The following is a 288,358-nucleotide window of genomic DNA, read 5'->3' as shown; positions in this document are numbered from 1 at the left end:
TTCTTACATCATTTCTATCTCAGAATGTACTATTTTGTAACCTGTTTTTGCATAAGTTACTATTTGTTAGCTCTCCGTTCTGCTGACTTCTGTCTATGCCTCTTGTGTTTTTATGGGGTTGGCTTGGCAAGATATGAGTTACAGTGACAAAGCAAACATGAGAAATCTCTGCTGCCCTGTGAAATTTGTTCAGTGTGGAGTTGTTTTGCTGTTTAGAATCTTAATGTTACGCTCAAGCAGCCCTTTCCATCCATCAGATAGAATACTGCCATCTGTAGAAGTGCCAGAGTACTAAGATTTATGTGTTACTATTTAAGGAATTTAAGTTTGGCAACTGCATGCTGTTCATTTGGCCACACAATAATATGCTAATTAACCTACTTGACCTAAATTATACAGTACTTGGGGTTGTTCGCCAAACCAATTGCTCAATTGGCTGAACATTCTGGACACTGCAGTTTTTCATATAAGGAGATTTGCATCATAAAACCCTATTGGACTGCTCAACTTCATCATCTGAAGGGAAATTCATTATCCTAGTTTACTAAAGGAAATTTATATTTCATTTGCTTTGTTATTATGTTACCAATACTTCACAATTAATGTTCATCAACATGCACAAAAAATTATGTTCTTTACCAGAATCATCTGTATTTTTAGGTGGTTGAAATACTGGTAAGGAAGTGTAGATATTCACATGTATTTCAGCTTATGACTACCATGTGAAATTCAAGATCCTTATGTGCATTTCAGAGAACAATAATGATAAGAAGCTATATGCAATAATTTGTGTTATTCTACTAGAAAATATTCTGCTTTTAATTTATAAAAAATTCAGATGTTTAAGAACATAATAGTACTTCATGTCCTCCTTCCTTCTTTTCTTATTTTTCATTTAATTTTTACAATGACACAATTTGAATATACTTTAAAATTGTAAGCTTAACCCTATACCGAATAAAGAATTCAACAAGTAATAAGTAGAATAAACCACCAATAAATAAAGAGACCTTAGTCCAGAAGAAAATAGGCACAGACCACACACATTAATCAAAGGAAAATATTCTCAACTTCATTCATATAAATTTTTTTTTTTGACAGGCAGAGTGGACAGTGAGAGAGAGAGACAGAAAGAAAGGTCTTCCTTTGCCGTTGGTTCACCCTCCAGTGGCCTCCGCGGCCGGTGCGCTGTGGCAGGCGCACTGCGCTGATCTGAAGGCAGGAGCCAGGTGCCTCTCCTGGTCTCCCATGCAGGTGCAGGGCCCAAGGACTTGGGCCATCCTCCACTGCACTCCCTGGCCACAGCAGAGAGCTGGCCTGGAAGAGGGGCAACCGGGACAGAATCCGGCACCCCGACCTGGACTAGAACCCGGTGTGCTGGCACCGCAAGGCGGAGGATTAGCCTATTGAGCCGTGGCGCCGGCCCATTCATATAAATTTTAAAATAGTCACGAAATCATGAAAACTAGAGTAGTATGTAATTCCTATCAATTTGTTGGGCAAATATTTAAAACAATTTTGACAAAACACCGTATTTGCATGAGAGTTGATAAAGGCAATGTTTCTTTTATTTTCTTTTTTCATTTTAATTTCCACACATCCTCTATGTGACTTATTTCACTCAACATGATGTCTTCCTGTTCCCACCATTCTGTCATTACCAGGGATATTTTTCAAAAATGTATAAATATGTATGTAAGCTCACTAGGCTAATCCTCTGCCTGTGGCGCTGGTACTCCAGGTTCTAGTCCCGGTTGGGGCACCGGTTCTGTCCCAGTTGCTCCTCTTCCAGTCGAGCTCTCTGCTGTGGCCTGGGAAGGCAGTGGAGAATGGCCCAAGTGCTTGGGCCCTGCGCCTGCATGGGAGTCCAGGGGGAAGCACCTGGCTCCTGGCTTCAGATTGGCACAGCACACTGGCCGTGGTGGCCATTTCGGGGTGAACCAACGGAGGGAAGACCTTTCTCTCTGTCTCTCTGTCTCTCTCTCTCTAACTCTGACTGTCAAAAAAAAAAAAAAAAAGAAAGAAAGAAAGAAAGAAATAGAAGTAACAAAAAAATTTAGATGTATTATCCTATAAACCAGTGCTTGTCAAATTTTAGAGGATATGGCAATTATCTGTGGCTCTTGCTAAGATGTACATGCTGACCCAGCTGTTCTGGGTTGGGGTCTTCCACTGCACATTTCTTTTGTTTTAATTGCTATTTTAATTATTTCCTCTCTTTCTTTTCCTCCTATCTTACTTTTTTGTTTTTCATTACTATATGTGTAGAGCTTTGAGCTTTTCTATTTACTCAGTAAATGTATGTAATAGATTACGGTGAACTATCATGGCTCCAACGTGCTCTGAAACATGAAGACTGTATTTCTTCTATGAAATCTGGTATTCTTTGGGTACTTATGCTCCAACAATCTCTCTATCCTTCCTTCTCCCCCTCCCCAGCCTATTGAAATCAATATTCAATGTTCAGATTAATTATTGATTCAGTTATATATTTTATTTGAGACAGGGAGAGGGAGAGGGAGAGAGAACTCTCCCATCCATTGGTTCACTTCCAAAATGCCTGCAATGCCCTCAACACAAGTTGAGACCTGCAAGCTGAATCTATGTCTCCCAAGGGTTGCCAGGGATCTGACTATGTGCATCATCACTTGCTGCTTCCTAAAGTACATATTGGTAGGAAACTGAAGTTGGGAGCAGGGCCAGGACACAAACCCAGTCACTGGGATAAGAGATGTGTGCATTCCACGTACTATTTTAACCGCTAGGCTAAATGCCTGCCCCCAGAATATTTTTTAGCTTCTATAAGACAGTGAGAATTTGAGGTTCTTGTCTTTCTGTATCTGGCTGGCTATCTATCTATCTATCTATCTATCTATCAATCATATTTTCTTTATCCATTATCTGTTGATGGACCCTTTTTTGATTCCATATCTTGGCTATTGTACATAGTTCTACAACAAGCCCCCTGCGTGGAGTGTATGGATCTCTTTGATATAACAACTTCAGCTCTTTTTTGTGTATAAAGTAGTATGATTGCTGGGTTGTATGGTAGATGTGTTTTTATTTTTTCAAGGTATCTCTAAACTGTTCTCCATAGTGGTTGTACTATTTTACATTCCCATAAGCAGAATATGAATTTCCCTTTGTTCACATCCTTGGCAGTATTTATTATTGTTTTTATTTTTAATAATAGCCATTGTAATTGGGGTGAAGCAAAAAATGAACTCCAAGTGGATAAAAACCTCAAATCTAAGACTTCAATTAGAGTAAAACATAAGGGAAATACTTCAAGACATTGGTGTGAGCAAAATATTTTTTGCTAATGCTACAAAAGTATATTAGCAAAAGAAAAACTACACAACTTGAACTTAATCAAATCAGAAGCTTCTGCACAGCGAAGGAAACAGTCAACAGTGTGAAAAGACAACAGACGGAATGAGATAATGCGTTTGCAACCTATTACTCTGATAAATGATTAATATTTAGAAAATGTAAGAAACTGAAACAACTCAGTAGCAAAGAAACAATCTAGTTAAGAAATTGGCAAGTAATTTGAATAGACGTTTGTCAAAATAAGTAATACAAATGGCTAACAAAAATATGAAAAAATGTTCAATATCACCAGCTGTCAGGGAAATGTAAATATATTGTACCTATCTAATGAGCTTGCAAGTGATACTAATGAGTCTACAATCTGTACTTTAATGAGGATGGCTGTAATGTGACGTCAATGTCTAACTACTGCCTGGATTCAACAACATTTATGATACCATCTAAGGTACAACAATTTTAAAATACTGCTAATAAAGAAAGAAAATATTATCTGCAAATACCTTAAAAAAGGACCAGAGATATGTAATTTTAATGGAAGATTTTAATTGGATTGTCTATGCTAATAAGCATCACATTAAATTGCCTGCTGACTTTGCAGGTAAATTTTCAGGTAAAGATGAAGAACAATTCCTATAAGTGAAATTGAATTTATCCACATGAGAAATGTTATTTATGTGTTTTCCAAGAAAGCATTAAGGTAAATGCACATTATTTAGTCTAATACTTACTAAAAAAGCATTGTTTTATTTAAAGTAAAAGTTATTTATTGGGCAATATAAGTGGCTTTCAAGTCATTCCAATTTCTTAGTACTGTGTTTTAATTTTATAGATAGTTGTGTTTATCTACCCATTTGTATTCATACATAGATTCTTCATACCAATATAATTGGAGAAATACATGTTCTTACTGTTTTCTCAAAAAATTTACATACCATAATACTTATCTACACTTCACTTTCTTCATACATGTCATATTGTACACACATTCTCTATCAGTACATAAGACATGTTTTTATTCTTTTTTCCAGTGTGATAATATTTTAGCGTATATTCTAGTCTTCCATTTACAGAGATTTTGAAAATCTACAAATTAAGAACATTATACCTAAAGTTCTTTTTTCTTTTCTCATGCAGGTAGATTTCCCGTAACTGGGGTTGTTGAACTAAGAAGTGTATCGCATTGAAATTTTGATAAATATTGCCAATTTCTTCTCCATAGAAGTTGGTGGCTATGTAGCTGGTAGTGTATTTCTCCATAGGCCTATGACCAAAGGATGTTAAAAATTGTGTAAATAGTGTTATTTAAATTAGCATTTCTTTTGTATAAGTTGAATTAAACAATACTGCATATAATGAAGAATCATTTAAATTTACTTTTTGGTGAAGTGATTTGTCATGTTGTTTACTCATGTTTCTATCATGTTATTGATTTCTGGAGTATTTTTTTTTTGACAGGCAGAGTGGACAGTGAGAGAGAGACAGAGAGAAAGGTCTTCCTTTGCCGTTGGTTCACCCTCCAATGGCCGCTGAGGCCGAGCACCGCGCCTATCCGAAGGCAGGAGCCAGGTGCTTCTCCTGGTCTCCCAGGGGGAGCAGGGCCCAAGCACTTGGGCCATCCTCCACTGCACCCCTGGCCACAGCAGAGAGCTGGCCTGGAAGAGGGGCAACCGGGACAGAATCCAGTGCCCCGACCGGGACTAGAACCTGGTGTGCCAGTGCCGCAAGGCGGAGGATTAGCCTAGTGAACCACGGCGCCGGCCCTGGAGTATTTTTTAATTAATTACTTTTTATAAAATTTATTTAAGGTATAGAAATTTCCTGTATTTCCTATATATAGATTCAGGAACATAGTGATAGTTCCCATCCCAACCTCCCTCCCACACAAGCTCCTACCCATCTTCCTCTTCTCCTATTCCTATTCTTAATTTTTATGAAGGTCTATTTTCAGTTAACTGCATACTCTTAAGATTAATCCTACCCTAATTAAAGAGCTCAACAAATAATAGGAAGTGAAAAACACTGTTGCTCAACAGTCGAGACAAATGGTTAACTTTGACTTGTAAATTTTTTTTTTGCAGGTTGGTATTAATGCATCTAGTTTGTCTACTTCTTTTCTCTTACAGATTTTTCAATTTTTATGTAGTTGAATTTATCAACCATTTATTTCATGACTTCTAGATTTTGTCTCAAAGAAAGTCATTCTCAACTCTACGGTTATAAAATGATTCTCCCTCATTCCCTTATAGTATTTTTTTCATACTTGAATTTTCTCCTGATTAATAATATAACGTTAGTGATTAGATATGATTTATTAAACAATTGATCATCCTGTGTTAATTTGAGGCACTGAATTTTCATATAGAAATTTTCCATACTTTAGAATAATTTTGTTTATCAAGTTTGTATTTCTGTCCCAATAACCCATATGTTACTGGACTGAAACCAAATTGCTTGAAATAATAAGACTGTATAAGTTTAAATTCTTGAGAGGTTTAAACCTTCTTTGCTGGACCATTTAAAAATACACTGATTATTCGTATTAATTTTGATAAGATCTTCAATATATGCTTACATATGTTTAAAAAAGGTTCATTGCTATTTAATAGAATTCATTTTATTTTACAATTATTTATTTGAAAGGAAGAGTTGAGAGAGAGAGAGAGAGAGAGAGAGAGAGATATCTTTCATCTGCTGGTTCACACCCAAATGACTGGGCTGAGCTGGTCCAAAGCCAGGAGCCAGGAGTTTCTTATAGGTCCCCGACATGGTGCAGGGGCCCAGAGATGTGGGGCATCTTCCATTGCTTTTCTAGGTGCATTAGCAGGGAGCTTGATTAATTGGAAGTGGAGCAACTGAGATTCCAACTGGTGCTCATATGGGATGCTGGCACTGCAGTCCATGGGTTTAACTTGCTGAGCCATAGTGATGACCCCATAATAGATTTAATTTTAAATATATGGAATAGCTTATGAAAAATAGACATTTATATTTTGTCAAGTATGTGCCAGGTATTCTTCTGTGCTAGGAATACATAAATGAATGCAACAAAAAATCTCAGTGTCCTCAAGTAACTTCAATTTTAGTGGTGGGATATAAAAATGGGAATAATTTAAAGGGTAAGTGTTATCATTATTAAAAGTTTTCAGTATCAAAGACAAAAATAAAGTAGGGAATGGGGCTCAGAGGGTCAGTATAAATGTATGGGATATTATCTATCATCTCTCATCTTTGTGTTCATCCATCCATATAAGTATGTGCATATCTATCTATCTATCTATAAATCTATCTACCCATCTACTGTTGAGTATATCTGATAAGGAAGCTGCCATGTTTTTGCATTTATACAATCTCCTTTTAAGTCTTTGCATTCCTACATTCAGCACTTGTTTTGTGCCAGAGCTGTCCACATGATGGAGAATAATTATGCTTTGGTGGTTATTTTTCTGTGCTGAGAGAGAAATAAAAATGTATATCGAGAAAAAGATACTTTAGAATCAAAGTGTGTAAGTGTTTCGGATGCAAATAAAGTAATAAACAAGGAAATACATTTGTGTGTGTGTGTGTGTGTTCTTGGAGGATGAGGGGTATTGCTGATGTTTTTTATGATATGGTGTCTTAATTAGAAATCATAGTATGCATTTTGATTTGTTCAAACTTCTTTTATACCTTCCTATCGTATTTTAAGATATTCTCCACAAAGGTCTTGGGTATTTCATATTCAAAGTTATACTTTGCATTTTATCTTTTGTAAGTGTAATTGATCATTGCTTTCTTTACTGCATCTTTGCAATAATTAGACATTATATTATATATTATATGTGAGAATGCATACTAATTTTAAATTGTTAATTTGATGCTATCATGACTTTTTGAAGTTTTACCTTAAAATAGAATTTAACAATCTTGTTATAAGCTCATATGAAATATACTTATGTAAATGGGTTTACATATGATTATATAAATGTGCAAAATATAATGTATTTATGTATGTGAATATACTCATAGTAGAAAAAAGAGAAATATAAGGAGAATTACTAGAAAATAATATAACATTATAGAAGAAATTTGAGAAGTCATGAAGAAATTTAAAATATTCCTAAATAGAAAGAAGAAATGTGACCTATTCAAATTGATGTGTAGTTTCAATGTGATTTCAAGCAAATACTAACATTTCATAAGCACTTGCTAAGCTATTTCCATCATTTTGATACACAAGCAAAGGCTAAAACATTCATGTACAGAAGAACTAGGTCAATAGCTTACTTTGCTAGATATAAAAATGTTTTGAAACTTTGATTATTAAATAGTGTTTGCTGCACAGATAAGGACACTAACACAAATAGTACAGAATTCAGAGAGCAGGGACAGATACTGACATACGTGAAACTCCAAGAAAGCTAGACAGAGAGGATAGAATTTTGATACAAGTACTTAGATAGTTGGTTAGTCATAGAGAATAAAATGAAAAGTTTCTCTCTATCCAACCCTACACATAACAATTTAAGACATATAATAGAAAAAATAATACCACAAAATTTAAGAAAATATGAAATAATTTCCTTATGACATTAAAACTTCTTAAACCACGCTAAAGCAGTGAAAGGTAAAATAGAATAGATTGCAAATGATTACAAGGAAAGTATAAAGACAATCTGTATATTCAGTGAAGATATTATTAATACTCCCTAGTAACAAAAGGTAGAGAATTTAGAATGTGTGAAGAAAAAAACCCTATATCCTAAAAAGACAAATCAATAGAAACATGAACTAAAAGAAATAAAGGGGATTTTTAAAGAAAGGGAAACAAGAAACTCAACTTCATTAGTGATCAACAAATAAAAGGTAAAGTTTAAGAGCAGCCAAACTTAAAGTCTAAAACTATCAAATATTGACAAAGATATAAATTTATGGGAATGCCAATGAGATACTGAAACATATACAAATGATACAATTACTTTAAGTTATAATTTGTTACTTTATAAACTCTAGCTGTGATGATTTGATAATAGTAAGTCATCTGAAGAACCTTATTCTTGAACTTTATCAGCAACCAATTAGTTTGAAGACTCTCAAGCATAATGCCCAAACATCAAGAATTACTTTTTTAAAGATTTTTTATTTATTATTTGAAAGGCACAATTACAGAGAGAAAGAGAGAGAGGGAGAGAGGGAGAGACAGAGATTTTCCACCCCTTGGGTCATTCCCCAAATGGCCACCACAGCCGGAGCTGGGTAAGGCCATAGTCAGGAGCCAGGAGCTTCTTCCAGGTCTCCAATGTGGCTTCTACTGCTTTCCCAGGTGCATTAGCAGGGAGCTGGATTGGAAGAGCAGCAGCTGAGACTTGAACCATTACCCCATAGGATGCTAGTGCTATAGATGATGGCTTTACCCATTATGCCGTAGCACCGGCCCCTCATCAATAATTCTTATTAGCTTTTTCCATGACAGGTTTATTCAGTCATGTTTAAAAAATATTACTCTAGAAAATTCTCTTACATAACTTAAGAAATATGAAGACTAATGTTCATAACAACACCATTTACTATAGCAAGAGACTAAGTTTGTCATATATTGTCTTAATTGTGTTCTACACCCAATTTCCTTAAGATTTTTCATCCTGAAAGGATGTTATATTATCAAATGTTTTCTCTGCATCTATTGAGAGAATGACAGGGTTTTTAGTATTCAGTTTGCTAAAGTGATGTATCACATTTATTGATTTGTGACTGTTGAGCCATCCCTACATACCAGGGATAAATCCCACTTGGTCCAGAGAAATGATCATTATGTTGTGTTAGTTGATTCAATTAGATAGCATTTTGTTGAGTATTTTTGTATCTATGTTTATCAGGGATATTTGTCTATAGTTTTATTTCTCTGTTGTATGTATTTCTTTCTTTCTTTTTGTTTTGACAGGCAGAGTGGACAGTGAGAGAGAGAGACAGAGAGAAAGGTCTTCCTTTTTGCCGTTGGTTCACCCTCCAATGGCTGCCATGGCCGGCGCACTGCGCTGATCCGATGGCAGGAGCCAGGTGCTTATCCTGGTCTCCCATGCGGGTGCAGGGCCCAAGAAGTTGGACCATCCTCTACTGCACTCCCAGGCCACAGCAGAGAGCTCTGGCCTGGAAGAGGGGCAACTGGGACAGAATATGGCACCCCGACCGGGACTACAACTGGGTGTGCCAGCGCTGCAGGCGGAGGATTAGCCTATTGAGCCATGGTGCCGGCCTGTTGTGTGTATTTCTGATTTTGGAGTTAAGGTGATACTAGCCTCATAGAAGGAGTTTGAGAGGATTTCCTCCCTTTCAATTGTTTTAAATAATTTAAGATGAATCAAATTAATTATTCTTTAAAAGTTTGATAGAATTAAGCCGTAAAGCCATGTGGCCATGTACTTTTTTTTTTTTTTTTTTTTATTAAGGTCTTTTACTAATTTAATCTCTGCCTTGGTTATTGGTCTCTTTAGGTTTTTCTATGTCCTCATCACTCAATTTTGGTAGATTATATGTGTCCAGAAATCCATCTATTTCTTTTGTATTTTCCAATTTGTTGCCATTTTGCTGTTTACAGTAATTCCTGAAGATTCTTTTTATTTCAGTTGTATTGTTACATCTCCTTTTTCTAGCTCTCTGTCCACTGATAAAAGATTTGGCCAGAGCCATTGGGCAAGAAAAAGTAATTGTAGAAATTCAAATTGGGAAGGAGGAATTCAAACAATCCCTGTTTGCAGATGACATGATTCTACATATAGAGGATTTCAAAGACTCCACTAAGAGACTATTGGAACTCACAAAACAATTTGGCTAAGTGGTAGAGTATAAAATTAACACCAAAAATCAATAACAAAACATTAAAGAAAGAAATACAAGAAGACACAAAAAATAACTGGGAGTATCTTCAACATTTCTGGATTTGAAGAATTAACATCATCAGAATGTCCATAATACCCAATGCAATTTACAGTTTCAAGGCAATCCCATTCAAAATACCAAGGACATTCTTTTCTGATATAGAAAACTCAATGCTAAAATTCATACAGAAATTTGACCCAGAATAGCCAAAACAATCTTAAACAATAAAAAAAGTGGGAAGCATCAAAATATCAGATTTTGAGCCATACTACATGGCAGTTATATTCAAAACAGCCTGATGCTGGCACAAAAATAGACATGCAGACCAATGGAACAGAATAGAATCCCCAGAAATCAATTCATGCATGAGAAAGGAGATTATAAAACCTTGGAGAAAGGACAGATGCTTCAACAAATGGAGCCATCAAGTTACTAGAGGAAAACTTTGGGAAAACTCTGCAAGACATTGTCATAGGCAAGAATTCTTGGAAAAGACCCCAGATGTACAGGAATAAAAGCCAAAATTGACAAATGGCATTTTATCACGTTGAGAATTTTATGCACTTCAAAGGAAGCACTCAGCAAAGTGACAAGGCAACTGAAAGAATGGGAGAAAATATTTGTAAACTATGCAACTGACAAAGGACTAATATTCAGAATCTATTAATAGCTCAAGAAACTCAACAATAACAAAGCAAACAATCCAGTTAAGAAATGGGCAAAGGACATGAACAGGCATTTTTCACAGAATGAAATGCAAATGACAGACACTTGAAAAAATGCTCAGGATCACTAGCCATCAAGGAAATGCAAATAAAACCACAATGAGGTTTCACCTTACACCAATTAGTTAGGAGGGTATCATCCAAATATCATAAAATTATAAATGCTGGCAAGAATTTTGGTGGAAAAGTACTCCAATACACTGTTGGTAGGAATGTAAACTAGTACAGCCATTATGAATGAAAGTATGGGTACTCCTCAGAAACATGAAAACAGATCTATCATATGAACCAGTGATCCCTTTCCTGGGAATTTATCTAAAGGAAATGAATTCACTATATGAAGGAATTATTTGTACCCCTGTGTTTATTAAAGTTCAATTCACAATAGCTAAGATCCAGAGTCAACTCAGATGTCAATCAACTGATGACTGGATAATGAAAATGTGGTATATACAGATGATGAGGTACTCCTCAGCCTTAAAAAAGAATTAAATCTTTTTTTCACAACAGAAATGGATGCATCTGGAAATCATTATTATTAGCAAAATAAGCCAGTCCCAAAAAGACACAAAATATATTTTCCTCTGATATTTGGTAATTAATAAAGAATACATAAATATGGTAATGAAATGAACACCTTCTGATTTGATTGTTGCTTTTAAACATTGTCATACTATTTTGTATCTGCTGTCCTTCTACTTTTTACTTTTTGAATATTATGATTAATGGTTAATGGAATATTATGGTTAAGTTTGTGATTATAAAGTGTATTTAAATTATATTTTTGCAGAAATAAAGGGAAAAAGAAAGGCAGGATAGGGGGATTGAGGGAGAGAGAACAGGATGGGAGATTTATGTTTATCTTCCTAGAATTGGGATGAAATACATGAAAGCTTTTCAGTTTACATGAAGAAAATTTTTTAAAAATAAAAAAAATACTGTGGCTAACTTAAATTGCTGCAAAGCATAGGTTAAAACAACTGAGGAGTAGCAAGATACCCTAATAAGTTGTCTCTAGTACTTGTCTCCTTCTCTACTAATAAGAATCAGAACTATGGGTGAAGAGCTATAATTTGAGTTGAGTGGCAATGGAAACTAGCAAGGGAGAGATGAGAACCCTGAAAGTCAGAGAGACCTGGGAAGGTAACATAGATAATGGAATAAAGCATATTGGTACGATGAACCTGTATTACAAGGAAAAGGGTGAATGTAAGAAGCACAGTTGTACCCATTACTGAAGATGCTGCAACACCACTGAACAGTTGTCACAGCCTTGTAGCCCAGTTAGGAGAGCTGCTTGGAATCCACTCTAGAAGCTGTGCTTCAGAGAAAGACCTTGCATTGTCTTCCCTGCTTGAGAACTCCAGAGCCTAGGCTATTGTAGTACAGTGATAAATTGGGGGCTCATTAATATCCTTGGTCCACTATTGACCTGGAGCTGCCGCTGGACTGGAAGGCTCAAACTCCATGCACTACCTGCTACTGTAACCAGCCTATGTATACTTAGCTTCAGCTGCCGCTGGAGTGATGGCATGTAGTGTACTCCACATGTACTTTGCCACCATTGCTTCTGTTCTATCCATGACCCATGGTGGGTGAATTCTCCTGGCCACCAACATGGAAATGAGAACCAATGAGCAGGAATAGTTTTATTTATATAAGATAGAGTAATCTTAAAGATAAAAACTATAAAAAAAGAACATGTCACTATACAAAGATCAAAGAATCCATTAAGTAGGAAAATATGATTTTAAACATATAGGCACCTAATGCCAGAATATCCAATTTTATAAAATAACATTACTAGATATAACAGAGAGAAGGGATTTCAATTAGTGAAATACTTCAAAACTTCACTTTCATCAATGGACAGACCATCTTGAGGAAAGAATCAGCAAGGAAAAACATCAAAGTTAAACTAATGTGACAAAATGGACCTAAAAATGTATAGGACATTTTATCTAACAGCTATAGAATACAGGACATCGTCAAAAAGCTCATGGAAATGTACATTAATAAAAAAGTATGTGTGAGTTTCAAAAGTTTTTGTACCATGGTAAACTTTTCTTTGTGGCTATCTTCTCAGCAGAGGCAACTGCAGCAGCTCAGGTGTGTGCACAAAGAAATGGATGGGGAGAAGGAGCCATTTCAACATCAGTACCAGTTACAGAGACCCTTGTACACACCCAGCAACTAGTGGGGAGAAGGCATGATTGTGAGTAGGGATGTGGCTGGTGGCTATTGTGCATGTGTGTGATCCAAGGATTTTACCAGAGGGGAAAGTTCACATTCCTCACTGACTTTGAGTCTGGCTGGAAGGATTGACAGGGGCTGGGCACCCTGACTGTAGGATATCTCCAGGCTTTCATCATATCACAGGCTCTGGGGCTCAAACCACCTAGGCGGAGCACTCACAGGCAACTGGATATGGGAAAATCTCAGCCTCTCTGTGGATGGGACAGGCTAGTCGGGTGGAGCAGACCCTGTACACAGCATGACTATTGGAGCCTTGTGTGCTGAGACTGTGGGGAATTTGTGACTGCATAGAGGGCACAGGGTGTAGGAACATCTTTGGGCAATCACTGTGTATTTTTACATGCTCAGAGCTACCTGATTGCCTGGGGTGGGTCATTGCAGTGGGATCCATGTTCACAGTGAAGACTGCACATAACCTTTGTTCGATTCATGCAGAAGCACAGATGAGCATTGCACCCACTGAGGACTAACACCCAAGCATTGATCATCTTGGAAGAGACGAGGTGAGGGTATAATTATGCCAAAAGTGGTGACCATGACCCCCTTTTCTAATAACAAGAGGAGACTTACCGTGCCCAACCTGAGTATTACCTTGGATACTCACTCCATTATGGCACACTGACCAGACCTCTCTGGGCACACCCACCACACTTCACTGGATATTCACTGAAAGAGCAGATACTCCATTAAATCACAGAGACGTAATTAAGGGATAAAGGCCAGTAAAAGAAAAAAAAAACCTACTAGTATATCAACAAATGCCTAAAAATTAATGCATGCATTCAAGATACAAGAATAAGGATGACAACATGACCCACCCCCCATACAAAAAATCACTTAAATACTGAAATGTGAAGATGAAGAGATTGGTGAAATGCCTGAAATGAAATTCAAAAGGTTAAACATAGGATTACTCACAAGAAATGAGAAGCAAATTCATGAATAAAAGAAATCCATACCTGACATGAAGGAAAATTTTTTCCAAGAAACTAATATGAAGAGAAGTCAAAATGAAATATTAGAAATGAGGAATTCAATACATCAAATAAAAAATATAGTAGAAAGCATTAACAACAGACTTAGTTAGGAACAAGAAATAATATCTAAGCTAAAAGACAAATCTTTGAAAATTCTTCAGTCAGACCAAAAAAGAAATTAGAAAAATTAAAAACAGTGTTGGAGATTTATGGGATACTATCAAATGACACAAATATATGTGACTTAGGAGTCCCTGAAGGTGTAGAAAGAAATAGATTAGGAAGCCTATTTAGTGAAATAATCACAGAAAACTCCCCCAATTTGGAGAAACAAAGAGACATCCAGGTACAGGAAGCACATAGGCCTCCTAATAGACCAGAAAAGATCTTCACTATGACACAGTGTAGTCACATTTTCAACAGTAAAAAATACAGAAAATATTCTAAAATGTGCAAGAAAGAAATGCCAGATTACTTTCAGAAGATCTCCAATTAGACTGACAGCTGACTTTTCCTCAGGAATTATAGGATAGGAGGGAATGTAGAAACATATTCCAAGTCTTAAGTGAAAAAAAAACAAAAAACAAAAAACAAAAAACCTGTCAACCCAGAATATTTTATACTGCAGAGCTCTTATTTATGAATGAAGGTGAAATAAAGGCCTTCCATAGCAAACAGAAAATGAAAGACAGAGGGTCATAGAAGAAATCAAAAGAGAATCAACAAATTTCTTAAAATGAATGAAAATGTCAATATAACCTATCAAAACTAATTGGATACAGTCACAGCAGTATTAAGAGGGAAGTTTAGGGGCTGGCACTGTGGTATAGCAGGTAAAGCCATCACCTACAGTGCCGGCTCGAGTCCTGGCTGCTCTACTTCCAATCCAGCTCTCTGCTATGACCTGGAAAAGCAATACAAGATGGCCCAAGTCCTTGGGTGCTTGCACTTTTGTGGGAGACCCAAAAGAAGTTCCTGAATCCTGGTTTCAGATCAGCATATATTCGGCCATTGTGGCCATCTGGGAAGTGAATCAGAGGATGTAAAACTTCTCTCTCTCTCTCACTCCCTCTCCACCTCTCTATAACTCTACCTTTGAAATAAATGAATAAATCTTTTTTTTTAAAGAAGGAAGTTTATAGCAATTGGTGACTACCTCAAGAAATAGGAAAGGCATCAAACAAATGAGCTACAGATACATCTCAGGAACATAGCAAAACAACAATAAAGCAAACCCAAAACTAGCAGGAGGAAAGAAATACTTAAAATTAGAGAAGAAATAAGCAAAACTGAAACAAAAAATACAAAAGATAATTGAAATTAATGGATGGTTTGTTGCAAAAATAAAATTGATACAACATTGTTCTAACTAAGCAAAAAAGAGGGAGAAGACACAAATCAATAAAATCACTATTGAAAAAGGAAATGTAACAATAGATACCATAGAAATAAAAAGAATCATCAGCAATTACTACACACAGCTACAAGTCAACAAATTAGAAATCCTAGAAGGAATTGGTAGATTTTTGGACACATACAATCTACCAAAATTGAATCATTAAGTCTTAGAAGACCTAACAGAACAATAACTATGACAGAGGTTGAATCAGTAATAAAGACACTCAACAAAGAAAAACCCAGGACTGGATGGCTTCACTGCTGGATTCTACCAAACATTTAAAGAACTAATTCCAATTCTTGGCAAGCTATTCAAAACAATTGAAAGGGAGGGAATCCTTCCAAACTCCTTCTATGAAGTCAGTATCACCTTAATTCCTAAAACAGAAAGAGATACAGCAGAGAAAGAGCAGCATACACCAATATCACTGATGAACATAGATGCAAAAATCCTCAAAAAAAAATACAAGCTAATCAAATCCAACAGCACATCTGAAAAAAAGTAGATGTGTAGACCAGTGGAACAGAATAAAACTCTAGAAATCAATCCATGCATCTATACCAACTTATCTTTGATGACAAAGGAGCTAAAATCAAATCCTGAAGCAAGGATAGTCCCTTTATCAAATTGTGCTAGGCCAACTGGATCTTCGTATGCAAAAGTATGAAACAAGTCTTGTACCTTACACTTTACAAAAAATCCACTAAGAAGGACCCAGCATCTAAATTTATGACTAGATACCATCAAATTACTAGAGAACTCTGGGGAAACTGCATTGATATAGGCAAGGCTTCTTGGAAAAGACTCTGAAGCACAGGCAATCGAAGACAAAATGGACAGATGGAATGGCATAAAATTAAGAAGCTTCTGTACTGCATAAGAAACACTCAGCAAAATGAAGAGGCAGCCAACAGAATAGGAGAATATATTTGCCAGCTATGAAACTGATAAAAGAATAGTATCCAGAATTTATAAAGAATTCAAACTCAACAATAACAAAACAATCCAGTTAAATGGGCAAAGGACTTGAATAGGCATTTTTTAACAGAGGAAATTCAAATGGCCAACAGACACATGAAAAAATGCTCAGGATCACTAGTTATCAGGGAAATGCAAATCAAATCACAGTGAGGTTTCACCTCACTCCAATTAGAATGGCTGTCATACATAAATCAGCAAACAATAAATGCTGACAAGTATGTGGAGAAAAAGGTACCCTACTCCACTGCTGGTGGGAATGTAAACTGGTGCAACCACTGTGGAAGACATTATGGAGATACCTTGCAAATCTGAATATAGAGCTACCATATAACCCAGCCACTTCTCTCCTGGGAAGATATGCAAACAAAGTGAAATCAACTTATGAAAGAGTCATTTGTTGCCCCATGTTCAATGCAGCTCAATTCACAATAGCTGATGTGGAATTCACACAAATATCCACGTACTGAAGATTGGATAAACGATATATGGTATATATACACTATGGTACACTACACAGTAGAAAAAAATGAAATCCCATCTTTTGCAACAAAATGGATACAAGTAGGAACAATCATACTTAGCGAAATAAGCCAGTCCCCCAAAGACAAATACCATATAATTTCCCTGATCTGTGGTAACTAACAGAGTACCTAAAAGGTAATCTGTAGGAGTGAAATTGACTTTGATATTCAATGACTCTTTACAACCCTTGTCTTGACTATTGAGGAACAGTGTCTTTTCCATTATTTTATTTTGTTTAAGGAATACAATTTCATGCATTTAATATATACAGATTTGTGAACATTATGATTCTTCCCCCTTTCTCCCTACCACCTATACTCCTACCTTTCTTCCTCCTCCCTCTTCTTACTATTTGTTGAACTCTTTACTTAGTATAGAGTTAATCTTCTGAGTATTAATTAACTGAAACAGATTTTTGTAAAAATTTAGAGTGGGAATAGAAAAGGGAAGAGGAAGAAAGGTGGGAGCACGGGCGGGATGGAGGATAAAGTAGAAAATATCACTATGTTCCTCAATCTGTATACAGGAAATGCATGAAATTTGTATACCTAAAATAAAAATTTAAAAAACCCTTATCTTTTCAATCAAATTTGCCATGAATTTTTTTGTCAGGTAAGTCATATTTGCTACTTTTCAGGATGCTAGATCTGAAGTGGAAGAGCTGGGACTCAAACCCCAATCTCCAATATGGAATGTGAGGATCCACAGCGGCAACTAAACTCTGCCAAGTCCTTGTCCCTTCATGGACTTATTTGATGTGCCTTTGTACACATTGCTTTCATCCCCACAGCCTATGTTATATATTTGTTTATTTGACCAAGGCAAAGTGGAAAGCTACTTACTGTTCACTATAATGCATGGCTGTTCATATTCTCATGTTCTTCTTTTCTGTCAGAAGAAATTGTATAATCTTGACATCTCATAGCTCAGGTCAGGGCCTATGCAGGAGAGTAAAATTATTTGAATAAATAACAGGTACCACCAAATGTCACTATGAAAACATAGGAATGAATGTTTCCATAGAAACCCTAAGACTTTGTACTATATTTATGATGGTATCTATTTATCATAACTCCAGTTTTTGTTGCTTTTACACATGTAACAAAAATAAGAAATAGCCCATAGCAGAAGAATTGAGACCACAAATATGACATACATATGACCTAAGGAAAATCTATCTACTCATCTCGCCAACTATTTACCTATCCATGCATTCAATAAGTAGTGATTTCTGTTTTTGCCAGCCTGCCTGTACCCCAGGAATACAGTAGTAAACAAGAGAGATAAAAATCTAAGCCCCCAAAATATCAATATTGAGGGAGTAATTTAAAATTAAAATTAAATAAAATTCAATTCTATAGTCAATTCCATATGGGGCTAAAAGCTTAGAATTAATAGCTTAATTTTGCATATGCTAAGTGTGTACTGCTAAGTCATTTTATGTTTCTTCCCAGCATTTTCCATAAATCTACCTATTTGCCTTAATTACCTCCTTTAATACCTACATACTCTTCCAAGTCAGGGCTGTTTGTTAGAAATACCGTCTTTACTGTTTCATACATGTTTCAATGTTACATGTTAATATTTGTTCACTTTATTTTTGGGAGTGAGGATTTGTCCAGGTTTCCCACATAGCTGTCACGGGGTGAAGTACTCCAGCAATCTTTCAATGCTTTCCTAGGCACATTAGCAGGGAGCTGGATTGGAAGTGGAGACGCTGATACTTGAACCAGACCACATATAGGATGCTTGTGCCACAGAAAATGGCTTAACCCGCTATGCCACAATGCCAGGCCCCTAATGGTATTGCTTGGAGAAATAGACCATGTTAATAATTGGCCTAGGGGCCAACACTGTGGTGCAGCAGGTTAAGTGGCCACCTGCAGCACTGGCATCCCATAGGGGTACCAGTTTAAGTCTCAGCTGCTCTACTTCCAATCCTGATCCCTACTAAAGAGCTTGGGAAAGCGGTGGAAGATGGTCCAAGTTCTCAGGCCTCTACACCCATGAGGGAGTGCCCGGCTAAAGTGCCTGGCTCCTGGCTTCAGCCTGGCCCAGCTCCGATCCTTGTGGCATTTGGAGAGTGAACCAAAGGATAGAATATTTCTCTCTCCCTTTGCCTTTGCCTCTCTCTCTGTACCTCTGCCTTGCAAATAAATAAATATATCTTAAAAGTAAAAAGAAAAAAGAATTGGCCTTGACTACAGTCATCCTTACCATGTTTAAAGTGCAACTTTGCATAAATGTTGCAGGATAATGCATGAATTGTGTATCACAACATAGGATATTTTAAATAGAACACTGGTAGCAATTTAAACTTCTTCATTTATCCCTCTGTAAAAATACTAATTAACAATGTTTCTTTTTTTCCAGGCATGTGTAAGTGGGTTACGTATATTAATTTAATTAATTAAATTTAATATTCACAACATCTCTAATAAGTAGGTCCCTTTTTGCTTCCATTTTCTAATTTGAAAAATCAGATACAAAGTTACCCAAAGTCATTCAGATATTAAATGGAAGAATAGGAACCAAATCCAAGAATATTGGTTTGAGAACATTTGTGGTAACTGCCATTTGTACTACTTCTCTTCTAAAATTAAAAAAAAAAAAGAAAGAAAATATCCAATGGAAAATATGTCAGTTTAGCATCTACTCATGTATGATGCTCATAAATTTATATTACTACTCTATTTTTAAAAGTTTAGAGAACTGAAATTTTTGGAGATTACATATTTTTCCTAGGAAGACATTGCTAAAAGTTAGCAATTTGTGGCTTTTGGGAAGTGAACCAGCATGTGGGAGCTCTCCCATTACTGTCTTTTATGTCTATCTCATACATACATACATACATACATAAACAAAAATTTATAGTAAATAAAGTTTAAACAAGTAGTAATTTAAAGGCCTATGCATGGGTTATTTATCACAATCCAGATTTACAACAGAAATCTTTGATATTTTTCCATTTGTTCATTCTTCTCCAAAACAACAAATCAATTTCTATCCAAATCTGTGATTGCAGAGCATGACCTACTCTTCCTTGCATTGCCCTAACTAGTGAGATGGAAAAAAAAAAAAAGACTTTTATCCTCCTAATCTGCGTTCTTTGCTTAGCCTATGAAACACTTGCCTATTGAACTATCTGAATATAGATTTAATGACACATTAGGCAAATACTTCTTGAAGTCATAATCTAAATGGGTAACACAGTAACATACTTTTCTTTCCTTTTGAGAAACCACCTGTTTTGACCCGATGTGTCACGATATTTAAAGTACTTTCCATTGACTGGTTCCAGTCCCATGCTTGGTGTTGGTAACTGCATATCATTTCATTGTAAGCCATTTCTAGGATCCAGGAGGCATATTTTACTTCTATATTTTGCAAGGACACTTTATTGTTAGTTAAATCTGAATCAATGATATAATTAGTGATTTCTCTTAACTCTTGCAATCATAAAGAAATCAGATAAACAGATTATGAAAAAATCAATTACTTATTTAAATATGGTCTATGCTCAGTTAACTATTCAACAGTGATAAAGCATTTCTTCTGTGTCTACTCAAATATAAGAAATAAACCTGATGGGAAACATATCGGGACTCAGAATTTTAGTATTCATTGCTCAGTGTTGTGGAATCTAGTTGGGGAGAAGACTAAAAAGAAATATATTTATTGAAATATGTTTTTATCCCATTAATTTTTGAGGCCTGTTAATAATGGAATATTAGACTCCTCTTTCCCTCCCTCTCAAACACTACACAGAAACACACAGCACACACGTGAGCAAAATACTGCCCTGCTACTGTGTAAACCATTAATGCTTACCACAGAAACCTAAACTCTTCCTTGACTTTTATAGGTTTACCCTTGGGAAGAAAAACTTTATCTTGAGGATGAAGTATAAGAACATTCTGTCTCTACACAGGCTACTTTTAAAGCAACATTAACAGTTGAGCTGATACCACATTTTTCTCCTGCATCAGGCGTTGAACTTTCAAGGGGAATAACTATTTTTTAAGTAATTCCCGACAACATCATTGACTGGCACACCATAATCTTTCTATATTACCGGAGACAAATCATTTTCAGACATGTCTAATAAGAGAGAGTCACCCATCCATAATAGTTACAAAGTCTATTGATATCTTGACATTTTATTTTCATTACTTATAAATATGCCCTCCACTAACTGATGAAGGCCACCTCTGACCACAAAGGTTAGCTTGTTTTTCCTGAGACAGACTTAATGTAGCCTATGAACCCATGATTCATATTTGCAGAGCACAGAGCCTGAGAGGTTTGGGCCCCTGACTAACCATAACAAGAGGCAGTCATACCATCAAGGCTACAGTTCAGAGCTCCCTTCTGTAGCAGTGAGGTCATTTTAATACTGATAATATAACTGTAGAAAGAAATATTTTCTCAATCTCCATCTTTCATGGCAGATGACACATATAGGATTCGAAGACTTTCAAGCCATAGGGAGCCTTGTGAGAAATAACTTTCCAACATCTTTGAAAAGTTAAGAATCTCTCAAGCAACTCAAAGCGTGTACATTATAACTATGAACACTTTATAACACCTTATACAAATCTGCAAACCGGTAATCATGTTATTGATATGTGCCTCAGCATTTACAGACTGTCAAGTTTTCCAGTTTATTCATTAAGCTTATAGAGGCTTTTTTTTTTTAAAAAAAGAATAGTATTATTTTACATAAGGATTTTAACTCAGGAAAAGAGAATGAAAAACTAGCACATCTGTAAATGCATCACATTTTTAAAGAAATACCAGTGTCATCAGAATGAATATGTACTTTACAAAAGAGTTGCATTAGGAGAATGAATAATTTGCATCTAAAATTTGGAGGGAGGGTACTGTGGGAAGTATCACTATGTTCTTAAAATCTCATATATGAAATACATGAAGCTTGTATACTTGAATAAAATTTAAAAAATTTTAAAGAATTTAGCAATATGATTTAATATTAACACATTTTAATTTGATTCACTATGAGTGGGCAGGTCATCAGACTCTCTTTAAAGAATTACATCTTGCCCACAAATAGCTGAGAGATGGTAGGTGCTATTTTGGGCATAAAGGCCAGTGCAGAAGCTTTTGTCCATTCGCCCTGCAACTGGCCAGGCAAGAAGCCATCTTGTCAGTGGTGTTGGTGGCAGAAGCTCAGGTGCTCACTTCTGGCAACTGATGGGGAGAAGACAACATTGTAGAATGAGTGGTGGCCGAAGCTGGCAGCTTTCCTGAAAGTGTGTGATCTAGATATTCTACCAGAGGGAAATGTCTGCTGCATTCCCCGCTGAGTTTGAGTTTGGCTGGGAGAATTGACAGGGAGCTGGGCATCCATGTAGGACTGCAAGATGCCCCCAGCCTCTCAACATATCACAGGCTCAAGGGCTCAAACTGCCTAGGTGGAGCACACACACACAGCTGGCTATGCAGACATCTCTGCCTCTCTGTGGGCAGGACAGGCAAGAGGGCAGAACAGATAGTCTGTACCCTATGACTGTGGAATCCTTGTGCACTGAGACCAGGGGAACACTGAGACTGTATGAGAGCATGCAGGGTATAACTGGGTCTCTGGGGGGAATTAATGGGAGTAGCTCAAAATGCTTAGAGCTCTCTGATGGCCTGGGTGAATCCCTGCAACAGGATCCATACTTCACACTCAGGACTGTGCAGATTATTTGTGCAGTTCATACAGCAGTATGGATGAGTATTGCACCCACTGTAGGCTAACCCCTGGCCATTGATCAAGTTAGAAAAGAGGAGGTGAGGGCATGGTTATGTCAACATATATGATCATACCCTAGTTTCTGCTAAAAAGAGGAAATCTACCATGTCCAATTTGGGTGTCAGTCAGGATAGTTGTACCACCCTGGAGCACTGACCAGAGCTCCCTGGCACACCCAGCACACAACTCTGGATATTCACTGAAAGAACAGAAAATTCACTAATCCAGAGGCATAATTCAAAGCCATTTGAGATAAAAAACCAACAAGTATTTCCACAAATACCTAAAAATAAATGTAGAAATTCAATAAACAAGAATTAAGAAAACAAAATCACCACTCAAATGAAAACAGCACTTCAATATAAATGTGAAAATGAAGGTATTGATGAAATGGCTGAAACAGATTGCAAAACATTAATCATAGGATTACTCACAAGCAATGAGAAAAAATTCATGAATTGAAAAAATCCATACATAACATCAATGAAAATTTTCTCCCATGAAATTGAGATTTTGAAGAGAAATCAAAATATTAGAATTGAAGATTTCAATATGTTAAATAAAAATACAGTGACAAGCCTTAACAACAGACTTAATGAGGCAGAAGAAGGGATATCTGAATGAGAAGACAAATTTTTGGAAATTTTTAGTCAGACCAAACAAAAAAGAGTAAGAAATAAGAAACATTAAAAACAGTGTTGGAGATTTGTGAGATACTATAAAGTGACCAAACATATATGTCGCAGAAGTCCTTGAAGGTGTGGAAAGAGAAAATGGATTAGTAGACCTGTTTGGTGAAATAATCACAGAAAAGTTCCCCAACTTGGAGAAAGAAATGGATGTCCAGGTACAGGAAGCACATAAAACTCATAACAGACATGACCAGAAATGATATTCACCAGAACACATTGTAGTCAAATTTTGACAGTAAAACAAAGAAAAGATTATAAAATGTACACAAGAGAAATGTCAGATTACTTTCAGAGACTCTCCAAATCTGCAATTAGATTCACAGCTGACTTCTTATCAGAAACTCTACAGGCTAAGAGAGAATGGAAAGGTTTAGTCCGTATTAAGAGGAAAAAAAATCTGTCAATCTAAACCAGAATACTGTACCCTGCAATGCTCTCATTCATGAATGAAGATGAAATAAAGACCTTCCCTATCAAACATAAATTGAAAGAATTTGCCACCACTCACCCAACCTTATATTTGTTGCTTAAGAATGTGCTACACACAGAAACACAGAAAGAATGTTATCATTTGTGAAAGAATGTGAAGACAGAAAACCTCCCAGTAAAATTACAAAGGAAATCTAAAGTAAACAATAGGAATATTTATGGGAAAATGGCAGGGCCAAATCATTACTTGTCAATAGTTACCTTGAATTTAAATGGCCTAAACTCTCCATGTAAAATATATAGGCTGTTTGAATAAATTAATAAACAACATCCATGTATTTTCTACCTTCAAGAAACACACTTCACCAACAAAGATACTCACAGACTGAAAGTGAAAGGATGGAAAAATATATTCATGGTACCAGAAACCAAAAAAAGAGCTGGTGTAGCCATCCTAACATCAGACAAAATAGACTTGAACACAAAAACTGTCAAAAGAGAATAAAAGGGCTCTATGTAAGGAGTAAGGAATCAATTCAATAGGAAATGCGACTATAATAAATATGTATGGAATTAAGGGTTATTAAAATAAACATTAATGAAGCTAAAGGGAAACATAACTTCAATACAATAGTAATGGGGGACTTCAACATCCCCTTTCAATAATGTGCAGATCAACTAGAAAGAAAATAAAAAAGAAACAGCAGAGTCAATCAACACTACAGACCAAATGGAACTAACTGATACCTAAAGAACTTTTCATCCTATAGTTATAGAATACACATTCTTTTTATCAGTGGATGGAACTTTCTCAAGGATAGTCCATAAGCTAGGCCATAAAGCAAGTCTCAGCAAATTCCAAAAAATTGAAATCATACCACGCATCTTCTCAGACTACAATGGAATGAAGCTGGAAATGAATAACTCAAGAATCTCGAGAGCATATGTAAGCACATGGAGACTGAACAACATGCTCCTCAATGAACAGTGGGTCATAGAAGAAATCAAAAGTGAAATAAAAAATTTCTGGAAATGAATGAAAATGACAACATAACCTATCAAAACTTACGGGACACTACTAAACAGTGTTAATGTGGAAGTTTATAGCAATTGGTGTCTACAGCAAGGAATTGGAAAGGTACCAAATAAATGAGCTATCTATACATCTCAAGGACCTAGAAAAACAACACGCCAAATCTCAAATTAACAGGAGGAAAGAAATAATTAAAACTAGGAGAGAAATCTACAAAATTAAAACAAAAGTTCAGTGAAATGAAGAGCTATTTTTTTGAATAAAATAAACAAAAATGATACACCATTGCCCTAATTAACTTGAAAAAAAAAAGGAAGAGGCCAAAATAGTTGGAATCAAAGAATCATCAGGAATTACTACACACAGTTATATGCCAACCAATTGGAAAATCTAGAAGAAATGGATATGTTCTTCAACACATACAATCTACCAAAAATTGAGTCATGAAAACATAGAAAACCTACGCAGACCAATAACCATGGCAGAGATTAAATCAATAGTGAATACTCTCCCAAAAAAGAAAACCCAGGACTAGATGGCTTCATCAATGAATTCTAATAGACTCCTTAAGAAGAACTAATTCCAATTCTGTTAAGGCTACTCAAAACAATTGAAATGAAGGGAATAATACCAAACTACTTGAATGAAAATAGCATCATCCTAATTCCTAAACCAGAAAGTGAAACAACAGAGGAAAAAAAAAACTATAGACCAATATGTCTAAGGAACATACATGCAAAAATCCTCAACAAAATACTAGCTGATCAAATCCAAGAACACATCAGAAAGATCATTCACTTGAACCAAGTGGCACTTCTCACTGTTATGCAGGATTGTTTCAACACTGGCAAATCAATAAATGTGATACATCATGCTAACAAACTGAAAAACAAAAATGATATGATTACTTCAACAGATTCACAGATGAAACATTCGGTAAAATACAAAATTCTTTCATGATGAAAATATTGAGCAAATCAAATATAGAATTACATTCCTCAACACAATGAAGACAATTTATGAAAAACCCACAATCAGCATCTTTTTTGAATAGTAAAAAAGTTAGAAGCATTCCCACTAAGATCCAGAACCAAACAATGATGCCCATTCTCAACATTGCTATTCAATATAGCCCTGGAGGTTTTAGCCATTAGGCTTGAAAAACAGATATAATATATACAAATTGGATAGGAAGAAGTCAAATTACTCCTATTTAAGATGATTTGATTCCATTTAGGAGGAACCAAATGACTATGAGACTATTCAAATTCTTAAGAGAGTTCAGTATTGTTACATGATAAATAATAAACAAAAACAATAGAAAATGAGAATATTACTTCAATTCCATGGTCATTTTCTTTGCCAATAATGAAAATGGTAACTCAGAACTGTGACTTCCTAATGTTGGTAATTGCTTGTTCTTTCAAAAATGAACTTTGTATTCACAAATTTTTAATGTTTAGGATTTTGTGATATTTGAAATGATGAGTGGTGGGAAAAATATCCTATAACAATGTAAATATAAGCTCAAAACTTGCTAAATTGCTTTTAAATTATTGTATTTCAGACTACAGAACTGATTTGGCATCCAGCAGCCAAGATAAGTTCACTGTGGCCTTGTGAGCATTACTGATACGAAAGGCATCTCTCAACTAGACCACCTTACCCCAGAAAGACAGCTCCAGATCACGTTTTCAGAATCTATAAAAATCAATTTTTGATAAGAAGAAAAATATCCTTACTTAAAATACTAAGTTCCCATGCAAATAGTTGACTTTTTTGGCATAGATTAGAATCCTTATCATTGTTTATTTTTCTTCAGCTAATGATTAAATACCAATAAATAAGGTGTTTGCAACCATGCATCACACAGGATTTATGCCACCAGTCTCATACTACACAGATAATTACAAAATCTTTTGGAGAGGAGAACTCATAACAGTGAACTTTAGTTATTGATATTATTTGTGAAACTAAGAACTTCAGCAGCCATCAGAAACACTCCTATATTGGGACAATGGTAAATGTTAGGATCCGTCATTCTTTCTTAAAAAAAAGATTTATTTATTTACTTGAAAGTCAGAGTTACACAGAGAGAGGAGAGGCAGAGAGAGAGATAGAGAGAGAGTCTTTTCATCCGATGGTTCACTCCCCAATTGGCTGCAATGGCTGGAGCTGTGCCGATCTGAAGCAAGGATCCAGGAGCTTCTTCCAGGTCTCCCACGTGGGTGCAGGGGCCCAAAGACTTGGGCCATCTTGCACTGCTTTCCCAGGCCTTAGCAGAGAGCTGGATTGGAAGAGGAGCAGCCTGGACTAGAACCGGCACCCATATGGGATGCTGGCGCTTCAGCCCAGGGTGTTAACCCGCTGTGCCACAGCACTGGCCCTAGAATCCATCTTTCTATGGTGAACAATCATGAAATCATTATATTTTCATTGTAATTATAAATTTTAAATATAAATTATAAATTGAATTATAAATTTTAGGAAAATCTATGAAATAAACGAAGCCATTCAATGTATGGAAGTGCTAAAACAATTTGTGGCAAATGGAACTAAAAGATTTTAATTTGTTGCAGTTTTTTAAGATCCATACATATTTCTTGCACAATATGCATTTTCAATATCTTTCTTAATACTCCTCAAATTTATAACTATTTTGTACCAAAAGAAACTTAGTTTATTATCCATTGTCCACAGATACTCTCAAATTTGGATGTCAGATTGTATTTGGCTGACCTCATTATTTATCCTAAAACTCTCCTTTGTAAGAGACATTCTATAAATGTCTGAAGTATATGAATATATTACAGAAAGAACAATATTTACTTTCATATAGGACAATTATGGGACCTTAGGTTTTGTGTTGCTTGAGAAAATTATGCAGAAATGAATATCAGGAAATATATGGCATGTATAACCCCAGTGAAGCAGTTTCAACATCATTTGATGTTTGACACTTTTGAGTTAAGGTAACTCATTAAATAAATCAAATGTTCATATAAAAGTTTTGATAAGATTCTAACTTTCAAAAATGACTTTTTTTTTCCTAGTTTGAATTTCAATATCCTACTTTGGTTTAATTCTGAGGAAAACTAATGTTAAATTTTGTGTTTTTACATGTAATGTAGCACTCCATTTGAGATAAATCCAAAGATAAAAGATTTTGTCATAATCCATTTGAAAGTTTCAGATTTAATATAATAGGTTGTCCTAAAAATAGGAACCAATTTTCATTATTTCTTTCACACATACTTTATCTTTTCAATAAGACTTCAGTGTTAAAGAGTGGGGGGGGTCCATGTGTATTTTTTTTAAAGATTTTATCTATTTGAGAGGCAGAGTTACAGACAATGAGAGGGAGAGACAGAGTGAGGTCTTTCATCGCTGGTTCACTCCCCAGATGACCGAAATGGCCAGAGCTGAGCTAATTTAGAGTTAGGAGCCAGGAGCTTTTTCCAGGTCTCCCACATGGGTTCAGGGGTCCAAGCACTTGGGCCATCTTCCACTGCTTTCCCAGACCATAGCAGAAAGCTGGATTGGAAGAGGAGCAGCTGGACTAGAACCAGCGGACATATTGGATGCCAGCGCTGCAGGCAGAGGATTAACCCACTGCGCCATGGTGTCAGCCCCTGATATGTACATCTTATTTCATCTGCAGTAACTCATTTAGGTATTGAGAACACAGGTAGGTCATTGTGTTAGAGGATGTTGATGACAGGCCAAAATCTCTTCCCATCCTCATCAGCTCGACACATCTGCAGCTATAGCTCTGGGTTGCACTCATCTCTGAAGGGTCGTCTTCAGTTCTTGGGTGTTACTTACCTGATGGTCCCTGGGAGATCATCCACTACTATGAGGGTGTAAGACGCCACCATTGACTGATTGTGGTGAGGACGTGACAGTCTGGCCTCCTTTCTCTTGGAGAACACTGCTGTGAAGTGATCACGCTCCAGACCCCCTGTTATATCACACTGATCTTCATTTCTAAACCTGAATCTTTTCCTAGTGTTTCCCATATGATCATGCTTTTTCTCATTCACCTCCAGATTTCTCTTGGGAATCACTTGAAATCGTTATTTATGCTCTATTCTCCAGCATGAATGAGAGAAATTTTTGAAAGCAGATTTAGAGAAGAAAGGTAGGAGTGTGAAGACATAATGATGGCAGATGCATGAAGAAAAGTTAAAGTCAGTTTATAGGACTTTTTAGCTATTTAGAGGTTAATGATATTTTTGTCTTTGATATCATCTGTAATCCTCTTTACTGTATAAAGATAATAATTAAGATAAAAGTGGAATGCACTTACGCATAAGGTTCTCAGTGGTGGCCACAGCAGTTGTTTTGGTGTTTTCTATCTGTTGGTTTGAAGCTAGGAGAGTAAAGTGCCCACCACTTTCCTGAGAGTGCATTTCTCTGTTTTTCCCAGAAAAAAGACACAGCCTGTGGAGGGGGAGGCTGTGACTTCCTGGAGTTTGTCTGGGTCTTGAAGACTCTGTGTTTTAAGTAGGCCACTTTGAAAGCTGCATTTACTCCTTCAGGCCCTTAGGGTATTATTTAGTATACTTTAAGGATAGCTTTAGTAAATGCAAAACTGGTGAATGACTCTAAGTTACACACAAGAGACCTGACTGAGAGAACACAACTTCCAAACATGCCGCTTGGAGAGGAGAGCCGCTGGCACCGTGAGTGGGTGGCTCAGGCTGTGCAGGTGGCAGGGGCCAGGACATCATGGCTCTGCCTTGCCCGTTTTGGAGCGCAGAATGACTGGGGCTGGCTTCATTGTACTCCCTCCTTTGTGTGACAGAAGCATATTTTATTAAGTGATAATTCAGATGTGTGAAGGGATTAATGGGGTTCCCCTCTATTTTGTAATGGATGAGATGCTATCATAGTCTGGATTCATGATCCAAATGTGAGTTTAATAATTTCCCATCTTTAAATAAAGTCCAATGTATTCTGTGCCTTAGTGCATGGCATTTGTATTAGCTTTCTGGGGCTGCCATAACAAAGCTTCACAAACTGCTGAAATAACAGAACTCTCTAATGTCACTGTCCTGGATCCAGAGTCTGAGACCAAGGTGTAGGCAGGGTCAGAGAGCCACAGAGAGAAAGCATCTGGTCTATGCCACAGAGAGAAAGAATCTGGTCCATGCCTTTCTCCTAGCTTCTGGGATTCTAAGGACAATTTTTTTTAGTGTTTCCTAGCTTGTAGAAGAATCACTGCTGTCTTTGGCTTCATGGTAACATGACATTCCTCCTCTGTGTGTTTCTCCAAATATCTTTCTCCAAATTTACGCCTTTTCGGACACTGGTCATATTGAATTAGAACCAAGTTTAATTATATCATTTAATTTGAATATCTTTAAAAAGATTCTATTTCCAAGTAAAAGCACATTCTTAGAGACTGGGAGTCGGAAATTCAATGTATGAATTTTGGGAGACACAATTCAACGCTCAGCATCAGCATTATTAAAAATAGATTGTGTTGGCTGATGCTGTGGCTTGAAATCACATTGTCATGCTTAAATCAAAATTATTTTAAGTCAGAAGGATAGCATCAAATTACCTACATTGACCTAATAAGTGACTCAAGTAGGTGAAGAATGAGATGGTAAATATATCATTTTAATAAATGGGAGTTGATATCATTCTCAGGAGATTCAATTATTGGGAATGGAAAGAGCTATGTTAAACTGCAGAAAGTCTAGTTAGCTTTTTTTTGCTACTTGCAAATGGGGGCTGTTGCTTTTTAAATTTTTTATTTTCATTTATTTTAATTGAGAGATAGAGATAAAGAAACCTACTACCCACTGGTTCACTTCCCATATGCCTACAACAGCTAGGAAAGGCTCAAGTGGAAGCCAGGAGGTGGGAACTCTATTCAGACCTCCTAAACAGGGGGCAAGGATACAATTGCTTGAGTCACCATCTGCTGCCTCCCCAAGTATGCAATAGCAGGAATCTGGTATTGGGGGTGGAATTAGGACACAAACTCTGCACCCTAAAATGGATGTAGGAATCCCAAATGACATCTTAAATAGATTTCCTCCACGAGAAGGCATTGTATAATCACGCATGGTAGAGCAGTAATATGAGATCTTGAGTCATACAACATGTAAATTTATTGCTAGCTGCTGTCATCTTAAAATGTTACTTAATTTCTTTGGGTCTTAGCTCTTGCATTTAGAAAAGGGGGATGATAATTATGCTAACCCTGTAGGTTTCTTATGAAGAGAACAAATTATGATGTTTTATGGTAGCAGACACACTAGTGCCCTATTAATATGGTATTACCAAAAAAAAAAAAAAAAACCACCATTTTAGCTGAGTCAACTTGTATAACATTTTTAAAATTTAAGGTTCCATGAGGACAATGTTGTCAAAATATCTATATCCACAAAAACACATATATGAACATATATGTGTGCAATCCTTTATTAGTCTATTTCCAAATGTCCATTGTTGTTTAACATAAGCATTTCTCTATTAGGCATTATGACATATCTTTGTAAGTTATTCTTTTTTCTTTGATAGGTATTGCAAACCACCTCATGATACATAATTTAAAAATGCTACAAACTGACTGTAATTAAAGCAGATATTTAAGCAGATGAAAGATTTTATAAACTCAATATTATTTTGATAAATGAAAATATGGAAGAGGTGGATCAGCTGACAACAAACGAACAGAAAATTGACAAGTAGGATAGGTTCTCAGGGAAGATATTTGGTGCAGTGGTTAAGCCACAGGTTAAGATGTCCATGTTCCACATCGGAGTGCCTAGGTTCAAGTACCAGCTCAGGCTCTTGATTACAGCTTCCTGCTAATGTGCCTTCTGGGAGGCCGTAGGTGAGGGCTCAAATGCTTGGGACCCTCCACACAGGTGGGAGACCTGTACTGAGTTCCAATCTCTGAGCCTTGGTTTGACCCAGTCCCAGCTGCTGTGGACAACTGGGGACTGAACCAGTGCAGACTCTCTCCCTTCTCTCTCCCTCCCTCACACCATCCCTCCCTCCTCCTCCTCTGTGTGTCTGCATTTCAAATGAAAAAATTTAAAAGGACAGGTTCTGCAATAAAAATTCTAATACCAAGGAAGAAATCAAAAGTTCATTGGGGAAGCTGATAAAAATATTTCTCTTTTAAAAAATGACCTACTTTTTGACTGAAGTGTGAAAGCTAAATGTGAAGTGTTCCAAATCATGTCGTCATATAATTTTGTTAGATATAATTCCTATATCAGTTCACACTTTGTTCTGGAACTATACCTTTAAATTATAATGTTTAGGTAAATGTAAACTTAATGATTTATCATGCTTTTTGTCTCATTTTACAACATGAAATTTTTTGTTAATTCAACTGAAATTTTGGGTCTTGTAGTAAATTGATTCACTTTTAGAATATTATTTCCAGTTCAATTAAATATAGATAAGAAGTTCATGTAGTTTTTTTTCTTTTTCTCTTTCTGACATATAGATTTGACTTACATGTTACTAAAATATATACATTTATGCTTCATTTTCTTCAGCAAAAATATTCATAGGATCTACAAAATGATTGTGTAGAAAGTGTTTTTTTTTTTGGTAATTCTTTTATATGTTGACTTGGATCAAAAAGCTATTCCTGTACTTTTGTTTGCTTATTTTAAATAATATTGGCTGTTAGAATTTATGATATTAAGTAGGGTGGTCATCTGCAATTTTGGCACGGGCATGTAGTGTTTAAAGATGATTAAGTCTCATTTAGGTTGCATGGAAAGCAACTTTGCATTAAGATGATTTTATCTTTTTAAGAAGTTAATAAAAACCTGCTTAGAGATATATTTCATTATTAATAATACATATTTATCAATGGTTTGGCAAATGCTTACAATGAAAAAATTACCACCCAATTATTAAAACTTTCTAAATTTTTTAAATGTTGAATGAAAGAAAAATGGAAAAAGAAAAGGAAAACACATACTCCAAGGTATGCAATACATGTATATGACAGATATCGACATTTGGCTTTATGTTCCCTGATACAGCTTTTCTTCAAAATTCATTATTTCTGATCTGACTTAAAATATTCTCTGCTGCCATTTCAAGACCTCATTGTGCAGAAGTGATTCTGTTGATGAAGTGTGTGTGTCCTCAGGCATTTTTATTAGTTTCCTAAGGCTAACATAGCCAATTACCAAAAATTGGGTAATTGAAACAACAGCAATTTACTCTTTCACACTTCAGGAGGACAGAAACCCGAAGTCAAGTGTCATCAGGACAGCTTTCCTCTGGAGGCTCTGTGAGAAAACCTATACCATGCTTCACTCCAAAGTTCTGTTGGTAAACAGTGTATGTTGGCATTCCTAGGCTTATAGATATATATCACCCCAATTTCTGCCTCTGATATCAGATGGCCTTCTTTCTAGTGTATCTGTGTCCCTGTGTCTTTCTACAGCCTTCTTATAATATATCAGGTGTTGGACCTGCGCTTGGCTAAATCTCCACCTGCACTTGGCTAAATCTCCACCTGCGGCACCGGCACCTCGGGTTCTAGTCCTAGTCAGGGCTCCAGATTATGTCCTGGTTGCTCCTCTTCCAGTCCAGCTCTCTGCTGTGGCCCGGGAGTGCAGTGGAGGATGGCCCAAGTACTTGGGCCCTGCACCCCATGGGAGACCAGGAGGAAGCACCTGGCTCCTGGCTTTGGATCAGCGCAGTGCGCTGGCCGGGGCAGCCATTTTGGGGGGTGAACCAATGAAAAAAGGAAGACCTTTCTCTCTGTCTCTCTCTCTCACTGTCTAACTCTGCCTGTCAAAAAAAAAAAAAAAAAAAGAAAAAAAAAAAAGAAAAAAAAAAAAAAGAAAAGATACCAGGTGTGACTTGGAGCCACCCTAATTCAGTATGACCTTATCTTTACTAAGTGCATGCAATGACTCTTTTTCCAAGTAAGGTCACATTCTGAGTTTCTGGCTGCACATGGGTTTCGGAGGGACACTGTCAACACAAGAGTACGTGTTCTGACTTTATTTTGATTAGATAAGTATATAATGATTAACAGTTCATAATATAGGTTTAGTGTGCTTTTAAACTTAATGATGTACATGTTTAAAAATTAGTAATATATACATTGAGCTAGTTTCTGTACTATTTCATTTCTTAATAAAATTGGTCATCAACCCATTCTTTTATTAATGAACAGGGGGTTTCTGATTGTTGTCCTTACAAATTATAATGCAAGGAACATCCTTATCCATGTCTCTCCCCATGCATGGGTGAAGATTTTCTAGAGTAGATATCCAAGCAAAAAAGTAGGGCTGAAGTCAGAAGACAGACAAATTCTATGTCTCCGTACACACACAAACACCACATTTTAAAACTTCCCTTTGACTTGGAGTCGAGTCATACAACAATGTTTTGATCAGAGAAACGAGATACCCTGTAAAAATACCTTGAGGCCTCCATTCTTTTACTTGCTCCTCCACAAAGATGGATGCAAGACTCGAAGATGCAAGGCCTCCAAACCGAAGGTGAAGTTGCCGCTGGGCAGTCACTGACCACAGCCCCCTGTGAGAACTGCCTGATAGGAACATCCACAGTTGTGTGTTTAACTGAAACTTCGGGGGCTGCAGGGCAGCTGGCCTTATGTGCACAGGCTAGTACACATAGTGGTACTTTGTGCAGACATTTGATGCTAGTAAAAGCCTAGGTGACGAGGAAACAGGTAGCACACCTGGATAGCTAAGCGATGCATGTTGACAAAACATTTGGTGGAACTGTTGCTTACAGAATCCTGGAAAACAGGCTGTGTTCTTGTTCCGGGGAGACCGTTGGAAAGAACGTATGTTCAGATGTACTGGTTACTATTAACTGTATTACAAGTAGACGATGACCTCAGCATGAAGTGGCTGGTTTACAAGAACTGATTAAATATAGAAATTTGGGCTCTTGCAGTTAGGAGAGGCTGCGGCTTCCCTATTTTCAGTGAAAGTAGGTGGAATTTAAAAACCTGATTTCAATGAAGGTCCTGTGCACTTGATAAATTGAATTAAATTATTTAGACTGAAATAAAAATTATGGCTTGACTTCTCCATATAGTTGTTTTTTTATCATGTTTTTTCCCCCTCAGGTAAACAGAATATGAAGACAGAGAAGGAAAGAAAAGATTTTCAAAATTACTCATTACTAGCACTTCGAATAATGATCAGCAAATAAAGATTATCAAGCCTTTGAGGAAAGCTATATTGTCTAACATGAAAATCTACCCTAAAAATGACTTGTATCATCAAGATAGAAACTGATTTTGATCTACTAAACTCCTGTGAAGAAGTCAGTTTTTATTTTTTAATTTGAAGACAAAGAGATGTGCACACAAAGGCAGGGGGTTAAGAGGGAGACACACACAGATCCCATCCCTAATCTACTCCCCCAAACCCTAGAAAGGCTGAAACTTGGCTGAGACCAAAGCTACGAGCCAGAATTTTAACCCCGATCTCTCACATCAGTGGCAGGAACCCAGTCACTGGAGCCATCACCATAGTCTCCCAGAGTCTGCATTTTCAGGAAGCTGGAGCCTTGACCAGAGCCGGAAATTAAGCCTGGACACTGCAGTGGGGATGCAGACACCTTTACTAGTAGGCTGACCACGTGCAGCTTTTAGCTGGAAAGGCCCTCAGGCTAGCATGCTCCCACCTCTTCTTCAGATGTAGCTAAAGAAAATTATGGGGAAGGTAAAGGCTGTGGGAAGCAATGCAACAAGAATTACATTGATACACACGAACCCAGATCTCTCAGGCTGCACTCTTTCCCTTAAGTTAGAAGCAGGAGACTTTGTTCAGACCAGTTGAATGTATGTATAGCTTTGATTTGCCACTTCTTGTCCTCACTCCTGGAAACAGCCCGGGTGGCCCTCTACATTCTACCCTTCATCTGTTCAGTTGCACGGGGAGGACTCATGGTTGCCAAGCCACAGGACACAATGCCTGGTTTGCATTATCGTCCAATGCAGGAGAGCTGGCAGGCATGTGGTGCCAGAAGGAACTGTTTGGTAGAGACTTTCTATAAGAGATCTGGGGGCTGTTGGTTGTAGTAGCTGGCTGTTTACCATGATTAGCAATCACATTGCTATTTTTTCTAGAACTTTCAGATTGATCTCCAAATTAGCTGTATTGATTAACATCACTCGGGGTGATACAAAATCTTTTCTTTTTTATATCTATAAAATAGCATGCCATTATAATTCTAGTTGTGTATCCTAGTTTAATAAATAGTTTATAAATCTTTTCATGTTTCTTTTGGGTATTTTACCTTGTTCTTATTTAAATTGTCTATTCTAATATATTCATTCAACATTGGAATAGGTTTTTACTTATTATTTCTGGTTTAACAGGATGTATTAAAATCCACAGTATAGTTTATAAAAGGGATAACATTTTTTTCCATCATGATTCTGTATTTTTATTTTTTTCTGTATGAACTACTCTAGTTTTCTGAAATTTAAAATTTTAATGTATACAAATATACTCTGTGATGGCCTTTGATTTAAATACCAAGCTCTATTCCAATTCTATTTTTGGTATTTAATTTAAAAGGCTTTTCTTGGGGTCAGCTTTGTAGCACATCAGGTTAAGCTGCCTGCATCCCATATAGGCGCTGGCTGGAGCCCTGGGCGCTCAATTTCTAACTTATTCAGCTTCCTGATAATCACTTGTGAAAGCAGGGGAAATGGCCTAACACCTGGGCTCCTGTCACACACATGTGAAACACAAATGAAGCTCCTGGCTTCAGTACGTCCCAGCTCTGGCTGTTGTGACCACTTGGGGAGTGAACCAGCAGATAGAAGATCCATCTCTCTTCCTCTCTAACTCTTTTAAATAAATAAATCATTTTAAAATGTTATTCTTATCCTAAATTTATAAAGTTTTTAATTTCTTTTCTAAAACCTTAATTGTTCTTTTTGTATATTTCAGTTTTTGATCCATTTATTTGTTCTTTAAGTTTTGACTCCAATTGAAACTTTGGGTTGTACCTGCATTGGAAAGCTCCATCCATCCCTAGCCAATTTACGATGCCACCTCTGCCATGCACTGGATTTTCATATACACATGAATCTATTTATTCACTGTGCTGAGAACTTTGGCAATCTGCCAAGGGATACAAGCATAACATTCCCTTACTTTCTTCCTAGGTTAGAGTCTGTGTTCATTGGGGTTTAATTTCTAGCTTCACTCAATACTTCCTATGTTAACCTCCTGGAAGTACATGGAGAGAAAACTTTTCAACAGTTCTATACAGCTGATAACCAGATTATTTGTGTGGAATGCTGGGCTGGACTTGTTTGCCCTTTCAGTCTTGTTATGTGTACCCTTGATTTATGGGAAACTTTCTTAAATTATTCATTATCCGATTTTTATGATCTCTTTCTGGAAATTTTATTTCTCTTATGCATACTCTTTTTTTTTTTTTTGACAAGCAGAGTTAGACAGTGAGGGAGAGAGACAGAAAAAGGTCTTCCTTCCATTGGTTCACCCCCTAAGTGGCCACTATGGCCAGCACACTGCGCTGACCTGAAGCCAGGAGCCAGGTGCTTCTCCTTGTCTCCCATGGGGTGCAGGGCCCAAGCACTTGGGCCATCCTCCACTGCCTTCCCGGGCCACAGCAGAGAGCTGGCCTGGAAGAGGAGCAACCGGGACAGAATCCGGCGCCCCGACTGGGACTAGAACCCGGGGTGCTGGCGCCGCAGGCAGAAGATTAGCCTATTGAGCCTCAGCGCTGGCCCTGATTCACTCTTTAAATGCCCACTCTGCCAGGGCTGAGCCAAGCCTAAGACAGAAGCTGAGAACTCAGGTTTCCCAGGTGAGTGGCAGAGATCCAATCACTTGAGCCATCACCACTGCCTCCTAGGATTTGTACAAGCAGGACATTGGAATCAGTGGCCAGAGCCACATTCTGAACCCAGGTACTCTCCTATGACACTTGAACACTATAAGAACTAAGGTAAAGTACCACACTTCCACAGTTCTCTGTTGTAGTTTGGAGAGCCAGGTTTAAAGGCAAGCCTTGAGCTTTTTATGTAGCTGTACGTGACTGTTTCTTCCTAGCTGAGGACAGCGGGGCTATGGACCTTGTAAATCCAGGCCCTTCCGACTTCAATCACTCATGATTTAGTGCCATCTTCCTGTATCTAAGACTCCAGTGATTAACATGAGTTCAACTTTTAAAATTTCTATTTTCCCTGTGTATTACCAACAGAGAAATAGGGGCAGCTTGAAAGTATTTGGGCTTCTGCGGAGGTGAACAAGTCATATTTTAGACATTCATTCCCTAAAGTTTTCTTTTAAGTCTGGTATTTCCTTCCTCCCTCTTTTCCTTTCTTCTTTTTCTTTCCCCCCTCCTTCCTTCCTTCTCTCCCTCCCTCCCTCCCTAATCTCTCTCTCTCAGTCAACATTCTGGGTGATATCCTATGTATGTAACTTGTTTTTGCTTGTTTTCATTTTGGGTTAATGACCATTATTTTCTTTGTCTCTATAATCTAAGAGAACATTTGCTGACACACCTAGAAATTCTGATCTCTTGAATGCCAATTTGCTAAACTTGTGACAGAATAAGATGGTTCTCTTTCCCTTGAGTAAAATCAACCCACTGTGGTTTCCTGACTTGTGGATGCACTTTCTCATATACATGACAGAATTTTCAAGGAGAACGGTTATTATATATTAAGAATAAGAAATGGGGATAATTACTTGATGGGAAGTCATCCTTGATTAAAATGTTAACCACCAGCTTTGATCACTATGGCTAAGAAAGCAATCGGAAATATGGGCAAATGTTTCTATGAGAGCATACCCACTGCAGTAATTTTTTTAACTTTTATTTAATGAATATAAATTTCCAAAGTACAGCTTATGGATTACAATGGCTTCCCCCCTACCATAACTTCCCTCCCACCCGCAACCCTCCCCAATCCCGCTCCCTCTCCCCTTCCATTCACATCAAGATTCATTTTCGATTCTCTTTATATACAGATCAGTTTAGCATATATTAAGTAAAGATTTCAACAGTTTTCATCCACATAGAAACACAAAGTAAAAATACTGTTTGAGTACCAGTTATAGCACTAAATCACAATGTACAGCACATTAAGGTCAGATATCCTACATGAGGAGTAAGTGTACAGTGACTCCTGTTGTTCATTTAACAAATTGACACTCTTGTTTATGGCATCAGTAATCACCCTAGGCTCTTGTCATGAGTTGCCACAGCTATGGAAGCCCTTTGAGTTCACCAACTCTGATCATGTTTAGACAAGGTCGTAGTCAAAGTGGAAGTTCTCTCCTCCCTTCAGAGAAAGGTACCTCCTTCTTTGATGACCTGTTCTTCCTGTTCTTTCCACTGGGATCTCGTTCGCAGAGATCTTTCATTTAGGTTTTTTTTTTTTTTTTCTTCCCCCCAGAGCGTCTTGGCTTTCTATGCCTGAAATACTCTCATGGGCTTTTCAGCCAGATCCGCATGCCTTAAGGGCTGATTCTGAGGCCAGAGTGCTGTTTAGGACATCCTCCATTCTATGAGTCTGCTGTGTATCTCGCTTCCCATGTTGGATCGTTCTCTCCCTTTTTTATTCTATCAGTTAGTGTTTACAGACACTAGTCTTGTTTGTGTGCTCCCTTTGACTCTTAGTCCTATCATTATGATCAATTGTGAACAGAAATTGATCACTGGGACTACTGAGATGGCATTGGTACATGCCACCTTGATGGGATTGAATTGGAATCCCCTGGCACATTTCTAACTCTACCATTTGTGGCAAGTCAGCTTGAGCATGTCCCAAATTGCTCATCTCTTCCCTCTCTTATTCCCACTCTTACATTTAACAGCGATCACTTTTCAGTTAAGTTTCAACACTTGAGAATAACTGTGTATTGATTACAGTATTCAACCAAAAGTATTAAGTAGAACAAATAAACAAAAAAAAAATACTAAGAGGGATAATGTATTAAGCTGCTCATCAACAGTCAGGGCAAGGGCTGATCAAGTCACCGTTTCTCATAGTGTTCATTTCACTTTAACATGTTTCCTTTTTGGTGCTCGGTTAGTCGTCACCGATCAGGGAGAACATATAATATTTGTCCCTTTGGGATTGGCTTATTTCACTCAGCATAATGTTTTCCAAATTCCTAACAGGGATCACTTTTCAGTTAAAATTTAAACACCTAAGAATAGTTTTGTGTTGATTACAGAGTTCAACCAATAGTAGTAGAACAAAAAAAAAATGCTAAAATGGATAAAGTATTACATTGTACATCAACCGTCAGGACAAGAGCTGATCAAGTCACTGTTTCACATAGTGTCCATTTCACTTCAACAAGTTTCCCCTTTGATGCTCAGTTAGTTGTTGCCAATCAGGGAGAACATATATTTGTCCCTTTGGGACTGGCTTAATTCACTCAGCATGATGTTTTCCAAATTCCTCCATCTTGTTGCAAATGACCGGGTTGCATTGTTTTTGACTGCTGTATAGTATTCTATAGGGTAATATTTTTAATTATTTTCAACAGGGGATTAGCCTAGTGAGCCGTGGTGCCGGCTTCTCTTATGCGTTCTCTATAATTTCCTTAGATTGCTTTGCAGTCAGTCTTTAGTACTAGGTTTACATCTAAAAGAAATAGATTGGAAAGATGGCTTATAGGTATGTTACTTGTAACAGAAAACAATAAAAACAATCCAAATACCTAATAATAGAATAATAAATTGGGATATTTGTCCATGACTAATATACAGCATTTAAAATGATGAAATAGTTACCCAGAATATGAATTTATCTCTAAGTAACTAAAGGCAGGAAGACAGCACAATTCCTTTTATGTAAAGTCATAAAAGTCAAAGTTAAAACTACTGTTTTCTTAGAAATTTATGTTTTTTATGACACCTATAAACAAATTAAGAAGGCAAACACCATTCAGCTCCAAGAATTCCTGCAGAGGAGTTTTCAGCGCTGACTTATTAGGATGATAGTGACTTAACATCTGGGGTTAAACCACTGAACTATGTTTGTGTCTCACAAATTTTAAAGTATGTGCACAATATCTCAACACGAAAATGGATAAATAACAACAAAATCTTGATACAATTTTATCACATAATGAGGGATAATCTTATGCAATCTGAATTGCAGCGATTTCCTTTGCTGGTGACTGGATTAGAAAATAGACTATGGTAACCTAATTTGTATAAAAACATGTAATCAATCAAGAAATTCTACCTTTCATCTGTCTTCATAATGATATTTTATTACACCATTTAACCTTTTTTCCATATAATAGGGATTTATATTTTCTGCCTAGAAATAAGTGAAGTCTCAGTAGAAGATAAGATACAAAAAATAATTGAAGCAAAGTGGATACCTATTAAATAGCACTGATTTTACCTTAATATCTCTGAGGAATAAGAACTACATGTACATTTTATATGTATTTAAAGGTTAGACACTTATATTCAGGTAATTATAGAGTTAAGTTGATCTTACTCATTGTTAGCACATTATCATCATTGGTCCATTTCAGAGGTTTACCTTATTTTTTTTAAAGATTTATTTTATTTATTTGAAAGACAGAGAGAGAGAGAGAGATAGAGACAGAGAGAGAGGTCTTCCATCTGCTGGTTCACTCCCCAGATGGCTGCAACGGCTGGAGTTGCGCCGATCCAAAGCCAGGAGCCAGGAGCTTCTTCCAGGTCTCCCACGTGGTTGCAGGGGACCGAGGACCTCGGCCAACTTCTATCGCTTTCCCAGGCTGTAACAGAGAGCTGGATTGGAAGAGGAGCAGCCGGGACTAGAACTGGCGCCCGTATGGGATGCTGGAGCTTCATGCCAGGGCCTATATGCCTATATGGGTGCCAGGTCTAATCCTGGCTGCTCCACTTCCAATCCAGCTCTCTGCTATGGCCTGGGAAAGTAGTGGAAGACAGCCCATGTCCTTGGGCCCCATACTCACGTGAGAGAACCACAAGAACTTCCTGGCTCCTAGCTTCAAGTTGGTGCAGCTCAGGCCATTGCATCCATCTGGGGGCGTGAACCATTGGAGGGTTCTGCTTCTGACTGTGAATCTGATTTTCAAATAAACAAATCTTAAAAATAAAGCAATTAAGAAAAAAATATAGACCAACATAAGGGGGCCAATTTTGCTAAGTGAGGATAACTTTGTTGTTAGAATTTACTTATTTATAAGGCAGAATGACAGAGAGAAAAGGGGAGACAGGGAAAGAGTGAGATCCATCAGTCTCCCATCTGCTGGTTCACTCCCCATGGCTGCAACTGTGGAACTGGCTGAGGCCCAGTCGAGGAGTCCAGAATTCCATCTGGTGTCCCGCCTGGATTTCAGGGGCTAAATTACTTAGCACGTCTTTCCCTCTTCTCTAGGCACATTAGCAGAGGTTGGATTGGAAGCAGAGCAGATGGGATGCAAACAAGAGCTATTATAAGGGAAAGTAGCATAGCAGGTAGTGGCTTAGCCTGCTGTGCCAAAACAAGGGATCAAAAGTGACTTTTATAAAACTTACGTTAAGATAACTTTTCAAAAAAGCATGCATAATTTTGTGGGACTACGTCTTCATCTCCAACTTCTGTGTCATCTGCGTGTTCATCCATTCAGCAGCCTATCCACCATTTGTAAGACTAAGTGCCAAAGACTCAGGACACAAGACCTGTCTAAAATTAAATTCAACTTCTCAACTCCTAAGGTGGTTCCTGTGCTCCTGTTTGGTTAATAATATCAGCATTCTCCCTCAACATCAAGGGTCCATGGCTTTGACTTTTTATCTATGCAATCAACTCCTAAAACCTTCAGGTGGTCATAAAATTGTCCTAGTTTAAAATTAAGCATAAACCTCCATTCACCTCACTTTCCATCCTCACAGCCACTCAGATATGCTTACCCTGTTACTGCAGCCATTTAGTAATTGTTTCCTTACTCACACTTATCAAGTGCATTTTCAGTTATCTTTCTGCAGATGAAATCTATTTATATCACTCAAATGCCCACATTTTCTGCTAAGGTTTCTAGTGCCTGTATATATACAAACTTCTCAGTCTGACAGACTAGACCTTTCAAAATAGCTTCCTCATTTACCTTTTCGGTTCTAATTCCCAGTTTCTGGGCTGGCACCCTATGCCTTTCCCTTGGCAATATATATATATATATATATATATATATATATATATATATATATATTGCGTTTAAGGTATATCACTTAGTACCAAGGATAATGGTATTTTGGTTAAGTTATCTCCGCCAACTCAAAATGAACACTGATGTATCAAAATAACTGAAATGTTGTCAGCCTTTTGGAAAAAGCAAAGTTATCCATAAAACTCAGGCTATAAAATTTAAGGATAATGTATGCTGTGATTCTTTTTTTTTTTTTTTTTTTCTTTCTTTACTGTCTATTTATCCACAACATGAGGTCAAAATTGATTACAGCCACTCTAAATGAACTCGGGCTATGCACTGCTCTGTTAATCATCTACAGCACTGTCACACTGTAGACCTCCTGACATTCACTGACTGACTGAAGGATGCTTCTTGAACATAGCTTCAGTGATCTGTTTATGAAGAGGTCTACTGGCTTTTCTAAAGATGCAGTAAGGGCATTGGTGAAAACATATTTGTTAGAGTCTTATTCTAATCTAAATTAGAAGCAATGGAATTTTATAAAGCAGTTCTTAGTAAAGACTTCTAGACTGTTAAAACTAGTCATCCTACTTTAGTGGAGTAAAGTAAGTTCTCAGAGTGATAATTTGAGCAACTCATAAAATAGCAAGAAATTTTCTTTATTGGACTAGACTAGTGCAGTAAATTCTCTATAAAAGATTTTATTATGTATAGAAACATCACCTGTTTTTTTGAAAAAATATTAAAGAATATGAATTTGCCAAACTTACTAAGTCCTTTTTTTTTGGTGTCTATAAAGTGCCTTCAAATTTAAATGTAATTCCCATGTACTAATAATGTCCCCTTCTCAGAATTATATTATTTGCTTTTTGGGTCACAGGAAATATTTAAACTGCCGAAAACACTAACCTTTGTTATATCTTAAAAGTGCATTTGTAAAATGTGACTTTGATGAAAACCTCATAATTTAAAACATTTAAAGTATGTAGGTTAGCATTTTCAGTACTACCTAAATATATCCAATAGAGAAAGCTAAATCAATGTTAAGAAACGAACATTCAGTTTACTTTTCCAAGGTTGTCATTAGTGCTTCACGTTTAAGTTTTAGCTTTGAATGCCTCACAGATTAATTCATATCTAAACATAATTCCACAATACTATAACACTGATTAGGCAGTTTTCCCAAGCCTGAGAACATCATGTTCATCTAGTTGTGAGGTCTTGATGCTTCAAATTTAAACTCATGGAAACATCATGGAATCCATAGCTCAGGGTTATGAAAAAAGGCTTTAGAGTTTTGTTGTTGTTGCTGTAATAATCCTCCTTAAATAAACAACAAAATACTCCAACTTATCAGACAACTGTGAAATAATACTATAAAATGTGAACTAACTCTTCAGGTTAAGTTTCATAATCATAGGGATGTTAAATGTTAATTTTGAGTGGAAAAAGACAAATCATTACTAATAGTTAAGAAATTTAAATGGCAAGAATGTATATGCAGTGACCCCAAGTTTACTTTTTTTATGCATGTAACTACTTTCCCAGAATTCCAATTATGGTAACTACAGTGTTGAGACACTCTTGGAGTTTCCAGACACCCACTGTCAAGACTGATCTGCTATATCTTGCTTTTTCTTTAAATATACTATCCAAGTTCATATTGATTTTGCTTATAAGTTAACTTTCTCAAATTAGTCCACCTATGATCCAAAAGTTTGGTCCTATTGTCCTAATCAGCTAATATATCTTTAAATGAGCCAGAGCTTGGGTCTATGTAGAGCAAGGTGATGTACAATAAGAAAATATTATTTCAAATATTAGCTGACCAGATCAGTGAAGTCACTTTCCGTTTGCTATTGCAACTCCATTTTACTTAATTTGAAGATAATTGATATTTTAATTCTTCAATTTTAAAAGAAAATTATAGCACTGAATAATTTCCTCTATATGGAAAATAACAATGATACAAATTTATGAATTAAGGAACCATTTCAGGAATTGTTGGAAGGTGAGTTATGCTATAGTAACTAGCTTCAACTGCCATGCAGTATGCCCAGACAATCCATTTCAACTCCCGAACATTCAGTTTCGAACACTTGTTTGATGAGTGCTCAGTTAAGCACTTCAATACAAGCTCTTGCTAGAAGGTCAAATCTCTGCCATTTATTTTGGTATGTTTCTGAAGTCATTCTATTCCTTCTGTTAACTCTAAATACTTCTGTGCTTGGATCTCCAATGCAGTGATAGACAAAGCCAGCACAGAGGCTTCGTTTTAGAAAATATGATCCTGCAGTGACATGCCTTAAGTTGAGCTTCCAGTCTTTCAAAATTAAGGCTATTTCCCCTTTCAAATGGCAAGTTATCTTGAATGAGTGAATAAGAGTTGCAGAAACTGAAAGATACTAGTAGCTCTGACTTTCCAACACAATTTCTCCAATACAATCTTTTCCATTCTCATCAAGCCTGAGACCATGAAAAATATACTGACTTATCCAGATCAACTCAGTTGCCAATGGGACATTCCTTTCCTCTTCTACTGATTTTTACAGCAAAATAAAAACAGCCCAGACTGACACATCCAAGGTGCTTGGGCTGTACCTTCATTTTGGACAGGAATTTGTCCAGGAAATTCATAGCTAGAGAAAATGTTTGTGTCAAAGCCGAAAAACTGAGAGTAAGATCTTTTACTTTGAAGTCACTCAGTTTTGTAGTCATCTGAGATCACTGTTGTGTGCAGACTCAATAAGTCTCAAGCCACAGGCTTTTGGTTGACATCTAGACATCTAGACCTTTGGTTGATATCTTCCAACAGAGTGTTCAGCAGTGTAGCAGTTTTTGAGTCAGTTGTTGTCAGTACTTATATCATCTTGATAGCAGCTGTAGCTCCTCAGTGGTAAACTCCCTCCCCCGACCTGCTCTCACCTCACCCAATGATATCAGATACAAGAGGTCTATGAGACTAGAGGACTCATGGGAGAGAGGGGAAAAGCCTGGGGGGGAGGAGCTGTCCTGGGTGGAGGTCTTTGCAGTGCCACTGAGACAATACTGCCCTTTTGAGGTTCAGCTTGGAGACCAAATATTTTTCTTACTTTATGACACACTATCATGGTTTTTGCCATCTATGGTATATTTTTTTTTTGCAGTGTAGTAGCGTCTCAACTTGATGTAATCTCATTTGTTAATTTTGGCCTTGATGGTTCCTCTCATGTCTTTACAAGAAGTCTTTCCTATGGCAATTTCTTGCAGGGTTTCCCCAATGTTCTGTAATAATTTGAAGGTATTGGATCATATATTTGGGTCTTCAATCCATTTTGAGTAGGTTTTTCTTAAGGTATCAGCTAGGGTTCTTGCTTCACACAAAAAAATCTACATGTGGAGATCCAGTTATCCCGACACCATTTGTTGAAGAGACTATGCTTGCTCAAGGGACTGATTTTATCTCCTTTGTCAAAGATGAGTTAGTTGTGTTTTTTTGTTTTAAATTTTGTACATTTCTTCTCTAATTTAAATTATGTCTTTCCTCCTACTAATTTGGGGTCTAGTTTGTTGTTTTCCTAGGTCCTTGAGATGCATGATAGCTAATTTTTAGATGCTTTTCCAATTCTTTAATGTAGGCACAATTACTGTAAAGTTCCCTCTTAACACCATATGCAAGGCCATAAAGCAACTCTCAGCAAATTCAAAACAATTGAAATCACGCCATGTATCTTTTCTGACCACAATTAAAGGAAACTGGAAATTAACAACCTAAGAATCTCTAGAAAATATGCAAGTACATGGAGAGTGAGCAATGGTGGGCCTGAATGAACAGTGGGCCACAGGAGAAATCAAAAGGGAAATAAAATTTCTTGAAACAAATGAAGATAACAATATCCAACTTATGGGGTACAGGGTACAGCAAAATCATGTTTTCTTTTTAAGAAATAAATATACTATTCTCAGTCAATTGAAAAGAAAATTACAGTCTTATCAGAAAAAGTTACTAGTCTATTTCCTAATTAATGGCAGAACCACACAAATATTTTACAGTTTTTATGAAAGATAACAATTTCATGTGAAAATTCACTTTCCAAAATTGTTTTTAAGAGGCTGAAAATTGACTTAAGGAAGTTTCATACTATATCCAAACTAAGCACTTTCTATATCCTAAAAAGAAGTCAGTCTTCCACAAAACCTTAGTGAACAGAAAGCTTCCAATCATGACTGTGGTGGAAATAGAGAGGGCAATGCATTTCAGACTAATTAATTTAATCTTGTCCTTAATTAACTGCATTCACATATTATTTTTATTTTTATACTTTTTTTTTATTTTTTGACAGGCAGAGTGGACAGTGAGAGAGAGAGACAGAGAGAAAGGTCTTCCTTTGCCATTGGTTCACCCTCCAATGGCCGCCGCGGCCGGCGCGCTGTGGCCAGCGCACCGTGCTGATCCGATGGCAGGAGCCAGGTACTTCTCCTGGTCTCCCATGGGGTGCAGGGCCCAAGCACTTGGGCCATCCTCCACTGCACTCCCTGGCCACAGTAGAGAGCTGGCCTGGAAGAGGGGCAACCGGGACAGAATCCGGCGCCCCGACCACGACTAGAACCCCGTGTGCCGGCGCCGCAAGGTGGAGGATTAGCCTAGTGAGCTGTGGCGCCGGCCATATTTTTTTACTTTTCCATGAGGCAGTATTTCCAGAAACTCAAATTGAAGAGAAACAATTGAAAATTGTTCATATTTGTTTTGTTCAAGGACTTAATTTTATGCTTCAAAATTGACAAAAGGTTTTAAGCAAGAGGCTGCTACACTCTCTAGAGAAAATATATTTCAATTCACAAATCTGTTTACTGTGAATTATTCATTTTAAGGGCCATGAAGACTCTCCAGACTTTTAACTACTTTCACTTTTGCAAATGAGGAAACTATATCCAGAAGAATTTTTATCCGACATGATAAAGAGAGCTTTGAGACTCTGAGCCACAATCAGCCTCAAAATCTCTTTCAGGCACCCAGTCCTCTTTTGCACACTGCTAAACATCATATTTCAGTTAAATTTCTTATTGTTTCTATAACAGAATCCCTTGATAATTGTTGCATCTCCACCAACAAATCTGTTCAGAGAGATATAAAACTATCTGGATTAGATGCAATATTTCAGGTCATTTGTTTTAACACATTTCCTCTGACTGAGCTAAAAAAGTGGCAAATTTCTATTTTGAAATTCCGAATAACAAGAAAAAGAAATTTAAAAAGCTATATTATCTTCTGGAATGAGTTTCTACAGTAAATGCTTCATTAGTATGAATTCTTCCGCAGCCTTTTCCTAAGAGTTCTTTTCTCAGAGTCAGCAGGAGAGAATATGAAGACACTGAGAAGTTATCAGGACAGGAGAGAAAGCACAGAAAGTATTGACATATCATAAAAACATTCCCTAGATAAAGGACAGTCTCTTTAATAAATAGTATTGAGAAAACCATATTCCCACATGCAGAAATTTACAAGGTCTAAGCTTATATCCTGTAAAAAAAAATCAACTCAAAATGGATCAAAGGTCAAAATGTAAGACTTGAAACTATAAAAATAGCAGAGGTAAATATAATTGAAACACTCTAAGATGTTGGGATAGACAATAATTTTTTAGGTATGACACAAAAAGCATAGTCAATAAATGCAACAATAGGTAAGTGGAATTGCATCAAAACAAGAAATTTGGAGAAGGCTCCAAGATGGTGGAATAGGGAGGGAGCTCACTGATAGTCCAGGAAAAGATAATTTAATAAAAGTGGAGATACTGTAGTCTCAGGGAAGAGTTAGGGGAAAAACTGCAGAGGAAACTTTTCTGGAATTAGAGGGACACAGTGGACCTACATGGAGGGCATGGGTGCCCACAGCTCAGGAGCCCAGCTGCTGAGAGAGTCTCCACTCCAGTGCTGGAAAGGGAGGTGGGGTGAAACTGCAGTAGCTCGAGACACTGGCAGAAAAGCTGCAGGAAGAGCCTAGAGGGAACAAGGCTTGAAGCCCCATGGGGGAAAATACACCAGCCTAACTAGAGGACAGAAGAAAAAAAATAAAAGGGACTGGTATGGACACAATTCTCTCTCTCCACTCACCTTACAAAGGCGAGCGAGACAATAGAACAGGTGCCATTTTGGACATGAGTAAAAGCTGCGCCAGCTTGGGGCTGTGTCCACCCTCAGCCAAGCAGAAAAACTGGACTCTGGTGGGGAGAAATAACAGGAGACTAAGACCTAGTGAATGTGTGGAGCTTATGAACCGAGACTGTGGGGGAAAAAAAAAATAACTGAGGGTGTGTGGGAGAACTCACGGTGTGGCTGAGACATGAGTAATCTCGGTGGGAGATGCCACAAATTTGGGTGGCCTTGGCAACCCAGTGAGAAACATTGCAGGGGAATCTGAGCTTACACTGAGGACTGTATAGATCCTTTGTGTGATCCTCGGGACAGAGCAGACAAATATTATACCCACTGGGGCTAGTGTTCAGGCACTGATTGCCATCAAGGAGAAGAGCTCAGCTGAGCAGAATTATTTCCCTTCTGAGTAAGAGAGAGAGAGAGAGAAAGAGGGAGAGGGAGAGGGAGAGGGAGAGGGAGAGGGAGAGGGAGAGGGAGAGGGAGAGGGAGAGAGAGAGAGAGAGAGACTGATTGATTTAGCACACCAAACCTGGGTGTGTCACCTTCGGCATACTCTTAGCCCTGAAGAACTAAACTGAGTTCTCTGGCCACACCCACCACAAGCCTCTAGAAATTCACCAAAAGCAGACAATCCACTTAATCTAGAATCATAGTATAACAAGAAAAGCCACCACAGTGGGAAAAAAAAAAAAAAAGAAGAAACCAAAAAATATCTCCACAATGCCAAATAATAAATGAAGAAACCAAGGAAACCAGAACAAGGAAGACATCATGATGCTCCCAAATGAACATGACACTACAATACAAGATTATGAAGATAATGAGTAGAATAAATGCAAGATACAAATTTCAAAAAATTTATGATAAGAACATTTAGAAGTTCTCAAAAACAAATGCTTGGACTACAGAATTCCATATAGGACAGGACAGAAAATCTTTCTTGTGAAAATGAAATCTTAAGGAGGAATCAAAATGAAATGAGAAATTTAGTAGAACATGAAATTGAGATATTGAAGAGAAACCAAAATGAAATGAAGAATTCAATGGAACAAATGAAAAACACATTTGAGAGCCTTAAAAACAGAATCAGTGAGACAGAATAGAGAACATCAGATGTAGAAGACAAAATACAGTAAAGTACACATCAAACAAAAAAAAAAGAAGAGGAAATTAGGAATCAAAAAATATTGTTGGGAATCTACAGGATACTATTAAAAAACCCAACATTCAGGTTCTAGGAGTTCCCGAAGGCATGGAGAGAGACAAAGCATTAGAGGGCCTTTTTAGTGAGATGCTAGCAGAAAACTTCCCAGGTTTGGAGAAGGAGAGAGAAAACCTAGTACAGGAAGCACATAGAACCCCCAATAAAAATAAACAAAAGAGATCCTCACCACAACACATTGTAATCAAACTCACCACAGTGAAACATAAAGAAAAGATTCTAAAATGTGCACTAGAGAAACATCAGATTACTCTTAGAGGATCTCCAATTAGACTCACTGCAGACTTCTCATCAGAAACCCTACAGGCTAGGAGGGAATGGAGAGAAAGAGCCCAAGTACTAAGAGAAAGAAAAACTGTGAGCCCAGAATATTATATCCTGCAAAGCTCTCATTTGTGAATGAAGGTGAAATAAAGACCTTTCATAGCAAACAGAAATTGAAAGAATTTGTCACCACTCGTCCAGCCTTGCAAAAGATGCTTAAAGATGTGTTACACACAGAAACGCAGAAACATGCCCATCAAGATGAAAGAAGGTAAAGGATTAAAATCTCTCAGTAAAAGATCACAGGAAGTTCAAAGCATATATTAGAAATATCTTTGGAAAAATGGCAGGGCAAAGTCACTACTTATCAATAGTCATGCTGTCTGTAAATGGCCTCAACTCTCCAAAGGATTAAAAAACAAAACCCATCTATTTGCTGCTTATAAGAAACACTTTTTTCCAACATAGATGCATGCAGAGTGAAAGTGAAAGGTTGGAAAAAGATATTATATGCCAACAGAAACCAAAAAGAGCTGGCATAGCCATCCTAATATCAGACAAATTAAACTTTAACACAAAAACTGTTAAGAGAGACAAAGAAGGGCACTATATAATGATTAAAGGATCAACTCAACAGGAAGATGTAACTATTATAAATGTATATGCACCTAATTACAGGACACCAGTTTATTTAAAAATACGTTAAGGAACTTAAAGGGAGACTTAGACTCCAATACAGTAGTATTGGGGGACTTCAATACTCCACTCTCAGCAACAGACAGATCAACCAGACAGAAAATCAACAAGAAAGCAGATTTAATCAACAATATAATCCAAATAGATCTAAGAGATATCTACAGAGCTCTTCACCCTACACTTAAAGAATTTATGTTCTTTTCAGCAGTACATGGAACCTAATCTACAATTGGCCACATACTAGGCCCTAAAGCAAGTCTCAACAAATTCAAAAAAAATTGAAATCATATTATGCATCTTCTCAGACTACAAGAGGATAAAACTGGAAGTTAGCAACTCAAGAATCCCTAGAGCATATGCAAACACATGGAGATTGAAAAACATGATCCTGAATGAACACTGGGTTATAGAAGAAATCAAAAGAGAAATCAAAAATTTTCTGGAATTAAATGAGGATAACAACACAATATATCAAAACTTATGGGATATAGCAGAAGCAGTGTTAAGAGGAAGGTTTATAGCAACAGGTGCCTACATCAACGAATTGGAAGGGACCAAATAAAACAGCTATCAATGCATCTCAAGGATCTAGAAAAACTGCAGCAAACCAGACCCAAAACTAATAGGAGTAGAGAAATAATTAAAATCAGAGAAGAAATCAACAGATTTGAATCAAAAAATTACAAAAATCAGCAAAATGAAGAGCTGTTTTTTTGAAAAAATAAACAAAATTGACAGACCACTGGCCCAACTAACTAAAAAAAGAAAATACCCGAGTCAATAAAATCAGAGATAAAAAGGGAACAACAGACAACACAGAAATAAAAAAAGTCATCAGAAATTACTACAAAGAGTTGTATGCCAGCAAACATGGAAATCTATCAGAAATGGAGATTCCTGGGCACATATGACCTACCTAAAATGAACCATGAAGACATAGAAAACCTAAACAGATCCACAACCAAGACAGAAATGGAATCATTTATAAAGGCATTCCCAAAAAAGAAAACCCCAGGACCAGCTGGATTCACTGCTGAGTTCTCCCAGACATTTAAAGAAGAACTAACTCCAATTCTTCTCAAGCTATTAAGAACAATCGAAAAAGAGGGAATCCTCCCAAAGTCATTCTATGAAGCCAGCATCACAATAATTCCTAAACCTGAAAAAATGCAGCATAGAAAGAGAATTACAGACCAATTTCCCTGATGAACATAGATGCAAAAATCCTCAATAAAATTCTCGCCAATAGAATGCAACAACACATCAGAAAGATCACCCACCCAGACCAAGTGGGATTTATCCCTGGTATGCAGGGATGGTTCAATGTGAGCAAAACAATCAATGTGATACACCACATTAACAGACTGCGGAAGAAAAACCATATGATTATCTCAATAGATGCAGAGAAAGCATTCGATAAAATTCTACACCCTTTCATGATGAAAACTCTAAGCAAATTGGGTATAGAAGGAACATTCCTCAGTACAATCAAATCAATTTATGAAAAACCCACAGCCAGCATCCTATTGAATGGGGAAAAGCTGGAAGCATTTTCACTGAGATCTGGCACCAGACAGGGATGCCCACTTTCACCACTGCTATTCAATATAGTTCTTGAAATTTTAGCCAGAGCTATTAGGCAAGAAAAAGAAATTAAAGGGATATGAATTGGGAAGGAAGAAGTCAAACTATCCCTCTTTGCAGATGATATGATTCTTTATTTTGGGAATTTAAAGAACTCTACTAAGAAGCTATTAGAACTCATAGCAAAGTTTTGCAAAGTTGTAGGATATAACATCAACACACAAAAATCAACAGCCTTTGTATACACAGGCAAGGCCATGGCTGAGAAAGAACTTCTAAGATCAATCCCATTCACAATAGCTACAAAAACAATCAAATACCTTGGAATAAACTTAACCAAGGATGTTAAAGATCTCTACGATGAGAATTACAAAATCTTAAAGAAAGAAATAGAAGAGGATACCAAGAAATGGAAAAATCTTCCATGCTCATGGATTGGAAGAATCAATATCATCAAAATGTCCATTCTCCCCAAAGCAACTTAGAGATTCAATGTGCTATCAAGCAAAATACAAAAGACATTCTTCTCAGATCTGGAAAAAAATGATACTGAAATTCAATCTTGTACAATCAAAACAAAGCCAGAAGCATCACAATAACAGATTTCAGGACATACTACAGGGCAGTTGTAATCAAAACAGCATGGTACTGGTACAGAAACAGATGGATTGACCAATGGAACAGAGTAGAAACACCAGAAATCAATCCAAATATATACAGCCAACTTATATTTGTTCAAGGATCTAAAACCAATTCCTAGAGCAAGGACAGTTTATTCTACAAATGGTGCTTAGAAAACTGGATTTCCACATGCAGAAGCATGAAGCAAGACCCCTACCTTATACCTTACACAAAAATCCACTCAACATGGATTAAAGATCTAAATCTATGACCTGACACCATCAAATTATTAGAGAACATTGGAGAAACCCTGCAAGATATAGGTACTGGCAAAGACTTCTTGTAAAAGACCCAAGAGGCACAGGTAGTCAAAGCCAAAATGAACAATTGGAATTACATGAAATTGAGAAGTTTCTGCACAGCAAAAGAAACAGTCAGGAGAGTGAAGAGGCAAACAACAGAATGGGAAAAAAAAATTTGCAAACTATGCAACCGACAACAGATTAATATCCAGAATCTACAAAGATATCAAGAAACTCAACAACAACAAAACAAACAACCCACTTAAGAGATGGGCCAAGGACCTCAATAGACATTTTTTAAAAGAGGAAATCCAAATGGCCAACAGACACATGAAAAAATGTTCAGGATCACTAGCTATCAGGGAAATGCAAACCAAAGCCACAATGAGGTGTCACTTCACCCCTGTTAGAATGACTCACATACAGAAATCTACCAACAGCAAGCAGATGCAGGTGAGGATGTATGGAACAAAGGACACTAACCCACTGTTGGTGGGAATGCAAACTGGTTAAATCAGTCTGGAGATTCCTCAGAAACCTGAATATAACCCTACCATACAACCCAGCCATACCACTCCTTGGAATTTACCCAAAGGAAATTAAATTGGCAAACACAAAAGCTGTCTGCACATTAATGTTTATTGCAGCTCAATTCAAAATAGCTAAGACCTGGAATCAACCTAAATGCCCATCAACAGAACACTGGATAAAGAAATTATGGGCTATGTACTCTATAGAATACTATACAGCAGTAAAAAACAATGAAATCTGGTCATTTGCAACAAAATGGAAGAATCTAGGAAACATCATGTTGAGTAAAATAAGCCATTCCCTAAAGGAAAAATAGCATATATTCTCCCTGATTGGTGACAACTAACCGAGCACCAAAAAGGAAACATATTGAAGTGAAAAGGACATTATGAGAAACAATGACTTGATCAGCTCTTGTCCTGATTGTCAAAGAAAACCTTACTATTTTATTCCTTTTAGTATTTTTTCGTTCTACTTGATACCATTGATTGATCTCTTTAATTAACACACATTTATTCTTAGGGACTTAAATTTAACTGGAAAGTGATCCCTGTTAAATATAAGAGTGGGAATAAGAGAGGGAGGAGATGTACAATTAGGGACAAGCTCAAGCTGACTTGCCCCAAATGGTAGAGTTAGAAATGTGCCAGGGGATTCCAATTCAATCCCATCAGGGTGGCATGTACCAATGCCATCTCACTAGTCCAAGTGGTCAATTTCAGTTCACAATTGATCATAGTTATAGGTCTAAGAGTCAAAGGGATCACATAAACAAGATTAGTGCCTGCTAATACTAACTGATAGAATTAGAAAGGGAGAGAACGATCCAACATGGGAAGTGGGATACACAGCAGACTCATAGAATGGCAGATGTCCTAAACAGCACTCTGGCCTCAGAATCAGCCCTTAAGGTATTCGGATCCAGTTAAAAAGCCCATGAGAGTATTTCAGGCATGAAAAGCCAAAACACTGGCAAAAAAAAAAAAAAATGACCTAAATGAAAGATCTCTGTGAGTGAGATCCCAGTAGAAAGAACAGGCCATCAAAGGCGGCGGTACCTTTCTTTGAAGGGAGGAAAGAACTTCCACTTTGACTATGGCCTTGTCTAAATAAGATCGAAGCTGGTGAACTCAAGACGTTTCCACAGCCTTGGCAGTTCATGACAAGATTCTCAGGTGATTACTGACATCATACATAAGAGTGTCAGTTGTTAAAAGTCAACAACAGGAGTCACTGTTCACCTGCTCCCCATGTAGAACCTCTGCCCTTAATATGTTGTACTATGAGAATTAATGTTAAAACTACTACTCAAACAGTACTTTATACTTTGTGTGTCTGTGGGTGCAGTCTGTTGAAATATTTACTTAGTATATACTAAGTTGATCTTCTGTATATAAAGATAATTGAAAATGAATTGTGATGAAGAATGGGATGGGAGATGGAGTGGGAGATGGGACGGTTGTGGGTGAGAGGGAGATTACGGGGGAGAAAGCTGGTATAATTCAAAAGTTATACTTTGGAAATTTATATTTATTAAATAAAAGTTGAAAAAAATGAAGAAATTTGGGCATGGCAAAGGAAGCAATCAACAGAATGAGGATTCAACCAATGGAATGGAGAAATATTTGTGAATAATCCATCTGTACCTGACAAAGGATTAATATCCAGAATGTGTCATGAGCTCAAGAAATTCAAAAACAAAGCAATCTAGCAGAGGAGGGGCCAAGATAGTGGTAAAGCAACAGGATGTTCTGAGTCATGGGGTAAAATAGATAGTAAGCAGACGGGATACAAGCAAGTGACAGTCATGAGAAGTTTGTACAGAGAAGCCCAGGAGTCAACCAGAGACTGTTCAGGTCCTTGATAAGGGAGCAAAGAGGAAGGAGAAGTAGCAGAGGTGCTGCAGAGGTTCAGCAATTGCACAGCAGGGAGGCTGAATAAGGAGATTGGCACCACCCAACCCCCAGTGAACCAGGTGAGATGTTGCGAGTTCACAGAGCTATGGATAGTGGTGGGTGGGGAAGCTTCGTGAACTGTGTTTGAAGCTCCAAGTGGGAATAAGGAGGAATTATAGGGGAGTAAGCGGAGAGGTCAGGCACACTCCGGTCTGTCTATGTCTCTCCCCTGCCTGCAACTAGACCTACAGACACCAGGGAGAAGCTATATTGATAGTTTATATTTTCAAGCATAAGCAGGGGGCTATTGCATTTGCCTCTTGTGCATAGGCCCATCGATTTCTGGTTCACCTCACAACACCCCAACCTGGGAATGAGAATCACATTTCAGAGTGATTTCCTCCCCACCATGCAAGCTGTACAACAAGGAGTAGTCCTAAACAGCAAAAACCTATGCTCATTCCACACACCTTGAGAAGTAAGCACAGCTGGCCCCAGTAGGCAAAGCTTAGTGCACCAAAGCTCTGGCACCCATCTCCATCACGATCTAGAAGTAAACAGGGCTCAAGGAGGTAGGGTTGCGTGCTTCCACTTGCAACACACCGACTCATAGCAGCTCATAGCAAAGGGAAATCATGCTACGGGCACAAAGTCACCAATTTAAATGCAAAATCAACAAGAAATGCTGAAAAGCAAAACAAAACAAAATCCTAAATAAGAATAAGGAAGACTCTAGGAACTCCACAAAGGAACAATGCAAGTCTTCAATAATGAAGGCTGAAGGAGAGTAAACCGAGGATATGCCAGAAAAGGTATTCAGAAAATTGATAGTCAGATTACGTAGAAGCCATCAGAAAAAAATTCACAATCTAAATGAAAAGCACTCGTAAGAAATTAAGATGTTAGAGAAGCCAGAATGAAATATTAGAAATGAAGATTTCAAAGACCAAATTAAAAATGCAGTTGAAAGTTATCAATAGAATAGATGAGACAGAACAAAGAATATCAGAACTAAAAGACAAATTTCTGGAAATAATACAGTTAGATCAAATACAACAAGAAGAAATTAGAAAATTTAAAATTATGGCTGGAAATTTATAAGATTCTATCAAATGACTCAACATACGAATCCTAAGAAGCCTGGAAGCTGTAGAAAGAGAGAGAGGATTAGAAGGCATTAATGAAATAGTAAGGGAGAACTTCCCCAATCTGGAGAAAGAGACATCCAAGTACAAGAAAGTACACAGAACTACAAAAAGACATGACCAGAAAAGAACTTCACATTCCAAGTCCTAAGAGGAAAAAACTATCAACCCAGAATACTGTACCCTGCAAAACTCTCCTTTATAAATGAGTGAGAAATAAGGATCTTCCTTCCACAAGAAGCAGAAATTGAAAGAATTTGTAACTACTCACCCATGCTCAAGGATATGCTACACACAGAAAGGCAAAAACAGGAACCTCACTACAAAAGAAGATGAAAGCAGAAAATGACCCAGCAAAAGTACAAATGAAATCCAAAACATATAAACAGGACTATATAAGGAAACATGGCAGGCCAAAGTCGGTACTTAACAATATTCACATTGAAAGTAAATAGTCTCAACTCTCCAGTTAGAAGACACAGACTGGCTGACTGGATTAAAACAGAAAAGCTATCTGTTTTATGCCTAAAAGAAACATGCCTTTCCAACAAAGACACATGCAGACAAAGTGAAAAGATGGAAAAGATAATCCATGCTAACAGAAACCAAAAATGAGCTAGTTTGGCCATCCTAATATCAGACAACATAGACTTTAACACAAAAACTATTAAAAGAGTCAAGGAATGAAACTATATAATGATTAAGAGATCAATTCAACAGCAAGATGTGACAATTGTAAATGTATATGCACCTAATTAGAGGGCACCAGGCTATTTAAAAGAATTATTAAAGGATTTAAATGGAGATATAGACTACAGTACAATAGTAATGGAGGACTTCAAAACCCCACTTCAGCAATGGACAGATCAACCAGACAGAAAATCAACAAGGAAACAACAGAGTTAATCAACACCATAGACCAAATAGACCTAGAAGATATCTACAGAGCCTTTTACCTAACATCCAGAGAGTACACATTTATGTCTTCAGTGTATGGAACTTTCTCTAGGATTGACCATATGCTAGGCCATAAAGTGAGTCTCAGTAATTACAAAAAAAAAAAAAAAAAAATCGAAATCATATCATGCATCTTCTCAGACCACAAAGCAATGAAGCTGAAAATCAACAACTCAAGAATCTCTACATCATATGCAAACACATGGAGAATGAACATGTTTCTGAATGAACAGTCAGTCACAGAAGTCAAAAGATAAAAAAAAAATTTCTGGAAACAAATGAAGATGACAATACAACATACAAAAGTTTGTGGGATATAGTAAAAACAGTGTTAAGAGGAAAGATGAAAGCAATTGGTGCCTACATCAAGAAACTAGAAAGGCACCAAATATATGAACTACCTATGCTCCTCAAGGATCTAGAAAAACAGCAAACCCAAACCAAAACTAGTAGAGGAAATAATCAAATTACAGAAGAAATCAACAAAATTGAAGCAAAAAAAAATTTAAAAATCAGCAAAATGAAGAGCTGTTTTTTTGAAAAAATAGACACAATTAATGCACCAACGGGCCAACAAAACAAAAAGAGAAGACCCAAATCAATAAAATTAGAGATGAAAAAGAAAATGTAAAAACAGACACCACAGAAATAAGAGAAGAATAATCAGAAATTACTACAAAGAAAATAAGAAAAGAAATAATTTCTTTATTAAGAAATAAGAAAAGAATAATCAGAAATTACTACAAAGAACTGTATGCTAACAAGCCTAGAAGAAATGGATAGCTGCCTGGAGAAATATAACCTACCTAATTTGAGCCATGAAGATGCAGAAAACTAAAACAGACCCATAACCAAGATAGAAATTGAATCAGTAATAAAAACCCTCCCAACAAAGAAAAGCCCAGTACTGGACAGCTTCACTGCTGAATTCTACCAGGTATTTGAAGAAGTAAGAACTCCAATTCTTCTCAAGTTATTCAAAACAATTGAAAGAGAGGGAATCCTCCCAAATTCTTTCTATGAAGCCAGCATCACCTTAATTCCTAAACCTGGAAAAGATGCAACAGAGAAAGAGAAATACAGTCCAATTTCCCTGATGAATGTAGAGGTAAAAATCTTCAACAAATTTTGGCCAATCAACTCTAGCAACACATCAAAAAGATCATTCACCGAGGCCAAGTGGGATTTATTCCTGGTGTGCAGGGATGGTTCAGTATTTGAAAAAATCAATGTGATACATAACATTAACAAGCTGCAGAACAAAAACCGTATGATTATCTAAATAGATGCAGAGAAAGCATTTGACAAAATACAACATTCTTTCATGATGAAAACTTTAAGTAAATTGGGTTTAGAAGGATTATTTCTCAAAACAATCAAGGCAATTTATGACAAACCCATAGCCAGCATCATATTGAATGAGGAAAATTTGGAAGCATTCTCATTAAGATCTGGTACCAGACAGGGATGCCCACTCTCACCACTGCTACTAAGTGTAGTCCTGGAAGTTTTAGCCAGAACCATTCATCAACTGAAGAAATCAAAGGGATACAAATTGGGAATGAGGAAGTCAAACTATCCCTACTTGCAAATGAAATGATTCTATATATAGTGGATTCAAAAGAAAAGACTTTTGGAACTCACAGAAGAGTTTGGTAAAGTCACAGGATAAAAAATACACGAAACTCAACTGCCTTTGTATACAGAGAATGCCATGACTGAGAACGAATCCCATTCACAATTACTACAAAAAATCAAATAGCTTGGAATAAATTTAACCAAGGATGCCAAGGATTTCTACGATGAGAATTATAAAACATTAAAGAAAGAAATAGAAGATATAAAAAATTAAAAAATCTTCCATGTTTATGTATTGAAAAATCAATATCATCAAAATGTCCATTCCTTGGAAAGCAATTATAAATTCAATGCAATACCAATCAAAATACCAAAGATATTCTTCTCAGATCTAGAAAAAATGATGCTGGAATTTATATGGAGGCACAGGAAACCTAGAATAGCTAAAGCAATCTTATACAACAAAAAGAGCCTGACGCATCACAATACCAGATTTCAAGACATATTACAAGACAGTTATAATAAAAAAAGCTGGTACTGGTACAAAAATAGATGAATAGACCAATGGAACAGAATAAAAACAGCAGAAATCAATCTAATCATCTCCAACCAACTTATATTTCACCAAAGAGCTAAAATCAATTCCTGGAGCAACGACAGTCTATTCAATAATTGGTGCTGGGAAAACTGGATTTCCACATGCAGAAGTGTGAAGCGAGACCCCTTCCTTACACCTTACACTAAAATCCGCTCAACATGGATTAAAGATCTAAATCTCTGACTCAACATCATCAAAGTAATTGAGACTATTGTGGAAACCCTGTGAGACATTGGCACAGGCAAAGAGTTCTTGGAAAAGACCTCAGAGGCACAGGCAGCCAGAGCCAAAATCAACAAATGGAATTACTTCAAATTGAGAAGTTACTGTATGGCAAAATAAGCAGTCAGAAAAGTGAAGAGGCAACCAACAGAATAGGAAAAATTATTTGAAAATTGTATTAATAAATAGAATCTATAAAGAGATCAAGAAACTCCATTACAACAAAACAAACAATCCAGTTAAGAGTTAGACCAAGGACCTAATCCAGTTAAGAGTTAGGCCAAGGACCTAAACCGATATTTTTCAAATGAGGAAATCCAAATGGCCAACAGACACATGAAAAAAACGTTCAGGGTCACTAGCCATCAGGGAAATGCAAATCAAAACCACAATGAGGTTTAACCTCATCCAAGATAGATGGCTCTCATACAGAAATCAACAAACAACAAATACTGGAGAGGCTGTGGGGAAAAAGGTACCCGAATCCAGTGTGGGTGGGAGTGTTAACTGTTAAAGTCACTGTGGAAGACAGAATGGAGATACCTTAAAAATCTAAATACAGACCTACCATATGACCCAGCTGTCCCACTCCTGGGAATTTACCTAAGGGAAATGAAATCTGTAAACAAAAGAGCGATCTGTACCTCCATTTGTATTGCAGCTCAATTCACAATAACTAAGACACGGAATCAACCTAAATGTCCATTAACCAAAGACTGGAAAAATAAATTATGTGATATGTACACTATCCAATATTACACAGTGGTAAAAAAATAAAATCTAGTTCTTTGCAACAAAATGGAGCAACCTGGAATACTTCATACTTAGTGAAATAAGCCAATCCCAAAGGGACAAGACAGGTACTATATGTTCTCCCTAATCTGTGAGAATAGCACACCTAAAACAAAAGTTGCAGAAGTGAAATTGACACTTTGAGAAGCAATGACTTGAACAGCCCTCATCTTTACTGTTGTGTAACAGTTTTTCATTTTTTAATTTTTAAAATATTTTTCTTTTTCATATTATATGTTGAACTCTTAACATAGTTAATCATATATTATAAATAAAGTCCATTGAAAATAGATCTCAGTAAAAATAAGAAAGGGAATAAGAGAGAGGAGGAAGTTTGTAACTGTAAAGCTGTATAGTTTTGCATACATTCCTATGTACTTCCTTCTAAGGGTACAGTTTAAAAACTTGTCTTGAGACTCCAAATCTCATTAAAATTGGTGGTAAAAAATGCCATCTTAATTGTTAAAGTGATCATATTAAGTGTTAAAGTGAACATATAGTTGGGATTGTTAGAGATCATATAAATAGCATCAAGTGCCAAGTAATAATAATAGAATTAAAAAGTAGGGAATGTCCAACATGAGAAGCAGTCCACACGGCAGACTCACAGAATGACAATCACTTTAAGTAATACTCTGACTTCTGAATCAGCTCTTAAGGCATTACAATGTGGCTGAAAAGCCAATGATAGATAGCAGTTCAGGCATGGAAAGCCAAGACACTGTGGCAAAAAATATCCCACGTGAAGGATCTCTGAGAGTGAGTCCCCAGTGGGAAGAAGAGGCCATCAAAGAAGGAGGTACCTTTCTCTGAAGGGAGCAGAGAACTTCCACTTTGACTATGACCTTGTCTAAATACTGAAGAAGGAGTTATGGTTACAAAAGTCTTCCACAGCCCTGGCAGCTCAAGGCAAGAGCCTTTGGTGATCACTGATGTCATAAATAAGAATGTTAATTGTTAAACTAACAACAGAAGTCATTGTACACTTACTCCTCATGTAGGACCTCTGTTCTTAATGAGTTGTACTATGAGAATGAACTGCAAAACTTGTTCTCAAACGGTACTTTATATGTGTGAGTGAAAATTGTTGAAAACTTTACTTAGTATAGAGTTGGTCTTCTATAAATAAATTTAATTAAAAATGAGTTAAAGAAGAATGAGATAGGACAGAGAGTAGGAGATGGGACGAGAGTGGAGGTGGGAGGGTGGGTATGGGGGAAAGAACCACTATATCCCTAACGTTGTACCTATGAAATTTGCACTCATTAAATAAAAACTTTAAAATATTGAAAAAAAATTGTAAAACAAAAAAAGCAGTCCTGCTAAAAAATGGGCAAAAGATCTGAATAGACATTTTGCAAAAGTAGAAATAGAAATGGCCAAACCTTGGAAAATGCTCAGTTTCACTAGCAATCAGGGAAATGCAAATGAAAACTACATTGGAATTATTACTTCAATATAGTTAGATTGGCTACTATCATAAGACAAAAGTAACAAATTTTGGCAAAGTTGTAGAGAAGAGGAAACACTAACACACCGTTGTTGGGAATGCAAATTAGTACGGCCATTATAGGAAACAGTATAATGACTTCTCAAGAAAGTAAAAATAGTTCTACCTATGACACAGGTAATTACTTTTGGTAATACATCCAAAAGGAATGAAGTTAGCATGTGAAAGCAATCCCTGTACTTCCAAGTTTATTGTAGCAGTATTTACAATAACAAAGATACATTGTAAATTTAGATGTCCACTAATTGGTGACTGGATAAAGAAAATGTGCCATACATATACAATGGAATATTCATAGAACAGAGTGGAATTCTGACATTTGTAAGAAAATAAACAGAATTGGAGATAATTATGCTAAGTAGAGTGAGGCAGACACAGAAAGACAAATGCACATGTTCTTTCACATCTTGAAGACAGTATGTATTTATAAATATTAATATGTTATACATATATAAAAATATACCCATTTTACTATATATCATACATGTTTTATTCACTGAATTATATACCTTACATAGTAGTCAACAGATTTACCCTTATATTTTTCATTTCTATCTTATATATATATATATTAACATATCCACCTCTGTTCTCAAAAATATGATGTATATGTTGTTTCCATAGGAAGTGAATATGGCAAAGTGCTAAAAATCTTGTTAAATTTATGTGTGCTTATTGAAGTCTATAATTTTATAACAAAATGAAAAAATATTTTAAAAGACGTGTACACAAATATTGGTAAAATTTCATATATATATATGTATATATATATATATATATATATATATAAATGCCAAGCTAAGAAAACAAATGTCCATCAAGGGGTCAATGACTAGGTACATTGTGTTATATTCTTTTAAAATTTTATTTATTTGAGAGGTAGAGTTACAGAGGGAGACAGAAAAGTCTTCCATCCAATGGTTCACTCCTCAAATGGCTAATATGGCTGGAGCTGTGAGGATCGAAGCCAGGAGCCAGGTGCTTCTTCCTGGTCTTCCATGTGGGTGCAGGGGCCCAAGGACTTGGGCCATCTTCTACTACTTTCCCAGGCTATAGTATAGAGTTGGATTGGAAGAGGAGCAGCCTGGACTAGAACTGGTGCCCATATGCGATGCTGGTGCCGCAGGCAGAGGATTAACTTACTGCACCATGGCGCTGGCCCAAATTGTGTTATATTCTTATAATCTATATTACTTAGCCATAACAGAAAAAGAACTCTGGCTATTTAAATGGCAGGCCTAGAAATAAATCATACTGGAAAGAAACCAGATAAGAAAAGAGTATACACACTGCAATTTACATAAATTACTAGAAAATTCAATCAAATAGAGACAGACAACCAATTAGAGAGTGATTAGGACAGGGTGAGGAATAGAGGACTGAGGACTGATAATGAACGTGTGTAAAATCTTGTGGGTAATGTGCGATTTACCACTTTGATGATTGTGATATCATTGCATGTGCACGTGTGTGCATGTACGTCAAACTGACCAAATATGCTTCTTAGCATGATGTTTTTACATTTTATTATTTTTTTTTAACTGGTAGTTATAGACAGTGAGAGAGAGAGAGAAAGGTCTTCCTTCCATTGATTCACTCCCCAAGTGGCCACCATGTCTGGTGCTGTGCCAATCAAAAGCCAGGAGCCAGGTGCTTCTTCCTGGTCTCCCATGCAGGCAGGTGCAGGGCCCCAAGCACCTGGGCCATCCTCCACTGCCCTCCCGGGCCACAGCAGAGAGCTGGACTGGAAGAAGAGCAACCAGGACTAGAACCCAGTGCCCATATAGGATGCTGGCACTGTAGGCGGAGGATTAACCAAGTGAGCCACGGCGCCGGCCCCCCAAATATACTTTTTATGTATATAGTAATTTTTATGTCTGCACAATTGTAAAAAAAAAACCACTCTTTGCCATTTCCAAGACTAGAATATTCAAAAGTAATAGAATTTACTTCTGCACTGATGGCTAGAGGATAATAAGTGCTATAACATCTGCATTAGGGATAAAATATTATCCTATGTGGTATTTATATTAGCTCTAAAATGAAAATGCTTCAAATGTCCTTAAATAGGTGACAAATTAAACAAAATATAGTATATTGTTATAATAGTATGCTACTCAACCATAAAAGTAAGTAACTTTGGTTATATGTAACAACATAAATGAATCTCACTATAATGACTATCATCCCCAAATATATAAGAACATTTTGGATAAAAGGGTTCTCAAGTGTGATACATATTTGAATTAAGGTATTTTTGCCAAACTACATACAATGAAAGAATGCATTTTACAATACCAACAGAAATTGTACACAGCCTCTGATTTTATCAGAATGAAATCTGAGTTAAAATCCAATGCACTGCGGCATTTAAAAACTCATCCTAGAGATTTTACTGGTAACATATAAAATATTCTTGCTTGTTAAGAATCCAGGGTTCTAGGCCGGCGCTGGGCTCACTTGGTTAATCCTCCACCTGTGGCACCGGCACCCTGGGTTCTAGTCCCGGTTGGGGCCCTGGATTCTGTCCCGGTTGCCCCTCTTCCAGTCCAGCTCTCTGCTGTGGCCCAGGAAGGCAGTGGAGGATGGCCCAAGTGCTTGGGCCCTGCACCTGCACGGGAGACCAGGAGAAGCACCTGGCTCCTGGCTTTGGATCTTTGCAGTGCGCCGGCTGCAACGCGCCAGCTGTAGCGGCCACTTGGCGGGTGAACCAATGGAAAAAGGAAGACCTTTCTCTGTCTCTCTCTCTAACTCTGCCTGTCAAAAAAAAAAAAAAAAAGATCCAATGCTAATATTTATATTCACAAATATTGAATATAGCTATATGATAGTATTTTGTGAATTCTTTTGCTATATCCAAAATAGAAAAGTTTATTCTTAAATTAAGTACCAGAAGTTCAAGTGAAATTCATGATTGGTGATGTAATTTTTCTTTGTTATTTTAGGAATAATAATTACATTTTGTATTTATAAGATGTAATATGGGTCTTAGTTAAAAAAGTAACTGAGTATTTATGGTTAAGTATAAGACATAAGATCTACCACAACAAATAATTCATTTATCTCACATGCATGTATCTTCCTTCCCACGAGTTTTAGGGCCTCAGTGGTGATATGCATGTGTGAGGACACCAACATTTCACAGTTTTGCATCCCTCTCTACCATCCTCTCATGCCTAGTCTTGCAGATCCTTTAGGACAAGCAATATCTTGAGAAGGGAACCTTTCCCTTGTTATTCATTTTCAGAATTGCCTTGCCTATATTTGAACCTTTGTTTCCTTGCAGTATCTTTTAAATCCAGTTTTCTGGATAGATCAAAAATTCTATTGAAGTTTTCCTTGAATTAGTTGGAGAATTAACCAATATGTAAGCTCTTATTATAGTATTGAGTATCTCAGTCCATTCAACACACATTCACATTTCTTTAACACCATTCAATAAAATTTTATGAATTTTTGCACACAATTCTTACACACTGGCTATTCTTGCTGTATCATTCATATTTCTTTTCTTGTGTGTTTCCACTTCAAGTGGGTGGTAAGAGAGGAAGTGGGAATTAAACAGCAGTCATTTTGTGACACACACCTATGGAGTTTGTGTACCCGCTCACATCATGGGCATAGGGCAGCTGCCTGTACTGCAAGCGCCCCAACCCCCTTTCTGTTTCCAGCCATTCTTCCTAAACCTGCTCCACTGGTCTACTCTGTTCCCAGATTAAAGGCATCAGCTCCTCTTGCAGCACTCACTCACTGTCAGCACCACAATGAAAAGTGATGACAGTTTTAATGTACCCTTGTGAGTCTGGTTCACATTGTGGTTCCTGGTTGTCTATGTGCTCTCCTTGTATCAGTCTGCCCTTCCCAGATAAACAACCCTTATCATTATATAAGCTCTGGCACAGACCGAGGACGGACATAGACTTTTCCATCTACTTTTTAATGATTCTTATAATTATTTTATTTTTAAGTGTCTAGAATTTAACTTAACGCTGAACACACAGAAGCTTATTTTCTCTAGTTCCATCCCTTGTGTCACAGAAATTTACCACATAGAAAAGGAAGAAACCAGGTTACTCATTCAGTTTGTGTTTTCAATCTTCCAACCTCACCTCGGAGTCAGCAGCTGTCAATGAGCATAGAGTACTCAGGGGCCACTGAAAGATGTGAGAGTTTTATAGGGAACTTTGTTCTTCACCCCATTCTCTTCCTCCACCCGTTATAAAGGAACAGAAAGTCTGGGTAAAGAAATTAACTCCATAATTAGCATTCTTTTTGCTCAATACCAGTTAAAAATAAGTAGAAAGTAAGGTGGGTGTTGTTGGCACAGCACATTAAGCTGCAGTTGGAGATGCCCACATCCCACATCATAGTGGGATTGAACCCCACCTCTGCTTCCCATGCCTGCTAATGCACATCTTAGGAGGCAGCAGATGATAGCTTAAGTACTTGAGTCCCCATATGTGTGACGGATGGTGTTTCTGGCTCCTGGCTTCAGCCTGACCACCCCAGATGCTACAGGCATTTGGGAAGTGAATCAGTGGAAGGAAGATCTTGATCCACATCTATGTCTCCCTCTTCCTGTCTCCCCTCTCCCCACCTCATCCTACTGCCTTTCAAAAAAAAAAAAAAAAAAAAAACAAAGGTCAAAAATGAAAATGCATTTGCTCCTGAGGGGTGGGTGTGCCATACCTGAGTGTGAATGTGTGCTTGTAGCTACAGTGAAAATGACTCTTTTATCCCAGGAGAGCCACTGGCTTCAGGACATCACTCACCTGTCTACAGCCTTGTGTTTAAGAGGAAAGATCTCAGCTGCCAGTAATGTATCACCAACAGCAGCTCACCAGAGAGGACCCAGAGCTGCAGAAAGGAGTTTCTGTATAAATCAAGACTAGAGAAAGGCTAAGCTCTTTGTCTTCCCTTGGCTAATTACATCCTTTTCTGTCTTGTTTTATTGATGATGGGAAGAAAGGAAGCCCATCTGGAAACTATTGGCAATTTTTGTTTGTTTTTATTATCTGATTCTGATAGTCATCCTGGAAATAAAAATAGTTTAAGGAGGTAAAAGTTACTATTAGAATTTTTCCCCTTTTAAGATATTTGAACTTCATTACTAATTATTCCTATGCAGTAGAATATAAAAAATATAAACTCAGGAACGATAAACTCAAATTTCAGATGTTTGACTTTAATTAAACTGCTTATTACAATTATTGTTTCTAATCTTAAATTTTTTTGGCTGTGAATTAAGAGGCTGGATTAGAGTTCTCAAAGTTATTTTCTAACTCTAAAAAAACTCATAAGCATTTCATTCTAATATTCTCATGTAAAATATTGCTCATTTTTAGTCACAGAATTTATTACACCATTAAAATGACAACAAAATGTAATGCTATAAATGAAATAACTCTGCCATATTATGCTTTCAGATGGTCCAACATCTGAAACTATTTTGCCAGCTCTCACAACCTTTATCTGCTTTCTTAATACTTATCAATGTTATAACAGTGAAACATGACTGGGAGAGAACATTGGTAGCCTGAAGAAGTATAAAAGGAGGAGATGGGTTGTATTTTCAATTTTATTAAAATTCTTATTTTCCACTAGCTATGTTTTTTATGCCTGGCCTAATTTCCTTTTGGCTGTGGGCAACTTTTCATGGGTTTTACAATCTCTTCATAAAACACAACCTATTCCATTACCACATTACATACCTCTATAGGCATATAATATTTTTCTCAATTTAGAGGTGGGGAAATAAAGGCAAGGAGAGTTTTTAATATTCTGAACTTTACATTAAAGTACAATTTACTAGTTTTTGCTCTTGGCCATATATTAACCAATCTGCATGATGAAACATTTTAAGCCTTTTTATTTACTGATCATATAAATTTCTTATTTAGCTAAGAGCATTTTTTATATAATTTCCTTTCAATGTATAGCAACATGTAATTCTAGTTTTTTTTATTTCTATGAATGATACACATGAACTGATTTATGCTACATTATACTAAAGTGAAAAATTCACTCTCCATGCTCAGCTATGCAAAAAAATATATAGATTAGATTATGTCTTTCTATAGCAGAAACTGCTCTTCACTGCAAGAAAAAGATGCCTTCCCTTGCTGTTATCTCAGTATTTCCTGGGGCTAATGAGTTTCTTTTCAGTCTAGGCTACTTAGAATTTAATTCATGTCAAATCTGATTTTACATAATTGCCTTTCTATAAATCATTTTGTTGCAGTTGTGAGTCTTTGGAGTTTCACTCCCTTCATTACTGTACCAAAGGATCATGCCAAGGCAAGGAGTGGACTACAGCTTAAAGGCTCTGTGTAGATGGGTAGTGGGTCTTGACTCAGCACATTGCATTCTGGACTTTGGTTGTTGGCAGAATTTAGTTCCTAGCAACTGGAGACTAAGTTCCCTTCGCTGCTCTTGACCAAGAACCTCTTTGTTTCGTAAGACTTCTGGCTTTCTTTCCCATGTGCCCATTCATCTTCAACCCACCCACCAAGTATTTTTTTTCATTCCAATTCTGTTTTTGCTTTTCAATGAGAGCCCTTGGCTTTTAAGGGCTCTAATGTTAACTGGATCAGAACCATCCAATAATCTCTGTATTTTAAGTCATCCTGTAGGGGACTTGAGCATACCTGTAAAATCCCTTGAAGCAATATCTCGATTATTGCTTTAAAAACTGGAATCTGGAAAGGTCAATTAGATATTGCTGCCTGTAACAATCTGCCTTCAGTTCCCCAAAGAGCCACGTGCCTCACCAAAGCAATATACATTTACCCACCCCAGTTTTCCCAGACATGTCATTTCATTATGGCATCATTACAGATTCCCAGATCGCATCTTTATTGTACCAGTCCAAAACTGTAAAATCCCAGCATCTACATCAGATATGAATGAGAAGTCACTTTCCTTTCTGGAGGCTCTGAGAATCTGCTTCCAAGTGCATTCAGATGGTTGATAGAATTCAGATATTTGGACTTATAGAAATAAGGTCCTGTTTCCTTCCTAGCTGTCAGCCAGAGGCTGCCCCCTGTCTAGAGGCCCGTTGCATTACATTAGCAACATCCCTTTGGTAATGTTATGTGATACTTATGGGCAGGGAGGGTGTTTTTCAACACCAACAACCAATTTTCCATTCTCTAGACACTGGGTATTCCAACAATTCAATTCTGACACTACCAGGAGTTTTCACAACCCACAGCTTGAGGGCTCAGTTCCACAAGACATCTTCCTGTTCAGACACCAGTAGTGAGTCCTGTGCCTCTCACTTCTGACTGGCCAGCTGTAATTTCAGTCCCAACAACCTCTTCTGAAGATTTTGTAATTTTTTGGTACAACGCACTGAGCTCCAGGAAGACAGGTTACCCATTTGCTGGTTTATTTATTGAAGGGCATAACTTAGGAATTACTAAATGGAAAAGATGTAGAAGGAAATGAGTGTGGTAGGGTGAGGCACTGTTCCCTTCCACAAACCCCAGCTTCTTGATTTATTCAGCTACTGGGAAGCTCTCCGAATCTCATCATTCAAGGGGTTTACAGAACTTAATCTCCAGCACCGTTTCCTTTTCCTGGAAGTCAATGATTAGGGCTGACAGTTGTTTCCAAATGAATGTCTGCTGTTTCTGAGAAGGAAGGACTTGGTATCTAATTTATTTATCAGACCTCTTGTTTCTTTTTCTTATAATTCACTCAGTGAGGCACTTCAGATTTTCCATCTGTTCTAATATGATTTTTTTTAAGTTCTACAATTATGTTTGTCAAGTTTGGTCCTTTTTATGGTTCCCATAGGACAATTTGAATCCTGGAATTATTTTCAAATGACTATTCAGTCTATTCTAATATTGGTAGGGGAATATAACACTTCCATTCAACATACACAGAATGCATATAAGAGATAAATGGATATGCATGTAATTGAATACATATTAAAAATAGAAAGTACACATCATAGATGTCAAGTGTTTAAATTCTAATTTGGATGATTGATTCTATGGTGATGAAAGGCTGATTTAAACTTTTATCCCAGCACTACAATAACATGATAAGTGCTACCTGTATCTGATGTCAAGGAGAACCAATAGAATCTGTGAAATAATGAATGGATAGATTAAAATAGAAGAAATTTTCATGTGATAGATAATATATATTTTTTTTTTGACAGGCAGAGTGGACAGTGAGAGAGAGAGACAGAGAGAAAGGTCTTCCTTTGCCGTTGGTTCACCCTCCAATGGCTGCCATGGCTGGCGCGCTGCGGCCGGCACACCGCGCTGATCCGATGGCAGGAGCCAGGAGCCAGGTGCTTTTCCTGGTCTCCCATGGGGTGCAGGGCCCAAGCACCTGGGCCATCCTCCACTGCACTCCCTGGCCACAGCAGAGAGCTGGCCTGGAAGAGGGGCAACCGGGACAGAATCCGGCGCCCCGACCGGGACTAGAACCCGGTGTGCCGGCGCCGCTAGGCGGAGGATTAGCCTAGTGAGCCGCGGCGCCGGCCCATGTGATAGATAATAAACACTTATTATTTACTATGTAATTTTGTACCTACTATCTATTACTATTCTAGTGAATAGGATTCACATGTAAACCGGCATGTGCAGAAATTCCTGTACTCAACCATATAAGTAAATTATACAGCATGTTGGAAAAATCAATGTGCTCTACAAAGGAATTGAACAGATTAAGAAAAGAGATCAGAATTGACTGTATCATTTGGATGAAGACTTGAAGAGCAAAACCAAGGTTGCCATGAGATAGAATTTTAGGCAGAGGGAGCAGTGAGGCCCAAGGGATGCTTGGAACATTCTAGGCAGAGAAAAGGAGTAGTAGGAATGGAGTCCAAGTAGGGAGGAGGAGAGTGAGAGGAACTGAGGCTAGAGGGAAGGGTTGGGTTGGAGAGTTCAGGAAGGAACATGCAGCTAGTGTAAGAATTTCAAAGTTTTCCTCTGAAAGAAATGGGACATTAGAAGACTTTGAGCTAAATGACAGACAAAGAGGATTCACATTTTAAAACAATCACTTTGGCTGCTTAACTGAGAAAATCTGTATAGGGCAAAGCTGGGGACAAGAAACTAGCTAGGAGGTTACTGCAATAATCCTATATAGGGATGATGGGGGCTTATGAGAGAGTGTTAGAAATGCAGGAGTGACTGGTGGGCAATTATTGATGCATCTTGAAGACATAGCCATGGAATTCATCAACAAGTTGGCTATTGTGGTAAGAAAAATAAAGGAGTCATGGATAATTGTCAATTTTTGACTTGGTGTGAACGTGGTGGCACAGTGGGTCAAGTTAACACTTGGCAATTCCACAATGCATGTTGGAGTGCCTAGAATCAAGTCACACTTCCATTTCTGACCCTGCTTCCTGCTATTGCACTTCCAGGATACAGAAGGTGATGGCTCAAGTACTTTGTTCCCTGCCACCCACATGGCAGACCTCAATGGAGCTCCTGGGTCTTGGCTCCCACTTTATCCAGCCCTGGCTATTGCAGGCATTTGGTGACTGAACCAGCCTATGGAAAATCTCTCTTTCTATGTGTCACTCTTTCAAATAAACAAACACTTAAAATGAACAAATTTTGGACTTGAACATTTAGGAAGATGACTATCAACTAAAATGAAAAGTCCATATAAGAATTTTAGGTAAAATTAGAATTTAGTTTGCTTATTTTAAGTCTGAAATACTTATGAGATATTCAAATGGAAATGTTTGGTAAATATATAAATAGAGTGTTTATTAGATATGCAAGTAGAACTGAGTAAAGTTGAGTTTAAGAGAGAGTTAACTTATGGAGACATAATTTTGGGAGTTATTGGCATAAAGACAGCATTTAGATGCAAAAGATCATAAGGGATCACCAAGGGATGAAAATTGGATGGAGTAAGTGTTCACAACTGGCTACTGGAACGTCAAGATTTTAAGATGTGGGTAGAAAAGTAGAATATGAAAAAAAAAACGGACTTGATAAGAAGAGGACAAAATAATACCAGGATGTAGTGTTCTGAATATTAAAGGGGAAAGAATGTATCGAGGTAAGGGGGGTAATTAACATATTGCTTCTAAATCAACTAAAGTAAGGACTGAGGATTGACTCTTGATTTAAAAACCAAAGGTTATTAGACTCCTAGGAATTTATTCAAGTGTGATATGATAGCTTACATGGCGTGGATGGTACAAGACTGGAAGCAAGGGGTTGGTTACAGTAAGTTTAGACAGCCCCTTGAAGAGCCAAGATGAGTGAGACCCAAAGAAAGCTGTAACCAATGAGGGAGTGAGGTCAGAAGAGGATTTCTGTTTTGTGTTTTTAACGAGAGAAAAAAGCAAGCAAGCAGTGGTTTTCTGTGCTGATTACAGCTTTCATGTAGAAAGAAAACAGCTGATTATGTAAGAGAGGGGACAATTACGGTGGCAAAATGTGTGCGCGATGTGGGAAAATGGGATCTAATACTCAAGTGAAGCAAAGGGACACAGTTCATCTAGTATGCTAGGCTGGAAGACAGTATGTGGACACTGACACTGCAGGCCAATAGATAAGTGTGATAATGCAGTAACTGTAAGAGTAGCGTAATAAGGTCATACACTGAGAATGAACATGATGGAAGTTGTGAGAAAATATTTTAACTGAAGAGAAATTAAAGACATATGTAAAATTTATTGTTACATATCCAACTTATACTAAATGTATTTATTTTTTTGCATATTTTAAATGTATTCTAAGCAGCTAGTAGAATTTTGAGCCAATAAACTTCTTTCCAAGAGGTTTTTTAAGAGCTCTGATGCTCTAGGGTAGGCAGCTCTCTAACAATTCTGGAAATCAGAGTACGTGCTGATGTTTTAATGCTCAATTTACATATCTGATAATCTAATTTTGTTAATGACTTAGAATCACCTACATTAATTATTGTTTCTAACACAGGTTTTTCTTTAGATGTCAGAAAATTTTCCAACAAAAGTTTTAAATATTTAAACTCTAGGAGGAACCCCATCTATCCAATTCAAATTTATCTATTCATATACTTCAGTTATAGATCAACACTGTGTGATGATAGTTGACATTAAAGCTGTATGATAATTAATCAAATAATAAAATTTAACTCTAGGATGCAAAATAGGAATCTGCATATTCAAATAATTGCAAAAATAAATGGCAAGTTATTATAATACTTGTTAAATTCCTAAGAAAAGACATCATAGACATAACTACTTATGCATTTAGGTGCCATCTAGAAGTGTTCTCTGTATCTATTCTCATTAAGAGAAAGATATTAGTACATGGAATTTTACCAGTATCCTCATGCATTATTCTCATTTATCTCACAACATAGACATTAAATCTAAACAGTTATAATATCATTGGTAAACTCAAAAACTGTTGTAAAATCACAGATCAATAGTTCAAGCTTAGCAATGCCATTTTAGTGGGAGAGTAAAATCTGTATGTATTTGGAGCTATATGCTAAGGAAACTGCATACTATATAAAAGCTCACTAAATAAATAACATTGAATAGAGGAAATTGAATTTCTTCTTCAGACCTGAAAGTTTATTTTGTTATTATAGAGTGAATTTCTAAGCTATAGCGTTCTTTGCTGCAATATACTTTAGTTTTTCTTATGAATTTCAAATTCACCAACATAAGCAAATGTATCAAATGCAACACTCTTCTTATATTGGGCAGATACATGTTTTTTCATCTTTTTCTCTTTTGGAAAATTGCCCTATTATTTAGAAGCACAATACAGGGATAAGTAGGCAGAAACATATTCAATTTAACTGTAGACTCAAAGGGGTTGAGACATCAAGCAATGATAAAATACCCTGTTTCCAGCAAGTATCTGTCTTAGTAAGTTAGGTATTCTAAAAATACTGTACATATAAAAACAACAACAAAAATCATGCCATTCTAAATAATATGTACTTATGCTACATAATAGTTTGCCGGTGTACATGGGGTTGTGATACTTAAACCCAGAAGCAAGATGTGTGTGATAAATAATGCAGTTACAAATTTAAATGATTTTAAATTTTACTGAAAATATTCATGATTTTAGTAAATACTGAGCACCTAATGATCTATTGCCACTGGAAATATTTGCTTGTGCATGCATTTCTATTTTTCTCTGTCATGTTTGCCAGTCAAGGTTAACATTGATTAACTTAACACTTTTAACCTTGAAATAAGTCTAAGCTTTTGAAATAGTGTTTGTAAAGCATAGACAAAAGCACAATCGGCCAACGCCGTGGCTCAATAGGCTAATCCTCCACCTTGCGGCGCCGGCACACCGGGTTCTAGTCCCAGTCGGGGCGCCGGATTCTGTCCCGGTTGCCCCTCTTCCAGGCCAGCTCTCTGCTATGGCCAGGGAGTGCAGTGGAGGATGGCCCAGGTGCTTGGGCCCTGCACCCCATGGGAGACCAGGAAAAAGCACCTGGATCCTGGCTCCTGCCATCGGATCAGCGCGGTGCGCCGGCTGCAGCGGCGGCCATTGGAGGGTGAACCAACGGCAAAAGGAAGACCTTTCTCTCTCTGTCTCTCTCTCACTGTCCACTCTGCCTGTCAAAACATAAAAAAAAAAAAAAAAAAAAAAAAAAAAAAAAAGCACAATCAATATTTCAACAAAAAGTGCATGTACTAAATATAAAGTATACTGATGGCCATTATAGATTTATCTTAATACTTTGTTTTCATGATCATTTTGTACCTATCTATAAACAAACTATAGACTGCCATTGTTTGCATGCCTGTATTTTCACTAGGCTAAGAGAGTATTTTATATATATATATATATATAGTATATTGTTCTTAATATTTTAATGAGGCATATTTTCAGTCTTTTGCATGTAGTTTAGGGATTTAGAGATGTATTCACATAATAATCATTTAGTGACAAACACTAGGATAGCCCCAAATTAAAAATATTTTGATAAATAAATTCACATTGGAATCATGACCTTCAGATGGTAGGTTGAAATTTAAGGTCTGAACATACCCAGGCCAATTGTCTGATACAAATATTACCATACTCTATGAGATTTAAAGACACAAAGAGACTTAAATAAGATCTAAAATGACTAGATTTAAATGAAACCTTGGCATGAACAAAAACCACGAAAATCTCAAGTAACATGGAAAAGACAGCACATACCAAAACCAAAATGACTCAGGTATTGGAATCATCTGATAAGATATGAAAATAATTACAAAAATTATTAAATGACCATGGTGAACATTTTTTAAACTCATGATAAAGCAGAAAGTCTCACTGAAGAAGCAGAAGACAAAAAGAAATACCAAACAAACTAAAATCATAATAACTGGAAGACAACTCAATGAAAGGATTCCATAGGACAATGGATATTACAGGAAAGAGTGAGCTTGAATAGATCAATACAAATATCAAATATGAATACAAAGAAAGAAATTGGAAAAAAATATGAACAGAGCTTGTAGGACCTGTGGGGCAACAATGTAAGATCCAGCATCCATGCTACTGGAGTCCAACAAAGAGTCTACTATTAAAAATAAGCTTCAAAGTGTAAAAGCTTTTCAAATTTCACAAAAGACATAAACTGCAGTTCAAGAAGCTGAATGAGTCAACACAAGGATAAATGAAAACTGATAAACACACATGATAATCAAATACTGAAACTTAACACAAAGAAAAAACCTTGAAAGATGCCAATGGAAAATGATACATTACTGTTAGGGAAACAGAGACTCTAATGACTAAAATTTTTCCCTGATAATCATGGGTATCAGAACAAAGTGGCATTATTTATTGTGTTGAAGTATATTCCTTACTCAATGTTTTTAATCATGAAAGGATATTGCATTTTATCAAGTGCTTTCTCTGCATCTTTAGAGATAATCATAGTTTTTATCCCTCATTTTTTGATATGATGGGTTATGCCTATTGTTTACATGTGGTAAAATATTCTTGCATCTCTGGGATAAATCCCACTTGGTCAGGGTGAATAATGTTTTTAATGTGCTCTATTCTTTGATTTAAATATTCCTTTGTTTTTTAATGGTAGGTTCTCTATGTTCACATTCTTTTATCATGCTGATTGCCTTTTTGTTTTTCTGTATATAGTACATCCTTAAGCATCACTTTAAGGCTAGCCAGGTGGTGATGAATTTTTTTCAATTTTTGCTTGTCTTGGTGGTATTTATTTCACCTTAAGTTATGTATGAGAGTTTCTTTGGGTGAAATAGTCTGAGTTGGCAGTTTTTATTATTTCAGTACTTGAACTATGTCTCTCTGTTCTCTTTCTGCATCAAAATAAGGGGGAGGCTTTTTGTTTTTGTTTTGTTTTGTTTTGTTTTTGTTTTTTGTTTTTTTTTGACAGGCAGAGTGGACAGAGATTGAGAGTGACAGAGAGAAAGGTCTTCCTTTTCTGTTGGTTCACCCCACAATGGCCGCTGCCTCCTGCATGCTGATGCCAGCACACCGTGCTGATCTGAAGCCAGGAGCCCGGTGCTTATCCTGTTCTCCCATGGGGTGCAGGGCCCAAGCACTTGGGCCATCCTCCACTGCACTCCTGGGCCACAGCAGAGAGCTGGACACGAAGAGCAACCAGGACAGAATCCGGGACTAGAACCCTGGGGTGCCGGCGCCACAGGCAGAGGAATAGCCTATTGAGCCATGGTGCCGGCTGGGGGGAGTTTCTTTAAAAGTGACCATTTTCTGTTGCAGATTGTAGGACCGTATCTTGATGTTTTATTTTTGAAAGTCTCATCTATGCATCATGTTAAGGATCTCTTCTGATCGTGCACATTTGGAATGCTATGGATCCCTGTCTTTGAGTGTGTCCATACAGTTTTCTGAATTTGTAAGCTTTTTCTTATTTCATTAAGTAGGTCTTTTTCTAGCCCATTCTTGTTTCTCCATTTCTTCAAGAATTCCTAAGACACATGTATTGTGTGAAATGACATTATCTCAGAGATCCCAAACACTGTTTTCATTCTTTTAAATTTTGTTTTGTTTTGTTTTTGGTCTGACTGAAATATTAAAAAAAAAACAAACAAAAAAAACAAAAACTGTCTTTGGCCAGCGCCCCGGCTCACTAGGCTAATCCTCCGCCTTGCGGCGCCAGCACACCGGGTTCTAGTCCCGGTCGGGGCACCGGATTCTGTCCCGGTTGCCCCTCTTCCAGGCCAGCTCTCTGCTGTGGCCAGGGAGTGCAGTGGTGGATGGCCCAAGTCCTTGGGCCCTGCACCCCATGGGAGACCAGGAGAAGTACCTGGCTCCTGCCTTCGGATCAGCGCGGTGCGCCGGCTGCAGTGCACCGGCCGCGGCGGCCATTGGAGGGTGAACCAACGGCAAAGGAAGCCCTTTCTCTCTGTCTCTCTCTCACAGTCCACTCTGTCAAAACAAAACAAAACAAAAAACAAAACAAAACAAAACAAAAAAACCTGTCTTCTAGATCCATCTAGTCTGTTGTTATGGCTTCCCATTGTGTTTGATTTTTTGAGTTGGTTCTATTGTTTCTATTTGGTTATTTTTCAATAGTGCCATCTTTTTGAACTTATCTTTAAGATGTACTGATTTCCTAATTTCATCTAACTGTGGCTGGTTGAGCTTGGTTGGGTGCAGAAACCTTATGCCTGATTAACAAATGAGAAGCAACACCCAAAACCTGGTAGCTTCTGTGGGAGGGACTGGATCCGGAGTCTAATGTTTGACCTCGGACGAGCATCCAGACTTTGGGCCAGAGAATCCAGTAAGCAGTGCAAATGTGCTGTTAGATTTGGCATGGAGAGCCACGTTCCAAGTCCCTGTAAGCAAGGCATTGCTATGTTGGGTGAGACATATACAGCATGAGCTACAGCTCCAATGGTGTGTCTGGTGTGCAACAGCTGGGGCTGAGCCAGACCAAAAGCCCCGAGCTGGGAACTCAGTTTAGGTCTTTCCACATGGTCAGCAGGGATCTAAGCTCTTGAGCCTTCACTTGTTGTCTCCCAGTGTATGCATCATCAGGATGTTGGAACTGGGAGTGGATCAAGAACTCATACCCAAGCACTCTGACAAGGGATGTAGATACCTTGGTGTCATCTTAACTGTTGCATAAAGCACCTACCCTTTCCTGGATTTTATATTCACTGTACATATTATTGTTAATGTACATATTACTTAGATTTCTAGATACTTTCACTTCTTTGTATTTAATTACTAATTCATACTATGTTAGGCTATTGTACTAAATAAAATTCTACCTTCTGCTAACGAATCAATGTGTGGATTTCAAAGAGCATTTAAAATTCAGTTAAGGAGAGAACCAAGATGAATGAATAATGAGAAGCTGCACTCGCTCAAACACAGAAAAATCAAGGATAGAGTATATCCCAGGGAATTGATAAAAATTTCAGTAAAGTGACAGAATGGCACAGAGACTCCGTTAGGCAATGAAGAGAGGACAGACATACCATCACTGTCAGCCACCGCTGTCAGCTGCAGGAGCATATATAATACTGAATTCCAGAAAGGAGACGACACTTGCCTAGAAAAGGCAGGAAGAAGGTTCTCTGGCTCATGCTGTTGGTAGCCCTGAAGCTGGGAGAATCCCAGAGCCTTTACTTACTTCAAGACCAGCCTGGGAAGCTGACTGGGGTCCGAGTTAGTACTTTGTCAAAGATGGGAAGTGACATGGTTTCCTACCCATAAAGTACTAGACTCAATTTGTTGTTGTAGGAGTATTGCTGAACATTGTCCCACAGCTGGGATTCCAAGATGGCAGATTAGGGGATGACATCCTGTGCTGTTAGGCTACTGAACAAGAGGGAAAATACAGTGTAGGAAGTGCACTCTCAGGGGAGAATTGGAGAAGGCCCTGCACTGGAAATCCTGCAAGAGGAAGAGGAATGGCATGGACCAGTGTGGAGGATGTAGATGCGCATAAACGCAAACAACTGCAGCAGCTGACAGCTGGAGTGGGCGGCAGCTTGGAGACAGAGATGAGACCAGACTGTAGAAATCTGTAGTGATACTGCTGGAGGAAGAGTGTGCCATCAGTCCAGACTAGAGCCCTGGGGGCTGGCAGTTACTAGTGGTTGCCTGCAGATCAGTGGAAGTAGAGTGGACACGTTAATCTTGCCCCAACTTCCCCAGAACAGTGCCCCCTGCTGGCTGAGAAAGGGCAGGCACCATTTTAGGTTTGAGTGCAGCTTTGGAAGCCTTTGTGCGCAAGCACAGCAAGTGGCTGACAGGACGCCTTCTTGGCAGTACTGAGGGCACTGGGGGGAGGAGCAAAATTGCCAGTGTATTCCAGAGATTGTAGTAGAGGGAAAAATCTGCAGTCTCCACTGATTTTGAGCCTGGCTGGGAGGTGGCTGGGGACCCATGCAGAACTGGTAGCAATATAAGGCGCCCCAGCCTCCCAGAATCAAGACACCTAGGTGGAACGGGCTTGGAGAATATTTGCCTCTCTCTTAACTGGACAGACTGGCAGGGCAGAGCCAAACCTGTGCAACCTGCTACTGTAGGAGCCTTGTGTGCAGAGACTGTGGGGACTTGGTGGTTACATGAGAAGGTACAGGGTGTAGCTGGACCTCTGGGCAATCATGCTTGGCACTCCTTGGTTGCTTGGGGCAGGTAATTGCAGTGGAAACTATGCTCCCAGTGAGGACTGCACATATTATTTGTGTGGTTCAAACAGTGGCGTGGATGACTGTTGGACACACTAGGCTTACACCTGAGCATTTCTCAGCTTGGAAAAGAGGAGGTGAGGGGTGATCACACCCAGAGAGGTGACCATTCTCCCATTTCTGTAAAGGAGAGGAGACCTACCACGCCCAAATTGGGAATGACCCTGGATACTTGCCCCACCCTAGAGCACTGACAAGAGCTCCCTGGCCACATCCACCACACACCTCTTAGTATTAAGTGAAAGAGCAGACATTCCACTAAACCACAAAGGCATAGCTCAAAGATAAAATCCATCTGAGAAAAAAAATCAACTGCACAAATGCCTACAAATGGAGGCAGAAATCAAGAAACAACAACAAGGAAGATACCATGGCCCCCTCAGAATGAACACAATTTTTCGATATTAGAATGTGAAGATGAAGAGATGGAGGAAATGCCAGAAACAGAACTCAAAAAATTAATCATATGATTACTCAAAAGCAAATCCATAAACTAAAGACAACCATACATGACATGAACAAAAATTTTTCTCCATGAAATTGGGATTTTAAAGAGAAATCAAAATGAAATATTAGAAACAAAGGATTCAATAGATCAAACAAGAACTGCAGTGCAAGGCCTTAAAGCAGACTTCACAACACAGAAGCAAGACTATCCAAACTCAAAGACAATGTTTGGACATCTTTCAGTCAGACCAAAATAAATAAGAAGAAATTAGAAAGCTTAAAAACAGAGTTGGATATTTAAAGGATACCATCAAAAGACCCAAAATACAAGTCTTAGCAGTTCCTGAAGGTGTGGAAACAGAGAATGGACTAGAGTCCTATTTAGTGAAATAAGTACAGTAAACTCTCTAAGTTTAAAGAAAGTGACATCCAACTAGAGGAAGCACATAGAACTCCTAACATATATGAACAGAAAAGATCTTCAGCATCACACATTGTAGTCAAACTTTCCACAGTAAAACATAAGGAGAAGATTCTAAAATGTGCACAAGAGAAATGCCAGATTACTTTCTGAGGATCTCCAATTAGACTCAGAGCTGACTTCTCGTCATAAACCCTATAGGAAAGGAGAGAATGATGAGATATATTCCAAGTATTAAGGGAAAAAACTGTCAACTGAGAATACTGTTCCCTGCAAAGATCTCATTTTTGAATGCAGATGAAAAAAGACCTTCCATAATAAACAGAAATTGAATTTCTCACTACTTATCCAGCCTTACATAAGATGTTTAAGCATGTGTTACACACAGAAGCACAGAAAGATAGTCATCATTATAAAAGAATGTGAAGGCAGAAAATCCCCTGGTAAAAGTACAAAAGAAATACAAAGTAAATAATAGGAATATTTATGGAAAAATGGCAGGGCAAAGCCGTTACTTATCAATAGTCACGTTGAATGCAAATGGATTAAACTCTCCAGTTAAGATGCAGACTGGTTGAATGGATTAAAACACAAGCCCCATATATTTGCTGCCTACAAGAAATACATCTAACCAACAAAGATACACATAGACTGAAAGTGAAAGGATAGAAAAATATATTCCATGCTTACGGAATGCAACAAAGGGCAGGTATTGACATTCTAGTATCATAAAAATAGTCATTAACACAGAAACTGTAAAAAAGAGATGAAGAATGGCACTATGCATTAATTAAGGGATCAATTCAACAGGATGATGTGACTATAATAAATGTGTATGTACCCAATTATAGGGCACCTGGCTATTTAAAAGAAATGTTAATGTTTATAGCAATTGGTGCCTACATGAAGAAGTTGAAAAGGTACAAAATAAATGAGCTATCAGTGCATCTCAAGAACCTAGAGAAAACAGCAAACCAAACACCAAATTACTAGGAAGAAACAACTAATTAAAATTAGAGAATAAATAAAGAGAATTAAAACAAAAATACAAAATAATGAAGAGCTGGCTTTTTGAAAAAATAAACAAAATTGATACACTTTTTGCACAAATAACCACTAAAAAAGAGGGAGAAGACAGAAATCAATAAAATCAGAGATGCAAAAGGAAATGTAGCAACAAACACCACAGAAATAAAAAAGAATCATCAGGAATTACTGCAATGAGCCAAATGCCAACAACTTTGGAAACCTAGAAGAAATGGATAGATTCCTAGAAACATACAATCTACCAGTATTGAGTCATGAAGACATAGCAAGCCAAAACAAACCAACAACCAAGATGGAAATTGAATCAGTAATAAAGACCCTCACAACAAAGAAAAGCCCAGGACCAGACAGTTTCACTGCTGATTTCTACTAGACATATGAAGAACTAATTAAAATTCTTCAAGATATTCAACACAATTGAAAGGGAGGGATCCTCCCGAACTCCATCATCTTAATACCTAAACCAGAAAAAGATACCATAGATAAAGAGAACTATTGACCAATATCTCTGAGGAACATAGATGCAAAAATCCTTGAAAAAATACTAGCTAATTGAATCCAATAATAATCACAGAGATCATTCACTCAGATCAAGTGGGATTTACCCCTGGTATGCAAGGATGGTTCAACATTCTCAAATCAATAAATGTGATATGTCAGATTAACAAATTAAAGAACAAAAACCATATGATTATCTCAATAGATGAAAATAAAGTATTTGGTAAAGTACAATATCCTCTCATGATGAAAACCTTAAGAAAATTGTGTGTAGAAGGAGCATTCCTCAACATAATCAAGACATTTTATGACAAATGAACGGCCAGCATCCTATTGAATGGGGAAAAGCTGGAAGCATTTCCTGTAAGATCAGGAACCAGACAAGGATGCCCACTGTCACCATTGCTATTTATTATAGTCCTGGAAGATTTAGCCAGAGCCATTAGGCAAGAAAAAGAAGTCAGATGGATACAAATTAGAAAGGAGGAAATCAAACTACCCTTATTTGCAGATGAATTGATTCTATATATAAGGGATTTAAAAGACTCTTGAGAGACTACTGGAATTCATAAAAGATTTTGGTAAAGAGACAGGATATAAAGTCAACACAGAAAAATCTATATATAGCCTTTGTATACACAGACAATGCCATGGCTGAGAAAGAACTTAAGGTCAATCCCATTCACAATATCTCCAAAAGGAATAAAATATCTTGGAATAAATTTAAGCAAGATGTTAATTAAAGATCTCTACAATGAAAATTACAAAGCACCAAAGAAAGAAAAAAATTGTTAACCTTTTTGTGCTATTTGAATGAGCCCAGAGTTTTTTGTGGCATAATTAATGCTATTATGAGATATATAGGAAATTTGTAAGAGTGATTTGATATTAGTAATGGGTAGAATTATTTTCTGCATTATATTAGTAGGTGGGAAATACCAGAAATTCTGCAAGGTAGGCAACACTCCCAAATAGTAAAAACTCACTGTCTCAAATATCTCTATAGTTATCTCTATATTGGTAAAATTTACTTGTGTTTGTATGGGTGAAAACTTAGTTCCATAGTAAAAATGAACATAAGTAACACTGTTTTGTATTAAGAAAGGAACGTACTTTTCTTTGCTGAGAACATTACCAAAATTTGATTGACTATTTTGATGAATAATGAAACCAATGGTATACCAACTCACAGATTTTAAATAATCAGTGCACATGCATGTAATGAACTATACTTAGAGTTATTGCATTAAGGGAAATTATACATGATTTAAGACATCTATTTCCTTATATGTTTAGTCTACTTACACTCTAGCATTAACAGGACATACACATTGATTATAAAGTTTCTTTTTATTTCACTTTAATGTTACAATAAGAACACTGTACTGAACTAAAGATTTATAAATGTGTGGAGATTTTATCATCCATTATCTAATTTCAGTATAACACCTAGAAGGTTATTTCTTTTAATAAACAGAATGTTTGATCTAAGTAGTTTGTGAATTACGTTATAGATCTGAAACACATTGGTTTCTCATGTGTTTGATGATTTTGAGGAAGATTATAGCAAAATCTTAAAGATCAGACTAAAATATACAGATATATGCACACGTATATGTATGCATATGTTTGTGTATGTATATATATGTATCCTGCAGACTGATTTTGAAGATGAAAGATCTCCCTCTCCATCTCCTTTGTAGTTCTGTCTTTCAGACAAATAACAGGGGCTGTCCTGTGACATAGCAGATTCTGCGGCCTCTCATGACACTAGTACCCCCTATTGGAGTACTGGTTCAAGTTCTGGATGTTCTGCTTATTTTAGATAGATAGACAGACAGAAAAATATAATTTCCCATCAGGCAGACATTTTAAAGCACTAATTCCTAATCCCATTTCTACAGAAAGGAACAAATGGTATTTTGGCTTTTTTATTGGAATAATCTATGACCAAAAGCAAACATTCAAACTAAAACAAGACCCAATTTCTCAGTAACTCCTCCAGTGGTATATCTGATGCTAGGAAAAAGCATGTGATTTGAGGTATTAATCATATTCATTATACAGACCAGGTAGACATAGAAAATAATCAATTTAAATATATCTTGAAAACTTGAACACAAATTTTAAAACACACTGTTCAGTTTGGAAATCCAAATAAATAAAAAATATTGACTTAAACTTCCTATCTTAAAATTAACTAAAAGTATCATAGTCTTAACTATGAAACAAAAAATTTTATCAAGATAGGAGAGAAAACACTATAGGGAAAAATCTTTGGGACTTAGGGTTAGTAGACTAATTTTTTGAGTTGATGTCCAGAGCATAACCTTTTGTGGAAAAATTGATAATTTGTACTTTTTCACAATTAAGAATATCTGCTTTTTGAAAATAAAAAAATATACAGAATGGGAGAAATATTTGCAAGTCACGTATACAACATAAGGCTAAAATAAAAAATAACAAAGACCTATCTAAACAGAAGAGGTAAAAACAACATCATTAGAAATTATGTAAAAGATATGAAGAGAAATTTCACCATACCGCATGTATAGATGGCAAACAAGACATAAAAAGATGTTTAGTATCACTATCAGGGAAATGAAAATTAAAACTAAGTTGAGACATCACTGCTCATCAGAATAACAAGCATAAAACAATTGTGATAACTCCAAAGGCTGTAGAGGAGGCACAGAAAATGAAAATTCTTACATTACTGTTGGAAATACAAGTCAGATTGATAGTCATTTTAGAAAAATGTTGAGCAAATTATTATAAAATTAAGTACAAACATATCCAGGGCCAAGTATCAGACAAATGAGGTAATTATACCAGGAATATTAAAGGGATGTGCCAAAAAAATAACCACATAAGTAATCAAGATAAATGACATTCTCATGCAATAATTTTAAAAATAAAAATTGATAAAGAAATCATTGATATACAAATTTGATGGTTTACTAATCCACAGTTGCTGGGAATATAAACTATACAGACATTTTCAACAGAGTATGGAGATACCTCAGAAAGCTGAAATAGATCTACCCTATGACCCAGCCATCCCACTACTGGGAATTTACCAAGGGCCATGCAATCAGCATATGAAAGAGTTATCTGCACCCCTACACTTTCTGCAGCTCACTTCACAACAGCTAAGATTTGGAATCAACTCAGATGTCCATCAACTGAAGACTGGATAAAGAAATCATGGGATATGTACACTATGGAATACTACTCAGCCATAAAAAAGAATTAAATTCTATCTTTTGCAACAAAAATAGATACAACTATAAACCATTATACTTAGTGAAATAAGCCAGTTCCCAAAAGACAAATACCATATGTTTTCCCTGATTTGTGGTAAATAACAGGGTACCAAAATTTAATGTATAGGAGTGAAGTTGACATTTTGAGCTTCTACAGTTGTTTGCCTCCCTGAAAAGTGTTTAGTTTCCCTTTCTTTTGTTGAACTCTTTACTTAGTGTAGGGTTGATTTTATGAGAATAAAGTAAACTGAAAGTAGAAAATTGCAAAAATTAAGAACGGGATAAGAAGAGGAAGGAAGAAGCAAGGTGGGACGGTAGTGTGCGAAGTATCACTATGTTCTTAAATCTGTATACATGAAATTTCCATACCTTAAATAAATTTTAATAAAAGAAAACTTTCACTGAAGTCAGCATCATGATCCAGTGATTGCACTCTTAGGCATCTGTCCCATCAAAACTGAGTCTTATGTTCATATAAAATCTGTACAAATATTCATGGCAGCTAAGACCTAAAACTGGAAGTAACACTGATGTACTCCAAAGGGTTAAAGGGTTAAACAGAGTGTGCTGTAACCATACAAGGAAGACACTCCTTAGCCATAAGAAGGAATAAACTATTGATGTGCAGGGCAAATAGTATGGACCTCAAGAGCTTTATGCTGAAGGAAAAAATCCAGCCATATGTATTAAGTTCTTTTAAAAGGATGTACTTCTTCAGTGATTAAAAGAGACATGCCAGAAATAGATTTTATAGGCCCTGGAGGAAAATGACAGTCTTGAAGGCCACACATAGATTTGCCAACAGAAGAGGGAGGTGGCAGTGTGGGGTTTGGAGCCGAGGGAGAGAGGCAAAAAGGAGAGGAGAGGACGGGGGGTGGGGGGAAGACAGGAGGAGAATATGAACCTGTGTGCTAGTGCTTTTATTTGGGGTTGGGGCATTGGTCCATCAGGTTTGTCACAGGGAGTTTTAATTGGTGGGTTTAAAGCAGGCCTTCCTTGCAGGGGTCACAGTGATTGAGAGTTGGTGCCCATGGCCTGTGTGCATACTCTGTATGTGGTGTGGGGTTGGCAGGGCCAGTCAAGTTGTATATATCCAACATGATATACGAAGAGGTCACAAGGAAGATTTTTATTAGGCTGATATCTGAAGCTACCATGCTGGGGGCCTGCGGGGAGATGGAGAAATGGAAACTATTAAGGGTGACTAGGTTCTGCTTGTGTTCACTCAAATAGATGCTTAGCCAACATGAAATTACAGGAATTCGCTACTTTATAAAGGTTACATACAGGCCAAATTCCCAATGTTGCCCATAATAATGAAGCAATCCAGCAATTTAGGAGGTACCTGCATATTTTTAAGAGAATATTAATTCAATATGGAAATGTTACTAGTGTGTTAGTCCCTCCTTTGGTTCTTAGAGTGGTAATAGAACCAAAGAGGGAGGCTTTCCTTTCTGAATCACCTTTACTGTAACATATAATTGCATTAGGATAGCTGAACATAAAAATATTGAGTTCAAGTAATAACCTGTCTTCAATAAAAATTTGCATATACTGTGTGAATGCATTTATATAACATTTTAAAAGATTTATTTATTTTAGAAGAAGGGTTACAGAGAAGGGGAAAGGAGGGAAAAGGAGAGGGAGATCTTCCAGCCACTCTTTCACTCCCCAGTGGCTGCAATGGCCAGGGCTGGGCCAGAGACAAGGAACTAGCACCACATCTGGGTCTCCCACGTGGGTGGCAGGGCCCCCAGAGAATTGGGCCTTTTTCTGCTGCTTTCCCAGTCATAGTATCAGGTAGCTGGATTGGAAGTGGAGCAGCGGAGAGTTGAACTGTTGCTCATATCGGATGTGCATGTGCTCAACCTGCTGCACCACAATGCTGGACTCTATGGCATTCCTAAAAAAAAAAAAAAAAAAAAAAAAAAAAAAAAAAAAAAACAAACAAACAAACAAACAAAAAAAAAAAAACATTATTGGGGCTGGCCCTGTGGCATAGCTGGCATCCCATATGGGCACTGATTCAAGTCCTGGCTGCTCCTCTTCTGATTCAGTTCTCTGCTGTGGCCTAGGAAAGTAGAAGATGGCCCGGGTGCTTGGGCCCCTGCACCCACATGGGAGACCCAGAGGAAGCTCCTGGCTAGTAGCTTCAGATCAGCTCAGCTCTGGCCATTGCAGCCATTTGGAGAGTGAACAATTTTATGGAAGACCTCCCTCCCTCTCTCTCTTCTGCCTTTCAAATAAATAAACCTTTAAAAATTATTTATTTATTTTGAAATGCAGAATTAGAGAAAGATCTTCCATTCACTGGTGCACTCTTAAGATGGCCACAATGGCTGGGGCTGTACCAGGGCAAATCCAGGAGCTCCATTGTGGTCTCCCACGTGGGTGGCAGGAGTGCAAGCACTTGGGCCATCTTCTGCTGCTTTTCCCAGGCCATTAGAAGGGAGCTGGACAGGAAGCAGAGCAGTCAGGGAATGAATCAGTGCCCATATGGAAGGCCGGCGTGGCAGCTTTACAACACTGCCACCCTACCAAAAATTATTGACGTAGCATACTTCTAGAAGTGGAGGGCAGTTGAGGAATTGATAGGGCCAAGAGAGACTATAAAATTGTGGCAATGGGGATTCCTTTCCAGCAATGGAACAGTTCTATATCCACTTCTGGTGGTGTTCATCTAAGAACACACACGTAAAAATTACTTAGAACTACACACACCTACACACCCACACAGACATGCAAGTAAAAACTGGAGAATCTAAACATAGTCTGTAGCCTAGTTAACAGCATGAAATCAATGTCAATTTCTTGGCTTTGATAGTATACTATTTAACATTGGTGTTAACATTAGACGAAGATGGATGGAAGTTAACAAAACTCTCACTGTATATGTAGCCTCTTGTGTGTGAAGCTCATGGTAGTTTTAAACAACAACAAGATAGTTTCTTAAATGATGAGGTTATTTCAATTTGTATGAAACTCAATGCTGAAACACACCAATATTGTTCTGCCTAAAACAGCTGCTACTTAATATTCTTCTAGAAGAATTTTATTTTTTATAAGTATGTTGTGTATTCCTTTGGATTGCACATTTATTTCATTTTATGGTGTTACATATCCCCAGAATTCTAATAAATGACTCTTTCACATAGGATGAAGATACTAAATTAATGAAATTTTGGGACAGAGAAGTGTTTGCTCACAGTATGCTCCAGCCCTGTGCCTCCCTGAAAATCATGGTGGTTAAGGCCCGCAGAGATAGATTGCTTAGAGGCCATGTAATGGGCAGGACTCAGTGAACCACACATGAGAAAAACAGAAGACTCCAATTCCAAAGAGTAAATATGACCAACTATACAGAAAATACTAAATTACATACAAAGTGACAAACATACTTGAATTCTAAGTTGAGAATTCAGACAGACCAATAGATTTGAAGGAGAGTTTCAACTTAGTTTCTTTGTTATTATGGAGGCTACATAAAAGGTTGTTTTTCCCTTTCATGCTTTAGTTGCATGTCAAAGGTATTCACATTCACTGCTATAGTCATTGCATAAGTTACTTTGTATCTTAACACTTGCAAGAAAGACATCTTCAGATTTGATGTTTCAACATGATTTTTAGAATGCAGGTTAATATCATTGTAATGATAGTGAACATAAATTTTTAACAAAATGAGCCTATAATGTATATTAATAAAGATAAATGTATGTCACATACAATCATATTAATGTCTCCAGAATTGTAATGGTTTTACAAATGGCATTTCATTATCCTGCTTTTCAGATGGTGGTCATTAAAGATAGTAATTAGGAAATTTCTGAGTCCTTCAGGATAAAACAAAATGATCAAGCCACAGTTTCAGTTTGGGCATCAAAACAGGAGCATTTTAGGGAAAATTCTACAAGAATCAGAACTGTCATATTAAGCTTGGTCACATTAATTCTGTCTGCCTCCTAAAGCTGACAGCCTTTAAGCATTTAGCATTCATTTAGTTAGGTCTACAGAATAATACGTCTTATGTTAGAAAAGTTTTATTTCAATTCGCAGAAGGAATTTGTTACTATAAATTCCTGAATAATTTGTTGGGAGTCATTTAAAAATAGTAGATCTAGGGGCTGAAGCTATGAACACTGGTTCTAGTCCTGGCTGCCCCTCTTCCAATCCAGCTCTCTGCTGTAGCCTGGGATGGCAGAAGATGGCCCAAGTCCTTGGGCCTCTGCACCTGTGTGGGAGACCCAGAAGAAGCTCCTGGCTCCTGGCTTCAGATAGGCGCAGCTCCGGCCGTTGTGGCCATTTGGGGAGTGAACCAGCAGAAGGAAGACCTTTCTCTCTGAATCTCCCTCTCACTGTCTAACTCTACCTCTCAAATAAATAAATACATCTTTAAAAAAAGTAAAAATAAAAATAGTACATCTATACATGCATTTGCAATCTTCACTTGTCTCTCGTAAAACAGCACTACATCATGCTTTCGTTTTATTTATTTCTCAGATTACACACCACCTGTGAAGGAACATTTTATTGGCAGTCATTTTACCAGTGCCTCCTATGGTTGCTTTCTTCTCCAATGTGCTATATACTTTACATTTTCCACTTTTGTGAGGGGTCATATATGGAAAGCTTAATGGATATCCCTCTTCTGATACATTCCACTGACACAGATTTGCATACCAGTAAACTACCACTAATCTAATCTCTAATTTGCTTCTACCTTTTGACCTTAATTACAGTTTTTCTTCTTCCTATTTTACCTCCATGAAATCGTATACCATGTAGGAAGTAGACAAAAAGACTAAGGACTCAAAACTGGCCAACATGGGTTTGAAAGTCAGTTGCTAACTTTAGCTAAAGATATGCTAAGACTCCAAGGAATAAACACTTCAAACAGTTCATACAGCCATGTAGATAGAGACAGATGATTAGTTGGATATATGAAACTGTTATTATTTCTAGAGAATCTGGAAGTTTAGAATTGTATATTGTTTAATTGTCAAATGTATATAAATGTCAAATTGTATGTTGTCAAAAGCTAAATTCTCAAGAAACTGTTGGCTGTCTTGCCCCCCTCCCCCAAGGGAACTATAGTTCTTCCAGGGAAGATAAAAATACAGCACTGAAAATTCCATCTTTCCCTCTGGAATAAAAATAATGACAAAGTAGAACATTTACCTGTGAATGATGTTCACAACCAGTCTGTTCTCACTTGAGTTCGCCATTTGTAACACTCAAGCAAGTTTTTGATCAGAGCTTGATTTCACCAGCACATTTGGAAGAGGCAAACCTTTAAAGGGTTTAAGAAGGATCGAGAATGGTCATGTGAACTTCATTGCATGATGGCAAGAAGCTGCTGCAGGTTGTAAAGAAAATACTTTGCTGTAGGGATTTAGCTAATTGAGAGTTTCAGCTGCCACTTCGCTCTTGGAAGTGTTTAGTGGCCAACACGTTGGGAGTTGCATGTGGCAACTATGAGTACTGATTGACTATTCTGTCCATTTCTCCATAGTACTCTTACGGCAAACCAGTGGCAGAGAAATTATTACCTCGGTTATTTGTCTCACATGGAAGAAGAATTGCCAAGCAGATAAGCAGAGAGAGGCGTGGAGGGGGGCTTCCCAAGGGCCCCATAGGACCGGGCATTTTTAAGTATAGTTTGGAAGGAAAGAAAAAAAAAAAAAGACTTAACAATCAGATTGGTATTCAGTTACCAGGTAGGGACAAAACCCAAAAGACCTGATCTGCAGTTCTCCTCCTGTCTGGCCAGCTCATGATGAAACAGAAAACCATCCAGAAGGGTGGGATAGGTAACTTGTTTTCACAGTAAACTGTGAGCTCAAGAAGAGCTCCATTGCTATTCTCATGGAAAATTTGCTAAAGTTTGAGGGAGCAAATATTTTACACCCCAAATTCCATTGGGACCACCCTGACCACCTATTAACCCATCTCATTCCTCACAGTACTTACCAGTGCTTAGGATTATATGAAATGAGAAGAGCTAAGGAATGATTGTTATTACTTCTTAAAAATTTCACATCACTTTATCTGATTCTGGGTTGAGGACATAAACAAAAACAAGAAAACATCTTCAAGACAACTTGGATGACTAATCAAGTCATAATGGAATAAATTAATATTATATAAGTATATATATTTGTTTTTAAGGAGTATCTATCATTGATGGAATTAAAAGCATCAGGCAGATTCATTTTTTTTTTTTTTTGACAGGCAAAGTTAGACAGTGAGAGAGAGACAGAGAGAAAGGTCTTCCTTTTGTTGGTTCACCCCCAAATGGCTGCCACGGCCTGCGCACTGCGCCGATCCGAAGCCAGAAGCCAGGTGCTTCCTCCTGGTTTCCCATGCGGGTGCAGGGCCCAAGGACCTGGGCTATCCTCCACTGTCTTCCCAGGCCACAGCAGAGCTGGACTGAAAGAGGAGCATCTGGGACTAGAACCCGGAGTACCAGCGCCACAGGTAGAGGATTAGCTTAGTGAGCTGCGGTGCTGGCCTTCATGTTTTAACAGTTTATATTTTTACAATTTTCAAATTTTTACCAAAAAATCTTTATTTTTTTTGTCTTGTGGAGGTGTCAAGAAGCTGTGAAGCAATTACAAAATTTTTAGTGATCCCTTAAACATACTTTACATGAGGAAAATGTTTTTCCTTTAGGGGGAAAATACAATTAAAATCAATTTTATTCTTGCACCCTCCTTGGACTTATAATATTTTAGTTGTCTTCCTTTTTATTAAAAAACCTGAATTTTTATCAGCTGAAAAAAAATGGAGCATAGAAATATTTTGTGCACTATTTGAATTGCTAATTAAGCGTGGGATTTATTTTAGGGTTGCACTTTCTGAAACAGTGGAAATAACAGCTGTGACTGTTCATGTTATGCATTTGAGACTCTATACTCTGAGGCAAAATGTGTAGAGTGTAAAATAACCCATCTCTAATGTGGGACACTAGAATTCATTACACATTTCTTACTACGCTGGAAAAAATGACTGGGGTTCTTATTCTGTTAATCACAGAACACTTCATTCTCCCACTCATCCTCTCTTCTTCTTCCTCTCCTCTCCTATGTCTGCCCCCTCACCTATCTTGGGTATCCCTAGGTATTTTGTTTCATCTTTAACATTTATTTGTTTTCATTTTATTTGAAAAGCAAAGATGGAGAGAGATGGGGAGAGAGAGAGAAAGAGAGAGAGAGAGGAATCTTCCATCCACAGATCCACTCCCCCAATGCCCTCCACTTCTAGAGCTGAGCCAGGCTGAAATGAGGATCCCAGAACTCCATTTGTTCCTCCAAAATGGGAGTAAGGACCCAAATACTTGAGCCATCATCTGATTCCTGCTAGGGTACACATTCACATAAGATCGACTGGAAGTGTAGGATCAGACCTCTAACAAGGCACTGAATACAGCATGCAGGAGTCCCAAGCATTACTACATAAATAGCTTCTATTTTCTTCAATTTTATTTTTATAGAAGCTGATCATAAATATAGAGCATTATTCTACAGGTTAAGTATGCACTTGTTTATGTCTTGATCCAAATTTTAAAATGAGGTCTATTTTTCAGATAACAACTGAAATGTCCAAAACCTGCTTTAATTTTGATAAAAACAGGCAAAAAGTGGTGAGACACAGTAATGGAGTCTAGAAAAAACATTCATTTGATTCTATTTTTTGCCACTATGGGTTAAGGGAATTCCTCAGACTTCGTGAGTCTTAGTTTTGCTTTATTCGTAGAATAGACATAGTATTAAATACATTGGAAAAATGTTTTAAAGATTAAATAAAATAAAACATATGGGAATCATTTTTAAAAGCTTTATTATATTAGAAGTTCCATACTAGTCACTGTTTCTCATAGTGTTCATTTCATTTCAACAAGTTTCCCCTTTGGTGTTCAGTTAGTTGTCGCCGATCAGGGAGAACATATGATATTTGTCCCTTTGGGACTGGCTTAATTCACTCAGCATGATGTTTTCCAAATTCCTCCATCTTGTTGCAAATGACTGGGTTGCGTTGTTTTTGACTGCTGTATAGTATTCTATAGAGTACATGTCCCATAATTTCTTTATCCAATCTACTGTTGATGGGCATTTGGGTTGGTTCCAGGTCTTAGCTATTGTGAATTGAGCTGCAATAAACATTAATGTGCAGACAGCTTGTTTGTTTGCCAATTTAATTTCCTTTGGGTAAATTCCAAGTAGTGGGATGGCTGGGTCTAACGGTAGGGTTATATTCAGGTTTCTGAGGAATCTCCAGACTGACTTCCATAGTGGCTTAACCAGTTTGCATTCCCACCAACAGTGGATTAGTGTCCTTTGTTCCATACATCCTCGCCTGCATCTGCTGTTGGTAGATTTCTGAATGTGAGCCATTTTAACTGGGGTGAGGTGAAACCTCATTGTGGTTTTGATTTGCATTTCCCTGATTGCTAGTGATCTGGAACATTTTTTTCATGTGTCTGTTGGCCATTTCGATTTCCTCTTTTGTAAAATGTCTATTGAGGTCCTTGGCCCATCTCTTAAGTGGGTTGTTTGTTTTGATGTTGTGGAGTTTCTTGATTTCTTTGTAGATTCTGGTAATCAACCCTTTATCAGTTGCATAGTTTGCAAATATATTTTCCCATTCTGTCAGTTGTCTCTTCACTCTCCTGACTGTTTCTTTTGCAGTACAGAAACTTCTCAATTTGATGCAATCCCAAATGTTAATTTTGGCTTTCACTGCCTGTGCTTCTGGGGTGTTTTCCAAGAAGTCATTGCTGGTACCTATGTCTTGCAGGGTTTTTCCAATGCTCTCTAATAATTTGATGGTGTCAGGTCGAAGATTTAAGTCTTTAATCCATGTTGAGTGGATTTTTGTGTAAGGTGAAAGGTAGGGGTCTTGCTTCATGATTCTGCACGTGGAAATAAATTTTCCCAGCACCATTTATTGAATAGACTGTCCTTACTCCAGGGATTGGTTTTGCATCCTTGTTGAACTCTGTAATTAACACACAATTATTCTTAGGTGTTTAAATTTTAACTGAAAAGTGATCCCTGTTAGGAATTTGGAAAACATTATGCTGAGTGAAATAAGCCAGTCCCAAGGGGACAAATACCACTTGTTCTCCTTGATAGGTGACAACTAACTGAGCACCAAAAAGGAAACCTGCCAAAGTGAAATGAACACTATGAGAAATGGTGACTTGATCAGCCCTCACCCTGACTGTTGATGAGCAACTAGATATGTTATCCCTCTTAGTATTTTTTTTGTTTGTTCTACTTAATACTTTTGGTTGAATACTGTAATCAATACACAATTATTATTAAGTGCTGAAACTTAACTGAAAAGTGATCGCTGTTAAATATAAGAGTGGGAATAAGAGAGGGAAGAGATGTGCAATTCAGGACATGCTCAAGCTGACTTACCTCAAACAGTAGTTAGAAACATACCAGGGGATTCAAATTCAATCCCATCAAAGTGGCATGTACCAATGCCATCTCACTAGTCCCAGTGATCAATTTCTGTTCACAATTGATCATAATGATAGGACTAAGAACCAAAGGGAGTACATAAACAAGAACAGTGTCTGCAAATACTAGCTGATAGAATCAAAAAGGGAGAAAATGATCCAACATGGGAAGTGAGATACCCAGCAGACCCATAGAATGGCAGATGTCCTAAACAACACTCTGGCCTCAGAATCAGCCCTAAAGGCATGCGGATCTGGCTGAAAAGCCCATGAGAGTATTTCAGGCATGGAAAGCCAAGACACTCTGGAAAAAAAAAAAAAAAAAAACCTAAATGAAAGATCTCCGCGAGTCAGATCCCAGTGGAAAGAACGGGTCATCAAAGAAGGAGGTACCTTTCTCTGAAGGGAGGAGACAACTTCCACTTTGACCATGGTCTTGTCTAAAAATTATCAGAGTCAGTGAACTCAGGGGGCTTCCACAGCCTTGGCAGCTCATGACAAGAGCCTAGGGTGATTACTGAGGCCATAAACAAGAGTGTCAATTTGTTAAGTCAACAACAGGAGTCACTGTGCACTTACTCCTCATGTAGGATCTTTGTCCTTAGTGTGCTGTACATTGAGATTTAATGCTATAACTAGTACTCAAACAGTATTTTTCACTTTATGTTTCTGTGTGGGAGCAAACTGTTGAAATCGTTACTTAATGTATGCTAAAGTGATCTTCTGTATATAAAGAGAATCGAAAATGAATCTTGATGTGAATGGAAGGGGAGAGGGAGCGGGATTAGGGAGGGTTGCAGGTGGGAGGGACATTATGGGGGGGAAGCCATTGTAATCCATAAGCTGTACTTTGGAAATTTATATTCATTAAATAAAAGTTAAAAAAAAAAAGAAGTTCCATACTAGAAAGTTGATCTGTTTAAAGTTCACAATTCAATGATTATCAAACAATTATTGTAAGAGACATCACCACAATGTCATTTTTGAATTATATAAGTGCTGGGATTTTTGCAATTCCAAGATGACTTCCTAAGAATTCTAGTCCTTGGTTATTCAATCCAACACAAATCCTATCAGTGGTCCTTAAGATATGGGATTATCTGCATGGATCTAATCTGATTGATCACTCAAGTCCTTCAACAGCAGAGAGTTGTCTTGGGCTGGTAGCTGAAGGAGAGGCCTAGAAATTTGACATGGGAGATCTCTCCATGACTGGATGTGAAGCTGCCCCCTCCCTCCATAAAAGGAACTGAGGGTTGCCTCTGGGAGCTGAGAGTGGCCTCCAGTTACTTCCCAGCAATAAAATGAGACCTCCAGGCCTTCAAATAATAATTGGGGTTCAAGTAATTTTGAAGGGGAGATGTAAGATATTGCCAGGGGAGAAGGGGAACTTACAGTATCAGAGGGAAGAGGACCACGAAAGGGCACCATTTAATTCTAGCTATACCACAAGGAGACAGCTCCAGACTGAAAAGCAGTGCAAAATCAAGTGTCAGGATGTAACCACCCAAGGGAAGAGAAGGCTTGCGGTATTTGTGCACAAACTCCAGTGAACCACTTTTGGACGGCTGCTCCCTAAGAGTATGAATAGCCTGGCACTTCCAGGTCCTTCTGCATACGTACCTGCCCATGAACAAAATGTTAGAAAATACTATTTGGAAAGATGAAGAAATTGACAGTTTAAAGTCAATGGTGCCTTAGGATCTGAGTAACAGTGATGAAGGGTTGACAGTTTCTATTGCAGGTTCATAGTATTTTTCCATTGTTACTTATATATATATATATATATATATATTATATGTAATATATATATATATAATTTAGATAAATCATGTTATGTGGTTGGAAGGAAATTCTTATTTTTCCAATAGTAATTTCTCCTACTGGCAAGATGTGCCTGGAATGTTGTTTTATGGGTATGATCCATAGAACTCCTATTTCAAAAAGTTACTCAAGAAAATCTCATCTGACTATCAAGCTTCTATTGCATGCTTACCGGATAATTGGCCTGAAGATTTTATTCTGTTATCTAGTGAACTCGCTTGTGTTTCTGATGTCTGCTTTCCTTTCTGACCAGTCTTGCTCTATTTCTCTCAAAATTGTCGGCTGGTTACCAAATGAGTCTTGAATTCTGCTAACTACATGATTCTTTGTTGTCATGTAATACTAACACAAGCCTGCCATGCTGCATTTTTTTCCTTGACTTCTGACTAACCTTACAAATGCAACCAACAATGAGGAGATAGCATAAGCATTTTATTTACTGTCAAAATAACTATGGGACTGACCCATTCAATATGCAAATAATACAGCAATACTTAAAAACAACAAATTACTGCTTTGGAAACAATATATTTATATAATAAACAAAAATATATTGCATTCTGAAGATGAATTAATTACCTGGTTTCTTCAACAAATGGTGAGGGAGAGTGAGTCTGAGAAATATAGCCTTTTGCATAAGTGTATATAGACATGAATGAGCATATATATGTGTTGTAAACCAGAGTGAAAACAGAAAATAATTTAAACTGATACAAATAGATAATTCAATTTTGTTTTCTTATAATGGAAAAAAAAATAGGGATGTTGCTGTAGCGTAGCAGGTAAAACCACTACTGGCAATGCCAGCATCCTAGTTGGGCGTTGGTTTGAGACCAGGCTGCTCCTCTTCTGATCCAGCTCTCTGCTATGGCCTGGGAAAGCAGTAGAAGATGGCCCAAGTCCTTGGGCCCCTGCACCCAAGTCGGAAACCCAGAAGAAGCTCCTGGCTCCTGGCTTTGGATTGGCCCAGCTCCGGCTACTGTGGCCATTTCAGGAGTAAACCAGTGGATCGAAGTTCTCTCTCTCCCTGCCTCTGCCTCTGTATAACTCTGCCTTTCAAATACATAAATAAATCTTTTTTAAAAATGGGAAAAATTAAACAATTTACTCATTACAACGTGCTTCAGTCTCTAAAATTTATATTTGAATGCAAATAGTCCATTACACAATGAACTATGACAATTTCCTCCTTTGCTCTACCACGCTCACTAAATTCTTGCCCTCATTTTTTGATTCTTGATCTCACCCCTCATTAGCTCTTGGCTGTATATTGGCTCCTGCCCTTCTCTTGAAGACTTGCTCTAGTCACTCTTCTGTGTCCATGTAAGACCTATTCAGCTCCTTACTCTTCAGTCTGAATGTCTTAGCAAATCCCACTCCAGCACTCTACATTCATTGCTGTTCTCTAGAAACGCCATTGTAAGTCCTGATAGAGTGTGGAAAATTTGTTTTGTTCCTCCACTACACTGTGAAGCTAAAAAAAATTACTATAAATTACTAAAAATTACTATAAATATAAATTCCTAGATTATTTAGCACATAGCTATTGCCAAAAATGGGTTGTTTAACTCAATGAATATTTGTATGTTATGCTACTCATTAAAAAATTAAAAGACCATTTTACACATGAATGACTATGTACTAAAAACACAACTTGTGTGTAAGACTGGAAAATATCAAATTTCCCATGACAGAGAATGAGAGAAATGACACAAGGGAGGGGTATTCAGTGTTGTCAACTCCCTAAATAATATTTTATTAATCTAAAAACACCAAAGCAGGTTTGTCAAATATGAGAAGAGTGATAAGTACTCTGACATTGATTTTATCAGCCTGCATATTTTGGCATATTTGGAATAATTCAAAATGGAAATGATTAAACAAAAGAACTAAAGAGAATCAGAGATTGACTATGGTGAAGTGCTGACTTTTGCTTTTCCTCATCTTGCTATAAATTAACCTTTTTACTGCCTTGCTGGTGAAAAAGTACATTTAACTTTATGTGAAAGTGAGCTATAATGAAGATATGCAAATAAAAGAAAGGAAAGTGCTTACACAAAATTAAATTGTTGACCTTAAACCACCAGGAAAGTAAGTTTTCTGACAGTGTCTTTTTCTGTTTTAAAGTGGAAGTCACTACCTATGCAGATAAATAAAACAGATGTTTTGCAGTTTTATCCCTTCTCTCTCAAATTGAAAGCAATTTTTTGTATAATTTAGTGACTAATAAAATATGAAACATAGGTGTTTTATCAAATTTTAAGCAAGACAGTTAAAAATTGCTACATATGTTTATTTACAAGGTATTCAACAAGTTCATAGAAATGCATATTATGAAAAAACTATATATAGATTTCAGAATTATCTACCATCAAAACTAACTGATCTTTTAATTCCATTTTTTACAAACTTTTTGAAGTATCCCTTTATGTGTATGCAGTACTCTAATTTCACTTAAAAATCCCTGAAATTTACTATAGTAGTGTTAAACTAAACAAAACTTTCTCTTGACTAAATGGCTGTGTTTTCCTTTCTTTATTTTAAGCAGTATTACAAGCTAATGGGAAAAAATTAGACAAAGTTTCTTAGAAATCAGGGGTAGAAGCAAAGCTAACATCCGCAGATTTTGGAGGTATAATCCCAAGGCTATGTGAGAGAGCGAGGGAAATGAATTACATATAAGCAAATAGAATTCAGTGTATCCCCACACTAACAGCTTTACAAAGGACAGAACTAACTGCTCAGGCATGGGCAATGTTTTCCAAGAGAGTTTTCAGAAGAGTTTGGTCATGATATGGAAGAAGGAAGAGCTGATATGTCAGACGCAGCCATATTCTATCATGAATCAGTGAAAATCCGCAGTGTTAACTCCTTTGCACTTACTGATTCGCTTCCTTGTCCAGGTGGGCAACTGCTGAAGCAATCAGAATTTCTGTTGTTCTGGGAAAGTCTAAGCGGGGCAGTAGAACTCCCAGTGCTCCTCTTGCCGGCATATTGGATGGCAGTCTTGTAGCAGGACAGTCTTCACAACTTGGAGAGAATGAAGTATTCTGTGATATTAGACAATGAGGATGAGACAGAGGACGTGGTGGTCAGAGCTCTGTTTTGACCAAGTGGTTGACACTTGGGAGCTCACGGAGCCAAGAAGATCTACAGGAGTGCAAAATCTGTGATGAGTTGTGTAGAGATTTAAACAGACTAGTGAGAAAAATCAGTAGAATTTATCTTACTTAAAACTTGAATATGTGGTAATTTCCCTGCTTAAATAGTGTGGGTACATTTCTTATTGTATGATGAGAAAGAAAATGAGGCACAATATTAATCTTGTTGTTGAAGTGAAAAACAACAAAACAATTCTTTTGGTTCTGTTGAAAAAATTTTCTCGGAATTTTTTAGTGAAGAAGTTTGGGATCAGGCTGTGATTTCATTACAGCCAGTGTAGCGTGTAACAATTAGTCTCCGGGTAGATTCTAGTATGACTCTTTGAAATATTCATGCAAATTGCACTTAATTTCTCTGAAGTTAGGAAAAGGTCAGGAAGCTTTTTTTCTGTTGCAATTAAGTCTTCTTTTCAAATAAAGTTCTAGAAGTGCCCTCCCTCCTCTTTCACATAAAGTTCTAGAAGTGCCCTCCCCACTCTTTCACATAAATAAAGTTCTAGAAGTGCCCTCCCCACTCTTTCACATAAATAAAGTTCTAGAAGTGCCCTCCCCACTCTTTCACATAAATAAAGTTCTAGAAGTGCCCTCCCCACTCTTTCACATAAATAAAGTTCTAGAAGTGCCCTCCCCACTCTTTCACATAAATAAAGTTCTAGAAGTGCCCTCCCTCCTCTTTCACATAAATAAAGTTCTAGAAGTGCCCTCCACACTCATCCTTGTGAGTAAGCTAAGGCTTCTCTAATTCTTCTGGCACCATGTCTGGAGGGTCGTATGTGAATGTCTGAGACTACTTGCTAGGATAACTGTCTAAAATGGACTAACTGAGCCAAAAGCTTAACCTGGGTATCAGTATTTTGTTTTTGGCAGGCTGCCTGGGAAAGTCTATTTTAGGCAGATTTTCTTCCCCAAAGGTTCAACAGTAATATTACTTAATCAGTTAGAATCACATATTTCAGAAATAATTAGAAAAGCACAAAGAGTGTTTTAAACACTGAACACAGAGTGGCTGAATGCAAAAGGCTTTGAAGTCCTAGCCCTACTTCACTATGTTATTTTTTTGCAAATTTCTTTTAAACAGTTGGAATTTGTATAAACATATTCAATTCTTATAAATTTATTGTGAAAAATTAAATGAGATGATTTATATATACTGCCATACATAAGCTATTGATTTGAATTATTGTATATATTAAAAACTTAGTGCCGGCGCCGCAGCTCAACAGGCTAATCCTCCACCTAGTGGCACCGGCACACCGGGTTCTAGTCCTGGTCGGGGCGCTGGATTCTGTCCCGGTTGCCCCTCTTCCAGGCCAGCTCTCTGCTGTGGCCCGGGAAGGCAGTGCTTGGGCCCTGTACCTCATGGGAGACCAGGAGAAACACCTGGCTCCTGCTTTCGGATCAGTGTGGTGCGCCGGCTGCAGCGAGCCGGTCACAGCTTCCATTGGAGGGTGAAAGGAAGATCTTTCTCTCTGTCTCTCTCTCTCTCACTGTCCACTCTGCCTGTCAAAACAAACAAACAAACAAACAAACAAAAACAAAAAAACTTGTTTCCACAAATCTTAGTGCCTTGGAGTAATCTTGAGCAGTTTTAATCTTCTATTCCATGTTACTTTTCATTGAAGCATAGACTATGAAGAAACTGCTACATGTATTATTTTATTTAAAAAATCTCTAAATGTTTAATATATTATAACATTTTTGTTGAATAGTCTCTGGACATTTCTCATGCCAAGAAACTCATTATCCTGTATAGCTGCCTGTTTCATTATTGTGTAACCATCCATATATTCTACTTAGTAGAATTACAATGATACGTCTAATGAGATTATATTGTAAATTCTCAGTCAGCAGTTGGCCATGATATAATTTAAATGATTCATTCATTAACATTTCCAAAGGACATTTAAAAATACAATTTTCTTGATGAAAATGATCAAACCCAAGTTATACTATTAAAATACAAAAATTTATATCTGTTTTTGATTCTGTATTACCAGTTTTTCAATGCATAATGTCTGAAATCAAGAATAGAGCTTTAACATTGCATTATGGGTTGCATTTTGCAAATATCCTCCAAAATTAGGGAAATTCTCAGGTGAATAACAGAATCACCACAACAGCAACAATGATAGCAACAAAACTTCCTTAGTGAACCACAGACACAAAAGAAAACACTTTTTTTTCCTTCTGAATTGAAAAGTCTAGGATATATTGCCTTGTTTCCATCCAGTCTACAATAGGAAGATAAAATGTTACTTTCTTCCAGATGTCAAATAGAATTAGGAAAATAACTTGAAAGGATGCCTCACTTCACATTATCTCATTTTTCAGCTTGCAATATGTATTCACTATGGAAATGTGTGGTGTATTTTTCTTCTAATAGAGGGTAAACACTGACAGCCCATTGCACTGAAGGTTATGTTATTAATGATTGCTATATGAGGTTTGAGAGAAAGGAAAGGCATCTTGTATATGCAAATATAATAAACTTACCACTCTTTTCATCATCAGCAAATAGAAAATTCTCTATCCAGAGGACTGAAGTATGTAATTGATTTTGATAAAAATGAATAACAGTTTCATAAATGCTGCACATGCTTCAAAATTCTTTGTGCTTTATCTCAACCTCTTTCCTGTGATTGTGTGTCTTAAGAAATATAGCACTCAACAGGTGAACAAAGAAAAGTGCTGAATTCTGAAAGCAACTATTAAATCTTTGAAGTATTCCATTTAATGTAGAAGGGAAACAAAAATATGATATGAATGATTGGACTGTATAGTTAATATTAAGCAGACCTGCTCATTTACAAATCTTAGTCTCCAGTTTCATACTTTTCCATGTGTATATTATTCATTACAATTACAGTAGATGTGGGGTAGGAAGAATATCATGTCCATAATTATTTTCTTTTCTTATGAAGAAATAATTTTAAAGGCTCCCAATATGACATTATATCAAGCTCCAATGCATATCTGAGGACAACCTATGTATAATAACAGCATTGTTCTCATCTTAACATCTCCCTCTACTAGGCCAATGGAAGCAATGGAGTTTCTGAATTCTGAGCCATTGTGGTCCCTTTGGTAAAACAAAGAGAAATTATAATCTATGCTCTGCTTACATCACTGAGCTTTTGAGATTGGATGACTTCACATATGTGGAAAATCCCTTGGTTTTCATAATGAACTTAGCTGATATTAAATCAGTTTTATTTACTTATATGTTAAACTTGAACCATTTAGACTTTGGGGGTTTTGTATCTACAAGTATGTTTAAAATTAAATAGTGACAGTCGTTTGCTGGGACAGTTAAGATGACTGCATCACTTATCTGAGTGCCTGAGTTTGAATCTTAGCCCTCTTATGATTCCAACATTCCTGCTATTGTTCACCTGGGAGGCAGTAGACAATGGCTCAGATGTTGGATCTCTGCCACCCAGTGGGACACCCAGACTGAGTGCCAGCTCCTGATTTCAGTATGGCCTTGTGCCATCCTTTGTAGGCATTTGGCTCCATCTGTGTCTCTTGGTCTGTCTTTCTCTTTCCCTATCTGTTACCTCCATCTGTGTATCTATGTATCTACTTATCTTCATCATCATTATCATCATCACCATCATATATCTCTGCCTTTCAAATAAATAAAGAAAATGAAACATTTCTATAAAAATATCTAATACTTTAAAATCAGTTTTTCCTCTATGGATTAATGCTATTTTGCTATAACTAGGCAAAGTCAGTCTATTTCTAAGTGTTTAAATACCCATTTATGATATCTACATTTTTGGGACCCTTCTGTGTTATGTAGTAATCTCCTTTGCCACCATATTATCTATGTCATATCTTAAAATAATTTATTTGTATATTGAATTCATCTAAAATTACTGAAAATTCTAGGAAAACTTGGGAATATGTTACCAGCTGTCTGAGATATACATGCCTTGCTTAATTATCATATAGATGTTGTTATAGAATATGTTTTATAGATAAATTTGTTTGTAAATGAGGATATTGTGATTATCTTTATTCTAAACATGAAAACAAATAGTATATGCTATGAACACTTTTATAAAGTTTATATGATGAAACCTTAATTATGACTTAATATTTCATTTGCTGTTAAATATTTTCAGAAAATATGCACTACAAAGTCGTAAAATACCTTAAAATTAGATCAACATAACAAAAGTTTTGAAAAGGAATTAAAATACTTATAAGTTTAATAGTGTTAAAATATGAGGGATTTTCTATGTGTATATATATAGAGAGAGAGTAAATAAACAATTATTTGGTAAGTATATGCTGAGAGTTTTATTCAGATAAACTTAGAAGAAACATTTCTGATCAAAGAATGATGAGATACAAAGGATAAATCTGAATGTACCAATGCAAGACCCTTAGTTTTCTTCTGAGCATTTCTGAGAGAAGAAGGTTCAGAAGAAAACAAATCCAGTACTACTAAGTAACCGTCTAAAGTATATGAAACATAGTACATTATCCCCCACAATTCTCTCAAAATCATCTCCCTTAATTCCCTGACACTCTTGTAAGTGTGCATATTTCAGAGATGCGCAAGACCATTAGCTCACAAGAAAGGAATACAAAAGGCCCCAAACATAAGGATTTTAAAGAGATACAACTAGAAAATTACTAGTTGAGTTTTGTTCATAGAGGAGTAGACCTTCTATAAATTTATTTGCAATGGACTTGGCTTTTGCCTTTTACCATGTTTGAGGCCAGGAATGGAAACAGTCATCAAATATAGTTAACAGCTCTTACCTGAAAGCTGTTTGTATATTTGCAGTAAGGCTGGTAGTGATGCACATGCCAGCAGTTGAATATTTCACATACTAAATTGAGAGAGACTTAAATTTTTTATAATTGTTAATTTCAGCAGGAGAAACAGGGGGATTGGAGAAAGGGGAGTGAGGGGGTTATTGAGGAAGAGAGAGAGAGTTAGTTCTCATCCTCTGATGCACTACCCGAATGCTAACAACAATCCCTGGGCGAGGATGGGGACCCAAGCCAGAAGCCAGGGATTCAATCCAACTCTCCTACCTGGATGGTAAGAACCCAAATATTTGAGCCATCACCTGCTGCCTTCCTGGGTCTGGATTGGCAGGGATCTAGAATCAGAAGCAAGAGCCAGGAATTGAAACTCAGCATTCTGACTCTGGCACCCTAACTCATGTCTAAATATACAGACCAAATGTCCACTCCAGGAGATTTTAATTTTTAATTGTTAGAGAGTATTCATGCCACTTGATGTGTCATTATATACATAACAATAAGGCAATAATCCTAACAACCGTGTATGATGCTTTGTGTTAGCATTGTTTTCTTGTTGCTAGTAAAAATAGTGCTGTTTCAAATTCTTTTTTAGTTCCTCAATGTTTTGTGGGATTATTCAACTGAGGCCAAACACTTTTATGTGATTTCAAAAAACTTTTCCCTTCCAGATATTTAATAGTCTATATCTGCTTATAGTCCCAGAAAAAATCAGGAGATCTCTCTATTGAGTACTTCTAAAGTCCATGTAAGTGTTGCAGGGACATTTAATCCCTTTATGAGAGCTGTGGAAACAAGTTGGTTTAAGCTTGATGGGCAATTAGAATGGCAGGGAAAACCAGAAGCTGCAGGGAAATTGAAAGCTATGGAATAAAAGAGATGGAGAAAAGACCAAGGTCCAGGTAAGAGAGAGTGCTTTGTGGTTGAAAATCTGTCGTGGCACTCCCATTGTGTTCTTCAGTGCAGGAAGTATGCTAAATGCTTTTCTTGAATATTGGTTGATAATTTGATAATTTACTCTTTTGCTACACTGATTCCATAACTAATCTCTGTATTTACCTGGCCAGTTTAGTGGGCCTCCACTTATGTTTTGATATCTTGATTATTACTATATTTTAACATAACTGATTAATACTGTGTTATATTCTTGATGTTAATTTTGCCTGGGTTTGAAGATTCGTTTCACCAGACCCTGAACCCACGGTCTCTTCTCTGCATTGCCAGAGACTGCGAGGAATATGCAACGTGAGAGCATTATGCTGCCAGCTCTGATTTCAGCTATTATGCCCTTGGCAGGTTCAGATACACTAAATTGAATACCGCGTTAGGCCTAATAGTTTGCTATAAACTTAGCCTGGTGATTTACCACATAACTCATATGTAGCACAGCCTGGTGGTGAAGAGCTTGTTTTCTGCTCTCAACGTGATCTGCTTGAATAGATAGCAGCTCTTATAACCCTTAATCCTGAAATGCTTTGCAATCCATAATCCTGTATTTGACCACTTACTCTGTTCATTTTTTTCACTCCTTTTTGCTTCATGTAATTGATTATTTTGGCCTTTTTTTATACTTTCAAATTTCATTATAAATCCTGACTCTTTTTATTGTACTAAACATCCTTCCAAAAGAAAGATGATCTATTTCTGCCGTTTTGAGTGTCACCAAGGATTTTTCATCAGAGTTTGCTAACATTAAATGAATTGATGTTACATGAATTAATGTCATCACCTGTGAATCCCAAATTAGTTCAAAACCTATATTTAAGATTATCAGTGATATGCTTTTCTTTTTAATTAATAGAAAATCCTTTAAAAGTGTGCATTGAATAGCAACAATTAATTCTCTAGTTCTGTTAAATATTGCATATAACATGTGAATTACTTTAATTCTGAATACTGATGATCCCTCTGAGTGTACTGTGATAGTATATCTTTTTCTACAATTTTGAAGGTTTTCAGATCAGTCAGGAATTCTGTGTGTGTGTGTGACTGAAGCTCTCAATTACATTCTACACTTACTTTTCAATATATCTAATTGAAATGCTCAGATTGGTTCTTCTTCAATCATTATTTAATTATGACATTGTGCTCAGTCTTACCTCAGGCCTAGCAGAGTGAACGTCAGGCTAGACACTGCAGCCACAGCTAATCCTTTTCCATCTGAAATACTGATGATCACAGAACGCAATGCTGTGTTTAGCCTTGAACTCTGATGATCACCACCTCCGACTGAGGCTTAATGGGCAAAAGGGCTTATGGACAAATGGGAGGGATATGCGTAACAACCTAAGAAATACTGTTACAAAGCCAATTATCAGTATTCATTCAGAAAAATCACCAAGAAAAGCTCCCAAGATAACTTATTTTCCCTAAGAAATGAGAAGGTGCAATAATCAAAGAATGGTGCACTCAAACACACCAGAAATGATGTGCATGTGAGTAAAGAAAGTTGAAATTGAAGCTAGCAACTTTATTCCAGTGCTGATAAATTTCAAGAGGGAAAGAAGCACCTAAAGCAGAGAATAACCAATCTAGCTGAGCTGCCAATGCTGAAATGCTACTCAGTCCAGATCAAGTGAGAGTGATGGATGGAGCAGTATATTAACCTGAGCACACACGAGAACGGTGCCTGAAGAAGGCAAACTCGGTTTATTCAAATGTTATTCACCCACCTCTCCATGCAAAGTAACACGTCATTTTTTAAAGTATTTATTGATGTTTTCTTTAACTGCAAGATGCTTGAATGCATGTAAACATAAAACATCCAGTTTGAAATGCAGTATTCTGTGAAAAAAAAAAAAAAACAAGAATCACTTTTGGGGGCATTATTTGAGCTGCGTGCAATGTGGAATAGTCATATGCATGCTCCTTTTCTTTGGTGTTCTTATCTTCAGATTGACTTTGCATAACATGGCCACCAAGATGCTTGAGGTGAGTCTTCAAGACATTTACCCTTTTAGATATTTAGCCTACTCGGAGTTGAATATAATCTCTGGTTTACGTATTGTGAACTATGAAGAACACTTTAAAACAAGGAAATAAATGCCTTTCTGTGAGCTCTATTTTGAGGAAGCTTGGAAGCCTCTTGACAAATTTAATGTCAGGAAAAATTTATCAGTTAGGAAATAATTTTAGCAGACAATCTAGAGGCCACTGAAGAATCTGGAGAGTTTGGAGCACTGAATTTTATGATCGAGGTACCTAAGTCCATTACAGAAGCTAATCTGCACTCTCGATGTCATGAGTATATATTGCCATCAATCTCCTGAAGCAAATTTTCCTAGAAGGCCTTGGGAGGGTGTAAGGAACCACAGAACAGGAAAACTTGCATCAGTTTTCCTGAATTAATATTTGCAAGGGAGAGCAGACTTTGTTTCACCTGATGACATCTGTTAATAATAATACACTGGCGAAACAAACTGCTAGAAATAAAAAAAAATGCTAATACTAAACCTTCTTGCTGTATTAAATGATCAAATCTTAATATTGATATTTTTGAAAAAATACAGACTTCTTTCTTCTGACAATGGAAGACTTCCTTTTATTACATAACTTAGTAAATGACATTTGGCAATTCAGGGCATATTGGAAAGGACACACACTTCATTTTTAGTGAGTCCATTTGGAGTTCAACTCTTCTGTCTGGTGCATAAACCTTTCTGAGTATCTCCATTCTAATGAGTAACATTTATTACAAATATTACAGGATTTGAGAAATTCTATCAAGGCACCATGTTAAAAATACTGATAGTCGGGGCGCCAGATTCTGTCCTGGTTGCCCCTCTTCCAGGCCAGCTCTCTGCTGTGGCCAGGGAGTGCAGTGGAGGATGGCCCAAGTCCTTGGGCCCTGCACCCCATGGGAGACCAGGATAAGTACCTGGCTCCTGCCTTCAGATCAGCACGGTGCGCAGGCCACAGCGCACCAGCCGCGGCAGCCATTGGAGGGTGAACCAACGGCAAAGGAAGACCTTTCTCTCTGTCTCTCTCTCTCACTGTCCACTCTCCCTGTCAAAAAAAATATATACACTGAGGTTCCTTTTTACAATACCAATTATAATCATCTTTACTTTTTGGAAAAATCAAATGGCAAAATTCTGCATTTCTATAAATTCCACTTGTTTCTTTAAACCCTGGTGTATTACAGAGAGTTTGTACTGTTTATATCATGACACCTTTTAAACAAAAGCTCAGCATCAGCCTTGTTTTATCATCTCTATAGAGAACACACAAACAATGTCTCTCCCAAAAATCACCACCACCATCTCCAACAGTAAATCTCCTTTACTCAAGAATTCCTTAAAGACACAGTCTTGGAATTCTTTCAACTCTTCTATCTGAATTCAAAACTTCAGAATGCATTTAAATAGTGAAATCCCCACCCTGGTTGGAGACAGAGGAGAGTGGAAGAATCAGTTTGACAGAGTGCTCCAAAAGTGTCAACCAGCAGAGAACATGCAAAATGGGATGCTGGGAAATCAACTGAAAACTTATTTGGGAACAAAATGGAAAGCGGTCTCAAATGCCATGCTAACTCATGTTAAATAGCCTGAAATTTATTTTAAAGAAAATGGGAAAGACAGTGATGAGTTTCTGTAGGGGCCATGGTATATCTGGTCTGTGCGTGTATCACTCCAAGAGGACAGGAAGATGGATGGGAGGTTGCAGGAGGCAGATGGAGGAAGAATTGAGAGGTTTCCGCAAAGTTTACATCAAGTGGGACCAGAACAAGAGTCAGCGGAGTGGGGGAGGAAGAATCCAAAGAAATTTGAGAGGCCATAGAGGAAAATCAATTTCAGCAATTTTCTTATTTGAGCAGGTGAACAAATGGAGATCCTAACACAATTAGAACCTAGAAGAGTAGTGTGGGTAAGTAAGCAGATGGTGATAACATCACTTAGAGACAGGTTGTGCTTGGAATGCCTGCAGACAATCTTAGGAAAGGCTTCATAAAACACATGCTAAAATAAGGAAATACTAGATAGTTACTCTTCATTGATTAATTTGGAAATATTTAAATTTTCAACATACACTGCAATTAAGGATTACTAACTTCTAGAAATTACAATATATTCTGGGATTCAGGAAAGATCTCAGAGAAGTGTATTTATGTAGCAAGAAGTTCCTAAGGGTGTGCTTCCTTGTGGTAATGTTTGCTAGCCATATTTGGTTCTTACATAAACAGAAAAAGCGAAAATGGTAAAAAATTAAGCCATATCTAAATATCATGCCCTTAATTGGTTCTGTATAGCTGATTAATAATAGAATGTTCTTCGTCACTGTGAAGCACATTTGCAGATACGTTACTTATGTAATCCAAACTTAGAGGGGTCTTCAAACACTTTCTTGGCAAGGTATATGATTTAAAAAGTATGCATGAATTTCAAAAAATTTTTGCACTGAAATGAAACCATCATTTCTTCCCATTTTCCCAGGAACTTTTTGAAGTACTCTGATATAGTCTTTGAAAGGTATTCTGAAACAAACAAACAAACAAACAAACAAAAGCCTGGCTACACTACTGCTTGTTAAACAAAATTAAAAAAAAAATAGATTAAAGATGATTAAGGAGTTTTCCAGGTTACCCAAAAAAAGCATATAATTATTTACAAGACTTTGAGTTTTGGATTCTGCATTAAATTTAGTGCTCTTATTAAATCATCATGAAAATACATTATTAATAGCTATATAGAACTTTTTAATGGAATGCATAAACCTCCAGCACAGGAATCTTCAAGATTCTTATATTACTCTGATCACTGTAGACGACAGTGTGCAGAGTGAGACGACCACTACCAGGTGGCTCTGCAAGCCTCAGTCCAATGGAAACAGTCACGAGAGAAACTCATAACAACACCATGGGTGAGACCTACCTCTACCTGGTAAATGTTACAACTAAATTACAATACTAATAACTTTACTAATAACTTCAAGGACACATAGAAAGCAGAAGATAGAAACAGTTTTCAGAAAAAAAGATTGATTATGTGAGTTTTCTTGTTGAGAAATCATTTGTGCATTTGTTTTTTAACAGTAAATGTAAAGGCAGTTTTCAGAAAGAAGGTGCATGATTATATCCTTACTATATTTATACAGAATTGACAATAGATGAACCAGTTTGCAATGCAGATTAAAGGACAACACATACAAGGGTTAAGGTCCCAATATGCTCATATAAAGGGGAAAAAAGGAGAGAAACTTTGGGTGAACGAGTGGATGGCTCAATAGAACAGAGCAGAGAACTTAGAAATAAAACCACATAAAGTTTTTTGAGTGATCTTTGAAAAGGAGCAAAGGCAATATAGTGGAGAAAGACAATATTTTTAACAGATGGTGATAGAACAATTGGACATCAATTCCTCAGCCCCAAATGATCTAGAATAGATCATATAACATAAGAAAAAACACAAAATGAATCATAAACTAGTTGTAAAATACAAAACCATAAAAATCCTGGAAGATAATATAGGAATACAAACTAGGTCACTTAGGTGTGGTGATGAATTTTTAGATACAACAAGATAACCCACCAAAGTAATCATGGAGAAGCTGGTATTAATTACAATTAAAAACAATTCTGTGAAGGATGGTGAAGTGAGTAAGACACATTACAGACTGGCAGGATATATTGTAACATACATCTCTGATAAAAGACCTTTATCCAGAATATATAAAGAGCTCTTAAAACTCAACAAGAATGAACAGCAAATTAAAATAAGCCATAGGGGCAAGTGTTTGGCATAGTGGTTAAGTTGCTGCTAGGAACACCTGTATCTCATGTCAGAGCTCCTCGATTTGAGTTCCACCCTGCTTCTGATCTAACTTCCTGCTGGTGCACACCCTGGGAGGCAGCAGATGATGAATAGGGTTGTTGGGCCCTGTCATGTATGTGCAGTGCCTGGATTGAGTTCTGGACTCCTGGCTCTGACCAGCCCCAGCTCCTTCTGTTTCAAGCATTGGGAAAGTGAACCCAAACAACGGAATCTCTCTGTCTCTCTGTCTCTATATATCTCCTGCTCTCTGCCTTTCAAAAAAAAAAAAAAAAAAAAAAAAAAAAGTATTCTCGGCTGGCACCGCGGCTCACTAGGTTAATCCTCCGCCTGCAGATCTGGCACACCAGGTTCTAGTCCCGGTCGGGGCACCAGATTCTGTCCTGGTTGCTCTTCTTCCAGGCCAGCTCTGTTGTGGCCAGGGAGTGCAGTGGAGGATGGCCCAAGTGCTTGGGCCCTGCACCTGCATGGGAGACCAGGTGCATGGGAGACCAGGTGCATGGGAGACCAGGAGAAGCACCTGGCTCCTGGCTTCAGATCAGCGCGGTGCGCTGGCCATAGCGGCCATTATGGGGTGAACCAACAGAAAAAGGAAGACCTTTCTGTCTCTCTCTCTCACTGTCCACTCTGCCTGTCCAAAAAACAAAAAGTATTCTCATATCAGCAGAAGACCTGAAGGCATACCTCACCAAAAAGATGTGCATATAGAAAATACCATATGAAAATATGTTTGATAGCATGTCACTAGGGACATTCAGATTAAACAATCTTCTACCTATTAGAGTGGTCAAAATCTGAAACATTGGCAAAAACAAGCATTAACAAGATTGTAGAGGAACAGGAACTCTTTTTCACCTTATGGGAATACAAAATAAGGCAGCCAGTTTGGAAGATGTTTTGGCAATTTCTTGCCCAACTAAACATATTATTACCATACCATGCACCAAGCACACTCCTTAGTGTTTGCCCAAAGGAATGGAAAACTTGCTTTTATACAAACCTGCTCACTGATGTTTATAGCAGCTTTATCTGTAATTGCCAAAATTTGGAAGCACCCAAGATGTCCATCAGTAAGTGAACAGGTAAGTAAAATGTGGTACATCTAGGCAACAGATCATTATTCATGGTTAAAAAGAAATGGAATATCAAGTCATGAAAATACATACAGGAAACATAAATGCCTACTACTGAATGAAAGAAATCAATCTGAAAGGATTCCACACTGTATAATCTGAACTATAGAATTTGATGTAAAAGGTCAAATGCAAACAGTAAAGGGGTAGATGGCTTATGAGGACTTGGATAGGGGTTGGAAGCACGAACAGGTGGGACACACAAGTGTTAGAGGGCAGCTAACGTATTCTGTATGATGCTACTGTGGTGGACACACATCAATACACGTTTTTCAAATCCAAGGATTGAACCTGAATGTAAGCTATACACTGTAGGTGAAATGTCAGATAGGTTTGCCACTTGCAGCAAATGTGCCTCACGGGTACAGGATGCTGATGGTGTGGTAGGTTGTGTTTATATGGCAGTGTGGTGTGCGGGAACACTCTGTGTCTTCTTCTCAATCTAACTATGAACATAAAAGTGCTCCAAAATGAAGCTGATTTTAAAAATAAGGCATTCTGTAGTATTTGCTGAAGCCATTTGAAGCCTTTTGTTTTAAAACTTTGTGTCAGGGGGCCAGCAATGTGGCCTAGTGGGTAAAGCTGCCCACTGTGGTGCCGGCATCCCACATGTGCGCCAGTTCAAGTCCAGGCTGTTCCACTTCTGAGCCAGCTCTCTGATATGGCCTGGAAAATCAGTAAAAGGTGGCCCAAATCCTTGGACCCTTGAACTTGTGTGGGAGACCCAGAAGAAGCTCCGGCTTCAGATCAGTCCAGCTCCCACGGTTATGGCCATTTGGGGAATGAGTCAGTGGATGGAAAACCACTCTCTCTAAAAAAAAAAAAAAAAAAAGAAAAAGAAAAAACTAAATAAACAAGCAAACAAACTTTGTGGCAGGAGAATTGTGTAAATAAGATCTCTTTACTTCCCTTTCTCAACATTTTCTCATTTTAGCAGTTATTGAGCCATTTTCTCCTACAATAGGGAAAGAACAGCAATAACTTGGAGAATAGAAATATCCTGAACATATTCCTGTATTTTATTCCAAAATTCTAAGCTCCAAGAAGGAGCTGGATTTGGGATTGGTGCAGAGAAAAATGTTTAATAAGAAGGATATGTCAAACTTGTCAAGAAAATGTCAGAATTCTCTCTCTCTTTCTATTATGCACTATCCATCTGCCTAGGAAAAGAAAGAGGTGAGAAAAGGAAGTGGAATGGATGCAGTGGTATGCTAGAATCAGCTATATCAATTCTCATGAGTCAGTGTGCACATTTCTACATTCAGTGGCTCTATATTGATAGCTTGAGGTTGACTACAGTAGGAGTATTTACACTAGAGAAATTGAGAAATGCGAGAAATCAAGGCTTTTAGTTTTTATGGAGCTGGTTAACTAGTAAACCCCTGAGTGGGAATTACACATTCACTTTAATAGTCCTCTGAGAGAAGTAGCAAAGCCTTTCATAGTCTGTTTACACTAATACCACATCAATGAGTTTTTCAGCTACATTCCTGAGCCCATGGTGAGGAGGAATTCAGCACAGCATGAGAGGGTGCTGGACCTGAATGTCATTTACTGGTGACTGATGGTGTGTATGCTGACTTGAGGAAGTGTACCATGAAGACTAGTTAACCATCTGTCCATTAATAGCCCGAAAATACACTTTCAGCATTTCTAATGAAAATATGAAATCCAAAATATTCCAATTTCTGTAACCTTTTGAGTTACTGACATGGTACCACAAGAGGAAAATTCCACATAAGACTTCACGTGATTTATGGCAATAAAAATACAGGAACACCAAAAATATTCTCTAAAACTATCTTCAGGTTAGCGTATAAGGGGTATATGAACCTAATGAATTCTTCAGGTTAGTGTATAAGGGGTATATGAACCTAATGAATTTTTTTCTAAACATGAATCCCATCCTCAAGATATATCATTACATATATGCAAATGGTCCACAATCTCTAAATTATGGAATTTGAAACACTTCTGGTCTCAAGCATTTCGGTGAAGACATAATCTACCTGTACATGATCCAATCTAAACCTTGGCAAAAGTGAGGCATTAGAAATCAGGGAAAACTCTTCTTTCAAAGACTAAGATTAATGTTATACTAAAGCAGTGGGATAGTGGATGAAAATTAAGTTGAGATAATAGAACATAAACTTCAATTTCTAAGTCTGTTAATTGAGAGGCATACCTGCTGGGCCTCCAACTGCTTTATGGACTATGGAAACTTGGATAGACTGTTTTTGTTTAATTTTTTAATTGTATGCTTTTAAAAACTATTTATTTATTTGTTTATTTGAAAGGCAGAGTGACAGAGAACTTCCATCCTGTGGTTCATTCCCCAAAAGCAGGCAAAACCTGGGACTGATCTAGGCCAAAGCCAGGAGGTAGTAACTCCATCCAGGTCCCCCACATGGTGGCAGGAACCCCAACACGTGGCTATCATCTTCTGCTCCCCAGGCGCATAGCAGGAAGATGAATCAAATGTGGAAGAACTGGGACTGGGGGCCAGGTATTCTCATAAGAGATGCAGTCTCCCCAAGCTATGTGTCACAACTTCCACTAAACCCCCCACCCCCATTGTATTTTGTTGTAGAACAATCACGTTAAATAGTAGTGAAAAAAATCCTATCTCTGACAGATATAGTCAGTGATTATATCCAAAGATTTGGGGTCCTAAAATCTTATTCAGGCTAAATTCAGGTATATACTCCTATATTCTTTAAGTTAGCGTAGACACTGATACAATGATGCCATAATGGTATAGAGAAGCTAAGTCAACTCTAATATTGGAAACATTTTTCCTCTGTGTCTTAAGAAAGCTGACTCTAACATATACTGCATATCTCTGAAATCATTCAGAACCATACTGAATTATAAAGTGTACTATACTATACATTACTGACAAAACTGACCATCTGAATTTCAACCAATTAATGCCCAGATGTCTGAAAGGGTGAGAATGAATGAATGAATCCTCTCTACTAACTCCAGAAAAATGAGAGAAGGGTGAGCATTTGGCATGGCAGTTAAGTCACGCCTCGGGATATCCACACCTGACACTGGAGTGCCTAGTTGGAGTCTGGACTCCCTGATTCTGATCTAGCTTCCCACTGTGCACACTCCCGGGAGAGGAGGCAGGTACTTGAGTCTCTACACAGAGAGATTGCAATTGAGATCTGGACTCTTGCCTTGCTTGTGGCCCACCCCTTGTCTATTGTGGGCATCTGGGGGGGTGAACCAGTAGATGGAAGTTCTCTGCCGTTGTCTACCTTTCAAAATAAAATGAAAAGAGATAAAAAGGGGAGGGAGAGTTACATAGTCAATAAAGAAAATGAAATTAGCACAATGTGAGAAACAAATGGATTCTGCCACACCAAAAATATGTTAAGCAATGAATATGTTAATTAACTCAATTTATCTAGTCTACAATGTATACATATTTTAAAATAATACCATGTATATAATTTTTGCTTGTCAATACAATTTCAAAAAAAGAATAGTCTCAAGAAATATTTAAGTGGTCTGTCTTTCAACATATTTCTGTTACAGTTAGTGAAATATCAATATTGACATATTCAGGGTTTCTACTTTAAAAGAATAACAGTACTTTATTCAATGTTCAGTTTCTTTATTTAAGAGTAGCAAAATACCAGGGGTCTTTCTTCTGGTTTTCCTATTTAAAAAGTGATGGTATGACAGAGCATGCAAGCAGTTCAATGACCTTCACCCCAAGAAACTGTGTCCCTTTCATCACAAACTTTTTTATATTAAAGAAGCAGTATAGAACAAGAAAAGAATACAAGAATTAGGTTTAACCTCTGTAAAAGTAAATTCTGGGGTCCAAGCATTTTGCTTAGTGGTTAGCACACGCATTCCATATCCAAGTAGCTGGGTTGGATTCCAGACTCACTGATTCCAGCTTCCCCACTAAGGCAAACCATGAGAGGAAGTGAGGATGGCTCAATGATTAAGTTACTACCACTCTTACAGGAGACCTGAATTGAGTTCTAGATCCTAGCTCTGGTCTCAATCCAGGCTCATCCACTGCAGGCATTTAAGAAAATGGGATCTCTCTCTCTCTCTCTCTCTCTCTCTCTCTCTCTCTTTCTCTCTCTCTCTAACAGTAAATAACATTTTTTAAAAAAAGTAAATTCTGATCAATGAGTATCCTAATTACAAACAATAGTACTATCAGCTATCATATTTAGAATTGTAGCATTTTTTAGATATCCCCAAATCTGTATGAGTTCTGTGTGAGTTTTTTGTATCTGTACTGCAAAGATACATGGATTTCACATTATCTTAAGAGTAGAAATAAATTATTTACAAAGGCAAGCATAGGTACTTGTGAAATAATTATGATTCCCCTCAGAAAGGAAAATGTCCAATGGTACTATATTGAGGTTTTTGACTCACTTGTAATGGAAACTGACAAGCAGTCAATGTTCAGCCTAAAATTTGTTGGAAGCTTATGCTTGAACATAAGTGATACAGAATGGCGGGAAGTAACTGGCTCCAGTAACTGGTTCTCCAAAGGGACCTGAACAGGGTTTTTTGTTTGTTTGTTTGTTTGTTTGTTTTCAGGACAGGAGACATGGCCATGCTCTTTCAATCTGTTTTGTCTCTGTCACACATGGTGCTTGTGTTCAAACCCAATTTGGCATTTTGCACAGGCAGGCAGTATCTTCTTTGGCACACAACAAGTGCATGCACAAAATGATGGTATTGCCCGTGGCAGATCAAATACTGATTAGACAGGACTATTCTGGGCGTGCATATTGGTTGGAGAGCTCCTTAACAGGGCAGCAGAAGGGTCTCCTGCAACTCAGGCCTGGATTCTCCTTGCTTCTCATTGGTTTGCAGCAGGGTAGAACAACCTATGGTCAGAGAGTGAAACAGACTGTGTTTGGGAGAGCTGGATTTTATGAGTCGTGTTTCTATGCTGTCTCACTAGAAGACCAAGAAGCACATGCAAGGACGAGAACTTTTAATGACATTTAAAGTGTAATTATAAATAGAAATAAATTCCCTAAAGTGGTCTGGTTGGGTTTGAACATATTTATTCATTTCCAATGACTTTCACTCGAATGTTTTCAGTTTATAAATCAAAAGATCATTTTTAGCTGCCAGTGTTGTAAATTCCACCTGCAATCTATTAATCAAGCTGTGCTCCTTTTCTCTGACATCATCAGCAGTAATAAAGATTCTGCAAATGGAGCTTAGCCAACAGTGTAGAAGTTGATGTATGAGACACAAAGAATCCAGCCTGCTGTTTCATAACTGCATCAGTACAGCAGGAGTTAACGATGTTGTAAACTTGTTTCTGTGACTCAGGTAAGCAGACACAAGGCCAAGTCACCCAGAGAGACAAAAGAAGTGTGGAGTAAAGGTCTGTAAAATTCACCATCTGGCTTACTGTTTGCTTCAGTTCATGTGGTTTCCTACGCATTAAATTGTGTTTTGTTTCATTTTAATATAAGTACAGATGGAAAGGCTGATGGGCAAAACAAAGTCACAGAATTTCCTTCCAATGTGTAGATTCATAATTCCTTATAATGGTTTGTGTCTTCTCTATTGTAATTGAAAAAATCCAACAGCACAAAATGTTCATTATATGGCTCAAGAGAAAAGCCCAACCCAAATTTCTGTGGAATGTCTATTCTTTAAAAAGCAAGTAGGTATTCTAAAAAAAAAAAAAAAGTAGGTAAAATGTGTAGAGTGTGAGATTTACAGACTATGAGAGCATCCAGTTCAAACTCTATATTTCAGATATAAATAAAATGAGACTCTTACATGTCCCAAGTTCAAAAGCAAGGTGGTGTGAAAGAAAGTATGCAAATTTACAATGTTAAACAGTTTTTCAACACTCATTTTGTCATATTTTGTAGTCAAGTAAACCTGAATTTCTATCCTGCCTGTACTATTTATAAGCTTTGAGACTTTGGGCAATTTTTTTTTTTTCAAAACTTTTTTCAGAGTCAATTTTCTTATGTCTCAGTTGAAATTAGCAATATATAATTCATAATGTTGTGGTGCAGAATATAGGAGACTACTTATTCAAAGCACTAAGATTAATTCCTGATATGTTCAGGGGCTGAATAACAGTTATTATAGTTTGTACATCTACTTTTTATGTCAACTTGGCTTAGGATATAGTGCTCAAGTTTTTGGATAGATGCAAATCTAAATGTTACTTAGAAAATATTTTGTAGAGTGGATTAGCATCAGTAAGTTCATTTTAAGTCGAGGAGATCAGCCCTGATAATGTAAGTTGGACTTGTCTACTCGATTAAAGACTCTAAGAGGGAAATCTGAGATTCCCAGAAGAAGGGCTTTTCCCTAAAGACTGGTACATACTTTTAAAAGAGGAAATTGAAATACCCAGACACGTGAGGAAATACTCAGAATCACTGCCATCAGGGAAATGCTAATAAAAACACAATGAGGTTTCAGCTCACCCAGTCAGGGCTGCTTTCCTACAGAAGTTGAAAACAGTGAATGTTGGCAAGGATGCTGAGGGAAAGATATTCTAACACACTGTTGGTGGGAATGGAAACTAGTATAGCCATTGTGAAAACATGGAGCTGCCTCGAAAATCTGAAACTAGGCCCACCCTGCGACCCAGCAATCCTACTGCTAGGAGTTTACTCAAGGGAAATGAAATCAGCATATGAGAGTTATCTGTACCTCCATGTTTAGCGCAGCTCAGTTCACAATGGCTAAGATATGACATCAACCCAAATGCCCATCAATCAATAACTGGACAAAGAAATTGTTGTATACAAATGGTGTGCAATACCACTCAGCGGTAAAAAAGGATAAAATCCTATCTTTTGCAACCAAATGGATGCAACTGCAAGCCATTATACTTAGTGAAATAAACCAGTCCCCAAAATACAAGTACTATATATTCTCCCTGATCTGGGGTAACTAACAGTGCACAGAAAACTGTAATGTGTGTGAGCAAAACTGACATTTTGAAATTAGTTGATTCTTTACAGCCCTTGTCTCTATGTTGAGGAACAGTGTTATTTTTCTGCTATCTGCTGAATTCTTTACTTAGTTAAGGGTAATCTTATGAAAGCATGTTATTGTAAAAATTAAAAGAGTAAGAAAGGAAGGAGGATGGAGTGTGGCAGCTTGGGCAGGAGGGAGTGCAGGTGGGAAGTATCACTATGCTCTAAATCTGTATATATGACATACATGAAATCTGTTCACCTTAAAAACTAAATAAAATAAATGAATAAATAATAAATATAATTAACTTAAAAAAGAATGTTACAAAGTTCCTCCTGAGTTTATAGTTCACCAGCATGCTCTATGGATTTTCAACTTGTCTCCCCCATCCTCACACCCCGATTGGGCTTATCTCTGAATAACTTTGGTTATTTTGGTTGAATAACTATGGCAAAGCGCTGGCCATAGCGGCCATTTGGGGAGTGAACCAATGGAGGGAAGACCTTTCTCTCTCTCTCTCCCTCTCTCCCTCTTTCTCTCTCTCTGTCTAAAACTCTGTCAAGTAAAAAAAAAATTAAGAAAAAAGAAAATATGCAGAAAGAAATCTTGTGTTTGTATTGAACATACATGAACTTTTTTTATATCATTATTTCCTAAACAATATGGTATAAGAACTGTTTACATAGCATTTACATTGTATTAGATATTATAAGAAATCTGGAGATGAATTAAAACATATGGGGGGGCTGGCTTCGTGGCGCGGGTTAATCCTACACCTGCGGTGCCGGCATCCCATATGGGCACCAGTTCGAGTCCCGGCTGCTCCACTTCCAATCCCTCTCTCTGCTGTGGCCTGGGAAAGCAGTAGAAGATGGCCAGGTCCTTGGGCCACTGCATCCATGTGGGAGACCTAGGAGAAGCTCCTGGCTCATGGCTTTGGATCGGTGCAGCCCCAGCTGTTGTAGCCATCTGGGGAGTGAACCAATGGATGAAAGACCTCTTTATCTGTCTCTACCTCTCTCTGTAACTCTGTCTTTCAAATTAATAAAAATAAATCTTTTTTAAAAAAAGTGAAATAAGCTTAAAACCCAAACACCAGATTCTCATAGCACAATGCTACAAATGTGCAAGCATCCATCTCAGATCACTCTTCACAATAGAAGTCAGGAATATCTGAGCTTTAATGGAAAAAGAATTCTTTAGAATTAGGCTTTGTTGTGCTCATACCTTCCTAAGACTGAATTCAAGGGAAAAAAGATGATTGAGTGGTTCCCTAGGGCTCAGACATCAGAAACATAGCTTGAGCCAGCATGGGAACCATTTCCAAAGGGAATAGATTAATCCCCTCTTCCCTAAAGACCTGATTCTTTCACCTACAAATATATACTGAGAAGTGGAGCTGGTGAAAGCTCTTTGGGTCATCAGGGGGCATGCCTTTAGAGTGTGGTTCTCCTGAGAAGTTTGAGTATTTGAGCTCAAGTTCAACCTGGGCTCCCCACCCTCCACTCACCTGTATTGTGTTCCTATCTATAGAGTTTGTGAGAAGCTGAATTTAAAGAAGGTAGACTTGGTTGTTTGACAGAGGAGATTTCAAAGTAGCAAAGTATTCAGGCACCAGCGTGGGTATTAAAGGCTCTTCATGGTAAGTTGTCCAATGAGAATCAGGAGTGGAGCTGATCCATATCTAGCTCTAGCTGTAGCAGTAGCTGTAGCTCTATCTCTATCTCTCTATCTCTATTTCTATCTCTATACCATCTATCTATATTATCTATATGTCTATAGCTATAGATATATATCCTCAAAGAACTGTGTCAACATGGGAGCTGGTGGCAAGTCCAGCTCCTAAAGACAAGGCAGAATAAATGCTGTGGAGAATAAACCTGCTGCATTTGTATTTACTTTAATGATCCTGGACTCAGAGAAAAAGATATCAATAGCATCTGGGATAAAGTCCACCACATGAGAAGCAGTAAAACAGTGTCTTCCCTTATTTGACTTAGCTCTCCCTTGTCCTGCCCACCCCCCCCCCCCAGGTATACTCATTCTTATGGTCTACATCATCTTTTCCAGAATTTAACAGTTCCATACAAAATTTGTCATCATGCAGGGATCCAGCCATTGTCAATGGCTAGACTTCTAGCTTGATGCCATGACACCTTGGAGGTGTCATGAATACTTGGTGCTTCAGCCCCACCCCAAACCTTGTCTCCTTTGAAACATCATTTGGGCGCTACTCTGTACCCCAATCTTTAGTAAGTGTAAAGGATGACCCCAGCTTGAGTGAGGACATTTTACCCTCATGAGGTTGCTGCATTCATGTATTGAGAGTATACCATGCCTTTAACATATCCTGCTTTTCTTCTCACTTCTAAGAAAGGTGTAGGGGGTGGAGAAGGGGGGTTATAGATTTTCATGGTTTGAGGCTAGGCTAGATAGTTTGTCCTGTGCTATATTGTGATGGTAAAGGGTTGAAAGAACGTGTTTTATGCTGAATAATGAGCAAATAAATAGTCCTTTTAGTGATGAGATGAGATGAGATGAGATGAGATGAGATGAGATGAGAACAAAGTAGGATGATGCAAAAAAGATCATAGCGAAAGAGTAGTAAGTGGAAGTATAGAGAAAGCTAGAGAGGGAAGTCAGTGCAGACCATTGGCAAATGCTCTTGCTTTTTGTCAAGCATTTTCAAGTAACTGCCTTTACTCCTGAAGTTTATTGATGATTTTGGGATCTTGGTGAAAAAATACAGTTTTTTTTTTGATTCTCTGTACTTTTCTACTCAAAAATGAGACTTAATTACGGCAATACTTTTCTAATGAGTGATAATTGTTCAAACCAATAAGTTGATATAAAACAAAAAAAGAAGAGAGGAAATGAAGAATGGAAGCAAAGAAAAGGAAGAGAGAGATAAATAAGAATGGGAGAAGGAGAGAGAAAGAAGAAAAGAAACTGAGAGTGCCAAAAAGAACAAAAAGGAAAGGAAAAGCAAAATAGTATTTCCATATAACCAAAGCATTTTTCATCTATCAACTCTTGACATCTATTTTCATAAATATTTAACACTTGATTTGAATAATCAGGAAGAACACAATCTTACCTTAGATCATTTCATCAGGATTTCTAAAGTGACTGTTGTGGCTAAAGTTTTATAAAGAAGGCAATTTTGGCTTTGTCTTCCATCTGATCTGCCATTCAGCTGCCAGAGAAATTGAGAAACTATGTTTCTTTATGCAGACAATGAAAGTGAGAGAAGTTAAGAAAAGGCTAAGCCACTTACCCTTACCTGCTCTAGTCTTTCAGATTTAATAGGAGAGATTATTGCATATTTAAAAGGAAAATGAAGCCGATACAAAATAAATCTAGATAGTAAGGAATATACAGAATTTATACAGTGAATGATCATGTCCTTTTTTCTAATGATGGGACTTAACAAGCACGTCTAAGAGCTGTGTAAAGTGGGGGAAGGAAAGTCTGAGATGGGTCTATTCATTGCCTAATTTGAATCTGTAATAAACCGAGGAAAACACAACGTGACAAGCAAGTGAGTGTCCTAGGCCAAGTATGTATGACAAACACAACTTCACTGGCAAAGGCTCTCCCTGTGGAAGTGGCAAGAAGAAGCACAATGTGTGCATGGACAAAGTGGTGAATCGATTGCAAAGAGGGGGACTAATGCTCTATTGCAGATTATCCTGAGAAATCATGGCTCCTCCTTCTCAGCTCACAGATCTTCCTCCTGGCTTTCAAAGTAGACAAGTGGATGCTGGGATGCAGGGATCCGGAGACTTGGGGGAGTCAGGATGAGGAGTACATGCAAAAGGCAGCTCTTGAAAGTAATTTACAAATAAATGCAGTCTGGGAGGGAGAAAGAAAGAGGCTGATGTCTTAACTTTTTGGAGAAACAGGAGAGACAATTAACTAGTCAAGAAAGTGTTCAGATTGCTAGGATAAGGAGTTTGAACTTGATCTAATGTGTACGCAGATTTTTGTTAGGAGGAAATGAAACAACATATGTGAGAGCACTTTTAAATGGGAAAACTATGCTAATATGAGGCATTAATACCCTTATTTCCATCCAGTACAGGTTCTGAGGAGGGGAGTGGCATGATAAAAGCTCTATCTTAGAAGATGCATGTGGGGGTGATATGCAAAATGGCTTGTAAAAGGAGAGAACATAAGCAAGGAGATCTGCAGGGTTCTGCTGATGCCAGCTTAACAGTTTTCAAGTATATATTCCTGAAAGAGCGGATGTCCCTGTTTCTCTCTTCTCCCTCCACGCCATGACCTAAGGAAACCCTCCTTTTGGCTTGGAGACAATTATTTCCTACTCAGCCACTTAGGAAAATTAGATGGTAAAGGGTGCTTAACCTTTTCAAATGCTGATGGTAGTATAGATCTGTCTGTGGTTATGTTTCTACTGATGCAGTGTTTGGTTCATTATATGTATCCCTTCCTCCTTCACCACTCATTTACACGAAGTAGATGTCATAATGGCAACAGCTACATAATTTCTGTTTGGTTCTGAGAAGAGGAAAGTGTATTAGAGGAAGCTAGGAAAAGAAACTGCATGCTCCCCGATTCTGGTTTCCTTGTGGCTGAGAGGTTCCTGTACACATCTTGTACAGCTAGTCTGGTGTTACGGTTAACTGACTAGATTCTGCTTCCTCCAAGTTTCAGTCACCTGTATGTGCCTTGTAATAAGTTTTAGTACTGCACTAACGACATCAACAAGATATATTTTTAAACAAGTTCTTAGGGAAAGAGATCTGAGTTGTATAGAAAGGAGACATTTCTTAGAAGAAAGGATCAAGATGGATAATATAAAACTTCGATTCAGAGAAAGAATGATGTGTCTTACAAGTTGAATGATGAACTGCCAGCAACAAAATTAGAAATCAATATTCTGTGTAAAAATTAGTCAGTGTAAGACCAATAGCAGAATACAGTAATCATTTTTAGAGATAGGATGGAGAATAAAAACAGAAGTACTTGGATGAAATTGAAAGCTGCCGCACATTTGTCAGGGAAAAAGGACCAAGGACTCAAAATATCATAACCTTTCTCTTTTTTTCTTCTCTGTGGGAGAGCTTTAATCAACAAAAGGCATAAAATGGTCAACTCTTAAAAATGGGCCAGGAGAAAATCATACCAAGAGTAAAATTTGCTTATAAATAATATTATTTATGTATATTATTTGATATTTACATTGATGTGATAGTATTTGTAGACTGCTGTGGAATGCTAAAAACTGATTATGGTTTGCTCACCATGCTTACTGTTTATGGGTGACTGAGAAGAATAGTTGATGGGGGTTGATGAAATCTGAGCGATTTAATAGAGAGGCTCTGACCACAGGCAAAGCATGTACCTGCACAAACATGTACCCACGCACAACCCGCTACTCAGCCTGTCCTTATCCAGGCAAGTATGCCAAAGGCATTAACTTCTAGACTTCCTCGCTTCATAAAGTCCAACAGTGAACTGTTCATGACTGTTTCATATTGCATTTATTTATGAATAACAAAAATAAATAAGAAAACCTGATTCCTTACTTTAACCATAAGAATGTTATAAGACTAGGGAATTGTATATATCTGTTACAGAGAGCAAGAAATATACTCAAGATAAAAAGGAACAGAAAGATAAATAAAAATATTTAATCACTTCATAGTGAAAGAAATATATATATGCGGAGTGTAAATCATAAATGTGCTTGAGAAAACATGTCATAATTTATAGATTTAAGAGTAAGCAGTTGTTTTGTTTTGATAGTCTTCTTGTTCTTTCTATCCTGGATTCACCAAGCAATGTGGTTTGACAAGGGAAATGATGATACTAGGGCACAAGAATAAGGCCATATTATATGTGACACTCCATCCATTTCATCCTGGGTTGGAAGATCTTCCAAGAGGAAATAGCAATATCCAGTTTAAGGTCACAACTCCCCCATCACTAATTATTTATGAATGTTATAGGAATAATTTCAATGGGAAGACTAGTTTATTTAACGGGAATGCCACAGCTGTTAAGGGTATAAAGAAAAGGGATTAATAATGTGTACTGACTTTCCTACCCTCTTGGGCAGTCTATTGATATTTGGAGAGGTAGATAATTGTCAACAGGTTAGAGAAAAACAAATTATAAAAGAGGCAATGAACCTTTCTAGGATGGTAGAGATGTTAAGGTATAAGGGAGCCATGACAAAATCAAGCCAGTTTAAAAAGTGGGGTGGTGGGACCAGACAGCACCACCTTAGAACACATGAAAGGTTTGAGGGTGATTAGGGAGAGAAAAGAGAAAAGCTAAAGGTAGTCTGAAGACACTGAATAGGATTTAGATTCATACAGAGAAAGTCATTTCAATAGCGAAGTGAGGGGCATACCTGAGAATCCATAAAGGGGATTGAAATTTAGCTGCCAAATACTGTCACTGGAAAGAAGCTAGAGATTTTTCTGGTTTAATCACGTGAGTTTTTCAATGTTAGGGTCCCTTTCACTCATTTGACACCAGTCAGTCAGAGGCTTAAATAGAACAGCGTTGGGTCCACAGGGAGAAGTTAACCATGGAAGCAGATGAAGGGCTCATTTCTATTTGGAAACGCAACTTATTATAACTGGATGGTCTTGAGTTTGGAGCCTCTTTCTATAGCCAAAAATATACAAGGATGTAACTGTCGAAAAAAATTAGGCTTCATATATAGTGAGCCCCAATTTTTGGTAATCTTGGACTTTGAACTTGCAACAGTAAACCAAAGTTTCAATTTCCCAGAGTGGGCTTTGTGGTACAGTGCATTAAGCCAATGTGTCACAAATCAGAAGCAGATGATGGTTCAACCGCTTGGATTCCTATTAGCTGTTTGGGAGACCTGGATGAAGTGCTGGGCTCTTGGCTTTGGCCTGAGAGAGCCCTGGATCTTTAAGGCATTTGGGGAGTAAACCATCAGACGGAAGATATCTCTTTTGAATGCTAGCTCTCTCTCTCTCTTTCTTGCTGTTTTTCAAGTAGATGAAAAATAAGTACAATTTGTAGAAAGGTTTTATTGCTCAAAAATTATTTTCATAGAATTATAGCCCCAAATTAAAATATAGCAACATTATGTGGAACAAAAAAGGGGAATAACTAAATAACTATGGCACATTCACCAAATGAAGTTCATACAGAAATCAAAGTTCATTTGTAGAAACTTATTTACTGATATGGGAAACCGTGTAATCAAATGCCAAGAAAATCAGGGTACACACTTTTTTTTTAAAAGATAAGATTAGCAATAATGGGGACAGCATTGTGGCACAGTGGGTTAAGCTGCTACCTGTGATGATTGGCATCCAATGTGAGCACCAGTTTTGTCCTGGCTCCTCCACTTCTGATTCAACTCCCTGATAACGTGCTTGGGATTGCTGAGGAAGATAGCCAAAGTACTTGGGTCCAGGCCACCCATGTGGGAGATCTGAGTGAAGTTCCAGGCTCTTGGCTTTGGCTTGGCCCTGCCCCCGTCATGGCAGCCATTTGAGGAGTGAACCAGCAGATGGAACATCTTTCTGTCTCTCACTTTCTCTGCTTTTCAAATAAATAAACAAATCTTTAACAATTGATGATCCCACTAATAATGATACTATAAGCCATAGAGAGTAGAAATTATCCTGAAATAATGAATTTTCATCCGGATGTTGATATTGAAGATGACATATTTATTTTTAGATTGGGCATTGCCTAAAATAGTTCCTGACAACATGGCACCTGGCGGATGTTCGGGGGGTGTGTTTGCGGCCACTGCAGTTAAGCCACGCAAGAACGGACCACCTGCAGGGATAGGTCCGCTTTAGTTCCGGACACACAGTGCATGATCCCTATACCTTGCTTAAGATGCCCCTGTGCGTGGTCCACCCACGCCTGCATGACCTTTTTGCTGATTGGCTCCCCTACTGTGCATGTCTTTTGTAAGCTTTATAAGCCTGTACACTTCCTCAATAAAGTAGTTCCTGCTTCAACAGAACTCACAGGGTGCTTGCTGCAGTGTACTTGACCCGTCCACCTTACCTCTTCCATTCGCCTTGTCAGGGAGTGCTTGTACTGTCCCCTGCTGGTCAGGGGCCAGCCTCAGGCTCAAGACCCCAACATTTATATATATATATATATATATATATATATATATATATATATATATTTGTTTGTTTTAGAGGTAGAGTTACAGACAGTGAGAGGGAGCAACATAGAGAAAGGCCTTCCACCTGCTGGTCCACTCCCCAAAAGGCCACAATGGCCAGAGCTGTGCCAGTCTGAAGCCAGGAGCCAGGTGCTTCTTCTGGGTCTCCCACACAGACACAGGGTCCCAAGTGCCTATGCCATCCTCCACTGCCTTCCCAGGCCACAGCAGAGAGCTGGACTGGAAGAGGAGCAGCTGGGACTAGAACTGGCTCCCACATGGAATGTCGGTGCCAGAGGCAGAAACTTAATCCACTGTGCCACAGCACCACCCCTTATTTTTATATTTAAATCTTCCTTCATTTTGTAACTTTTTACAATGAACATGCATTACATGTAATAACATATGTTAACCTAGAAAAAATTTCAATGAGCAAATATCTCCTGTAAAATGCAAGCTCATATACTTTATTTTAAATGATCTCTGATAACCAGCAGATTCTTATTTTAAATATTTAATGACTGAATATCAAATAAATTGATAGCAGGAATTTAAAGGAGGGATGATGAGAAGCTGCTATAAAAAGGCACAATGACAAAGATATGAGAAGTAACTGACAACTTGTTACCCATGGGAGGAAGAAGACTATTACGAAAAAATGTGCAAGTTCTCTAAAGTAATTTTGCATAGAAACTAATGAGTTACCAATCTCAAAAGCCTTTCAGGGAATCAATAATATATGTAGCAAAGAATTTTGTACCCAGATTGAAATAACTTGAGCTCAGTTCTTGTCCTGATACTTCCTAGATGGTGACTTTTAAGAAATTAATGTAATTTTTTATTCAAAATGTTTAATTTTTAAAGGGGAACAATCAAGTATTTTTATAGTTCATTCATTATCTTTTTTATGATACTTTGAAAACATGTAAAAGTGCTTTGAGGGGTTGGTGCTGTGGCACAGTAGGTTAATTCTCCATTCTATATGGGCACTGGTTTGAGTCTTAGCTGTTCCATTTCCAATCTAACTCTCTGCTATGACCTGGGAAAGTAGAAGATGGCCCAAGTCCTTGGGCCCCTGCTCCTGCATGGGAGACTTGAAAGAAGCTCCTGGCTCCTGGTTTTGTATCTGCACAGCTCCGGCCATTGTAGCCATTTGAGGAGTGAGCCAGTGGACGGAAGACCTTTCTCTCTGTCTCACCTACTCACTCCCTGTAACCCTACCTCTTGAATAAATAAATACTTTTTTAAAAAAAAAAAGTATTTAGAAAATAGTGACATACCAAACATATGTGTGTAATGCTAGTAGTATATAGTACATTAACTGATGTTAATAATTACTCCATTAACACACAATTATTCTTAGGTGTTTAAATTTTAACTGAAAAGTAATCCCTGTTAGGAATTTGGAAAACATTATGCTGAGTGAAATAAGCCAGTCCCAAAGGGACAAATATCATATGTTCTCCCTGATCGGTGACAACTAACTGAGCACCAAAAAGGAAACCTGTTAAAGTGAAATGAACACTATGAGAAACGGTGACTTGATCAGCCCTCACCCTGACTGTTGATGAGCAACTTAATATGTTATCATCTTAGTATTTTTGTTTGTTCTACTTAATACTTTTGGTTTAACACTGTAATCAATACACAATTCTTCTTAAGTGCTGAAACTTAACTGAAAAGTGATCACTGTTAAATATAAGAGTGGGAATAAGAGAGGGAAGAGATGTGCAATTCGGGACATGCTCAAGCTGACTTACCTCAAACGGTAGAGTTAGAAACACACAAGAGTGGGAATAAGAGAGGGAAGAGATGTGCAATTCGGGACATGCTCAAGCTGACTTACCTCAAACGGTAGAGTTAGAAACACATCAGGGGATTCCAAGTCAATCCCATCAAAGTGGCATGTACCAATGCCATCTCACTAGTCCCAGTGATCAATTTCTGTTCACAATTGATCATAATGATAGGACTAAGAACCAAAGGGATCACATAAACAAGAATAGTGTCTGCAAATACTAGCTGATAGAATAAAAAAGGGAGAGAATGATCCAACATGGGAAGTGAGATACACAGCAGACCCATAGAATGGCAGATGTACTAAACAGCACTCTGGCCTCAGAATCAGCCCTTGAGGCATGCGGATCCAGCTGAAAAGCCCATGAGACTATTTCAGGCATGGAAAGCCAAGACACTCTTGGGGGGGGGGACCTAAATGAAAGATCAAAGATCTCCGGGAGTGAGATCCCAGTGGAAAGAACGGGTCATCAAAGAAGGAGGTACCTTTCTCTGAAAGGAGGAGAGAACTTCCACTTTGACCATGGCCTTGTCTAAATATGATCAGAGTCAGTGAACTCAGGGGGCTTCCATAGCCTTGACAGCTCATGACAAGAGCCTAGGGTGATTACTGATGCCATAAACAAGAGTGTCAATTTGTTAAGTCAACAAGAGGAGTCACTGTGCACTTACTCCTCATGTAGGATCTCTGTTCTTAGTGTGCTGTACATTGTGATTTAATGCTATAACTAGTACTCAAACAGTATTTTTCACTTTATGTTTCTGTGTGGGAGCAAACTGTTGAAATTTTTACTTAATGTATGCTAAACTGATCTTCTGTATATAAAGAGAATCAAAAATGAATCTTGATGTGAATGGAAGGGGAGAGGGAGTGGGAAAGGGGAGGGTTGTGGGTGGGAGGGACGTTTTGGGGGGGGAAGCCATTGTAATCCATAAGCTGTACTTTGGAAATTTATATTCATTAAATAAAAGTTAAAAAAAGGAAAAAAATATTTAACTGTGGTCTAAGAAAATGGAAGTAGATACAATGTCATTTAAAATATATACATATATGCGTATATCATGTGCACATGTATGAGCATGTGGGAAATGAAACTTCAGCAAATGCTTGGAAAATAGAATTAAAAGATATTTTCACTTACTTTAAATGTTGTATTTATTTATTTGGGAGGGAGGGAGGGAGAGAGGAAGGCGGGGGGGGGGAGAGAGAGAGAAACTCTCACCTGCTGTTTCACTCCCTAAATGCCTATAGTGGCAGAGCTAGACTGGGAATCAAACCAGGAGCCAAGAATTCAATCCAGGCCTCCTATGTGGGTGGTATGTGTATGGTAGATATCCAATTATCTGAGAGACCCCACTACTTTCCTGGGGTCTGCATGGTCAGGAATCTGGTATCAGGAACCAGAGCCAGGAAGTGAACCCAGGTATTTTGATGTGGGACAGATACATCTTATTTAATAAAATGCTTATTTACTTGATAGACAGGGGGAGACACACACACACATATACACACAGAGAGACAGAGACAGAGACAGACATGGACAGAGAGAAATGACTCCCATTTGCTAGTTCACTTCCCAAATGCTTGCAGCAGCCAGGCATGGGCCAAGTTGAAACAAGGATCTTGGAATTCTTTCTGGGGCTTTCCCATGGTTGGCAGGTGCCCAAGCACTTGAGTCAGCAGCTGCCACCTCTCAGGATGCATTAGCAGGAAACTGGATCAGAAGTGTGTCTGGGGCTCTAATGGGTACTCCAGTGTGGGATGTGGGAGTTGGAAATACCAAAATGATTGCTCTAAATTGTAGGCATCTTACTGGCATCTTAACCACTAGGCCAACTGTTGACCCTGACAAATTTATTTTGGTGCAGAAATATTTTGAAATCCATGCCTCATTTTTCCTGATATTTATTTTTAATGAACTTTTTGAAGATTCTTAGTATATACAGCTTAAAAATTTTTTGCACCAGAGCTGGTGTTGTGGTGTAATGGGTTAAGCCAGCACCTGTGACACCGGTATACCATATGGGCACCAGTTCGAGTCCCAACTGCTCCTGTTCCCTGATAATGTGCCTGGGAAAGCAGTGTAGGATGGCCCAAGCCCTTGAGCCCTTGCATCTATGTGGGAGACCCCGATGAAGCTCAAGACTTTTGGCTTTGGTCTTTTCCAATCCCAGCTGTTGTGGCCATTTGGAGAGTAAATTAGTAGATGGACAATCTCTCTCTCTCTATCTCTGTAACTTTGACTTTCAAATAAAAAAAAATTAAAAAATATTTTACAACAAATAAATTTTATATCTTAATTTCATTTTTCATGATTTTTTTCAAGTACTTTCATATATATACGAAGCCAATTGTGAGTTACAGTAATGTTTTTAATCTAATGTGCAAAATTCCAATATTTCTAACTCTGGTATATCACTAGTTTCTAGAAATAGTGTGGCAAAGTGGAAAGAACTAGAAGTTTGGGACAGGGAGACTTGGTTCAGTTCTGGGTTATTTGACATTCTAGCTAGATGGTCTTCAGTGGGTTAATATCTGCTAAATTTCAGTGTCCTCATTTAATCATGTTAACATGTAAATAGTAGTCAATGGTCACTATATAGTAATCTAACTTCAAAAAATATTTATTTGTAAGGCAGACAGAGGGAGAGAGAAACAGTGAGCCAGAGGTTGATCTCTCACCCACTGGTTCATTAATAAAATGCCCACAATAGTTAGGACCAGGTCAGGGGGACACTGAGAACTGAACTCCATTCACACAAGTGTGGCAGGGACCCAAGCACACTCACTTGTTGACACCCATGATATGCATTTACGGGAAGCTGGAACCAAAAGCAGAGCCAGGACTCAAATCAAGGTATTCCATTATGGGATGCGGGCAACCCAAGCAGTGTTCTAACTCCTATGTCAGATGCCTGCACTATCAGTCCATTTTTTCAGAGGTTTAGCCAGTTCTTAAATAATTCTTATGTAGAAGAACTTGATCCCTGGCATTCTGGAAAATGGTGGTGCATCTGCATTTCAAAATGTCCAAGATCAACTATATGATGTACTATCTGTCATTTCAGGTAAAATAGCACTTGACAGTAATGTGTTAATGCCTATACCTGTATGTACAGGTGTGTGAAGCAAGACAGTCACGACAGTAGTGTTACCTGTGGTAGCAACTGCTCTGTTGATTACATTTTAGACCATTAATAATTGCAATCATTAATTTTAATCAGATACCAATAGAGACAATGATGTCTTTTTAAAATGCCACGTGTCTTAGAGAAGAAAGCTAGCAATAGTCATGAAAAGTCTGAGTATTTATATGCCTCCTTAAAATCAAGCCGAGGGCCAGCGCCACGGCTCACTAGGCTAATCCTCCACCTAGCAGCGCCAACACACCGGGTTCTAGTCTCAGTCGGGGCGCCAGATTCTGTCCCGGTTGCCCCTCTTCCAGGCCAGCTCTCTGCTGTGGCCTGGGAGTGCAGTGGAGGATGGCCCAAGTGCTTGGGCCCTGCACCCCATGGGAGACCAGGATAAGCACCTGGCTCCTGCCATCGGATCAGTGCGGTGCTCAGGCCGCAGCGCGCCAGCCGTGGCAGCCATTGGAGGGTGAACCAACGGCAAAAGGAAGACCTTTCTCTCTGTCTCTCTCTCTCACTATCCACTCTGCCTGTCAAAAAAAAAAAAAAAAAAAAAAAAAAAAAAAAAAAGTCAAGCTGAGGAACTATCCTTATGAACTTAATAGTACACTATTATTTCAGGAAAGAGAAGAAAGGGAAAAAGAATCAGATAAAAATTTGCTTCTATTAAGTCAGATAATAGCTCTCCACGCAATCTCTTCCTTGGGATTTATTTGAACGAGTTTTCCTAAGCATTGTAGGTTTGTGATGTGCTAATGCTTTTCTTGTTCAAGTTTTTGGCTAATGAGTCTGCCTTGGAATTCCAGTGGAAGGAAAGCTTCACTGAACCAAATCTAATGTGTTTTTTTTTTTTTTATTTAGCCATTGATTTTTTTTTTTTTTTTTTTGCTTAGTCATGTTAGTTGTGGGCATCACTAAATTATCCTCCACAAAGTTAATAGAATTTTTCACTTCAGACATGGAAATTCATGGCTTTAAATATGCTGCTGATTGATTTCTAGCTTCCTCCGAAACTTCTGTGCTCCAAACTTCAGTTGTGTCTCTGCAGATTGCTATCTGCAGCAGGCATCATTTTTAAAGTTTTATTTATTTATTTGAAAGGCAGAGTTACAGAGATGCAGAATTTGTGAGAGAGAGAGGTCTTCGATCCGCTGGTTCACTCCCCAAGTGGCTGCAAAGCTGAAGCTGTGCTGATCCAAAGTCAGAAACCAGGAACTTCTTCCAGGTCTCCCACGTGGGTGCAGGGGCCCAAGGACTCAGACCATCTTTCACTGCTTTCCCAGGCCATATCAGAGAGGTTGATAAGAAGCGGAGCAGCCTGGACTTGAATTGGTGCCCATGTGGGATGCCAGCACTGCAGGCGGCAGCTTTTGCCTGCTACAGCATAGCGCCAGCCCCATAGCAGGCATTAAGTCAACCCCAACACCCTGTATTGCTGATCTTCATGCCCTTGTGTAATAGCCTCACTTTGCTTTAAACAAGTAGAGCAGCAGCAGAAACGACGGTTTGCCACTTGCAAAATTGTATTATAAAGAATTGTGGCTTCTGTGTTGAGTATTTTTTTCACTCTGAGGAAACCAGATGTAATATTGTTAGAACACTCAGAAATGGTGTTGAGAGACCTATGTGTCCCAAACATCAGTGAAGAAAAGAGTCCTACCAAAACTTCCCTCCCGCCCAGGTGGAGCCTTGTGTTGACTGTACATAGCTTGAGTGCAACTTTATGCTCCACCTGGACATATATCTGTCTAGCTAAACAATACCCAGGTTTTTGACATTCAGAAACAGTACTAGATAATAAATGATTTTTGTTTTAAACTATGTGATTTTAAGGTGTTTAACATTTGTTCTCTGCTATTTCTTCAGTTAAATAAAAATAATAATAGCATCTGCAGGTTCTTTAGTGAGGAGTAAAAAAAAAATATGTAAACTGCTCCTTTGCAAAGTGCTTGACAAATTGCACGGTTGATTGAAAGTCTTAATCCGTTACAAGGTGTGTCTGCTTTCAGAACAAAATAAATTTGAAAAGTTAATGCACTATTCAAGTTTTTGTCTTGATGAGGTAAAATTTTAAGAGCTATGTAAATTAGAATTTCCTATATAACAGAAACATACATAAAATGATATCCATATTTATACAGAATTGCTAAAGATGGGTTATGTGTTAAAGAGAGTGAATTAATGCTATAACTAGTACTCAAACAGTATTTTACACTTTATGTTCTGTGTGGGTGCAAACTGATGAAATCTTTACTTAATATATACTAAATTGATCTTCTGTATATAAACATAATTGCAAATGAATCTTGATGTGAATGGAATGGGAGAGGGAGTGGGAGATGGGAGGGAAGTTATGGGGGGGGGGAAGGCCATTGTAATCCATAAACTGTACTTTGGAAATTTATATTTACTAAATAAAAGTTAAAAAAAAAAAACACAAAGAGTACCAAAAAAAGAGAGCATATTTACAAAATAACAGGGAATGAAAAGATGTTGAAATATAAAACAACAAACTGGGAAATAAATTACATTGGCTAATGACAAACCGCAGCTGGACTAGAGAAATAGTCAAAGGTGAGCCTTAAATATTCTAAGAAAATCAGCTGGTTAAGAGAAGTAAGACAAGCAGCAATGGATTATCTGAGACTGAGAGAAGTCAAACCAAGAGAAAGCTTGTGGCTTGTAGTCAGGAAATGCAACGAATACTAGTGAACACAAATTCAAAGAAGGGACTGAAAAATCAGGCAGCCTATTTACTTGGTAACAAGGAGAAAGTGGCGTCTAGCTGGAGAGAGGTGATAAAAAATTGACAAGAAGAAAAAGGCTGGATGTAGGAGCAAAAGCATTTTCCAGTAGATAAAGTATCTACTAAACCAGAAATCACATAGCTATATACGAGAGCTTGTTGTTCAGTTTGGGCTTTATGTAGAGTATGGAGTGGGGCAAAGAATGTTATTTTTTTGAGTATTAATTTAGTTGGGGAGATCTAATATACAGCTGTCAATCCTAAGTGGTTGACTGAACATAGTCTTTACTGAAGTAAACAGGCTGGAATTGAGTTGGAAAAAGCAATGAACTGCTCAAGAAGGCAGAAGAATCTGGAATATAGATAATGTGCTAAATTAAGGACTAGAAGAAGCAGAAGAGACATCAAACATACTGGAACCAAAGGATAATTGCTCTCCAAGAGGGCTATGATGTTAAAGTATTCTACAAATTTTTAAGTGATACTGCTGAGAATTATCTACATCTGAAAGGCCTTTTTGTGAGAATGAACTGACATCTCAGAGTCAGATGTTGTACTTCTGTCTACTCACAAATGTCCTAAGTTTATCTCTGAAGTCAGCATCCTGACTGATGTTCAGCAACGGGAGCTGCCTCTTTGGCGACACCGTTATTTAATCCTTAGTCAAAGTGTGAGATCCCCACTAGTGAATGAGTTGTGGATATTCTGACTTCAGGTATTCAGAGAGAACAGATCATTAAATAAAATATTTCAGAGTTGGGCATAGATGAATATTGGCACACATTTTATTTGAATATATCTGGAGTCAAAATTACCCTCTCTGCATTATACCACTGTTATGAGGGACAAATGAGATGATATGAATAGTCAAATATTAAACCAAATATCATTTAATAGAAATTTGGAAGTGTTAAGGTCTCTGATACTCAGTTCCTAAATTAAAACAGTTTGAGGTCTTGTATTCTCAGCATCTGTAACAAATTTCAAAAATAAGAGGAAGGAAGGATTCTAATTCTCTGATCCACACCAGATGCCACATTTGAAATTAAATTAGTATATCTTATTAATGAAACTAATCTGAATAATTTTCAAAGGTTTCATGAAATGTTAAGTACTATTAACTCTTATTAAGATGATGGAAACAGTTAATTCAAACATAACCAAATTTGGATAGCTATTTAAAAAAAAAAACTGCTAAGTTCTCATCTCCTTATTTCCATTTAAAAATCATAATCAGAAAACCCACATGCATAATAGATAATTTTTATTTGTGTCTAAAACCAGGACCTTTCTAATGCCAAAAAAGAGAAATTAATTAGCTTTAAAAAGTTATAGGATGTTTGATAAAATAAAAGGGAATTTGAAAGAATATATATATATATTTGCTATATAAACTATATTACCATTATAAAATAACTTTAAAACACTTTATTTTTAGCAGGCATACAAAAGTTATACATAGTAATGGGATAACATGTAATGTTTTGTTATATACATTGTATAATGTCCAATCAGGGTAAATATATTTATTTCTTCAAAAATTTAACATTCATTTATGGTGAACTCATTCAAAATTTAATCTTCTTGGTTTTATTTATTTATTTTTTCAGTAGAGAAGCATATACTAGGTTAGCATGACCTATTTTTACCCTGTTATGCGTTAGAAGCCCAGAACTCCCTACTCCATATGGATCTATATCCTGGTAACTATAACCAACTTTCCATTTTTCCTCCTCCTTTCTCTCCTTGGCATATGGTAATCACCGTTCTCTCCTTAACTTCTAACCTGTTTCAAGACTCCACATGAGAGATCACATGATACTTGTCTTTCTGTGATTGGCTTATTTCACTTAATGCCCTCCAGATCCACCCACGATGTTTCAAATGACAACTTTCATGCATTGTGTCTGAGTGATATTCCACTGTGTGTACGCTTTCCTTATTCATTCATCAGCGGATGGATACCCAGATTGATTTCCACTTCTTGACTAGGGTGAAAAGTGTTGCAACACAAATGGGAATTCAGACAGATTTCATTTTCCTTGGATATGTAACCCATAGTGGAATTGCTGGATCATATGGTAGTTCTCTTTTAGTTTATTTTAGGAAATGCCATAGTGTTTTCCACAATGGCTGCACTAATTTTCATTTTCTCCAGCCAACCTAACTGTATCTAAGTGATGTCTCATTGCAATTTTGAGTTGTAGTTCATTGATGATTAGTGGTGTTGAGCATTTTTTCAAATATGTATTGTCATTTGTGTGTTTTGAGAAATCCAATCAAACTTAAGTGAGGTGGCATCTTTATATTCAGTAGGATCAGCTGTTCTCCAAAGTCAAAACTTATCAGCTCTTATTGTTACAGGCCCCTCATATATTCATTTATCTGGGCAAAACACATTGACTGAGAGTAATCACTAGGTCTCAGAAATGTAGTAACTAGTAAAGTACAAAACTAACAGAGTACCAAAAAATGTAATGTATTTGAGTGAAATTCACATTTGGAGATTTGATGACTGTTTACAACCCTTGTCTCTACTCTTAAGGAACAGTGTTTTTTTCTCCTTATATTTGTTGAGTTGTTTACTTAGTGGAGGTTTAATCTTATGAGTGTAAGATAGACTGAGAATAGATTACTGCAAAAATTAAAGGAAGGAAAGGGGAAGGAAAGAGGAGGGAGGGAGCATAGTGGGAGTGAGGGTAGGATGAGAAGTGTTGCTAGGCTCCTAAATCTGTATATGTAAACTGCATGAAATTTGGTTACCTTAAAACATTAAAAAATAAAATCTTCCAAAAACTGTCAAAAACATCAAGGTTTACATTTCTTGCAGGTTTGGTAGACTGGTTAAGTCACCATGAAGCCAGTTAGCAGAGTAACAGAAGTAAAGCATAATGTTTAGAAAATTAGGATTTGGGATTTGACTGTTTTGCATTAATCTCTCTACTCCAACTTGTGATACTGGGAATGAAAGCTAACTTCTTTATCCTCAGCTTTGTCAGCTGCACAATGTGATTAGTAGTAGTAATCTTATACTGTTATTTTGAGTATTAAAGGGATACTACATAATATGAGCATACTTCAAAAAGTTAGTGGAAAATGCAATTAAAAAATACTTAGTTTGATACAAAAATTTTGGGAATTAATGCATAATTTTTTGAAATTCCATTTTTAATGAACTGTTAAAAATTTCTTGTATTTAGAAGAAGTCTGGGATATTTAAACACGTAATAAATGCTAGTTACTTTTACTATAATACTAAATATTATAAACCTCAGTTAAAAGTTCTGAAGTTTTCCCAAGTTATGGAAAATAGTAAGTAAAGTTGAAAAATTTATTCTTCCTTCAGGAAAGAGAACATCTGCATGTTTAGTTCACTCCAAATATAACAAACACCATGCACTGAGTGACTAATAAGCTACGCAAATCTATTACTTAAAGTTCTAGAGGTTGGGATATTCAGAATCAAGCTGCTGGCAGTTTTGATGTCTGCCAAGGACCCATGTTCTCTTCCTGCTGTGTCCTTATGCTACAGAAGAGAACTGGCTAGCTCTCTAGGGGGCACTAGTCCCACTGATGTTCTAACAACCTAGTCACTGCCAATACTATCTGTCTTCTAACACCATCACTTTGGGGCAGGGGTGGGGAACATGGTAACAGTCAGGACTGGAAATTGAATAAATGTATCATATGCAAATTTTTAAGCTGACAATCTTTTGTGGTCTGCAAATGACGTTATGAATGTTCAAGTATCCTTGGCAGAAAAAAAGTTTCTCTATACCTGAGGAGTTAGGATTTCTACATTTGGATTGTGTGAGAACAAACATTCAGACTACAACACAGTGCAAATAGTTTAAAAGATAATAGGTTGACATCACAATTATGGGTGATCTGTTTGACAGCTACATTATTTGTTTATCTTTCTAGTTGTGGAGCAGACTCAAAAACTGAGCTTCATTGGAAGGGGTAGATTATGTAGGGAACTGGAGTAGATTTTTCAAGCAAACATGAAAAAAGGCTGGGACTTGGGAGGGTTGGCCCCTTGGTTTTGGTCATTGAAACCTTTCTTCTATCCTATTTAGAGAGGATGGAAACAATCTGTTTATATTGGCTTTTGAGAATCATATCTTTGATAAGCTTGATAAAACTAGTTTGTTTTCTTCTTATTCAAGAGAACTGAGCCTTCTGCCTTCTGTAAGCAAAGTGCCAAAGTGAATAGCTTACAATAACAATCTTTTGCTCTTACATCTTTATGGGTTTCTAGCTATGCCATGAATATATTGTTCTAAATGAAGCTGATAAAGAACAAACAATACTTGGAAGATTCTGGAAATTAAACACTAGTTGCAACAAAGCTTTGGGCTTCACAGTATCCATTATTTCCCGATATCCTATAATGAGCAACTACAAGCAACATTTCTGTCTATCTCAGAAATGTAGCCATGTGCATGACAACAGGGGAAAAAGAGTCTATTGTTAGCTCAATGCATTCACATACCTTCTATATATTGGAATAAGCAAAATTGAAAAAAAAATTAAGATCCTGAGAGCCAGTGGATTGGATAAATAAAGGTTGTGGTGAGCATTTGATGCTCTCTCTGTTTTTAAGGAAAAGTTTTCTAAGAATTGCATAGTGGGTCCAAGATGGCAGAGTAGGGAGAGACCTTACTGCTCTAGCCCAGGAAAAGGTAGTTTAAAAAAAAGTGGAGATAGTGTAGTCACAAGGAAGCATTAGAGAAAAAATGGCAGAGGAAACTCTACTGAAATTAGAGGGACACAGTGGACCTACATGGAGGCCATGGGCAACCACGGCTCAGGACTCCAGCAGCCGAGAGCCTACAACCAATGCTGGAAAGTGAGGTGAGATGAGACAGTAGCCCAAGCCACTAGTGAAAAAGTAGCAGGAAGAGCCTAGAGGAAATGAGGCACTCCATGGGGGTGCACCAGCCTAACTAGAGGAGAGAAAAAAAAAAAAAGGATGGCATGGACATGTTTTTCTCTCTGATCACCTTATAAATGCATACAAGCCAATAGAGTGGGTGCCATATTGGACATACATAACAGCTGTGCCAGCTCATGTCTGTGCCAGGCATTAGCCTAGCAGAGACTCCCAACTCTAGTGGGGAGAAATAATAGGGGTTAAGAGCTTGTGGCTGTGTGAAGCTTCTGAACTGAGACTGTGAAAAAAACTGAGGGTGTGTGGCTGGGACTCTGAGCAGTCTCAGTGGGAGACTCCACAATTTTGGGGGTTCCTGGTTACCTGTTGAGAGATTTTGCTGGGGAATCTGAACTTACACTGATCCTTTGTGTGGCCTTTGGGACAGAGCAGACAAATATTATACCCACTGGGGCTAGCCCTCAGGCACTGGTCTCCATTGAGGAGAAGAGCTGAGGTGAGCAAAATATACTTCCCTTCTGATTAAAAAAGAGGGAAGATTTACCATGCCAAACCTGGAAGTGTCACCTTAGGCACACCCTTAACCCTGGAGAACTGAAAAGAGCTCTCTGGCCACACCCACAGATTCACTGAAAGCAGACAGTCCACTTATCTACAGAGTCCTAGTACAAGGAAAAAAAGCTGCCACAGCAGGGGGAAAAAAAAGAAACCAACGAGTATCTCCACAAATTCTGAACGACAAATGCAATAATCCAAGAAACAAGAATAAGAAAGACAAGATCATGCTCCCAAAAGAACACAATACTTAAATAGTAGATTATGAAGATAATGAGATAGAAGAAATATAAGAAATGGAACTAAAAAATTTGATGATAAGATTATATAGAAGTAATCAAAGGCAAACACCCAAACTACTGAAATCCATGCAGGACATGAAAGAGAATCTCTCCCATAAAATTTAGATCTTAAAGAGAAATCAAAATGAAATGAAGAATTCAATAAAACAAATAAAATTTGCAGTGGAGAGCCTTAAAAACAGAATCAGTGAGGCAGAAGAGAGAATATCAGACTTAGAAGATGAAACAGGAAAGTATACAGTCAAACCAAAGACAATAAGACAAAATTAGAAATCTAAAAAACACCGTTGGGAATCCACAGGATGCTGTTAAAAAACAAAACAAAACAAAACAAAAACCAACATTCAGGTTCTAGGAGTTCCTGACTGCATGGAGAGAGAGAAAGGATTAGAAGGCCTTTTCAGTGAAATACTAGCGAAAACTTCCCAGGTTTGAATAAAGAAAGAGATGTCCCAATACGGGAAGCACACAGAACTTCCAACAGACATGACCAGAAAAGATCCTTGCCATGACACATTGTAATCAAACTCATCACAGTGAAACATAAACAGCAGATTCTAAAATGTGTAAGAGAGAAATGCCAGGTTACTTTTGGAGATCTCCAATTAGACTCATAGCAAACTTCTCATCAGAAAACTGTAGGCAAGGAGAGAATGATGATATATACCCCAAGTTCTAAGAGAAAAAACTGTCACCCCAGAATATTATACCCTGCAAAGCTCTCATTTGTGAATGAAATGGAAATAAAGACCTTTCATAGCAAACAGAAATTGAAAGAATTTTTCACCACCCATCCAGCCCTGCAAAAGATGCTTAAGGATGTGTTACAAAGAAACACAGAAACATGGTCATTAATATGAAAGAAGGTGAAGGAAGAAAATCTCTCAGTAAAAGATCACAGGAAGTTCAAAGTATAAATTAGGAATATCTTTGGAAAAATGGCAGGGCAAAGTCACTACTTATTAATAGTCACATTGAATAAAAATGGCCTCAAATCCCAGGTTAAAAGGCATAGATTGGCTGAATGGATTAAAAAACAAAATCCATCTATTTGCTGCTTACAAGAAACACATATTACCACCAAAAATGCACCCAGACTGAAAATGAAAAATATATTTCATGCCAACAGAAACCAAAAAGGAGCTGGCAAAACCATCTTAATATCAGACAAAAAAGACTATAACACAAAAACTGTTAAAAGAGACAAAGAAGGGCACTATATTATGATTAAGGGAACAATTCCACAGGAAGATGTAACTATTATGAATGTATATGCACCTAATTACAGGGCACCTGGCTATTTAAAAGAAAGGTTAAGGAACTTAAAGGGAGACTCAGACTCCAATATAATAGTAATGGGGGACTTCAATACTCCACTTTCGGCAAGGGACAGATCAACCAGACAGAAAATCAGCATGGAAACAGCAGATTTAATCAACACTATAGACGAAATGGATCTAACTCGTATCTACAGAACTTTTCATTCTACAGTTGCAGAATACACATTCTTCTCAGCAGTGCATGGAACTTTTTCTAGGATTGACCACATACTAGGCCATAAAGCAAGACTCAGCAAATTAAAAAAAAAAAATTGAAGTCATATCATGCATTTTCTTGGACCACAATAGAATAAAGCTGGAAATCAGCAATTCAGAAATCTCTAGAGCTTATGTAAACACATGGAGACTGAACAACATGCTTCTGAATGAAAAGTGGGTCACAGAAGAAATCAAAAGAGAAATCAAAAACTTTCTGGGATCAAATGAAACTAACAACAGCAAAAGCAGTGTTGAGAAAATTTTCTAGCAATAGGTGTCCACATCAAGAAATTGGAAAGGCACTAAATACATGAACTATGAATACATCTCAAGTATCTAGAAAAACAACAGGAAACCAAAACACCAAAACTAGTAGGAGAAAAGAAATAATATTAGAGGAGAAATCAACAAAATTGAATCCAAAGAAATGATACAAAGATCAGCAAAATGAAGAGCTAGTTTTTTGAATAAATGAACAAAATTGACACACCTTTTGCCCAGCTAACAAAACAAAGGCGAGAGAAGACCCAAATCAATAAAATAAGAGCTAAAAAGGGAATGTAACAATAGACACCACAGAAATAAAAAGAGTCATCAGAAATTACTACAAAGAGTTGTATGCCAACAAACTGGGACATCTAGCATAAATGGATAGATCCCTAGACACTTACAACCTAACTAAATTGAACCATGAAGACACAGAAAACAAACAGACCCATAACCAAGTCGGTCATGAATTGAATCAGTAATAAAGGCCCTCCCAACAAAGAAAAGCTGAGGACCGGATACATTCACTGCTGAATTGTATCAAACATTTAAAGAAGAACTAACTCCAATTCTTCTCAAGCTAGTCAAAACAATTGTAAGAGAGGGAATCCTCCCAAATTCTTTCCACGAAGCCAGAAAAACTTAATTTTTAAACCTGAAAAAGATGCAACAAAGAAAGAGAATTACAGACCAATTTCCCTGATTAATATAGATGCAAAAATCCTCAACAAAACTCTAGCCAGTAAAATCCAGCAACACATCTGAAAAATCATCCATCCAGACCAAGTGGGATTTATCCATGATATATAGCACTTGCAAATCAATCAATGTAATACACCACATTAACAAACTACAGAAGAAAAACCATATGATAATCTCAATAGATGCATAGAAAGCATTTGATAAAATATAATACCCTTCATGACAAAAACTCTAAGTAAATTGGGTATAGAAGAAACATTCCTCAACACAATCAAGGCAATTTATGACAGACCAGTGTCATGGCCAGCCAAGACACTGTGGCAAAAAAATTACCTAAATGAAAGACTCCGTGAGTGAGATTCCGGTGGAAAGAAGGGGCTATCAAAGAAGGAGGTACCTTTCTCTGAAGGGAGGAGAGATCTTCCACTTGGATTATGACCCTGTCTATATAATGTCAGAGTTTGTGGACTCAAGAGGCTTCCATAGTCTTGGTAGCTCATGACAAGAGCCTTGGGTGATCACTGACATCATAAATAGGAGTGTCAATTGTTAAATCAACAACAGGAGTGCACTTGTTCCCCATATGGGACCTCTGTCCTTAATGTGTTGTGCTATGAGAATTAACGGTAAAACTAGTCTTCAAACAGTACTTTACATTTTGTGTGTCTGTGTGTGTGCAAACTGTTGAAATCTTTACTTGGTATAGAACTGATCTTCTGTATATAAAGATATAAAGATAATTAAAAATGAACCTTAATGAAGAATGGGATGAGAGAGGGTCTAGGAGGTGGGACGGTTAGGGGGTGGGAGGACAGATATGGGGGGAAGAGCCACTCTAATCCAAATCTTGTGCTTATGAAATTTATATTTATTAAATAGAATCTTTCTAAAAAAAGAAATCTACTTTAGTTGTCTTTGAGTTGCTGCTCCTAACGTTCACCTGGTTATGTTTAGTGGGTTAGACAGCACTTCTTTTTAGAAAGACATAGAGATCAGGCTGACCCCATATGTTCAAACTGAGTTCATGGAATTCAGTTTATTGTTATTTGCCAGATGTTTTTCTAAAATGACAAGTTATTGGTTTTTGCATTAGAAACATATTTGTTGGTGCTCTAACATGACTAATGATAAGCAGAGGAACAATGATAGTACTCATATTAAATATTTGATATACAAAACTTTGTTTTATCTAAGTTTCAGAGTGATACATTTTTGTCATGTAATGATTATATAAGATATAGAGTATAACAAAAGCAGTTAAAGCATTGGATAAGAAGATAAGTGCATAGATAATGGTAGTACAGGAAGAAAATCATTTTATGTTTTTGAGGGTCGAATATGGTTTTGAGATTGAATGTTTTCAAAAATTAGGGTAGAAAATAGGGAGATACACACAGAATAAAATGTGCAATTGTGGTAGAAATATGAGAATTTACTATCCTCACATCTCAGCAGAAAATATCTGCAGTTAAAATAAACTTATTTATCCCACTGTCAAAATAAATTAAAATTCTTGAAAAGTTGATGCTGATTTATGACAAACAGATCTACTGGGCTGTGGAACTGAACTCCTCGTTCACTTGGTCTACAATATCACATGGCAGACTGAATAGATTTTACTTCCATTCACATTTATGCTATGTTTTAGGTCAAACTTGAATTTTCAGAGAAAATTTTCTCCAACTTAATCAACTTCATTTTGCTAAAACTGTTCTTCCAGGCCATACTAACTAGTAACTCAAGATTTCCAGTTCATTCATTTGCTAAGGAAGATCAATTATGACACCTATGGAGATAGGTGGAGTGGAATAATCTTTATAAGAAAAACATCAAGATCTTTGCTTAGAGGTAGCAAAACATACTCTAGGCCAGGGGTTTATTAGAAAATACAATTTTATTATAACATTGCCAAAAGGTTACTAACTATAAAAGCACTTTCATTCACTGGAGGAGTGGTGGTGGTTGGGAAATGAACCCAGCTTGTAAAAACTGGTCGGTAAATACTTTCTGCTTTGCCTAGGGATGTTAAGGAATCTGCAGTGACAAAGAAAACAAAGCTGACCTATAGTTTCTCCAGAGAGCAATCCAGATTGCTGAAGTTTGGAGAAATGTCCCTGACTAGCGTATATTAAATTTATCACAACTTTAGATTTCTGAGATGGCCTTAGAAATGCCCTAGAACAGTGAAAATATGAAAATTAACTTCAGTTCACATTACAGGGAACAATTAATCATGTAAATACAAGTTGTCACTTTTAGCATCTATTTTCATTGTCTTAACGTGATTAAGACTAGATTTGACCAGTGCTTTCTGAGTTAAAAATGACAGTTCCATTATATTTAAACAAATTGTAAAATTGTCCTTAAATGAAGATATAAGGAAGACCAGAGACCTTATGAAGAACCAAATGCATGGAAAAAGTTTCAGGCTGGTGGACTATATCCTTGTGAAATTCACATGCACAACACTATGAGTTAAAACCTTGATAATTTCTGTGCTTTAAATTACAACTTTTTTTTGTTTCTCTGGAGCAATGTTATAAAGGGCTAGCTCACCGTGCTATCTATTACTTCATCCCTTCATGTAGATAGAAAAAAGGGAGAGCTATAATTCCCGTGATTGGTTGCCTACTTGATAATAAAATGAATGCATGAGAAGCAGCCTAAGGAAGAATATTTTATTAGATCAATTAATATTGTAGAGGAGTTTTGTTCCTGGGTTAATCATTGGAATGAACTCTTAGCTCAGAGTTAAGGTTTGGGGCTAGTCATAAAAGTGACTTGGAAAGGACACCTCTGTTCTTTATTCTCTATCAAGGACTTTAACTCAGGATTATTCAATTTGGCACCTAGAGATCCCTCAAATAACACATTTGCCAAAGGAATTGTAGGAAGGGTTACCTTTCAAGGGTATTTCATTCCTTTATCAATGGGATTCTTTTGCAGATGAGGGAAACAAGAGAGAAACTAGGTGCCTCTAAATTTATTAATCAGAGCTGGTTTTAACTAAAATAGTATAAAATACAATTTAATATAAATGCAACTTAGATATTAACAGCTCCTTCCAACACTTCTCTTTTTCTCAAAGGGTCATCTTTGCTAACAAATGGGTTAGCTATTTAGTTTGCAAGCATTCTCTCTGTCCTTATAAAGTCCTGTCTACAGGTTAATGGGAACTTTTACTGATATCAATGGTGCTGGTAACTCAATATTCTAGGCCACTCAATGAATCCATCCCCCTGTCTTCAGAAGGTGCTGTTTGGGGACTGATATCCTCCATTCCTCTTTTTGTTTGAAGTGTTACTGCAATGTAATAAGTGACTTAATATGATGACATGACAAACATTATGGTCCAGTTAAGTGTTTTTAGAATGTGATAGCAAAATGTTGTTGCATCATGGACTAAATTTTTGTGGATTGTAACAAGTTGAAAAACATTAAGAGATTAGAAAATATTAGAGTTCACTGTGCAGAGATCAGCTAAATATTGTTTTACAAATTATTTTGTTTTATTTACATGTATAAAATATATTTCTCACGTGAATTTGTGCGGAGTAGAATTTTTTCACTCAAAATTCAAGTCCACATAGAACCTGTAAACGTGACCTTATTTGTAAATAACATCTGTATATATAATGGAGGTAAAATGAAGTCACATTGTACTAGGCTGAGCTCTTCATCTAGTATGACTGGTGTCTTTATAAGAAGAGAGAAATTTGGACACATACATGCAAGAATTAAGGCAGTGCAGTGATGAAGGCAAAGGTTGGAATTACATAGCTCTAAGATAAGAAACAGCAAGGACTGTAGAAAACCACCAGAAGCTAAGAGAGAGGCATCAGCAGATTCCTCTCCAGGGCCTCTCAAAGTAGACAATTTTCTTGGCACCTTAACTTCAAACTTTTAGTGAACGAATAAATTCCTGTTACAGCATCCTGTTGGTAGTCTGTTGTTATGGTAGCCATGGAAAAGTAATACAGGATTGTTAACAAAATTTAAAGTGTCTGGCCCTGCTAGCTTGGATGTTACATGGAGTATACAAGGAAGAAACATAATGTTGTAAAGTATTTAGAAATATGGAATTTTCAGAGGTTGCTTCCTCTCTTTGCCTACGTATCCTGCCTTAGGCTTCAGAGTTTTGCATCAGATAAATTCCTTATTAAATATTCCTGTGGTACAACTCATACACTACCACAAAGAAAAGGGACAATTTTCAATTGCATCCTATAAAGGATTCCTTTCTCTCTTCCTAAAAGGATAACTATATACATTTAATAATTTTTATAACCCTCTACTTTCTAGTAGTGCTCAACACTTCAGCTCAATATACACTGAATACTAGTTACCTTCTGTCAATCTGTCAATTTTCTGGGCTCTTGTGTGATGAACACTAGGGAATGATTGATCCCAGCTCAACTTTCTCAACAGAGAAAGTCACAGACTCACTAACTGATTTTATTTTTGATATTTATTAAGAACATATCTCAAAGATAAGTTTTTTTTCTTCTCAAAGACAACACATAAATTGTTTTCACTTTTGTTTGCTTGGTTTATGTGTGTGTGTGTTTACTTGGCACATCTACAGGTTGAATCACAACACGATAAACATCACAGACGTTGACATCTACTTTGCTTGCTTTAGGAGACATTATCTTGGAATTATATTTTCTTTTTTTTTTTATTTATTTGACAGATAAAGTTAGACAGTGAGAGAGAGACAGAGAGAAAGGTCTTCCTTCCGTTGGTTCACTCCCCAAATGGCTACCAATGCTGGCGCTGTGCCGATCTGAAGCCAGGATCCAGGTGCTTCTTCTGGTCTCCCATGGCGTGCAGGGCCCAAGCACTTGGGCCATTCTCCAGTGCCCTCCCAGGCCACAGCAGAGAGCTGGACTGGAAGAGGAGCAACCGGAACTAGAACCCGGCGCCCATATGGGATGCCGGCGCCGCAGGCAGAGGATTAACCAAGTGAGCCACGGCGACTGCCCCTGGAATTATAGTTTCAATGTGTCCCCCAAGCCCAAGTACTGGGGACTCAATCCCCAATACAAAAGTGTTGGGTGGTTAAGTCTATGGAAGATGCTTGTGTCGTCAGAGCTCTGCCTTCCTGACAGAATAATTCTCCAAGTGTGGGTTTAGCCACCAGGACACTAGGCTTGTTATGAGGGTGAGCTTGGCTCCCTCTTGATCTCCATCTCATGTATGTTGCATTGTCCTTCCATCATGCCATAAGGCAGCATGAAGGCTCTCACCAAAGTCCATTAGCATGATTTTAGACTTCCCTACCTCCAGGACCATGAGCTAAATACATTTAATTTATTATAAGTCACCCAGTCTGTGATATTCTGTTATAGCAGGAGCAAAAAGGTTAAGACTTTTGCATAAATATTTTCCCCCTTCTCACAAAAACAGTAATAGGAGGTTGTGGTAGTGAGACAAAATACTGATTCTTTGCTACAACATACAAATAGGATCCTATTAAAACTCAGCTGGATTGTGCAGCATGGTGTAAAAGGTAAAGCTGCCGCCTGCAGTGCCAGCATCCCATATGGGTGCCAGTTCAAGTCCTAGATGCTTCTCTTCCAACCCAACTCTCTGCTATGGCCTAGGAAATCAGTATAAGATGGCTCAGGTGCTTGGGCTCCTGCACCTGCATGGGAGACCCAGAAGAAGCCTCTGGCTCCTGGCTTCAGATCTGCCCAGCTCTGGCCATTGGGGCTATTTGCGGAATGAACTAGTAGATAGAAGATCTCTCTGTCTCTGCCTCTGCCCCTGCCTCTCTGTAACTCTACCTTTCAAATAAATAAATAAATCTGTATGAAAACCAGCTGCACTTGGTTCAGTGATACCTACTCAGATATAATGGCAGTATGTAATTATATGTATTAACAATACATATAATGGTGCTTCTGTTCAGAGAGAGAAAATTACACTATACACTCTTATAATCTAAAATGTGGATAAATTTTCCAAATTTTAGGCATTATATGTATCTTTGAACTGAAATTAGAAAAAACACAGCTATGGTTGACAAACTTTATAATAATGTGGTACAAGTTTAATAAGGGAAGTAATAAAAATGCAAACCTCAAGAGAAACTGTTGAAGTAATAGATACAAATATAAGACAATTACTTGCTATTTTATGAAAAGAAACGTCTCTGACTCAAGTACTTGAGTCCTGCCATACATACTCCTGAGGAACAGAGGTTTTCTACTTACTACTTACTGAATTATTTACTGGAGGGTTAAGGTTGTTATTATAAATGAAAATCCAGGAAAATGAAACAGTGTATCAGATTGATATCATGAGTGTATCAGTCCAGGAAAATGAAAGTGTATCAGCTTGAGTTCTGTGTTCTTTGGCTGGCTCCAGCCTTGGCTATTGTGGCATTTGGAGAATGAGGCTAATGGCAGATCTCTGTCTGTTGGTAAGTTTCCCTCTTTCTGCTTTTCAAATAAATTGAAAAATACAATAAAATTTAAAAATACCATCTCTGAAATTCTATTTACATTTTCCTAAAAATATTGGCTGTTAATATTATGTGTTGGTGCCAAAGAAGCAGTTGCAAAGAAGACAGATTTTGTGACCTCTTGTAGTGTACAAAGTCTTCAAAAAATTCATAGAAAATATGTGTTATGTGTTATGAGGGGCCGGCGCTGTGGTGCAGTGGGTTACCATCCCAGCCTGAGGTGCCGGCATCCCACGTGGGCACTGGTCGAGACCTGGCTGCTCCACTTCCTGTCCAGCTCTCTGTTATGGCCTGGGATAGCAGTGAGAAGATGGCCCAGGTCCTTTGGCCCCTGTGCCCATGTGGGAGACCCGGAGAGGGTCCTGGCTCCTGGCTTCAGATCAGTGCAGCTCCAGCTGGTGCAGCCATCTGGGAAGCGAACCATCAGATGGAAGGCCTCCCCCCCCCCCTTTCTGCCTCTCCTCTCTCTAACTCTGATTTTCAAATAAATGGATAAATCTTAAAAAAAAAAAAAAAGAAAATATGTGTTATGAAACCCCATAAGAATTTCATAACTTTTTACACCAAAATAAATTTGGATTTTGATTCAATGTTTCATGAACTTAAAATATATTTATTTGCTTATTTGAGACACACAGAGAGAGAGAGAGAGAGAGAGAACGAGCTACTACCTACTTCACTCTTCAAATGCCCCTAACAGCTAAGACTGGATAGGGTGAAGACAGGAGCTGGGAATTCAGTCCAGTGGGTATCAGGAATACAAGTACTCGAATCATTACATTAATTAATTAAAGCATTCCAAGATATGCATTAGCAGGAAACTGTAATCAAGAGTGGAGCTGGGACTTGAACCCAGGAACTCTGATATGGGATTTGTGTCTCCTCACCAGTGTCTTAATGGTAGTTCAGGGTAGGGGCCGGTGCTGTGGCCCAGTAGGTTAGTCCTCTGCCTGCATGCCGGCTTCCCATGTGGGCGCCGGTTCTAGTCCCGGCTGCTCTTCTTCCCATCCAGTTCTCTGCTGTGGCCTGGGAGAGCAGTGGAGGATGGCCGGAGTCCTTGGGCCCCTGTACCCACGTAGGAGACCCAGAGGAGGCTCCTGTCTCCTGGCTTTGGATCGGCACAGCTCCGGCCATTACGGCCATTTGGGGAGTGAACTAGCAGACGAAAGACCTTTCTCTCTGTCTCTCTCTCACTGTCTATAACTCTGCCTTTCAAATAAATAAATAAAATCTTTTAAAAAATAGTAGGTCAGGGTTAAAAAATGTAATATATATGAGTGAAATTGACATTTTGAGATTTGATTGTTATTTATAGCCTTCGTCTATTCTCCTGAGGAACAGTGTTTTTTTTTTTTTTTTTTTTTTTTTTGTTTTTTTTTTTTTTTTTTTTTTGACAGGCAGAGTGGACAGTGAGAGAGAGAGACAGAGAGAAAGGTCTTCTTTTTGCCGTTGGTTCACCCTCCAATGGCCGCCATGGCCGGCGCGCTGCGGCCAGTGCACTGCACTGATCTGAAGGCAGGAGCCAGGTGCTTCTCCTGGTCTCCCATGGGGTGCAGGGCCCAGCTACTTGGGCCATCCTCCACTGCACTTCCCTGGCCACAGCAGAGAGCTGGCCTGGAAGAGGAACAACCGGGACAGAATCCGGCGTCCCGACCGGGACTAGAACCCGGTGTGCTGGCGCCGCAAGGCGGAGGATTAGCCTAGTGAGCTGCTGCGCCGGCCGGAACAGTGGTTTTCTACTTACTACTTACTGAATTATTTACTGGAGGGTTAAAGTTGTGATTATAAAGTAATTTAAAAGTATGTCATTGTAAAAATTAAAAGAAAAATAGGAAAGGAAAGAAGAGTGGGGGTGGGAGCGAGGGAGGGTGGGTAGTAGGATGGGAAGTACCATTATGCTCTTAAAAGTATATGAAATACATGAAATGTGTCCCCTTTATATGAATAATGTTTTTCCTAAAGAGCTAGTTCAAACACCCACTCCTTACATGACCTTTAATTGAAAGCCTGATAAATGAATTCCTTCATATTGCAATCTTCTGAATTTCAGATTCTATATTAAGTGTTTAGGGGCTTGGAAAATTCTGTGGTTCATATTTTTATAGTGGTCCAATTTGAAATTGTGTGGTACTCAGCCTCCTTGATGAATGTCGATAATAGGTACTCGGGAAATGTGATTATATGACCAGAATCAAATCAGACTCATAAGCCATTCTGACTAGCTAGGTGCTTGTTAATGGTTTAATGATAATGAAAGAAATAAATATTTACATATTATAAGAAGATAAAACAGTCCAGGATATTACGGAGAAAATGAAATTCATTTCTATCTGTCCACAGTTGCATTTTACCCCCCATGGATCTTTCATGAAATCACTAACAATCATAATTTAATCATTATAATTGTTGTACAGTGTTCCAAAATAGAAATACAGCTTGATATATTTAAAGACAGATAATTTAAAATTCTTCTATATTATGTATGCTGCTATAATGGACATCCTTACATGTTTATCTTTCTGTACAAATATCCAAAGTTTTAATTGGCTAAGGTCCTGCAAGTGGGATTATTGAGAATAAGTAGACTAAAAAAAAAAAAATCTGAAGGATGGTAATGCCCTCCAAATGACTTCCAAATTATAGAAAAACCAACAATATGTGCAATTGCTCACTTTCTTATAAGTGAACAACAATACTATTAAATGATTTTTATCTCTAACATTCTAATGAGTGAATAAATTATTATTACTACTTAATTTGTGTTTTGATTATTGATTTTTTAAAGATTTATTTTATTTATTTGAAAGAGAGTTATAGAGAGAGGTAGAAACAGAGAGGGAGGTCTTCCATCCGCTGATTCACTCCCCAGATAGCCGCAACGGCTGGAGCTGCACCAATCCGAAGCCAGGAGCCAGGAGCCTCCTCCGGGTCTCCCATGTGAGTGCAGGGTCCCAAGGACTTGGGCCATCTTCCACTGCTTTCCCAGGCCATAGCAGAGAGATGGATTGGAAGAGGAACAGCCAGGACTAGAACTGGCACCTATAAGGGATGCCGGCACTTCAGACCAGGGCTTTAACCTGCTACAGTACTGGCCCCGATTATTGATGTTTAATTTTATTATTGCTGTTTACATTTGTTAATAGTCACATATTATGAAGCTATTGTATTTTCTCCACTATGCCAGGATCATCTTTACTAATTAAATATTCTTTATTTTTCAGTTGAACTTACTTTTTAAAAGATTCATTTATTTATTTGAAAGGCAGAATGACAGAGAATAAGAGAGAAACAGAGGGAGGGAAATCTTTCATTTGCTGGCTCAGTCTCCAAGTGACAAAAGCAGTCAGATCTGGGTCAGGTCAAAGCCAGAAGCCAAAAACTCCATCATGTTCTTACACACGGCTATCGGGGGCCAGGTACTTTAGCCATCATCTGCTGCTTACCCAAGCACGTTAGCAGGAAGCTGAGTTGAAAAGCAGCTGGGAATTGTCTCAATGCTATGATATGCTCTACCAATGATGCACGCAGTGGCTTAACTCTCTTTGCCACAACACTGACCCTTTGAGCATATTCTTATATTGCATTATGGCTATAAAATTTTTGCTATAAATATCATAAATGTTTTCCTTTATTTAACTGTGTATCTTTTAACTGTATTTATGATCTCATATTCTAGTTTTTATAATTTCTTGTAGAAAGTTTTCCATATTTTGGGTATTAATTTTAAGTTTAGTACTTCTACTTATTAATGACATTGTTTCCTTTTTAGCTTGGTGGCAGTAGCCAGTATTTCCACTGCATTTGTTGAGGAATTCAGCTATTCTATCTGAAATGTCATGCATATTACATACTAATGTTCATAGGTGCAGGGGTTAATTGGTGTATGCCTAACTACTGTGTTCCATTCTATTTGTCTTTTATTTTCTGCATCAAGGATACATGACCTTAAGTATTGTAGTTTTATGGTATTTTAATTTTTTGGTAGGTCAAAACTTTAGTCTTTGTTCTTCTTATCCATATTTTCTCAGGCACTTTTGAAAATTTATTTTTCTGTGTGAATTTTAGAATCAGTTTGTCAAGTTTCAAAATGCCATTGGCAGTAAATTTAAGGAATAGATTAACTTGAGAAAATGAATTCCCTATCTCCATTTATTAAACATTCTTTTGTGTGTTTCAGAAGTATATTATTGCCTCATATAAAACTTCAAAGAGCTTGACAGTTTTATTCCTGGGAATTCTATAATTCACTGAAAAATAGACTTCTGGGGTTCATTTTTAGATGTTTGGTAGCTTAGGTGCTGAAATACTATTTATTTTTTATTTATATCTATGTTGCATATAATTGAATATATTCAAATATCTTTTCGGATAGTAGTGTGAAGAATTCTCTATGGCTATTGTATGCTTTGGGTGAAAATGTGTTCTACTTCTCCTTTACCAGATTCTTAATCCCAGTGATTATAGAGAAAAGAGTCAAATTTTAAAAGTCATCTTTGTTAAGAGTAGATTTAAGTTGTAAAGTGTAGCCTGAACTTGAGGCCAAAACTGAGCTCCCCAGTCTTCCCCTGGCATGTGAACAGTTTTCGATCCAAATGCTGTTCTTGGAGGACTCCTGACTCTGTAGACGCTGCAAGAGAATAGGAGAAGAAAGTGTGCAAAATGATACTTCCTGCAACTGATTCAATTTGAACTCGATACATGTTTATCTGTATTCCTCCTTAATTTTTCCTGGATATTCTATCCTATAGAAACTTTAGGACAGCAGTAACTAGTCTTGCTCATGAATTTTAAGGAATATGATTAATCATGTTTGATGTGGTTCTCAGACAATTTAAACTTTGAAACTTCTGTTCCAAATTTTCCTTTTTTTTTTTTTTTTTTTACTTAAAAATTTAATTAGAAAGGCAGAGTGACAGAAGGTGAGGTAGAGACAGAGAGAGATATCTTCCATCTACCAGGGGTAAGGAAAGTCATGTGCCATACAAGGCCCAGGAAATTATTTGTTGTGGCCCTACCAAGACGTCACAGGCTGGACTCAAGACTCAATAACCTACAGTAGGCTAAAGCTTAACTTCTGATTTTATATGGCTCATGATTGCTGTTATAAATATCCAAGTTGCTCTTCAGAATAAAAGGCTCCATACCCATGATAATGGTTCACAACCCAAATGCCCACAACGGCCAGAGCTATGCCAGGCTGAAGCTGGGAACCAGGAACTAGTAATTCCATATGGGTCACTCACATAAGTGGAAGGAATCCAAGTACATGGACCATCATGTACCTCCAGGCACATTAACAGGAAGCTTGATCAGCAGTTCTGAGTAGCTGGGACTTGAACCACGCACTTTGATAAAGGATGAGGACATCCCAAGTGGCAGCTTAACACCCTGTGCTATAATACCTGTCCCTGTCTTCATTACACAGTTGCTATATTTGATTTAAAATCCATCATCTATGAAGAAATCTTATTTTTCTACTTATTAATATGTTGAATTATATTACTGTATTTTGACAAGTATTCCTAGATAAATCCATTTATATCATTTTTAATAAATTGTCATTTTTTATTTACTGTCATTTCATTTATATTTTTAAAGAGATATTTATTTATTTGAGAAGCAGAGTTACAGAGAGAGGTCTTCCATCTGCTGGTTCATTCCCCAAATGACCACAAGGGCTGGAGCTGGGCTGATCTGAAGCCAGGAGGCAGGAGCCTCCTCTGGGTCTCTTATGTGGGTGCAGGGGCCCAAACTCTTGGCTTGGGCCATCTTCCACTGCTTTCCCAGGATGTAGCAAAGAGCTGGATTGGAAGAGGAGCAGCTGAGACATGAACTGGGGCCCATATAGGATGTCGGCGCAGAAGGCAATGGCTTAACCCATTATACCACAGTGCTGACCCCTAGGCTTTTTTTTTTATACTTCTGATTTTATAGAGTATTTTTTCAAGTTTTCTTTTAGCTTACACTTAGTTTGAAATCATGTTTGCACTAACTTTGTAGACTGTTATTCAGCTTTGCCTATTTAGAAGCATGATTGACTATGTAGACATACTACTATGTGATGTAAACTCTGTTCATTTTTGGAGGTCTCACAGTTTCCTTTCATAACGACTGGATTAGGAGATATCCAGGTGTGTAGCACAGGTTTGCATTTTCTTTTATTTTACTATTTTGGGGTATATATACAGTAGTGAAGAATTAAATATGGGTCAAATTTCAGAGACTTTTAGTGCCTTTGTGTGATAATATAGAAGTGCCTTAGCAGGACCCTAATCAGAGTCCCTTCAGTCTCCCTCGGTGAACCTCCCAGGCTCCTCTCTTGTCTGATAAAGCAATTCCTCTTCTGTTTGGAGAAAGACATTGCTGGTTCCTTGTCAGAGGAAGCTAATTTTTCTCATGTCCATTCCCCATCACTCATTATCTCAAGGTTTATAATTAGAATCCAATTCCAGTATATGTAGGAGACCAATTACAAAGTCAAACATGTAGGATGAAGGTGCACAGAGCAAAGGATTTTTAAGATTTTGCTTTTTTAAGGTGAGGAGAGAGATGGGGAGAGAAATGGGGAATACAGAGGAAATATACCCTAAGGAAATTTTATAATATAAGGAGGATCTTAATTTTAGTTAGACAATCTATAGAGATACTAATGTACTTAGAATTTTTGAAATTTTGAGTTTAATGTGTGAATCTATCATTTCTTTTGCCTGGTTTATGAAAGCTAGACTTGATTTTTTAAATGAAGATGATGTAGCAGTACTTCCTTCATAAATAAGAAGATCTCCCTCTTTCTCTGTTTCTCTCCCTTTCTGAACTCTTTATTTGAATGTCAGAGTCGCAGAGAGAGGGAAAGACAGAGATCTTCTATCTGCTGCTTGACTCCCAAGATGGCCTCAAGGGTCAGAGCTGGACCACACTGAAGTCAGGAGTCAGGAGCTTTTTCCAGGTCTTCTCCGTGGGTAGCCTGGCTCCACACATCTGGTCCATTCTCTGCTGATTTCCCTAGGCCATGAGCAGGGAGCTGAATCAGAAGCAGAGTAGTTGGGACATGAACTGACACCAATAACGGATATTGGCATCGAGTCAGGGGCTTTACCCACCAAGCCATGACACCAGCCCCAAATAAATAAATCTTTAAAAAACAGAACAATAAAATAAATTAATTTGTTCACCACCCGCAGCCCCTGCCCTGAAGATGCAAGTGAAAAGCCCCAATAGGAGAGTCACAGCGTGGATATTTTGAGGCTTAGACAAAGCTGTATTCTCAGTTTGCATATGAGAAATAACTGTTGGATCTGACAGATAACACCTGATAAAGGACTTATATGCAATTATGAAACCTCGAATGCCATCAAGAGCTGGATGTCATCTAATAAATCTAGTCACAAAATTGGACTTACTACTCCATGAGTTAGTGAAATCATGTACATGGCATTGACGCTAACCAGATCCTGAACTCACAGTTAAATTTAATGAATTGATAGTTTATATTCCCCAAATGTCTACATTGCTACATCATCACAGCTTTGTTCTCTGTGGTTTCACGGGAAGATTTTTACTACTGGCTTGACTGAGGAGGAAACAATTTCTTCTGGTTTGCACAACATACTGTGAACATGAGACATGAATTTCTGTCCAAGTGGCACCTAAGCACAGGAGAAAATGGAATCTTCTTGGAAGCAAGAGCTCAGAGAGAGACTCTTATTACTTACCAAGATCCAGATGAGAGAAAGAGGTTGTGAGCTAATTGTTTATGTAAGTATTAATTTACAGCTATCCATTGGGATGAACAGCCTGTTTATTTGGAGAATTGATAAAAAGGATGTTTGCTAATATTTATGCAGGCAGCCCCCTGGGATAAGCTCGTAAAAGTATGTTCTTTGGTCATTTATGCTAAGGAAATTTTTATTACCAGGTTCGAAAGATGATCTCTTCCATGAGTCATATTATATTTGATCAAAGAACATGTTAGTACAGGAAAAAGGGACAGGGAGTGACTGTTCTTAAAATGTGTCTCATCATACACTAATAGCGTGCTGTACAAAGCAGTAGGAATCCTCAAGATAGTTAGCTGGGCAAAATGGTGAGAACTCCTTGGAGGTTTGGCAAGCAGTCGCTATCCTGACAAAAGTATTCTCTTTTGCAAAGTAACCTCAAATAACTGATACTATTTCTTACATAGCAAAGCAACGTAGGATTGAGAAATCAAGAATGAAACTGAGTATCATCCTCTTGATGTTATTTCTAAATGATTTTGCTTTCTGTGCCCATACCTGGTATTGCTGACTAAAAATTAATATGGTAAATAATTAAAATAATTTATTAAAAATAAAAACTAAAAAGAAAAGTTACTATTACTCAGGAAGTAAATGCTTCTATTACATAACTTCACATCTTTTTTCCCCCACTGGATTGGAGGTTGTAAATGTTTCCTTAATATTTTAAGTTTCATATGATGTGGGCAAAGAAAGGGAGCAGTGTTTCTGCTCCGTTATTGATTCTGACCATAATGGAGACATTAAAGGAAGTTGACAATGGCAGGGGGTAAGCATGGCACAGGGGGTTTCCTCATGTCCAGGAGTAATGGATATGACACTCGTGTGTACAACCCACAGATACGATGGCTAGTGTGATCAAGTTTTCTCAGAAATAAAGTTAGTTTAGGAACACTACTGTATCCATGTATCAGAGTGTGTTTCTGTACAATAACAAAATACCTTTTCCACATTGTACTTATGAAAGTATTGGTGAGTTTATGAAAATGTGTTATTTGTGTTATTTTTTCCCCTTTCCAAAGTTTAGTAATACCCTTTTGCTGTCAACCAGCCATCACCAATCAAGACACATCCCAAAGTCTTTGATTTTTTTTCTCTATTTACCTCCTTTTTACTATTCCTTTCAGGTCATCTGCTTTTTATTGTTTTTATCCTGTGACCCTTGGGTCATTTTTTCAACATGTTATAGTGAATGCTAGTGTTCTCTATATTATTAGGGATTTTATAATATTTAATTTTTTACTTTGTAAATTTTCTGGAAGTCTTCCAGGAAAAAATTACCTATTATTTGTTCATAATACTCTGTTACATTCCTGACAACTGCAATTGAGTCTTTTATAAAGAGCTGGATAATTCTCAGAAATTTCTTTGAGGATGGATCCAGCGCTCTCCTCTCTCTCTCTCTCTCTCTCTCTCTCTCTCTCTCTCCCCTAGAACACCTTGTTACCCATTTCACACTCAATTCAGCATTTATGTTTGTTTCCAGCATCCTTTTTGTATTGTGTTCTACTGCAATTAGATTAGCATTTCATTACATATGTGTGTGTGTTTCTGTGTGTGTGTGTGTGTGTGTGTGTGTGTGTGTGAGAGAGAGAGAGAGAGAGAGAGAGAGAGAGCTATCAATAATTAATTTATCTGGATAAAGGTGGTTTAACATTGTACATATAACCAATAACCCACTTGGTTCCTGATATGCTTGTCTTCTCTGGGGCTGTTTTCTAGAGCTCCTCCTGAGAAAGATAGGCACATAAAATGAAGATGTAAAGTTGGTAAATGCATGTGTGCCACTGGCCTCCTTTCTCATTGTGTGGAGACAGTAGCACTAAGAGCTGGAGGGGTGGAGCCTGATGATAGCATTTCAGCCCCAGATCCAGCACCTTGATTATATGAACCACTAAAATGTCTTTTATAAGGAATTTTAAGTGAACGTCACCTACTTGTGTTAAAAACAATTACTAATATAGCTTCCCTCTTTCATGTGCCTTAAACTAAATTTTATCTAACAATCCTTCTACAAAGCCTGTACTGATTCTTGAGCATTGCCCACTATAAACAAGCCACCGACATCCCACGCTGGAATCCTCCGTTGTCTTCCCTTTCCTCTTTACAGCTTCCTGAGAGCATATTTAGAGCTTATTCTGCATCCTCCATTTCTGACTCACAGTAAAGCTGAGTTGGCTTCTGTGTCTTCCACTTTGAAAGTGCTGTTGCTAAAATCACTAATGCTTTCACATGGACAGACCCATTAATTATTTTTCCGGTTTTACATTATTTATTGTTTCTGCTACATTTGGCATTGGATCATCTCTCATTCACACACTCAGCTTTCTCTTTATCTCCTCTGATACTATTTCTGCTGGTTTTGTTCCAAATATTTTACTGCTTTATCTTACTTTCAGGGACTGATCTGCCCAACATTTTGACATTTTCAAAGATTTTCCCCTAAACATTTCCAGCTTCCAGTTTATTCAATTGCTTCATTTAGGCCTATAACTTAGATTTGTATCTACTTGTTATTTAATTGCAAATTGAGGATTTGGATTGCTGATAAGAGTGGGTGAGGTAATTCAGACCAACTGTTATATTGAAAACCATTTAAAAAGTCAAAGAAAAATAAAGACTGCCTTCCTTAAATTATCAATGTCTGATGACATAAATAGCACTCAGATAAAATTTAAGAAAAAATAAAACAAGAATTCAGAGTAATAAGCAGAACACAAGCATTGCTGCTGTATTAAGAACAGTAAACTTTAATGCAACGGTTTTATCTGGAATAGTTGCATAAGATAAGGCAAAGGACCCTTGCAAGATATCTCACTGTAACCTGAGAATGCACAGTGAAGAGCCAGAAATAAGTCATTTCTGTGTGGATTAGCATCTTCAGTGTGCATTTTCGGAGTGGTCCGTAAAGTCTCAAGTCAGAATTTCAGCGCTTACCATATAGCTATCGTGTATTTCAGAGCAATAAACACAAAACCTTTCTGGAAGTTTTTTCCTTTATCATAAGCCTTAAATTACCCTTATACATAATTTTTCAAATACACTAAGTTCATGCTTTCGGGCATCACCAAGCTCACAACTTATCAGGATTTTGTGAGTGAGAACCTACAGAAACAAGAGAAAACAAAACAGACCCACTAAGTTTCAGACACTAGAGCTATCTGGGGTGGATTATAAAATAATTGTACTACTAGAGCATGGGCAGGATGGAGAGTAGGGTGGGACGTGTCACTGCGTTCCTAAATCTGTATATACGAAATACATGAAATTCACATACCTTAAATAACATTAAAAATTGCACTTCATGTGTTTAAAGAATCAAAATACAAGTTTGAACATAGCTGTAGGATACCGAAAAGTACATAAATGACAGGTCAGATTTTGGAAAAAACAGCAAGACATTTATGAATAAAAATAATATCCAAAATTAAATGCTTAATAAGCAGGTTTAACAAGTCAAAGTGCTTAAGAGGGTACTAACACCTTCATCATAGCAATTATCCAGAACATACCAATCAAATGCTTGCAAATTTACACCTCTAATGTACACTGATATATCTAGGCACTTTTTAAACTTTAGCCACGTGGATGTTGACAAAATATGCAAAACAGAGTTTATAATTTTTAAACTCATAATGTGTTCTACATTTTTTTCAGAAAAACTATTTATTTGGGAACACAAACGAGCATTCCCACTCGATGGTCCATACCCTAAGTGACCACCACAGCTGGGCTGGGCTAGTTCAAACCCTGAGCTGGGGTCTTAATCCAAGTCTCCCACAAGGGTGTTGGGGACTTTACTACTGGATCCATCACCAATGCCTCCTGGGGGTGTACATGAGCAGGAAGCTGGAATGACTAGTGAAGCTGGGGCCAGGAGTCAAATTCAGTCACTCCAATGTGGGATACTGGCATCCCAAATTGGTGTCCTAATTGCTACACCACTGCCTTAGCTTATGTCTACTTTTAATTTCTTCCTTCTTGGGGTTCTTATTGGTAATCTAGTAATTCTTATTAGTAATTCTAGTTATTTCCATTTCACTCAACTCCACCATCCCATCATTCACCAGATCCTGCATACTCTACAATATTTCAGTACCTGTCACCTAATTTTTAGTCCTAATAGTAATGAGTGACCTCTTGAGTTTCCATCCACAGGATGCAGCAGGCTCCTCTATTGTCAGACTTCTGAAATGCAAATCTAATTTTTAACTTTTGGCTTCACTTCCTTTAATGGCTTTAGTAATTTTGGTGAGAACATTCAACTGTATTTTTAGCTTGGCTAATCCTGTCCACCTCTTTTTCTTCCTCCATTGTCACTTCACATGTGTATGTTGGCTTCAGTTGTACAGAGTTATATTATCCAAACTCATCTTACTCATTTTTTTATTTCTGTATGACTTTTCTTTTTGTTAAATAGTCTTCATTTTCCTATTTTAAACTGTTTCCTTGATTTCGACACCCCACAATTATGCTACCACAGTGCCCTATAAATATCTAGCGTACTATATAGCAGACATGAAGTAGTGTCTTCTTCACTAGTTCGTACATTCCAGGAAGACAGATCCTCTTATGATGCATCACTAGGCTGCTTCGCAGTGCCTGCGCCATGATAAGCATTTAATAGAGGCTGAATAAATACATATGTTCATTTGTTATAATTTACTAACTGTATCATTAAATATTTCTGTGTAGGTCTAAATGTGAAGGGTAGTGTTGGCTGCTTTAAAGCAGTATTTTATTCTACATGCTTCGGAGTACACAGAGATACAGAGCACTATCAGTAATACATGACATAGAACAAAATGTGGAGGACAAAAATTCTCAAGAAAAGATTCAAGCATCAAAGCTGAGAATTAATATTTATGACTTAATTATTACTAAAATAAGTACTTTTGTTCCCGGAAATGCTAGATACTTTTCTGTTTTCAGAATAGGATCACTGTCTGGTTAGCTTTTCATATTTATTGGGTCCTAGAAGAAAAGAGTAAATGCCTAATATGTAATATGAGTTTCATAGCTGGTCTGGGCTGAATTGTTTCTCCACCATGATTCCTACATTAAAGTCCTAACCTCCAGTACCTCAGGATGTGACAACAGTAGAACAAAGCCTTTAAAGTAATAATTAAGGTTTAACGAGGTTAATAGAATAGACCCTAATCTTATATAGTTGCTGCCATTGTAAGAATATAGCAGAACACTGATATACACAGAGAGGACCATGCGAAGGCACAAGAAGATGCTATGTACAAGTCAAGGAGAAATCTCTCAGAAGGAATTGGCCCTTGTGGTATCTTAATCTTGCACTTCTGCCTTCAAATTTGTGAGGAATTAAATTTTAATCTTAGAGTCACCCAGGTAGTGGCACCTTGAAATGGCAACTTTAGAAAATAATACATTAGACCAGGAAAAGACCTTAACATTCAAGAGTGTTGAGATTCTAGTTACAGTCCTTCTGCTGAGCCAGTTTAATTGTCCTCCTCCCTTAAAACATTATTTATTTATTTATTTATTTAGAGAGATGAGGGAGAGGGAGAGGGAGAGAGAGGGGGAAGGAGGAGGAGAGACCTCTGCTGGGTCACACCCAAATGTCTGCAGCAGCCAGGAGTGGCCCAAGTCAAAGCCAGGGGTTCAGAACTCACTCTAATTCTCCATGTAGGCAACAGGCACACAAGAACCTGAGCCATCACCTTTTGCTTCCCCGGGTTGACTGAGCATACTCTTGGCTATGCTACCTACAAAGAAGAGCACCACTGAGGCTATGAACAGACAAACTACCCATCTTCTTACTGGAGTTATATGAAGCAACTTTTGATACAAAGGGATGATCTTATATATGTAAAAAGATGCTTCTCAACTTAGAACATGGTTATGTCCTGATAAACCCATCATGAACTGAAAATTTGGTAAGTTGAAGTGCACTAATAGACCTAACCTACTGAATATCCCAGCTCAGTAAGACAATGCACAGTAGAGTATTGGTTGTTTCCCCTCTCGATTGTGCAGTTGACTGGGAGTTGTAGCTGCTACCACTGAACAGCAATAAAATATTACCAAATACTGCTCATCTGGGAAAAGAGCTAAATTCAAAGTGTGAATTTCTACTGAAAGTGTGTTGCTTTTGTATTGTCATAAGACAAAGATGGTATTTCAAGCCATCTTAACTTGGGAATCTCCTATAGAAAACTTTAATAATGGGTTTTAATCTTTCCCATTATTTAGTAAGTAAATAAAGGTTCATTTTAATATTTATTAGAGTTATAAATTTGAAACGCTTTTGAGTCATTGTTCATTAGCACATTCTTGTTTTTAATAGCTTTGGAAAAGCAAATGATTGATTATACGTATATAGACTAACTAAAAATCTTTAGTGATTACCCAATTTACTTACTTTTGTGCCCAGTCCTACATTCTGTATTATCTGACTTCTTCTACTTTAATTTCTCCTAATAAATTTTCTGCTCATAAATTCAGCTCATACATGATTTTGAATTTATGTGGCTTTTTTATTTAATATTTTATTAAAAAAAACTTTCAAATGCACAAAAAGTATAGGTAACTAAATGACAAACTCCTATTTTTCATCACCTGTCTTCAACAGTTATCAATTTTCCAATACCATTTCACATTTCCCTTCATACTTTATGGATGTATTTTCCTGTGTTTTCTAAAAGTTAATCCTGGTCATGTGTACTCAGAATAGTTTGCTTGACAAAACCACCATGTCACTGTGAACCCTGGAAATTAACAGTTCTTCAATATCATCTACTTCATATTTGAATTATCTAGTCAACAGAGATATTTTAGAATTTGCTGATTGTTGTCTCATAAAGTTGTTTATTTTTCTTCTCTCTCCTCAGTGTTTTCTATAAATTTCTGGAGCATTTATGCTGGAGCTTGATATTTAAAATTCTTTCTGGGTTATTCAGTTTAGTCTTAATTTAGTTTTATGAGGTTAACATAATGAAAAATGGTTTTAGTATTCATTTACTTACTACTTAAATGGCAATTTATTATTTTCAAATGTTAGGTCTATTACCCATCTACCTTTATTTCTCAGTAGTTTATAGGAAAGAAACCTCTTGCAGCCATTATTTGGTACTCTGCATTGAAACACAAAGAAATGTATACATAACCAAGAGCCACGTGTTGGAACCCTACAGCCCTCAATGGAGTCCAGTGATGTTTGTTACTGTCGGATAATTATGGCTTCATTGATTTTTGTATACTTGTACTTCAGTTTATCATGGTTGTTATTTATTTCTGCTTTTTAAATTATTCAATGGGAACTCTGTCAAACTATCTTTGTCTTTTATGATGACTTCATTAGATTTTTACTGCTTTCTCGCTCCAGCAGAACAGAATAGCATTAGAATCTACTTGCTGTAGATTTCTTCCATTGAAGAGCGGACTATTAATATTCAGGAGAAATATTATCCAAGTATTTATATGGGTATTTCTAAATTTACTTAAATTCTTTCCTTTTATATTTGTGTCCTTTTCTCTTTTGATGTATCCCTCGAACCAATATCATAAAGAAAGAATGAAACCACATTTTTCCCTCAAAATTGTTCATTTCTGGTTGATTATAAAGCATTCCTTTCCAGACTTAATGTCTGCCTTCATGAAGTTAAAACTAGTTACAGAGGCTAGCTGGGGCATAGCGTGTAAAGCCGCGCCTCCAGTGACGGCATCCAATATGGGCACAGGGTTCAAGTCCCAGCTGTTCCACTTAGGATCCAGCTCTCTTCTATGGCCTGAGAAAGCAGTGGAAGATGGCCCAAGTCCTTGGGCCCCTGCACTCATGTGGGAGACCCAGAGGAAGCTCCTGGCTCCTGGCTTCGGATCAGCTCAGCTCTGGCCATTGCGGCCATCTGGGGAGTGAACCAGCTGTTGGAAGACCTCTCTCTCTCTCACTCTACACCTCTCTGTGTCTGTCTTTCAAATAAATACACTAAATCTTAAAAAAAAAAAATTATAATTCAATGTCATCCTGCATTAGGATGTACGGGTTCAAACTTCCCATTGATGAACATCTTGGGAGGCAGAAGGCAACAGATACCTCAAGTAATTGCATCCCTACCACTCATATGGGATAGCTGTATTGAATTGCCAGTTTCTAGCTTTGGTCTGGCCCAGCTCCAGCTATTGTGGCATTTGGGGAGTGAACCAGTAGATGAAACATCTCTCTGTCTGCCTGTCTCTGTCTACCTCTTAAATAACACAATTTTTAAAAATTGAAAAAAATTACAATTCATAAACAAGATCGTAGGAGAAAAAGTAAAATTGGATAACTCATGGAAAATATAAATAATATCAGCGCTTCTTTATTTCTAGTGTTACAGCAAATAAATAAATATATTAAAAAGAATATTCATTAAATTTAGAAATGAAAACCAGTGTTCTCCATTATTTCTTCTAGCTTACTTTTATTTAATGCAATAAGAAAAAGAAGAGGTACTTTTATGATTGGTCCTAATTTAATTTTGATACACTGTATACATTTCAAGTAATTTCTTAGAATTCAGGTTTCAAATCTTCTAACATTTAATTTCTACAATATTTTAATATCTTTTATTGTTGTTCACAAACAACTTTGATTATTTAAGAAGTTCTTAGTTTTTTGTTCAACAAACCATTGTCTGACCAGGATGATGTACTAGTAGGATCCAGTGTGAGAGAAACGCTTGCTTTGTATCGCAGTGGTCTGAAGAGGGCAGACTCACGTACAAATGATACCAAGTATGGAATTCCAGGACCGATTCTCATTTATCACTTTATCAACCTAAATCAAAGATTGTGCTGGAGGTGAAGGAAACCAATTTTCTGGTCTTAAAGAATGGTGTGCAGGGCTGTTGTCCTACATTTGTGGAAACTTCATTCAAAACTACTTTTATCTTATAGCAACCCCATGAGAACATATAACAACACAAAAACTGAGAGGATTGGGTGGAGGGAAAGAGAATCACACTATAGGTTTGAAATGTGTCTGTGTAGATGTGACAAATGTCACTTCTGCTATGTACTAGCCAGAGTAAGGCATTTGCCTTGTCTAATTTTAAGAAGCTCAAATATTATACTAGTTTTAAAAATTCAACCATTCAAGCACTGGTTAAAAGAAATCAGCCTATGGGGCTGCAAAGGGGGAAAAACTAAAAAAACTGAGTGATTTGCTTAAACATAAGTTCACTGTGGCTGAACAATGTAAATTTTTGAAAAATACTATTTTAGAGTATTAGCTGTTATGGAAAAGTAGCTAAAATCAACGAAGAACTACTAAACAATAGAAACATAAGGGTTTAGCAACTATGCAAAACAATAGTAGGATAAAATAAATAAGAAACCCAAAGAAAAAAGTAAGATAATACATCATGAAGAAGCAATCAAACTTCAAAGAGGATATTTCTTACCAATACCATGGAGCAAGAATTTAATGTTCTTGAGTAGCCCAACATACCCGCATTAAGACTGATAAATGATAAATACAATTTACTTTAGTCCAAAAACACTCGCTTCCAACAAAAAGATGAGCCTCTTGAAAAAGAAGGTATCTACACTAATGTGTTCCAGCAGGGTGTCAGTGACCAGGTAAAATGACAATGCAAGGGATGCTTATCCCAGGTGATTCACTAAAACTTGAAAGTTTACTTTAAAGGCAACATGGTCCTATATCATCCTTTTAAATTTTTACCCTAGCCCTCTTATTTTCTACTCTGTATCCAGTAGCAAATTGCTGTATTTACATTAAGATAATTCACCCTGACATTGCCTTCTATGAAATGAGTTTTTCCTGTAACTTAGCTTATGGGTGTTAGTATTTATTTAGCTTAAGTTCTATGTATGCACCCTTCATCTCCACTCAATCCTCTGCCTCCCCAGACCATCTGTCATTTCTGTTTTCCAAGGGAAAACACATTTTCATTTTACAGAGATAAAGACTGGGGATATAACTGGACTATTGAAAGTGAAAGAGACAGATATTTTTTAATAGCTGTTTCTATACTCGAGAAAGGACTGTTACTGTGCTTCTCCCTATAGATGTTTCTTTCACTTAACTGACTTGATATTGTATATATATTTCATCTGAGGCAAAATTAGAAAGATCGGGAGACAGAGCAGAAATGATCCTGCTGCCAATTCATCTTCACTTGCACTTTTTTCATTGAGCCTGTCAGATGCTGCCGGGAAAGAGACAGAGTACGGTTGTGACAAATAGGCCCCATGATCATTTTCAACAAGTCACAAAAAAGTAGGACAAAATATCTTAATGTTTTCCTATTTTCCTTCATCTTTCATTCAACAGAGATGTGTTGTCATTTGTAAGGGTCATTCGGGCTGTGAGGAGCGGGCAGCCAGAAGAGAAGCTTTGGTCCATTCTTCAAGCAGACTTTTAAACAGTTGACGATGTTGGAATATGCAGAGCTTGAGAGCTTGGAACTAGAATGTGTCTGAGTCTTTTAGGGGAACAGATTTTATTAGGCCACATACAGCCTTCTATCTACCTGCATTATTGCGAGCACCAGATAGGATGGCATTTTCATGTGGAAATGTCAGTCATGTTCAAAGCATAATTTTTTTGCTTCTGTCTAGAAATAGTAGATTTGCTTTAGACATCATGTCCCAAAGGAAAAAAAAAAAAGTTCACATGGGATAGTCTTTGACACTTTATATATACATATTGATTTATTTAGTAACTTTCCTTCCTCTCATGAAGCATCTTGAAGTAATAGACTCCTCAAACTATAAATGTGACTAAAGCAACATGAATAAAAGATAGACCGAAATGAATATCTATAGCCACTTAGCTGCAGTTACTTTATGCCTGGAAATGGGCATCATACCTGAAGGATTTATACTAATTGAAGGACTTTTAGAACAAGTATTGGATGTAGTGCCTCCAAATTACTCTCGAGATAAGCCTGGACTGCACTTTTACTAGGAGACTTGTCACTGTAAATTTTCACCTGACAACATGATGCAGCAGTAGACAAGGAGAAACAGCTAATGACTTTTTCTTGAATGTCTCTTTATGAAAGGCATTAGGGGGTATGGGAGTCAGAAAACTATTCGAGGAATGTCTAGCCACCAATGTAATACTTGCATTCATCTTACATTATGCAGCAGCCAACGTTTCTGTTTGCCTCCATCATGAAAAGATTTCAGTTCACTTTATTCAACTCCCTTTGTTTTCCTTATACTATCTGGCTTCTGAACTTTCAGTCTCCTCTGTGGGTTCTTCCTCTACATTTTGGACACCATAACAATTAGTTCTCATTTGACTATCTCCCCTGGGTGATCAAGTACAAGATTATTGCTTCAAGTTCCTTCTAACGTGCTCTCAAATTGTAATCTCCAGAAAGAGCTCTTTTTTGATTCCTACCCATACAGTGGCTGAATCTTCATCCTCATTTCAATGTATAACATAAATATCTAAATAAAACTTGCAAAACTTAGGAGTTTACCCAACATAACGGTCCTTCTTTGTCTCCCCTGCCTCTTTAAATCAGGATGCCATTCTACTAGTTTCTCAATAACCTTAAAATCATCTTAGAAACTTTTCTTTATTTAATTTTTACTAAAATCGTACCCACTGGAAAAATTTGTAAGCTCTACCTTCAATATTGTGGTTAAAGACTAGTGTTGCACTGACTGTCCAGCACTTTAGTCTTCATCTGCTTTCAACTAGTGAACAGCATGGCCTGTTCCTCAAATTCTTCATTCCTAAACCTAGATCCCATCCTTTCCCTCTATCTATGTGTATCTATATGTGTCTAGCATACAGTTTGTTGCTGCTTTGTTTACACTTGAAGCTTAATTAATAATATTTAATATGAACTAATTTCAATATTATAAGGGTAGGACATTATCTCTGTGATTTATTGCTCTATTTTCAACACAAAGCAGACCTTAAAACAATTCTTAAAGATTATAAACAAGTAAATGATATAACAAGGAATTATCTAACTCTGTCACTTGTTGCAATAGACTGAGCCAGTGATACTAGAGACAAAGAGGATAGGACTTTGATGTTGTTCCCTTTAAACAGATCTGCAGACTTCCAAATAGTATATGATACTTTTTCAAAAATGTTTGTGAAAAAGAGGATTGTCCAAAAAATTAATTGTGGTGCAAACAGAATTTGAAACTTATGCAGAGTTTTTCTTAATACATATTTTTTCATTAACTTTTTGAAGCCTCCTCATATGCATGGGTTTCACAACTTTTTACAGCAAAATAAGTTTGTGTTTTTCTTTTCTTTCTTTTTTCTTTTCTTTTTTTTTTTTTTACAGGCAGAGTGGATAGTGAGAGAGAGACAGAGAGAAAGGTCTTCCTTTGCCGTTGGTTCACCCTCCAATGGCCGCCGCGGCCAGCGCACCGCGCTGATCCGATGGCAGGAGTCAGATGCTTCTCCTGGTCTCCCATGGGGTGCAGGGCCCAAGCACTTGGGCCATCCTCCACTGCACTCCCGGGCCACAGCAGAGAGCTGGCCTGGAAGAGGGGCAACCAGGACAGAATCCAGCACCCCGACCAGGACTAGAACCCGGTGTGCTGGCGCCGCAAGGCGGAGGATTAGCCTAGTGAGCCGCAGCGCCGGCCTTAAGCTTATTTTTTAATTCCATTCTCCACAAATGTTTATAATTGCTCTCCTATGTACCTAGAGAAATGAGCAGGACACGGATGTGAAGAAAATATGAGCTAAGTTACTGGGGCAGAGAGAGCAAAGCTACTTGAGTACAGTGTGCTGACCAGCAATTACAAGGTAAGGAGAGAAAGTGCATGCTGGAAATGTAGGTCAGGGCCAACTCATGGACAGCCTTAAAATCAAGAAGTGTATATTTTATCATCTCAGAGTGAAGGGCTTAGAAAAACATTTAAGCAGAAGGCATTATGAAAGCCATATTTTAAGATGTGGAATGCAGCAATATCACAGAGAATGGGTCTGCCTTCTGCAAAACACGGCGGCAAGCTAGGGCGTAGTTGTGTGGGAGGTAGGAAGCGGTTAATCTGTGTATTAGTACAGTGAGTTAAAATGATGCAATAAACATTTCCAACTAATAAATATTTAATAGGGTTTATATAACAACTGGAAGTAGAAAACAGAAGGCAGAGTTAATGTCTATAAGGAAAATTTTAAACATCTGAGATGGGAGAAAGGTGGGGGCAGTTAATGGAAGATAACAGCTAGGTAGGCTGTGGAGCTCAAATGTATGTTCTAGCATTCAGTGGTTTGAACCAGAGATGATCGTAGCTATTAAGAACTCCCAGTTGGGACCAACACCATGGCACCTGTGGGTGGCAGCATCCAATATGGATGCAGATTTGAATCCCAGCTGCTCCAGTTCTGATCCAGCTCCCTGCTAATGGCCTAGGAAAGCAGAAGTGAATGGTCCAAGTTCTTGGGCCCCTGTATCCAAATAGGAGATCTGGGAGAAGCTCCTGGTTCCTTGCTTCAGCCTTGCCAAGCTCCAGCTGATACAGCCATCTGAGGAGTGAACCAGCTGATAGAATATCTCTCCATCTGTCTTCAATCTCTCTCTCTCTCTCTCTCTCGATAAATCTTTAAAAAAAAAAAACAACTAGTTGGTGGTTAGAGAAAAATAATGACTACTGTGTTAGAATTAATTGGCCTACGAGTTTTAGTGGAATTAATACTTTATGGAGCTTGAGTGTTTTCTAAAGGCAGACAGTAAAAACTTGAATTATGAGGCTCCACTTTTAGAATTTTAAATCTATGGAGTTTACTGACCACAAACAAGTAAAGCAGGAAAAATATTTTGTTAAGCAGAGGACCACAATAGGGAAAAGAATAGTTTGTGTAAAGACACCAGAATGTTGGAAGGAAGGACTTTTCAAAAAGAGAATAATGGACACTATCAAATGATGAAATATTCAAAAAGTATGGAGATTTTTCAAAAAGTGTTGGTTTTTGATATTTAAGAGATCAATACCAAAAGTCTGTTTTTCTATTGTCTTTTTAAAAAAAGATATTTATTTTAAAGGCATAGTTAAGAGAAGGAAAGAAATAGAAAGAGGGTGGGAGGGAGGGAGGGAGAGAGAGGAGGAGGGAGAGGGGGAGGGAGAATCCTCCATCTGCTGATTCACTTCCCAAATGTCTGCAAAAACCAGAAGGTAGGCCAGGCAGAAGGCAGGAGCCAGGAACTCTTTCCAGGTCTTCCAAAGAGTTGGAAGGGGTCCAAGTACTGAAGCCATCTTCTGCTGCTTTCCAAAGTGTTTTGACAAAGAGCGAAATCAGAAGTGGAGAAACCAGTTCTCAAACCAGCACTCTTACTGTGGTGCCAGCATGGCAGGCAGCAGATTGACCTACTGCAGCACATGCAGGCCCTTGTTTATCTATTTTCAATGTTAGAGGAAGCTGGCTTCATTTAAGATCAGGTAATCCATGTGTCAGAGAGCAAAATGACTGAATAGGGAAAAGACTTGCTGATACTGACTAGGGGAAGTTAGCAAAGTGAAGCAAATATGTTCCAGGGGAATTCAGGGGAGAATTACAGAGAAGTTTGCAGAAAGAAGTAGAGAGCCATGGGGCAGCATGGAAAGTACAGATTCCCAGTAGCAAGTGGGGACACCACCTGAGTCCTGCAGCCAAAGGCTGGAAGTGAAGAACTCTGTTCTTTCCATAGATAGGACAGGTCCACGGGGCAGAGAGGGTACTCTCTGAACGCTGTGACTATGGGAACCTTGTGGGAATTCTGACAGCACGATTGGATGTGGGTTGTAGCTGAGTCTCTGGGCAATCACTGTGTCTGTCAGAGGCTCGGAGCACCCTGGCTGCCTGGGGTGTGTCACTGTAGCAGGTTCTGTGCTCACACTGAGAGCTGCACAGATCCTTTGTGTGGGTCATGAACATGCAGAGGTGAGGGTTGTACCCACTGTGGGTTAACCATGGGCGCTAGTCAACAACTTGGAAGAAAAGAAGTGAGGTTATGATTATGCCACCAGATGTGATCATTCCCTCCCCACTGCTGACAATAGAGGAGTTCTACCATGCCCAACTTGGGTGTCACTCTGGATTCTCACCTCACACTTGTGCACTGAACAGAGTATCCTGGCCCCACCCAGCACACACCTCTGTGTATTTGTTGAAAGAGCAGATACTCCACTAAGCCACAGAGGCAGAGTTCAAAGGCAAAACACATCAGTGGTTGCCAGCACTGTGGTGTAGTGGGCTGAGTCTCCGGCTGCAGTGCCAAGCATCCATTATGGGCGCCAGTTCAAGTCCCAACTGCTACATTTACAATCCAGCTCTCTGCTATGGCCTAGGAAAACAGTAGAAGATGGTCCAAGTGCTTGGGCCCTTGCATCCTTGGGAGACCCAGAAGAAGCTCCTGGGTCCTCGCTTTGGATTGGCTCAGCCCCAGCCGTCATCCATTTGGGGAGTGAACCAGCAGATGGAAGACTTCTCTCTGCCTCTCTGTAACTCTGTCTCTCAAATAAATAAATAAACAAATCTCAAAGAAAACCATCAGTGTAGAAAACCAAGTGTATCCACAAATGCCAAAACATAAATGCAGAATTACAGGATGCAAGAACCATGAAGACAACATGACTCCTCCAAAGGGACATAAGACTTCAATATTAGAATGTGAAGATGAAGAGATTGATGGAATGCCTGAAAAAGGAATTCAAGAGAATAATCATAGGATTACTCAGAAGCAAAGAGAAAGAAATTCATGAGTTAAAGAAATCCATACATGACATGGGTGAAAAAATTTTCATTAAGACAGAGATTTTGAAGAGAAATCAAACTGAAATACTATAAATGAAGAGTTCAATGGGACTTTAAAAAAAGACTAGGGAGCTTAACAAAAGACTTAATGAGGCAGAAGAAAGAATAGCTGAGCTAGAAGACAAATCTTTGGAAATATCACAGACCAAAACAAATAAACAAAACACAAAATTAGAAAATTTAAAAACACTGCTGGAGATTTATTGGATAATATCAAATGACCCAACATACAGGTCTTAGGAGTTCATTAATGTGTGGAAAGAGAATTGATTAGAAAAGCTAGTCAGTGAAATAATAACAAAAAGCTTCCCTCATTTGGAGAAAGAAGAGTTATCCAAGTACAGGAAGCAAAATGCACTCCTAATAGACATGACCAGAAAAGATCTTCACCATGAGATATTGTAGCCAAACATTAAACAGTCAAACATAGAGAAAATATCCTAAAATGTTCATGAGAGGATCTCCAATTAGATTGACAGCTGATTTCTCATCAGAAACCGTATAGGCGCGATAGGTAAGTCTGGCCCTCATAACTTACAAGGCCTTAAAGCCCAACAGATTGTTATCAGGCCCCTTCTATCAGTTTCTATTTGCCTCTCAATCGGAGAACATAGTCTTAGTTCAGACAGCAGCTCTCTTAGGTCCTCTAGTAATGACTGTCTTTTGTTCTAGATCCTATCTAGCCCTCTGGGGACTCATTCCTTTGTAACCATAGCCTCTCTATTCTCACCCTGTCTTTTCTACTACAGTGTCTGTTTAAGTGTTTACAGGAAGTGATAGCAACCAGGCGGTCAACCAAATGCTGCTGCTACAGGGATATACTCAGCTCCCTACCCAGGAGACAGCAGCTTGAGACATTGCCTCATGCCAATGAAAAGTACCTTGTCACCCCATGTCAGCAGGAAGTAGCTCTAAAGACAGATCATCGTCCCTCTACCCCTCTTGGACTTTTGGGACTAATGTAATCCCATACAGCTCCTGCTTTATAAAAAACAAAAGGGGGGAATGTTAGTAAAATGGCGCAGTCTTATCTATGGTGCGATCTACACCCTGACACCATCCTAGACTCTAGCCCCCGCTGCCATTGCTGGAAGCCAGGTGGCCACATGGCCCAACCACTGATGTCAAGCTCCACCCCCCCATCCTAACGGGATTCACTGTGCCTACTTCTCTGCCTGCCCCCCCCCAGCAAAGTTTTAAAAGGACCCGTTCCTGAACACATCTCTCTCTCTCTTCCTCTCCATCTCCTGAACTCTGTCTCTCTCATGCTCTCCTTCTGTCTCTTTTCCTTCTTTGCCCCTTCCCTCCAGTCTGCCGTGTTTCCCCCAATAAACTCTTTCCTTTAAAAAAAAAGAAAAAGAAAAAAAGCAACCTTATAGGCTAGAAGAGAATGGAGAGACAAAGTCTATGCCTTGAAAGAAAAAAAAAAAACTGTCAACCTAGAATACTGTACCTTGCAAAGCTCTCATTTATGAATGAAGTTGAAATAAAGATCTTTCATAACAAACAAAAATTGAAAGAATTTGTAACCACCTATCATGCCTTATAAGTGATGTTTAAGGATGTTCCACACACAGAAAGATATACACCACTATGTAAGAACGTGAAAGCAGAGAATCTGCTAGTAAAATTATAAACAAATCCAAAGCAAACAATTGGAATTTTTATGTAAAAATGGCAGGGCCATTAGGTTACTGGTCAATAGTCACCTTGAATGTAAATAGCCTATATTCTCCAAATAAAAGATATAGACTGGCAGAATGGATTAAAACACAACACCCATCTATTTGCTGCCTAGGACAAACACACCTCACCAACATGAATACATGCAGTCTGAAAGTGAAAGGATGGAAAAAGATACTCCATGCTAATGGAAAGCAAAAATAGGCAGTGTACCCACTCCAATATAAGACAAAATAGACTTTAACACAAAAAATCTTAAAAGAGACAATGAATGGAATTATGTAATGATTAAAGGGTCAATTCAACTGAAGATGTGACTATAATAAACGCATAGCACCTGGTTATTTACAACAAAAGTTAATGGATCTAAATGGAGACATAGACTCCAATACAATAGTAATGGGGACTTCAACACCCCACTTTCATCAGTGGGTAGATCAACTAGACAGAAAATCAATAAAGAAACAACAGAGCTAATCTACACTATGGACCTTTCTCTAGGATAGACCATATGCTGGGCCAAAAAGCTAGTCTCAGGAAATTTGAAAAAAAATTGAAATCATACCATGCAATCTTTGACAACCACAATGGAATGAAGCTGGATGTTAGCAACTTAAGAATCTGTAAAAAAAAAAAAAATGCAAACACACCAAGATAGAACAATGCATATCTGAATGAACAGTGGATCACAGAAAAATCAAAATGGAAATAAAAAAATCTGGAAATGAGCTAAGATGACAATACAACATATCAAAACTTATGGGATACAGCAAAAGCAGTGTTAGAGGGGGTATTTATGGCAATTAGCTGCCTTTATTAAGAAACTGGAAAGGGATCAAATAAATGAGGTATCATTGCATCTCAAGGACCTAGAAAACAACAATAAAACAACCCTCAAATGAGTAGGAGAAAAGAAATATTTAAAATTAGAGAATAAACAAAATTTAAACAAACAGTACATAACATTAGTCAAATGACACATTGGTTTTTTGAATAAATAAAAAAAATTGATACACCATTGGCCCAGTTAATAAAAAAGTGAGAAGACCCAAATCAATACAATCAGAGATGAAACAGGAGATGTAACAGTGGATACCACAGGAATAAAAGAGAATCATCAGCAATCACTACAGCTATGTGCTAACAATTTGGAAAATCTATAAGAAATGTATAGATGCCTGGACACATACAATATAGCAAAATTGAGTCATTAATACATAGAAAACCTGAACAGAATAATAATCAAGACAGATATTGATCAGTAATAAAGATCCTCCCAACAAAGTAAAGTATGGCTTCACTGCTGAATTCTACTAGCCATTTAAAGGACTAATTACAATTCTTCTCAAAACTATATGAATAAAAGTGAAAGGAATTTCTCCTCCCACACTCCTTTTATGAGGATAGCGTCATCTTAATTCCCAAACCAAAAAAAAAAAAAGATACAAAGAAAGAGAACTAAAGATCAATATCACTGATGAGCATAGATGAAAAATCCTCAACAAAATACTAGATAATTGAATAGTAAAATCCAAGAACATATAAGGAAGATCATAAACTTGGACCAAGTGAGATTTATCCATGTTATGCAGGGATAGTTCAGCATATACAAATGTGATACATCTCATTAACAAGCTGAAGAATAAAATCCATATGATTTAGATGCAGGGGAAGAATTTGATAAAATTCAACATCCTTTCATGATAAAAACCTTAAGCAAGTTGGGTATGGAAAGAACATTCCTCAACATAATCAAGGAAATATATGACAAACCTACAGCCAGTATTATATTGATTGGTTAAAAAGTTGGAACCAGTTCCTCTAAGATCTGGAACCAGAGAAGAATGATCACTCTCATCATTGCTATTTAATACAGTCCTGAAAGTTTTAACCAGAGACATTAGGAAATGCAAAGAAATTAGAGGGATATAAATTAGAAAGGAGGAAGTCAAATTATCCCTGTTTATAGATAGAATGATTCTGTATATAGTGGATTCTAATACTCCACTAAGAGGCTATTGGAACTCAAGAGTCTTGTATAGTGGCAGGATATAAGGAGGAGGAAAGGTTGGAGCATGGGCAGGAGGGAGGGTAGGAGGAAGTGTCACTATGTTCCTAAGTCTATATATATGAAATGCATGGAAATTCTATAACAAATAAACTTTTAATAAAAGGAAGAAGGAAGCTAATGGATCAATGTCTTAGGAAAACCCAGAAGAGATGAGATAAAAATTTTAAGGTGAAGGTTCTTTGTGCTAAATAGTTGTAATTAGGTAGTAAGTCAGAAAGTCATATACTTGGCCTTGAGTTTCCTAATCTAGCCAACAAAGACACTGGCATTCCTATAACAGCTTTTCATCAGTGCGCTTATTCAATTTATAATCCCATCATGAGTCAGGGATATTCATATCAACGAATATATATGCTACAGGTATTACTTTATTTATTTTAGGAAACATAATATAATATAAAGGTGTAGTGCTGATAATCTCAAAAATATATACTTCTAAATGAGAGAGATTATGCATGAATTGCTTTATCAGTAAATTATAGGTTGCAATTCTTTTTACTCAGGAAAGCACTGCAAACCATGGCCCTGTGGATAAAATTTTATAACATTTCTATATTGAAAATACACTTATATTATCTATACTGATATAGAACAGCCATGTAACATAGGTTTTCAATACATATCAATTGAGTGAATGATTGCCTAAATGAACAAACCCTTGAATCAAGTTAGGAGCACATATTTATTGTGTATCCTATAATTCTAGCTGAAGAAACATAAAATAGATAAGCATGAAAGAAGGGAGATTATTATCAATTACAGTTACGTGGTATGACGGAAACAGGTTGATGAGATAGAATAACTGGAGGAGACATCAACAACAACACAAATATATACAGGGCCAGAAACCCAAGGGGTTTGCCTTCCATAACTCCTACTCTGGTCAGTAATTGCCTTGAGGTTGGCAGCAGCAGACAGAATTCCCAGTCTCCCCTAACCTCTTCTATGAGCAGAGCAGTCCCCTGTTCCAAGGACTACACTCTCCTGTAGATGAAGAGTGGCACCTGCAGGCCTTTGGAGGCAAAAACACGCTGAAGCAAGGGAGAGGTACACAAAAATGGTAAAGGGTCCAAGGGAAGAGAGGCCGACAGTGTCCATCAAAATGGGCAGACTTGTCCACTAAGATCCTTTACCATGTTACAGCAAAGAAAACTATCAACTTATTGAGGTATTTTTGAGTCATTTTGACTGTCAAAGCTGTCCTTGGAATTTAATCATCAATGTAAGGTTCCAAAAATGCATCTAAATATTTGATCTGCTTATGAAATGAAAATAAGTTTTTCTCTTCCATAGCTTATTATTATTGTGCACAGCAAAGCACAATTGGTAACAGGCTACAGGTGATGTCCTTTTTTTATTTATTTATTTCAAGGTAGAGTCACAGACAGTGAGAGAGAGAGAAACAGAGAGAAAGGTCTTCCATCTGATGGTTCACCCCCCAAATGGCTGCAACGGCCGGAGCTACGCCAATCCGAAGCCAGGAGCCTGGTGCCTCTTCCTGGTCTCCCATGCGGGTGCAGGGCCCGAGCACTTGGGCCATCCTCCACTGCACTCCCGGGCCACAGCAGAGAGCTGGACTGGAAAAGGAGCAACTGGGACTAGAACCGGGTGCCCATATGGGATGCCAGAGCCTCAGCAGAGGATTAACCTAGTGTGCCGCGGCGCCAGCCCCACAGGTGATGTTCTATCATATGTTTTATTTACCAGTTAGAAATATATTATGGGAATTCTTAGACTTTTGCTCTATCTTCACTATTTTTACTTTACCTTCTATTTTATTTTTAATTATAATATACATATCATTTAAAATCAACATAGAGGGAGTAACATTTATCCAGGCTTAGAATGTAAGCTAGCATTTGGGAAAACTTACCTTTGTGAAGATATGGCTATTATAAATCAGTATAATATTTTAGAAATTATGTATCTGTTGGCCAGTGTTGCCTTAAGCAAAGGCATTTCTTGAGTTTATTTTAATTACAAGGTTATTTAAGGTAGTTTTAAAAATAATAAAAATCTGTTTTGGTTTGAATCTCAATAATGTTTTAATGTGAAAAAATGGCTAAAATCTTGAGTAAATGTCTAAAAATCTTATAAATGATACACAGACAATAACAGTACTGACTTTATGTGATTATTGTGAACATTAAATATGTAAGGTTCATATGAAGACAATTGAAAGTAGTTTATTTTGATACAAAAAAGTCAAAATCATGCATACAATGGATCTTCAAGAGGTCAAGGGTAATGTCTATTACTAAAAAAAACATGGATTTTAACATTTTTCCTCCATTTAATTCCATTTTCCATGAACATTTTGAGGTCCTCTTCTATTATTATGCTTGACAACATAGAAAGTAATGTATAATTGATAGACATATACAGTTTGCATCATTAAAAGCCATATCTGCAGTAAGAGGTCCAGTACTAATAATGATGGTAACAGAAGGACTGCTAGCTATAATAAATAATTACATAAGATTCTAAAGTCTTTTTTTATCTGCAGGTCCCCACATGTTGTTTTTATTTAGTGTTTTTATATTAAAATTGTGCTGAGTCTCATATCTTCAGATATTTCCTTCCTTCTAATCCTGTTTTCTTATTTTTCCTATGACCTACCAGTGTACAACATACTTTTGCAGACAAAGATAAACCAAGTGTATTCAGTCCATCTGTGAATGTATCAGAATTATTCGAGTGCTGCCAACTGAGTTGATGATGTATTTCTTGAGGGTACTATATGAGAAAAAAATGTGTTTTCTTAAATAATTTTAATTATGAACTTCCTGATTTTGATTTGTATTTCCCATGGCTGTTATGTGAATACAAGAATTTTTCTTCAAAGAAGGATTAGGAAACATTTTTTTTTAATCTTCCAAAGAAAGAAATGTTTTTGCTACTTTCACATGGTCACAGTGGAAATAAAAAGTTAGGTAAAAAATTATTGGATCATTAAATTTTTTCCCTGAAAGTGTATAAGTACTTTTTCTCTGAATTGTCACATAAATATTAATACATTCTTTTCAGATTCAACATTTTTATATTTAAGATATAAGGAAAATATTTTTCCTTTTGTTTGTTATAATTCTTTAAATTTAGTCCAATAAACCAGTTGTGATATAATGAAGTGATATAATGAAGCTGTGATATAGTGAAGATAGATCTTTCTAGGAGAGTGTTTGCAATAAACTGAAATATAGGTACTCTTGGCTTATTATTTCTCATTACAAAGATTTTCATCTTCATGTTGGATAAATGTTCCTAAGTATTAAAACCATTACGAGAAAATGACACTATTTAGGTTTAGTTAGACCAACTATTTAGTTGGCTGTGCTGAGATGCAAAGGATTCCTCTCTTCACACTACTTTCTGATACTCTGAGTACATGATGTCTACAGCGTGAATTGCCATTCAGGGATTTTTCTGTCTCTGGCACATTCCAATTGCTTTTATATATGGGGGGATTAAACCTACAGGTACATGATGACACACGAGTGCCCAATTACTTCATGATAAATTGTGTGCATGTGCATGTATGTTTTGGAGAGGTGTTAGTGATGGTCTCTTATTGCATACTGACAAATAAATGCCATTATCAGAGATTGCTGATAAGGAAATTTTATTTAGACTACTTTAAATAATAGCACTGAAAAACTCAACAAGACATTATTAAATTTTCTTGTGGAAAGAAAATGCTCAAGTTTATATACCAGGAAGAATATCAGAAAAGAGGGGGAAAGTATATTCTTTGATACCATAAGGAAACCTAGTGCCTGTTCTTCATGTACATTTCTCAATTTTGTCATAATAGTCCATATTTCAGAGAAAATGGTTGCATGATATTTGAAATACAATGATTATATTTTTAGTGCTGTGTCATGGACTGAAAAATTGTGTTCTCCCAAAATTCATGTTGAAACCCTACGTGTGATAGAATTAGGTGGCAGGTCTTGTGGGGAAAATTTAGGATTAGATGTGGTCATGAGAGCTGAGCCCTCATGAATGGGATTCGAGTGCTTACGAGAGTCACCAGAGAGCTTGCATCCTTCTGCTCTCTGCCATGTTTGGATATGATGGGGCATTACAACACCATCTTACTGACACCCTGATCTTAGCCTTCCAGTTTTCAGGACTGTAAGGAATAACTTTCTGTCATTTATAAGCTACCTAGTTTATAGCATTTTGTATGAGTCTGAACTAAGACACTGGGTTGTAGACTTTCATCTTTTCTTTGCCTGTGTGTTTATTTTAGTGGTAAGTTACAAATATTACATCAAGTCAATATTTCAATCAATTTTAAATCAGAAGCTATACTTGTTTTTATCTTATAATGTGATTCTAAAGACTCATGAAAGCTAGCAAGCTATCCAAAGATTGGAAACTGTTTTAAAAAGAGGTTAGAAAAAACTCAGGTATGTGTTTTACTGCTTTTCATTCTATGGAAGTACTTTGGCTTTATAAAAATTATAAGATGTACACATCATAGAAATTGTAAAACATAAAGCCTGTTGTTAGTTTTTTTTTATTACTTTAACTAAATTATCTGAGAGTGATCAGTTCAGGGGGTATAGGCCTATTTCATCTTATAGTTCAGAAGTTTACAGTCTAAGATTGGGTGCCCCCATTAGTCTAGCATCTGATAGAGGCTGGCAATGGTGGACTGTGCGGGGGGAAAATCACATGGTGTGACACGAAGCAGGGAAACTTGGCTGAACTTAAAGAACCAACCCTCTCTTGGAAGCTCTGCCTTCTAAGGGTAAGCCCCCAGTGACCTAAAAGCTCCCCCACTGGGCCTACTTCCTACCCACCTAGTTCCCTAATCCACCAACCATTGACATTAACCCATTAACCATTAGTATAAGATTTAGAGCTTAAGCATCTTTATGAGTTTGGGGAGTCAAATCTTGCTGGATTCATAACACATATACACAACAACCAAACCATTCTACCAAGCAGAAAATGGCTACACAATCTACGAACATATTGGTGGCCTTTAACAAATGCTTAATAGCTAAAGAAAGCAAAGCTATCAGGAGTCTGTTTCTAGAGTTACAATCATTGATATGGCAGAGCGAATCTCGAGGAACCATGGGACAAATTAAGATGTATCAATAGATTGAAGGAAAACATACAACTCTGAAATTGTTTGAAGTGGGATTTTGGGGGCCATTTTGCACAGTTTAAAGTACTCTAGTTTTTTTATAGCCTTTGCATTGTTTTACTTGTCCAGTCTAATTTATTTATTAATTTACCAAATATTCACATTATTTAATCTGTTACTCATTCTTGTAGAAGATACAATACAGTCTTGGAGAATAAAGATAAACTGTCCTTATAGAACCTATTTCAAGTTGAAAAGATAGAGAGTAAAATAAATTTATGCATAGTATTTTATCAGAGTGAACAAGGTAAAGGCAGATGCTGTTTTCAACAGGATGGCCAGAAAAGTCCTCTTCATGGAAGAAATATTAAAATAGAGACAAACGAAAATTAAGAGTGAGCTATGATATAATTAGGGAAAGATCTTTCTGACAAACCCTCATGGTCCAGCATGATTGGTTCTTTTGAGGAACAAAGATGATATAAAAGGTGTTTTAAAAGTGACTCAGGAAAAGGACCAGTGCTGCGGCATAGCAGATTTCAGCCCCATGTGGGTGCTGGTTTGAGTACCGGCTGCTCCACTCCAATCGAGCTCCTTGCTAATGTGCCTGAGAAAGCAGTGGAAGCTAGCCCAAGTATTGGGTCCCAGCACCCACTAGGGAGACCTGGAAAAAACTCCTGGTTCCTGGCTTTAGCCTGGCCCATCCCTGGCTGCTGTTTGGGAGAGTGAACCAGAGGATGGAAGTGCTTTTCTCTCACTCTGCCTCTCTCTCTCTCTCTCTCTCTGTAAATCTGACTTTCAAATAAATACATAAATATTTCTTTTAAAAAGTTCAGAAAAAAATTATAGTATGAAAAACCAAGCTTGAATCTCAAAACCATTTTTGGACCTAAATATACTTATCTTAGTTCCATTTATCCACTAACTTCTTGAAGTATACACATATAATTTGATAGGCATATACAAGATTTTGGATATTATTCTAAGTATGCTGTGGAGTCACTACAGGACCTCAAGGAAAAACTTTATATCATTGAATAATAGTAGCAAATATACTACACAGTTTTCAAATAAAAGGGAAAAACTAATCAAATTATTAAATATTAACTTAGGTCAAATAACTAAAAAATCCTTTTAATATCATGTTAGCCTTTCCTATCAGTAAAATTCACACAAAAAGTATCTGCCTCATGAAAAGAACACCACTCCTCAAACCAATAGCTTGTTAATAAATCAATATTAATGGGAGCATAAAATACAATGTACTGCTTAGGAATAAAGAAGGTATAAAAAGATGCTTATTTTTCTATAAACACATCTCTGATACAAATTAGTACATATGCTATTGGAAAACAGAGTAATAATGATGGCGCACTTTAGTGGTCTCATTGGTTTATGCCTTAGTTATCCTTGGCATTAATATTTTGTTTCTAAGTAATGACGCTTAGTGGGAAAAATGTTAATACAATTGAATGCACTTGTTTGCGGGGGACAGTGTACCCTACCAGGCAAACACTGAGGTCTTGGTTCAGGTTGGGTTATGCCCTTTGACAACGGCTTGTTGCATGGGTCTGCATTTTTATTTTTTGGCAGGCAGTTACAGACAGTGAGAGAGAGAGACAGAGAGAAAGGTCGTCCTTCCGTTGGTTCACCCCCCAAATGGCCGCTACGGCCGGCATGCTGCGCTGATCCGAAGCCAGGAGCCAGGTGCTTCCTCCTGGTCTCCCATGTGGGTGCAGGGCCCAAGCACTTGGGCCATCCTCCACTGCCTTCCCGGGTCACAGCAGAGAGCTGGCCTGGAAGAGGAGCAACTGGGACAGAATCGGATGTCCCAACCGGGACTAGAACCCGGTGTGCTGGTGGTGGAGGATTAGCCTAGTGAGCTGTGGCGCAGGCAGCGTGGGTCTGCATTTTCAAATTGTTCTTTGCAATGAGATTGACTAGTTTTTTCTTATTTAAATTTTACTTAATATACATTTAACACACTTTTTAAAACTGAGATTTTAAAAGTCTGTTGCTATTGTGTTGTTGTGACTTGTTTATAAAGTTGTTTAGGGTATAATTGGTAATTTAACCTTATTTGTCCCACAGGCTCTACAGCAAATGATCTTGGAGTACAAAAGGGTCTCAGGAACACATGCAATCCATTACAGCATAAACACCTAGATCTATTAGGATTCTGACTGGAAAACAGAAGTGACTTAAACTGTTTAATACAGGAAATTGCAAGCTTATAAAATGTTGAAGTGCTGAGGGAGCAAATATCAGGGCAAGCTGAAAGCATTCTGGGAATTAGAACTGCAGGAAACAACTATCAATTAAATCCAGTGCCTGCTGGAAGAAAATATTCAGAAAAGTTTTGCACCAGCTTGCGGGAGACAATTATCTGTTCTTACCTTCTGTCCATGGATTCTGGGAAATGCACTTCTTAGGATTCCTCCCTGTGACTCAGACAAGGTCAGTGAAGACAGTGATGGTGAAGACTGGTGGTCAGGAACAAACCGGTGGCTGGCACAGTGGCATATTGGGTAAAGCCGCCTCCTGCAGTGCCGGCATCCCATATGGGCAGTGGTTCAAGTCCTGGCTTCTTCTCTTCTGATTTAGCTCTCTGCTACAGGCTGGGAAAGCCATAGAAGACAACCCAAGTCCTTGGGCCCCTGCATCCATGTGGGAGACCTGGAAGAGGCTCCTAGCTCCTGGCTCCTGGCTTCAGAAAGGCCCAGCTCTGGCCATTGCTGCCATCTGGGGAGTGAATCAGCAGATGGAAGACCTCCCTCTCTCCCTCTCTCCCATTCTACCTTTCAAATAAAAAAAATAAATCTTAAAAAAAAAAAAAAAAAAAACAGTATCTAAGACTTGTGGTGGATATTGTGCTGTGGCGCCCAGTTCCTTCTCTAGTAATGCAGGAGGTACTCACCCAGCTGATGGGACTGTGGCTTGCAGAGTGCTTGTTGGCATCCGTTGTCCTGGGAAATGGCTGCTGCTGAAATGTATCACCTGGCCAAAGCCTGCGCCCCCCTCCAGTACAGCCGTAACCACTGACTGGTAAAACATGAGGGCTTGAAGTCCTGGCCTCACTCCTAACTACTCACCCATTCCAGTTCACAACCTCTGTAAAATCAGTTGTTTCTGAGACTGTAATACACTTCTATATATAATCTATCACTCTGGCAAACCTGCTCTCTCCTCTTCCCATTCCTTCTGCAAATTAATATCCATCTTGGGGTTCGTTACTAGGCAATACAACTCATGATACCGCCTTTCCCCAAATTCAGTTACTCTGTATCCACATTTACTCTTCTAACTATATTTAAACTTACAAGCAATGGCAGCAATGGCAGATTTCCACCAGCGATAACATAACCATCCTACATACAGACAGCACATTTGTTACCCAAAACAGGAAAAATAAACACTTACTAATTTGTGTATTTGTCTTGCAGTGATGTCCATTCTTTAAATTTGTTCGCAGTGCCTTATTGCCACCCTGAAGTGTAACATGTGTAACTACTTTAACACTAGGTAAATTAGTAAGGGGAGGGGACGCTATTATCATGTAGGCACATATACTCCAAATATGTATCAACTAGAGCTCTTTCTGTAACAGATCACAAACCACAGTTGATATTCATAATTTCCCTCTTTCACTATTTATTTAATGCTCCCCTTTATTCTCAGCAGCCCTACAGCCAAATTTATTATTTTAACAGGTGTACTAACTCAAACATTTGTTCTGGCAGAATCTGATCTCTTGTTTGCTATACTGGGTTATTATTTTATTATGTTGCGAATAGAAGTACTAAAATGTATATCAGAAAATATATTACTTTGTTGGCATTGTACTACACTGCATCTGCTTAGACACTATTTTCATGATATTCAGAAATAATTTCACTAACCAATGTAAGTATTATCCAGCTTTTGCTGTGGCACCAAACACCCTCAAAACTCCATGACTGACAACAGTAAACAGCTGAGTCTTACGGTTTTGAGAATCAGATAGCACTTCTGCTTAGCTCTACTTGCCTTGCCTCAGCTTGGCATGACCCTACCCTGCATATCTTTCCAAGACTCTGCAGTCCTATGGAAGTGGCATAAAACAAGCCGCGCTGAGCTATCTGTGGATTCTGATTAAGCTTCCAGGCAGTCGCACCCAGTAATACATCCATGTGTCTCTCCTTGGTCAAAACAAGCCCCACAGCCAAAGCATTAATGAGTTTTTATAATTGAGAGTATGCCAGTACCCTTGTCCGTTTCACTGAAATGTAGCTTTCTTACAAAAACCAAACTCCTTTCCTTTCTAATAGAGAATTTGATAAAATATAAATTTAGCCAATTCATAATCATTTAATTTCTGTTCCCTTTAATCTCTTTTCTATCATCTGTTTAGTCTGTTCCTTTCCTTTCTTCTCATCTTCCTTCTCATGCCTTTCTTCTTTCTCTTCACAGTGATTGTTTTTCTTCCTTTTATTTTACTCTCCAGTATTATTGTGCAATGGGGAAACTCTAGGAAATGGAGCAGCAGTCAAAGATCACTCCATAACGTGACCCTTGAAGCCATGATCTCATCAGCAGAGCCAAGATACCCCTGGAGTACACAACAGGTTATAGACTCATAACCTCTCAGGGTAGAACCTAGCCATATGGAAATACTAATTTTATTTAATTATGTTAAGTAGGTACTCATCATGCCTAATATCCATACGAAATAACCAACCTTACTATGAAATATGATATTAAATTTATGAATTTCATTCATTAGCAATACCAAATTTGGCTCATGAAATCTACTGTAATGGATTTTTCACCTTAAAACAGAAATACATGGACAAAAAGAAGTCATTATTAGGAATACTATGTTAATTATCAGAGTCACTGAGACCCAAGAATATGTATTTTCTAAAGTTCCTAGGTGATTCTAGTGAACAATCAATTTGATAATTGCTGAAGTGGATCAGTGGCCTCCACTGCTTCCCGATCCTTCACTCACTCCTCAAGGGCTGACTTGTTAGATTGGTGAAAATCCAACAATAAACTAAGTTCATTTCATTTTTCCCTTTCTGCTAGCCTTGCTTTCTTCCAAGATAGTAGGCTACAATCTGTGAGCTACCACCCTGGTAAACAGTCCACTCTCATGTGCAGAGTATCCAGCAAATAACAAATCTTCCCAGGCAGATGAATCAATTAATTCACAGGCTCTTATTGGGATTCCGCTACCGGGCGAGGTTCCCGGTACCAGCAGAGCGGGGGCCAGGGAAGTCCCGCCTGAGAGATTGGGAGGGCTCCTTTTATAGATTCAGGGCATGGGGGTTAAAGGTTGAGGCGGGTCTGATCCTCATTGGTTGACCTTTAGGTACCCGCAGGGACTTTGACAAGGACTTTTATTCCCCGGAAGTACAGGTAGGGACTCTCCATTCCCGGAAGTATAGGCCTTCCCTCCTTGCAGATCCCAAAGCTACCATCATGGAATTTTGTTTTTTTAAATGTGCCTGATTATGTGCATCAATTGTAGAGAGTCTATAATCTAACAATGATTTTCATCTACCTGACTTCTCTGTATATCTCATAACCAGATCCAAATTTAGGAACAAAAGGGATGCTTTATTTATTTAGTCTCATGCAACCCTAGCGACACTTATTATATAGTCATGAAAAATGCTTGATTCTAGGCTTTTGTATTACTATTGATGAAGATAGGTAGGTAGCTAGTGAGTAAGGAGGAACTGAGACTGCCAACAGCGTCTGTTGCAGCCCTGCACTGCCCAAACCCCAACCCTTACTGGTTTGGCACACCCATTCCTTATATGTATCTTAGTCTCACTTCTTGCCATGCATGGGATGCATACCATCTTCCTAGAGATGACCACATATATTCTCCAGCCCCATCGGGAGAGTCCATGACATTTTTAAGATCCCCCTTAAAAAGGTATATGGAGTGAGTTATGCTGAAATCTCACCCAAACTCCCTGTCCTTTGAATGTATAATTTGTACGTGCCCTAGGCACTATCTTCTACCTTATAAAAGGGTGACCTCAGCATTGGTTGGGGCAGCAGCCTCTTGTGCGTCATGATGAGAGGTTGCCCATATTCATGTCTGAGTGTGCACTATCTCTTTCTATAAGTCATGTTTTCCTATACACTTTTACCTCTGCTCTCGACCTCTTCTCTTGCACAGAGACAAGAACTTGAACAAGCACAGCCAGGGTCAAGTTTCCCACAGTGCTATTACTTTGTCAAGGCACTGATGATTCTGAGGTTTGTTTGCCTCTTTGCTCAGTTTCTTCCCCCAGTCTACTCCTTAATTTTCATACTAAATGATTAATTGTTCTTTTTCAAATTTACACGAAATGCTATACTTTTATAGCTTATTAAAATGTCCAGTTTTGTGTATTAAATAATAGAAACACAGTATACAAACTTTATACACTATAATAACAATTATAATCAGCCCGATGATTGGGGAAGTTTAAATCTAGAAAAAGAAGTGGGTAGGGTACAATCTCATCCTCTCTTGCATTTTACATGAAGCGAGAAATATGGTAAGTAAGAACACACCTCCTAGTCCCTCTTCAGGTGATGGGAAGTTACAATCATCAGCTAGGACAACAAAAAAATCAACTTTGTCAGATAGTCAAAAATTGAAAATGTTTAGAGACTAATGAAATCTGTCCATGTTGCCTTTCGATCTGCTTCTGTGAGAACATCTGTTTTGATATGGAATATATTATTTGACATGCCCTTATGATTTGCTTTAGATAAAAAAATACAACAAAGTTAGAATACAAGTCAATGACTATTGTTATATCATTGAAAATTTAAAAAATCAAAATTCAAATAAAACACGGAGGAGTGACCACTAGAAAGTACCTAATATGCATCTTGCCTAATTTTCCCCTAATGGGACATACTCCTGTTAAAATCAGTTTGTATTAAAGCATTATATTCACAGCGATTTTTTCCTACATTTTTATTTTGTAAAAGGAGAAATGCATATTCATGAGAAATTGGGAGGTAAAGTCTAGAAGTCAGATATTCAAATTGCTCTTTTCATTGGAAACTCCCTCAGGCTATCATGATTGATTATTCCTAATTTCCTCTTAAAAGAAAATGTCAGGCAAAGATGCTTAACAGAATTTGAGCTCTAAGTGCTTTCTGTGGGGGAGTTGGAACAAAATCTTTAGAGTGGACGACACAAAAACATTTTAAAATTAGCTGAATTATTTACCAAACACTTTGAAAAAAAATCATGATGATTATTTATTGAAAACATTAATGGCTTTAAGCATAAGTGTGTATTAATGGTATTCATACGTTTTGTGGCTGTGTGTAGGAGAAAAATGGAAAGAAATAAGACATAAATGCTATTCAAATGTTTCGCTAATTATTTCCATCATCACAATTTGAAGAGAGCTGCAACACTGGTGATTACTGGCAGTATATTAATAGGCTTTAAAAATAATGATACTTGGGGCAGACGTGTAATAGTGGGTAAAGCCTCCACCTGCAAGGCCAGCCTCCCATATGGTTGTTGCTGGTTTGTATCCTGGCTGCTCTTTCTGATCCAGCTCCCTGCTAATATGCTTGGGAATGCAGCAGAGGATGGCCCAAGTGCTTGGGCCCCTGCACCCACATGTGAGACCTGAAAGAAGTGCTGCCCTCAACTTTGGTCTGGCCCAGCTCTGGCCATTGTGGCCATCTGAGGAGTGAACCAGATGACAGAAGATCTCTCTCTCCCTCTCTTCTCTTCTTCTCTGTAATTCTTTCAAATAAAATAAATCTTTAAAAAAATGATACTTGAATTTCTATAAAATGATGTATATTGAGAAATGTTCTGGGTAAAAATGACTACATTATATAGTTTTTAATTAAAAAGTATATGAAATAAAATTTTAAGTGAGAGCACATCTCTCAAATAAGCAATATTTGAAAACTTTTTTTTTCCTGTTTAATAATTGTATACTTGCCTGAGTAGATATCAGATCACTAATCTTGCCTTTGAATCTGGCTCCTTAGGCCTGTGTTCTAGTCCAGGCCTCCAGCAATTGTCAAGATGTTTACCCCTGCTTTGCCCCTGCTCTGGCTTCTGTCAAACTCACCACCTTCTACCACTACAAGTACATACTAGGCAGGGTGCGTGTAAGAGGAGAAAAGATGAAAAGTTCATCCGAGAAGTGATGTGGACAATGAATATGTTAACTTTCGATCCAGGGTCTTGCCTGCTGCAGAGATAAAAATGCTAAGGGGAAACTGGTATCATGTGGAAATAGGAACAATTTATTTAGCAGTGAGGGAATAAACACACATTCACACACTAGTGCAGGCCATACCACGTACAGAAATACTCAACATGAGTGGGCCAAAGAGTTGCCTGTAAACAACAGAAAGAGAAAAATCTGAAAATGGTACCTATAATTGGGAAGGGCCATCCAAGGGTAGGAGAGGGGGAGAGGTCTGTCCACTCCATGGTGGAAGAGAGAAAACCCAAGAGTGGTGCTTCTAGGCGGGGTCCATGTTGAGAGAGAGCTCTCATCTTCTTATAAGGAAGGGGGTGGTATCTCTACTGGGTATGCAGATGGGATGGGCATAGCATGCACTCGGAGCCCAAATACCACCAGTGCATCCTGGAAAGGTGGACATATCAAACCAACATCAGCATTTTGCCGACATAGAAGTGCTCCAGTTCATATCAGGGTGATTAGAATCTTGTGGGGCTGGCTGTGTGATTCCCTCAATTCAGTGAGTTAAAGGACACTTTAAGTTGGGAGAGACTAGGAGACAATGTCCTGATGGTATCCAGCATCTCCGTGTAAGGGATTGGTTTGGGGCTGGGTTTCACAAGCAGTGATCCGGAGTACCCCAAAGCCCTGGTGGACCAACAGTCTTCATCAAGGCCAATGTGATGCCGTTGCCCAACATGATCATTTGCCAAAAATGATACTTGCCCAAATTCCAAAGATTTGCCATTATAGGTCCATTATGAGGAAGGAATGTAGAGGGTTGCTCCACAGTCATGGAAAAGTCCCAATACTAAGGGCAGTGCAGGCTTCTGAGCTCCGCCCAGAAATGCAAATTGCCTTCCTAAGAAAACCTCAGGACTACCCACACAGTTGCTGTTGTAAAATAATACATCTTTCTTTCCTTTTCAACAAAAGCTAGTTGCTAGTGTTACAGATGAGCAAAATGTTTGTTCAAGAAAATCAGACCTAAAACTTCAGTATGGAGGTGGCCTGATGACTGAAAAGGGTAGAATTCATGACCACCAACCAAAACAGCAAGGTTTCATATCAAAGAAACTTCTACTTACCCTCACAACCTGCTTGACAACCTTCCCCAATTCCTCTTTTTCCATCAATGTCTTCTTGCTCATTTGAAATTGGGAAGAGCACATTTGGGATTATAATCCACCATCCCCCATCGGCCACTTGATTAATCCTGTTGTTTCCTTGCACCAGCTCTGGTCTCTGGCATATTGACTGTCCAGCATTGAGTAGCCATGGGCTAGCTTTAGCTGGTCTCATGTGAACCACCATTACAAGATAATAAAATAGTAGGCACACTGTAGAAAATATGGGTAGGAATCCTGATGCACTTTTATCCTTGTTACATTAATAAATGTGAAAAACTAAATCTAATAAAAATGTTTATGATTAATTAGATTCTGCAGGTTAGAAATGTACTTCAAATGATATCATTCATGCAGAATACTATAGTGTTGTCTTTCACTTTGAGTTTTTTTTTTTAAGATTTATTTATTTACTTGAAAGTCGGAGTTAGAGAGAGAAAGAGAGAGAGGTCTTTCATCCGATGGTTCACTCCCCAATTGGCTGCAACGGCTGGAGCTGCGCCGATCCGAAGCCAGGAGCCAGGAGCCTCTTCTGGGTCTCCCATGTTGGTGCAGGAGCCCAAGGACTTGGGCCATCTTCTACTCCTTACCCAGGCCATAACAGAGAGCTGGAATGGAAGTGGAGCAGCCAGGTCTCAAACTAGCACTCCTATGGGATGCCAGCGCTTCCGGACAGGGTGTTTACCCGCTGTGCTACAACGCCGGCCCCTTGCTTTGAGTTTTTTATGCATGACTTTTCAGAAGCATTTTTATCCAAGACATATTAATTACTGTCAATTATTCTGATGAACAATAATATACAATAGCATACTTTTTAACTTGAGGAAGGGAAAGTTTAGTAAATGATAGCCTGAAAGAGAAGTCAATAATATTAATGAAGTTAATTATATTAACATACTATGAGAATAATAAAATATTTCATATATACTGGCATGTATAATACAAAAATTAGTCATTTTCTCTTGTTTTTTTGCTGCAGAAAGATCAGGAGAATGTATTTCAATAGTTTAGACTGCTTATAAATACCATTTTGTTTTTATGACAACAAGCTTTGTCACTGTTTCAAAGAGAATATTGTTGTCTTATGTGTAGACAAAACTACTGAGTGGTTGGGAATGTGAATCAGATAAGCTACTTTTAAAAATGTAAACACTCCACATCTTTTTGCCTGAGAAAAGAAAGTCAGTTTTCAAAGCTTTCAAAATGCGATATTTCACTGACAGTAAAACTTAAAAACCCTACATTGTAAAGTTAAAACAGTGTAAAAAGAATGCATGGGTCTTATCATAGCTTCAATAAATGACATTTCTCTTATATGTTTTCTACTGAGCCTAGGTTCTCTTATTTCCATTATATTTATAAATAGAATTTCTTGGGAGATAAATTCACTAACAAAAGTATACAAGTGTAACTGTACAGCACATTTAAAAATACACCTATTTCTGAATGCAAAGCTGTATTTTTCCTAGAAATACATTTGGATTGTTCTTATTCTTTTTTGATCCACAATAATTTTTAAAGGTATTTGAGTCTGCATTAGTAGTTCTAAGTTGTTGATTACTTCTAACATTTAATAAAAATTTAAACAAAGTAAAAACATTAATTCCTCTAACTTGCAAAAGCAATCACAAAATATAATTTCAATATACCATGTGAAAAAGGAGGACTTGAGTAAGAAATTCAAGCTAGAGACATAGACTTGAATGTCCGTAGATGATCATTGAAGTGGTGAGATAATATTATTTCATGATTTGAAAGAGGCAGTGAAATTGGATCAGACAGCAAACTCAAACCTTGAGGAAATTAACAGTAAATTAAAGGAAGGAAAACATTGGAGAAGGAGTCTCAGTGCGGTCAGTGCTGGGAATAACATCTGGAAAGTGTAGTATCCATGAGTTCAAAAAACAAAAGAACAAAAGAACGTGTGTCAATACCATATTTTATTTTAAGAAGATGAATAATGTATTATTAAACAATAATTATATCATTAGGCTGATGTGAGATTTAAAATTTTGTTGAGAAAATGAAGCGAAAGACAATTTAGAGTGAAAAATCTGATAAAACATTAGGAATAAAATTCAATAGATTAATTAGGGAGAAAAAGAAGCAGAAACATCATGCTAGGTAACACTTTGGACATAGGAGGTTTTGTCAGGGTCAAGACCGGTGTGTAAAGTAGTTGTGAGCTACTGAAATTTGAAAGACATTAAGGATCACAAAACCTGTTAGAATTTTCACAGTCTTAAGCAGTCTCATTGATTTTATAGAGCGTCTGGATTAAATAACAGACTGAGCAAGGAATGTTCTTAACATTTTAAGATGGGGTCTTGGGGGTGGGCATTGTTGGCACAGCAGGTCAAGCTGACATTTGGGTTGCTTGCATCCTATGTGAGAGTGTATGGGATGGAGTTCTACTTTGCCTCTGATCTAACTTCCTGCTAATGAACATGGACACAGCAGCTGATGGATGGCTCAACGACTTGAATCCCTGCATGACTATTGTAGCCATCTGGGGGAGTGAACCAGTGGATGGAAAATTTCTCTCTGTCACTCTGATATCGGAAATGACACTTTAAAATATATACGAAAATGTGGCTCCTTAAAGTTCCCCAGAAGTGCCATCTGGGGTGCCACATATGTTACTGGAATTTGGGGTGCCATACAATATAACCATATGCTTATTAATAAATCCCCAATATTAATAAGCCTGAGAGGGTTCTTGCCTAATATTTAGAGAAGAATTCTAAATACTGGCATAAATAAACAAGGCAGCATGGTACATTTTAAGCTTTTATTTAGTGAGAAAGATGCATAGAAGAGTGAGAGCTTTATCTAAGAGAGAGAGGGGGGTAAATCTGGTTTCATACCAAGCACCAGGAACCAGCCACGTGGAGGAGCATCTAGGCCAGGGGCCACAGGGCTACAGCCAGCCCCCTCCTGGCAAGAAGCCAGGGAAAATAAGAGGAGAGAGGGGACACACTGTGTCCCAGGCTGTTAACCCATTTCCAAAGGGGAGTGGTTAATTAACCTGATTGGCCGGTGGGCACCTAGGTGTGGCCAGGTAGGGGCAGGAGGTCACACAGGGGCCTGGTGAAGATATCAGGTAGGGTGGAGGTCACACAGGGGTGTGGTGAAGACGTGGTCTTCCAGCTCACAAAGCTAATCGATTTTAACTTGTATCCTAGGCTACTTCAACTCTACCTTTTAAATAGATAAATAAAATTATAAAAATGAGAATTTGAACAAGAATTCACAGGCTTAATCTGTTGGTTTCCTAAGGTTTATAAATGGGCCATATCTCCTTTTTGTTATACTTAATGACTTTCAATAAATATAAATAATTTTGTCCCAAATAAGGAATATTCTTAAACTTTTCTGGTAATATATAAAGTACACAAATAAAATGATGAATTTTTAAACTATTTGTAGGGATTTAGTAGTTACTTTAGTATCTAATTTCTGAATTCTTCTCTGCAGAAATTCTGGAGACTTTTTACCACGGTGTACCATTTGTAGGACTGTGTAAGGTGATTTCTTGGCCTCCATGTGGGATTGTATTCAAGACCTACCCAACATGCCCAAATCTCCCTTACATAAAATGGCATAGAATTTGCATGCAACCTATGAACAGCCTTCCAAATACTTTAAATCATTTCTAGATTACCCAAAGTGCCTACTATAATGGAAAAGATGTACAAAGAGTTGTGATATTGTATTGTTTAGGACATAATTAATGACAAGTAAAAAGTCCATATGTATAATGCATAGGCAATTACTTTTTCTAAATATTTTCAAGGTTGAATCCATAGAAACTGAACCCACAGATAAAGAGGGCCAGCTGTTGGGCAATTTTGTTTTATCATTGGTATTTTTATAACTCATTCCAGCTCTTTTTATACTGTAAATACTAGGCTCTTTAGTATAATGATATATAGAACTGGTGATAGTGAACATCTTGATTTTATTACTGATTTTAATGTGAAATTTTTATTGTTACAATGTGAATACTCAACATATGCTATTTTTAGCTGTATCTTTGCTTTTGGTGAATATTCTTTTAGATAACTCCGCTAAATTATTATTAATTTTTTGACAGGCAGAGTGGACAGTGAGAGAGAGACAAAGAGAAAGGTCTTCCTTCCATTGGTTCACCCCTCAAATGGCTGCCACAGTCGGTGTGCTGTGCCAATCCGAAGCCAGGAGCAAGGTGCTTCCTCCTGGTCTCCCATGTGGGTGCAGGGCCCAAGCACTTGGGCCATCCTCCACTGCCTTCCCGGGCAACAGCAGAGAACTGGACTGGAAGAGGAGCAACCGGGACAGAATCCGGCGCCCCAACCGGGACTAGAACCTGGGATACCGGCACCGCAGGCAGAGGATTAGCCTAGTGAGCCGCGGTGCCGGCCTCCCCTAAATTTTTAACACCTTTTAAAAATCACAAATTAGTGTTTTATTTTCTAAAAATATTTTTCGGATTACTATTCATGTAGGTTTGTTTATTTGTCTTAATTTTAGCTTATTTACAAATAATAAAATTTCTGTCTGCCTGCTACAGTTAGGGACGGGCTAGAATTAGTCCAGCAACTGCGGACACAATCTGGGTCTCCCATATGCTGGCAGGACACAACCAGTCGAGCCATCAGTGCTACTTCCTAGGATGTGTATTAGTGGGAAGCTAGATCCACTATCAACCCAGGCATTGTGATATTAGACGGGGGCCTCTAAACTGATTCATTAACCAATAGACTAAATGTCTGCCCACTTATGTTTGTTGCTAATTTTAGTGCATTATCAGCTCTAAAATTTCCATTTGGTTCCTCCTCACATCATCTATGTTTTCTGTGACTTTCTGTTTTTTTCATTTAAGCACAAAATATTTTCTCATTGAAGAATTTTTTGAAGTTTACTTCAAAATCCTTGTTAGATAATTCCCACAGCTATAACATCTTGATTGGGCATATATTGATTTTTTTTTATCATTGAAGTACAGATTTTTTTTCTGGGTCTTGGTATAGTAAAAACATTTTATTATATGTCAGCTCTTTTGGACATTTTATTATGACTGTAAATTTTAAAAATTTTGTGCTTTAGCAAGCCTCTGCTGGCTCTACTTCAGGAAAGGTGGAGTAGTACAATGTTTCTGAGGATAGAGAGAAAAGCACTGGTTTTATACTTAGTCTCCTTGGATATTTTGACGCAGGCAGTGAGTGCCTGGTAAGTGCCAAGTGGAGATGGCATTTCAGCTCCCCCCATCCTCTGTTGATGCCACCTCTCTAGCAGGAGGAGAGGTGCCTCCTTTTTGTTCTCCATGCAGACTCTATTGATTCCAGGATGGCAGAGCGTACCTTGTTATCACCACATCATGGCAGGATTTGGCTTCCTGACACTGGCAGTGAGGGGTAAGGGTGCTTTGTGACTGACGGGTGGATAGGGAAGCTGCAGATCCCCACGTGGCCACTACTGACACCATGGGAGGGAGCAGAGTTGGTCACCACCTGAAAAGGATGAAAGTCCTGGCTTTTCATTCAATCGTCTGTGGTACCATTCCAGTGGAACTGAAAGTGTGGAGGAAGGTCAGGTGCCTGGGGCTCCCGCTTGGCCTTTGTTGATGGGCTTGGTGGTAGGAGCATAGACTTTTCCATGCTGTTTCCTGGTGTTTACCTGGTTACTTCCCAAAAATGTTTGAAAAATATAATCTTACCACCTTACTCTCTCCCTGCCCTTTGGCTGGAAATAAAAGGCTTTTCCTGGTCCTTTTTGCTTGTCCCGTTGGAATTTTCAGTCTCTAAAACCCTGACCAGGAAACCTCAGCAAAATAAAAACCCAACAAACTTGACGGAGGCAAGATGGCGGAATAGGAAGGGAGCACACTGATAGTCCGGGGAGAGACAGTTTAATAAAAGTGGAGATACTGCAGATTCAAGGAAGAGTAGGGGAGGAAACAACAGAAGAAACTCTTCCAGAACGCGTGATTCACAGTGGACCAGCGTGGAGAGCGTGGGAGCCCACAGTTCGGGACACCAGTGGCAGACTCAACACACCAGCGCTGGAACGCGAGGTGAGCCAAACCTCAATAGCCCGAGACACCGGCAGGCAAGCAGAGAGAGACTAGAGGGAACGACCTCTGGGAGGGGGGGGGAGTTCACCAGGCTAACTGGAAGAGAGAGAGAGAGAAAAAAAAAAAGGTGACTGGTACGGACACGGGTTTCTCTCTCTCTGCTCAAATCTCAAGGGCGAGCAAGACAAAGAGCAAGCGCCATCTTGGACATACATCAAAGCAGAGCGACCTCAGGTCTGCACCAGCCCTGAGCCTAGCAGAAAAACCTGACTCTGGGCGGGGCAAATTAACAGGAGATTAGGACCTAGTAAATTTGTGGTGCTACTGAACTGAGACTGTGAAAAAAGAGACGGTGGGGGAGAGACTCACAGAATTCACGTGAGTACTCTCCAGAAACGCTACAATTCGATAACTTTGGCAACCCAGTGGGAGACTGAAGGAGAATCTGAGCCCACCCTGAGGGCAGAACAGATTCCCTGTGTGGTCCTTGGGAAAGAGCTTCCGATCTCTGGCTCCTGTGGGTATATCATTTGCCTGCTAACTACCTCCAACTTTGTTCAGCTGTGTGGAATTATTTCCCTTTTGAATCAAAAAGAGAGAGAGAGAGAGAGAGAGATCTACCACGCCTAACCTGGGAGTGTCACCTTTGGCACACCAAACAGAGCTCTCAGGCCACACCCATCTCAAGCCTCTAAGGCTCCATCAAAAACAGTCCACTTAATCTAGAGTCTTAGTATAACAAGAAAAAGCACCACAGTGAAGAAACCAAATATCTCCAATATGCCAAATAACAAACGCAAAAACCGAGGTAAAAAGGAAGTCACCATGACCCCCCCAAAATGAAAAGGGCACCCCAATTCAAGATTATGAAGATGATGAGTTAGAAGAAATGCAAGAAGCAGAACTCAAAAAATTGATAAGAACATTAAGAAGTTCTCAAAAACAAATTCTTGAACTACAGAAATCCTTAATGGACAAGATAGAAAATCTCTCACGTGAAAATGAAATATTAAGGAGGAATCAAAATGAAACGAAACAACTAGTACAACAGGAAACTGTGATAGTGACGAGAAATCATAATGAAGTGAAGAATTCAATAGATCAAATGAAAAACACAATAGAGAGCCTTACGAACAGAATGGGTGAAGCAGAAGAGAGAATATCGGACTTAGAAGACAGAGAACAGTAAAGGATACAGTCAGACCAAAGAAAAGAAGAGGAAATTAGAAATCTAAAAAATATTGTCAGGAATCTGCAGGATACTATTAAAAAAACCAACATTCGGGTTCTAGGAGTTCCTGAAGGCATGGAGAGGGAGAAAGGATTAGAAGGCCTTTTTAGTGAGATATTAGCAGAAAATTTCCCAGGTTTGGAGAAGGACAGAGAAATCCTAGTACAGGAAGCTCACAGAACCCCTAATAAACACGACCAAAAGAGATCCTCACCATGACACGTTGTAATTAAACTCTCCACAGTGAAACATGAAGAAAAGATCCTAAAATGTGCAAGAGAGAAACGTCAGATTACTCTGAGAGGATCTCCAATCAGACTCACAGCTGACTTCTCATCAGAAACCCTACAAGCTAGGAGGGACTGGCGAGATATAGCCCATGTACTAAGAGAGAAAAACTGCCAGCCCAGAATATTATATCCTGCAAAGCTATCATTTGTGAATGAAGGTGAAATAAAGACTTTTCATAGCAAACAGAAATTGAAAGAATTTGTCGCCACTCGTCCAGGCCTGCAACAGATGCTTAAAGATGTGTTACACACAGAAACACAGAAACACGGTCATCAATATGAAAGAAGGTAAAGGAAGGAAACCTCACAGCAAAAGATCACAGGGAATTCAAAGCATATATTAGAACTTATCTTTGGCAAATGTCAGGGCAAAGTTACTACTAATCATTAGTCACATTGAACGTTAATGGCCTGAACTGTCCAGTTAAAAGACACCGATTGGCTGATTGGGTTAAGGAACAAAACCCATCTATTTGCTGCTTACAAGAAACACATCTTTCCAACAAAGATCCATATAGACTGAAAGTGAAAGGCTGGAAAAACATATACCATGCCAACAGAAATGAAAAAAGAGTGGGCGTAGCCATCTTAATATCAGACAACATAAACTTTACCACAAAAACTGTTAAGAGAGACAAAGAGGGACACTATATGATGATTAAGGGATCAATTCAACAGGAAGATATAACAATTATCAATGTATATGCACCTAACTACAGGGCACCGGTTTATCTGAAAGATTTGTTAATGGACTTAAAGGGAGACTTAGACCCCAATACAATAGTACTGGGGGACTTCAATACTCCACTCTCAGAAATAGACAGATCAACAGGACAGAAGATTAACAAGGATACAGTAGATTTAAACGACACTATAACCCAAATGGATCTAACAGATATATAGAGAACTTTCAATCCTACAGCTAAAGATTTTACATTCTTCTCAGCAGTACATGGAACCTTCTCTAGGATTGACCACATACTAGGCCATAAAGCAAGTCTCAGCAAATTCAAAAGAATTAGAATCATACCATGCAGCTTCTCAGACCATAAAGGAATGAAGTTGGAAATTAGCAACTCAGGAATCCCTAGAGCATACACAAACACATGGAGATTGAACAACATGCTCCTGAATGAACAATGGGTCATTGAAGAAATTAAAAGAGAAATCAAAATTTTCTGGAAGTAAATGAGGATAACAGCACAACATACCAAAACTTATGGGACACAGCAAAAGCAGTGTTAAGAGGAAAGTTTATATCAATAGGTGCCTACATCAAGAAATTGGAAAGGCACCAAATAGATGAGCTTTCATTGCATCTCAAGGATCTAGAAAAACTGCAGCAAACCAAACCCAAATCTAGTAGGAGAAGAAAAATAATTAAAATCAGAGAAGAAATCAACAGGATTGAATCCAAAAAAACATTACAAAAAATCAGCCAAACGAGGAGCTGGCTTTTTGAAAAAATAAACAAAATTGACACCCCATTGGCCCAACTAACTAAAAAAAGGAAAGACCCAAATCAATAAAATCAGAGATGAAAAAGGAAACGTAACAACAGACACCACAGAAATAAAAAGAATCATTAGAAATTACTACAAGGACTTGTATGCCAGCAAACAGGGAAACCTATCAGAAATGGATAGATTCCTGGACACCTGCAACCTACCTAAATTGAACCAGGAAGACATCGAAAACCTAAACAGACCCATAACTGAGACAGAAATTGAAACAGTAATAAAGGCCCTCCCAACAAAGAAAAGCACAGGTCCAGATGGATTCACTGCTGAATTCTACCAGACATTTAAAGAAGAACTAACTCCAATTCTTCTCAAACTATTCAGAACAATCGAAGAAGAGGGAATCCTCCCAAATTCTTTCTATGAAGCCAGCATCACCTTAATTCCTAAGCCGGAAAAAGATGCAGCACTGAAAGAGAATTACAGACCAATATCCCTGATGAACATAGATGCAAAAATCCTCAATAAAATTCTCGCCAATAGAATGCAACAACACATCAGAAAGATCATCCACCCAGACCAAGTGGGATTTATCCCTGGTATGCAGGGATGGTTTAATGTGCGCAAGACAATCAATGTGATACACCACATTAACAGACTGCAGAAGAAAAACCATATGATTACCTCAATAGATGCCGAGAAAGCATTTGATAAAATACAACACCCGTTCATGATGAAAACTCTAAGCAAACTGGGTTTGGAAGGAATATTCCGCAATACAATCAAAGCAATCTATGACAAACCCACAGCCAACATCCTATTGAATGGGGAAAAGTTGGAAGCATTTCCACTGAGATCTGGTACCAGACAGGGATGCCCACTCTCACCACTGCTACTCAATATAGTTCTGGAGGTTCTAGCCAGAGCTATTAGGCAAGAAAAAGAAATTAAAGGGATATGAATTGGGAAGGAAGAACTCAAACTATCCCTCTTTGCAGATGATATGATTCTTTATTTAGGGGACCCAAAGAACTCTACTAAGAGACTATTGGAACTCATAGAAGATTTTGGCAAAGTAGCAGGGTATAAAATCAACGCACAAAAATCAACAGCCTTTGTATACACAGACAATGCCATGGCTGAGGAAGAACTTCTAAGATCAATCCCATTCACAGTAGCTGCAAAAACAATCAAATACCTTGGAATAAACTTAACCAAGGATGTTAAAGATCTCTATGATGAAAATTACAAAACCTTAAAGAAAGAAATAGAAGAGGATACCAAGAAATGGAAAAATCTTCCATGCTCATGGATTGGAAGAATCAATATCATCAAAATGTCCATTCTCCCAAAAGCAATGTGTACATTCAATGCAATACCAGTCAAGATACCGAAGAACTTCTTCTCAGATCTGGAAAAAATGATGCTGAAATTTATATGGAGACACAGGAGACCTCGAATAGCTAAAGCAATCTTGTACAACAAAAACAAAGCCGGAGGCATCACAATACCAGATTTCAGGACATACTACAGGGCAGTTGTAATCAAAACAGCATGGTACTGGTACAGAAACAGATGGATAGACCCTTGGAACAGAATTGAAACACCAGAAATCAATCCAAACATCTACAGCCAACTCATATTTGATCAAGGATCCAAAACCAATCCCTGGAGTAAGGACAGTCTATTCAATAAATGGTGCTGGGAAAATTGGATTTCCACATGCAGAACCATGAAGCAAGACCCCTACCTTTCACCTTACACAAAAATTCACTCAACATGGATTAAAGACTTAAATCTACGACCTGACACCATCAAATTATTAGTGAGCATTGGAAAAACCCTGCAAGATATAGGTACCGGCAATGACTTCTTGGAAAACACCCCAGCAGCACAGGCAGTCAAAGCCAAAATTAACATTTGGGATTGCATCAAATTGAGAAGTTTCTGTACTGCTAAAGAAACAGTCAGGAAAGTGAAGAGACAACCGACAGAATGGGAAAATATATTTGCAAAATACGCATCTGATAAAGGGTTGATAACCAGAATCTACAAAGAGATCAAGAAACTCCACAAGATCAAAACAAACAACCCACTTAAGAGATGGGCCAAGGACCTTAATAGACATTTTTCAAAAGAGGAAATCCAAATGGCCAACAGACACATGAAAAATGTTCCAGATCACTAGCAATCAGGGAAATGCAAATCAAAACCAAAATGAGGTTCCGCCTCACCGCAGTTAGAATGGCTCACATTCAGAAATCCACCAACAATAGATGCTAGCAAGGATGTGGGGAAAAAGGGACACTAATCCACTGTTGGTGGGAATGCAAACTGGTCAAGCCACTATGGAAGTCAGTCTGGAGTTTCCTCAGAAACCTGAATATAACCCTACCATTCAACCCAGCCATCCCACTCCTTGGAATTTACCCAAAGGAAATGAAATTGGCAAACAAAAAAGCAGTCTGCACATTAATGTTTATTGCAGCTCAATTCACAATAGCTAAGACCTGGAACCAACCTAAATGCCCATCAACGGTAGACTGGATAAAGAAATTATGGGGCATGTACTCTATAGAATACTATACAGCAGTCAAAAACAACGCAACCCAGTCATTTGCAACAAGATGGAGGAATTTGGAAAACATCATGCTGAGTGAATTAAGCCAGTCCCAAAGGGACAAATATCATACGTTCTCCCTGATTGGCGACAACTAACTGAGCACCAAAGGTGAAACTTGTTGAAGTGAAATGAACACTGTGAGAAACAGTGACTTGATCAGCTCTTGTCCTGACGGTTGATGTACAATGTAATACTTTATCCATTTTAGTATTTTTTTTTTGTTCTAGTACCATTGGTTGAACTCTGTAATTAACACACAATTATTCTTAGGTGTTTAAATTTATCTGAAAAGTGATCGCCGTTAGGAATTTGGAAAACATTATGTTGAGTGAAATAGGCCAATCCCAAAGGGACAAATACCACTTGTTCTCCTTGATAGGTGACAACTAACTGAGCACCAAAAAGGAAACCTGTTAAAGTGAAATGAACACTATGAGAAATGGTGACTTGATCAGCCCTCACCCTGACTGTTGATAGCAGCTTAATATGTTATCCCTCTTAGTATTTTTTTTGTTTGTTCTGTTTAATACTTTTGGTTGAATACTGTAATCAATACACAATTCTTCTTAAGTGCTGAAACAACTGAAAAGTGATTGCTGTTAAATATAAGAGGGGGAACAAGAGAGGGAAGAGATGTGCAATTCGGGACATGCTCAAGCTGACTTACCTCAAACGGTAGAGTTAGAAACATACCAGGGGATTCCAAGTCAATCCCATCGAGGTGGCATGTACCAATGCCATCTCACTAGTCCCAGTGATCAATTTCTGTTCACAACTGATCATAATGATAGGACTAAGAATCAAAGGAATCACATAAACAAGAATAGTGTCTGCAAATACTAGCTGATAGAATCAAAAAGGGAGAGAATGGTCCAACACGGGAAGTGAGATACCCAGCAGACCCATAGAATGGCAAATGTCTTAACACCACTCTGGCCTCATAATCAGCCCTTAAGGCATGCGGATCCGGCTGAAATGCCCATGAGAGTATTTCAGGCATGGAAAGCCAAGACACTCTGGGGGGGAAAAAAAAAAAAAACCTAAATGAAAGTACTCCACGAGTGAGATGCCAGTGGAAAGAATGGGTCATCAAAGAAGGAGGTACCTTTCTCTGAAGGGAGGAGAGAACTTCCACTTTGACCATGGCCTTGTCTAAATATGATCAGAATCAGTGAACCCAGGGGGCTTCCATAGCCTTGGCAGCTCATGACAAAAGCCTCGGGTGATTACTGATGCCATAAACAAGAGTGTCAATTTGTTAAGTCAACAACAGGAGTCACTGTGTGCTTACTCCTCATGTAGGATCTTTGTCCTTAGTGTGCTGTACATTGAGATTTAATGCTATAACTAGTACTCAAACAGTATTTTTCACTTTATGTTTCTGTGTGGGAGCAAACTGTTGAAATCTTTACTTAATGTATGCTAAACTGATCTTCTGTATATAAAGAGAATCGAAAATGAATCTTGACATGAATGGAAGGGGATAGGAAGTGGATAAGGGGAGGGTTGCGGGTTGGAGGGACGTTATGGGGGGAAGTCATTGTAATCAATATTCTGTACTTTGGAAACTTATATTCATTAAAAAAAAGTTAAAAAAAATTAAAAAAAAAACAACCAGCAAACTTAGCGTGTGCCTGCTTCTTTGCTGAAGTTCCTAGCCAGATATGCCTTTTTTTCTCTCTTTCAGAGCCTTTGCGTTTTTCTTTTAATACATGTAAGTATTTCCCAGCATTTTTTTAAAAATGAACTTAGCAGGAATAGAGGAAAGTATGTCTACCCTATCTTGGTCTGCAAATTACTTTAAATATGAAAAACGTGTTTTGTGTCTTGCCCCTCCTACTCAATGATTTGGTGTGTCCTTTCGCCATCAGTTTTCTGTGAGACTGCTGAATGACAGAATGCTCTGTGGTGTCAGCAAGCTGGTGGCCGATGGCCACGGAACAGAAGCTAAAGCTGAGAGAACACACTTCAGGCAGCAACGTTCTCTTGTGGTCCTGAAAATAACTAAGAAGTCAAGATATCCGAGAAACCCTAGTGTATCAGAAGCTTGGGTGATACTCTGTCAATAAAACTGTCTTTAAAACATTTTGTGCACTGTAGATAGTTAAGACAAGGTAGTTGATGTCTCGAGTATGGTATTGTGCTGTACTGTATGTTTGTGCCAGGCTAGTGAATGTTTCCATTTCCCACAATGGAGATGAATGCCTGTAGTGTTGAGGAGGTTAGGGAATTATAAGACAGCACTATGGTGTGCACTGATAGCAAGAATCCTGAAATTTTCTCCTGGAATAGCAAGTGGCGAAAAATACAGTTTTTTTTTTTTTTTTTTTTTTTTTTTTTTTGGATTGTGTACTGAGTATGTGTGCTGGATTATCGCCCTCCACTGAGTGTAAAGGGTGGCAGATTCTGAAACTCTGTTTTCCTGTTAATGCACTCTATAGGCAGCAGGTAATGGATCAAGTATATGGGCCTCTTCCACCCATGTGGAACAACTGGGTTGAGTTCCTGGAGCCCAGATTCACCCTGGCCCACTCTTGGCACCTGTGGTAATTGTGGAAGAGTGTAAACTCATCAGTGGGTGGAAGAACTTTATCTCCCTCCCCTGCTAATAAAGAAAAATTAACACTCACCTAAATATTAATATATTTAATTCTTCTCTATTTCTATGTCCTCTCCTAAGCTGTTTTTCTTTTTATTCTCTTTAGCTCAGCATCAGACTACCTGTCATCTATCATGCTACATTTACTGTGAACTGAATTCCACAGCTAGTTCTTGATGACTCCTTCTATGTGCAAGACAATGTAATAAATCACAAGGAAAGCACTCTTATTAAATTTATATTTTCCATCAAATTTTGGAAAACCATAAATTATATGTTTTCTTAAGTTCTAAAATTATGGACAAAATAGTTCCATTCTGAGGTGTAATGGATTCAGCTCTCTCCACCCTGCTTTTCCCACTGAATACAAAATAAAAGTTTGACATAATGTGTGGAACAGCTATTTGTCAATGAAATATCACCCAACTGTGAGTTTGCCATTGCTTTTTTTATATCCCTTAGCCTGAACTTAACCTCACCCAAAATCAGGGAGTTAGCATTGACGGGAGAGAGTGAGCTCCATGAGAGGCTATGTTCTTCTAGGTCAAGGAAATGGATCTCCTCAAATGCAGAAAAAGTGGGAAAATTCCCCTGTGTTTTTCTGTTGCCCCCTGCTCACATGCGCACCAGTCCCCAAGCAGTTCTGATACAGGGATTTTGGTGGTAACAACAGTGGCAGCATGAAGGATCTGAAGACACCTGTATCCTGAGGGAGGCAATGTTCCACCTTCACCAGAGAGGCTGGAGTTCCGAAAGGGGAGGTGAAACTCTCATTTCATTGCTTCTATTCTCTCTGTACTGCTGCTTGGCTTTAGATATGCTTGCATATTCAAGATGTGCACAACTGAATGAGTAAAATCCAAGCTTTCTGGCCTTAGCCCAGAAAATAGAGTCTTGGAATTAGAAAGTGTTTGGGATAACGTGAAGATGCAGGAGTCCAGGGAAGCAATGCTCTAAGCAGTTCGTTAATTCCTGAGTTCACCTCTGTGCTGAATGTGTGTGAAAGTAACACAAAGCTGTGTGCAAAAGATGTTGAAATTGGTTGTTTTTTTTTTTTTTTTTTTTTGACAGGCAGAGTGGACGGTGAGAGAGAGAGACAGAGAGAGAAAGGTCTTCCTTTGCCGTTGGTTCACCCTCCAATGGCCACCATGGCTGGTGCGCTGCGGCCAGCGCGCCGCGCTCCGAAGCCAGGAGCCAGGTGCTTCTCCTGGTCTCCCATGTGGGTGCAGGGCACAAGCACTTGGGCCATCCTCCACTGCACTCCCTGGACACAGTAGAGAGCTGGCCTGGAAGAGGGGCAACAGGGACAGAATCCGGTGCCCCGATCAGGACTATTAAGATGTTACCACTGGCCAAGTCCCACTCTCCAGGGCAGTACAAATCTGAATAGCACTGCAAAGGCTTTAAAAATGTAACTGGCTTTGAAACCAGTCTTAGGAAGATAGATTACAACCTCTGTCCCAAAGTCCAACCAACTAACAAACAGCCTTCTAAAACAAAAATAATATTCTGTATAAAATTTACGTATTCAGAACCTCAAGGCATAATGTTCAAAATGTTCAAGACATAATCTATATTAACTCGGCTTATGTAGAACAGGAACATTTAAGTCACACATGAAAAATATATGCTCAACAAGACTAATTCTGAGAAGACACAGATATTGGAATTATCTGATACACTTGGAAATGACAATTTTTAAAAATAACTCTAAGAATTAACTACAGACACATTTGGGAAAAATGTAAATACAAGAAGGCTTTTCAAAGATTTAAATGACATAAAGAGGACTCAAATGAAAATTTAAAATTGGAAAATACAGTAACTAATTGGAAGAAAAACATTTCAAAGTTTCTCAATAACAGAAGGGATATTACAAAAAAAGCTTGCACTGAATTGAAGACGTATTAATATAAAAATTAAATCTGCAAAAGATAGAAAAAAGACTGAAAAAATTAGCAGGCCTTCATGGACCAAAATACCAAGCTTTTGTATCATTGAAATCTCAGGAAAGAAGACTGAAAAATATACTATATTTGAAAAAAAATTATGGTAAAAAATACTTCCTAAATTTGATGAAAGACCAACTCACACATGCAAGAAGCATAGTGAACTGCAAGCAATTCAAATAAATCTGTGTCCACACATATCCTAGCTAAATAATACAAACTAAATCAAAAAGAATAAACCTTGAAAACAATACACCAGAGGAAAATAACATCTTCTTCGTAGAGGAAATTAGAATGATTGATAATTGCTCATCAGAAACCATGCTGATAGAGGCAAGGGACACAGCATTTTTAAAGTACTTTAAAAATTAACCCAGAAGCCTTTACCCAAGAAAAATATCCTTCAACATCTAAGGTTGTATAAACATAATTGGACAAAAAAATTAGAATTTGTAGCCAGCACACTTATTGTTAGACAACATTCCTAAGAATTGCTAGATTCATTTATTCATCAAAAGGAAAACAATACAAATTCAGAATATCAAAAATAAAGAAACAATGCAAATTGTAAATATTTAATTGTAAAAATCTGCCTCCATTGTATAAAATTAACAAAAAATTTCTGGATTTATGCAATGCAATCTATTATCTCCATAGTTTCTATAGGTTATAAGTCGGGGAAAGTGTGATCGAATTATCTGGTCAGGTTTTCGCTGGACTCTAATTAAACAGAGGTTCAAGCCTTTTTCTCCAAGTTAACATGTTGATAGAAAACATTTCTTTCTAATGTTTTCCAAATGGAGGTCCGTATCTTCAAGTCAACAGTGTGTTGCATTCTTGTAATCTCTCTCTCTTTTTTTTTTGGTTAGAAATCTTTCTGCTTTTCAAAATTCATACCATTGCATTGGACCTACCTGATCAACATCCCTGTTTACAACTGTTTACTAACAATAATTAGATAAGCAAAATTAGAGCTTATGAAAGCTAAAACTCTCTTTATCATCATGACTAGTTATAGTATGACTGTTTTCATTTTCTTCATATTCTTGCCAATAACTTATATTATTTGAGATTTATTTGTTTATTTTATTTTCTTCCTTTTATTTGAAAGGCAGAGACAGAAGAAAGACAAAAACAGATATACACACTCTTCCATTAGCTGGTTCACTCCCCAGATGCGTGAAACAGCTAGTGCTGGATCAGGCTGATGCCAGGGGCCCAGGACTCTACCCAAGTCTCCCACATGAATGGCAGGAACCCACATACCTGAAACATCACTTGGTCCTCCCAGGGTACACTTTAGCAGAAAGCTAAATCAGAAGTGGAGAGCTGAGTTTCAAACCAGACTCTAATATGAGTGGAGAGCATCCCAAGTGGCATTTTGACTGCTGTACCAAACACTTGCCTCTGAAGAATTTCAAAATTTTAAGAATCAGCTAGATATGAGTCATAATTCTTCTAATTTCAGCCTTCCTAATTGTCATCCAGCATCTAGAAATCTCAAGAGGCAGAATTCATTATAATTTTTTTTTTACCTAGGTAAAGTATAGCTAATTAATAAAATGAATGCAGAGGAAATTTTTGCAGAACACGTATTCACCTTGGATTATGGGGTGAAGTTAAAAAGAAAGAAACATGGAAATGCAAAGGAGGGAGAACAGCAAAACCCAGATCCAGATCAATTAGGAAAGGATCTGATTGCCACAGAAATATACTGCCCAGGGTTTTAGGGACAAAAGCACTCACTACCACTATGTCATGGGAGCAGGAGCCACTGCCAGTTTTATGAAGATAAAAACTCACAACATTGATTTCTGTATCAGAAATGCACTATGAGAGATTATTTAAAGCCTATTTTCTCCTTATTTCTACATTGAACCAAGGCCATGCTTGATAATTAACCACTGTCTTCTAATTTTCTTTCCACAGGTCCTCTGCCTTGAAACTGAACAGCAACCAATCAGGGTTATTTACCTGAGGGCAACCCCAATCTTTAGTCTTGAAGGGAGTCAGCCTTCAACGGCCATGCTGATTTGGACTGCTGCAGTTTTCTATGAAAATTTAGCTATTGGAGAAGAAAGCACTAACATCTACATAGAGAGTTTTCTAGCATCTAGACACTATCTACATTTTCCCATTGTTAACAGCAGCACAGTATCTTGGTAATGGTGGTCAGTCACTCCAGCCAGTAAATGAGCCTCTAAATTTGCAGTTGGTTCAATGGAGAAAGAGAATAGAATTGATAAGAAATAGTTTTTTTTTTTAAATATTATTTTGTTTATTTGAAAGAGAGAAGGAGAAAGGGAAGGAGAAAGGGACGGAGGGAGGGAGGGAGGGAGAATGAATGAATCTTCCATTCCCTGGTTCACTACACAACGGTTGCATTGGCCAAGTTGGGCGATGTAGAAGCTGGGGCAAGAGCTCATTCATGTGTCCTATGTGGGTTCAGGGGCCCAAGCATTTGGGTCATCCTCTGCTGCTTTCCCATGTGCATTAGCAGGGAGGGAAACTGGATTGAAAATGGAGCAGTTGGGACACCAGTACCCATTTGGGATGCTGATGCTGCCGTCTGTGACTTAACCCATTACACCACAGTGCCAAGACCAATAGTTTTGTTTTATAGTTCATTAAAGCCATTGTTAGAACACCTGATTAAAGCATTCTCTCCTTGGAAATGAACACCTTATAACCAACATAGTACAAAGTTGCTAGGACTGGAAGCAAAAATTCTGAGAGTGTTATAAAGTAAGATACTGAGAAAAAATTCTTTTTTTATATTTTTTATTTAATAAATGTGAATTTACAAAGTACAACTTTTGTATTGTTGTGGCTTCCCCCCTCCAACCTCCCTCCCTCCCGCGGCCCTCCCCTCTCCCACTCCCTCTCCCATCCTGCCCTTCATCGAGCTTCATTTTTAATTACCTTCATATACTGAAGATTCAAATTCCAACCTTTAATTCTTAGACCCATGGCTTCTTGCTAAAGGAAAAGAAGAACACTTTAATGATCTCTGATATCAAACATACGTTATATTTCATAAGACTTCTATATTTTTAGGAGATTGACTCTACTGGCATCATAACTATTTTAATTAATCTTTTCAACATTAAATGAAACCAAGAGTTCTGTTCCAGAGATTACATGGAAAGTCTACTTGGAGATTTCAAGCTGGCTGAATAGGGAAAAGATATGCACATTTTGACAAGGGAAAAATAGCAGAAGAAAAGTGGAAGAAATGTATTCCCAGGGGACAGTTGGAGACAGGTTTTTTTTTTTTTCATTTAAAGTGTTTTTATTAAGGGTAATGACATTTGTTTTAAAATACATTTAAAAGACTATTGAAACCAGGGATTAGGAAGATGCTGGAGGTTGTGTTAAATCTTTTTTTTTACAATCTTTTTTTTTTAACTTTTATTTAATGAATATAAATTTCCAAAGTACAGCTTATGGATTACAATGGCTTCCCCCCCCATACCGTCCCTCCCACCCACAACCCTCCCCTTTCCCACTCCCTCTCCTCTTCCATTCACATCAAGATTCATTTTCAATTATCTTAATATACAGAAGATCAGCTTAGTATACATTAAGTAAGGATTTCAACAGTTTGCTCCCACACAGAAACATAAAGTGAAAAATAATAGATGATTTTTTTTTTAAATGATGATGAAATCAGAGCAGACCTATTGTCATGTTTAATCCCAGTGAGAGTCAGTTGGGAATTGATAATTTCTTCTTCTTTTTTTTTTTTTTTTTTTACAGAGGATCAGTTTAGTATGCATTAAGTAAAGATTTCAACAGTTTGCACCCCCATAGAAACACAAAGTGAAATATATTGTTTGAGTACTCGTTATAGCATTAAATCTCAATGCACAGCACATTAAGGACAGAGATCCTACATGAGGAGTAAGTGCATAGTGACACATGTTGTTGACTTTACCAATTGACACTCCTGTCTATGGCATCAGTAATCTCCCTATGCTCCAGTCATAAGTTTCCAAGGCTATGGAAGCCCTCTGAGTTCTCCGACTCTTATCTTGTTTAGACAAGGTCATAGTCAAAGTGGAGGTTCTCTCCTCCCTTCAGAGAAAGGTACCTCCTTCTTTGAAGACCTGTTCTTTCCACTGGGATCTCACTCACAGAGATCTTTTGCCAGAGTGTCTTGGCTTTCCATGCCTGAAATACTCTCATGGGCTTTTCAGCCAGATCCGAATGCCTTTAGCGCTGATTCTGAGGCCAGAGTGCTGTTTAGGACATCTGCCATTCTATGAGTCTGCTGAGTATCTCACTTCCCATGTTGGATCACTCTCCCCTTTATTTATTCTATCGGTTAGTGTTAGCAGGTACTAGACTTGTTTATGTGCTCCCTTTGACTCTTAGTCCTTTCATTATGATCAATTGTGAACTGAAATTGATCACTTGGACTAGTGAGATGGCATTGGTACATGCCACCTTGATGGGATTGAATTGAAATCCCCTGGTATGTTTCTAACTCTATCGTTTGGAGCAAGTCAGCTTGAGCATGCCCCAAATTATACATCTCTTCCCTCTCTTATTCCCACTCTTATGTTTAACAGGGATCGCATTTCAGTTAATTTTCAACACTTAAGAATAACTGTGTATTAATTACAGAATTAAACCAGTCATATTAAGTAGAACAGACAAAAAAACTACTAAGAGGGATAATGTATTAAGTTGTTCATTAACAGTCAGGACTGGAGACCGGTTTGCATGGAAATTTTACAGAGTGAAGAAGGATGCTGTGGAGCAGTGTGGAAGGTGTAGATGCACAACGAGAGTGTGGACCCCACACATGACACCCGAGCCAGGAGCTGGAGGAGATGCCAACTTTGGAGAGTGAGGTGAGGGCAGACTGTGGCAGTGCATGCCCCTGGTGATACTGTCCGAGAGGGTGCCTTGTGGACTACGTTGTCTTCAAGTATGAACTGGAGCCCTTGTGAGGGCCCAGGGTACCTGCCAAATCCAGTGAAAGCAAAGTATGTTTCTTAGGGCACTCAGCAACCGGCAGGTACAAGGCACCAACTTGACAACAATAGGGAACGCAGTGGCTCCTGTGAGCACTTGTGACCAGCCAAGAGGGAAAAATCCATGTTCCTCACTGGCTTTGATTCTGGATAGGAAGGTTGACAGGGGGCTTGGAGGTGTCCCCAAACTCTCAACACATCATAGGCTCTGGGGCTCAAACTGCCAAGGTGGAGCTCCCAAAGGCATCTGGCTTGAGAATGTTTCTGCTCTCTCAAAGGAGGGGGCAGGCTGACAGGGCTAAGTGGATCCTTTGTACCCTGTGACTGTGAGAGCCTTGCATGCTCTGACTGTGGGAATTCTGTGACTGCATGACAGGGCACTGGGTCTAGTGAGGACTCGGGGCAATCACTGTGTCTGGCGTCAGAGTCTCAGAGCTTCCAGACAGCCTAGGGTGGTTCACTGCGGGAAGATTCTTGCTCACACTGTGGACTACAAAGATACTTTTTGTGGTTCATGTGCCACTGTGGATGGAGGCGGTATCCAATGTGGGCTAACCCTGGTCATTGATCACTTTAGAAGAGAGTATGTGATAATGCCAACCAATGTGATCAAAGCCTCTTCCACACTGACAGTAGAGAGATCTACAATGTCCAACAGGGTGTCACTCTGGATTCTTTTTCATCCTGGAGCACTGACCACAGCTCCCTGACCACACCTAGCACATACCTCAAGGTACTCACTGAAACAGCAGAGACTCCACTAAGCCACACAAGCACAGTTAAAGATAAAACCCATCAGAGGAGAAAACGAACAAGTATTCATACGAATGCCTAAAAATAGACTCAGAAATTCAAGAAACAAGAATCAGAAAGACAGCATGACTGTCCCAAAGAAGCACAACAACACTTCAATATTAGAATGTGAAGACAAAGAGCTTGATGGAATGCCTAAAAAGGAATTAAAAAGAACAGTCAGAGGATTACTCAAACAATGAGAAGAAAATCCATGAGTTAAAAAAATCCATACATGACATGGATGAAAAAATTTTCCCCTGAAATAGAGATTTTGAAGAAAAGTAAAACTGAAAAACTGAAAATGGAAGAATGCAATATATCCTGTTGGAAAGACTTAATGACAGATTTGGTGAGGCAAATGAAGAATATACAAACTAGAAGACAAATCTTTGGAAATATCATGGTCAGAACAAAAACAAATGAAGAAAAAGAAATTAGAAAAATTAAAAACACTGTTTGAGATTTACGGGACATATTCAAATGGCCCAGCGTACAGGTCTTAGGAGATCCTGATGGTGTAGAAGGAGAGAATGTGAAGGAGGCCTTTCCCCTAATTAGGGGAAAGGAAGGGATGTCCAAGTGCAGGAAGCACATAGAACCCCTAATAGATACGATCAGAAAGATCTTCACAAAGACATATTGTAGTCAAACTACCAGTAGTAAAACTTAAAGAAAAGATTCTAAAATATGTATGAGAGAAGCACCAGATTACTTTTACAAGTTCTACAATTAGACTCACAGAGTATCTCATCAGAAACCCTACAAGCTAGGAGAGAATGGTGAGATATAGTCCAAGTCCTAAAAGAAAAAAAAAATACCTGTCAACAAAGAATACTGTATCTTGAAAAGCTCTTATTTATGATTGGAGGTGAAAAAAGAACTTCCATAACAAACAGAAATTCAAATAATTTCTCTCTACTCACCCAGTTTTACAAATGATGCTGAGGACGTGTTACATGGAGAAAGGTATACATTACATGAATGAATAGGAAAGTGGAAAAACTCCTAGTAAAAGTACTAAGGAAATCCAAGCAAGCAATAGTAATGTTTGGAAAAATGGCATGGTTAATACTTATCAGTATTAACCTTGTATGTAAATGGAATAAATCCTCCAATTAAAAGATACAAACTGGCTGAATGTATTAAAAAAAATAAGACCAATCCATTTGCTGCCTACAAGGAACACACCTTACCAACAAAATGCACAATGAAGATGAAAGTGAAGGAATGACAAAGGTATTCCACAGTAACAGAAAACTAAAATGAGCAGGTATAAACCTTCTAATATCAGACAAAATAGACTTTAACACAAAAACTGTTAAAAGGGACAAAGAAGGGCACTCTATAATGATTAAGGAATAAATTCAACATTAATAAGTGTCTATAAGAAATGTATATGCACCCAATGCCAGGGCACTTGGCTGTTTAAAACAAATGCTAATGATTCCAAAGAGAGCATAGACTCTAATACAATCCTAATGAGGGATTTCAACACTGTGCTTTCATCAATGGACAGATCAACAAAACAGAAAGTCAGCAAAGAAACAGCAGACCTAATTTACATTAATACCAAATGGAACTAACTTATATGTACAGAATATTTCATCCCACAGTTGAAGAATACACATTATTTTCATCATTGCATGGAACTCTTTCCTTTTTTTTATTTTATTTATTTATTTATTTTTTGACAGGTGGAGTTAGACAGTGAGAGAGAGAGACAGAGAAAAAGGTCTTCCTTTTTTTGTTGGTTTGCCCCCCCAGTGGCTGTAATGGCCGGTGTGTTGTGGCCTGCGCATTGCGCCGATCTGAAGCCAGGAGTCAGGTGATTCCTCCTAGTCTCCTATGTGGGTGCAGGGTCCAAGGACTTGGGCCATCCTCCACTTGACTCCTGGGCCACAGCAGAGAGCTGGACTGGAAGAGGGGCAACCGGGACAGAACTGGCTTCCCAACCAGAACTAGAACCCAGGGTGCTGGTGCCGCAGGTGGAGGATTAGCTTAGTGAGCTGTGGTTCTGGCCAACAAGGAACTATTTCTAGGATAGACCATATGTCAGATCATAAAGATAATCTCAGAAAATTCAAAAAAATTGAAATACCATGGATCTTCTCTGATTAAAATGGAACGAAACTGGAAATTAATAAAATAACCAAAATTGGCCGGCACCGCGGCTCACTAGGCTAATCCTCCGCCTAGCGGCACCGGCACACCAGGTTCTAGTCTCGGTCAGGGCGCCGGATTCTGTCCCGGTTGCCCCTCTTCCAGGTCAGCTCTCTGCTGTGGCTAGGGAGTGCAGTGGAGGATGGCCCAGGTGCTTGGGCCCTGCATCCCATGTGAGACCAGGAAAAGCACCTGGCTCCTGGCTCCTGCAATCGGATCAGTGCAGTGCGCCGGCCGCAGCGCGCCGGAAGTGGCGGCCATTGGAGGGTGAACCAACGACAAAAGGAAGACCTTTCTCTCTGTCTCTCTCTCTCACTGTCCACTCTGCCTGTCAAAAAATAAAAAAAATAAAAAAATAATAAAATAAAATAACCAAAATTGATAAAACAAAAAAGAGGGAGATGGTCTGAATTAATAAAATTGGTTATGAAAAATGAGATATAACAAAGGATGACAGAAACAAAAATAACCATTAAGAATTACTACAAACAGCTATAAGCCAACAAATTGGAAAATATGGACAATATAGATAGACAAATTCCTGGACACACACAATCTACCAAAATTGAGTCATGAAGACACAGAAAACCCAATTGGACTAATAATTAAGACAGAGATGAGTCAGTAGTGAAAGCCCTTCTAAAAAAAAAAAAAAAAGCCCAGGAACACATGGATTCACTGCTGAATTCTACTAGACTTTTAAAGAAGAACTAATTCTAATTCTTCCTAAACTACTCAAACAATTGAAAGGGAGGAAATCCTTCCAAGCTTCTTTTATTAGGTCAGTATCACCTTAATACCAGAACTGGAAAAATATACTTAGAAAGAGAAATAAGAGAACAATGTATTGAAGAACAAAGATGCAAAAATCCTCAGCAAAATACTCACAAATCAAATACGACAATGCATCAGAAAGATCATTCACCTAGACCATGTGGGATTTATCCTTGGAGTACAGGATGGTTCAACATTTGCAAGCAATAAATGTTATACATCACACTAACAAATTGAGGAATAAAAACTATATGATTATTGCAATAGATAGAGAGAAAGCATTTGATAAATATAATATCACTTCATGGCAACAAAACTTAAGCCAATTGGGTACAGAGGGAACATTCCTCAAAACAATCAAGGCAATTTATGACAAACCTCCATCCAGCATCTTATTAAATGGGGAAAAGTTGGAATCATTTCCATTATAATTGAGACCCAGATAAGGATGCCAACTTTCGGCATTGCTTTTCAATAAATTCCTGAAAGGTTTATCCAGAGACACTAGGTGAGAAAAAGAAATCAAAGGGATATAAATTGGAAAGGAGGAAGTCAAATTATCCCTATTTGCAGATGACATGATTCTACATATAGAGGAACCAAAAGACTCCACTGAGAGACTATTAGAACTAAAAATAATCAGGTAAAGTGGCATGGTATATAAAATTAACACACAAAAATCAGTACACTTCATATACAGTCAATGGTGTGGCTGTGAAAGAACTTGTATGATCAGTCCCATTCACAATAGCTACAAAGAAATTTAAATATTTTGGAATAAATTTAAGCAAATAGGTGAAAGATCTCTGATGAAAATTATAAAACATTAAAGAAATAGAAGAAAACACAAGAAAGAAAAATTTTCCAGATTTGTGGATCAGAAGAATTAATAACCTCAAAATGTACATACAACTAAAAGCAATTTGCAAATTCAATATGATTCCTATAAAAATACCAATGACTTTCTTTCCAGATCTAGAAAAATAATGCTAAAATTCATATGGAAACACAAGAGACTCTCAAAAGATAATGCAATCTTATACAAAAACAACAAAAAGCCAGAGGGATCATGATTCCAGATTTCAAGACATACTACAGGGCAGTTATAATCAAAACAGCTTGTTACTGGCACAAATATAGACATTGAGACCAAGGAACTGACTAGAAACTCCAGAAATGAATCCTCACATTGACAAAGGAGCTAAAATCAGTCTCTGGAACATGGACAGTCTGTTCAACAAATGATGCTTGGAAAATTGCATCTCTGAAGTATGAAACAAAACCTCTACCTCACACTTTATACAATAAACAACTCAAAATTGATCAAGGATCTAAATCTGTAACATGATACCATTGAATAACTAGAGTAAAACATTGGGCAACGCTGCAAAATATTGGCATACGCAAAGAGTTCTTGGAAAAGACCCCAGGCAATCAAACCAAAAATATACAAATGGTATTACATCAAGCTGAGAGGCTTAGGCACTGCAAAGGAAACACTCAACAAAGTGAAGAGGCAATAGACAGAATGGGAAAAATCATTTGCAGACTATGAAACTGATAAAAGATTAATATCTAGAATCTATAAAGAGCTCAAGAAACTCAGCAGGAACAAAACAAACAATCCAGTTAAGAAATGGGCAAAGGACTTGAACAAGCGTTTTTCAAGAGAGGAAATTCAAATGGCCAACAGACACATTAAAAAATGCTCAGGATTCCTAGCCATCAAGGAAATGCAAATCAAAACCACAATGAGATTTTATCTCACCTCAGAAATCAACAAACAATAAATACTGATGAGGATGTGGGGGAAAAGGTGCCCTCATCCATTGTTGGTGGGAATGTAAACTAGTACAGCCATTGTGGAAGATAGTAAATAGACCTACAATATATAACCCAGCCATCCCATTCTTAGGAATTAACCAAATGACATGATATCAGCATATGGAAGATTTATCTGTACTCTTGTATTTATTGCATCTTGATTCACAATAGCGAAGATATAGAATCAACCCAGACGTCCATCTACAGATGACTGAATAAAGAATATATGTATACATATATATATGTATACATATATATATATATATGTATACACATGCACACACAAATACACGCAGTATGGAACAATCCTAAGTCATAAAAAAATAAAATTCTGTCTTTCACAACAAATAGAATGCAACTGGGATCCATTGTGTTTTGTGAAATAAGCCAGTGTCAAAAAGACAAATGCTATATGTTTTCCCTGATCTGTGCTAGCTAAAAGAGTACCTTAAATGCAATTTATAGGGGTGAAATTGACATCATGAGATTTGGTGATTTTTACATCCTTATCCTTATTGTTTATGAATAGTGTTGTTTTTTCTTCTTACTATCTGTTGGGCTCTTTACCTATTGTAGGGTTAAAATTATGAGTATAAAGTAAACAGGGACCAGCTGTGGTGCAGTGGGTTAATGCCCTGGCCTGAAGTGCTGGCATCCCATATGGGTGCTGGTTCGGGAGACTCCGCTGCTCCACTTTCAATCCAGCTCTCTGCTCTGGCCTGGGAAAACTGGAAGATGGCCCAAATGCTTGGGCCCCTGCACCCAAGTGGGAGACCTGGAAGAAGCTCCTGGCTCCTGGCTTCAGATTGGTGCAGCTCCGGCTGTTGTAGCCAATTGAGGAGTGAACCATCAGATGGAAAACCTCTCTCTCTGTCTCTGTCTCTCCTCTTTCTGTGTAACTCTGACTTTCAAATAAATAAATAAAATCTTAAAAAAAGTAAATGGAAAGTAGATCATTGTAAAAACTAAAAGAATCAGAAATGATTGAGGAGTGAGTGTTGGAGTAGGGTAGGATTGAGGGTAGGGTTGGAAATCTACTATGCTCTTAAATCTGTATTTACAGAATACATAAAATTTGTTCACCTTAAAAATTCTAAAAAAAAGTAAAAAAAAAAAAAACCCTGAATTTAATTAAAGAGACATGAGCCTATTTCTGTATTTCATTTGCATTGACACTACTTCTCTGATCAGAAGATATGCTTTTAAAAGCATGACATTATCATTGTGTGTACTCTGTAGTGAATTTGCCTTTTATTTTCATTATACTCTGTTGGTATCAGTACTCACAGACTCATGGAATGCCTTTATGATCATATAATTAACTGCCACCATGGCCATTGTGTTCATTAACCCATTGATAAATCACTGGAAACCATTGACACAGCTTGGTTGTTAAGAGGCTTAACCAACAGGCATGGAACCTGTCATATTATATTGTCATTAAAGATGAAATCCTTGGGTTAACATTCAAATAGGACGTGCATATTCTCATTATATGCTCATCCTGAGATGATCATCAATATATTTCTGTCCTAGATATCTTTGACACCAATTTTCTAAACTTGATCTTTACAAACCCCTTATTATTTCTGGGTCAATATATCTAACTCTCAGAGTATTATCACCATAGAGAACCAATGGAATACTGTGTGCAATGTCAAGGTGACCACTGTTTCTCTGAACTATCTTATGTCAGAGACCAGAAAAGAAGATACAGTCTGGAAACAAGACTAAAATCCATATAATTGGCCTTGTATAGTAAAAATAAAATTATTTTTAGTTAACCTTCTGAATTTTCATAGAGAAAAAAGAATTAGAGCAAAAGCTGAATACTAGGTGCTAGTGACTGTTTTGTATTTACTCCACTAAGAACACTACATTCAGAACATGCATTTAAAATACAGTCACTTGGGGCCCGCGCTGTGGCATAGTGGTTAAAGCTGCTGCCTGCAGTGCTGGCATCCCATATGGGTGCCAGTTCAAGACCTGGCTGCTCCACTTCTTATCCAGCTCTCTGATATGGCCTGGGAAAGCAATAAAAGATGACTGAAGTCCTTGGGCCCCTGCACCCACTTGAGAGACTCCGAGGAAGCTCCTGGCTCCTGTTTTCAGATCAGTGTAGCTCTGGTCGTTGTGGCCAATTGGGGAGTGAACCAGCAGATGAAAGACTGCTCTCTCTCTCTTTCTTTCTCTCCTTTTCTCTCTGTAAATCTGACTTTCAAATAAAATTAAAAAAATCTTCAAAAAAATACAGTCACAAGCTATTAAGCTAATAAAAAATGATACTTATTTTTTAAGATACAGAGAACCTCTGCACAATCCTCATAACAGTATGGAGTGGTGACAGCTTGTGTATCAACAATTCTGCATCTTGTAATTTTTCGTGGTTGAACTAACATCTGAAATGTCCCCAGAGATGGCATGTCTCCTGCATTGCTATTTTTTTTTTTTGACAGGCAGAGTGGACAGTGAGAGAGAGAGACAGAGAGAAAGGTCTTCCTTTGCCATTGGTTCGCCCTCCAATGGCCGCCGTGGCTGGCGCGCTGCGGCCAGCGCACCGCGCTGATCCAAAGACAGGAGCCAGGTACTTATCCTGGTCTCCCATGTGGGTGCAGGGCCCAAGCATTTGGGCCATCCTCCACTGCACTCCCTGGCCACAGCAGAGAGCTGGCCTGGAAGAGGGGCAACCAGGACAGAATCCGGCGCCCTGACCGGGACTAGAACCCGGGGTGCCGGCGCCGCAAGGCAGAGGATTAGCCTAGTGAGCCGCGGCGCCAGCCTGCATTGCTATTATAGAGAGAAGAAATTACAAGGGCTTCCACCTAGACTTTATAACCCTTTGGGTCTTACCCAGTTGATCAGAAAGTTAATGTGGGGCATATGTTGGTTATACATTCAAAAACTCAGGAAGTAATCTTGGTGTAGGTCCATGAAGCAACTGGCTCTATTATGAGTTGAACTTGTAATAAGACTAAGTTAATCACCATATTTATAATAGCTTCTAATTTGATTGTGGGATCACACGACAATTTGGATACCTAGTGATTTATTCATTGTCTAGACATTCTGGAAATATCTGGATTTTTTTCCCCTGGTTCACAGTCACTGTAGTAAATGATCACATGCATCTTTGGGGATGGCTTGGGGAGATATTTACATATAGCTGCAGCACTCTTTTAATGAAGACACAGTTTTCCTTTCAGCCAAGGTGCTTGGAGTGCCTCAACTTTGTTAAAATGAACAAGAGGTTGTGATTATCCATACAGTGGATCAAGTTAGGCTGTTGACTACCTTCATGAACCGTTGTCACAACATACTGGTCATGTTTTCCTTATTTTAACTAAAATACCTGAGAGGTGAAACTTAGGAGCGGAGTTTTATTTTAGGTTATTAAGTTTTATTTTGGCTTATAGGTTAGCAGTTCACAGTCTACCACTAGGCAGCCGCTTCAGTTAAGGCATCTGGTGATACTGAGAGATGGGAGAGGAAGGGTCACACGGCAAGCCAGGAAGCAGGAAGAGATGCTAGGCTGAACTCAATTTAAATAGGCAATCTGTTCCTGAGAAATACCTTCCAAGAGTAAGCATCCACTGAAGTTCTACTAGGTCCATCTCCCAGATGTCAAAATTGAATGAGGTCCCTATCCTTAATCCATTAATCACTAACATAAGACATTGAGAGCCTAGCTCTCAATAAATGAGACTTTGGGGGACCTCCAAACTATTACCAAACCATAATACATAGTTTCCTTATATGTCTTATTTCTGGGAGCATCGTGATCAGTTATTCATGATAAAGATCATTGTAAGACCAAAGTTCTCTAATTACATATACATTTCCCTGGACTTTATTGCAATGAGCCTGCCTTATCTTTGACCAATTTCTGTTGATCACTCTCTGATATCTGAGGATCTCATCATGCTCACTGAAATTATAACCAACCTGCAAAGGAGAGTAATTTGCTCTCTTTACTAAGGTGTATCTCAGCATGCTAGAAAATATTAATCTTCTGAGATTTCTTCTAGAATATAATTGGAAGATCATACTTGATAAGTCCTTTCCAGCATTCCTATCTCCTACATCTTTAGAATCTTTCATCCACATATCAGTGAATCTCTGCAATTTCAATTCACTATCAAGAAGGCCAGCATTAAATAGAAGTTCTGGTCATCCAAAGTACCAGCTGCATGAGATATTACAATTAATATAGAATCTCTAGTAATTCCATATTTGTCTACAACCATTCCAGCTGCTATAACAAGATGCATTAGTTTGGGTGGCTTATAAAAACAGAAATTTATTTCTCACAGTTCTCGATGGTGTGAAACTGAAGGTCAAATTTCTGGAAGACTCAGTTTCTGGCAAGGTCCTGCTGCCTGCTTGCTATATGGTCATTTTTTGTTGCAACTTCTCATTGTGTAAGAGGCAAGTCTTCTAATACCATCACCTAGGGTTAAGATTTCAATATTTGAATTTTGGGAGGACAAATTCAGAATTTCCTGCTGCTTTATTCCATTCTCTTTATTTTAATGCTCTCAGTATTCACTCCTATATATATATATATATATATATATATATATACACACACATATATACATATATACTTATATATGATATAGTGTTCCGTTTTCTGATAATATAGATTAATAGAATCTTTTAGTTTTTATGCTGTCATATTTCACCATACTCAGAGGAACTTTTGGTGTATTAGAACTTGCTATTTATTTTACCTTAGTTATGGGCATGATAACAATTATAAGTTATTGTGATTAGTACTTTCAAAAGTGTTTTAAATTGTTTTTTATTAATTAGTCAATTTGGGAAATAGAATAACACAGAGAGGGAGAAAGAGAGTACAGGGGTTAGGAGTTCTCATTAGCCGCTTCACTCCCCAAATGCCCACAGTGATTAGAACTAGCCTGGAACCCAGAGCAATGAACCAGGGAAATGACCATGTACCCCGTGTGGGTAACAGAAATCCAATTACTCGAGTCATCACCACTATCTCCCAGGGTCTACATTGCCAGGAAACTGGCGTCAGGATACAGAGCTAGGAATCAAACCCCAGTACTCTGATGTTGGATGCAGTTGTGTTAACTCCTAGGTTAAACCCCTATTTCTTGTGTGGTGCATCTTAAAGAGCAGAGGCATCCCCTAGATATAACCAGATGAAATTACTATGTGACTTTTGGACAGTCTAGTCTACTCAGAAGCAAGAAGACAAACTATTTAAATTGGTGAGGGAGGTTCAGATTCTCCCTGGTATATGAGATTTCTAAATTTTGTTTGTGTCCAACCAGACTTTACGAACCCTCTTTCTTATTGGTCAGAGGCCTAGTTTGTACATGGCAAAGCTAGGAATTCAACTAAAATTGTAAATCTAAAATTTCTACCACTAAATATATGCTTGATTCTAACATTATCAACTCCTGTAGCTACAACAAAGATGATTTTAGGTGCCATGGAAACTTTCTGGTCCTCAGATCATGACCTGAGCTGTGAATTTTAGAAACTGAACTTTCTGCTTTATTTCAGAGTGCTGAAGAAAATGAATCCCATGCTGTAGCTTTTATAAGTAAAATTGACATAACAGTCAAGAAAAGAATCCAACTTGGATTACCACATACATGCTTCAGTAAGGAAATCATTCAAAATCTTCAAAGGTAATAATTAGTTTCATTCAGGTCATGGTTAAGAACCATGTAATTTCTTAAGTCAGGTTAATATCATGCTCAAGTTTAAGAAAACCACCAAGGCAAAAAAAAAAAATAAACCTCATTCAGGATCTATGTACATATGGTACCAGTTTAGTGTATGTATCTGTAATATTCCAGTTAGGAGAAAGAAATCACATTTTTTTTAAAGATTCATTTATCAGGGCAGGCAATTTGGCCTAATGAGTAAAGCCACCATCTGTGATACCAGCTGTGATCTAATATAGGGGCCAATTTGAGTCCTGACTACTCCACTTCCAATAAAGCTTCCTGCTAATGTGCCCTGGAAAAGCAGTGGAAGATGTGCCAAGTACTTGGGCCCCTGCACTCATGTGGGAAAACCAGAAGAGGCTCCTGGCTTTGGATTAGCCTGGCTCTGGCTGTTGTAGCCATTTGGGGAATGAACAAGCAGATAGATTATCTATCTCTGTCTCTGTCTCTCTCTGCATTTCCGCCTTTCAAATAAATAAAATGTCTAACAAAACAGGTTTATTTATTTGAAAGAGTGAGAGAGAGAGAGAGAGGGAGGGAGGGAGGGAGGGATGGAGGGAGGGAGAGAGGGGGAGGGAGAGAGGGAGAGAGACCGACCTTCCCTCAAATGGTTCATTCTCTATATGGCTACAATGACCAGCGCTGGGCCAAAAAAAAACAAAAAAAAACAAAACAAAACAAACAAAAAAAAAAACAGGAGGCAGGAGATTCATGTGGGTCTTCCACATGGTTGAAACGGCCCAAGTACTTAGGCTATGTTCCGTTGCTTGGTTGGAACAGCCCAAGTACTTAGGCTATGTTCCGTTGCTTTTGCACGTGCATTAAAAGGGAGCTGATTTGGAAATGGAATTAGTGCCCAAATAGGATGCTCAGCAGCATCTCAGGCAGCAGCTTAACCCACGGTGCCCAATGCCAACACTAGAAATCACATTTCAATACGAATAGATAATATACAAAGAATTGCAAAATATATGTTATGTGCTAAATTGTTTCTCCCACTGTGCTTCAAATTCTTATGTTTCAGCCTTACCCTCATGTGTGACAGTATTTAGAGACAGGGCCAATAAAGAGGAAGAAATTAACTTAAAATGGGGTCATTAGGGTGGAAGCTGATCTGATTGGTTTCCTTATGGAAGGGATGATTAGAACGTGAACATGCACAGGAACGACCACGTGACTACCCAGAGAGCAGCTTATCATTTACACTCCCAGCAGTGCAGCTTCCAGAATCAAAACAAAACAAAACAAAACCCTGGATTTCTTTCATTTAAACACATATTCAGTGATATTTTTCGACGCTATCCCTAGCAAACTCTTCCAGGATATAAAGCAGGTAACTACTAACAGATACAAAGAGAGCAGAAGTATGTAGACAGGTCCTGGACGCAGTGGTTGAGCACTAGCCCTAGGGATGAAGGGTAAGTTAACAAAAGTATAATTCAGAACATCCGAAGAAAACCTCCTTAATGCTGAGATTCCCATCCTTAAGAAGAGAGTTCAGCGGTTGCCACGTGGGAGCACAACCTGATGCTAAATGATGATTTATTGGCTACCTTTGAGAAGTGGGAACCGAGTCACCACACATATGGTGAAGAAACGGGCTGGGCGCACATCGGTGTTTAAACTGCAAACTGTGCCAGAATCTTGCACCTTAACATGATTGCTGCAACCCACAAACAGAGCAACGCAGTCTCCCTTCTCTCAACTTCACAGACCCCTCCAGCACCTGAGGCCAGCTCACTGAGTAGAATTCGTCTGCAGGAGCCCAGTTGAGTTGCCCTAGAGCAGAACAAAGCATAGTCTGGAGCTGAGAAGCAATGAGCTGGCTAGCCTGATTATTACTCACAACGGTTTCATTATTTTGGAATTTTCAAGTTTTTTCTTTGGTTTATTAACTTTTCTCAATATGTATTCTCTGCATTCTTCTTATTTTTTAGTAAACATGGATATTAGTCCTTCATTTGTTATGTTGGTTGTGAATATTTTCTCCCACTCTATTTTTTTAAATTGGTATTTTTTTGCTATTTTTATTACTTTTTAAATTTTTTTCTATGGTTTTTAAAAATTTTATTTAAGTTATGTAAGTTTCATGTACATCATATATACAGATTTAGTGACACTTCCCACCCTACCTTCCTTCCTGCCCATGTCCAATCCTTCTTCCTCCTCCCTCTCCTATTCCCACTCTTAATCTTTACAAAGATCTATTTTCAGTTTACTTAATGCCCGTTAAGTTAACCTTACACTAAGTAAAAGAGTTCAACAAATAGTGTGAAGACAGCAGACTCACAGAATGGCAGATGTCCTAAACAGCACTCTGGCCTCAGAATCAGCCCTTAAGGCATTCAGATCTGGCTAAAAAGCCCATGGGAGTATTTCAGGCATGGAAAGCCAAGATGATCTGGCAAAAAAAATGACCTAAATGAAAGATCTCTGTGAGTGAGATCCCAGCGGAAAGAACAGGCCATCAAGGAAGAAGGTACCTTTCTCTGAAGGGAGGAGAGAACTTCTACTTTGACTATGACCTTGTCTAATTAATATCAGAGTTGGCAAACTCAAGAGGCTTCCATAGCCTTGGCAACTCATGACAAGAGCCTAGGGTGACTACTGATGCCATAAACAAGCGTGTCAATTGTTAAATCAACAACAGTGAACTTACTCCCCATGTAGGATCTCTGTCCTTAATGTGTGGTACTATGTGAATTAACGGTATAACTAGTACTCAAACAGTACTTTATACTTTGTGTTTCTGTGTGGGTGTGAACTGTTGAAATCTTTACTTAGTATATACTAAATTGATCTTCTGTATATAAAGATAATTGAAAATGAATCTTGATGTGAATGCGATGGGAGAGGGAAATGGGATGGTTGCAGGTGGGAGGGAGGTTGTGGGGGGAAAAAGCCACTGTAATCCAGGAGCTGTATTTTGGAAATTTATATTTATTAAATAAGTTAAAAAAATAGTGTGAAGGAAAAAAAAGCACTGTTCCTCAACAGAAGAGACAAGCGCTGTAAACAATCTTCGGATCTCATAATGTCCATTTCAGTTTAATTCATTACATTTTAGGTTCTCTATTAGTTACCTTGGGTCAGGGAAAACATGATATCTGTCTTTTTGGGAATGGCTAATTACACTAAGTACAATAGTTTCTAGCTACTTCCGTCTTGTTGAAAAAAGATTTCTTTTCTTTTTTTTCCTGTTTTTTACAGCTGAGTAGTACTCCTTAGTGCATATATACCGTGATTTCTTTATCTAGTCAACAATTGATGGACATAAAACTATGGATACTAATGTTTCAACTGCAATAAAATATTCAAACATCTTTCAGTAATTGCCTTTCCATTCTGCTTAATGACATGTATATTTTGATTCAGAATCATGTCAAATTTAATGTAGAATAACATTAATATTTTGTGTGTTTTAAATAGATGTTTTATTTTGGATTAATTTTAGATTTATTAAAATTCATGAAGATGGTACTGAGAATTCCAGGGTATCATTCATCCAATTTCTCCTCTGCTGTTATCTTCTTGTATTACTCAGGTGCATCAGTCAAAGTTAAGAAATTGGTTTTGGCATAAACTCCAAATTTTCTTTGTGTTTTACCCATCAATGTCATCATTTTTTACCAGATCCAATTCAGAGTACCAAATTACAATTAATTTCCATGTCTCTCCAACATCCTCTGATGTTCAGCACATTTTAAGTTATTCCATTTTTAAAACAAAAAGTAATATTGGTAGTCTTGACAAATATCAGTCAGAGTGCTTCCCTCAAACCTAGATTTGTCTGAAGTTTTTTGAATAACAGCCTTGGATTGTGGTCTTTTAGAAATGATATCAATTCCGTCAAATGACCTTGTCTTCACATAATGTCAGTGAATATATAATATGCATATGGCATCACTGGCAATGTTAATTATTATCTGTAATATTCTGATATTCATAACCATGACAAATACCTGAGAAGCTACCTATGGAAAATGTAGGTTTCTTCCCGCTCCCACTTTTGGAGGTTTACTGCTCGTGGTCTAAGATCAGGCAGCCACGTTATCTCTGGTGTCTGATGAGAGTGGATAGCAGCAGATATGCATAGTAAGGATCAGATGAGAGTGCATTCACCCTAATCTGAGTCCCTGTGGTCTCTCCTCATAGAGCCACCATGATTCAATTAGAGTCTCCACTGCAGCAACCAGATCTAATCCAGTCATTCCCAAAGGCCCTTTCTTCAGAAACACCCAAGCTAATAGCTAAACAAGCACATTATCACTTGATTAAGGCATTGCCAACTTTCTCATTGGTAACATTACCATTTTTCCCCTTTCCCTAATCTACTCTTAGAAGTGAGACACTACGTCTATTGCACTCACAAGAGAAAGGAATGACCAGGAAGCAACTGCTGTTTGGGATTCTTCTGTAAAGAAATAATTTCTTTATTTAATTAGTCACCATGTAAATCACCCATGTGGATTGTGTTCTTACACTTGAATTTGGCACCAACCCATCCCCAGCACTGTGGGTATTTGGGGAGTGAATCATGAAATGCAAGTTTCTCGGCCGGCGCCGTGGCTCACTAGGCTAATCCTCCACCTTGCGGCGCCGGCACACCGGGTTCTAGTCCCGGTTGGGGCGCCGGATTCTGTCCCGGTTGCCCCTCTTCCAGGCCAGCTCTCTGCTATGGCCAGGGAGTGCAGTGGAGGATGGCCCAGGTGCTTGGGCCCTGCACCCCATGGGAGACCAGGAAAAGCACCTGGATCCTGGCTCCTGCCATCGGATCAGCGCGGTGCGCCGGCTGCAGCGGCGGCCATTGGAGGGTGAACCAACGGCAAAAGGAAGACCTTTCTCTCTCTGTCTCTCTCTCTCTCACTGTCCACTCTGCCTGTCAAAAAAAAAAAAAAAAAAAAAAAAAAGAAATGCAAGTTTCTCTCTCTCTCCCTCTCTCAAATAAATAAAGAAAAATTAAAGCAATTTTATCTGGCATATATTTTTTGTTGCAATGCCTCTTGTATATCTAGATATTTTGCAAAATGCCTTGGATATAATGTTGAATGGGAATAATAAAAAAGCACCTAAAAAATGGTGAAAGAAAATATTACTAGATGAATTGTGAAAATCTGTTAAGGATCAGGTCCACAAGTACTGAGATATCTGCTAGTGTTTCTTCATTCTAATCAGAACTAGAAGTTTTTTATACAATGACATGGATGCCTGCTCTGCACTTACTGCTTAATGTCATACTCCTTACTCCAACACCATAAGGTTATAAGCTCATTATAATCAAAGGAATGAAGTTAGTCACTCTTATCTTTTAACACTAATACATAGAGCTCAAAAATTTAATGTTTATACTAATATTCATTTAATGTAAAGGAAGCAGTAACACAGAGCTAGAAAATATGGTTAGGAATCAGAAGAAATATTCATTAATGTTAATTCTATTATTAACTCACGATTAGAGTTTTTAAATTACTGTGTAGTACATCTGAGGCCAGTTTTACTGCATATACATAAATGAGGTTTTTAGATTAAACTTTCTGAGAACACATCCACAGTTTCCTGTTGCCTATGTTTGGCCTGTTTTGGCACTGTTTTCTCACGTTTCTGGAAACTGGATGAAGGCACAACAAATCAGCCAAACACATTAGGAGCAGTGATAAGGTAAGTAAAAGCAATATTAAAATGATGTATGAATAAACAGGCTAAAATGTACCAATGATAAATGTTAACTCAGATTTAGACAAACGCATCAAATGGCAATTTATAAACTCATGGTGTGGGATATATTAGGATTGTCAAAATTTTATATCATAAAGAGCAGTTAATTGTAAATGAATACAGATTTTTGTGACTTTGACATTTAACTTTTCAGCTATACTTCTTGGCCTGTATGATGAGCTCGTTACTTGTGTCAAGTGTTACATTACTTTTTTATTTATTTATTTTGAATGTCAGAGTTAGAGAAAGGGAGATGAAAGAGAGAGAGAGAGAGAGAGAGAGAGAGAGAGAGAGAGAACATCTTCATTTGCTGATTCACTCTTCGGACAGCTGCAATGGCCAGTGCTGGGCCAAGCTGGAGCCAGGAGCTCCATCTGGGTCTCCCCCATGGTAGCAAGGACCCAAACACTGGGCCATCTTCCACTGCTTTTCCCAGGCCATTGGCAGGGAGCTGGATCTGAAGTGGAACAGCTGGGACATGAACCAGCACCCATGTAGGATGCTGGTGTCGCAGGCCTAGATTTTACCTGCTACACCACAACACTAACCATGAAGTGTTAATTTTAGAAATATAGTGTTCACAACAAAGGAGAGATAAACTTCAGGTTTTTCTCTACTTTGTTGGTTGTAATGGGGTAGGTTTTTTCTTATATTTTTTTAATTTTTAAAAATTTTCTTAAGGAATACAAGCTTCATCCATTTAATATACACAAATTTGGGAACATGGTGATTCTCCCCCTGCTACTTCCCTCTCACCCACACTCTCACCCTTCTTCTCCCTTCCTCTCCCTTTCCCATTCTTATTGTTTTACAAAGTTCAGTTTTCAAGTGTGCTCATTCTTTAAGTGGTTGAAGAGGAGAAACGGCTCTAAGAGGATACTCTGTTTTTAAACAATGCATGGGTGACATAAGAAGAATCCGATGTATTAATATTCTACTGAAACTATATAGTAGATGTATCTTTGCTTGCTGTTGATGATACAAAATGAGAAATAATGTGAAACAAAGGTTTTCTAAGTTAAATGTTTGAAGTAGGATTTTAGTAGCTATCTTCTGTAAGAGGTGGGATTGTTAATTAAATCTCAATAAGGTTTCTCTTAAGTTTCTTTTATGTTAAACACCCAGTGATTGTAGAGTCTCATCCATTTTGCATTCTATTTGATGAATATTATTTGTTATTTCACACATAAAAAGCTTATCAAAATATGTTCTGACGCAAAGAATAAACATGCCAAGATATCATCCTTATGGCAAAAATTATCTTAATATACATAGAACATGTTAAAATTAATAAACATAAAATTAGTAACTTTGTTTCTGAACATAAATACTACACACAAAAACATGCCTACTTTGGAAAGTCCTTTTATTTCTAAACTAGCTGGAGCCGTGGCAGTATGACTATACTTAATGCATACAAATAGTTATATTAATGATGCTCTGGAAAGATATAATGTATTTATAAGTGAACAAAGTCAGCATCACCACATTGCACATTCTTGTGTTCAATATCAATCATATTAAGTTGTCATAAATAGAATTAACGTGTTCAAATACTTATATCAAAACATTTTAACTTGTCAGCTAAAGCCTTACCGCCTATATATTTTTACAAGACATTTTGTCTGTCTTTATTTTACTTAAGAATCTAAGTTCTACAAAAATATTAAAAACAGCTTGAAGATAGCTACTCTTGATGGGGAAAAAATAGGACAAGATAAATGGGAGCTTAGAAATACAATCAGATACATACACAAAACACAGGGCAAGAATAATCTAGACTGTCACAAAGCCTTGGCATTGCTTTTTTGTTTCTCCTTGAGAATGAATACATTATCAAGGATTAGTAATGCTATAGAAATTGGATCCTGAGGAAAATGTCACCACCCCTTTAACAATAGCTGGCTTTTAGAGCTGAACAAAGTGAAATCTGGATTCTGGGTATATGTTTAAATGGATCAGGGAGTGACATCACATCATTTGTTTTCCTCTTTTGTGACTTAGTAAATTGATTTGGCCTATAGTACTGACATTTGTTTTTAATCTAAGGAGAAATTCAATTGTGTTCAGAAAGCATAATAAATGCTTACTTTGATTTTGTATGAGTTTCACAGCCTTCCATAGAAATTTATTTTTAGTGACACTTCCTATTTACCTAAACATCTGCTAGAAAATTCATCATTAGTGTTCCCCAAACAGTGTAATAAAATTGGTTCAACATTATCACACCAGATAGTTCCCAGCTATAAACTAAGTAGCGGTCCTATAACTTAAATTTGAAGATAAGATTTTGTGCTTCTGAACTCCTCTGGGATTCCATAGTCTAAATGATATGCACTTCAGAGCAGGAAAAAAAAGTGACAGCTATCAAGTGGGACTTCATCAGTCCTCCAAATTGTAGTGCCAGCCTTGGCAATAGCAATAATAGCCCACTTCAAGGTGGCAACACTCTTGAGGAATGATGGATACATGTATGTAAGAAGACCTCATTTGAATTAAACAATGCAGGCTCAGGACAGCAGGTTTGAACCAAATTGCAAGTCCAGGTAGCTGTATACGAAATCACTGTCATCCCTTTAGTGGAGTGATGAAAGGGAAAGTTCTGGGGTGGCATTTGGAACAGAAGGATCAAACTTGATACCCTTACATCCCATATCAGAGTAGTAGGGTTTGAGTCCCAGTTACTCTCTCCATTCCAAATTCCTGCTAACATGCACCCTGGGAGGCAGCTGCGGAAGGCTCAAGTACTTGGGTCCCCGCCACCCAAGTGAAAGACTTGGATTGAATTTTTGGCTCTTGGAATTGTGGGAATTTAGGGAGAGGACCAGTGGATGAGAAATGTTTTTCCCTTCCTGAGCTCTTGACTCTTTCTAGGGTGGTGTGTGTGGGGGTTGGGGTTCCTAACAAATGAATACACTAATAAAAATTATAAAAGAAAGCGAATGTTCTCATGGTGGTGGGGTTGGGATAGGACTTGGCATGGAACATCCAGCTCTTGTTTGGTTGGATTAGATGCAGTGGTTCTCATTTCATAAGTGTCTTTCATTCATCTTCACATCTCCCTTAAGATGTATGTTCTTTGGAGGAAAGCTATGGCTTCAAATCTTTGAGGTCTTGTCCAGCAAGCAGAACTTGATTTTTTGTGTAACCTGTTCATGATTTCTACTTACTAAAATAAAACTGCAGTTCAGGATACTTTGGGGGACAGCAGTGACCTGATTTTTGGCCAGTCAAGGACACATGGAATTAGATAATGTATTTTTTCATCCATTTGAAAAGGACTAATCAGGGGCTGGCATTCTGGTACAGGAAGTTAAGTTGCTACCTGTGATGCCAGAATCCCATATGAGTTCTCCTCACTTCTGGGAATACAGAAGATGGCCCAAGTATTTAGGCCTCTTTACCTGAGGTGAAAGACCTGGACGGAGTTCCAGAATCCTCACTTCTGCTTGGTCTGGCCCTGGCTATTGCAGCCATTTAGGGATTGAACGAGTAGATGGAATATATTCTCTCTCTCTCTCTCTCTCTCTCTCTCTCTCCCTCTCCCTCTCTCTCCTTCCTTCCCTTCTTCCCTTCCCCTACTCCTCTCTCCCTCTCTCTGTGACTCTGTCTTTCAAATAATTAAGCAGTTTTTTTTTTTTTTAAAAAGAATAATTGACTTCAGTGACTATAATGTTAGATTTTTGACTCAGATAATTTTTTTTTGACAGGCAGAGTGGACAGTAAGAGAGACAGACAGAGAGAAAGGTCTTCCTTTTCCGTTGGTTCATCCCCCAATGGCCGCTGCGGCCTGTGCGCTGCAGCCGGCGCATCGCACTGATCCGAAGCCAGGAGCCAGGTGTTTCTCCTGGTCTCCCATGGGGTGCAGGGCCCAAGCACTTGGGCCATCCTCCACTGCACTCCCTGGCCACAGCAGAGAGCTGGCCTGGAAGAGGGGCAACCGGGACAGAATCCTGTGCCCCGACTGGGACTAGAACCCGGTGTGCCAGCGCCGCAGGTAGAGGATTAGACTATTGAGCTGTGGCGCCGGCCTGACTCAGATAATTTTAAATGAAGAAGAAATAAATAAATTTTATAAAGTACAAAACATTTTAAATATTTCAATACATTACATGAATATAAATGACATAGTGACTCAAATTAAGTTTAACTAATTAATAAGAATCAGTCACTTGGAGACCTAATTTGATAATAGGATATATAGTAATTATTTTCATTTTTACTTAAATAATTTATGTTTAAATATTTGAATTATCTAAAAATATGATTCTCTTAATTCTTTTTAAAATTGATTTTTCTTTATTTAATCTGATTATTTTCTTTCATCTACTCCTAAAGCTGTGAGTTACCAAAGTATGATAATTCTGGTCACAAAATAATAAGTGAATTAGATAGTTTTTGTTATGAAATCCATATTAAAATACTAATCTTGGAAATAAAAAATATATGTTATATCCTTTCCTTATTAAGAGTTTACAATCTTCTCAAAAGTAGGTAAAGAATATACATACAAGAGTGTATCTAGGACTAATTATAAGTGCTATGGAAATTCAGATCATCAAGTGGATTCTCAATGAAAATGCATAAGAATATAAATTTTAAGAAATGCTAGTTTCTGCTTACTATTTTTCATATATATATATATATATTTACACACACACACACATATCCCAAACACCCATACTTTACACAATGTTTATTTCATTATCTTTACTCTCACTTATTCTAGCAAAAGAATGATTTTGGGGGGCTGCTTTTACAAAGCACTAGTGTTATGTTACACTCCAAGTGTAAATCATTTGTTTTCTTAAGAATGCTTCAATCCATATCTTGACTTCTCTTACAGACAACTGTGACAGATAAACCCAGTCACGATAGAGTTAATATATCCACCTGCAGGCCTTCTCAAGGGCTGAATATCAATCTTGTGGCAAGTTGGGTGCCAATTAAAGGTTTTGGCCCTTATGGCAGCTACCAGAAGTCTTGCTGTTTTCCCGCATTTTCTGTTAAAAAGAGCCCCTTTCTCTCTGCAGCTTCAATAAGAAACCCAGAGCATCTCCACTAAATAGGATGGCAATTCTTTAGAGGGTAATGTGCTGTGTCCTCCTCTATCCATAGATTAACTTTCTCTTTCCTTTACCCTCAAACTTTGTCTTTGTTATGTTGATTCAGCACCAGGGACAGGGACCAGGCAGCTGTAAGAAAGATAAGGTGTTTTAGACTGACATAGGACAGAGATTTTGCTTACAAACTTAGCTCTTTGACTGAAAAGGAAACAGAACTTTCAGTTCTACTAAGTAACCCTCCCCTTTGCTTCCCCTTGAGAGTCCTTCTGTTTACTGCTGTCTTCATCACATAGATATCCAGGGACCTATTTAGAAGTCTCATTCCAGTCTGGAGACAGGTCTCTTAGTTCTGTTGAACAACTTAGGCTTGATAATGTACTTTTCAATAGGTTTAAGTACTAAGGAAGAATAGCAAGAAAATGTCAAAATGCAAGAATTGTTTAAGCTGAAATGCTAAATAAGCTTGCTCTCCCATTCTGCTCTATATATTATCAGCCATTCTCCAGCCTCTCTGAGCACATATTGCCACTCTGACTGGGTGCTTTCATATGATTGACAGTCTCTTTTTTGGGCCACTTTTTTTTAGGAGGGAAGTTACAGTCTAATTTCTCACGGAAGGGTCAAAATTTCCACTTCTCCAATAAGAGTCTTTTCCTTCCCACCTGGGAACTCCATCGGCGAAGTTCTCTGTCACCTCTAACGCTGACCAGGAACAAGGGTTTTCCTTTCAGACATGTATTGCTTGATAGTATTCCTGCCTCCAGTCTCATCATGCTTTTGTTTCACTCCACATTCTTCTTTCCTGGGCAGTTGCATAGCACCATTTTAGGGCACATGCTGTGCTTCTGTGCCTCTGCTAGATAAGTCCCTCACTTCTGGTTCCCTTTGCAAATTCCTACCCATCCATTCTTCAGTATCAGCTTGTTTTCAATCTTCTGCAAACAGCCTTCAAAGCATGGCCTATGCAAGAGGAATTTTTCAACCTTTGTGACACAAGGCGTAGCTTACATATATAATTCTTAAATATTACACAAACCAGTGACTCAATCATTTTGCATTGATCTCACCTTTGCGATTGCATCAAATTGAGAAGTTTCTGTACTGCAAAAGAAACAGTCATGAAAGTAAAGAGGCAACAGACAGAATGGGAAAAAATATTTGCAAACTATGCTACAGATAAAGGGTTAATAATCAGAATCTACAAAGAGATCAAGAAACTCCACAACATCAAAACAAACAACCCACTTAAGAAATGGGCCAAGGACCTCAATAGATATTTTTCAAAAGAGGAAATCCAAATGGCCAACAGACACATGAAAAAATGTTCAGGATAACTAGCCATCAGGGAAATGCAAATCAAAACGAATGAGATTTCACCCCACCCTGGTTAGAATGGCTCACATTCAGAAATCTACCAACAACAGATGCTGGTGAGGATGTGGGGAAAAAGGGACACTAACCCACTGTTGGTGGGAATGCAAACTGGTCAAGCCACTATGGAAGTCAGTCTGGAGATTCCTCAGAAACCTGAATATAACCCTACCATGCAACCCAGCCATCCCACTACTTGGAATTTACCCAAAGGAAATTAAATTGGCAAACACAAAAGCTGTCTGAACCTTAATGTTTATTGCAGCTCAATTCACAATACTGAGACCTGGAATCAACCCAAATGCCCATCAACAATAGACTGGATAAAGAAATTATGGGACATGTACTCTATAGAATACTATACAGCAGTAAAAAAAAACAGTGAAATCCGGTCATTTGCAACAAAATGGAAGAACCTGGAAAACATCGTGCTGAGTGAAATAAGCCAGTTCCAGAGGGACAAATATCATATGCTCTCCCTGATTGGTGACAACTAACCGAGCATCAAAAAGGAAACCTGATGAAGTGAAATGGACACTATGAGAAACAATGACTTGATCAGCCCTTATCATCATTGTTGATGTACAATTTAATACTATATCCCTTTCAGTATTTGTGTTTGTTCTACTTAATACCATTGGTTGAGCTATGTAATTAACATACAATTATTCTTAGGTGTTTAAAGTTAACTGAAATGTGATCCCTGTTAAACATAAGAGTGGGAATAAGAGAGGGAGGGGATGTACAATTTGGGACATGCTCAAGCTGACTTGCCCCAAGTGGTGTAGTTAGAAATGTGCCAGGGGATTCCAATACAATCCCATCAAGGTTGCATGTACCAATGCCACCTCACTAGTCCAAGTGATCAATTTCAGGTCACAATAGACCATAATGATAGGACTAAGAACCAAAGGGATCACATAAACAAGACTAGTGTCTGCTAATCCTAACTGATAGAATAAAAAAGGGAGAGAATGATCCAACATGGGAATCGGTATACACAGCAGACTCAGAATGGCAATTGTCCTAAACAGTGCTCTGGCCTCAGAATCAGCCCTTAAGGCATTCAGATCTGGCTGAAGAGCCCATGAGAGTATTTTAGGCGTGGAACACCAAGGCACTCTGGAAAAAAAAAAAAAAAAAAAACAACAACAACTAAATGAAAGATCTCTACGAGTGAGATCCCAGTGGAAAGAATGGGCGATCAAAGAAGGAGGTACCTTTCTCTGAAGGGAGGAGAGAAGTTCCACTTTGACTATGGCCTTGTTGAAATAAGATCAAAGTCGGCGAGCTCAGGGGGCTTCCATGGCTTTGGCAACTCATGACTAGAGCCTGGGGAGATTGCTGATGCCTTAAATGAGAGTGTCAATTTGTTAAGTCAACAACAGGAGTCACTGTGCACGTTCTCACCGTGTAGGATCTCTGCCCTTAATGTGTAGTTCAATGTGAATTAATGATATGACTAGTGCTCAAATAGTATTTGGCAATTTGTGTTCTGTGTGGGGGCAAACTGATGAAATCTTTACTTAATATATACTAAATTGATCTTCTGTGTATAAAGATAATCGAAAATGAATCTTGATGTGAATGGAATGGCAGAGAGAGCGGGAGATGGGAGGGTTGCAGGTGGGAGGGAAGTTATGGGGGAGAAAAGCCATTGTAATCCATAAACTGTACTTTGGAAATTTATATCTACTAAATAAAAGTTTTAAAAAATCATTTTGCATTTCAGTTTTTCTCAGTAAAATGGGGAATTTTAATAATATCCATTGTATTGGCTTGTATTATAGATAAAATAAGAAAATATAACAAAAATATTCATATTTGTGGAGGTATATAGATTTAATTTCATGTTAGGGTTTATTTTAATTATAATAATTACTACTTTTATTTTAGCATTCAGGAAAAATCCATAAAAAAGAAACAAAATGCATATGAATGAGGAGTTCTTCAAGCAATTAACTGAAAATATGCATTATCTTTTAGTTTCTTGTTTATACAAACTTTGGAAGAGGTTTTGTACATGCTAGACACATACAGCGATATATTTACTAACTTAAATCATGAAACGTTATATTGTTATCTACTGTATGTATGAGGTTGAAAATTTTAAATCCTATGCGCATGTATAGGTATATATATATATATGAGATACATTTGTATGTATGTGTATACACACATATGTGTATGAGAATATATAGACACACACAAAGATCAGTTCAAAGATGTTAAAAAATATTGCCATTCTTTATGATGACTTGTGTTTTTGAAATATCAAATACTAGGTGATATATAAAGTCTCCCTCCCTTTTCTTCTCAAAATTTTCATGCTTGGGTGTCTGTTCGATCTGCCTTTTGGTCTTCATATATTGTGCATTTCCATAAAAGTTAACAGAGTTTATTAATAAAAGCTTTTAGCACTCCTCATTCCACATTTTCCAAAGTAGTTAGGGTCAGAGCGTCTGCCATACTAAGAGGTGTTTTAAGTAGCAGAACCTGTGTTTTTTGTAAAAATTTGTGGTAGGAAGAGCCCCAGTCCCATTCTTTTCCTTTAAAGACTAATGGAAAGAGGGAAATATGAACAGACTTCAAAAGTGCACTGAAAGAAACAGAAGGCAGGTCAGCATGTTTGCATTGATAGAGAACTAAAATGCAGGAAGACGCACATCTTCTTACAGAAGGTTGTGCAGGATCATTGTCTGACAACCTGTTACCCGAGTGAAGGAGACTTCCATGTGTCTTGAGCTGGGGGCTGTTTGGATGGTAGCCCAGATGTTGGACAAGGGGAGGTTGTTCATGAGAGCCCAAACTGTGATGGACTGAGCTGGGACACTCATTAAGGGAGACATCAGCACATTTTTTCTGAGTTGCAAAGAGGAATTTGGTGGGAATGATGCTCATCTTGTGCAGCACTTTTTGGAAGATTAATAGTTTTTTGAAATATCTATTAAATTAATACAAAAAAGGCCCTGAGTTTTCATAGCATGCAGACAGAATTATGTGAATCAGTACAACAACCCCACTTATCTCACATTTTTAAGCAAAATTTCATTGAACAGACTCAAGGGAAGATTTTTGTTTTGCAGTGTTTCTTTTGGCTTATTCAAAGATTCCAGTTATAATCAAGCTGCATTTGGGAGGAAGAATGCAGAAAATTTCCTGAAGCCAGAGCGCATTCATTCATGAGTGCTCCATTTCTTGAGGTTACGGTGTGGCAGCTACTCTGAGGTTCGGGTCAGAACGTATTCACTCAGTGGCCAGCGATCAAGACACACAAACACCACCCAAGTGCTGAACTTGTATAGTCCGAATGTCAGCTATTAGACACAATTAGTGATTCAGAGTCCAAGGAGCTGCTTTCTGTGCCAATAGCAAAAATGCAGAATATTTATCGCATGGCTTATAGTTTCAGCCTCTTCAGCTGAGTGTTAGGTTTTGTGATCTCCCTAGGAGAGTAAGTATTGAAGCTGAAATATATTTCACGGCAGCAACTTTTTGAACATAGCCTATATTTTAAAATATAAAATAAGAGCAAAAAATAAGAAAGCAAGCATTTGATTTTCTGTTCCCAATATAATCAAGCTATTTTCAAAAGATTATATTTTTACTTAACATTTCTAATTTTTTTTTGCAAAGAAAACCTTGTAACGATCTTTTAGTTTTCTTACAAAAGGAAATCCATCAATCATATATTCTATATGAGTTTTCAATTTACCAGTAACTGAGCTGTAATTATTAGTAATGGGTATTTTGGATGGGGTAAATATAAGAAACAACCAAATATTTTAATGTATTTTCTCTTAATTGTAATCTGCTAAACACTGCTCACCTCCCATTTATCCTGCCAAAAAAATGTCCACACTGTAACCTGTGAGGATGTTGCATTTTTCATTTTATATCAAAAGGTATTTTGCAGATGTAATTAATGTCATGCTCATTTAAGAGGGAGATTATACTGAACTATCTGTTGGGCACAATTTAATCAAAAGAGCCACTGAAAATAAAGAACTGCCTCCAGCTGGAGGCCGAGAGCTGTGATATAAGTCAGAAAGCTTTCCAAAATAAGTGTTCAGAACACCATTGCTGACTTTGAGACATAGGGATCCATTGTAAGGATGGAAGTGTGGCTTTGAGATAAAGGGTGGTCCCCACATGACACGTGGCTTGGAAATTAAATTCTGCTGACAATGTGCATGAATTTGGAAGTACATTTTTCAAGAAGCTTCTTGATAACAGCTCAGCTGAAAGACATCTTGATTTCACCCTTGTGTACCCTGGAGTTCAGCCAACTTAGACTTCTGGCCTGTAGAATTGGGAGTTAATAAATTTATGTTGTTAAGGGTAATGGTAATAGGTTAATGGTAATCTCTTGTGGTAACAATAGAAAATGAATAACTTAATTTATGGCCTATTTATTTATAAAATTATTTGATGTGAATTTTAATATAAAGAGAAGCACTAAATTGAATGAAATGTCTTAATAATTTAAAATGATTAATAAGGTGTGTATTAGTAATATTTATAAATAAAGTAAGAATTTATTTAACACAGAGTCAGCAATAAATAAGCCTCTGATAATATGGGCTATTATTTCATGAAAAAATACATTTGTTTTCTGAAGAAACAAATTTTTCTGAATGAAAATTTTAAAGCTACTTTTTTCACTAATTTTAATTTAATTGTCATAGAGGAGCATAGTAGGTATTTCTTGGTTTTAGAATTTATAGGAAGTTCATGACATAGCTATTTCTTATAGAATTGCTTGGTAAATTTAAAGAATGAAAATAAAAATTCAGAGAAGATAGTTCTTCTTGAGAACTAAATTAAATGCTCATTATGTACCTGCTGCATTCCAAGAAAGGATAAATTAACAATGCAAAACTGGTACCAAGTGCTTTTATCTAGAGCTTTGTAGATAAATTGAAACAATTTTTCACAAAAACAATAAAAATAATGCTAATAAAACATAGAAACAGACCTAGAGTTGACATGTTTAGTGAAGTGAAATAGTGAAAATGATTACCATTGACCATTACTTTCTCATGAACTAAAGAAAAGTAAAAATTTTAACACCAAAATGTAGAGAGTTTATAACAGCATAAAGGTAGCATTTTAATGTCGCTCCCCCTCTTCGTGGAGGAACGACACAGGACCCTGCGCTGTTCTTTTGTCTGCTCGGCCCTCCCCGGGTTTGCTGCTGGTTCTTCCCGGGTTGGCTGCTGTCCCTTCCACCTCCGTGGAAGGGCAGTTCCCCCTGGCCACATTCCCCACTTCCGCAGGGGAGCGGCACTCCGCCGGCCGGCTCTCTCGGGGGCTGCACAGGTGTTCCCCTTAGATGTTCCCCTTAGATGTTCCTGGTGCATGCCGTCTCTCTCCTCCTTTATAGTCCTCCTCCGCCAATCCTAACTCGGCTGCCCACATGCCGAGTACGCTGCTCTCCAATCAGGAGCAAGTCCTACAGTTTATTGGTTGAACTGGAGGCAGCTGTGCAAAAGCTGTTTTCTTCTCTCCCAGCGCCATATTGTGGGAGAGCAGATGCATAGAATAAGTCTTAATTCCAGTAACTCAGTCCAGTCCGAGCTGCTCCCCACATTTTAAGTCTTATGACTTTAAAATACTATATTTTTTGTTCAAATAGGTAATATAATCACTTAATAAAAATCAGTATTGTCGCTCCTCATCTTCGTGGAGGAACGACATAGGACCCTGCGTTGTTCTTTTGTCTGCTCGGCCCTCCCAGGGTTTGCTGCTGGTTCTTCCCGGGTTGGCTACCGTCCCTTCCACCTCCGTGGAAGGGCAGTTCCCCCTGGCCACTTTCCCCACTTCCGCGGGGGAGCGGCACACCGCCGGCCGGCTCTCTCGGGGGCTGCACAGGTGTTCCTTCAGATAGATGTTCCTCTTAGATGTTCCTGGTGCATGTTGTCTCTCTCCTCCTTTATAGTCCTCTTCCACCAATCCCAACTCTGCTACCCACACACCGAGTACGCTGCTCTCCTCAAATCAGGAGCAGGATCAGCTCCTGCAGGTCATCACTCAAGTTGGTGAGAGACAGCTGCGTAGAAGCTATTTACTCCTCTCCCAGCGCCATATTGTGGGAGAGCAGATGCATATAATAAGTCTTAATTCGAGTAACTTAGTCTAGTCCGAGTTGCTCCCCACAAGTATTATTTAAAAAGGTATAAATTGAGAAGTCTACTCTCACCCATATACCCATGTATCTCAGAGTCCTTGTCCTCAACACATGAGGCTGCCTTGTAAACTACTTGAAAAATGTGAGGGGAAACTGGATGAGTTTCAAAAAAAGTTTACACCAAATAAACTTATCTTTTATTTGCATTTGCTTGAACTTTTTGGAGTATCCTCATATAATTCTTTCCATTGTTCTTTTAACGCCGTTTGAGGCAACTACAAATATGCTACATCCTTCCTTTTTTCACAAAAGCCTTTTTATATCAATATGTTTTTAAAAAATAGTTTATGTATTAATTTGAAAGCAGAGTTACAGAGGAAGAGAGGGAATGACAAGGAGAGAGAGACAGAGACAGAGACAGAGAGAGAGAGATATCTTCATCTCTTGGTTCATTCCCCAAATGACCACAATGGCCATTTTTGTTCAAGATCCTTCATATATAGGCATGTTATTTGACTTTGAAAATCATTCATAGGATATACTTATATCATACTCCACATCATACACCTTAAAATATACAATTTTTTGCAATTATATTTCAAAAAATGCTGAGGGTAAAAGCGACTGTGACAACCATTTAGGAGACTGTGAAGCAGTTATAATTTTCAAAGATGGATGAAGAAAATGTTAATTTTTTTCCATTTTTAAAGATTTTATTTATTTATTTGAAAGAGTTATTGAGTGAAAGGGAAAACCAGAAGGAGAGACAGATAAACAGAGAAAAAGAGGGAGAGAAAGAGAGAAATCTTTCATCTGCTGGTTCACTCTCTAAATGGCTGCGACGGCCAGGATTGGGCCAGACCAAAGCAGGAGCCAGAAGCTTCTTCTGGGTCTCCCATGTGTGTGTGCAGGGCCCCAAGCACTTGTACTGTCTCCCACTGCCTTCCCAGGTGCATTAGCAGGGATATGGATTGGAAGTGGAACAGCTGGAACTCAAACCAATGCCCATATGGGGATGCTGGTGTGCCAGGGAGTGACTTTACCTGGTAAGTCACAACATCAACTCCAAAAATGTTAATTTTTAAAATGTTCCTAGATATGTAGAAGAAAAATCTCAACAATTCAGTAAAAGAATTGCTAAGTTATACAACAAACAAGCAATGTGGAAAATGCATAATGTGAAAAAACTGCATGAACTTCCAGAATTTTGTACCAAAGCAATAAAATTAGAATTCAATTTTGTCTAAGATCTTTTTAAAGTATCTTCTTAGCTAATATTGGGTTGGGGGTAGACAAGAACACTTCAGATTTAATCTATTAGCAACTTCTCAATATACAATACATTGTTAACTCCATTTATTATGCTGGGCATTATATGCCTAGAAGTGATACATCTGATAACTGAAGTGTGTGTGTATGTATTGACCGATAATTTTTCATTCCCTCCCCCAACTCAGCCACTGGAAGCACTATGCCAATCTGTCTAACTCAAACACTTTTAGAACCCATATAAATGATATCATGCAGTGCTTTTCTATGACTAGGTTACTTAGCATAATGTCCTTGAGATTCACCCATGTTGTTACACATGGTAGAATTTGTTTTTAATCCCAGATGGACACTTCCATTGCTTCTGTTTCCTGGCTGTTGTGAACAATACTGCAAGGAACATGGCATAGCAGATATTTCTTCAGGATAATAATTTCAATTCCTAAAGATATATACTCAGAAATGGGATAGATGATTCTTATGGAAGTTCTATGTTGAATTTTTTGAATAATTTCTAATCCATAATGGCTGTATTAAATTATATCCTCACAAGAGCATGCAAAGTTTCCCTTTTCTACACATATTTGTCAACACTTGTTAGTTCCTGACTTTTTATAACAAGAAATTTAACAGGACTGAGGTCATATCTCATTGCAGTTTTGATTGACATTTTCAGGTGTTTAGCAGTATTGTGTACCTGTTGGCCATTGTATGTCTTTTGAGAAATGTCTGTTCAGGTTCTTTGTCCACTTTTGAAAGTTGGCTTATTTGTTCTTTGCTCATGAGTAATAGGAGTTCTTCATGTTATTTTGGATATTAACTGCTGTTTGCTCTAAGACCCTCAAATCTTTCCTCCCATTCTGTTTTCCTTTCATTCTGCTGGTTGTTTTATTTTCAGAAGCTTTTTTTAAAATTGATGTAGTCCCACTTGTTTATTTTCACTTTTGTTGCCTATACTTTTGATATTTTAGCCAAAGTATTATTGACAAAACCATTGAGAAGAACATTATTTTCCATATTTTTGTAAGAATTTTACAGATTCAGGTCTTTTACTTAAAGTGTTTAGCTCATATCAGGTTCATGTGTGTACGTGTGTGTGTGTGTGTATCTATGTGTGTGTGTACAAGAGAAGGATCCAATTTAATTTTTTCATGTAAATATCCAGTGGTCCCAATATAATTTATTGAAAAGATTATGATTTCTTCTTTGTGTTCTAGGATTTTTCATTGAAAATCCATTATCTGTAAGTGACTCAAATTAGTTCTGGATTCTATTCTGTTTCATTGACATAAAAGTGTATTTTTATTCTAGCACCATAGTTTTTAAAAGTACTATAGCTTTGTAATATACAAATTTGAAAGTGTGAAGGCTTTAGTTTTACTTTTATTTTTCAAGATTGCTTCAGCTATTTTGATTCTTTTATGGTTCCATATGACTTAGGACTCTTATCTATTTCTGTGAAAAATGCAATGGGAGTTTTGATAAAAAAAATTACAATGAATTTGTAGATCACTTTGGGTAGTATGGGAGTTTTAACATTGTGAATTTTTCCAGTGCATGAATATGGTATATATTAGCATTTATTTGTATATTTTTCAATTTCTTTCATCAACTTTTTATAATTTTAAATGCATAGACTATTCACTTCAAAAATCAATTTACCATGAATGTGTGGATTTATTTTATTCTGTTTCACTCATTTATTTGTATTTTTTATGCAGCACCATGCTTCTTGGTTACAGTTGCTTATAATATATTTTGTAATTAAGGAATGTGATGCCTCCAGCTTTGTTCTTTCTGCTCGAGACTGTTTTGACTTTTCAGGGTCTTTTGTAGTTTTGTACTAATTTAATGATAGTTTTCTATTTCTGTGAAAAATGTCATTAGAATTTTGATAGAAATTACATTGAGTAAGTGGATTGCTTTGGTTCATATGTATATTTTCACAACATTAATTCTTATAATCTGTAAGCACAGATTATATTTCAATTTTTGTGGTTGTTTTCTTCTATTTCTTTTATCCATATATATGTCTCACTTCCATGGTTAAGTTTATAGATAAATATTTTATTATTTTTATTATTATTGTAATTGGGATTTTCCAGAATTTATGTTTTGGGTAGTTCTTTATTAGCATACTAAAAATGATAGTGAACTTACTTGTTGTAAATTTTATTTATTTAAGAGACAGATACATACAGTGAGCTCTCGTCTACTGATTCATTCTTCAAATGACTGCGATGGCCAAAGCTGGACCAAGGCTGCCGTTAGAATCTGGGAATACAATCTAGATTTCCCAGAAATCCAACTACTTGAGCCACCACTGATGCCTCCCTATGACTGTATTAGCAGGCGGCTGTGGTCACGAGCTAGAGCTGAGAATCAAAGCAATACTTTAATGTGGGATACAGGTGTCCTAACTACTAGGATAAACACCTTCTTCTTGCTACTGATTTTCATATTTTGACACCGCATATTACACCTTTACTAAATTGGTTTATCAATTTTGGTGGAGTCTTTAGATTGCTTGATTATGTTTGTTTATGAGCCTGGAATGTCAATGCAATGATAAGCATTAGTTTAAGTCTGTCTTGCTTAATGTCTGAAATAGCAGGAATTATCAATCTAATATTACCATCAGTGTGATTATTATTTTTAAGTATTATGGATTGCTTGATTTCTAGACTATGTTTATATAGGAAGAAACTACTTGGGAGCATATTTTCCTGTTAATATCTGTTACTTTATTTGGTGTTTTATGAACATCAGTGTTGGTACTTAGAGAAGCTAGACCAGATTACACATTTGAAGAAATCAATAAATGCATAAACAAATCCACTTTAGAAACTAATCAGATTCATTGAATGTGTTACTGCTTAATTTATATGACAACTTTCATATGATAAAGTTTATCCTGTGGCACTTAATTGTTTTAATAGGGTTTTCAATTGGATAAAACATGAATAATTTGCTTAGCATATTAAATAAAGTTGTTTTACTTTACATGTGCTTTGATTTTTTTTTGAATTTGGTTGTTATTGATTATGGTGAATAAACGTTGAGTCACAGGGCAGTTTGTACATGAGCACAGTAATCCTTCATCCTGTTTATCGAGGGCAGGTTTGAAATTGAAATGCCATATGCCATTATGAGAAACCAGTAGTTTATGCATAAGGGCAGCCAAGAATACTTTATTGAAATTAATGTTATGGCAACTCTTGGAAAAGCAAATAAAACTCTAGGGTTTCTTGTATTTTTCTCCTTGTTAGTATCCTGCATTTATTTTAAAGTAGCAATTTTTATATACACTTATGAATAATAATCACAGATGGTAATATGAGATTGACAATTCCTGTTATTTCAGACATTTAGCAAGAGAGACCTAAACTAATGTTTATCATTGCATTGACTTTTTGGGCTCATAAACAAACATAATTCTATTTCCATATACTCAGCATAAATCAAAAAAAGTTAAGTAAATCAGAAACTGACTATGGTCAATGTTCCTTGACATGAATTGTCTTTTGAAGTTTTTAGAGTTCTTGATTTTACCTGACCTGGTTCACTGAAAAAGCTAATAGCATGTTTCTCAGGATATATATGACCATACTGCAAGTGAAAAATATTCCTAAATTACATTCTTGCTTCAAGGAAATGATTATACTAATTTGAGGAACAGATAGGCGGATATTGTTAATCAATATTAAGCTGAAAAATAACCCTAGGTATTTAATTGAATCTGCAAAAGAAAAAAATGTTTAAAATAAAAGTTTAAACATAAAAGCTATTACACGTTCAGGTCAAGTTCGTTTCTTTAGTACTAGTTTATGAATTGATTCTGACATAAAGATCCCTTAATAATGTATAGTAATGGAGGCTGGTGTTGTGGCATAGTGGGTAATGCCGATCTCTGCAGTGCCTGCATCCCATATGGGTGCTGGTTTGTGTCCTGTTTGTTCCACTTCTGATCCAGAGTCCTGTTAATGGCCTGGGAAAACCAGCAGAAGACGGCCCAAATTCTTGAGCCCCTGGTACCACATGGCAGACCTGGAATCATCTCCTGGTTCCTGGCTTCTGCCTGGCCCAGCCCTGACTGTTGTTGCCATTTGGGGAGATGGAAGATCTCTCTCGCAGTGTCTCCCTCTCACTCTGTAACTCTTTCAAATAAATAAATAATTATTTTAAAAAAAGTTTACAGTAATAAGACTGCAGATGGTAAGTTATGAATGAAAATTATATCAATAAATATTAGAATAAGATAGAGCTATATTTTATTTAGATTTTTTATGCATTTTCATTTTATTTTTAAGTGAGAGAGAGAGGTAGAGAAAGAGACAGAGAGAGAGAGAAACTGAGGCAGAGAGAATAGAGAGATCTTCCAACCTTCCAATTTCTGGCCCATCCCCAAAGTGTTCTTCAACGAACAGGTTTGGGACAGGCCAAATCCGGGAGCCTTGATCTCAATTCAGGTGGGAGCCAGGTTCTTAAGCCATCATCATACCATCTAAGGGCATGCATTAGCAAGAAGTTGGAATCAGAGGCAAAGCTGGGGCTTGAACCCTGGCACTGTAAAATTGATTAACTTTTCAAGGACTTAGGAAAAGTAAACTTCTTTGCACATATAACTACATGTGAAAAAAAAATACATACATTTTTCCATGAACACATTTCCATGTTTAGTAGGATTATTAAGGGAATCAAGGGAACTCTTAATGAAAGTATGAGTGAGTAATGAATCTTGGAATGAGGACATGGCTTTAGAAATGAAGACTGCAATGTCCTAAACAGCACTCTGGCCTCAGAATCAGCCCTTAAGGCATTTGGATCCAGCTAAAAAGCCCATGAGAGTATTTCAGGCATGGAAAGCCAAAACACTGTGGCAAAAAAACAAAAAACAAATGAACAAGCAAAACCTTAAATGAAAGATCTCTGTGAGTGAGATCCCAGTAGAAAGAACGGGCCATCAAAGAAGGAGGTACCTTTCTCTGAAGGGAGGAGAGAACTTCCACTTTGACTATGACCTTGTCTAAATAAGATCAGAGTTGGTAAACTCAAGAGGTTTCCATAGCCTTGGCAACTCATGACAAGAGCCTAGGGTGATTTACTGACGCCATAAACAAGAGTGTCAATTGTTAAATCAACAACAGGGGTCACTGTGCACTTTCTCCCCATGTAGGATCTCTGTCCTTAATGTGTTGTCCAATGTGAATCAGTGGTATAACTAGCAATCAAACAGTACTTTACACTTTGTGTTTCTGTGTGGGTGGAAATTATTGAAACCTTTACTTAATTTTTTCTAAATTGATCTGTAGAAAATGAATCTTGATGTGAATGGAATGGGAGAGGGAGAGGGAGTGGGTGATGTGAGGGTTGAGGGTTGGAGGGAAGTTATGGGGGAGAAAAAGCCACTCTAATCCATAAGCTGTACTTTGGAAATTTATATTTATTAAATAAAAGTTAAAAAATAAAAGAAATGAAGACTGCATGTATTGTATGCAGACATTATTGCAACCTCCAATGGACATATCTACAGCAGAAGTTATTGAGAGAAAGAACATTGTGGTGTGGAAAGAAAAATTTCCAAAACAAGGAAACATATTATTGTTATGAACTGAGTGATTGTGTTAGCCCCAAATTCATGTGTTAAAATATTTAACTTCAATGTGATAGTATTTGAAGGTAGGACATCTGGGAGGTAACAAACTTAGTTTCAATCGTGAGTGCAAGGCTTAGTGGCCTAGTAAAAAGTAGAAGTTAGAGATCCCCTCTGTCTGTCTCTCTGCACTGACATCAAGGAAAGGCAGAACTTCTGTACACCAGGAGGAGAACCCTCACTGGAATTAAATAGACCAGCACCTTATCTCGGACTTCTCACCACCTAGAACCAAGAGAAGTAAATCTGTGTTGCTTAAGCCATCCAGTCTATGGTACTTTATTGTGATAGCCTCAGCAGACTGTGACAATTAGCTATCAGCAACAATTATGAGCTTACCTTCTGAAAGAGAAAGAAAAATTGAATCAAAAGGGAGGGAAGAAATTGAAAGAAGAGTACAGAGAATAGAAAGAAATAAAGAGGGGATGGTGCATTTTGTAGATAGTTGTCTCTTCTGATTTGAATGATTTGACTTCTGCACTGTTGCACAACATTAAACCTCAGGGTTGTAAGATTATTATGGTTTTCAAAAGAGGATTTATGTGTTAGAAAAGTAGAGCAATTCAGAGAAGAGGGAGACACAGACACACACACACACACACACACACACACGCACACGCACACATAGAGAGATCTTCCATCTGCTGGTTCCATCTCCAAATACCTACAACTGCCATGACTGTGTCAGGCCAAAGCCAGGAGCTTGGAAGTCCATCTACGTCTTTAGAAACTTAATCAATTATGATTTTTAGGAGGTGAAGCCCCATGAAATTTTCTTAGATCACTGGGTTGTCTTGCAAGGAAGTTCTCTTGAGAGGATTCTTATAGAAGCCTGAGTCTGGGTCCAGCTTCTCTCTATATTCTCATGTGATCACCCTGTGGTCTTTCCTCTGCCTGGGCTCTGCCATTGTCATCTGCTGCCCCCACCAGATGCCAAACCAGTGGGGCTACTCCATCTTAGACTTAAAACCTCAAACTTCTGAGCTAAACAAACTTCTTCTATTTATATATTTAGACTTCCTCAGATCTTCCATTATAGTAAAAAAAGCTATATGATTGTGGAGGAGAGGAAAATGTAACATTAAATTTTGCAATATTTTTGAACACCAAGTGTTCACAAATAACTATAGTAGAACCTGTCACAGCAATCAGAAACAATCAAAAAGGAAGTATTTGTATTAAACACAACCCCTTAAGAAGTTATTTGTTATTTTATTATAAGTATATATGATCATGTTAAATAGATTTAGGAAAATATTTAAACTAGTTATTAGATTTTATCTATTTTAGTTTGGATTATCATCTTTCTTAAGTAGAATGTTTTTGTTTCTTTTGAAAAGTTTCCACCATGGTCTATATTTGTTCATAAGATTTTTAGATTCCAAATCTAGTTATTCACTCCTTTTGCATAGTTCGTCATTTGGTTTCTGCAGATCTTAAATTAGTTCAGGATTGGTAATGTCTTTTTTTCATTCATAACATGGTAGGACTTAAAACTTCTAAGCAGACTTAGAAACACTATAATAAATCAAGGTGGGAAGTAATAAAGATCATATTCAGAGAAAAAGGGTAAAACTGTAAAAATGTGTGACATGGTAGAAAGGACCCTAGGGGGAAAAACTGGGAGAAAAATTGGTTGATTTTTTTCTGGTTCTTGCATATGTTAGCTGATATTGTGGTTAAACATCTAGAGGCCACTGAATCTCAGTCTTGCCTTGTGTTAAATAAGAAACGCTTCCAGTGTTCTTTAGAGAGAAAACAGAGGACATGAAAGTGCTGTATTTTGTGATCTACTGTTTTAATGCATTTAAAAATTTTTAAAAGATTTTCATTTACTTATTAGAGAGATAGAGTTACAGAGAGAGAGAGAAAGAGAGGTCTTCTACCCACTGGTTCACTCCCCAGATGACTGCAATGGCCAGAGCTGAGCCAATCCAAAGCCAGGGGCCAGGAGCTTCTTCTGGGTCTGCCACACAAGAGCAGGGTCCCAAGGACCTGGGGCATCTTCTGCTTTTCCAGCCCATAGAAGAGAGCTGGATAGCAAGAGGAGCAGCTTGGACAGGAACCAGTGCCCATATGGGATGCCAGCACTGCAGCAGGAAGCTTAGCCCACTAAGCCACAGCGCTGGCCTTTTAGTGCATTTTAGGCAGTTACGATAGGACACCATACACTAAGTCATTTACAAAGAGTAGAACTTTATTTCTTAGAGTTCCAGAGACGGTGAAGTCTAATATTAAGGGCCAACATCCAATGGGGATCTTCTTGCTTCTTCATAACCTGACAGAGGTCAGTTGGTGAGAAGGTAGGAGCAAGAGAACAAGTGTGAGATACAGCACTTTTATATAAAAGTTGCCTGCCTGATAACAATATCAGCGTATTCATGATGGTGGAGCCTGCTTGACCTAATCACCTTTCATCTCATCTCCTGCAACACTCATGTTGAAATTTTTTTTAAACTTTTATTTAATGCATATAAATTTCCAAAGTACGACTTATGGATTACAATGGCTTCCCCCCCATACCGTCCCTCCCACCCGCTACCCTCCCCTTTCCCACTCCCTCTCCCCTTCCATTCACATCAAGATTCATTTTTGATTATCTTAATATACAGAAGATCAGCTTAGTATACATCAAGTATGGATTTCAACAGTTTGCTCCCACACAGAAACATAAAGTGAAAAATAATAGATGATTTTTTTAAAATGATGATGAAATCAGAGCAGACCTATTGTCATGTTTAATCCCAGTGAGAGTCAAGTTGGGAATTGATATTTTTTTTTTTTTTTTACAGAGGATCAGTTTAGTATGCATTAAGTAAGGATTTCAACAGTTTGCACCCCCATAGAAACACAAAGTGAAATATATTGTTTGAGTACTCGTTATAGCATTAAATCTCAATGCACAGCACATTAAGGACAGAGATCCTACATGAGGAGTAGGTGCACAGTGACTCCTGTTGTTGACTTTACCAATTGACACTCCTGTCTATGGCATCAGTAATCTCCCTATGCTCCAGTCATGAGTTTCCAAGGCTATGGAAGCCCTCTGAGTTCTCCGACTCTTATCTTGTATAGACAAGGTCATAATCAAAGCGGAGGTTCTCTCCTCCCTTCAGAGAAAGGTACCTCCTTCTTTGATGACCTGTTCTTTCCACTGGGATCTCACTCGCAGAGATCTTTTGCCAGAGTGTCTTGGCTTTCCATGCCTGAAATACTCTCATGAGCTTTTCAGCCAGCTCCGAATGCCTTTAGGGCTGATTCTGAGGCCAGAGTGCTATTTAGGACATCTGCCATTCTATGAGTCTGCTGAGTATCTCACTTCCCATGTTGGATCACTCTCCCCTTTATTTACTCCATCGGTTAGCGTTAGCAGGTACTAGACTTGTCTATGTGCTCCCTTTGACTCCCAGTCCCTCCACCATGACCAACTGTGAACTGAAACTGATCACCTGGAACAGTGAGATGGCATTGGTACATGCCACCTCGATGGGATTGAATTGGAATCCCCTGGTATGCTTCCAACTCCACCACTTGGGGCAAGTCAGCCTGAGCATGTCCCAAATTATACATCTCTTCCCTCTCCCATTCCCACCACCATGTTCAACAGGGATCACATTTCAGTTAATTTTCAACACTTAAGAATAACTGTGCATCAATTACAGATCTAAACCAGTCATATTTAATCACAACTGTGGCAGTACTGAGACCTTTAAAAGGTGATTTGGTGGGGGCTGCCACTGTAGCATAGGGAGTAAAGCCATTGCCTGCAACACTGGCATTCCATGTGCACACTGGTTCATGTCCCTATCCAGCTCCCTGCTGTGGCCTGGGAAAAGCAGCAGAAGATGGCCTATGTCACTGGGCCCCTGCCACCGTTAGGGGAGACCCAGAAGAAGCTCCTGGCTCCTGGTTCCTGGTTTCAGTGTGGCCCAGTCCTGACTATCTGGCTGTTGCAACCATCTCGGAAGTGAACCAGTAGATGGAACAACTGTGTGTGTGTGTGTGTGTGTGTGTACCTCTCTGTAACTCAAGTAAATAAATATATGCTTTTATTTAAAGGCAATATTTATTCATCTCTTTAGCATTAATTAGTGGCTGTCAGGTGAGCTGCATATACAGCCCTGGGGGGAAAAAGTGACGTGATAGTTTAGAATGCCCAGAAGAAGAGAAAGAGGAGTTTGAAATTTGAATTGGAAACTCTACATGGGAAATAAAATTCTGATGAGTAGAAGACAGAATCAGCCTCTTGCCAGGCAAGAGTCACCATGATCAGAGAAGGATTAAGCTTTACAGGGGAGTAAGACATGCTACAAATGTGACTCAAGAAATACTTTGAGTGCAAATATATAGTCAGGAAAACTGTTTAGGTGTGGAAGACAATTGAATAATTGTGTTTCTGATAAAAAGAAAATTTGTGTAGCCTCAAAGGGGAAGCAGGAAGTTCAGACATATATGGAAAATATTCAAAAGCTTATAACTGGCCAGCGCCGCGGCTCACTAGGCTAATCCTCCGCCTTGCGGCGCTGGCACACCGGGTTCTAGACCCGGTCGGGGCGCCGGATTCTGTCCCGGTTGCCCCTCTTCCAGGCCAGCTTTCTGCTGTGGCCAGGGAGTGCAGTGGAGGATGGCCCAAGTGCTTGGGCTCTGCATCCAATGGGAGACCAGGAGAAGTACCTGGCTCCTGCCATTGGATCAGCGCGTTGCGCCGGCCGCAGCGCTCCAGCCGCGGTGGCCATTGGAGGGTGAACCAACGGCAAAGGAAGACCTTTCTCTCTGTCTCTCTCTCTCACTGTCCACTCTGCCTGTCAAAAAAAAAAAAAAAAAAAAAAAAAAAGCTTATAACTACCCCTTCTCTAAAAAAGTTTTAATTAATAGGGTCCAATATTTTATTTTTATTTAAAAGGCAGAGAGAGCAAGAGCGAGAGTGAGAGAGAGACCTTCCATTCATTGGTTCACTCCCCAAATGGCCACAATAACTAAGGCTGGTCCAGGATGAAGCTTGGGGCCTGAAACTCCACAGGTGTCTCCTGTATGGGTGGCAGGGATCCAGGTATTTGGGCCATCCTCCACTGCTTTCTCAAGTACAGCATCAGGGAGCTGAATGGGAAGTGGAGCAGCTGAGACTCAAATTGGCACTCTAATATAAGATGCTGGCTTTGCAGGTGATGACTTTAAACACTGCACAACAATGCTGGCCCTAACTCAAAGACCACTACATCTACAATTTTAAAGAATATATTTTTTTTAAAAAAATTGTATTTGAAAGGCAAAAAGATAGACAGACAAAATAAGCAGCCAGACCAAGCTCCCATCTGCTGTATCAGTGCCTCAAAACCTGCAAAGCCTGAAGTCAGAACCTTGGAACTCAATTGAAGTCTCCCACATGGGTAACAGGGACCAGCCACCTGTGGAATCACCTGCTGACATCAGGAAGCTGAAATTTGAAGCAGAGCCAGGACTCAAACTCTGGCACTCTTATGTGGGGTATCCCTACCAGTAACTTATCCACTAGGCCAAATGTGTGCACTAAAGACTGTGTGATTTAAAAGGGTAGATACTAAGTATGTAAAATGGGAGGCGCTTTCTTAGGGACACACTGGGACATTTTTAAAATACATTTTCTAACTTAATTTTATTGCTTCTTGGGTCTTAGCATTTATGTCGCATTGGTGTTAAGACCTTGTAATAAATTATAATCAAAATTTCAGAAATTTCTGAAAATTTTATTACTTTGAATTTAAAATCCTAAATGTGGTGTTAGGCTAGATTAAGTTAGCAAAACATATTTGGAAGTACTGGGCATTGAACAAAAAAAAAAATACTGAAAATAGAAGACACCTAACTGAACTGACTGTTAAAACATTTTCTTAAAAAATGTCTTGTAACAGCTCATGCACAAGGAGCTAAGGCAAGAATTTGATGACAAGTGCCTGTGAAATATTCTAAGAGGACATTATTAGTAAGCATGACTCCTAGCCGTGCTCAAGTGGAGCAGATTAAGCCCTGATAACACTTGGGTGTCTGAAGGATTCTACATATCGCCTCTCTGTCTAAGCAGTTTTTAAAGTAAGTTGTTCCAATTGCCGTAAGCCTCCTTTCTTTCACTGCCCATCTTTGAAGATGCTTAAGGCAATCCACTGCCATTCCCTGAATTCAAACAAAAAGCAGCCTGTTTTGTTGCCAGAAATAATTTTTGTGCCAGTGACATTTAAATAGGAATAAAGTTGAGGTTTCATGTACTAATTAGGTTAGTAGAACTTGGAAAACAGCTATTTTTAGTAATAATTTTAAAACACAATGAACACAATTATTCATAAGAAAGCAACTTACCATTGTTATCTAGTTTTGCAATGTTTGAGAAATTTAAATCTTTGTAAGCATGAATTTCTGTACTTCTAAACATAGGAAAATATGCTAAGTGTTCAGAGAGATGAAGCAGCTGACAAAATGTCTCCTAACTTCAAAGGCTTTGTGGTTTGTGGAAACCAACAGGAAGTAAGTAAGAGAAGCTAAATCAAACAGTTAAAAAGATGCTGAGCATCCCGAGAGGGTTCGACAATTAAAAAGGAAGTGGAGACTAAAATTTGAAAAAAGGTTTGCATAATATCTGAAATTGCTCATGGAGGACTGATAACGACTTAGTAGGTGGGGTGACAGTACTGAAAACAATCCTTGTGGGGAAAAGCATGCATGCAAGTGTATGCATTAAATTACATGTGAAAAAAAAACAGCAAACCAGTTTGTCTGAAGTGTGGTGTCACATGAAAAAGCAGTAGTAAATAAGAGTATATGCAGGAAGGGAAGGACTTAGATTGTGATAAATGGTCATAGGCAGTTTATCTGGCTCTTCTTTTGGATTTATTGAGAAAACACTGAAAGGTTTGGAGTGAAAGCAGTGCCTATGAAATATAATCCTAAGAAGGTTAATCTCATGCATGTTATAGAGTCGACGGGTTAGTAGTTAGAAGTGAAGGACTTCGGGCAGGAAACTAAACACGGAAATTAAGTCAACATTAAAGGTGAATTCAAGATGCATAAAGAAAATGAAGAAGAAGGGACAAAACCAAGAGGCAAAATGAATTAAGATTTAATATTAAGTAAGCAATTGAATTTGGAAAGAGGCATATTGAATATGAGTCTTAGAATATGATCTGGGTGAAATATCCACCATACCACGTGCTATTGGCTTACATCAATTTTATAAAATTACTTTGGAAATGGAAGTTTATTGCAGGCATATACAAAAACAAAGAATAGTAAATAGTCTTTTTCCTAATCAGATGTATGAGTCTGTTTGCTGCTAAGTTGTAGTGTTCTGTGAACTTCATTGAAAACCAAAACAATGGGCCAGCACCATGGCGCAGTAGGTTAATCTTCCACTTGCAGGGCAGGCATCCCATATGGGGACCAGTTCTAATCCTGGTTGCTCCTCTTCCAGTCCAGCTCTCTGCAGTGGCCTGGGTAAGCAGTAGAGGATGGCCCAAGTTTCTGGGCCCCTGAACCCACGTGGGAGAACAGGAAGAAGCTCCTGGCTCCTTGCTTAGGATCAGTGTAGCTCTGGCCATTGCGGCCATTTGGGGAGTGAACCAATAGAAGGAAGACCTTTCTCTCTCTCTCACTGTCTGCAACTCTACCTGTCAAATAAATAAATAAAATTTAAAAAAAAAAACACCAAAAAGTATACCACATCTTCCGAAATACGGCTGAAAATTCTCTTGGAATCAATTTCCATTGTTGCTCAAACTTTCCATTTAATGAACCCTACACATCATTTAGAGTTTAAAAGTTCGCATGTCCAAATATCTTTCACAAAATAAGCTTAGAAATTTATATATTCTTTCTTTTTCCCATAAACATACAGAGTGAATCTTTTCGGGTCCCAAATTTCTGGATATACAAATCTAGCAAATGCAATAGTAATTTATACAGAAAACAATTGTTTTTTATTTCATCAAAAGTATTGGGAGGCATAAAACTATTGCACAACTCAAACCTCCTGCATTCTTTTCAGTACAGATGATTGAGAGAGCAACTTATGTGTGGCAGTTCAGTGTCTGGGCATGGTGGTTCATTAATTTTGACTGATTTTCTATAAGACTTATTTATTTGAAAGTCAGAGTTACAGAGAGGGGGGAGAGACAGAGAGAGGTCTTCTGTTCGCTGGTTCACTGGATCTCTCTCGCTTTTCTCATTCATTCTTTATATTTTTGTGGGCAAATAATTTTTATATATTTTATAAGTTGTTCAAAATTCTTTTCATTACCCTTTTCACACACATATGCTATTCAACTAAACACACACATATATATATATAAAACACATACATATGCTATTCAAATTATGCATATATTCAAACTAGGCAACCATAATCAGCACTGCTGAAAAAATCTGAAATTTAATCTTGCCACTTGTTATTCTGTATATTGAACTCTGATCCTTTTGGCCGCTTCCTGCCCTTCATTGCATTCAACTCTTCAATAAATGTTATTAATTCTGTTTCCTAAATATTTTACCAATGCTTTTCTTCTTTCCTACGCTGACCTCATTACCTCTGTTATAAAATAGCTTTCTGTCAGATATCCTTACCTTTTATCATGCATCCTTTTCATCTACCCCTAGGTTGTAGCCATGCTTTTAAATATAATTATCTGACTTCTGTGCTTAGAAAGGTATTATATGATTTCCCACAATTTACAGAATGTCCTTAGTATAACTCAACACTTAACACCCTTCACAGTTTGGTCCTAACCTAAAACCCCAGCCTTTATGTGTTTCTGTTTGTGAAGATATAAATATAATACAATTAACACATGTGTCCATTAACACATTTCTTTGGCTAAGAATCCTGTTGGGTAGACTCACAGAATCATAAAAGCTTATAATCATGGAATATTACAACAAATATAATCCAAACAAATGCTGTAAGGCTCAGAGAAATAACATGAGTTGTCTAAATGTATGAAATTTAATATGGACAGAACCAAAACAGGCATTTAATCCTGCTCATTTAGAGCTATTAGTCTGATTTGGCAATGAAAATCCATGCTACGAATTTGTAGAAATAGAGCATTATAGATTGCTTCAGATAGTATAGGAAAAAAAAATAAACAAAAAAACAACAACTCTACAAACTGCTCATAACAATCCAACTTTGCTATTTCCATGTTGCTCCCCCTCTTCACGGAGGAATGACACAGGACCCTGTGCTGTTCTTTTGTCTGCTCGGTCCTCCCCGGGTTTGCTGCTGGTTCTTCCCGGGTTGGCTACCGTCCCTTCCACCTCCGTGGAAGGGCGGTTCCCCTGCCACTTTTCCCCACTTCCGCGGGAGAGCAGATGCATAGAATAAGTCTTAATTCCAGTAACTTAGTCTAGTCCAAGTTGCTCCCAGTTGCTCCCCACAGATCCCCCTTTCTTTTTATTTTTGGCGTTGATACGCGCCTGTCTTCGGTGCCCCGCGGCACACACTCTGCTCTGCTTGCTAGAGTTGCCCACAGGTGCTTACAAGCCCTATCAATCAGGCAAACCGAATCCGGGTCCTCTCTTCGCCATGTTGTGAGGAGGTTTTTAGGCGCTGATGCGTGCCTGAGTTCGGTGCCCTGCAGCGCATGCTCTGCTCTGCTAGAACTGCCTGCAGGTGCTTAGAAGCCCTATCAATCAGGCAAACTGAATCCAAGCCCTCTCATTGCCATATTGTGGGGAGACTTATTGGTGTTGATAACATGCCTGTCTTCGGTGATCTGCAGCCGCCCACAGGTGCTTATCGTCTTACTAATCAGGCAGACCGAATCCAAGCTCTCTCATTGCCATGTTGAGGGGAGGCCTTATTTTTCTCTATTTCTCTATCTCCGGGCATTCCTATCTCTCCCATTTTACTTCTATCTACCAGCATTCCTATTTCTCTCATTTTACTTCTAAACTTCTGTTTCTCTTATCCCTGCGGCTTCCCGGCGCCCGCCCCGAGGCTGCTTCTCGGCGGCTTCCCGGCTCTGAGCCGCTTCAGCCCGCGCTTCTCTCATCTGCGCGGCTTCCCGGCTTCGCGCTCGCACTCCGCGGTTTCCGCGCCCCTTCGCGCCCGCACCACGGCCTCCCACTAGCCCCACGTTCCCTATCTATTCACGCCCCGCGCGCTCTCTCTGCACACAGCGGCTTCCGCGAGTCACACAGCGTAGCTTACGTTTCCGCCACTGGTATTCAATCTAAGTTCCCCGGGCTAACCTGGCGAATTCAACCTAGCTTATGCGTCTCCGCCTTATGGTTTGGCTTCCCGTCTTTTGCTCCCCGGGCTAATCTGACGGATTCCAACCTGGCCCATGTTTCCGCCTCTGGTTTAACTTTTCGCCTTTTGCTCCCCGGGCTGACTTAAAGAATTCCAAGCTTGCTTACGTCTCCGCCTCGGCCTGCCCCCCGCGGCTTCAATTTCCCTAACATTTTTATCTACCCGGTATGTTTCCCTAAGTTTTCTTCCAACAATATTCCTCCCTCATTTCTCCTGGCTTCTCCCCACAGTCCGTATCCGAGTCTAAGTTTCTTGTAGCTTTCACTTTTCGCTTTTAATCTCCTAGCTTCCCTTCCATAGTCCGCATCCGAGTCTAAGTTTCTTCTTGCTTTCAGCGCCATATTGTGGGAGAGCAGATGCATAGAATAAGTTTTAATTCCAGTAACTTAGTCTAGTCCGAGTTGCTCCCCACAATTCCCCCTTTCTTTTTATTTTTGGCGTTGATATGCGCCTGTCTTCGGTGCCCCGCGGCACACACTCTGCTCTGCTTGCTAGAGTTGCCCACAGGTGCTTACAAGCCCTACCAATCAGGCAAACCGAATCCGGGTCCTCTCTTCACCATGTTGTGAGGAGGTTTTTAGGCACTGATGCATGCCTATGTTCGGTGCCCTGCAGCGCATGCTCTGTTCTGCTAGAACTGCCTGCAGGTGCTTACAAGCCCTATCAATCAGGCAAACCGAATCCAAGCCTTCTCATTGCCGTATTGTGGGGAGACTTATTGGTGTTGATTCGTGCCTATCTTCGGTGACCTGCAGCTCATACTCTGGTCGAGCTGCCTGCTGGTGCTTATTGCCTTACTAATCAGGCAGACCGAATCCAAGCCTTCTCATTGCGGTATTGTGGGGAGACTTATTGATGTTAATTCGTACCTATCTTCGGTGACCTGTGGCGCATAAGCTGCTAGCCGCCCGCAGGTGCTCACCACCTCTCTAATCAGGCAGACCGAATCCAAGCTCTCTCATTGCCATGTTGAGGGGAGGCCTTATTTTTCTCTATTTCTCTATCTCTGGGCATTCCTATTTCTCCCATTTTACTTCTATCTACCAGCATTCCTATTTCTCTCATTTTACTTCTATACTTCTGTTTCTCTTATCCCTACAGCATCCCGGCGCCCGCCCCGAGGCTGCTTCTCGGCGCTTCGCCGCCCCGCGTCGGCTTCCTGGCTTTGCACCGCTTCAGCCCGCGCTTCAGCCCGCGCTTCTCTCATCTGCGTGGCTTCCCAGCGCCCGCCCTGCAGCGGGCTCCCGGCTCTGCGTGGCTAGGCTTCGCGAGCTCCGTGGTCTCCACACCCTTCGCGCCCACACCATGGCCTTCGTGCCAGCCCCGCGTTCCCTATCTATTCACGCCCCGTGCTCTCTCTGCACGTGGCGGCTTCCGCGAATCACACAGCGTAGCTCACGTTTCTGCCACCGGCATTCAGTCCAAGTTCCCCGGACTAACCTGGCAATTCCAACCTGGCGGCCCACGTCTCTGCCTCTGGTTCCAGATTTTCATCTTTTGCTCCCCAGGCTGACTTGAAGAATTCCAAGCTAGCTTACGTCTCCGCCTCGGCCTGCCCCCGCGGCTTCAATTTCCCTAACATTTTTATCTACCCGGTATGTTTCCCTAATTTTCTTCCAACAATATTCCCCTCTCATTTCTCCTGGCTTCTCCCCACAGTCCATATCCGAGTCTAAGTTTCTTCTTGCTTTCACTTTAAATCCTAACTTCTTTCCCAGAGTCCATATCCGAGTCTATGCCTAGGCTTTCAATAGCTTCTTCTGGCACCTTTTCCGTTGGGCTTTTCCCTAGGCTCTTTGATAGTCTCTCTCTCCGGTATTTTCCCACTTCTTCCCATTCCTTCCCTCCTAGGTTTCCTATCCGAGTCACGGCACCATTATGTCGCTCCCCCTCTTCATGGAGGAACGACACTAAACCCTGCCTAGGCTTCATATCCGAGTCACAGCACCATTATGTCGCTCCCCGTCTTCGTGGAGGAGCGACACTGAACCCTGCCTAGGCTTCATATCCGAGTCACGGCACCATTATGTCGCTCCCCCTCTTCGTGGAAGAACGACACTAAACCCTGCCTAGGCTTCCTATCCGAGTCACGGCACCATTATGTCACTCCTCCTCTTCATGGAGGAATGACACAGGATCCTGCGCTGTTCTTTTGTCTGTTCGGTCCTCCCCGGCTTTGCTGCTGGTTCTTCCCGGGTTGGCTACCGTCCCTTCCACCTCCGTGGAAGGGCGGTTCCCCCTGCCACTTTTCCCCACTTTCGCGGGGGAGCGGCACACCGCCAGCCAGCTCTCTCGGGGGCTGCACAGGTGTTCCCCTTAGATGTTCCTTCAGATGTTCCTGGTGAATGTTGTCTCTCTCCTCCTTTATAGTCCTCTTCCGCCAATCCCAACTCTGCTACCCACACGCCGAGTACGCTGATCTCCTCCAATCAGGAGCAGGTCCTGTTGCTTATTGGTTGAACTGGAGGCAGCTGTGCAAAAGCTGTTTTCTTCTCTCCCAGCGCCATATTGTGGGAGAGCAGATGCATAGAATAAGTCTTAATTCCAGTAACTTAGTCTAGTCCGAGTTGCTCCCAGTTGCTCCCTACACTTCCATACAGATTTAACTTGGGAATTTCCATAGTTAGGTCTCATGGATAGCAATTTATTTTCTTCTTTTTCTGTTTTTTGACCTAAAGAGTAAAACTTATGAATTTTTTTCATATTGAATACTGAATATTGATCAATATAATAACACTAAAATGTATGAATAATAGAGAAATTTATGCTAAATATAAAAGTCATAGTGAGAGAAAAAGAGAACTATTGACTCTCCCTCATGATCATTCTTTTCAGATAGATTCACTACTGAATTCTACCAGACATTTAAAGAAGAACTGACTCCAATTTTTCTCAAACTATTCAGAACAATCGAAAAAGATGGAGTCCTCCCAAATTCTTTCTATGAAGCCAGCATCACCTTAATTCCTAAGCCAGAAAAAGATGCAGCATTGAAAGAGAATTACAGACCAATATCCCTGATGAACATAGATGCAAAGATCCTCAATAAAATTCTAGCCAATAGAATGCAACAACACATCAGAAAGATCATCCACCCAGACCAAGTGGGATTTATCCCTGGTATGCAGGTATGGTTCAATGTGTGCAAAACAATCAATGTGATACACCACATTAACAGACTGCAGAAGAAAAACCATATGATTATCTCAATAGATGCCGAGAAAGCATTTGATAAAATACAACACCCGTTCATGATGAAAACTCTAAGCAAACTGGGTTTGGAAGGAACATTCCTCAATACAATCAAAGCAATCTATGACAAACCCACAGCCAACATCTTATTGAATGGGGAAAAGTTGGAAGCATTTCCACTGAGATCTGGTACCAGACAGGGATGCCCACTCTCACCACTGCTACTCAATATAGTTCTGGAAGTTTTAGCCTGAGCTATTAGGCAAGAAAATGAAATTAAAGGGATACAAATTGGGAAGGAAGAACTCAAACTATCCCTCTTTGCAGATGATATGATTCTTTACTTAGAAGATCCAAAGAACTCTACTAAGAGACTATTGGAACTCATAGAAGATTTTGGCAAAGTGGCAGGATATAAAATCAACGCACAAAAATCAACAGCCTTTGTATACACAGACAATGCCATGGCTAAGGAAGAACTTCTAAGATCAATCCCATTCACAATAGCTAAAAAAAGCAATCAAATACCTTGGAATAAACTTAACCAAGGACGTTAAAGATCTCTATGATAAAAAACAAAACGTTAAAGAAAGAAATAGAAGAGGATACCAAGAAATGGAAAAGTCTTCCATGCTCATGGATTGGAAGAATCAATATCATCAAAATGTCCATTCTCCCAAAAGCAATTTATAGATTCAATGAAATACCAATCAAGATACCAAAGACCTTCTTCTCAGATCTAGAAAAAATGAAGCTGAAATTCATATGGAGGCACAAGAGACCTCGAATAGCTAAAGCAATCTTGTACAACAAAAACAAAGCCGGAGGCATCACAATACCAGATTTCAGGACATACTACAGGGCAGTTGTAATCAAAACAGCATGATACTGGTACAGAATCAGATGGATAGACCAATGGAACAGAATTGAAACACCAGAAATCAATCCAAACATCTACAGCCAACTCATATTTGATCAAGAATCCAAAGCCAATCCCTGGAGTAAGGACAGTCTATTCAATAAATGGTGCTGGGAAAATTGTATTTCCACATGCAGAATCATGAAGCAAGACCCCTACCTTTCACCTTACACAAAAATTCACTCAACATGGATTAAAGACTGAAATCTATGACCTGACACCATCAAATTATTAGAGAGCATTGGAAAAACCCTGCAAGATATAGGTACCGGCAATGACTTCTTGGAAAACACCCCAGAAGCACAGGCAGTCAAAGCCAAAATTAACATTTGGGATTGCATCAAATTGAGAAGTTTCTGTACTGCAAAAGAAACAGTCAGGAGAGTGAAGAGACAACTGACAGAATGGGAAAATATATTTGCAAAATACGCAACTGATAAAGGGTTGATAACCAGAATCTACAAAGAGATCAAGAAACTCCACAAGATCAAAACAAACAACCCACTTAAGAGATGGGCCAAGGACCTCAATACACATTTTTCAAAAGAGGAAATCCAAATGGCCAACAAACACATGAAAAAAAGTTCAAGATCTCTAGCAATCAGGGAAATGCAAATCAAAACCACAATGAGGTTTCACCTCACCCCGGTTAGAATGGCTCACATTCAGAAATCTACCAACAATAGATGCTGGCGAGGATGTGGGGAAAAAGGGACACTAACCCACTGTTGGTGGGAATGCAAACTGGTCAAGCCACTATGGAAGTCAGTTTGGAGATTCCTCAGAAACCTGAATATAACCCTACCATTCAACCCAGCCATCCCACTCCTTGGAATTTAGCCAAAGGAAATGAAATTGGCAAACAAACAAGCTGTCTGCACATTAATGTTTATTGCAACTCAATTCACAATAGCTAAGACCTGGAATCAGCCTAAATGCCCATCAACAGTAGACTGGATAAAGAAATTATGGGACATGTACTCTATAGAATACTATAGAGCAGTAAAAAACAATGAAACCCGGTCATTTGCAACAAGATGGAGGAATTTGGAAAACATCATGCTGAATGAATTAAGCCAGTCCCAAAGGGACAAATATCATATGTTCTCCCTGATCTGCAAAAACTGAGCACCAAAAGCGAAACTTGTGAAGTAAAATGGACACTATGAGAAACAGTGACTTGATCAGCTCTTGTCCTGATGGTTGATGTACAATGTAATATTTTATCTATTTTAGTATTTTTTTGTTCTAGTACCATTGGTTGAACTCTGTAATTAACACACAATTATTCTTACTATATTTTAACTGAAAAGTGATCCCTGTTAGGAATTTGGAAAACATTATGCTGAGTGAAATAAGCCAATCCCAAGGGGACAAATACCACTTGTTCTCCTTGATAGGTGACAACTAACTGAGTACCAAAAAGGAAACCTGTTAAAGTGAAATGAACACTATGAGAAATGGTGACTTGATATCAGCCCTCACCCTGACTGTTGATGAGCAACTTGATATGTTATCCCTCTTAGTATTTTTGTTTGTTTGTTCTGTTTAATGCTTTTGGTTGAATACTGTAATCAATACACAATTCTTCTTAAGTGCTGAAACTTAACTGAAAAGTATCACTGTTAAATATAAGAGTGGGAATAAGAGAGGGAAGAGATGTGCAATTCGGGACATGCTCAAGCTGACTTACCTCAAACGGTAGAGTTAGAAACATACCAGGGGATTCCAATTCAATCCCATCAAGGTGGCATGTACCAATGCCATCTCACTAGTCCCAGTGATCAATTTCCGTTCACAATTGATCGTAATGATAGGACCAAAGGGATCACATAAACAAGAATAGTGTCTGCAAATACTAGCTGATAGAATAAAAAAGGGAGAGAATGATCCAACATGGGAAATGAGATACACAGCAGACCCATAGAATGGCAGATGTCCTCAACAGCACTCTGGCCTCAGAATCAGCCCTTAAGCCATGCGGATCTGGCTGAAAAGCCCATGAGAGTATTTCAGGCATGGAAAGCCAAGACACTCTGGGGAAAAAAAAAAAAAAAAAAAAACACCTAAATGAAACATCTCCGCGAGGGAGATCCCAGTGGAAAGAATGGGTCATCAAAGAAGGAGGTACCTTTCTCTGAAGGGAGGAGAGAACTTCCACTTTGACCATGGCCTTGTCTAAAAATTATCAGAGTCAGTGAACTCAGGGGGCTTCCATAGCCTTGGCAGCTCATGACAAGAGCCTAGGGTGATACTGATGCCATAAACAAGAGTGTCAATTTGTTAAGTCAACAACAGGAGTCACTGTGTGCTTACTCCTCATGTAGGATCTTTGTCCTTAGTGTGCTGTACATTGAGATTTAATGCTATAACTAGTACTCAAACAGTATTTTTCACTTTATGTTTCTGTGTGGGAGCAAACTGTTGAAATCTCTACTTTATGTATGCTAAACTGATCTTCTGTATATAAAGAGAAACGAAAATGAATCTTGATGTGAATGGAAGGGGAGAGGGAGTGGGAAACGGGAGGGTTGTGGGTGGGAGAGACGTTATGGGGGGGAAGCCATTGTAATCCATAAGCTGTACTTCGGAAATTTATAGTCATTAAATAAAAGTTAAAAAAAAAAAAGAAACGACTGCCATACATTTTCAACATTGTCGCTCCCCCTCTTCCTGGAGGAACGACACAGGACCCTGCGCTGTTCTTTCATCTGCTCGGCCCTCCCCGGGTTTGCTGCTGGTTCTTCCCGGGTTGGCTACTATCCCTTCCACCTCCGTGGAAGGGCAGTTCCCCCTGGCCACATTCCCCACTTCCTCAGGGGAGCGGCACACTGCCGGCCGGCTCGTCTCGGGGGCTGCACAGGTGTTCCTTCAGATAGATGTTCCCCTTAGATGTTCCCTGTGCATGCCGTCTCTCTCCTCCTTTATAGTCCTCCTCTGCCAATCCCAACCCGGCTGCCCACACGCCGAGTACGCTGCTCTCCAATCAGGAGCAAGTCCTACAGTTTATTAGTTGAACTGGAGGCAGCTGTGCGGAAGCTGCTTACTTCTCTCCCAGCGCCATATTGTGGGAGAGCAGATGCATAGAATAAGTCTTAATTCCAGTAACTCAGTCCAGTCCGGATTGCTCCCCACAAACATGTGCTTATGGTTGCTCACTTTTTGATAACCAAGGATTGTTTAGTTATGTTGACATGGGAAATCCAACTTGTTTAAGCCTGCTGGACATAAAAATAATTAGAAATTTTTCTTCATCCTTCTTCATTGTCACATGAGAAGAAATGGTAATGATTTTTGTGACTTTGTGAGTGCTTCCTTATTTGAATCAGTTTAGATGAATAGTTAGGCTACTTCTTAGGTATTATGAGTGGCTTATGACCAATACAATTTTCTTAGCTTATTTGAAACTCGGTAGTGTCATTGGTAAAGCTGTCCACAAAATAGTGTGGTGGGACACATTCTGTCATCAGAGATATACTACTAATCCAAAAATGTTTTTAAAACTTAGGTAAATAGGTATAGTGAATCCTATAGTATCTTTTCAAGAATTTTACAAATAATTGACTTTTTTTTCTCTACTTTCTTATTAGAGAGTTGATAAATATCAAAATTATTATGGATACTGGAAGGTACTATAAAATTTGGTTAACAAAGCATTGGGTATTAAAGGGTTCATTCCTCTGAAACATTTAATAACTGATTAGCATAGTCCTCAAAGTGCTATTTTCTTTACATGGATTATGCATTTTGGAACTCATTGCTCTTCAATTTAGAATTCTAAATTAACTCATATCACAGCCATTATTGAGAGAGATGACCACCTGCCGCCCCCATATGTTGGCTTTAATTATGAATACTTCCATTTAAAAGTCACAAAACCCTATCCAAATCCTCCAATATATATAAGATCAAACGAGGAGGAACAAAATTTCATACAATATTTAAAAAGAAGAATATCTGAAGTCTTTCATATCAAAAAAGGAAAATGACTTGTGAGAAAAGTAATGTCAAAGACCTAGCAGGTGGCTGATAGTCAGAGATTAGTTAATCTAGTCACACAAAGCAATGGCAGTCTTTCACAACTAATAACACTCTACAGTAATTTTTAAAGTTTCTGCTCATTATACCTTAATCCAGTAGCCATAGCATTCATTTTCATTTTTTCACTATTTATGTATTGATTTTTATTTAACATTTTATTTCAGAATAGTTTTAAATTTACCAAACAAAAAGTTCAAAGTAGTGCTACAAAGGGCTGTGATGTACCTCTTACCACATTGCCCCTATTAATACCTCATATTGGTGTCTCTGTCACATTCAATGAATGATACCTGGCTTCTACTATTTTACTTACACCCAAAATGGTTTATCCCTCCTGTCTCTCCAAACCCCTAGTATCAACATTATTTGCTCAGATTGAGATTTTTTTTTTTTTCATTTTAGCTTGTAGGAGGGAACATATGGTATTTGCCTTTCTCTCTTTGGCTTATTTCTCTCTGCCTGCAGTTGCAACCATTTTCATGTAAATGATAGAATTTAATTCTATTTATAGCTGAATAATATTCCCTTGTGTGTATGTGTGTATATATATATATATATATATATATATATCTGTGTGTGTATATATATATCAAACACACACACACATATATATATATATGTCTACATATAAATCACATTTTCTTTAGTCACTTATCTTATGATGGACATATGGACACCTTGGTTGACCCCATATGTTGGTTATTGTGAACAGTGATGCTATAAACATGATGGCATAGGTATGTCTTTGATACAATGAATCAATTTCTTTTACATATATACCCAGTAGTGGGTTTGCTGGATCATATAGTAAGTCTATTTCTAGTCTTTTAAAGAAATCTCCATACTGTTCCCACAATGTCTCATTTTTTTTAACTAGAAATTTCACAATTCCCAGTCTTACATTTAGACCTTTGATCCATTTGAGTTGATTTTTGTGTATGATGAGAAGTAGAAATCTAGTTCTTCTACATATACATGTCCAGTTATTGAAAAGACTACCCTTTCTACATTGTATGCTCTTGGAATCTTTGCCAAAAATCAGTTGGCTATATGTATATTATTTAATTTTGTTCATTTTGTTGTTCTTTTGTAATTTTTTATTTAAACTTTAGTATTTCTGGTAAAATTCTTGTTATTTCTCATGTCCTGCTTGGTTTTTTTTTATTTCCTTTTTAATTTCTTCCATGACTCATCAGTCATTCAGTGGCATGTTATTTAATTTTTATGTATTTTAAATTTCCTATTTTTTCTTAAAGATTTATGTATTTATTTGAAAGAGTTACACAGAGAAAGAAATGGAGAGAGAGACAGAGGTTTTCCATCTGCTGGTTCACTCCCCAGTTGGCTACAACGGCTGGAGCTGCATCAGCCTGAAGCCAGGGGCTTCTTCCAAGTATCCCACACGGGTGCTGGGGCACAAGGACTTGGGCCATCTTCTACTGCTTTCCCAGGCCATAGCAGAGAGCTGGATTGGAAGTGGAGCAGCCGGGACTCAAACCAGTGCCCACATGGGATGCTGGCACTGCAGGTGATGGCTTAAGCCACTATGGCACAGCACCAGTCCTAAATTTTCTATTTTTTAATTTATTTCTAGTTTTTTTCTTCATTGTCTAAGAATTTACCTTAAGTTTACTTAGAACTTATTTGTGACCTAATATATTGTCTATCCTAGAAACTACCCTATGTGCTGATGGGAAAATTGCATGTTATGTAGCTGTTTGAGCAAATGTTCTGTAATGTCTGTTTCCATTTTCTTGAAAGTAGGGTTCAACTCTGATGTATCTTTATTGATTTTCTGTCTCTGGATGATCTATTTATTTATGAAAATGAAGTGTTGGAGTTCCCCACTATTAATATGCTGTAGCCTATCTCCCTTTAGATGCGACAATATTTGCTGTATATATCTGGTTGATCTTGTGTTGGAGATTTTATATATATATATATATATTTATATAAATAAAGTTATATATATATATATATATATATATATATATAAAGTTGTTATATCTTCCTCTTCAGGTCAAAAATTTTTCCCACCTTCTGGTCTATTTTGCTTTTGAAACTCTCAGTTGTAATTTTGGTTTCATTGATGGGAGTTTTCAGCTCCTGTTTCATGTCTTCCATAGTTTTCCTCATTTCATTATTTAAATTTTATTTTATTTTTTTTAAATGCAGAGTGATAGAGAGGGAAAGGGAGAAGGAGATATTCCATCTGCTGGTTCACTTCCTAAATGGCTATAATGGCTGGTGCTGGGTTAGAACAAGGCCAGAAGCAAAGAACTCCATTTGTATTAGCCATATGGACAGCAGGGGCCCAAGTACTTGGGTTATTTTCCATTGCTTTCCAGGTACATTGGCAAGGAGCTTGACCAAAAGCAGAGCAGTTGGGACCTGAATCAGTGATCCTACATGGGATGCCTGAAATGCAAGTAATGGTTTAATACACTATGCCATAACCCAGGTCCCTTCCTTACTTCTTTAAATTGTATGTATCCTCTTGTATCCCGTTGAGTTTTGAATTTTTTAAATTTTTTTTCAGACATTTCATAAATTTTCCATATTTTAATATCTATTTAGGGAGAACTATTTTGTTCGTTTGGAAATTGTCATTCTTTCTTGCTTCCCATGTTTCCTATGTCCATATATTGATATCTTCTATCTGGTATAATAGTTTTTTTTTTTATTTATGGAGTAGATGTCACTGGAAAAAAACATATGTTCCACATCAAAATGCAGTGACTACCATGAATAGCATATATATTATAGGAAGAACTAGAAGAGAGGATCTCCTACTGTACATGTGATAAAATATTGCATTCTACTCCCTAAAATATGTGAATGTTACATGTTAATCCAAAATAATTTAAAAAGACAATTTGATAGGAAGAGTCATTCTAAAGAACATGTGCTTGAAATGTGAAGTTTTTCTGATGTCACCATAGATAACTTATCTTTGTTCCATGTTATAGTGAACCACAGTCATTTTTTTTAACTTTTATTTAATGAATATAAATTTCCAAAGTACGGCTTATGGATTACAATGGCTTTCCCCCCATAACGTCCCTCCCACCCGCAACTCTCCCCTTTCCCACTCCCTCTCCTCTTCCATTCACATTATGATTCATTTTCGATTCTCTTTATATACAGAAGATCAGTTTAGCATACATTAAGTAAAGATTTAACGTGCTCCACACAGAAACATAAAGTGAAAAATAATAGATGATTTTTAAAATGATGATGAAATCAGATCAGACCTATTGTCATGTTTAATCCCAGTGAGAGTCAAGCTGGGAATTGATAATTTCTTTTCTTTTCTTTTCTTTTTTTTTTTTTTTAAAGAAGATCAGTTTAGTATACATTAAGCAAAGATTTCAACAGTTTGCACCCCCATAGAAACACAAAGTGAAATATACTGTTTGAGTACTCATTATAGCATCAAATCTCAATGTACAGCACATTAAGGACAGAGATCCTACATGAGGAGTAAGAGCACAACGACTCCTGTTGTTGACATTACCAATTGACACTCCTGTTTATGGCATCAGTAATCTCCCTATGCTCCAGTCACGAGTTTCCAAGGCTATGGAAGCCTTTTGAGTTCTCCGACTCTTAGACTCTTATCTTGTTTAGACAAGGTCATAGTCAAAGAGGAAGTTCTCTCCTCCCATCAGAGAAAGGTACCTCCTTCTTTGAAGACCTGTTCTTTCCACTGGGATCTCACTCACAGAGATCCCTCATTTAGGTTGTTGTTGTGTTGTGTGTTGTTTTTTTTTTTTTTTTTTTTTTTGCCAGAGTGTCTTGGGTTTCCATGCCTGAAATACTCTCATGGGCTTTTCAGCCAGATCCGAATGCCTTTAGGGCTGATTCTGAGGCCAGAGTGCTGTTTAGGACATCTGCCATTCTATGAGTCTGCTGAGTATCTCGCTTCCCATGTTGGATCACTCTCCCCTTTATTTATTCTATCAGTTAGTATTAGCAGGTACTAGACTTGTTTATGTGCTCCCTTTGACTCTTAGTCCTTTCATTATGATCAATTGTGAACTGAAATTGATCACTTGGAATAGTGAGATGGCATTGGTGCATTCCACCTTGATGGGATTGAATTGGAGTCCCCTGGTATGTTTCTAACTCTACCATTTGGGGCAAGTCAGCTTGAGCATGTCCCAAATTGTACATCTCTTCCCAGTCTTATTCCCACTCTTATGTTTAACAGGGATCACATTTCAGTTAATTTTCAACACTTAAGAATAACTGTGTATTAATTACAGAATTAAACCAGTCATATTAAGTAGAACAGACAAAAAAAACTACTAAGAGGGATAATGTATTAAGTTGTTCATTAACAGTCAGGGCTATACTGATCAAGTCACCATTTCTCATAGTGTCCATTTCACTTCAACAGGTTTCCTTTTTGGTGTTCAGTCAGTTGTCACCAATCAGGGAGAACATATGGTATTTGTCCCTTTGGGACTGGCTTACTTCACTCAGCATGATGTGTTCCAGATTCCTCCATTTTGTTGCAAATGACTGCATTTCGTGTTTCTTACTGCGGTATAGTATTCTAAAGAGTACATATCCCATAATTTCTTTATCCAGTCTACCGTTGATGGGCATTCAGGTTGGTTCCAGGTCTTGGCTATTGTGAATTGTGCTGCAATAAACATTAGGGTGCAGACCGCTTTTTTGTTTGCCAATTTAATTTCCTTTGGGTAAATTCCAAGGAGTGGGATGGCTGGGTCGAATGGCAGGGTTATCTTCAGGTTTCTGAGGAATCTCCAGACTGCCTTCCATAGTGGCTTGACCAGTTTGCATTCCCACCAACAGTGGGTTAGTGTCTCTTTTTCCCCACATCCTCTCCAGCATCTGTTGTTGGTAGATTTCTGTATGTGAGCCATTCTAACCGGGGTGAGGTGAAACCTCATTGTGGTTTTGATTCGCATTTCCCTGATTGCTAGAGATCTTGAACTTTTTTTCATGTGTCTGTTGGCCATTTGGATTTCCTCTTTTGAAAAAACGTGTATTGAGGTCCTTGGCCCATCTCTTAAGTGGGTTGTTTGTTTTGATCTTGTGGAGTTTCTTGATCTCTTTGTAGATTCTAGTTATTAACCCTTTAACAGTTGCATAATTTGCAAATATTTTTTCCCATTCTTTCGGTTGTCTCTTCACTCTCCTGACTGTTTCTTTTGCAGTACAGAAACTTCTCAATTTGATGCAATCCCAATAGTTGATTTTGGCTTTGACTGCCTGTGCCTCCCAGGTCTTTTCCAGAAATTCTTTGCCTGTGCCAATATCTTGAAGTGTTTCTCCAATTGTCTCTAATGACTTGATGGTGTCAGGTCGTAGATTTAGGTCTTTAATCCACGTTGAGTTGATTTTTGTGTAAGGTGTAAGGTAGGGGTCTTGCTTCATGCTTCTGCACTTGGAAATCCAGTTTTCCCAGCACCATTTATTGAATAGACTGTCCTTGCTCCAGGAATTGGTTTTAGATCCTTGATCAACTACAAGTTGGCTATAGATGTTTGGATTGATTTCTGGTGTTTCAATTCTGTTCCATTGTTCTATCCATCTGATTCTGTACCAGTATCATGCTGTTTTGATTACAACTGCCCTGTAGTATGTCCTGAAATCTGGTATTGTGATGCCTCCAGCTTTGTTTTTGTTGTACAAGATTGCTTTAGCTATTCAAGGTCTCTTGTGCCTCCATATGAATTTCAGCTTCATTTTTTCTAGATCTGAGAAGAATGTCTTTGGTATCTTGATTGGGATTGCATTGAATCTATAAATTGCTTTTGGGAGAATGGACATTTTGATGATGTTGATTCTTCCAATCCATGAGCATGGAAGATTTTTCCATTTTTTGGTGTCCTCTTCTATTTCTTTCTTTAAGATTTTGTAATTCTCATCATAGAGATCTTTAACATCCTTGGTTAAGTTTGGGAGAATGGACATTTTGATGATGTTGATTCTTCCAATCCATGAGCATGGAAGATTTTTCCATTTTTTGGTGTCCTCTTCTATTTCTTTCTTTAAGATTTTGTAATTCTCATCATAGAGATCTTTAACATCCTTGGTTAAGTTTATTCCAAGGTATTTGATTGTTTTTGTAGCTATTGTGAATGGGATTGATCTTAGCAGTTCTTCCTCAGCCATGGCATTGTCTGTGTATACAAAGGCTGTTGATTTTTGTGCGTTGATTTTATATCCTGCCACTTTGCCAAAATCTTCTATGAGTTCCAATAGTCTCTTAGTAGAGTTCTTTGGATCTTCTAAGTAAAGAATCCTATCATCTGCAAAGAGGGATAGTTTGACTTCTTCCCTCTCAATTTGTATTCCTTTAATTTCTTTTTCTTGTCTGATGGCTCTGGTTAAAATTTCCAGAACTATGTTAAATAGCAGTGGTGAGAGTGGGCATCCCTGTCTGGTGCCAGATCTCAATGGAAATGCTTCCAACTTTTCCCCGTTCAATAGGATGTTGGTCGTGGGTTTTTCATAAATTGCTTTGATTATATTGAGGAATGTTCCTTCTATACCCAATTTGCTTAGAATTTTCATCATGAAAGGGTGTTGAATTTTATCAAATGCTTTCTCGGCATCTATTGAGATAATCATATGGTTTTTCTTCTGCAGTCTGTTAATGTGGTGAATCACATTGATTGATTTGCGAATGTTGAACCATCCCTGCATACCAGGGATAAATCCCACTTGGTCTGGGTGGATGATTTTCCTGATGTGTTGTTGTATTCTATTGGTGAGAATTTTATTGAGGATTTTTGCATCTATGTTCATCAGGGATATTGGTCTATAATTTTCTTTCAGTGCTGCATCTTTCTCTGGCTTAGGGATTAAAGTGATACTGGCTTTATAGAAAGAATTTGGGAGGATTCCATCTTTTTCAATTGTTCTGAATAGTTTGAGAAGAAATGGAGTTAGTTCTTCTTTAAATGTCTGGTAGAATTCAGCAGTGAATCCATCTGGTCCTGGGCTTTTCTTTGTTGGGAGGGCCTTTATTACTGTTTCAATTTCTGTCTCAGTTATGGGTCTGTTTAGGTTTTCAATGTCTTCCTGGTTCAATTTAGGTAGGTTGCAGGTGTCCAGGAATCTATGCATTTCTGATAGGTTTCCCTGTTTGCTGGCATACAAGTCCTTGTAGTAATTTCTGATGATTCTTTTTATTTCTGTGGTGTCTGTTGTTATGTTTCCTTTTTCATCTCTGATTTTATTGATTTGGGTCTTTTCTCTTCTTTTTTTAGTTAGTTGGGCCAATGGGGTGTCAATTTTGTTTATTTTTTCAAAAAACCAGCTCTTCGCTTGGCTGATTTTTTTTAATGTTTTTTTTTTTTGATTCAATCCTGTTAATTTCTTCTCTGTTTTTAATTAATTCTCTTCTCCTACTTGATTTGGGTCTGGTTTGCTGCAGTTTTTCTAGGTCCTTGAGATGCTCTGAAAGCTCATTTATTTGGTGCCTTTCTAATTTCTTGATATAGGCCCCTATTGGTATAAACTTGCCTCTCAATACTGCTTTTGCTGCGTCCCATAAGTTTTGATATGTTGTGTTATTATCCTCATTTACTTCCAGAAAGTTTCTGATTTCTCTTTTGATTTCTTGAATGACCCAGTGTTCATTCAGGATCATGTTCTTCAGTCTCCATGTGTTTGCATACTTTCTGGGGTTTCCTGAGTTGTTAATTTCCAGCTTCATTCCGCTGTGGTCTGAGAAGCTGCATGGTATGATTCTAATTCTTTTAAATTTGCTGAGACTTGCTTTATGGCCTAGTATGTGATCAATCCTAGAGAAGGTTCCATGCACTGCTGAGAAGAATGTAAAGTCTTTAGATGTAGGATTGAAAGTTCTGTAGATATCTGTTAGATCCATTTGGGCAATAGTGTCAATTAAATCTGCTGTTTCCTTGTTGATCTTCTGTCTGGATGATCTCTCAATTTCTGAGAGTGGAGTATTGAAGTCCTCCAGTACTATTGTATTGGAATCTAAGTCTCCATTTAAGTCCCTTAACATATCTTTTAAATAGACCGGTGCCCTGTAATTAGGTGCATATACATTTATAATAGTTACATCTTCCTGTTGAATTGAACCCTTAATCATTATATAGTGCCCCTCTTTGTCTCTCTTAACAGTTTTTTTATTAAAGTTTATTTTGTCTGATATTAATATGGCTACATCTGCTTTTTTTTTTTTGGTTTCTGTTGGCATGGAATATCTTTTTCCAACCTTTCAGTTTCAGTCTGCATGCATCTTTGTTAGAGAGATGTGTTTCTTGTAGGCAACAAATAGTTGGGTGTTGTTCCTTAAGCCAGTCAGCCAATCGGTGTCTTTTAACTGAAGAGTTAAGTCCATATACGTTTAATGTGACTATTGATACATAGTGACTTTGCCCTGCCATTTTCCCGGAGATATTTTCTAGTATATGCTTTGAGCTTCCCATGCTCTTTTACTGGTAGGTGTTCTTTCTTTCCCTTCTTTCATACTGATGGCCGTGTTTCTGTGTTTCTGAGTGTAGCACACCTTTAAGTATCTTTTGCAGGGCCGGACGAGTGGCGGCAAAGTCTTTCAATTTCTGTTTGCTATGAAAGGTCTTTATTTCACCTTCATTCACAAATGAGAGCTTAGCAGGATATAATATTCTGGGCTGGCAATTTTTCTCTCTTAGCACCTGTGCTATGTCTCGCCATTCCCTCCTAGCCTGTAGTGTTTCTGATGAGAAGTCTGCTGTGAGTCTGATTGGAGATCCTCTGAGAATAATCTGACGTTTCTCTCTTGCACATTTTAGGATCTTTTCTTTATGCTTCACTGTGGTGAGTTTAATTACAACGTGTCGTGGTGAGGATCTCTTTTGGTCATGTTTACTGGGGGTTCTATGAGCTTCCTGTACTAGGATGTCTCTGTCCTTCTCCAAACCCGTAACGTTCTCTGCTAGTATCTCACTAAAAAGGCCTTCTAATCCTTTCTCTCTCTCCATGCCTTCAGGAACTCCTAGAACCCGAATGTTGGTTTTTTTAATAGTATCCTGTAGATTCCCAACAATATTTTTTAGATTTCTAATTTCCTCTTCTTTTCTTTGGTTTGACTGTATCCTTTCCTGTTTTCTGTCTTCTAAGTCTGATATTCTCTCTTCTGCTTCACCCATTCTGTTCGTAAGGCTCTCTAATGTGTTTGTCATTTGATCTATTGAGCTCTTCATTTCATTTTGATTTCTCTTCACTATCACACTTTCCTGTTCTACTAGTTTCTGAGTTTGATTTTGATTCTTCCTTATATTTCATTTTCACGAAAGAGATTTTCAATCCTGTCCAATAAGGATTTCTGTAGTTCAAGGATTTGCTTTTGAAAACTTCTAAATGTTCTTATCATAAATTTTTTGAAATCCGTATCTTGCATTTCTTCTATCTCATCATCTTCATAATCTTGGCTTGGGGTGTTTTGTTTATTTGGAGGCGTCATAGTGTCATCGTTGATCTTGTTCCCTCGATTATGTCTGTGTTAAGTGGACTGCCTGCCATTGGAGGAGCCTTGGAGGCTTGAGATGGGTGTGGCCTGAGAGCTCTGCTTTGTTCTTCAGGGTTATGGGTGTGCAAAGGTGACACCCTCAGGTTATGTGTGGTAAATCTCTATTTATTTATTTATTCATTTATTTTATTTTATTTTATTTTATTTTATTTTATTTTATTTTTTATTCAGGAGGTAAGTAATACTGGAAGGCTGAGCAGAATTGATGGTATTTAGCTTCCAATCTCTGGCTTCTACCCAAAGAGTCTGTGCAGGCTCGGTTTCTCCTCTGGACTCCCACTGGGTTGCCTAGGCTACTGAATTGTAGCCTTAACTCTCCCCTTTTATTATGTATATCCCAAGTGGGGCTTGCTCTTTGTGTCTTGCTGGCCTTTGCAAGGTTGGTGGAGAGAGAAACTTGTCTGTATCAGTACCCCCCCACCTTTTTTTTCCCCCTTCTCTCCTGTAGTCAGTCTGGTGCACTTTCCTGCTTCAAAGCCCGCTTCCCTCTAAAATTCTGTCTGCCATTTCCCTGCCAATGTCTTGGGTTACTGAGCTCACCTCCCCTTCCAGCACTGATGTGTGGACTCAGAGCCCTGGGCATCCTTCCTCTCTCTGTGTCACATCCACTCCCCTTCCCGCACTGGCACGCAGACTCTGTGGCTCCCGTGGCTCGGCTTCCGTGTGGTGGGCGACCCTGCTCTCCCAGCAGGTCCTCTGAGTCACAGCCACTAGATCCGGAAGAGTTTCCTGTGCAATTTTTTCCTGATCCTTTTTCTGAGGCTACCGTAACTCCACTTTTATTAATCTAAATTTTCCCGGACTATCTGTGCGCGCCCTCACTATTCCGCCATCTTGGCCCCACCCCCACAGTCATTTTTTTTTTAAGAAAAAATTTTTATTTATTTGAAATTAAGAGTTACAGAGAGGGAGTGAGGGGAGAGAGAGACAGAGAGAGATCTTCCATCCTTTAATTATTCCCCCCAAATGCCCACAATGGACAGGGCTGGGCCAGGCCGAAGCGTCAGTTCTAGTCTTGGCTATTCATCTTCTGATCCAGCTCTCTGCTATGGCCTGGGAAAGCGCCAGGAGATGGCTCAAGTGCTTGGGCCCCTGCACCCACATTGGAGACCAAGAAGGAGCTCCTGGCTTCAGCTGGACCCAGCTCTGGCCATTAGGGCCACCTGAGGTGTGAACCAGCAGATGGAAGACATTTCTCTCTGTTTCTCCTTCTCACTATCTCTAACTCTACCTCTCAAATAAATAAAAGAAACCTTAAAAACTTCATCTGACCCTCCTAATTTCCATTTTTTATTCATGTTCTTCTCCCATCTCTGCCACTCAAATTGTTATGGACACTTCAAGCCTCAGATCAAATGCATTTCTTTATGAAATCTTTTCTGATTACTTATGACAAAATATTGTGTCTCTTCTGAGTTTCTAAATTATTTACCTCTGGCCGTCACCGTGGCTTACTAGGCTAATCCTCCTTCTGTGGTGCTGGCACCCCAGTTTCTAGTCCCAGTTGCTCCTCTTCCAGTCCAGCTCTCTGCTGTGGCCTGGAAAGGCAGTGGAGGATGGCCCAGGTCCTTGGGCCCTGCACCTGCATGGGAGACCAGGAGGAAGCACCTGGCTCCTGGCTTCGTGCCGGCCATAGCGGCCATTTGGGGGGTGAACCAACAGAAGGAAGACCTTTCTCTTTGTCTCTGTCTCTCTCACTGTCTAACTCTGCCTGTCAAATAAATAAATAAATGATTTGCCTCATTTGCCTAGTAACAATTATTAGAGTCTTGATTGAATGAATCCTAGATGAATTATAATCACAAAAATTAAAAAGAAAAGAAAGCCCTGCATTTCCATCTGCCTTCCATCAGTGTACCCATCACATGGAGATGGAGAGATCAACAATATCAAGATATAGCTGTTACCTTCATAAAGTCAGACAGGCCTGACTCCTTCAAGACAGAGCCTGCTTAACGAAAGCATTTTTACAGCAAGCCCCCTGGAAAACAATGCAGTCCTCTTAGGGGTAGCCTTGATTGCTGATTGTAACTGATCCGCTTTCTCTTATTTCAGTCTGACAGACATGTCTTTGTCCCACTGTCTGCAATATCTGAGTTTCTGCCTAAAATTCCAAATCTTCCATTGCTGACTCTCTAGTCCAAATACCTTCTTGCTTAACCTGTCTCTGGATACTTGCTTTGTTTTCATGTCATTTTGGCTGTTTTATCAGCCACAGTTCAGTGGGAGGAACTAGAAACCTCTTGAGCTAGTTTAAGCACAAAGGGATAGAAGAGGCTGCCACTGAAATTACTGTCCCAGCTATAATCAAGAGTATGCTACTGTTCCTTCATACACTTTCCCCACTGACTAGGCACCGGTTCCACTACCAACATTTTTGAGGTGGGATGGCAAAATGGATGGCAATTTTCACAAGAATGCCTAATTATTTTTATTCCATTATCTTGCTAAGGACAGAGAATTTCAATAATTTTATCTGAATATTTCTTTTTTAATGATTTATTTATTTGAAAGGCAGAGTTACAGGGAGAGAGGGAGAGAGGGAGAGAGGGAGGGAGGGAGGGAGGGAGGGAGGGAGGGAGGGAGGGAGAAAGGAGACAAAATGAGAGAGAGAGATCTTCTGTCCCCGGGTTCACTCTCCAAATGGCTGAGGCTGAGCCTATCCTAAGCGAGGAGCCAAGAGCTTTTTCCTGGTCTCCCTTGTGGGTACAGGGGCCCGAGGAATTGGGACACCTCCCACTATTTTCCCAGGTGCACTAGCGGGTGGCTGGATTGGAAGTGGAGCAGCCACAACTTGAGCTGGTGCCCATATGGGATGGCCACACTGCAGGCAGCAGCAGTATCTGCTAAGCCACAGTGCCAACTCCTCATCTGAATATTTCTACAAAGTAAGTTATGGACTAGAAGAATAAAGTTGGCAATCCTCTAGTTGAACAAATATACCTTTTACAACCGAAAGTCCTGTAAAAGAATGGGTTTGTGGGTCCAATAAAACAACTCTGAGATGGTTCTTTTTTATCACCCTTTCAATGAACTGTATCTGAGACGTAAGACTTTTATTCATGCAGTCCCATGTAGAATGCATCCTTTAGAAAACTGAAGACACATTTTATGTCTATTTTGGAAGCAGTAAGTGGTATACAGAGTAAATCTAGGTTTTTCCTAGCAAGAAACATTAAGCCTTTATAGTGAAAAATGTTTTTTACCACACATATAGGACTATAGCATATATGTACATACAGGCTTTTGTGTCTCTCTCTTCCTTTCTTCCATTCTTCCTTTCTTCCTCTCGCTCTCTTTCCTTCTTTATTCCCTACCCCTCTTCCCCCTCCTTCCTCTCATTTAAGGATTTATTTATTTATTTGAAAGGTAGAGTTGAGAGAGAGAGAGAGAGAGAGAGAGAGAGAGGAGAAGGAGGGAGGGAAGGAAAGACAGAGAAATCTCTCCGTTGGCTCACTTCCCAAGTAGCTGCAACATCCAGGACTGAGCCAGGTTGAAGGCAGGGGCCAGGGTTTTCACCCAGGTCTCCCATGTGGGTGGCAGGGGCGCAAGCACTTAGGCCATCACTGCTTCCCCAGGACATCAGCAGGGAGCTGCAGGGAACAAACCTCCATCCAGAAGGGATACCAGCATCACAGGTGGCAGCCACAACACCAGCACCAGTCTCTTTTTTTCCATTTAAAGTTTTTTACATCCTTCCATGTATATATTTATTTTTGTCATTTATATTTATCCCATTTTATGAATATTACAAAATCATCAGGTTATAGTTTAAAAGTCTGAACCAAGCTGACGGATGTGTGACGGTACAATGAAACCCATGGTTATGCGATCAGCATCAGGACTGATTGTCTTACAGCCCCTGATCTGTTAATTTGAACTAACTCACCTCAGTGACAGCTAATATCCATACAATGCCATACAATATGCTACACGATGGATTTTTTGGTTCCAACTCATGGAATTAAGTGAAAATTTTGTTTAAATATGCTTTTGCATGACTACTGATAGATTCCTCTGTATAGAGTTACTCCTTTTGAAAAATATGTAATCATTTTTCATTTGGCTATTCAGGCATCTCTTTTTTACCTTTTTAATTTGTAATCATTCTTTTCATATTCTCAATGTATTTTGGTTAAATAATTACATATATGTTTACCAAATTTGGAACTTTCTTTTTCATTCACTTAATGACAACTTCTGGTGAATAGACGCTCAATTTTAATTACATATTTGTATTAGTATTTTTATTATTTCTTATTTTATTTCTTAATTAAAAATTCTTCTCTCTATGTATTTACCTATATTATCTTAGAAATTTTTAGATTGCCTAAAATTTGTATATACCTTTATGGCTGAGCCCAAATAAATCTCATTCAGTTCTCAAAAGTTTTCCATGTTATCTTAGCATGCAAGTATATATAAAGACTCTTCCATAAATACAGTTTTCTCCGTCTTTCTTCTCTGTCTGCCTTACTCCTTTCATAGTTTGGGTAATTTACCAAGTAACTTTTATATCTACTTTTGCTTTAGATCTTTTTCCTATAGTTTGATATGTATAGGGATATGTTTAAATCTGTAATTATCTGTATTTTAAACAAAATATTTTCTTTTGTTTAGCAAAACTTTGTTCCAATATGATTAGTTTTATGTGTCCACTTGACATTTGGAAAACACTAATCTAAGTGTTGTTAAGATGGTTTGTGTATGTGGTTACCATATATAGTCAATTGACTTTAAATATAGGATGCTACACTTGATAATGTAAGTGTGCCTCACCCAATTGCTTGGAACTCTTAAGAGCACAACCTGAGGTTTAACAAAGAACAAGAAATTCTGTCTCAAGATAGTAACATCAATCCTACATGAATTTCCTGCCTGTTTCCCTACCTTAAAATTTTTGGATGTACTGAGTGTTGGATAGGAATTTTTATTTGCCAATTTATATAATAAAAATTTAACACAGCAAGAAAGGAAACAGAAGAATTTTATAGTGTGACTAGAATTTTTAAATAAATACAAACATCACATTTAAGAGAAGAAATAATTGAAATAAAAGGTTAATTGTTCTAGATGTAAGTATTGAATGATGCTTGGACACAAAGCTGTAAAATAGTTAAGAATATGAAAGTACAATATTTGAATTGATCAGATAATTAATATAAATATCAATATGAAAACAATTGTTAAGGATACTGGTAGAGACCTACAGTGAGTACTTTCAGATGTTATATGCCCTCTTGTTTAAGACTCTCAGGATATTTTCTGAGATGTGAAACTCTCTGATTCCTCAATAGTGTGATTTATACCCAAAGGGACACATTGAAAAATTGATGCTTTTATCAACCCACTATTCAAGAAACAGTTTTACATAGGAAATGAGTTTTCTCTTAATAATAATAAAACCCATAAACTCATTATATGAAACTTAATGAATATAAAATGAAAAAAAAATGTCATTGAAGACAGGGAGATAGAGACAGTTTCTGTAAGTCCAAATAGAGAACAGAATTGAGGAAGTCTTTGGACGATGAAACAGTATTTCCAACTCAAATCTTCAATGTGATGGTGCGTAGAGATAGAGTGAAGCAGGGGCTCTCTGGTCAGCCGCAGCACCTCTTCTGCTACTGGAATGCACTGGTAGTTCAAGGTCAGGGGCAGTGTTTTGAGCCATTAATTCAGCTTGAATTCAGTCATCTTGCATATTTTGTAAGATGTAGAATGGACAACTACATGGATTGTAGCCTCAAATATTAAGATGGCAAATTTTGATCAAATATAAATGATTACAAAAATATTAACTTGACCGAATTCTGTGTTAGGAACTAGTGCTTACTTGTTTCAGTTAATGACTGCTTTATTTTCTGATGGATTTCAGATAGGGATAGATTTTATTTGATGACACATTAATAAAATACAATAAATACTAACTAGCCAATAACATTTCCTAAGACATGTTGAATTTCCAATTGTCTTACTTTTAAATGACTAATATTATAATTTCATGTAGTTATGTTTTCATCACACTTTAAGTGAAACTGATTTTAACCATCTAAATTTCCTTAATTAGGTATTAGATATCTAAATAAGGGTTCAAGCCAGATTATCCTATTTATATAGATTTTAATTAACTTCAGATATATATTTGCAAATTGTACATATATCTGATAATTAACTTGAATCCAGAGCACATAAAGAATTCTAAAATTTAAAAATAAAATAATGCAATAAAATGCACAAAATTTTGAACAGACACTGCATCATGGAAGATGTACAGGTAACAAACAATCTCATGAGAATTCTTAGCATTAATCATCCTCGAGTGAAATCAAAGGAGGTGCTACTTCAGTTACTAAAATTAAAAAGAATGAACACAGCAAGCATCAGGAAAACTGTATAAGTGGAACCCTCTTACATTGCAATTATAGGAACACCTTGGGTTAGTTGTTAAATCAACAACAGGAATCACTGTGCACTTACTCCCCATGATGGATCTCTGTCCTAAGGAGTAGTACTATGAGGATTCACGGTAAAGCTTGTCTTCAAACTGTGCTTTATAATCTATGTGTCTTGTGGGTGCAAATCGTTGAAATCTCTACTTAATATAGAGTTGGTCTTCTGTATATAAAGGCAATTAAAAATGAATCTTAATGGAAAATGGAATGGGAAAGGGAGTGGGAGGTGGAATGGGAGTGGGGTGGGAGGGCAGGAATGGGGGAAGAAACACTATATCCCTAAATGCTGTACATATGAAAGTTGTATTCATTAAATAAAAAAAGAAAATTTAAAAAATACCTTGGAAAACACTTTCACAACTACTGTAAAATTCAAATATGTACCACCTTAAAACCTAGTAATTCCATTTTTAAGTATTTGCCCCTAAAAAGGAGTTATATGTCCATACATAATCTTGTAAAAGAATATTCACAGCATTTTTGTTTACAAAAACAACAACTTCAAAGAACCCAAACTCCAATAAACATGTGAATGGAAAAGTACACGCTGGTAAATCTGTACCATGAAATAATAACAACGGAAAAGGAGTAAATAATTGATGTTACTACAACATAAAAAAGCATGCTGTGTAAATCATAGAATATGAGGGAATATAAATTAATATATAGTGACAAAAACAGATATATGGGGGCTTGTACTGTGGCATAGCCGGTAAAGCTGAGCCTGCACTGCTGGCATCCCATATGGGGTCTAGTTCATGCCTGGGCTGATCCACTTCTGATCCACCCCCCTGCTAATGTACCTGGGAAAGCAGCAGAAGATGGCCAAGGCTTTGGGCCCCTGTGCTCATGTGGTAGACCTCGATGAAGCTCTTGGCTCTTGGCTTTACCCCTGGCCACTGCAGCCATTTGGGAGGTGAATCAGCAGATGGAAGATCTCTCTCTTTGCTTCTGTCTCTCCTTCTTTGTAGCTCTTTCAAATAAATAAATAAATTTTTAAAACAAAATGTAAACAAATCATATATATGTTTGCCTGGGGAAGGCGAGTTGAGAAAGATGGACAGAAAGAGAAATTTCTTCTTCTGTTTTTGATGTTTATTTTATGAAATTCTACATTTTATTTATTTATTTATTTTTAAAAGATTTATTTATCTATTTATTTTAAAGTCAGAGTTACACAGAGAGAGGAGAGGCAGAAAGAGAGAGAGAGAGGTCTTTCATCGATGGTTCACTCCCCAGATGGCCGCAACGGCTAGAGCTGTGCCGGTCTGAAGCCAGGAGCCAGGAGCTTCTTCTGGGTCTCCCACGTGGGTGCAGGGGCCCAAGGACTTGGGACATCTACTGCTTTCCCGGGCCACAGCAGAGAGCTGGACAGGAAGCGGAGCAGCTGAGCCTGAACTGGCGCCCATATGAGATGACGGCGCTTTAGGCCAGGGCATTAACCCACTGCGCCACTGCACCAGCCCAGAATTCTACATTTTAAATACATGAAATTAATTGCATGTTAATTATACCGCAATAAAAGCTAACAACTATGAATAACAATAATTCATTATTTTTAATTGAGTGTCTGAATGGATTAAAATTGTTCAACAATGTCCCATGTAGCAGATGGATTTAAGCTTTAATGATATATATAAGGTGAGACTGAAGGTAAGGAAAAAGATATTTTTGGGAAATAAAAGAAGGCAAGTTTGGCTGTGCTTACAGAAGACAAAACAGACTCTAAAAATCTATCACAAGAGATAAGGTCATTTTATCATGATAAAGGTGAAAATTTATCAATAGTTTGTAACAGTCATAAATATATATGACCCAACACTGGAGCAACTAAATAATAAAAGGCAAATGCTAAAGGAAATAAAGAGAGAAAAAGAGAAATACAATAATTTTAGAGGAATCCATTTCCTCACATAAAGCAATGTATGGATAATACAGACAGAAAATCAATAAGGAAACAGTAGACTTGAATAACAGTATAGAACAAGTGGACTCTAATAAATATTTAAAGAATACTCTATTCAACAACAGTATATTACACATTTTATTCACAAGGGAACATAGACAATTCTGCAAGACAGACTATTCTTTAGGCAACAAAGCTATTCATCACCTGTAAGACTGAAATCATATAAAGCATATTTTAGCAGAATGGTTTGAGGCTAGATCAATAATAGTAGGAAAATTCACAAATATTAAACAGCAAACTCCTAAACAACAAATAGGTAAAAAAATAACTCAAAGAGGAAACCCAAAAATATATTGAGGCAAATGAAGCAGGAAACATACCATACTAAAATGTATATTAAGCAACAAAATAATTTCTAAATGCAAAATTTATTATGATAAATGCCTACTTTAAGAAAAAAGACTTTTTATGTCAAAGAACTAGAGGAATAAGAAAAAATAATTATAAAGTAAGCAGAGGAAAGAAATAATAAATATTAGAGCCAAAATAAATAATATAGAGTATAAAAACAATAGAAGAATCATTAAACTAGTTTCCTTGGGCTAGGTTAACAAGAAAGAAACTGGGAATAAATAAAATTTCAAGTTAATGAGGAGACATTACAACTGATTAAAATTGTTCAACAATGTCCCATATAACAGATGGATTTAAGCTTTAATGATATATATAAGGTGAGACTGAAGGTAAGGAAAAAGATATTTTTGGGAAATAAAATAACAGATAAATAGTGTATAAGACACTTCAGTGACCAATATACTCCAACAAATCACATAACTAGGAAGAAATGGATGAAGCTTTGTGAAGAAATGAGAAATATAAATTCTCCAATTATAAGCAAGGAAACAGAACCCCAATTAAAGTCTGCCATAAAGAAAAACACAAGACCAGATGGCTTCAGTGGTGAATTATATCAAAAAGTCAAAAATTAAAGCCAACACTCCGACTGTTTCAAAAAAAAAAGAGAATATGTATTTTCAAACTTATTTTATGAAACAAAAGTATCTTGCTACCAAAACCAGTAATGAACTATCAGGAAATGCAATCATATCTCTGATGAACATAGATGCAAAATCCTCAACAACGTACTGACAAATGGAATCAAAGTATATTTGAAGGATTAATCTCTGTTATGAAGCTGGATGAAAGGAGGGGAGTCAGTGACGACTCACCTTACTCAAGATAACAAAAGAGATAAACTAGACTGACAAAATGAAGGAGAAAAATTATACGATCATTTCAGAGAATGAAAGAGAAGCAAATAGGGCTGGCACTGTGGCGTAGAGTTAAGCTTCCAAGTGCCAGCATCCCATAGGGGCACCTGTTCCCATCCCTGCTACTCTGCTTCTGATCCAGCTCCCAGATGATGGCCTGGGAAAAGCACTGGAGGATGGTCAAGTGCTTGGGCCCCTGCTACCCATGTGGGAGCCCTGGATGAAGTTCCCGACTCCTGGGTTTAAACTGGCCCAGTCTCGGCTATTGTGGCTACTTGGAGAGTGAA

The 288,358-nt window shown here is 38.0% G+C and overlaps 1 pseudogene; it reads right to left on the bottom strand.

Annotated features, from left to right (window-relative positions):
* Positions 1-45,078: 45,078 nt before the first annotated feature.
* On the bottom strand, positions 45,079-45,558 carry LOC100355038 (cyclin-G1 pseudogene; annotated as a pseudogene).
* Between the last annotated feature and the right edge of the window lie 242,800 nt (positions 45,559-288,358).

The sequence above is a fragment of the Oryctolagus cuniculus genome, chromosome 3 (assembly GCF_964237555.1).
Source record: "Oryctolagus cuniculus chromosome 3, mOryCun1.1, whole genome shotgun sequence".
Lineage (NCBI taxonomy): Eukaryota > Metazoa > Chordata > Mammalia > Lagomorpha > Leporidae > Oryctolagus > Oryctolagus cuniculus.
This window is presented reverse-complemented; position numbering and strand designations above follow the sequence as displayed.